The sequence below is a fragment of the Amia ocellicauda genome, chromosome 5 (assembly GCF_036373705.1).
Source record: "Amia ocellicauda isolate fAmiCal2 chromosome 5, fAmiCal2.hap1, whole genome shotgun sequence".
In the NCBI taxonomy this organism is placed as follows: Eukaryota; Metazoa; Chordata; class Actinopteri; order Amiiformes; family Amiidae; genus Amia; species Amia ocellicauda.
In genome coordinates, this window is record NC_089854.1 from 43,920,361 (window position 1) to 44,206,724 (window position 286,364).

At 38.3% G+C, this 286,364-nt stretch overlaps 9 protein-coding genes across 19 annotated transcripts in view; 3 read left to right on the forward strand and 6 right to left on the reverse strand.

Moving 5' to 3' along the window:
- Positions 1–33,357: 33,357 nt before the first annotated feature.
- etnk1 (ethanolamine kinase 1) lies at positions 33,358–56,896 on the reverse strand. The gene is made up of 8 exons (XM_066705361.1): positions 56,557–56,896; positions 49,904–50,163; positions 49,525–49,665; positions 47,791–47,933; positions 43,148–43,231; positions 42,372–42,532; positions 37,351–37,424; positions 33,358–35,453 (listed from the first exon to the last, which is right to left on the reverse strand). Exons 1-8 carry the CDS (start codon positions 56,701–56,703, stop codon positions 35,384–35,386), a joined length of 1,080 nt encoding a protein of 359 aa, XP_066561458.1. The 5' UTR covers positions 56,704–56,896; the 3' UTR covers positions 33,358–35,383.
- A 936-nt stretch (positions 56,897–57,832) lies between these two features.
- On the forward strand, positions 57,833–64,932 carry strap (serine/threonine kinase receptor associated protein). 2 transcript variants are annotated; one of them, XM_066705363.1, is made up of 10 exons: positions 57,833–58,019; positions 58,236–58,355; positions 58,841–58,976; positions 60,837–60,918; positions 61,451–61,523; positions 61,928–62,027; positions 62,862–62,999; positions 63,222–63,358; positions 63,743–63,892; positions 64,270–64,932. In XM_066705363.1, the coding sequence occupies exons 2-10, from the start codon at positions 58,244–58,246 to the stop codon at positions 64,332–64,334; spliced, it is 993 nt and encodes a 330-aa protein (XP_066561460.1). In that variant the 5' UTR covers positions 57,833–58,019; positions 58,236–58,243; the 3' UTR covers positions 64,335–64,932. The 2 variants fall into 2 exon arrangements, with proteins under 2 accessions (XP_066561460.1, XP_066561459.1); XM_066705362.1 differs by having other exon boundaries at positions 57,833–58,355.
- A 20,052-nt stretch (positions 64,933–84,984) lies between these two features.
- On the reverse strand, positions 84,985–98,897 carry LOC136750355 (uncharacterized). Of its 3 annotated transcripts, none has more exons than XM_066705368.1 (11): positions 98,406–98,897; positions 97,064–97,260; positions 96,573–96,654; positions 95,581–96,136; positions 94,770–94,930; positions 94,146–94,259; positions 90,703–90,808; positions 90,136–90,242; positions 89,737–89,858; positions 87,914–88,013; positions 84,985–85,283 (listed from the first exon to the last, which is right to left on the reverse strand). In XM_066705368.1, the coding sequence occupies exons 2-11, from the start codon at positions 97,231–97,233 to the stop codon at positions 85,236–85,238; spliced, it is 1,566 nt and encodes a 521-aa protein (XP_066561465.1). In that variant the 5' UTR covers positions 97,234–97,260; positions 98,406–98,897; the 3' UTR covers positions 84,985–85,235. The 3 variants fall into 3 exon arrangements, with proteins under 3 accessions (XP_066561465.1, XP_066561462.1, XP_066561461.1); XM_066705365.1 differs by having other exon boundaries at positions 97,064–97,265; XM_066705364.1 differs by having other exon boundaries at positions 97,064–97,291.
- A 578-nt stretch (positions 98,898–99,475) lies between these two features.
- On the reverse strand, positions 99,476–115,889 carry LOC136750356 (GTPase KRas). 5 transcript variants are annotated; one of them, XM_066705373.1, is made up of 7 exons: positions 115,337–115,616; positions 108,401–108,518; positions 107,238–107,416; positions 106,617–106,776; positions 104,207–104,322; position 103,921; positions 99,476–103,175 (listed from the first exon to the last, which is right to left on the reverse strand). In XM_066705373.1, exons 2-7 carry the CDS (start codon positions 108,509–108,511, stop codon positions 103,059–103,061), a joined length of 684 nt encoding a protein of 227 aa, XP_066561470.1. In that variant the 5' UTR covers positions 108,512–108,518; positions 115,337–115,616; the 3' UTR covers positions 99,476–103,058. The 5 variants fall into 5 exon arrangements, with proteins under 5 accessions (XP_066561470.1, XP_066561467.1, XP_066561466.1 ...); XM_066705370.1 differs by lacking the exons at position 103,921; positions 115,337–115,616 and adding an exon at positions 115,654–115,889 and having other exon boundaries at positions 104,199–104,322; XM_066705369.1 differs by lacking the exon at position 103,921 and having other exon boundaries at positions 104,199–104,322; positions 115,337–115,614.
- A 5,231-nt stretch (positions 115,890–121,120) lies between these two features.
- Positions 121,121–183,994, reverse strand: LOC136750357 (lamin-B2-like). Its single transcript, XM_066705374.1, has 17 exons — positions 183,870–183,994; positions 183,351–183,429; positions 182,215–182,379; positions 177,627–177,774; positions 176,044–176,217; positions 167,839–167,932; positions 157,524–157,649; positions 152,169–152,270; positions 133,149–133,249; positions 130,076–130,278; positions 129,389–129,590; positions 128,543–128,729; positions 127,188–127,307; positions 126,577–126,806; positions 123,500–123,672; positions 123,123–123,205; positions 121,121–121,291 (listed from the first exon to the last, which is right to left on the reverse strand). Exons 4-17 carry the CDS (start codon positions 177,731–177,733, stop codon positions 121,142–121,144), a joined length of 2,052 nt encoding a protein of 683 aa, XP_066561471.1. The 5' UTR covers positions 177,734–177,774; positions 182,215–182,379; positions 183,351–183,429; positions 183,870–183,994; the 3' UTR covers positions 121,121–121,141.
- A 1,101-nt stretch (positions 183,995–185,095) lies between these two features.
- On the forward strand, positions 185,096–242,143 carry rassf8b (Ras association domain family member 8b). 2 transcript variants are annotated; one of them, XM_066705376.1, is made up of 6 exons: positions 185,096–185,445; positions 198,068–198,136; positions 230,286–230,473; positions 235,468–236,375; positions 237,632–237,776; positions 238,962–242,143. In XM_066705376.1, the coding sequence occupies exons 3-6, from the start codon at positions 230,371–230,373 to the stop codon at positions 239,081–239,083; spliced, it is 1,278 nt and encodes a 425-aa protein (XP_066561473.1). In that variant the 5' UTR covers positions 185,096–185,445; positions 198,068–198,136; positions 230,286–230,370; the 3' UTR covers positions 239,084–242,143. The 2 variants fall into 2 exon arrangements, with proteins under 2 accessions (XP_066561473.1, XP_066561472.1); XM_066705375.1 differs by lacking the exon at positions 198,068–198,136.
- A 9,063-nt stretch (positions 242,144–251,206) lies between these two features.
- On the reverse strand, positions 251,207–254,321 carry bhlhe41 (basic helix-loop-helix family, member e41). Its single transcript, XM_066705377.1, has 5 exons — positions 254,191–254,321; positions 253,924–253,987; positions 253,568–253,675; positions 253,352–253,463; positions 251,207–253,143 (listed from the first exon to the last, which is right to left on the reverse strand). Exons 1-5 carry the CDS (start codon positions 254,250–254,252, stop codon positions 252,197–252,199), a joined length of 1,293 nt encoding a protein of 430 aa, XP_066561474.1. The 5' UTR covers positions 254,253–254,321; the 3' UTR covers positions 251,207–252,196.
- A 364-nt stretch (positions 254,322–254,685) lies between these two features.
- Positions 254,686–274,546, forward strand: sspn (sarcospan (Kras oncogene-associated gene)). The gene is made up of 5 exons (XM_066705378.1): positions 254,686–254,772; positions 256,050–256,148; positions 260,200–260,660; positions 269,812–269,898; positions 270,204–274,546. Exons 3-5 carry the CDS (start codon positions 260,349–260,351, stop codon positions 270,561–270,563), a joined length of 759 nt encoding a protein of 252 aa, XP_066561475.1. The 5' UTR covers positions 254,686–254,772; positions 256,050–256,148; positions 260,200–260,348; the 3' UTR covers positions 270,564–274,546.
- Positions 274,547–279,048: 4,502 nt separating this feature from the next.
- itpr2 (inositol 1,4,5-trisphosphate receptor, type 2) overlaps positions 279,049–286,364 on the reverse strand; it is a 136,462-nt gene continuing 129,146 nt past the window's right edge. For all 3 annotated transcript variants that reach the window (XM_066705381.1, XM_066705382.1, XM_066705379.1), the window contains 2 exons: positions 282,567–282,728; positions 279,049–281,512 (listed from right to left, as the gene is read on the reverse strand). In XM_066705381.1, coding sequence (XP_066561478.1) covers positions 281,426–281,512; positions 282,567–282,728 — 249 coding nt within the window. In that variant the 3' untranslated portion in view covers positions 279,049–281,425. The remainder of the gene's footprint in view (positions 281,513–282,566; positions 282,729–286,364) is intronic.

Here is a 286,364-nt window from a genome sequence, read left to right on the forward strand (position 1 = left end):
TCTGATCTGCTTGCTCAGGGTCAATTATCGTTTAGAACATTGCAATACAAAAGGGCATACACATTAAAGAGGGGTCTACATACATTCCATGTTGGATTCAATATTGTTATGATGCTCTTGAATAAACACACAGGATATTGCTTTGTACACAATTACATTTATATAAACCAGTGGGTGGCATTTCTCTTATCCCATCAAACAAAGCTTTGTCGGTCTTCTTTTAAGAAGGCAGACAAGATGGAATTCTTTGCCTTCCAGAATTCTGCAAGAACAATGAGAATAAAGGCATTAATGCACTGGTACACAGGATTGCATTTTTATTATTGAATTTTGGTCTTTCTTTCAGTGTGTTTTTTTCTTAGATTCATCAGAAACTTCATAAAACAATATACAGTACTGTGCAAATGTTTTAGGCAGGTGTGAAAAAATGCTATAAAGTAAGAATGCTACATGTTAATAGATTATATTTATCAATTAACAAAATGCAAAGTGAGTGAACAGAAGAAAAATCTACATCAAATCAATATTTTGTGTGAGCACCCTTTGCCTTCATAACAGCATCAATTCTTTTAGGTACACTTGCACACAGTTTTTGAAGGAACCCAGCAAAAACTCACTTCCAGGACTCCTTGTTCTTCTTTATGCTGAAGATAGTTCTTAATGACTTTTGCTGTATGTTTGGGGTCATTGTCATGATGCAGAATAAATTTCTGGCCAATCAGATGCCTCCCTGATGGTAATGCATGATGGATAAGTATCTGCCTGTACTTCTCAGCATTGAGGAGACCATTCAAATCCCCAACTCCATTTGTAGAAATGCAGCCCCAAACTTGAAAGGAACATCCACCATGCTTCACTGTTGCCTGCAGACACTCATTCGAGTACCAGCACTTCGACGAACAAACTGCCTTCTGCTACAGCCAAATATTTCAAATTTTGACTCATTAGTCCAGAGCACCTGCTGCCATTTTTCTGTACTCCAGTTCCTGTGTTCTCATGCATAGATGAGTTGCTTGGCCTTGTTGCCACGTTGGAGGTATGGCTTTTTGGCCGCAAGACTTCCATGAAGGCCACTTCTTACCAGACTTCTCTGGACAGTAGATGGGTGTACCAGGATCCCACTGTTTTAGAAATTAGAAATTAGAATCCAAGATCATTGAAGTCTAGAAATGCCACCAATACTGAACAGGTCATCTATAGCAAAGGTAGCCCCCTCCTCAGAATATATAGCAGTGAGCACACTAACATCAGTGAAACTATAGTGGCCAACACTGAAAAGTTCAAATAAATAAATGTTCAGGACTGTTTATGCAATCTGTAAGCAAGGGAGATGATTTAAAGACTTTTGCTGGGAGTAAATCAAAACTTTGGCCCACACACACACAAAAAAAGCTACAATGTACTTTGTGTTGCCTTCACTTTTTGTAAGATGGTACTTCTTATTCATAAATGTAACTGCTGTGATGTACAGCAAATGACATGATACTGTATAGTTACACAGAAGCATTCCCCATATTTTAGACTGGGCATTGGTTTGTATATATATGAAATACAGATTAAGTTGTAATTGTGATGTGTAGAAAGCAGCTAATGATTTTGTGATGATCTAGTAAATAACTATAATGTAAATATTGAGTAATTAAAATTCAAAGCTACAGAGCTAAAGCTAAAGATAAAGCTACAAAGTAATAAAGAAACATCCCTGTGTGTGATTTAGATTAGTAAACCCGATAATTGCTCCTTTTTTGTGTTGTGAATGGTAACATTTATTTCTGAATTGGATTTCCAACTAGAACCTTTTCTCTTCCAGAATTAAACATACCACAATGCATATAAAAGGTCGTTTTCTGCTAAATTTAAATGGGTGGTGAAAAGTCTAAGTGGCCAGTGAATTTTTCAACCCGCTAGTCAAAGTCTCGAACCGGTTCACCAAAAAGTTAATTTAAATCCCTAAATGTATAGTGTTTGCTTTGTTTTTCTCATTGTCTCCTGCTCAAATGTAGTGTTACGTTAATTTTCCTCTTTCGCACTTTCACATTTTACATCAGATAAAAGACTTTCAAATGAGACCAATCACGGCTGATCAAGGAGGTTAAAGCAGGAGAAGAGTCTTTCTTCTAGTAACATTTGACATGTCCATTTTCCCCTGTTCCCTGCCCTCTCAAATTTCTGTCTCCAAATTGCAATATATGTCAATTATGTCTTTAATCTCAAAAAAATGTATGCACTTCCAATGCAATCTAATCTGATTGCTTATTGTTGTACATTCGATTTTTTTTGTATGTTTAGCTGGAAAAAGGGCTGATTTTACCAATACCCCCCTTTAACTCTATGCGGCTCCTACCACTGCCACAGCTCTCTAAAAGCACGATGCCAAAACAAGCGAAGATTGGATTATGGCCTGTCGTAGTTGATTATTTTTGTCAGCACACTGACCTGGGGTGCCCTATTTCTTGTGCTGTTCCTTCTGTTTCCATTTTTCATGTCATCTAGCTTTTCATCTTGTCAATCTGCTTTTGACTTCCTGATTAAAGTGTCTGTCACGGGAGCAAGCTGGTCTCAAGTCACTTGTTTAATTTGTTCCTCATGGCTTCCAATTGAGTTATTCATCTAGCCCAGCTGTTCCCAAGTGCTCCTAGCATCACTTTTCATGTGTTTGGGTTTAACCTCTATCTCTGTGTACAGCGCTATGAATTGTGCCATTCATTGTGTTGACTGCCTGCACATTGCCTCTACTGTTTGAATGCTGTATTTTGTGGACTAGAAATGCTGCCTATTAGGAACTTTTCTTCTCCCCTCCTCACAATGAATTGAGTAACCCACCCATCCCATGGGGACTGCCTCCAGAAACTTGAACTGGCGTCCGCAAACGAGATCAAGATGAAGATTTCAGTAAACACTATTCGTGTACATACCTCTGAAATGAACCAAAAGGTTTCAGACAGGCGCAGCTGTAAACTATTCGAATGCGGCCAGATTAGATCAACAAATACACAATACAAATAGTTTTTAGCTGTATATTTGCCTTCATACCAATAGATTGTTTCAGTGTATACATTAGTCTAATTTAAAACGCAGTGTTAGAGTATTCAAAACTGTGGATGAAATAAAATCTGCAATCGTAATACTGTGCATACTATGTTTTGGTTGATTATGTAACACCATCTTCATGGAGAGACTGCAATAGGTCACGCGTGGCTTTTTTTTAAGGAATATTGTGAAGCATGCAGTGGAACAGCAACCAATCTGATATTGTTCCAGTGTAGGACCTCCATCTCTTCCCTAAATTAATCTCAGTACAAAAACTGTTGTACATGACATGGGGAGATTAACAGAATTGCTTCTTTTATCCACCTCCTAGATTGCTACTATAGTTTAGTGCCCAAACAGATAACTGAAAAATACAGGGTTAATAAAATAAAAAGTGTGTGTATAGAATATAGGCCTATATATATATAGTAAAGATAATTTGTGTAATCCAATGCTTTATTCATATAGTGTCTAATGTAATAAGTCCCAAAGAAGAATGCACCCACTAACAAAATAATCAGTGTCGTCTACCTGTTAGTCCTCCCTCCTCTCTTGCCTCCACATTGAAGTGTGCCTAATCTAGGGGGAAGCTGGCTTCAAGTAAGCTACTTCCTGTCATTCCCCCTGACATTTGTCTAGCAGCATCAGTCTCATGGTTTAGTGATCATACGCACTGCCAACAAGGGAGCAAGGTCAGCAAGCACCAACAGACAAGCCAAAACAAAAGAACCAGTGTAAACAGTCACTAACAATATAAATGGTCAGAATTAATAATTTGCAAATGGTGCATTCACCTCTGTCAATAACCACATATGTTTTTGTACTGTTCTACAAATAATTTTCACGAGGAGGAGAAGAGGGAGAAGCATGTATGAAGGAAGAAAAAAGCAATAAATCATAATTAAAATGCAACTATAATAATTTGTTCACCAGGCATTAATTGTGGCAGAAACAATCCTGGATGGTAACAGATGTTTATTAAGAGTTTATGTTTATCAATCTTTATTAGGTGGGTTCAAATGAATTCCTACTGGGAAACAACTGGGCTGCCAAATAAGGAGATTGCTAATGATAGTGTGTTGGAGTAGAAATTGTTGAAAGAGCGGTGTACTACTACATCTGGACTACAATTCTGTGGACAGGTTTCATAAAGAATAATTCAATAGGATATTTCTAACGATTTTTTAAACCCATTTCCACAGTGATTACATACATTCATAAACATTAGAAAACCGTTATCTCACATTTTAGTCCAGGCGTTTTAAAGCAGGGCTATACTTTTTGGGAACTAGAGGCAACTACAGCTCAAACAACTCGAACTTCACCACTTCAGAGGTCTGCTTCAGGGATTAGAAACCCAAAAATAACTGAAGACGGACATTTAAATTGCTGTCCATGGAGTCCATACAATCGCTTTTCAAATAACGCAAACTACACAGGGCTCAGTGGAGTTGGTCATGAAGCAAACTCACTAAGGGTTTGAATGAAAATATTATCTGTTAAGAAAATACCCACCATGTTTTCCTCACGCGTGGAAAGCGCAGCGCTGATGTCATCAGTGTGAGTCCCTTACTGACCGGATTGGTTCGCACCTGCGCCCGTGACGTCATCGTTGTCTGCCTTCTTCACAGACACGCCCACGGTAAGACGTCAGAGACGCACGGAGCCGCCTGCGCTGCTGTCCGACAGGGGGCACCAATGAGAGGCCAGTGCGCTCATTAGAGGCTCATGAGGACGAGCTCGACCCGGGGAAAGAGGGGCGGCTCTCTGTGGTGGCTCAGCGGGCTGAGATTAGCTTCTTAGAGGCCTTAATTACTTTGGCCCCTGGCCTCTCCATGAGAATCCAGATCGACTCCCAGGCGGGGATGTGGCTTCTGATGAGGTGAGTTTCGGTGGCAGTCGCTCTCTACCATGTTGGTTGATTTTGGGATAATCACTGTTTTCTTTCGGTTCCACGAAAGCTGGGCTTCAATGGGTTTTCAAAAGTGGGTTCAATAAAATCTGGAAGATTAATTGTAAAAACTTTTAATCACTGGTGAAGTAGATGGCCGTTGTGAGAGATGCGCTACTGCCTGGAAAGAGAAATAATCTGTCAGCAGAGGTGAGAACTGTATTAGATTATTGTTATATCTGTAACTGGCACCTCCTATATATTGTTATACGTTTTAGCACAACAATGATATGTTTATAATATTATTTTACTAAAACACATTCCTGTTGTCATAGCTGAGATTCGATCCGATGCTGTTCAAGAATTCTTGTCCTCGAATTATTATTACGATATGATGTAAATAATATTAATGAAATGAAAATGCATTCCCCAAACGAGACCCAAACCTATTATCTAGACTCAAAATGTAATCCGACTTTGTTCAGAGTTATTTTAAGGAACACATTGTCCATGACAATTCGCCCCCACAACAATTCGCCCCCATCATTCGTTCATGAGCATTTCTAACAAGGAGTGCATTCATTTATTGTAGAGACATATACACACATATACATACATACATACATACATACATACATACATACATACACACACACACACTTATACACTCACCTAAAGGATTATTAGGAACACCTGTTCAATTTCTCATTAATGCAATTATCTAACCAACCAATCACATGGCAGTTGCTTCAATGCATTTAGGGGTGTGGTCCTGGTCAAGACAATCTCCTGAACTCCAAACTGAATGTCTGAATGGGAAAGAAAGGTGATTTAAGCAATTTTGAGCGTGGCATGGTTGTTGGTGCCAGACGGGCCGGTCAGAGTATTTCACAATCTGCTCAGTTACTGGGATTTTCACGCACAACCATTTCTAGGGTTTACAAAGAATGGTGTGAAAAGGGAAAAACATCCAGTATGCGGCAGTCCTGTGGGCGAAAATGCCTTGTTGATGCTAGAGGTCAGAGGAGAATGGGCCGACTGATTCAAGCTGATAGAAGAGCAACTTTGACTGAAATAACCACTCGTTACAACCGAGGTATGCAGCAAAGCATTTGTGAAGCCACAACACGTACAACCTTGAGGCGGATGGGCTACAACAGCAGAAGACCCCACCGGGTACCACTCATCTCCACTACAAATAGGAAAAAGAGGCTACAATTTGCACAAGCTCCCCAAAATTGGACAGTTGAAGACTGGAAAAATGTTGCCTGGTCTGATGAGTTTCGATTTCTGTTGAGACATTCAGATGGTAGAGTCAGAATTTGGCGTAAACAGAATGAGAACATGGATTCATCATGCCTTGTTACCACTGTGCAGGCTGGTGGTGGTGGTGGGGGATGTTTTCTTGGCACACTTTAGGCCCCTTCGTGCCAATTGGGCATCGTTTAAATGCCACGGCCTACCTGAGCATTGTTTCTGACCATGTCCATCCCTTTATGACCACCATGTACCCATCCTCTGATGGCTACTTCCAGCAGGATAATGCACCATGTCACAAAGGTCGAATCATTTCAAATTGGTTTCTTGAACATGACAATGAGTTCACTGTACTAAACTGGCCCCCACAGTCACCAGATCTCAACCCAATAGAGCATCTTTGGGATGTGGTGGAACAGGAGCTTCGTGCCCTGGATGTGCATCCCACAAATCTCCATCAACTGCAAGATGCTATCCTATCAATATGGGCCAACATTTCTAAAGAATGCTTTCAGCACCTTGTTGAATCAATGCCACGTAGAATTAAGGCAATTCTGAAGGCGAAAGGGGGTCAAACACAGTATTAGTATGGTGTTCCTAATAATCCTTTAGGTGAGTGTGTATATATGTGTGTATATATACATATATATATATATATATATATATATACATACACACACACACAGTACTGTGCAAAAGTTTTAGGCAGGTGTGAAAAAATGCTGTAAAGTAAGAATGCTTTCAAAAATAGACATGTTAATAGATTATATTTGTCAATTAACAAAATGCAAAGTGAGTGAACAGAAGAAAAATCTACATCAAATCAATATTTTGTGTGAGCACCCTTTGCCTTCATAACAGCATCAATTCTTCTAGGTACACTTGCACACAGTTTTTGAAGGAACTCGGCAGGTAGGTTGGAAACCCCTGTCTGCCTTGAAATTTCTGCCTGGCAGAGACCTTGCTGATGCAGTAGAACTACCTTGTGTCTTGTTGTTGTGCTCAGTCTTGCCATGGTGTATGACTTTTGAAAGTAAACTGTCTTCAGCAACCTCACCTTGTTAGCTGAGTTTGGCTGTTCCTCACCCAGTTTTATTCCTCCTACACAGCTGTTTCTGTTCCAGTTAATTAATGTGTTTCAACCTACATATTGAATTGATGATCATTAGCACCTGTTTGGTATAATTGTTTAATCATGCACCTGACTATATGCCTACAAAATCCCTGACTTTGTGCAAGTGTACCTAGATGAATTGATGCTGTTTTGAAGGCAAAGGGTGGTCACACCAAATATGGATTTGATTTAGATTTTTCTTCTGTTCACTCACTTTGCATTTAGTTAATTGATAAATATAATCTATTAACATGTCTATTTTTGAAACCATTCTTAGCATTTTTTCACACCTGCCTAAAACTTTTGGACAGTACAGTATATATTTTAATTTCCATGCATTATATATATATATATATATATATATATAAAGCCACCCCATACAGATTTCTTTCACACACTCAGTCTTGATGTAACCTGTAATTCAGGAAGTTTTCGTCTTGGTCATGTTTTATCTCCTGGGATCCATTCCGGTGTTTCCTTGGTCCAATGATGATCGATTCTTCCTGCTGGGTTTCCAGCCCTGTGCCATTTTACTCTGCTGTCTTTTTCAATGACATTTCACCTGTTGTCTTCTTTGTTCTAAACCCCTTTTTGTCTGCCTCTTCTTGTTATTCTGGGTCATCCATTTCTGTTTCTCATTCAGGGTCCATAATTGACATTAATACAAAAATACAGGCACCACAACATTACCCCAAAAATATGAGATGCTGCTATATCTACAAATTGTCAATTACAAGAAAGCTTTTGATTCTCTGTGCAGGACATCTGGTGTGGAGAGCTAAGGCACTGGAAACATTAACATCAACCTAATGAACACAAGAAGGCAATATCTTCAATAAAGCTAAATAATTAAAGTGAGATTACAAATATCAGTATGTACAATATTTTGTGGTTTAACTTGGTCCGATCCCTGTCCCCTACTGTACACTCACAATCCTAACAGATCAGCAACAGGTCACATTTCCCAACAACAAGAAAAACAATATTATTCATTTATTTCAGCTATGTAATTCTTTATTCGACTGTATATTCTTTATTATTTTGCAGTGGCTACAGAATCCCAATAAATACATCTCAATTTGAATCTATCAAATTGACTTTACAAAATCCGTGGATGAGAAATAAAAAATAATCCCTTTAATATCGAGCGTTTTCTTTGCAACTACAGTCTATAACAACATATACCCAAATATGAGGACACCATGGGATCTGCTTGTTTAACACCTTTGAGGAGGCAGCTAATATTAAAATTGAAATTGTTTTATTTTGAAATACATACATTATAAATATCTTCTCCAAGTAAGAAAACAAGCTAGTGTCATTCATGAGCAGTACAATGAACAGCTTAAAATTCAGTAAAGTGAAATAAAACCTAACTACACCCCAGACACACATCTAATTAAAAATAAAAAAGTTTATTTTTATACTATTTTCCTATTCACTACTCTTTATTCGTCTCTAACCGAATACACAAATATTTCTTATTTTAACCTGCCAATTCCCATTGCTTAATTGGAGCTATCAGCTAACCTTTTCCATATGGTAACCATGTGTCTTGTGAAAGATGCTCTGATTTCTGAACTTGTTTTTTGTTACATACTCTCCAGCTTATGTCCATTATTTTCTCAGTAACTCGCAGCCACCAAATACACTATATCCGTAGGTTTTATCAATCCATTTGTCTTTAATAAAACACCCTCTGTTATAGTTTTATTCAACCAAGCATAGGCTTTGGAGGCAAAGTTTATTCCTCACTCTAAGTCTGCAAATTATTAATTGGTAAAATAGTTTTTCTTGTAGTAAGTAATGAATTATGGGTCAATGCAAAATATATATGGGCAGATATAGCATCTGCCCAGGAATCCATATATGTCTGTATCTGCTGCTGCTTATGCAGTGTGGGGTCTGCTGAGTTAATATTGCAATACTGTGCACACATTTGTGTGGATGAATACAGTTCACTCAGAGTAACATTCCAGGTGGAAGCGTTATAACAAGTTAAAGTTCAATATTGTATTCCTTTTCTTACCCTTCAATACATTTCTTATTCCTGTCCAATGCACGTACATGCATTTTTTTCATTCTGTATCTCAGTTCTCTAGGATAAAGGAATCTGGCAAATTAATGAATTAAACAAAACTTTTCAGCTGGCCAAGGTAAGGGTGTTGATATTGCTCTTCTGTTACTGGTCAGTACAGTATCAGGTCGTGGGCCTGAGAATTGTCAATTCAGAAAATTAAGCCTTCAGCATAACTGCTATCAGGAAATGTGACACTTACTCCTGTTGTCTCTGGAGTGTGAAGCCAAGACAACTTTGACAAATGCAGAGATCAGTTCTTCTAGATTAGACCAATTATAAGGAATCTGAAACTAATCTTGTGCTTCCACACCCTAGTATACCCTAGCTCTTGAAAACCTGACAGTCATTGTTTTGTTTCTTTGTTTTAGTTTTTTAAGTTTTATACTTTCTTTTATAGACTAATTTTGTGATTCTCTCCCACTCAAAATAATTCAGAACCCAACATTGGTTCTGTAAACATGATTTATTGTGATAGAAGAACAAATTCCTCTTATTCCTAATACAAAAATTAAAAGTAAAGATAGCCATGAAAGCTGTAATTAATTAAAATAAAATCACATGACCCAGTCTCTTCAGGGTTAAATAAAGTGTATTAATCTACCATGGGAATTTATATAGAAAAACATCTACTTTTTTCATCAGTCTTGGTTGCCCATACCCTGTGCATTCATAAACCTAGAAATCCATTTTTGTGCTGCAAGCAAAGCAGTCCAGTCTTCATTACCTAATAACTAATATTTGTATTGTGCAATAAATGTCTTACTTCTTCCAAATCAGATACATGTGGATATCCTGGGAAATAAGATGTTGTTTGCTACTGAGGAATCCTGCATATCTGTTTCTCAATATAACGAGTGAAGCTTGAAATGTCTATGTTTAAAACCAGCTCCTTGTTCTGCAGTAGTCCTAAAGGACTGAGAGATTTTTAGTAAATCCTTGGATCAATATATGCCATACATGTCAAAAAATCCTATAAAACATACCAAAAGTGGTGTTCTTCTTCTGTTGCAAAATTTCTCCCAACCTGGCTCCTTGGAGATCAACTCATTTTTACATCTGGTGTCCACAGGGCATTTCTCTAAAGTGTACCTTGAAAATTGTGTGTGTAATGAACAGAAAAGGCAGAGTTCTGCTTTGCTGGTCTCTGTGGAATCATGAATGTACCTTGTTGATGATAAGTGAAAAAAGGCCTATTTTAAAACTAATGTAAAGCTCCATTTATGTGTCACAGGAACACTGTATGCAGGCCTCTGGCCTAATCAAAACCAGATGTGTGGAACAATGTTAGTTTATGAACCAAATGCAGGTGTAAGAATATAAATCTCTTTCTGCAGGACCTTCATTAATTTGACTAGTGGTTCCTCTGGACTCAGAACAACAATTTTTCAATTATTTTCTCACAATAGCATTGTTGTTCCGTGAATTAGGTCATCCAGAGAGAAGCACAATAGGTTTTACTTTTCAGAATGGTCTGTATGGAGATTATAATGACAAAGGTCAAGTAGTCTCTCACAGGAGACTTACTGTTTATGAACAATATTATACATTTGGGCTTCATATTACATTAGGATTTAGCAGGGGGGAAATACTTTACTTAGGGAAAGGGAGTGGGGAGCAAATATCCTCCTGGAAATTCCTCAGAGGCATGAAAAACTCTTTACGAGGCTTTGTCAGAGGGACCAAAGTGCACAGCAATGCAGTCTAGATGTTGGTTGTGGTTGTTTTTTTAATGTTGTTAAGATTTATGTTGTTGCCTTGAATATTGTGGACTGGTTTGATCTCAGATTTAAAAATAGTATCACTTACAGAATTATTCAATTTCTTACTTGGTGGACAAAATGCAGATAACAGGAAAGTGATGTATATTATGAAAGAAAAACTATATTCACACTTCAGTTTGACTTCAGATTTTTAGGCATTATTGGTCTCTAGGTAGGTTGCAAATTTGCCACATAATGTTTATATGTTATACCTTTTTCCAAGATTAGTTTTAGTGCCTGCTACATTTAATACACATAAAATCTGTTGCTTTTGTATGGCAGTTACATGGAGCTAACAGCACTTTTCTTGAACGCTGCAGTGAACAGATTACATCATGATTCTTAGTTTGGCCAACTGGCACAATTTACAATGTATAAAGTTACATTAACCTGGTTAATAAAATGCTTCTTATTTTAAGATTGGCATTTTGAAGACTTTGTGTAATATAAGAATAACAAGTGGGAAGATAATTTACCCATATTGTGTATATTATTTTTGTATTGGCTTTCAAACAGGGGGGTCCTGGGTCTGTAGCTCATAAACAGAGATTAAAGCACCCGTTTGTCTTTCTAAAACAGCATTTGACAAATAATTGTTTGCATGTGTGTGTGTGTGTGTGTGTGTGTGTTTCATAAAGAAAATCTTATTGTGACATGTATGCTGTATTGTTATTGATTTAAATTGTCCAGTAGAGCATGGGAGTATTCCTTGTTAAAGTGTTGTAACAATCTTTATTCTAGGTGCAGCTTTGACAGTCTAGGGCTGAAATGCTCTTGAAAGTCAAATGCAAAATCCCTGCAGGAAAACCCCCTTCTCAAATTATGCAGGTCGTATAACGTCAACCTGATTACGCTTCTTGGCAATTTGCAAAACCAGTAAAAGAAAGGTAAAGCCTCATTGCCTTGGGTATTATATATGTTTACCTTTAAAATAAATTTTAAAAATGCTGAAAAGTAAGCACGTGTAAATTAACATACATGGTTTACAAGGAGCAGCATCTGTGCCGTGCATGCAAGACTAAGCTTTTGTGCACATACGCTGTGCAGCTGTGTGTGGTCCCTTAGGGAACAGGGACTTCGACTTTCCTCAACTCTGTTCCTCGGTATGAGCTCTCCTGGTTTTATCAGACATTATTACAGGTTGCACGATGCAAGCAAAGGGTGCCCAAAGATTAGACTTTAACACCTGCAAGCCCAAGGCAAGTGGTTTGTGCTTAAAATGTGCAAAGCGCAAGGGCAGCCAACGTAAGGCAGCATGAGAATTGACACACTGATCTGTAATACTGAGTGCTGCTTAGCCTTAGTCCAGCCTGAAACAAAACCATTCAAATACACACTCTGTTTTCTCTCTGATGGAACAGCTAATTGTGTGAAATGTGGGGAATCAAGACTAGAGAATGACGTGGCTAGAAGAATTGGACAGTGTGGGCTGTGGATTAAGAGAGACCAGCAAAAGAGAGAGGTGGGGTTTTGATCTGGCAATATTACACTTACCCCAGGTATTTCTTCTTTTATATTACAGAAAATGGGAGCGTTCTGGTAACCAAACTGACTTTCACATGCTAAAAGTGCCTTATGTCAATGTGCAGTTGGCAACTGTGGACAGAAACAAATGGTTTAATAAACAAGCAGTCACATCCATTTGTATTTGTACACTGTTTATTAAGGTAGGGATGATAAAGCCACAAATAAAGGCGATATACTCTTCAAACAAAAACAGTTACAGTCTTGCTAAGCCTAGCAACTGCTGTTTGTACAAAAAGGCTATTTGTCATGTGTACTAAGGCAATGCACAATGGAATTATTGTATTCAAAACCTGAGCAAATTTACCCCACCTTTTATCAGTGCCTTCAACTAAACAATACTGAGTTCACAGCGCTGAAAAGGGTTCCTTTCTGAAAGCGTTGTGAAAGCAAGACATATTGTTGGGAGTCATAATGTATACTGACATTTCAATGAAACAAAGGGAACACTTTGCTGTGAAAGACAAAGTGCAGGGAAGGAGTTTGTAAATAGAGGTAGAGCATGTGAAAACTAGTTAATCTCTACCTGTGTGAAGTTAAAGATTATGAGAAAGCTTGGCAATAAATGTTGCTAATTTTCCCTTAAAAAACAAACAACTTAATACTCTTTGATGCATCCAGGTCCTGATTAAATGCATCCTGTGAGTAAAGTCACTGACAAATCCCTTAAGAAGGGATTCTTCCATGCGTTTAACACTTCTAAAAACAAATTTGCTACCATTCCCAATATTTGCATTTTAAATATATCATCTTCCTTGTCTTGCACCTTTATCCACTGCTGGTTGAAGCTCTCCTGCCCACTGAAGAAAGTAGCCATGACTAATCAATTCTGGCCAGACATGGGATCTGAGGGAGATCGAACGTGGATCTGGTTGTGTCTTCCAAGAGAAGGTCTTTAAAGTGGGAAGGGGCGAAAAAGAAAGGAAGAGCAAACTGGATTCCTGAGAAAATAGCTAAATTAAGACCGTAAAGAAAGTCATAAAGAAAATGAAAGTATGAACAATTAACACTGTAGTTGCTATCAATGAACTCTCTGCTCCTGAAGAATCGTGCTGTGATTGTGAAAATCCCTGTTATAGTCATGGCTTTCTGACAAACAGAATAAGCAGGTGGATGTTTACACCTTGAATCCTATTGCACAAAGCTTCGACGTGGTTTATACAAGCCGAACTCAAGTACTGCATTTGTTATGGTATGAATTCCAAGGGAGAAATCTAGAAATAGCTCCAGTAATGTTAATGTTTAATGCCTTGGGGCACATATTGTGTAGGAGGCTTTGGTGGTGTGTCATTTTTGCATATTTTTATTTTCCTTTTTTATTTATTTATTTAATTACATTTTTGGTGTAAAAAGATATACACCGAAGCTTACAATGTAAAAAAATCAAGAAAAAGCCATGAGTTTTTCAGTAGTGTACAGTGGGAGGTTATGCCTATTATTTTGGTATGAATATTAGTTTTAATTTAATTGAATGCAATTTATTCTTAAGAAAACTTTTAATTAAACACCATATGGACACACAGAGGAAAAATAGCCTCATGAATTCTCCCAAAGGGACATTTGAGGCGTAATTAAAAATATGAACTGGAATGACACAAAAAGATCTAATGGAAAATTAAATGCAAATATATTAAAAGAAATACACAAAAGCAGACAGTAGCTAAAAGCTTTGAATATCACAAAACATGAATTTAAGTACTTTAAATATTTTCTTAGGCTGTCCAGTATAAAGCAAAGAGAAAATAAAAAATCAGTGTCACCCAATTAAGGAAATGCTGGTGGTACAAATGTGCAGTGCCTTTTTTGTTCCATTCAAAAAGCAGACAAAAAGCTATATTGTTATATATACAGTACATACAGTATATAACTGGGTACAAAATATCAAATCAATGAAGAAGAGCACCATGTTATTAAGCTGCTTTATCTTATTATTTTTTTGCTTTTGTTTTTTGCATTTATAATGAGATTATTTCCAGTTTTAGTTTTTTTTTTTTTCTAGGATCAAGAATAAGTGAGAGTGAGAAAAACTAAACTAAACAACCTATAGCCCCACAGCTTAATTTTACAGGGAGGAAAAGTAGCAATGACTTTAAAGAGGTGAAGTTTGTCGATCACACTGCTCCTCTCCTGTCCTCGTTGTTTGCTGTCTCTGAATTGACTTATATCAGGGGGTTGACAGATCAACAAGCCTTTAACAGATAATTGATTCATAAATTGACTTTTTCTATAACGTGGGTAATAAGGACATTATATTGATTTTCACTTACGAGAGCAATTGATATCCGATAGAAGTTCAGATAGTGAAATAAATTCAATAGTGAATTTATAGTCAGCAATCACATACAGTATTGATAGATCCCCAATATATCCAGGCACCAGCATAAACAGTTTAACCCTTTCCTTGCTGTTGAAGATGGTTGTCATGCCATCATTGAATGCCAAACACAGTAATCCCCTTAGGATGTCAATGTTTAAGGGACAGTAGCCAAAAAATATGGTTTAATTAATCTTCTGTTGTGGGAAAGGAGATTAATAACTCGGTCTTTACTGTAGTGTTAAGCATGCAGTAGCAGGGATCTGGAAATTGTGACATCCATTAACAATTTTTGCCCTATCTACACTGTAGTACTTATTCAACAGGATTAACTAAACTTCAGTCAATTAACTCTTACCCAATTCCGCTTCTGTTTCTGTTTTCAAATGCAGCATCTCTGTACTGTGACTCAATAGGCCATTCATTTGCGGGCGCTTAGTTTTCCTCCTCCCGTGCAGCCCTCACATTGGTTCCCATACGTCAGTTCTCACACTAAATCAATTTGACCGTTACTGATGAGCTGGCGTTCAGCTGCACACTGCGTACTGTCAGATTCAGCTCAACTGCGCACCTCTGATGTCACGTGGGACAGGGAGCTATGCTATCCTTGTGACCTCAACTAATTCTAGTTAAAAGCAATGAACCTATAATCATAAATATACTACAGTAATCCAAACCTGCTGTCTTTAAGAAGTGAAAAGGCATAGCAAAAGGTGTAAATCAGATTAAATGATCCCTCCACCTCTCCCATAAGATTCACACAAAGTTTTTTGTTTTTTTCTATACCAGGCTTACTTGAAAAAAGAGTGAACACAACAATACAAATGAAATACCATTTGTTCTCTAGCAAACAAAAGTCCCAGAATGGGTCAGAACCCAAGATTGGTGATTCTGGATAAAAGGAGGTGAGCTGGGCAGTTATAACAGAATAAAATGCAGGGAATAAAGTCACTGCCTGATAAGAATATAACATAGAAATAGTTTTTAAAAAAATAGACAAGGAGAAATGTATATGTACTGTGTAAAAAATGATTGAAGATAATATCTGCAGTTTTGATTACATTTACAGATCATCAGCGATGCCTTTCCTGCCAAATGTGCCTGTCAGCCAGTATCAGGATTGACAAGTTCCTTGCAAAAGTTGATTGACTTACATAAAAAACGCTTTAGAATTTGAATCACAAGGCAAGGCAGCAGTGTGATCATTAACAAACTGAATACAAAACACAAAAACCAAAATAAATCCAAAAATATTTTACCATTGTTAATTATTGGACCATAAACAAAGACCTGTTGAAACATTCATACTAATATATTTGTGCTTACTAGTTAAAAGCTTTATTAACTGTATTCATTGTGCATAGACACAAATGAGAAAAAAAAAAAAAGTCTCCACTTCGGCTCGAAGCCAAATTGTAATGTATTATTTATTGTGAAAGTGATTACTCTGTGGTTTCTTCAGCAGAGATGACAGGACTAAGCTAATAGAGTTGTAATGTAAGGTAATGCATTTCATGACAGGGCAATTAATTACAGCAAACCAGTGTGAATCATTGTGTTGGTTCTTCCTCTGTCACTAAATAGATGCAATGATCCCAATACAAATTGTTTAAGTTCTTTAATTACCCTAGTGTATTTTATATACCTATAGAATATTAGTTGCTAAAGGTTTAACTGTTCCAAAAGAGAGAGAGAGAGAGAGAGAGAGAGAATCTGATATGATTTTAAAAGCAATAGTAGCATTGCTGTCTATAATTTCAGCACAACATTTGACCTGCATTGCATAGATCATGTAACACATATTATGCTTGACTATGAGCACATAAAGAGCTTTCCCAGATTAGTTTTATTTTATTTATTTATTTAAAAGGGAAATGTAAAAAATGCTTGTGTCTTGTGTTGAAATTACTTTTTCTCCTGAGAAATGTTGTTATAAGGAAATGTTGTTATATGAATTTGTATGTAACAGATAATAAAATGTGTGTGAGAAACTATTGTTAGTACTTTTTTTTTTCTTTCTCCAGTATCCTCATAGCTTATTCTTCTTGAACATCATAGTAAATATTTTAAATATACATATGTATCGTGTTTCATGAAATATTTACACCCCCCGGTCATTTTCCTTGATTAAATAAAAATATAGCAGTCCATAAGAAATAGTTTAATTTCATTAAGTAAATGTGTGTGTGTGTGTGTGTGTGTGTGTGTGTGTGTGTGTGTGTGTGTGTGTGTGTGTGTGTGTGTGTGTGTGTGTTGGTGGTGGGGGGGGGTTAAAAATATGATTTCATTGATTATTGTTCTTAATATTTGTTTATACAGAAAAAAATACTTGCATCTGAAAGACAAAACAATATTGTCTACCCTTTCTGTTTGTTGAATAATACATGTCCTTCATTCAAATAAGTGGTATTCCTTGATTATGCCCCGGGTTTAAAACAAAAATAGAATTGTATGTCCCCTTAAGGCCTTAGTTTTATAAGACTGTAGGCAAACTAATGTGAATAAATCCTTTAATAAATATGTTTGAAAGATCCCATTGTAAACTGAAAGGGGGAAAAAAAAATCTCAAAACAATAACATGAAAAAAAAATAAAAGAAACCTCACAAAACACAAAAGTAACAAGCAAGGACAAGGTGCATTTAAAATAGTATTGTAAACCAGATATGAAAAATAGAGCACAAATCAATACACAGAAATAAAAGAAGTAAAAGAGAAGACAGAAGGCATTCATATTAGTTAGAACCTGAAACAATTATCGGCAAGCTTTTATAATTTTCGCTCCCAGCTTTTGTTTTTCTCTCAAGTACATATAAATTATGCTTTAATAAACTTTTTTTTTTAATACTGGCCTTATAAGGTTATTTTGTTTGTTTGTTTGTTTGTTTGTTTGTTTGTTTTAAATTAAAATATTTGAAAGCCAAAAAATACAGATACAAGTTTTCGTTTGCATTTTGTGATTCAAAATCAAGGCTGTTCTTGTCATGGTATCATTTGTATAGTTTCATATACAAAAGGTTCTCTAGCTTTACTTGTCAATTAAGTGAATGGTTAATTGCAAAGTATGACAGCACAGTGGACAAATAAAAGGAGTAACATTTTTTTATCCCCCACTTTTTATATATACACACATTTTTCCAAACTGCATATTCAGCTACCGAAAAAGCCCCCCAAACTATTTAAAGAGACCACTGATGGCCTTTGTAATAATACAAAAAGCAGTCTGTTCTCCTGTAAATGTTATAAGGCATTGTGGGCAGCAGTAGTACATCCCTACTGTGGCTAAGTGTTTTTAGGGTATTTCTCCTTTCTCCTATTCAGTGACATCTGCTCTGTGATGTCCCCACTGCTCAGGAGCTGTTGACAGTTGATACTGTATTTGGCTCATGGGGTCTAGACTGTTTACAAATCAGTGATTTAGAGCAGATCACTTTTAAGGACGCTTTGCACACAAGGTAGCATGCCCCACTGACTCCCAGAGCTTTCTGACTTTTTGCACCCAGCTCTCAAGACAGAGAATTAGCTCTTTTGTTCAGAGAGACCGGACGGAGTCATTAAGGAGGCTAATTCTGGCAGCGGTTTGGCAGTGTGGGCACTGTGAGAGAAATGGGAACAGCCATAAGGGTTTTTATTTTTAATTTTTTTTCAGTAACGGCTGGGTGTCTCCAGGGGTCACCGTGGCTGAGACAGCTGAGGTTGAGGGGAGTTACCTGATTAACACAGACTGTTGTGACATCCACTCAGCAGGTAACGTGTGAGACAAAACTGTATGTGAGGCTATAGAGATGATGCAGAAGCATTTACAGTCGTATAACTACTTTTAAATTACTTTTGTCTGTGTGTGTTCATACTTGGTTATACATAGATAGATAGACAGATAGATAGACAGAAGAGCTCTTATTGTCTGAAGAATGTGCATTGCCTAATGCAGTTGAAATAGGGCTTTTTAAAAGACATTTAATCAAAGTTATTTTCATTACTTCCCATACTACTGTCAACAAAGAAGAAAGGACCACACACATTTTGTAAAATATGTCTTTTTATGTTGGCAAACAATCCTGGATCAGAAGTCTCCAGAAGACTGTATTAATAATATAGAGCCGACCTTTCAGTCGATAGACATTTTCTCAATTTATTCAGCTCCCAGACAACCCTTAACATCGGTAAAATCTCTTTTAAATTTCAGTATCCACCACTGACTGACCTATTCACATTTGTAGCTCTATAGCCATTTCTCCTTTTCCTTTTCTGTCTATCCTAAACTGAAATTTTAACTAGTAATAAAGGAGAGAAATAAATGTATTGTATTAGAAAATAGGTGTGCATTGTGTCCAAAAACAGTGTCTGGAGTGACTCAATGAAGGAGACTGCTGAGTGAGTAATACACATTTAAACAAAATAATACAAAATAAAATAATACACATTTAAACAAACATTTTCTATCCAACATAAACAGAATACAAAACATATATATATATATATATATATATATATATATATATATATATATATATATATATATATATATATATATATAATATAACTTTTTGTATTCACAAACAATTTACTTTTGTGTTAAAAAGTACATTTAAAGAAAAACACAGCATACATGTCTATTTATTTCCATAAAATGAATTGGCCTTCTAGTCGATAGAAAGCTAAATAATACCAGAAAAAAATTAACAGAAAAGAAAACAACAATAGAAAAGGTTACAGATATAAAAGCGAGAGATGTTTATATATATACAGCCTGTGTCTGGAATTCATAGGGAATTCTCCCACATAAAATGTCTGTATGTTAACTACATTGATTATTACACATCTATAACATATCAATTGTATACTGCCAGGTTGGACATCCCTTGTTATGATCTCAGCTTTGCACTATTTCACACATAGGACTGTGGTCATTAGAGTGCATTTTGAAGCTAGGTAAATCAGGGACTGTTTCAGTTCATTGTAACTGCGGAAAATAAGCTTATTGGTTAGTGTGGCTGTATATTATTGGATCATTCCATTACAGAGTATACAGGGGTTCTCCAACTTTCTTGTTCACTTAGACTTTGCACGGCTAGCATAGCAAAAGAGATTGCATGTATGCCCTGTAAACATTTTTGGGGGAAAGTGTGAGGAGCAAGGAGCAGAAAAAAGGCTGTTTGAGCTCACAGGTCTGATGAAGTCCCCGGTGAATGGCAAACAGCATCTGAGTCACACAGTGACAACACACAGCACAATGCATTCATGAGTTCCCATAGTAACACGCAATGTCCTGCCATCCCCCTTTGGGTAGTTTTCTTGATCTGAAAGGTAACTATACATTTTATTGTAGTGGATCATTATAGGTGCTAAACGCTGTCTCAGTCAATAAATCCAGAGTGGGAGGTATTCTAAGAGCTAAAGAGCAGAGCTAATTGAAAAACTGAATAATTGCAGTACAGTATGTTCATATTACATTTTTCTTCTCGCTTATTTGTTTCTTATTTCTCCTTATTTAGCATACATAAAATATTCAGATGCAGCTTTACCACGCAATCTACATTTTCAAATACACCAATAAATAATGAGATATGATCTTAATGCAGACATCCTCAGAGATTTTCATTGAAAACAAACCATAATAAAAATAAATACACATTGAAGGACAAACTACACTCCTGTCCTCTCTACAAAACCTCATTCCAATGATTTTGGATGTAGTCTTTTCTATCGCATCAACAAATTGAACAAAGAAAGATCTACTTAATCCCATCAATTTCAATCCTGCGTAGCTTTAGGGACCTATGCACTTATTCCAACACAATGTGATTCAAATGTGTCAAAGTAAACATAATCTGCGTTGAACTCCTTTTACACTTTTTTACACCACGCGGTAACAAGTTTTTGACACTGGTACTTAATGATCTGTTACTGCCTCTGATGATTTCAGAACAAACAATTAACCTCTAAAATGTTTAAATTACTTCATATACAAACTGGAAAGATTGCTTCTCTTCTTAATAAGCAATGCACAAATAAAAAAACATATGATGATGCCAGATCTACACTAAAGAGCATACATTCAGAAGATATCGGAGCTAATTAAAGCAAAACAAAAATCACCATTTTATAATATCTCTCTAAATAAATTAACAAACATTTTCAGAGTTTCTTGGGCAAAATAACACATTATGTTATCACTATATCTAGGTTATGTGAAAAGTGTGTGTGTGAGGGGGGAATTAGATATGCTCCTTAACTAGCAAGATAATACAATTGTAATATTGGCATCGAAAAACTGGCACAAAGTCCTCACGAATCATTTCATAATGCCAAAGATTTTCAAGAAATACCAGAAGGTGGTTCATCCTTAAAATTTACAGATGATTCACATGATGAGTGGGTTATGGTAATGAGACTGTTTATTCGGCATGAATGTCAAAATGTAATAACTGCAGGATCATATATGAAATTAAATGCAATTACAGTGTTATTCGGCATTGCAATTTTAATCTAAAGTTGAACATCGGGTGAACAAATGGTTAAACATAAAATACATGTTTTTGTAATAGCACGATAGTTACATGTTATTAAGCAGGGTTTTTTTTCGTATATGAAATACGCAATAATAATCAATAACATTAAGTGTGGTCTGTAGTGTAAAGTTAAAATGAGTTCTGTGTCAGAGTACACAATCATAAATCAATAAATTCACACAATCAATACATTCGGCATTCTTGCAATTTGTTCTTAGTTCTCTGACATCATTCCTCACACTTTCAGAGTGTCACAGTAATACGTCTTTGGAGTTATACTTTTCCAAGTATAGAAAGAAAGAAGTGTAACAATTATTTGTTGTATACATTTATATTAAGTTCTAACCAGGTGTATTTTATTTATATCAATATGATGTATTTTAATGTTATTAAGCACTGGTTTGGGCAGGAAACTCACTGAAACACACATACAAAGACCACAGAAAAAAGAAAAATGGCAAGGCACCTTATTTAAACTCCAAAAAAGCAACCCCTGCCATATGTTTGAATTCACTGACCAATCCCCAGACTCCCTTGTCATCGGTGCTGCCCCCTGCCCACTGGAGCTGGTCAGGCAGGTTCATGTTGCCAAATATCCATGAGACAGGGACCAAAGCCCAGGACTATGTCAAATAATTAAAACACATTGTTAATAAACATCACGTTATTGCATAGATTGTCCTGACTGAAAAATGATTATTTTTATTGGCAGAAAAAGCAATACACAAAAAAAAATGAATCAATGTAAGCAGTTTACATTGTTTGTAGAAATAAATACATAAATACAAAAATTAATACAAAAAAATATAAGCAAAATATTAAACATTAATGTGGGACAATTCAAGGAAAACGAAATGTTTCACAAGGAACAGAAAATGAATTATATTTACTACTATAACATCTTTGCCCTGAAGGGAAGAACAACGGGGTTGATTTGTTCAATAAGTAAAATCATTGACAGAACCGTAAATATAAAGCATCAACTATATCATTTAAAATTTGTATCATAATTATGCTTAGTAGTATGATAATGTATAAACCATTTTTTTGTGAATATATGCTCCTAGATTATATACATGCTTCAGGCAGGTTGAATTGAAAAGGGAAAATATGTCGATTTGTAGACATTTTCTTTAATTTGCATAATTTCTATGACATTTTATTTATGTATTTATTTTCTTATGTATGTACTTATATATTTATTTACTTACTTATCTACTGACTTACTTGTGTTGATCAGATTAGCTGTGATGATCAGTTTGAATAAGTTTTATATGACATTATGTGATTGTGTGTTTTGGCCTTGAGCAAACAATTTTGTGAAGGACAGTATCTCTATGAAATAATAATGATTTGCCATGCCTTGTTATATCTTATCCTTTAAACAGCCATTCATTCTCTTAGGTGTGTTATGCAAGGGACTGGAATTCATTTCTTAAGCCTGTCAAGAAAATTCTGTAAAATTGTGATTACATTGACCTTAAAAGTTAATGCAGTATCAAACATTGTGTTTAGTGCCTTTGTAAAAGACTGTGCTATAAGTATAGATGAAGGAAAAATAAGTTTAATAGAAATTAAAAAGATATGGTTAAACTCAATAAAAGCTCCTGTATATTAAGATATCTTATGATTTATTGTCTGCTATAAATAGTGGAAATTGTTTTTGTCTGAGATTTTGGTTACAGTGGACTGAATGTAATAGTGATTTTGTTTGCCTTTCTGAAAGAAAATGAAACATATTCATTAGGAAGGTTTTGTTTCACTGGCTTTTTTTCCTTTTCTTTTAATGTATTTTAGGATGGTAGGACTTTTTTGTTAATTAGAATTTTGAATAGATTATTATCTGATAATAAATGTGATTTTCCCAGTTCCCTTTACTAAACTTCGGAGCTCCATTTACTTCTTTGTTACTTAGGAGACAATAGACATGGATTAAAAACACAATTTAAGATTACTGGGGAAGCTTTCTTTTCGTAATTTGTAAATGCATGCAGACAGCTTTTTTATCTGTTGTATAAACACATTACTAAACAACCAAACCAGAATTAATACATACATGAATAAATAACTGGCAATAGTTATTATGTATGTATGTATTATTAAGTCCAGAACTATGCTGAGAATTGTAGTTGTGATTAATTCTTAATTTCAGACAAACTTTTCAAGATCTCTCGATCAATAAAGTTGGCATTAACAAATAAAGATGAAAATGGCACTGAAACAGACAGTTCCCCTCTGTCCTCTCTGTAAATCGCTCTGATCTTTAGGCCAGTCAGGAATATAGTTCACACTTCGTTGAATGTGGACAGTGCGTCTTTGGAAGCAACTGTAGATTTAGTCAGTTCACTGCTGACACCTGGTGGACACTTTTACAATTTGTGATTTTTTTTTTTTTCCCCAGGAGTTTACGAAGAGGCTTTTTCCACAGGAGCTCTCAATTAAACCTCATGAAAAACAGATGAATGCTATTAATGCAAAACACAATAAAACAAACACATAAATCTGTGAATGAACTCTTTAAATACGTTAAATGCTTACGTTCCTTTTCCCATATACTTTCATATATACTGATAGCTTGATAGGCCAGCTTTTTTTGTTCCTGTGCCATCAAGAACCTCAGTGGCAAGATTTCATATTGCAAGGGTTGGAGCATATTACAGAAACTTTAATGATTACATATATATTACATTCTGGCACATTAAGCTTTAGCTGTCAGTGCATTATACATTTTTTTTTTTTTTCAACTTGAGGAATATTTTGTATCTTTTTTTTTTTTTTTTTCTCTAAGCCTGCCAGGATTGTGAATGTTACAGAGCATGGTATTGAGAGTTTTTGAAGAATAAGGTCTTACAACAGGAAACAGCTGCAGTTTTAGGGGAGCAAACTGTCCAAGAAAAATAAACAGCACTGAGTCGTTGTAAAAATGTTTTATCGTTACTGTATAAATAGTTGTCAGTGAAAATAATGCGCAAAAAAAGTAACAAAAGCTACTGGGCAGCAATTCCTTTCAAACTGAACAAAGTAAGTTATAATGGCTTTTGCTTTCTACATTGTTACTTGATTGAGTCCCCGCATATAGTTCTGTCCATATTTGCTAAAAGTAGCTCTCTCTCTCTCTCTCTCTCTCTCTCTCTCTCTCTCTCTCTCTGATCTTTTACAGTTTGGTTCTATTCTCAGGAAAATATGTTATTTTATTTATACATTTAAAACAAAAGCACCTACCAGTAGTGCAGAGAACCTTTTGTAGGTCTTCACACATTCTGCCACCTGAAGCTGTTTTTTTAAATTCCTGAAGTCTTTTTTTGTGCTTTTCACTCTGTGTCACCCTGGAGATTTTCACACCAGCAATAGAAGAAAATCTTGCTTTGTCTTTCCTTTAAAAATTATAGGCTTTGGTTCACGGTTGTAGAATCGAAGGGTACATTGAATGGAAATGTATGGCTGCATCATATTTAGATTAGATTAGATTTAGATTAGCATTATCATCTCCACTGCAAGACAGCATAGACAGAATCATGTCACACACAGAAGGAATGCAATTTTGAGACAAATTTCTCAAAAGTTTCATTTTCCACCACACACTGCTGTGTAAAGCGGTTGGTTCTTGTAGATTTCCATGCTGAAGCAGATGCAACGGGTTTGCAAGGCATGATGTCAATTGAAACTCTGTATGGCCTGTTGATTGCTAGAATGCAATTTTTTTTTTTCATCTATGTTACATTACTCAGGTAAATAATATAAAATCAACAGGCTTTCATGAAATAATTTGTACATGGAATAATTAATATTTTACAAAGTGCTTTTTTTTGCACGTTGCCCAAGAAATCAAGCAATCACTAACGAAACAGAATTTTACAGTATTTATTTACTTGTGTATGTATTTATGCACTCATTCATTCATTCATTCATACATACATGTGTTTGTTTATTCCCAATGGGAGATCTCCTAGCCATATTTACTTCAGAAATAGTTTTTTATTTTTTTCCCTTTATATAGGGAATCTGTAGTTATAGTTTTTGTAAGCATCTGTTTCGGTCCTTCTGTTAGTTGACTCATGACATTCCCAATTCCCAAAATGGAGAGCATCACAGGCTGATTGAATGAGAAATTCAAGAAAACAAGGGAAAGAAGGCTACAATGGGATCTATACGCTTCACGAAATTTACATATGTGCATATTTATTTAATTGAATTGAATTTGGTTGACTTTGCTATGGCAACATTTGTGTTGGGTGTTGATTGCTTTTATCTTATATATGTAACTGAGCTGTGGGTCATATAATTCTTTACTGTCAGCATACATACAAAAGTATAGCCTAATATATATGTGATTTAAATTGAGAATATTGCAGAACCCTGTTATACTCCAGGTATACTACAGTTTTACTTTGCTTCCAATTGCAAATAATATGTTGAGTTCAGTAAAACAAGTAAAGGATATGGACTTTCTTAAACCGAGTAAATCTACATCATAAAAACAGACTACTGTCCCATGGTCCTTTGCTGGTAAACGTAATTCATTAAACAAGTTGTGTGCTTAGTTAATTTACCTGACACTCACATAATTAACTACAGTATAAAACTTTTTTGCTTTCTGTATTTTCTAGCACTATTATCTTGTCTGCTTCTATGCTACCTTTGTTGATTCAATGTAAGGAATAGATACAAGTTTAAACAGAGATACAACTCAAATAATACAAATAAATAATAAGAGGAATAATAATAATAAATACAGTAAGTCAAAAGAAAAACTGACAATTGTAAAAGCCTCTTTGGGAACCCGGACCAAAGACAAAGTAGTGCAAGCGAGGTAAAGACGTGGAATATATCATAGCTGGACTCAGGGAAGGAACAAATGCGGTTAGATGGATGAGTTAAACTGTGCTGAAAGGGAAGGCAGTCTCAGGAACCGTGGTGATTCGTTGGCCTGCCTGCCAAAGAAAATACAGAGCTGGGAGTCTCAGGTGGAAGAGAAAAGTCGCCACACACACACACTGAGCCTTTATGGACTCCAGCAATGCGAGGAAAGCTTGCATTTCCCCTGACTCGCACACATACAACACTATTGTCTAATATTTAACATATTGGCAATTTTTTCAGGGGAGACTATTGCAGCTGAAAATGTGAACTTGCTGCTTGCTTGACAGCAAAACACAGATACTCAGGGCTGTGGCGATTCTATAGAAAGAGTCAACTTTGCTGATTAGAGACGGATGAACAGCAGAAGGGAAGACAGAAAAGCTCCTTGAAAAAATGACCAGCATATTCTCAATGAGGCACACTTGTGAGGGTTACCATTGTTAGTTTTTCCAATATCACGATTATTAAGTCCAAGAGACTTTAGTCCTGCAAATTAATCAACATTTCAATATTAAAATGATTAAGAACACCAACAAGTACTTCTCAGAGCAAAAGAAGAAGAAAATTTTAATTTTCATTTATTTGTTTGTTTGTTTGTTTATTTATTTATTTTTGCACAAAATCAACGAGTAACCTATTAGGTTCCCCCAATCCACCCCCCTTTTTTTGGCTTAATGTCAAAAATATCAACGTTAATCTGCTTTCCCCTTTATAATCTGTATGGGTTACACTTGTACATAAAGGCATGTGGGCAAAGCCATATAAAAACAGCATGGGCGGTAGGGGTATTTGTACCTTTGTTCACAGTACAAGGCCTGAAATTATTAAGACATATAAACATCTGAGACAAACAGTTATTATGTAAAAAAAATGAAAAATAAAAAATAAAATAATGGAAGTGAGAAATGTGCCAAATGTTGATATTTGGGACACCCTACTGTAATGACAAATTGTCACAAAGGGTGCACCACTCAAAGGAAAGAGTATGAGATGAGAAGGAGGTGTTAATTCCATCAATAACTGCCATATCTAACGAACCAAACAGTGAAGGCCTTTTCAAATTACATTGTTTGGGTTTTTTCGGCTGGGGGAAGTGACAAGGGATTGGTGGGGGCCAATGTAATTCCAATTTGTGTTAAACAATAAAAATGACTGTAATCAAATACTTCAGGAGTACAGATAAAATTAGAAGAAACACAGGATGCCCACAGAGCAATTTAATGTTTGGTGTTGGTTTATTTTCTCTCATTAAGGATAAGACACCAGAGAAACTTTTTCAGATGTTATGACTTCATTTGTTGCTTGTCTTTGAACCAGTGTGCATTTATTCATTGTACACTGTGTATTTGTAGTATTCTGACAATAGCAGACCTTCCCAATCTGTTATCTATAGCCCCAACACATTGGACTTGATTTTCACTGAATTTAATACTGCCCTTTCATTTCTTTACTGTTTCTTTCCACTTCTAATTTGCAGCAGTATATTTGCCCTTTAGCAGTCTAGCTATTCCATTTCAAACACTTTTCACAAAATAGACTCCCCACAGCACCCACAGAACAGAGCAACACATTTCAGATCTGGAGGGGCTGAAAATAATAGTGCTCTTTACAGTAAAGCAACATTTATATTTACATCTTTTTTTTTTCCTTAATGGTGTGATCTATGATCCTTCAATAGCTTACCAGCTGTTGTTAGAATAAGAACAATAGAAAAACTAATCAGGTCAGTATGAAAAAAAAAAAAAAGATTGTAATATGGCAAGCTGTATACAATTAGCCAGAATATAAATATACACCTTGTTTCAAACTGAGTCATTTATCAGATAAAAATAGTCTGCAAAAAGAATGTCATGATTAATGAGGTGAGACTTCAGCTAATTACTGTTTCCTCCAGAAGTAATTAGGTTGGCATTGCTAATCAAGATGAATGAACACCCTGACCCCCTTTTTAATGTAAAACTATGAGCTGTTCGCAGCCTCTGTTGCAATAACATCATTTAGTTCAGGCAGTGTAGTCTTTATTAAACTTGTAGTTTGATTAAATTCTTTTGTTGCAGAAGAATTTACATTAGTACGTGGGCAGATGAATGCTCTGATGTTCAAAGCGCATTTTACCCTTAATTAAAGATTTGAAAGGCCCATTCTCATGGCGATAAATAGTACAACTTGTAGGGTTGATAGTTGTTAAGTGGAGAAGGGTAAGCTAGTCAAGACTGTAAGATATTGGTCCTTAAAATGAAAGAAAAATCGACTGAGGTATGTTCAAAGGGAAAGTTATGCCCCCCCATATCTCTGTGTACATTTACTCTATAAATTAGATGGTTCTTAATTTGAAATGATTGAAAGTCTCTGCTTTAGAGATGCATCCTTTTAATTGTGTAAGAAAAGCAAGTAGGTGTTGAAGAAGACAAGGGTTTGTGAAAGGTATTGATTCAGAATTCAAACAGCTTGTGAAGGAGCCATGCCAAGGTCACTGGAGTAGGGGGTGAGAACTATCAGTTGCCCTTGGTTCTACTTTTACGTCTCCAATAAATTGATTAAAATATGTGTGCTGCTTCTGCTTGAGTTATGGTATCAGTCTAATGCGATTTACTGTGGCAAGCTAGTTTGCATTTCCTTGGCTGTCAATCCAGACCATGGGCCAAGTTCCCATTCCTTCACACCCCACAGTGGCCTCCATGACTCAGTATGATGCCTGCTGCATAAAAAGGGAAAACCAGACTCATTCCCGTCTGGCACTATCAAGCTGTATCCTTGTGGCAGAGTCTGCAGCCAACTATCAGAAAACTCATCATGTACGACTACCTCTACATCCCCTGCAGCGCTGTGCTCTGCAGAAGACATCGTCCGTTACTCCTGCTTGGCCACATTCTGCTCCAGCTCAACTGTCATCCATCACATTGTCTCATGATGAAGGGTTCTGGCCTACATTTGAGCCCATTGCATGCCAAGCCTCAGAGAAGTCCAGGTAGGTGGGATAGGCCTTTTCTTTTGTTTGGTATATCCACGTTCAATCATGTTAAACCAGCTAATTTGTCTGAGGTCACATGGAGTCAAGTGGACCTACGCTGAAGATCAATCCTGTCATGTTTTTGATAATAGGAGAGAGGGGTGCTTCCAGAAGAGTAAAGAATAGAGATGGATCACATATGCATTAGGTTGTCTGCTCAATTTAACATTAAAAAATGACATCAATTTCCTAAATAATAACAGAATAATTGAGTACAAATAACAACATTAATGTACATACATTAGTGTAGAACAATACAATAGCTAAAACATGTAATTAGTTAAAAATGAGTTCATGAAAATACTTACAGACTTTGAAGTCTCTGACACACATAAGTCCTCTAAGGACGAAGATAACCAGCAGTGATGGGATGGCAAGATGGGATGTACAAGTTCAACAGGTCACTCAAACATGCAAGAGCTGGACCATTAATGACTCTGTAGATCATCAGTAAGATATTGTAGTTAATGCAATATTTAACTGGAAGCCAGTGCAGGTTATACAGTACAGGAGTGATGTATTCTCATGTGTGAGTAAGAACCCATGCTGTAGATTTCTGCACATATAAACCATTATTTACCATCTGAGGCTGTTGTGCATCCTGTATTGCTTTGTAGATTTCATAAACCTAAGAAGAAACAGTAGGTCAAGACTGGTCTTGATTGCAAACAAAGATCCTTTATTATCCACACATCTAAAAGGGTCATGTGTCAGTGTGTCTGTTTTCCTGGTATATGGGTTGAATGCTGCTCATTCGCTATGCATTCTCATACGACTATTTAAGCTTGAAGTGGGTTTTAACTTGACCTTTGTAAAATGATAATAATAAGTCTAAGCCTGAATAGCAGATATTGAATTCTTTAATTAATATGCAGCTCTTGGATGAAATAACTTGAGGGGTTCAAGTTAATTCAATTATAGACTGCCTACGGTGAGCTAAAACATTCAATCCTCGATTATTAGGCTTAATAACATTTGTACACATTAAGAAACAGATGCAAACAGATCTTGTTTTTGTGTTTTTTTTTTTTTTTTACCAGCATATCCTTTATACAAACTGGGAAAAGAAGACACAAGGTCTAGTACACCAAAATGTTCAGAAATCATCTGGGTAGTGTTTAATTGCAAATATGTACATCACATAGAATTGGGAAATATTTTAGTTTAGTTTTGTTTTATTGCCTCATACACATTAACCTTTAAACTTCTTTATTTCCAACATAAAGTTTAACCAAATTAACACAATCATAATAGTGAGCCAACTCCTCAAGGTTTCGCCCTCACAAAATGATTTTTGTTTGGTGTTCATTTTTCAAATAACATCAGCAGCTTTGTAAATGAGCAGTGGCAAATATTAAGAGCTACTAGTACCATCGGTGCAGAGGCAGATGTCAAAATCCCCCACTTCTGGTGTACAAGCCCTTATCTGCAGCTGCACCTAATTATGACTAATGAACAATGAATGCTGGATCCTATAGATAAAGACATCACATATTAGGGGACCTATGTCTATGTATGGACCTATATTCCTTTCAGAGGTTACAGAGAACAGCTTGGATTTTTTTTTCCAGCACGGTCACAAAGAAGCAATGGTCTTATTTATTTATTTTTCCTCACACTTCTAAAGAGAACTTAATTAATTTGTTTTTCTTTTTTCCACGTTTTATTTCCGAACTCTGTGTCAGCGTTTACTTGGAACTTGAATCATATAAAACAAATCGCAACTCCAGTAAAAGCCTGGCCTCTCCTACTCTGCCCACATGAGAGTTTGCCCCACACGAGTGGCACGTGCAAGCAATTGCGTGCCCGACCAAATATCCTCATTCCTTGGGCCTTCAACCCACATCGGATTCTGCCTGTGCCCTACTCTGTAATTTGAAGTGTGCTGCGGTGCATGCTGCTTCTAAGTTTCAACCCTTCAATTATTGGTCTGCGGTTCTCCCTAGGAGGACTCCCACACAGTGAATAAAATATAAACACATAAATAGGAAAAACAAAGCCAGACTCGGCAGTTTCCTTAGCAATTTTAAAAGGGCTGATAAAAATAAATAAGTAAATTAAATAAGGTAAAACTCTTGAAGTGGTCATGGGGAATTTGGTTTATTTAGGGCTGGCTCAGGCAGCTTCGTATACAGTGGCCTACAGAAGCCATAATTTCTTCCACTACTAAAGTAAGTCCCTATAGAAGTCTTACATGCTCCTCCATTTGCTGTCAAACCAGAACGGATCAAATGTGGTCTTAAGAAAACAATTTCTACCATGTTGATTGCTTGAGAACTTGCCACGTGACACTTAAGTAGCACTGCCTTGAACAATAGTCAGCACTGAATGTACAATGCCAAGATCCATTGACATGCACATTGTATAATCATGAGACACAAATTTTCAAGGCAGCTGGCCAAGAGGAATGAAACATTACCATACAAAAGAGTCTTAAATGAGACACACAGCACAGGAACAAAAATAGCTAAAATAACACAAATAGGGCAATTTAACATTAGAAAAAATAATCACCAATCCATTTAGCTATTTCCCAGTGAGATACTGCTGCAGTTTTCAGTGCGAGAAACCTTCCACCCCTATACACACACACTAAAGGACCAAAGCAGAGAGGCCTCTCAAACACGATTACTTTGGATAAAAAAAAAGTTAAAAAAACGTACTAATAATTCATTGACAACTGTGACTTGTGAAAGGTCAGAAAATAATTTACTCAGGAGAAAAAACAGCAGTTTGAATTCAGTTTTTGTAAAATATGATAATTCATGGCGGCTTTTTTGTAATGATTTTTAGTGAGATGCTGCAAATATAATAAATAGATGTAATGCCTTTTCTCATCAGGAAATGCTTTACATACTTTAGAAAATCTGATTCTATGGTCCGATGAAACAAAAATTGAACTATTGTTATGTCTGACTCAAACTCAAAACAGTAGGTAACGCCTGTGAAGAATGGTGGTGGCAGCATCACGATATAGGGATGCTTTGCAGAGGCAGAGACTGGGAAACTTGTCAAGGCAGAGGGCAAAGTGGATGAAGCTAAATACAGGCAAATCCTCAAGGAAACCCTGCTTCAGCCTGCAAAGACCTAAGACTGGGATGGGAGATTAACCTTTAAGCAGGACAATGACACCAAGCACACAGCTAAAGCAACACTGGAGTGGCTTAAAAAAATAAATTGAATGTCCTGGAGTGGAGACTTACTCCAAAAGACTCACCACTGTAATTGCTGTCAAAAGTGGTTCCATAAAGTATGGTGAATACTTCTCTAACCAATCCTTTTTTCCCCATAATTTATTTCACAATAAAAAAATATATTGCCTTCAAAGTGTGAAGTAGGTTGTGTAAATTGAAAAGGAAAAAGACCACATTTAAATGCATCAAAAGGTCTGTTGTATACATGATATGCAGGTATAACTGCAGGTAAAATACATGGAAAGGAGAATAACCACACCATCTTAAAAAGAGAAACAATTATGTTGTCTGTCTAAAGCTCTAGTCTTAAACATTACAGTGCCCTAATACTGAAACAAACTAACAAAAGCATTTATAAGTATCAACATTTTTCTACTCTGGTATTTTAGATTACTGTCACAATGCCTGGTTACCAACTGGAAGCAGCATTTTAAACAGCTAGCCTCATTCAATTTAGTTAATGGTGTCACATCTGCTCTGTATTTCAATCAAAGACACATCCTCGGACAACTGTCAAAAATTTGAGGAGTATTCGTGTTTAACCTGAATCATGGAAATAGCCTTCCGAGGGAAGATATCAGGTAAAATGTGAAAATCAAACAGAGCAAGTGAGCCTTGTTATACTTCGAGTACAAATACACTTACATCAGTTTCTAAGGCAGTTTCTGATGAGATTGAGATTCATTTTTATTTTATTGAAACTGCACATTTTATTGAATCACTAAGCTAATTCATACTTTAAATGGGCTAAAATTGTGTTTTAAAAAAAACATATCGTTGGATTGTAGTGAGACAAGAAAGTGGAATTCATAATCAAAATGTGACAGGTCTTTTATTGAATCATTTTCTGTACACATCATGAGTTCTCCATGCGTAGCATACCTGGCCATCTTTTGAAGATGACTTTTGATCATAGTGCAAAAGCACTGCAAGGAAAAGACAGACAGAAATAATTTTATAGAATTTAATTCCATTTACATCACTATGCGATTCTGTAAGTCAGAAATTTCACAGTTTCATCCAGGTTTTTCGTTTTTTTTTTTTTTTTTGAAAAATTTGATATTTTTACTATATACAGTAATTCACATAGCACAACAAGATTAGCACAGATATCAAGCAGATTACATTGTTTTAGAAATGTACATATACACATATACTACAATTGTCAGAGAAGATCTTAATGTTAAGTAATGCTTTACAGAAGCAAGGATGTCCAACAAATGAAATAAAGCAAGAAAAGCATTGCTGACGGGTGTAATCTGGTAATTAAAAATAAAATGGTTCTAACCTTTTTTTCTAATACGGTAAATTAATATAAATACAGTGAAAAGACAAAGGCTTGATTCCCAACAAAGACAAATTACAAGTAATTCTGGAGACTGAAAAAAAAAAAAAAAAATGGGAATGGCAATAGTGAATTCATGTCTAATTTAAAACAGGTTTTAAAAACACCACACGTGTTTTTCTTGGATACATTTTCAGCAGAGACTTTTCAAGTGCAAATGTACAGTGCTACCGTTACCATCTGATCAATTATTCTCAGTATAGGCATCTCAGGTCCAACCTATTTAGACATTAATAAGGCAAAAAAAATGTAAAATAAAAATAAAAATGAAATTGACCTATACCCGTTTGTTTGGAAATACAAAACAAATAAATTAGATATTTGTTGTGACACAAATCTGATTTATATTAATATAATTCCATATATATAATATTACAGTAAAGAGATGTGATTCTAGAGAGTTATTGCTGGATTAAAAGTAAACAATAAAAAAGTGAATATTTTAAACAGTATGTGCCTCTTGTATCTTGACAAACCAAATGAAAATAAATTAAAAGCCGAACTACCTAACCTGTGATTTGTACATTAAGGCATTAAGGCTTATAGTGTATCTGTGTTTTGGGCCATTGCTGAGGGATGATAAACTTATTTTCTAAGATGTGTGCATATTGCAATGCAGTTAGAAAAAACAAAAAGAGTTCCAAGGCAACTAAACAGCAGCTTTCAAACAGTTGAACAGTTATTATAAAAACTGCAACTTCAAATAGCAAAAATAGCAATTGAAAGTTTTTCAGAATAGAAAGTATAATATGCATTATTTACAGGCACAAATATGAGCATTTCATATAGGTTGATCATACTTGAATCTTCTTACTCTGAAAAATTGTATATATCTAGCACCACATTAAAAATAAGCTGGTTTGTACCGATTTCTACAAAAAAGCTCTTTAATGGTGGTCTCCTAAGTCATTACTGTCAGACTCTTCTTTAACCAAGTAAACATCTATTAGACAAAAACCAAAACACATAAACAAGGCTTTGGTCCCCAATTTCACATTAACTGCAATTGTATCAAAGAAGCTGACTTAAAATAGAAGATCAGATGTGACCAGTTTGAAGGAGAACAAAATTAAATGTTAACAGTTTTGAACAGGTTTGAAGTCATGTGGTAATAAAACTGAACATTTTTGTTGTTTGGAATAGGTAAAATAACCAAATACAGTATGCTATGACAGTGAAACTAGACATCAGAAAGTGTTACCAGTCATAAATAAATCACATATTTATTAATAATGTTTGTAGTGAACTAGAATGAAACACTCCTTGTTTTCCAGGATGTACTCAGACCTTCAGTTTTGCAGTTTTGTTCCTTGTTCAACAACTCCAACCGTACTAGTGGACAACACAATGCATTGTTTAGATATAATAATAATTTTGTCTAGTAAATGCATAGTGAAAGATCCACATGGAAACCAAATGCAAACCATTACTTCTTCTGGGAGGATTTAATTTTGGGATTAATTCTGAGTGAAAATAGGGGATTCAGCCGGTTGATTAAGGGAAGTTCAATGCTGTAACTTCTGGCTTCATTTTGAAGTACTGATTAAAGCGCAGGATTGCATACCTAAATAAGAGAAATAAATAAAAACTCATTAATAATGAAATTAGGCACTAAGTAACACTTTTGCAAGGAAGAAATGCAAATGAAAGCTCATTAAAATCCCTGTTCATTGGAAATTAATAGTAGCCATTTTAATTTTCCTAAAAAAAGAAAAAGAAAATGGGAAAACACATTGATGAGGCATATTCATACCACAACAGTAAAAGGCCTAAAACATCAACATTATTAAAAATGTAGTAATTAGTTACTTCTCATGTTCTGGATACAAGACAAAACTACCACCTACATCAAGTGTGTACTAAACATAAAAAAACATGTTTTTACAGCAAAGAGGAATGATTGCTTGATTAAAAGTGGAAATTTAAAGACAATTTGCAAAAAAACAGCAATTACATATAAAATCTTCTTTTATAAACTAAATATAACAAAAAGGTAAAAAGAGACTAGTGTATCCCTGATTCCCCTTAAGTGAAACAATAGCCATTACCAAGAGATTATTTAAGCAAGGAGGGTCTTTGGCAGAGAGCCATCTGAAAGCAAGACTACCGAGAAAATCAGTCTATTCACAGGTGGAAGGAACAATACATACTTTAATCCAACGCTCCTAATAGCTGGTTGAATGTGGGGTACACATCCGTCATTACTATACCAAAATATGTGAGGGCTGGATAAAGGGTCTCCCCATAGAGCATAGTCTTATCCCATAGACAACCCCCCATCCCCAAAGTCCACTGCATTGTCCAGTTGTCTTCAAATCTACTATGGTCTATGTAAAGGTATGTGGTCAACATCACAGTCCAGAACACCCATGGTTTTCACATTACTTGAGCTCATCATTAGTGAACTGAACGTTGAAAGATCACAGAAGGAGGCCATTAAAGCATGGAAAAACACACTGCAGGCCACCTACAGCAACACACAGAAGGTCGTGATAGACATGATAGCTAAACACCAAACCCTAGAAAGAAGGAAAACTCACTTCAATTCTTTTTTTAATCTCTCTATAAACATATCGAAGTCTCTGAAAGTCACAAGACAACATGCAAACATGCAACTGGGACACAAAAGAAAACTGACTCCACTCCAACCCAGAAGCACATTTCAGAACCAGTTTGCTGAGTCTCAGTGACAGGCAACACGTGCAGAAGAGAATGTTGTGTGTGGGACTAACCTGCGAGTACAATTACAGAAACAAATCTCAAGAGTCTAATCAATAGACTACATACAGCACACAACATGTGTAAGACAAGCAAAATGGCGCCCGTGGGAAAATCCCCAGAGCACAGATTACAGAGCGACGATGTAAGAAAGTCAAACTAAGAACTAGCATCTGCTATACTAAGCTACTCAACCTGGCAGCCCAGCTTGCAAAAATACTGCAGTTTTGTAGAAAAGCAGAGCTCGGGGTGCGTAAATATATATAGACACACACAAAGGCACACAAGCAATAATAAATTAAGAGAACCAAGACGCTATTACAACAGAACAAATAGCGCATTTGGTCTCACCAGTGATCAGAGGATCGTGCAGAGGTTGAGAAAAAGTGAGAGGGTGATGCCCTGAGACGCATCAACTGTACTGCCCGTGCGACAGTCTCGTTGCGGTAGAAAGGTTCACAGGTTTTGCAGGTTCAGAAAGCTTTTTGGGCACAAAATTACAGGTGCAATTATGTGCTAAGGAGAGGGAAAACCCATTGGTAATAGCCATTGTCCCCAGCCTGTTGAGGAGTCTAGATTTTATGGAGATACAGGAGGAATATGGAGTTTGCCAATAGGATTATTTATATTTATAAATAAATAAATACAAATACTATATATAATACTTTTCTATTACACAGACTTGGAGAAACTTGTATTCTGTTCTTTTAATTGCAAGAAATATATGGTTTTAAAATACTTACCCAAGGAAATCAAAATCGATGGTGGAGTATTTTGCTTGGATCAAAGCCCAAAGTCCCCAGAAGAAATGTGAGGCCTGAGGATAGAGAAATAAAACTGTTAAACATTATATTATATTATATATATATATATATATATATATATATATATATATATATATATATATATATATATATATATATATATATATATTCTGAACTGTAACATACTTATTGTGTTTCAATATTACATTTGTGAATGCAAATTAAAAGGTGATAAATATTTTGCAACAGCAGAGTAAAGGTGATTAAATTTTTTCTGCTATACTCTGTAAAATCACAAAATGTTATGAGTATTCTGGGAAGGCTTTGTCTTTTCTTTGTTTTGATTTCTTAGCAGAGAATTATTTGCACAGCCTACATATTACAAGGAAAAAGGCATTAAGGATCCTTGTAAATGTGAACTATGGATTCAGTAATGAACTGTCTGAAGGGAGGAGCATTCAACAGTGACCAAGTGTTTGGTATGGTAGCTATAATTATGGGCAATCGAGCCTGTTTCTAATTAACGCAAATCACCATCATCCTACAAGTAGACTAAACTAAAAATTTGACCCAAACAATAGCTCCTTTGAGATCTTTAGGTCAAAAGAACATCAGTGCAGAAGTGTGTATAATTAAGGTCATGGTACTTGTAAGAAAATAGTAGTAATATTTCAATTATGATGGTGACCAAATTACAACATTATCAGATTACTTCACCAGGAAAGAGCAGTGTGAAAATAAGCCCATTTTAGGAAGAGTTTGCTTTGCTTGTGAAAGGTTTCATTTCATGTGATTTAAACCTGTTGCTCTTTATGGGAATACAAGTTTAAAGTCACTTAAATGCATATACATACATATTTTATATAACTATATGCATATACTTGTATGCATACATAAACACATACATACTTCTCAGCATAGAAGAATGAGCATAAAAGTCTTCAGGATTCAAAATATGGCAATCAGTTCTTCAAGGTTAAAGATGGTGGTGATCTACACATAGCAGTAATGCAGTGCCTGACTTGACAGCCATAAAAATAACTACCCTATTTCAGGTCAAGGACTGCATTTCTGTTTCTGTAGCTCACCACCATCTTTGAACTTGAAGAGCTGATTGCCATACTCTTTATCTTGATGACTGTTTTGCTCATTCTTCTATGCTTCATTTTTAAAGACATTCTGCTAAATAAATGTTTTCATATGTTAAATATTTTAGTTTAAGAGCAATAACAAGTTAAAAATAGGGAAAAACATTTCACCCCCTATACACATCACACAACACACACACATTTAGAATGAATTATTCTGAATAGAAGCAACTGCTATGCATGTGCACTGCAAGATAAGACTGCATGCCTTGGCTTTAAGATTTACGATCACTTTACAAATTTTCAACATTCTAAACAGACACTTCTGACACTTGCAATGAAGCTGAATCTCAAAACGCAGGCAATAGCACCCTCTAGGGTTCCACAAAGCATGCAATAAAAACTACAGGTGGAAAATAATTTGAACTGCACAAAGTCCTCAGCTGGATTTGATTAACATCATTCACATTACTGGGCATCGCATTGTCAACTGCACACACTGGCAGGGAAGTTTATGTATTGTGTTAGAAGAAACATGCCAATCAGTGTAAATATTTCCTTGACTCTGCCATAATCAGCTAACTAAGATTGTGAATATTTATCCAAGGAAGCTGGCAACCTGAAGCACGCTTGTGCTGGAAGATAATAGGATAAATGGCATGGCTTTAGCCAGCGCTGCACTGCATTTCATATCCACTGCCAGCTATTGTTATTGTTTCTATTGTCTTTTTATGCTCTAAAATTCCAAGTATAATATGTTCTCTGCTGTTTCAATTACTTTTAGTTGGGAAAATGAAGTGTAGATACTACAACAAAGCCATTGTTACATTCAATTAAAATATTTACAATTGCAGTATATATATTATATATATATATATATTGTTGTGCAGGGTCTGCTTCTTTCAAGGTGCATTCAAAACAGCAGAGAAGATTAAAGTATTTTATTTTGAAAGTAATTTCTCCTGTTCTATTTTGCAAGGGCAAAAATGCAGGATTTTTTTTTCTTTGTCGTCTTCGTTTTTGAAAGAGGTCTTAATTTGCAAGTAAAAGAAGGTTCTAAACAATGGATTACAATGCCCAAACCGTTAATTAAATGGAAATGATATACCACATTTATAATTTACGAAAATTGTATAGGCATCAATTTCGTTTAATTAGTATCTTGTATAAAACATTATTGTTGCAGTTTCTAATACCCATTCTTCAGGAAAAAAAAATGAAAAGAAAAAAGAAAAACAGCAGATAGTGAATTTTAAGAAGAACATCAAAGAACAGACACAAGGCACTAGCCTTTGAGTCACCCTTGTTTAATAACTTCAAAGTAATACTGACTTCACCGAGAAGGCAACAAAACACACGCAGCAGCACTGCCACAACAATATTTGTATAAGACAACAGTACAGGGACATATTGTTAGTTGACAAATACAATTCACATGAAACCTAGAAAAACAGTGCAAACAGTCAGCTAGATTGGAAGAAAATTAAACTGGCACCAAATACCTCTGGAATAAAATCTAGTCCCTCTGTAAATGCTCCTGCGGCCCAAGGACACAGTAACTGTGATCTCTAGGAGTACTTTCCATGGGAAGGTTTTGTGTTTCTTTATACTTATACATATTAGATTATAAAAAGGTGATTAAAGGGGATTTTCAATTGCTATGCGCTTACCCAATAAAACTAAGCGACTGGCACAGTTAAGATTTTAAAATACCATCAAGCTAAAACTTTTTCCCCACCCCAGTCTTCACCCTAATATCATACACTTTGCCCTGGCCCTTGACTTCACTGGAAATGTGACTGATGAAAGCTAAACCCTGGAGCCACCTGCTGCCGCAGAGCAGTCTAAAAGCGGTCATAATTGAAAGCAGAAACAGAGAAACAATACAATAGCCCGATTTATGGGGCTCACTGGCTTCCTGTGTCTGTGAGCCTTTTGCTTTGAAATCCTCTGCAATCTTCTGTTCAGGGGCCATCTGAAACACTTGAAAGATTATGCACATTGCCAACCACCGACCGATCATCTTTCCCAGCTACTTGCCTAGGAGCGCACTTTTTCCACAGCAGGAAAAACTGACCTATAACACGCTGAACACCAACAACTCAGTTTCAAGCTGAGGCCAATAAAGTGAGCTAACAAATTTGTTCTTGAAATAAAGTAAATTAAAATCAACATTCACTGGATTAAAATATTACCCCCCCCCCCCGAAAGTCTTCCTCAACTACAGCTTTGTTCGCTGTATCTTCTTGTGAACCATAACCACTCAGATTTCATCTGTGTTCAACAAAGCTGCTCTTTATGTTCCGAGGACAATTAGCAGAGAACAATAGGTGTAGTGAATGCAGGTTTTCTCTGCCTTTATCACGGGATCAGGAGGAGAAAATGGCCAGGCAAGGCCCATCTGGCTAATGTAATAGCGCGATGTGCACGTCTGCCTGTGCTTTAACTTTGTGATGCAGCATGGTGCTGGGAGAAATAAGCAGCACTATACATTTCATGTGCAAAATATAATTTATAAAAATAAACTGCTTCTTAATAAGCACGCTGTCCTTCATCTTGACTTAATTTAGTATGGGGAATCTTTTGAGAATGCCGATAATGTGCAAAGAAAGTGCAAACAAGAAGCCTTTGTATTAGTCGTCTCTTGCCAAGGCCACCATGGAAACAAAGACAATGGGTTCCATTTCGATTTCAGAAACTCTAGGGAGGGCCCTTTCTTTTCACAGCACATCCAATGGAAATGTGGGAGATTATAACTGGTTATAACCCAGCACTGTATCAGGTGTACCAGTCATCTCATCCAGGCTTGAAACTGAATAGCATACTATAATAGGGTAGCGTTTTATTTATTCATTGGCGCGGCTTTGATTTTTGCCAGTTTTTTAATTGCATTTGAAGCACTCCAGAAACCAACCTCTCCCGACAGGTCTGTCTTTGGTAACACATGACCAGGGTTTCCAAAGTGAGTACTGTGCAAGTTTTCAGACACTTTAAGGTATTAATTTATTTATTTTAAGCCAAACAAAAAAAGCTTCAACAGGAATGTCAACCTTTAAAAATGAACAAAATGCATGCATACAAAATGTCATGTATCATGCACGAAAAATCTAGACAATATCTAAAAGAAAAAAGTTGTTCTCAGCAGTAAAATATAAACCTAGAATAAAGGATTTAAAGATTCAATAATGAAAGGTGACCAAAAGCAGGCACTGCCAGATATGAAACTAACATGAAACTAGGTGCAAAGACTATCTAATATAGGGAGATCTGAGGAAGCAGATTTTCAACTCTCCCAGCTCAGATTTTTTCCCAGCCTGCAGTTTCCTCCATTGTTTCAGTTTCAATCTGCCATTATCTTTTTAACATTTGGCAAATTCATGCTTCTTGCAGGACATTGTTTGCATGTTTCATTTAAATCTGGAAGATGAACTCCCCTCAGGTAAAAACTTGCATGGCCAATCAAAAGAAATTTGTTTAACAAAACATTCAGACACACCAGTAGCCTTCATGGAAATGTGGTGCTCAGAGTATATATAGAATATAGAAAGATTAAAAGAGATCAGTAGAATAAAAAAAGAAAAACAGGGGTGATGCCATTCCAGTGCCATTACTATTAGAAAAGAAAATGGAAACATCCAAACTCAGAATAGAAAAGACCCTTTCTTAGTGGCCTCAATTAAAGACTTCTCGAATCACCACTGTGTGCACATTGCATGTAAGTGCTGTACGATTACTGGACACAAATTGCAAACATGTGTTGCATGCCGTTATGCGTATCACACAGTCCTCCCGCATGCTGGTAACAAGTGGTGTTGTGGATACAAGTAATGACAGAGTATATGAGATATCAAAGCCAGCCTTTGCAGAAACCTAAAGGTTATTATAGCCTGCCTTGTGCTCAGCCTAACTCACCAGAGCGAAACGGTTGACTTGAACATACAGAACCTCTACTTCTTTGTCTGAAACCTCTGAGCCTTGGCCTTTGAACTCTTTGAAAGCTTCAAGATAGGCTCTCAGCCATTGCATCTGCAGGTTTTTGTCTGGATAGCAGCTGTAGTCCACTTCATTTATACCTGAAAGAAAACATACAGTAGAGTACATCCAAGAAAATATCTGACAGTACTTAAATTTAAATAAGGGAAGCGGATTAGTCTTTCTGATTTGATTTAAAATATCATATTGCATCAGGAAAGCAATATAGACTGATTCAGAATGTTTATATATATATTATATATTCAAATAACAAGTCTAAGCAGCAACAGAACTTGGAATACAAATGAATGCAATGAGAAAAATAAAGATCTAACCAATTACCTATATCTATGTATAAGGTATTTGATCAATGCAGAGTACCAGTGTTATATACATAGAAACTGGAAACAACACATAGAAGCACAGAAAGGTGGGTGCTTAGAATAACGAGGAGATCGACAAAAACAAATAAATGAATCTGAGAACAAACAAGTGCATGTGACAATATTGAAAGAGTGAAAATGTTAAAATGGCAATGGTGTGGACACAATGCAAGAAGAAAGGATCAAAGAAAGACAAAATAAGCTCTAGTACAGATGTCAAGAGAATAAAAAAAGACTGCCACATAAAAGATGTGAAGACAAAATAAGAAAATATACTGATGTGACCTGAAAAAGAGATGCTACAATACATTAAGATGGATGGTTTTTGCTTACCTGCAAACTCATTGAAATGGTTCCCAATGTCATAAGCCTGGTAATTGTAGCCTGTGTATTCGTAGTCAATGAACTTTACATTACCTATGTAGGACATACAAATAAAAAATAATTTAGCATAGGACATTGAAAGATCAAACTTTAAGCCCCAGACATTTAAAAAAAAAATCTGTGCTAGGTATTTTATTCCCCACAAGAAACTCAATGAGTTTGTGTTAAGGGTGCACATGCAATTATATAGTTTGGGGATAAGACTTTGCATTTTGACATTAAGATAACCATACATGAATGCAAACCTGAAGCCTTCAAATGGAATACATGCAAAACCATTATCTACCAATGTGAATGCTGGATAAATGTTTTCGGTTTGTTGCTAATATTGTATATGTTTGTATGATGAAAAGCACATTAACTTTTTTTAAAGTTTCATTTCTTAAAACAACTTCTCGTCTCCACTAAGATGAAAAATGTTATCTTTGTATGTAATGTAATTGCTTTACTTAAATCAGCATTTCAGTAGTGGGAGATAAATAATATTAGGGCATATATCATATGTTAGTTATGAGTACACAAGAAATGCACTTATGAATGTCCCAGCAGGTGGTCTGCAATTTTTTATGTTATGATATATGGTAAAGGTTGCCCTCTTGTGTTAAATTGTGAATACTACAGTTTTCTGTGTGTGCACTCTCAGCATATTGCGAAGAACATCAGAAATAGTAGACAAGTAGAAGTTGTAGAAGTAATAGTCACAATAATAAAATCAAAATACAAAGCCTTTCCCTTTTTCAGAAAAAAAATTCTGTAGTATGTTTTTTAACGTTTCCTATTGTGCCTTCCAAAACTTTTATTTCAAGTTAACTAGCATTTATTAGTAGTATTTTACATTTATATTTTACACTATTTAACAAAAAAAATGTAAATTTTCTGTAAACTTTTGTTTTTTTGTGCACAAGATTTAAAATATGCTTTGAAGCACTTTCCCATTATCACTATTGTTACATTGTGTGTATAATGGAGCTAACAATTAGATACGTATTAGGCGGTTACCGGGCAGCGTGCTGTCCTAGGGGGGAGGCACAAGAACAAGTGGTGCCAAAGACCTCCAGTCAGTGCGCTAAAGCAGCAGGGCGAAGCTGCCCTGGGGCAGCAAAGTCAAACCTAATGTGCAGCAGACGGAGAGAATTCGGCAAGCTCATCTCAAAAAACAAGAGATTCACTTTACAATGCTGTTCAACAACACTTCATGGTTAGCACCAGGATTTCCACTCTCCTGCACAAGCCGCAAACTCACAAGTGCATTTTTGTTTCCCCCAACTACAGTACAATATACAGGGCTTTAAAAAAAATTATCCCCAGACAGAATATGGTCTGCAGATCAAAATGGCTTTTCTAACTTACAGTACAGGTGTTTATAGAAGCGCCATTTTTTTATGATGCAAAAGCCTCAGCTGTTGAGGTGAAGTACCTTTTTAATTTGTATACAATTTGACTACAGTATTGCACAATCAGATGACTGCGAGCACTAAATGCAAAACGCTACTGTGTCTGACCATTCATTTTGTCGAAGTGCAGCTTACTCTGAATGAGAAGCACTACAGTCATCTATGCCTCGACCGTAACATTCAATACATGTCTGTGTGAAAACACTTCTAGGACAGTATTTTTACATTGATATTAGAATACATCTACTTTGTTTCTTACTGGAGGTCAGAACACTACTATAGAAACATTGTTCAAAAATAGTACAATGGCCTTTGTATACAAATGTGCTCATTTTGTGCCTTTAAACTAAAATCATTGTGGGACATTTTCTTTTCCATTTATCTGTCAGAAAGATTAAATTGTTTTATATAACTCCAATACTACATATGTTATCAATTATATTACCCAAAAATTTACTATCTGAAGCACAATACTATAAAATATTATAAAATCTTAAAATGGTGGGCAGCCCTGGTGTTAGAGGGACCTGGTCTTGGAGTTCCAGTCTTGCCATGTTTTGTATGTCTCTTTATATCCCAACCTACTAAAAACCTGGATACAATGCTCAATTGGTTCAGCTTAGCAAATCAAATAATTGCAAGCTCAGGTAAAAGACCCTGGGACTCTCTGGAACCAGGGTTACCCACCATGCCTTAAAAGGATTTTCTGTGAATCATGACCGTGTCAGAACTTAAATTTAAGGTTGAGATACTACACTGGTTAATCTTGATAGAGCAATCTAGAACCAAACACAAAGTGTTAGAAAAAAATCGGTTCTAATCCATGTCTGCAGTATTGAGGCTTGGCAACTGAATAAAAGTTAGTGTACATTTGAGGCTCAAGTCATGTGAAACCATCTCCCTGAAGAGCAACTACTGTACAAACAATGCCCTACATGTGACAAACTATTTATACTACACACCTATTATTCATACATTTAATTACTTCTCCCAAAAATGTAATTTTGAAGGGACATTTCTTAAATATTTTTTAGATACAAAATATTTGTTTAAATACTTTGCAAAACAATGTGTTCTGCGGGAGCATTATGTAACCATTTATAAATATGGAAATATGTCTGTCTATTAATATGGTCATCACTGTCATTTATTGACAGATATTTGTCACATCTGCGCTTGTTTACTTTGTCTGGGTAGAAGTTAGAGGGCTCTTTTTGGAAGCCTTTTACTGAGACAAAGTAGACCATAGCAGAAATTACACAGATATGCATGATTACATATACACACTGACGAGTCAGATTTTGTTTCCCTACAGTAACCACAAGACCTTAAAGGTGCATAATGAAAATAAGTAAATTATGCTAGTTGAAGCAGCTCACGTGCCTAATGAAACTGAGCGGAAATTAAATAGCCTATGAAGAATATAAGTAGAAGTAGAAACCGGCTCAGCGGGTTTGGTGTTCTTGAGCGTGAATACAGTAAGGCATTAAACTGAAGAATTCTACCAAAGTCGATATGAATACCTGTCATTACTCTAATTAACAGAATGAAACATTAACTGAAATTACAGTGACCAAACCTCAAAACATGAATGGTTGACATGGGAGCCTCTATCAAAAAAACGACATTGAATGCCTTTCTTGTACCTTTTATCATTTTAAGCTAACAACTTTTTTTTTTTTTTTATTCTCTACACTGGACTCTTATTAAATAATTATTGAATATAGAGACAAAACCAGCAGTACTGGACCTGCTCCTGGACAGCCTTAAAAAGCTCTTGGATCCCAGGTTTTCAAGTTCCACGGTCCAGTTGCAATATGTAACTTAAAATAATGATTTAATAGAACAAGCCAGTTCTACTTTCCCCAGTATTAGAAGGGAGACTCCAGCACCTGGAGTTACCAGCTGACCCACGGGACTCCCGCTTTCTCCTGCCGATCCTAGGAGAGAAAATCTAGACAGAAGGAGCTGTGAAAGTGCTCCCTAGGAGAGCTACTGTAGGGGCAGACTTTTCTCCCCTTTGGATGGCAAATCTTTAAGCTCAAGTGTGCATAGGATAGGATCTGCACTGTGAAATGTGTATGTTTAAACATTATATCTCCTGAGAAATTATTACTTTTATATGTTAGACAGGTATATCATACACATTACACACACAAAAATGCAGTTCACAATGCCAAAAATAACATGTAAAAAATAATAATAAAAAAAAATGGGAAAAGGAAAAGTGCATTGTCTTGTACCAGACAACTGCTAACATCGTGTTCTGGGATGAATTGAATCAAAATCTTTAAAGCTTGACTTGACTGCAGATAAGGGAAGGATTTAGACTTTACTTCAAAAAATTAAGCCTGCTGACACACAAAAGTAGTAAACATTCAAATGCATTCAATATGTATTAAAATTATGCTTTACACTTAACCTGCCAGGTGGGGGTATTTCAATGATTTCAATATCTCAGAAGCTTTTTTATAGTATGATAGTTAAGGCTTATCCTTGTTACTGAACAACAATTTTTATTCTGCTGCTTAAATGCAGTCTCACAAATGCTGTCTGAAGCTTTGAGCTCTGCAAAACTATCAGCATCAATGTTGAGCAGGAATAAAGATGTACACCCCCTCTGTATGCATCATGGTACTAAAACTCCTAGATGATTTTCAGAAATGTGTACTGTAAAAAAATGTGGTTTTCTGTGATTTTCAGGGACTATTAGGCATTGTAGTTCAATATTGGGATTGGAAAATCTGATGTAGGAATGTATTTTTCCAAGATTCAGAAGGGAATCCTGGAGTGATTAACATCTCCCAAGATATTAAAATCAATAAGTGTTTCATACACATAAAACAAACAACCTTTGCATGTATTATATGCGAGGCTCAAATCAGGAGAAAATGTGAATGTCTCCTATAGCCCGAATCAGAATGGCAGGTTAAGTGTTAAAGCTGTAACCATGCATGCAGCAAATAGAATGTGTTGTTTAGCCTTACCAGATTAAGGTGACGAGCTGAAAAACCACAAACCCAAAACACTCATGTAGTAATGCTTAATATCTGAAGCCAAGACAAAACAATTCTGCTTCAGAGAGAAAAACCTAGCTCAGGCACTGCAAAGATGATAAGTAAGTAGAATGACCTACTGTACAACACTTTTAAAAAAACATACAAAACAATAATTTTAAGTTGCATGAACAACACTCACTTCCGTTCTCATTGAAGATGATGTTCTTACACAAGAGGTCATTGTGGCACAAGACCACAGGGGAACCTAGATCTGAGAGACTCTCTTTCATCCACCCCATCTCCTCCTGCAGCTTTCTGGAGCTCGGCACCTCCCGCTCGAATCTGTGTGGAAAGTCAATACACTGGTGAGGCACAGATGGGCAATCTCTCCATTCCACATAGACCAGGGCACTCAACGTTTGTTCCAACACAGGTGACATAATTGATAAATTCAACACTTCTCTACAGGATTAAAACTATACAGGTAGTGAATTTTGAATCAAAATAATCTTTCAGTCCATCCAATGTAAAAGACCTTAAAACAAGGTTAATTAAATAATTGCGAGAGCTCAAGTTGGACTGAAAATCAGAAGCAACTGTGGTCCCTGACATCTGACATTAAAATCCAAATTTATATTATGGAAGATTTTAGAAATGAGGCAATACATTCAACTTGTTTTCTAACATTAAACGCTGAAATCAGTTTAAACCAGTGGTTCACAAACTGCGGCCTGGCCATATGTGGCCATATCTCAAACTGTCACAATATGCACTACAGCCAACATACATTTTATTGCATTTAAAACATACACACATGCAGTACCAATATAGGTAAAGCATTTTGATTGATGTTTTCAATATTCTGATGAGATTTGTTGTAGGACAACATATGCTATGGACCGGCACCAAATGCAAATGCATCACTGTCTAGAAATCATTGGTTTAAACAAAACTTTTATTGACACTTTCACTAGTTCTAGCTAGACAAGTTAGACCGTTTCATGTTTCTGAAAAGGTTAGTTGGTACAATAGGGGGAGTAGAGGGGTTATACATTATGAAAAGCCACAGCCACTTTGTGCAGATTAGCCACTCATTTATCAAATTGGGAAAGTCTTCAAAAGTATCTCACCTGGGAACAGATAAGGATTTACGTCTTGCCTTTTATTATGCAACTTGTTAGTAATACATTACATGCAACCAGGAATGTAGCAATTAGGTGAAGCCTATTTATTCAACACTACTGCAAATAATAGAGCATGCTGTTTTACTTGAGTTTTAAATGAAGCACTTCTATTTTGTAAGTTTCTTGTCACATGAAAGTAAAAGAATGTGGGAAAATTATGACTTATTAAAATAAATGTTAAAATATTATTTTCCCAGGTTTACACTTCAAACTTGAAGACGTGGTTATGAATAAAAACAAAAAACACAAATAAGGTACAGGATACTTCAGAAGAGTACTACAAAGTATAGTTTAAGTGTACTGGCTTTGAGAAAAATAAAACAAGTAAATGAGTGCAGTATTATGTAAATTGTTGAGCTATTCCCTCAAATGCTTTGGCCTTCAGCTATACGAGAACCTTTGGAACACAATGTTCAAAAGGAATATCAAGGAGAAAGTCTGTTCTTGTTACATTATCTCCCAGGGTGCAGTCAAATCAGGATTCAATGTTGACAAAGACGACATTCATTTTCTTAAACCTGCTTCCACATTACATTTTTGTATTGCCATTTGCCCCAGCAACTTCATCAGTATTTCTTTGTTGTTTGTTTGTTTTGCCAGCATGTTACTTTCAAAACAGGCAATAAGAGAGGAAGGCTTTTAATGGCTGCAATAAAGTACGTAATCTGTTCCGGTAATGCCAGGTTCCAGCCTTGACTTTTACATCAACACGTGAAAAGCTATTCTTAGATACTGTTATCATCGCTTACCGCAGGTTTAGTGCCGTGTCCTCAAACTCTGTAGGAATGAGGGAAAAATACTTCCCCATCTTCAGCCACAAGTTGGACTTGGGTACCCAGCCATTGTGAGCATGAATGGCATGGTATTTCGCCAACTGTCTTGCGATAAGCCTTTGGGAGGAGGAGAAGAAAAATAAGTTGAGAACAGCAGAACAGAGCAACACTATAAAGAATTCATACTTATAACTGAATACGAAGTCATCAGAAAACCCAAACAGCTAAGTAGTTCATAGTGCCTTAACGTATTTCAAGGCAGTAAGCATACTGTACTTAACACAAACTAGAACCCTTAAGGACTGCAGCTGCCCTTCCTGTGACACTCGGTGGCCACATTATGCCATTCCAGTACCTGAAGAACTGTGATTGTCGGATGTGCTCGGGGTCCAGTGCGGTGCCCTGCATGAACTCGTAGCACAGGCCGTTGTTGAAGGTGCAGTAGAGCCGGGGCGCACACTTGTGGGCCTGCAGCACACGGAAGCTCTTCACCTCGTTGTCCCGATCCACAAACAGCTCAGTTTTGTGCCCGTAGATCCTCACCAGCACCATGTCCTCCATCGCCTCGCCCACGTAGCAGCCAAAGAGCTTGTTTGTGATGCCATCGGTGAACATCTGGCACAGCACAGAAGGAAAAGAAGAAGAAAAAACATATACATTTATACACATATAATAATACACAAGGGCCAGCCAACCCTGGTCATATGCGCTTTAGGTTAATCTTTTATCAGAACCAGTCACAACTTTAATGTCAATACTATCCATGTTTTTAAAGTATTCAGTGATTTATGATTTTATAGCAGGCTATGAAACCTACTGGATCACGGCACTGGGAAACAGGTTTGGCCACCAACGATAGACTGTTTGTGGAAGTAAAAGACCTAGAAACCTTTGTGCATTTGTGCAAGTGATATTGGGGGGGGAAAAAAAGAAACAATAGAGTTCTGTAAATCTTCCCAAGAGATTATAAGGGATTGTTTAAATGTTATCAGTGCATACATACAGCAGAGCAGAGTAACACACTTAATCCAATCTTTCGACTTAGAAAGTTTGATTGGATTCAGGTACAACACTACTATATGTAGACCTATTTCAGGTAGAGAGGGAAAAAAGTTATGTGCACCTAAGCTTGCATGTGCACTGTCTCAATAGGAATTTAGCCTTTCTATTCAGAACAATGGCAAGATAGTACTGGATGAACTATAGACCTGCACACCCTTAAAAAGTAAAAACAAAAATCACCTACTGTTACACAATACATTTTTACTCCTATTTGCTGGTTAAACCAGTTGTATTTCAACAGTGAACCTGTTTCAATGGCAAATAAGTTGAGGATCTACATGGAGAAAGAGGGTTTTAAACTAGTGCATGTAATGAAATACCAAATGGTTTTCCACAAGAACGGTTTTTACGATTTGTTAGGTTAGTGGTGCAGAACTTGTCCTCCAGGGCCTGCAAGCCGTAACTCCATATGCTGCATAACTTCACGTTTGAAACTGAGCATTGTCTTCACACTAAGGCAGTTTGCAAAGTCATCTGTTAAAAATAATAATGCAATAAGAAGGTCCACCCTCACCCTCCTTTCTGTATTTGGGGTGTATAGAGTGCAATCAAGAAGAGCTGAAGAGATAGAGAATTATTGTTTTTCCCATTTCCCAATATTATTGCATTACTGCATTTTAAACCCATGCAGTTTGCAAATAGCCTACATTATTTATCACGGCTTGTGACTAAATGCATATTACAGAAACTGTGAATGACACAAAGAAGTATGGAAAGATATATGCTTGGAATAACAAGAGATCGAAAAATAAATGAATGAATTTGAAAACAATCTAAAATATATGACATAATTAAAAGAGTGAAAATGTTAAAATGGCAATGGGCTGGACACATTGCAAGAAGAACAGATCAAAGTTAGATAAAGAAAGCTATTGCATGAGTACCAAGAGATTAAACAAAACTAGAAAACCACATAAAATATGGGGAGATTAAATATTAAACTTTGAAGGCATGACATGGAACATGGAAAAGAAAAGCTATAGATCGAAGCAAGTGGAAATATCTTGGGAAGGCCTTAAATATATATATATAATTCTATACAAGTGGGTTTGAACCTCCCTAGAAACACTAACTCTTTGAACAAATTTGCCTTATTTACTTAAACAAAATATCTTGGCGTTCCCTGCGGCACTGTACAATAGAAAAACTGGTATCAGATCAATATTTACAAAAGCTGGTTTTCAAGATAGTATAATCAAAGGATTGACGATAATGGGATGTGTTAGGTATGAGGAAAGTAAATCTTCACACTAACAATTGGTAAACACTACAGACATTTTGACTGAAGTAATTTATAGACCTACTTATTAAACAGTGATGTAATGATGCCACTTGAGGGTACAAAAGAAAAAAGGAAACATCTGGGTAATGTCCTGGCAGACTGACCAGGATTCAAACATGGGGTGTCACTTAACTGGAAGTAGGGGTAAGGATTTCTTTATAATGCCACACAACAGCAACCCATGTGACTGGCCAGGAGCCTGTAAACATGTAGTGTATCAGGTGAGAGCTGCATCAGCCCACCTTACAATACTTTAATGTATGTGGCATTGCAGAGTGAAGACAAATAGCAGACTGCTGTTCAACCTTCATCTTCATCCCTGCCAAGTGCTAAACCCAGGGCTCTAGTGGACAGCCGGGTGGTCTGGATATTACCCATCCCAAATTAGTGGGGTAAAATATTCATACAGGCACTGTGTAATGATTTAAAAAAAATGAAAAGCAGAAAGCTAAAAATCATAAAGCGATTACAGAAAACACGATTTTGAATTGCATCCCAAACATACTGACATGTTTATCATATATTACTATGTGGTTGCAAAACAGGAGGAGAAAATAGTTAATTACGCATGCAATAGTCAATCAGGGAAAAAAACAAGGTTTAGCAAATACCAGGATAGACACAGAAGTTAGCCAGAACCTTACCAGACCGGTTCAGACCATGAAGAGTCTGGACAAATGCAGGTGCAGCTTATTGCTATATAAAACTAAATGGTAATGAACTGTACATGGAGGCTATCTTTATATGCAATACAAGGAAATATTACAGATAAGATCGCCTTAACACAACACTACTCCACAGGAGGTGTTAAGAGCCATTACCTAGACTTCCCTCAAGGCCGTACAACAGCACCTCAATCTCACATTGGGGATGCAGCATGCAAATTGTTATAGACGTGAATGTGTTTATATATGCATAAATTATTTGAATCATCTCTCCAAATGGTTTACTTTGTTTTTGCTACATGTGTTAGTGTCAAATTTAAAGCATGACCATAGATGCCACATGCCACATCTATCCATTACATGTACAACTGAAAATAAACTGAGAGGGCTAACATTCCACTTCTAATCTGCAGTACAATTTGCAATTGAACAAGGACCAAAGGATTTTCAGGAATTTTATTAGGCTCATGCCAACCATTTCAAGCATTTGCCGAACGTGCAGATTTTTAATCATTGATGAATGAAGCGCCATGAGAAAGTGGTATCAAGCTGCAAGTAAGAGGCAGATGCATCTATCTATATGAGATTATGTGGAATTGGGAAGCCGCTACTATGACATCATTGTGAAAGTTGTTTATTTGTCAGATGGGAAAAGTACTGAATTCCTCATGTAGCCTACTTGAGATGAAGACATCAGAGAAACACACTACTACATTTACCACAATTGACAGTGTTGTTTTCCGATTTGGGATAAACAATTGTAAACTTAAAGAGTAGTGGTCAATGTCTATAAATATGTATTTATTATTATTAACCATATTGGGGTATCAAATATAACTATTTCTCAAACAGTTTAAGTCTACTAATTGTCATTCCTACCGAACCCTAAAAAAAATGAATGGACGATTGTAACTGTATGGTGCAGCTGAACTGTGTAATTGTACAAAATATTTTTCCAACTTAATTACCATTAATTAATTACCATCCAGTAAATTAGAGAATTATGCGGCAAACATCACATTGGAAATTGTGGGGAGTGTTAAGTGGGTCAACACACATCTATTAATAGTCCAAGGACAATAGTGCTGCTCACAGACATGTGGATTAGAGAGTTGACAGAAAAAGGGTTGCACTGTTAGAAATCAAAATGGTTTCAAATGCAGAAAAAAATAGGAAGCAGCTCTACAAGAACAGGAAGGGGTGGCATTTCCAAAGTACATGCAAGCAGTTTTTCAACTCAACAGAAAAAGTATCAGAAGTTATTAACTCTTTGTTAAGGGCACCTAGGCTGATGTACAGTGGAGATCCAAGTTATTACACAATCAGACACCCTCTGTTCCTCCCTGTAAAGACTAGTAACTTCACCAGAGTCTTCGTTGTCATTTGAAACATCTAAGAAGGCATTGCTAAGAAGTTACACATCCTTCTTTCATACCTTAAATGTATTTTGAGTGCTTCTATGATGCACACGTTAACCCATATAGTTCTTCTGAATTACTTTCAAACCACTACTTTGCTGCAATTTGCTTTTCAAACATAAATTCCTGCATTCATCATCTCAAGGATGTTTTTGGTAACTATTTCTGGGAATAAAGTAGTTCATGTCACAACAGCTCCCGAGGGTCAGGAATTCATGCAGAACACATGTGATTTGCAGTTCAGAATGTGAGGTTACAGAACTGGGAAATATGAACTGTTCCTTTATGGGGTGTTTGTTCATCAAGTTGAAAGTCACATTTACAAAAACAAGACTTAGATAAACAAGAGCAAGGTAAAACTAAAACAAAGATGAAAGGGTTTTTTAATTACTTTGCCCTGAAGATATTTTTATCATGGGCGACTTGCAATACTTATGTTGTAAGTCGCCCTGGATAAGGGCATATGCAAAGAAATAATAATAATAATAATAATGAGTCATAAATAAAGACAAAGAATTGTAACACGTACCATAGGAGAGATATCTTACGTCTTGCCAAAATACCTCATTATGCACATAAAGTTATCTACATGATATAAAGTGGTTCAAAAGTTGTAAAGAAAATACATTTGCAAAATGGGAGTAAGCCCATAATTGATTCTCCACCCAGGATGAAATACAAACAGGCTGTTTTTGGTGTTGCTAGATTAAATAACAGCTATGCCTGAACACCTTGTTCAAATAACTAATGGAAAAAATAGCCTACACTAGGAAAGGGATGCAAGCTCCATTCTGCTTTTCTGGAAGAAGAATGTTAGCTTTGCTTGGAATGCAAAGAAGGGCCAGTTTGAATTCATACAAACAATATTAATCCATGTTTCACTATAGTAATACAAGGAACATATACCAAACAAAGATTAGTGTTTTCCAGTGGGACATTTTAGGAAGTTGTGCTTAAGAATTCTTTTAATGTGTACATTCAATCATGTTGTAAGGTCCTTTTGAAACACATTGACCTCAAGAAACTATGCAATGTAATGCATTGGTTGGGATAGTGAGGTTACTAAACAGCACAAAATACTGTGAAAGTCTAATTAAAACAATTATTTAGTCTGAAGTTCATAATTTCTGGCAGACCTTGAAGTCAGATGATAAGACAAAAATGTTATTGTGTTATACAGCTGGTGATGTATTTTATTTTAAATATATATAATTTATTTAGTTTTCTTTTAATTGGCAATACAAAAGTAATACTTGATACATTAAATAACAATTTTAAAGACTGTAAACCAAGTATCTGGTTTAAGAATTGCTCAGATGGAGATGTTGCCATCACACAACTGAAGTTTGGATATGGGTTTTACTTATCCTCCTTCAATTCTTCCCTGGTGTAGCAGGTATGAGATATTTTCCATAAAACAAAATAAAATAGCAGCACATTGTTATTGGGTCACAATATTAATAATGTTAGGCTATTCCCATTGTGTGTGTATCATTTCTGTTTTATTCATATAGTCATAAATTGGAAAGATTTAAGACATTTTGATTCGAAGGCAAATGTCTCTACTAGAAACCACTTTCTAGAAAGGAAGAAAACAAAAAGTCGCATTGATGTAGCGCACATTTGCGCGGTTCAGCGCTGCTCCGCCAATGGGATCGTGCAATTCTGCAGATCTGCGCAGAACTGCGATAATCTGCGTTACAAGAATGCGACCACTGATAGAACTACTGCCATATAATTTATGATTGTATGTCGATCATAAAACAATCAAAATAGTGACATGTTTATCATAAATTACTGTGAATACAAAGGAGGAGGATAAAATAGTAAATTGCTCGTGATCAATTAATAAAACAAGGTTTAGCCAACAATATTTCAAGGACAGACCCAAATTATCCAGAACCTCAGACCTTGCAATAGTCTGCATAAATGCAGGTGCATTATGGCTATATAAACCTGAATGGAAATTAACTGGACATGGAGACTATCTTTATAAGACACTGTGTCAGCATTTCCCAAAATATGATCTATACCGATGGGTGTGTGAATAGATTTCTTTGTGCGTGTCTGTATAGACTTCATCTTGTCCTCAAAAAAGATACACCGTCGCGAAAACCAAGTCTGAAATACTTCAATCACAAAAAACAAACGGAGCCATTTTAAAATAGAACATAGTAATAATTGAATAACCGTTTCAATATCCTATCGTGGCAGCAGGTTATATTTACTAAAATCCACTGCAGATTGGGGATTCAAAATACAATACGAATGAATACAATGAGCAAAATATATGATTACTGCGACACAATGGACAGTGCGGGTTTTTTTTCCTAATGACGTGCTATACATGAACCAGGTACGGAGCCGTGTCGTCTATTCCTGATGTATCGGGCCCTCCTGGCCTTCCGATCTGCCGCTGACGTCGGCTGCAAAAGCGCTGCAAAAGCGCTGCAAGGAATAACTTTCCCGTTTTAATGCACTGCGTGACAATCGTTTCTTGAAACCCGTCCGTGCATTAGAAACCTCGGTTTAAATTGCACTTCCGCCGAGTATGAAGGATACAAAAAAAAAAAAAAGATACCTTCATTTTGACCTCTGATGGTTTCCAATGGGGTCTCAGCCTCTGGATCAATTTCAATGATCCTGTTCTGAAATCTTGCTCGTCTACAGTGACATCTAATTTGTGCACGGCGGGGGCTCCGGCAGGGACGTGGATGTAGTCAGCCATTGTAAAACTAAGATTTTTTTCTTTTTTTTTCTTACTGGTTTGTTGTTAGGTTTTTTTGTTGTTGTTTTGTTTTTCACAGTGGATAAAGCAGAAACGTGTTTCAGTGCAGTGCGCTGTACGCTCTTTTCTCTGTGTAACTGCTTCGGAGAAAATTCCAGCTCTCTATTAAATTTCCTCGCGTTGCATTGTGGTCCGCGATGAGTCACGGCGTCGGACGAGGCGTTGCCCAGCCCTGCCGACGGGAGGGTCTGACGTCATTCCTCAGGCATGGTACAGGAGCCTACTTTGGATGGGAATGTGAAACCTCTGGCAGGAATGTGTGCCATTAGAGTTAAATCATGTATATGTTATCCGATCAATTCACCAATAACAATACGTGTGTACATTAAGCTAGTTGTACAGCTGCCAAGACATCTTCCCATATGAGACATCAGACGTTTGATTATGCAATAGGCTACTGTAACACAGTTAGATTCATGCGGTTCTGCCCAGATCTTCTGAAGTGTCTCTTGCTCAGAGTGTCGCAGATCAGAGGATATTATTCATTAACAATCTTGCAGTACAACTAAATATCCTGGTACTACTGTAGCTTTGTGAGTAGTGTTAAACAAATAATAAAGTTAATAGTGATCTTAAATAGCCCACTTAACCTAGCAATGAGACGCTAAGCTGTCCCCCAAACATGTAATACATTACAAAAATCCAAAGCCACTGTTGCATTAGTATGCATCAATGACTAATTTTACAATATGATTAGAACATTGGCGACGTTATTAATTCATATATATTGGGTTTGTTTTAAAGGCAGCCTAATGTCCCATTGCTACCACCAGTCCCAGAAATACCAGTATCCGTGCAGAATAATTGTTCCCGTACACTGAACAAATGGAAAACCTGAAGTCGAGGCTCATTCAGTAAGCAGAAGTAAAAACAAAACATAATAATACAAAATGACGACGAAACTGTACATTTTGCAAACTGGCCGTAAAACAACGCAAATAAACAGAGGTAGGGGTAACTCCTCCAATATAGAGCACTTATGTTGTAACACCGATGGTGTTTGTTTCCACACGGACTCTGCAGTTCCCTTCCGGTTTAGGCATCCATGCGTCATTGTTTCTTCTATTCTACATCCGGTTAATTTGCTCTTGCGCCCATCTATTTCCAGCTCTCCTGCCGCACCAGTTGCATAGTGTAGCCGGCGGCACGGCGTTGTCCGCAAGGCGAATCTTTTTATCTCAGTCCCAGGAACCGAGAGCCCCTGTCCCCTTCAGCTAGCTCCTCTCCCGTTGCTAAAAGCCTTGTAAAGCGTATCGGTGAGTGGTAGTCAGCCTAAGCCAGGGAGGTGTCGCTTCTTACGAAATTCAAAATCGGCGTGTAACAATTCTTCTCTGTCGCTTTTCCTCTTTCCTGTATTTGTTTGAGGTCTCGGGTCTTTCTGCTCGGTCTCCCTCTCTTTCTCTTTATTTTCGTGTTTTGTTTTCTTAGTTTTTGTGTCCTGCTTCTGTGTTAGTTTTGTCTATAATTTATAGAGACCATTATGGCTATGAGGCAAACACCGCTTACTTGCTCTGGGCACACCAGGCCTGTGGTTGACTTGGCATTCAGTGGAATAACCCCTTACGGATATTTCCTGATAAGTGCTTGTAAAGGTATGTATTTTATTTATATTTATATATGAACACTGCATTCGTATTTGTACTATTATCCATCCCCGATTGGGTTTTTCAGTGTTAATGGGTTATCAGTGAACATGCAATGTGAAAAATCCCTTGTCTTGTGAGGTTAGCACATCACCTGTCTTGATAGGATCTTTATGCCGTTCATGTTTTGACAGTAATAATGTCTCACCATAAAACTGAAGTCAGTTGCAATAATGGCATGTTTTTGGTTTTGAAGGTGTAAATGTCAAATTCTTCCTCACAGAGTGGGTGAAGATTAGAGAGAGAGTGAAAATCTATATATTATAGTAACTACATATTGCTTTTACTTACAATGTTGGTAAGTATCCAAAATATTCTTATTCCGAAAGGGAAGGGTGCTCAGTATATTAGTTTTTAATCCATACTGATTTTTGATTTGTATTATTATTGATGCGTGTCTGCATTTTGCATTTACTTAATCTTTACTTAACTAGATGGCAAACCTATGTTGCGCCAGGGCGACACAGGGGACTGGATTGGAACGTTTCTGGGTCACAAGGGTGCTGTCTGGGGGGCCACCTTGAACAAAGAAGCCACTAAAGCGGCCACTGCAGCTGCTGATTTCTCAGCGTGAGTATCTGACCAGCTCTGCAGCAGCACAAGAGGAACTGTTGAGATTCTACAAGAGGAAGACATGAAAATATTCATACTCAGAATATCCTTGTCTTGTTCAGTTTGATTCTATGTTTTTTTTTTTTTTGCCTCGCACAGCAACAGATCTGATTACACAGTTTGAGAACCTTTATTTTATTTGTATCCAGAGTGCGCAGACGGTGGTGTTAACCACCCTGCAATTGCTTGTTCTGACTTTTGTACACATACTGTAGCTCCTGTAGTCAGTGGTGGTGGTCTCGTCTAAGCCAGAGCTTCTATTGCAGTCTGCTCAATTGTTATGTCAGACTTTCACGATTGTCAATTTTGTAGAGGTCGATCAATAGTGGATTTTCAAAACCGATACCGATAACAAGAATTAGGGTGTGGGGAAAAGCCGATATCCGATTTATCGGACAATTTTTAAAATGTTTCCCTTTTTAATCGATAGATTGCATAAAAGACTTCTGCAAATAACTCTAAAAATGAGAAAAGATCCAAATGTAAAAAACTGTAATGCCCTAATTTAAATGCCCACACTGCTCTGAGTGTACAATAACTTAAAAAAAAAAAAGTTCTTCACAACTTACCGGACATAAATAATATTTATTGTACTTCCCCATCAAATGATATAATCCCCTTGGAAATAGAGTATTTCTTCGGTAGGAAAAATAATCCGGTGGTAATACATTTTGCTGTCTGAAAGCTCTAAAATGTCTGCGGGTGCGGGTTTTCAGGATATAAGTGCTAAGTAGCTATTTATAATATGACTCTGGCAGTAAACAAAGTACCTTCCATTTTATTGTTTGTTTTCAATGTTTGACTGTGTCATGACAATGTTTATTGACAACTTGTATGCGTACCTCTTCTTTCATTTAAGTGAGCATCAATTTGAAGTTCCAGCCAAGCAGTGTCTGCGCACTGAGCCAAGTCACATGTGACAATAAACTCCATGAGGGAGTCAGTGATGGTTTTCATTTCATCAATAGAGGCTGTGTTAATCCCCTATAACAAGGATCTTAATGCGTACAACCCCAAAAAACTATCGGCCATTATCGGCGTTCATTTTTGCAGATTGCAGATAGTTTCAAAAAGCTGTTAGTGGGTCCGATTTAATCGGCCGACCTTTAGTCTAGATCCATTTTAAATTATTTCTCCTAGAGAAGGGTAGTCAGGTTTTTTTTTTTTGCGTTAACTCATTGGAGAAACAGGTTGTCTATGCATACAGTATGTCTTCAGTTATATGAAAAGGTGTGTGACAGTGTTATGTAGGGGGTTATGTAGTATAAAGATTTGATTAGGAAATGAATCCCAGTTTCTCTCCTTTCATTAGAGTGGTAGACCCATGCTTACTGTTAAACTTCCCATTTTGGTGAAATTCCATTATTAACAATGGTTTTAATCTGGACTGTAGTCCTATATAGCCTATATGGTTTTAAGTTACAACACAGGGTAAAAGAGAAAAGCAAGCATGATACTAAGATAGAGTAATATGATAAAAATGGAGACTGAATGATTGAGTGATTTTCCAATATAGTAAATTGTATTGGAGCAGTGCAAAGTAGTGGCACCTACATGATGATTTTGCATTGTTAACCAGAACAAGTCGGTCAGTTTGCCTTATGTACCTCCCACAAAATGTTTCATTGCAGAATGGAAAGTCCACCAGTCTTAAGGAAGGCTTCATCTGATTTTTATTTTCTCTCAACCTTCACTATGGGAGTTTAACATTTTTCCCAATTGCATATAATAGATTTATTATGAACAGGATAATTATTTTAATAGGAAGAGAATGACTCAGACTTTTAATTTATGGAGTGACCTTTATTTATTTTCTAGCAAAGTGTGGGATGCAGTAACAGGGGATGAAATCCTTACTCTAGCCCATAAGCACATTGTCAAGTCTGTGAACTTCACTCAGGTATGGTTTTCTTTTCTCTATATTTTCCCCTATAGACTCAGCCTTTGACTGACTGATTTCATTACAGTCATATTTCTTAGCAATGGTTCAGCATTTAGTTGAATATAAGATTTTATTTATTTATTATTGTTTCCCTTTTTAGATTCCTGATATTTTAAGTACCACTGAGTAACTGATCTGCCTTAAAAGAACACCATATGTTTTAAGCCAAGATAAATCTGTACAAGAATATTGAGAGATGTATAAATTGCACAAGACCAGATTGCTACACTTAGAAGTACTTAAAACCAAAACCTTATCCGCATTGATGAAAATTAAGTTGATTTGCGTTGGTGAACTGTAATGTATGAACTGAGTTGGGTCTTTACCAAAGCTCTGTGTTTTTCGAATTTGAAAATATTGAAAGAAAGAAAGAAAGAAAAATATACTTACGTTTATTTTAGCTTTTTTTAATGATGATAATATCAGAATTAAACAAACCTGTCTTTTTTTTTTTTTAATATACAATAATCCCAATCTTCTTGTTTTGCAGGACAGTAATAACCTTTTAACTGGGGGACAAGATAAAATTTTACGCATTTATGACCTGGGCAAGCCTGAAGCAGGTGGGTCCTCTAATCAATGAAGTACATGTGCAGGGTCCCTGTTAATATTCCTTAATCTGGGAAACTGCAAGAACGATTGTAGTCCTTGCTGACAGATGGGCACATTAATGATGCATTGTAATGTGGCAGGGGAGGAGATGTGTCTTCTCCTTAAAACATCCTGAAGCAAATGCTAATTATGCACATAGGTATTTATTTACTGTAGCTGACTCCTAAACGATCACTCCAGCTCGAGCTGGTTGCTTTACCATGTATGCCTGCATTCACAATTTTTGGATTGGTTAATCATTAGGATCATTCGAGTAATTGAGAGGGAAGCAGTGCATGTCCAGTGAACTAATCCATTCAGTGCACTGCATGTGGTGGAGAGTGGTTTTGAGTCATTGGTTTGCATTTCTCTGCAGAACCTCAGGAGATCACTGGCCACACCTCGGCCATCAAGAAAGCTCTGTGGTGCAATGATGACAAGCAGATTCTGTCAGCCGCTGATGACAAGACAGTGCGGTAGGTAGTTGGTCTTTTCTCTTTTCTTTGGACCTTGGAGGGTGGCTGTTCATCCAGAGCAAAATCTCAGCAAAGCATGCACCTTACTGAGAAACTTCATAAAAAGATTGAATGTTGAAAGTATACTCTAGAGCTGATGTTTCAGTTTCACTCATACTTGGAAGCACTGCACTGTTTAAAGTCACTGATTACACAACATTATCATCACACAGTGTATCATAGTGAAATAATTATTGTATTTCTTAATTTTTATTGCAAGATATATTATTGAACATCTCTGTCAATTTAAATTGATAACAATTTTAACATTCATTAACATTTGTTTTACAGTGCCAAAGTAAAATTAAAAATATAATGTCCATATTTATGGGCAATAATGAATAACCACAAACAATATTGTGTAAATGAGGCAATTATACTTATTGTATAATGTACAATAGTAAAAGCTAATCAAAACATGCATGTAATTAAACCTAAAAACTGATTTATATGGATTAAAAGGGCATAATAATAAATACATAAATAATAAACCTTTATATATGCATTTATACCAGTTGGAGACAATTGACTAGAGCAGATCTTTACTGTTGTAGTGTTAGGGCTCCATACTTGCAACTTGTGGTTTGTAGTTCCATTTCCCCAGTAAAACACCACTGTTTTGCCCTTGAGAAAGGTACACTAACTGGATTGCTTCAGCTCCTGTATAAATGGGTACCCTGTCTGAGTTGCTTTGGGTGAAACATTCAAGCAAACATTAGTATTATAATTTGGATTTTTTTTGTAGATCTATTTTAACTTGATTAATTGTTGCCTTCTTGTCTTTTTGCCTTTCAGCTTGTGGGATAGAACTAGTATGGAAGTAGTGAAGTCGATGCCTTTTGACAGCTCCGTCAGCAGCATGGAGTACATTCCCGATGGCGAAGTTCTCGTCATCACTTACGGGAAAACAATTGGATTCTACAATGCACTGAGGTGAGAGTTCTGGAAAATGTGATTCGAAATCCTCTATTGAGGTTGTAATTTTTAATTTTAAAATAAGATTTAGAAAATGCTTTAAGCAGTGTACTGAAGTTTTCATTATAAAATACAATATTGCAAATTGTGAAGTGTCTAAAGTCATTGTAACCATTATATTTTTGTAAATTCTCAGATACGATCTCACAAGTTGTTTGTTTTCTTACCTCTTTTCTACAGCCTTGACTTAATCAAGACAGTTGATGCCCCAGCTTCAATTAACTCCGCATCTCTGCATCCTGATAAGGATTTCTTGGTGGCTGCTGGTGATGATTTCAAGCTCTACAAATTCGACTATAATACTAAAGAAGAGTTGGGTAAGACTGAACATGCCCCCTTCTCGACGACAAGTCAGGTCAAAAGATGCACAGTTGCTTTCTTTTGGTAGCCACTTTATTAACTTGAAAATCTGCAAACTGAAAAAATAAAATCTGCAAACCGCTCCAGATGAGTTCCGTGTCTCAGGTCAACTTGTGCACAGCTCAGATACTTTGGTTTGGTACCGATTCAGTGTTTTAAAAGCAATTGCATTTTCACAGGAGCATTCCTTCTGTACGGCCATGAACGTTTCTGCATGGATAACTGCAACGTGCCTTTGTCTTCCATTGAGAGATGGAGAGTGTTGCATCAATCTGCAAGGCTCCTGGCTTTGTGGGACCCGATTTTAAAACCCAATAATGAATCCTCTGCTTTTCTTTCAGAGTCTTATAAGGGTCACTTCGGCCCAGTGCATTGTGTGCGATTTAGCCCTGATGGAGAACTATATGCCAGTGGTTCTGAGGATGGCACTTTGAGACTTTGGCAAACAGCTGTTGGGAAAACGTATGGTTTGTGGAAATGTGTTCTCCCTGGTAAGTCTTGGTCCACAGTCTTGCTGATCAATGTGTGTATTCCCCCAACATTTCTATAATTGTGAGGTCAATTTAAAAGTACTGCTGAAACTGTAAGTTAGGTTGGGTCTGATTGGATTCCTTCCCTATATGGAAGTTGTCTCATTGCCTAGTATTGATTCCTGCATCTCTCACCTCCTGGGAAGTTGAACAAAGCTTGAGTGTATTTACAGAAATACATGTACGGTTCATCTCAAAGTGTAATGGGATTTGACTTTCCATTTTAACCCATAGATAAGGAATTCATGGGTCATAGCTTTGCTCTGAATCAGATCAACATTTGCTTTGCCAGCTTTTTGGATGGATGTATTTCATATGGCCCTTGTCTCGTTTCACAGAGGAACTGGTGTCCGAGAACTCGGATGCGCTCTACTGCACTACTGCTCCTGAAATAAAGGCATGAGTCAGCCCAGCCAAGCCTAGGACGAGAGGCGAGGACAAGTGGATATCCCAGGCTCCTTCAGATACAGAGACCAAGACTCAGACATGGTTACAGATCAGCCAGCTGCCCAAGCTTCATCTCTCTTGCGCATGGCAGTTGTGGGAGCTGTACTGACCTAGATGTCAGAGCAGACAAGGGGGTTTTCTGAGATGTAACATTCAAAAACAATGTAAATAATAAGGCAAAAACAAATCATAATGTACAAAAGGAAAGTAGTAGACCTGTGCATTTCTCAGCACAGCTGCCTGCTTCCTTTGTGATGTTGGTCATAACTTCAGCTTTTTGGATGAGCCTTTCTAGATCTCTCAATTCCCCAGCTCTGTAGCCATGCAAGGTATTTTTGTTTTGTTTAAAGTAGGAAAGCAGAAAAAAAAGGTTTTGGCTGTGCTTACGAATTTCTGATTCGAGAGGATTTTCTTTTATTAAAAGTACTGGTGCGAGAAAAAAAAAAATGTAACGGGTGAGAAAAGCAAGGTAATTTTTGTTCTTCGCTTTTGTTTTATAAATCTTCTGTTAATGGTTGCATTGTTTTGTTATCAAAATAAAGAGGTAATGTTTATATGCGTTTCTTTCTTTTCTCTCCCCCAACCTTTTTCTTTTCACTGTTTCTAGTCTGGTGTAAAATACCCATTGTTGAAAAATATGCAAAATATATCAATTTAAGTACAGGAGATGTCATATGATTGATTCTCTTAAAAGCTGATACTGCTCATTTTTAGAGCAACCTTCCTGATTTTAAAGTTCTAGAACAATTTTTCTATGGGCTGCATAAGTCCAATTATGACAAATTCATTTAGAAGATCTCTTAAGATCTCTTATCATCGAAACATTGAATATTTTTGAAAACATTGAGGCATAGGCTAAACAAATACCTTATTTTCTTTACTCTGGAGTGGTAGTGTGTGGGTATCTTTTCATTTTCCATAATTATAAACTTTGCTGCAATGATATACATGAACATAGGGATACAAACCCATTTCAATGATACTAAATCAAAGCCTACTGCAGAGTGTAATGACACTCTAGTATGATTAATTTGCTGTAAATATTTTCATTTTGGTGCGAACTGTCCTTTAGATGGGCTTTCAATGTTGAACAATAAAGTCTATTTTTAGTCTCCCTAAACAATGTTGAATTTTAATTTTAATTTGTTTAAGGCTGTGTCTAATGTAATAGTTAACAGAGCAAGATGTTCTCCCTTTTTGATAACATTTTAAAAAGGTATATTATCTGTCCACACTTTGAAGACTATTATTGGGAAGTTTTCTATTTTGAAAATACAGTATACTAAGGTTTTTCCTATTACAGTAACTGAAAATTTTTCCCACAGAAAAACTACAAGGTGTCTGTGAGCAGTTTAAACATTTATAGGAAGTATCTTAGAAAATGAAGAAGATGTACCAAATGTTCTAAATTAGTATCTTACAGACGTTTTTACAAAAGAAAAAAACGGACATGCCACAGGTTAACCATCAGTCCAGTCAAACCCTAAAAGCAATCAGGATAAATGAAGAGCAGGTACTAAAGGGACTAGCAGAATTAAAATCAAACTAATCACCTGGGCCAGATGGTATATTTCCAACAGTACTTTAAGAAATTATGGAAATTATTAATGAGCCGCTAACTAAAATATTACAAATGGCTTAGAACAGGAGATGTGCCAACTGACTGGAAGATGGCAAATGTCATACCAATCCACAAGAAAGGGGACAAAACTGAGCCAGGAAATTACAGACCAGTCTCACCTGCATTACTTGTATTCTTGGAGATAGTCAACATGGGTTTAGACGAGGCAGATCATGTCTTACTAATTTATTAGAAATGTTTGAACATGCAACTGCAGCTGTAGATCAGGTGAAAGCATATGATATGATATACTTAGATTTCCAGGGAGCGAGTGTAGCAAGAGAACAGGAGGGGACCCAGGACAGAGCCTTGGAGTACGCCTGTGAGGAGAGGTTGGGGGGTGGATGAGGAACCTCACCATTTCACTTGGTAGGTCCGATCACTGAGGTAGGAGGTGAACCAGGTGAGAGCAGTCCCAGAGATTCCAAGGTCAGCGAGGCAGGAGAGGAGGATGGAGTGATTGTCATAAATTATTTCAATGTGTTGCATAGAAATATTTTCACACCCTCTCATTAATTCATGTATATCATAATAAATGATAGTAATTTAAAAAACGAATTCCCTACAATTTACATTCAGGTTCAGAAATGATTTGAAACCTGAACCTTTATATTCAAATTAACAAATTATTATATTGTATAGTATTATATGCAACACAGTAGTTACCACTGGGAGTGAAAAAATAACTTACAGATAGCATATTGAAAGAAAGGTTTTGCTACATGATGTCTAATATACACTAAATTATATAATGAATTTGGTCAATTCAAAATAGACAAGGGAACACATTAGAAAATAAGCTGAACAGTTTTATGTTCCTTACGACTTACCTCAGCATCTGCCCTGTCCCTGACGTGAACATGCTGTCTCCTCCCTAACATCTATATTGCTTGCCCCTGCCACATGCTCAGATGGGTCAATCTACTAAATTAGCAAAAAAAAAGGAAAAAGTTGTTGTTCTTGCTAGGCAATTTGCTGTAGAAAATTAAAATAGCTACTATGTCTGCTCAAACAAAATATGTAATTTTACACCAACAGACAACAAGACAAGAAAACATAAAATGTTCATTAACTAATGCACCTCTGAGATCAAATTCTACACGCAATTGTAAAAGGTTTAGGTTTGCAGTCTGTTCAGTTTTGAACTCCTCTAATGGATCCTCGACCGTGGATGTGTGTGTGTGTGTCTGTTTGTGTGTAGTTGGAGCAAGGCGTTGGGAAAAACATGGCATGCATTTAATGACAGCATACAGTGAGGGGAAAAAAGTATTTGATCCCCTGCTGATTTTGTACGTTTGCCCACTGACAAAGAAATGATCAGTCTATAATTTTAATGGTAGGTGTATTTTAACAGTGAGAGACAGAATAACAACAAAAAAATGCAGAAAAACGCATTTCAAAAAAGTTATACATTGATTTGCATGTTAATGAGGGAAATAAGTATTTGACCCCTTCGACTTAGTACTTGGTGGCAAAACCCTTGTTGGCAATCACAGAGGTCAGACGTTTCTTGTAGTTGGCAACCAGTTTTGCACACATCTCAGGAGGGATTTTGTCCCACTCCTCTTTGCAGATCCTCTCCAAGTCATTAAGGTTTCGAGGCTGACATTTTGCAACTCGAACCTTCAGTTCCCTCCACAGATTTTCTATGGGATTAAGGTTTGGAGACGGGCTAGGCCACTCCAGGACCTTAATGTGCTTCTTCTTGAGCAACTCCTTTGTTGCCTTGGCTGTGTGTTTTGGGTCATTGTCATGCTGGAATACCCATCCACGACCCATTTTCAATGCCCTGGCTGAGGGAAGGAGGTTCTCACCCAAGATTTGATGGTACATGGCCCCATCCATTGTCCCTTTGATGCGGTGCAGTTGTCCTGTCCCCTTAGCAGAAAAACACGCCAAAGAGCTCGATTTTGGTCTCATCTGACCACAACACTTTCACCCAGTTCTCCTCTGAATCATTCAGATGTTCATTGGCAACCTTCAGACGGGCCTGTACATGTGCTTTCTTGAGCAGGGGGACCTTGCCGGCGCTGCAGGATTTCAGTCCTTCACGGCGTATTGTTACCAATTGTTTTCTTGGTGACTATGGTCCCAGCTGCCTTGAGATCATTAACAAGATCCTCCCGTGTAGTTCTGGGTTGATTCCTCACCGTTCTCATGATCATTGAAACTCCACGAGGTGAGATCTTGCATGGAGCCCCAGACCGAGGGAGACTGACAGTTATTTTGTGTTTCTTCCATTTGCGAATAATCGCACCAACTGTTGTCACCTTCTCACCAAGCTGCTTGGCGATGGTCTTGTAGCCCATTCCAGCCTTGTGTAGGTCTACAATCTTGTCCCTGACATCCTTGGACAGCTCCTTGGTCTTGGCCATGGTGGAGAGTTTGGAATCTGATTGATTGATTGCTTCTGTGGACAGGTGTCTTTTATACAGGTAACGAGCTGAGATTAGGAGCACTCCCTTTAAGCTCGTTACCTGTATAAAAGACACCTGGGAGCCAGAAATCTTGCTGATTGATAGGGGATCAAATACTTATTTCCCTCATTAACATGCAAATCAATTTATAACTTTTTTGAAATGTGTTTTTCTGGATTTTGTTGTTGTTATTCTGTCTCTCACTGTTAAAATACACCTACCTTTAAAATTATAGACTGATCATTTCTTTGTCAGTGGGCAAACGTACAAAATCAGCAGGGGATCAAATACTTTTTTCCCTCACTGTATATTTTGAGTCAGAAAAGGTGGAATGGAGTTAGGAATTTTGCTCTATGTGGCTTAGAAGATCGTCGGAGCGAACTGGGGGTGGAATGCGCTGTCATTCTATTTCCCCACAAAGCTAAAATATTGGGGGGGACAAAATCGCTTACTTTTAACATTGGAGGGCACACATCCCCCCCATCTCGCCAGTGAATTTTGCCCTTGACCCAGTTTATTAAAGGCATTTTAGTTTTATTTATAGTTTGTATGAGTCTTGCCATCTGATACTGTAGACTTTCTGCCCTGCATTGTTTCATGCTGTATTTTATGATGTGTGTGTAAATCCTTGTACAACTTTGATATTCTTTTTTTTTTTTTTTAAGATGATCGATAAGTTAATCTACTTCCAGTGTTTCCAAGTGCTTCCAAGGCTGCTCCTCCCAGGTCTCACACGGTCTAAAAGCCCACAGGGTCCACGTCCATATAACAATTCGAAAGGGATGAATCCGGTCGATGCTTATGTCACTTCCCTGATGGCGAATAGTACATATGGTAGCAGCTGGTCCCAGTTTCTATGGTTTTCCGTAGCATCGTCTTCATAGTCGCCTAGTGTCATGATGTCTGCCTGCACCTTCCCCAGCTCACCACCTGATGTCACCCTTCACCTATCTCATGTCATTATTCAATTATATCTCGCACTTGTTCTTGATTTCCCTCACTCACCTCCCAGTGCATTTAAACCCAGCTGATCATAGCAAAGTCATTGTTTGCTCCTGCCTCAATTTCCAAGCCTTTCCAAGTACCTGTTTCCATGCTACATTGTGTTTGACCTCTGCCTTCCCTTGACCACAGTTTTTCAGATCTCCTGTTGTGTTGTTTCTTGGATACCTGACCTTTTTGCATGCCTGATTGTGACCACGTTTCTGGATTCCCTGCATTGCCCTGTGACTCAACCTCTGCCTGTTCTCCTGACCACGATTACGGAACTGTCTTTGCTATACCTGTCTGCCGGCTCTCGACCGCCCTGCCTGGATAATGCTCTCTCCGCGCCTGGGTCCCCTTACGCCCGGTCAGTTCACCATGACAGTCATGCCACCTAGGTTATGGTGCAGCAGACATTACCTTACATATTCTTGCAGGGGAAAGTGGTGTGTCTTCCTGTGTCTCATTCCACAGTTCCTGGGACTTCAGGAAGCCTTGCCCCAGGATAAGAGGAAATGGCAAGTTCTCTAGCACTCCAATCAGAATCTTGCAGGGCCCTCTGGTAGTGAGGACTGTGACTGGAGCCATGGGATACTGATGCATGTCCCCATGTACACAGGAAAGAGAGAGCAGGTCTGTGTTATACATGGCTTTGGAGCTAACCAGCAAATTGTGAGCCAGTTACTGCCGAAGTCCAAAAACGCTGTTGTCGGTTTCCCTTCAATGGTGACTGGGGATTCAATCGCTCGATCGGCTTCTTCCTGTGAGGACGTAATGTCTCATCTTCTTTCACTCTAACTGGAACCTCCTGTGGGCATGGGTTCATCTGTAAGGACACTGCCAGATGTGACCGATCACCCCTGACAGGGTTGAGGAGGAGCAAGAAAAACAGCTACTGAAATCACGTTTGACGGCCCTGACTGGCCGTTCTTGAAAGAGGTCATAACCGATATGAATGCAGGTTTTGATGTCTTGAGAAAATGTGCAGAACTGGATTCTGTTAAAAGGAGAATATGTTGGATTATGGATTATATTTCCCCCTTGAAGGACAACAACGATGACGAAGAAGCAAATGGGTTGTTGGGGTTTGGAGGGGGTGGTGGATGGTCTGACGTGACGTAGTGAAGAGACAGTATAAAAAGTGCAACAACCCTTTCATGGTTTAAAATTAAAGAGAATGTATTCCCCGAAATCTGTGGATATCACCAGGCTCTACAGACCTGTTCAATCCCGGGATCTCCCCTGGTCCTATCCACCATACACGCCTGAACCCTCTGACCGCGACTACCCTCCGAGACCTCAAACCCCGATACCTCAGGACGAAACAGCCCACTGTCCAAGCTAGTCTCTGTGATCCACAGGCTCAGAAGGTCCTGGAGGGCACTGCTTTTGTGGCGCTGTCTATCACTGGCTTGTCTCAGGAGGGGGACTGTCCTATTTTTTGTAGGAGCACCCCACACTCCACTGAGCGATCCAATGGGTTTCAAACTGCCCCGGGACGTGATGAAGATGGTGGATTTATGCCCGGTGTGCAGGTCGAAGTAAGCAGATTTGTTAAAACCCCAGTGGTGTATATTCTGAATGCTCTCATTGAACGATCCCTGAAAGAAGTCTGTCTGGGCTGTGAAGTGAATCAACCCAGCCAGTAAAGACACAGCTGTCTGTTTGAACCAGACAATTATTATTTTCAGTTCTATTTCGTGGTGTTTTACAGAAGACTGAACAAACCGTGGCTGAAACCTGTGCTACTCAAGGCACTGTCTTACTCCCACCTGCATGCCACCCCTGGGTAAGACCAGAAAATCATAGATGAGATTTTGCTGGAGCCAAAAAAGAAGCCATATATGAGAAATTTGCACAGCTGTTCACCGAAGTGGATGAGCCGAGTAGAAAAACTGCCGGCAAGCTAGTCAGTTTCATCAACATCTATATGACCTTTTACTGATCATGTTTATCAAACCGTTGTTTACTTTTAAAATAGCCCATATTGTTGTTTTATTTGTGCATGTAACTGATGTGTGTGCCTACAAGATAAAGAATCATGTAGTTGTCAATATAGAACATGTAACCAATCATCTGATTTCTTTTAGTTTGGACCGTAAAAAAAAAAAAATTGTGTATGTAATACTTTTCTCAATTGTCTAAAAAGAGGTGTTTGTTCTCCTGAAGTTTAATTAAAAATACCTTGTATAAAAACTTTGGTTGTTGTGTTGTGTGATCTGACAGAATGACTCGCAAGCTCCTCAGATGAAGGAGGTTGTTTCAGAATGGCTAAGGGAGCAATATGCCTATACCCTACACCTTTTTTGGATGGAGTGGCCAAAGTCTGGTTTGTATACTTTGCTAAGTGCCAAAGGGTGCCAATGATAAATTAGAGATATAAAAGTTTTTACAGGGGCTAAACAGCATTTTTTAATTTATTTTACCAATAATTATATTTATTTTTTGTTGTAATTTAAGTTATTAATCAAACATGCCAACAAAACAAACCCCAATACAGAAAAATCTAAAAACTGGAAAGATAGAACCATCCCACCTGCCGTCACGTGCATCCACTGCCAACCTCCCCCCACCTTGAACCCACCAGGTTCCCTTTTTGCTCACAGATTATTGGCAATTTACATATATACAAGCAATAGTAATAGCACATCACTAGCTCAATCCTTTTTGAAATATGTCCCTATTTTGGACAATGAGAATCTTTAATCCTCATTCTAATTAAATCAATCAATCTTAATTGTATATAGTGGAACACCATGCCAAAGCATGTCACAACATTAAAGAATAAAGAATAAGTGCATCACACAATTAATACATCATTTAAATGTTGCAGTATTGCTACAGAGCAGTAAAATGCATGAATCACATTTCATCACGCATTAAGTTTGAGGATTAAATTGCTTAAGTACATTTAAAAACCCCATTAAAATCACAGTCTACCCTCAAAACAATGTCCCACAGGTTCTCCCATTGCCCTACCATTACATACAAGAAGCAGAAGTTTGTTCATTTGGCTGCATTAGTAACCCTTCCATATTGTTTTGTGTTTTGTTTGTACTTGCACTCAATCATTACCAATGTGCCTTAGTTTTTTCAACGTATATTTACTTAATATCTACTGCTTTTACATTTTGTAAAATAACTAAAACTGGTAGATTAATATACATTGTGTAGCAGTGGTATCAATCGACCGTGAGCACAATTTCTTTATTTTTGAGAATGTACAGTTATCTTTTTCCAACTTCATGAAGTTTTTAAATTGTCGGAGTGTTAAATATGAATGTGTATCTCCATTTGATACAGGAGATAATGGTAAACAAAATGCCCTCGTGTTCAACAAACACGTCCATTGCTGACCACAATCATTGAAAGCATGTACCAAAGCTGCCCAATAGGGGCCCTGATGTCAGGAGAGACCCACCCCCGGTTTCTGTGAAAAGTCTCCTCCTGACGCAGCTCCATGCCATTTCTTCTTTCACCAGCCCGTGAATGTGCTGACGGTTTCACTTGCGATCCTAAAGCTTGAGAAGTGCGCTCCCCTACTCCTCAGAATTCTATTGGATTATCCTTGATTATTCTTTTCACCTTGTCTTCGGAGCTCAGATTTCTTTACTTTTTCAGCTTCTCTTTGAGGTAAGTGTGCATTAGGAGTCTTGCTTGGAGCCGGCTTCGGTCCCTCCTCTGAGATCTACTGTACAATTTTACCTTCTGTACCATTTTTATTCTTTTTACAGATTCAAGTGGCGTAGGAGAGGATAGAGAAGGAGTCTACTCCACGGAGCAGTCTCCCGTGGTTAGTTCCGCCCGCTCTATCCTGGGATCTCGACCTCTGTCGGCGGATTTTAACCCGCTCAACATGCCAAAAACAGCTCTTGACACACTGAGCTTGTCGATCCCTCGACCTTGTCGACATCGACCAACCCCACCGATCCCTCGCCCCTGCTGCTCAACATCGGTCACGTCGATCCCTTGACCCTGCTGTCGACATCGATCAACCTTGTCAATCCCTCGACCCTGCTGCTCAAAATCGACCAACCTACCGATCCCTCGCCACTGCTGCTCGACATCAAAAAACCTTATTGATCCCTCAACCTTTCTCTCGAGATCACTCGACCTGTTGACATCAACCAACCTCATTGATTCCTCGACCATCAACCTCTCGACAAGCTCACGTCAACCCGCTCTCGACCTCTCGACGCCCGTGTCAACCTCTCGGATCTCGACATTGACAACCTCGACTTCATTATCGAGGGGGACAGTATCAGAGTGGAGGAGTTTGGTGAAGTGCTTCTACCACGAGAGCTGTCAATATACTTGGAGGGTCTGGACATGGACGATCTAGAGATGGACCTTCTCACAGGCATGAAGCCAAAAGGGGCTTTCCATCGCTGTTCCGGATGCCAGGGCAAGCTGCCCTCAGATGATGAACACGATCTGTGCGTGTGTTGCCTAGGAAAGGAGCACGCCTTTTTACTGAGTCAACGCGCCGTAGAAGGGCTAGAAACTCCCTGTCTGCCAGCCGTTGCAGCAGAAGCTCCGCCCACCACTCCTCTGTGGGCTCTGCTCCGCGAGGGACCGGAGCGAGCGCTTCTCCAGGGCGGAGACGCTCGTCCTCATCTCACGCCTCCTCAGCAAGAGTGCAGTTGGCTTCCCCATTTCCACTTCCTCCCAAACACTCCCCTGGGAGGAGAACACGCTCTCCTAGACACAGATCCCCAAGGGCGAGACGCTCTGCTCCGCGAACCCCTCTGCGCTGCAGGAGACAAGAGACTGAAGGGATTGCGTCTCTAATTAAAACAGTTGGGGTGCTGGCGGACAGGCTGGACTCTCAATAACAAATACTGAACACTGTGGTGGCCCGTCTTCTGACAGGAGAGGAACCCCCTGTCTTCCCCAGCCGCCACCCCGACTACCACTGCCACCTGAAGAGGCATTATCTCATGTGGCTTCTCATTCAGATATCTCTGATGCGCTTTCCTTTGCGGAGGAGACCGAGAGAGCAAGCTCAGTGTCGGAACCGTTTCAGGGGGCGAGTGTGGAGTTCAAGGTCCTGATGAGGTGGGCGGATACAACGGTGGACATCCCATGGTGCGCCCAGGAACAGGTTCCCAAAAACCAATTAATCAGGAAAAATACAGCGAGGCCCGTGGAGACTCTCCCCTTGCTTGATGACTACATGGACATTGTACAGTCCACGTGGAACCAGCCGGCATCGGCTCCTGCAACTTCTAGACAGGTGGAGGCCATGTACGCAACGGCGGGGGCAGAACAAAAGGGACTGTGATTTTTCCCACCGATCAGGGACTCGGTGTCCTGGCTGGTGCAAGCGGGTGCTGTTTTGGGCAAGGAGCCGCTCTGCCCTAATAAACAGTGCAGGACAACGGACGCGATGCTGAAAAAGGCATATGCTGCGGAAACTTCAGTGGTCCAAGCCAATAATGCACAGGCTATCCTCATCCTGTACATGGGGCACCTGACGGGATGCCTGAGGGAGCGCCAATCTATGGCGGATGTGGAGGAATTGGAGCTCGTCAACGCCTACATGACGGATCTGCTGCGAGAGGTTATGGGGAGATCTCTCACAGCTATGGTCGCAGCCAGACGCCATCTGTGGCTGACGCAGGCGAAGCTCCAGGACAAAGAGAAATCCATCCTCCTTGATGCTCCCATCACCCCGGGCCAGACTTTTGGAGAGTCGGTGGACCTCTCAATTGAGCAGTCAGTGAAGGCTAAAGAGTCAGCATCTAAATATGCTGACCTCCAGCAGAAGAGACGGCCACCATAATACCATCTATGGGGACATCAGCAGCCCAACAGACCGTGGCCGAGGCAGGGGAGGCCTCAAGCCAGACTGCAACAGCCTACTGGCTCGCAGCCTGACCAGTGCCGCAGGGGCCAGCCGCCGATGAGGGGAAAGAACAGGCTCTCCGGCTGGAAGCCTAGGTGCAAAACAGACGCCCAGCAGCCCCCTGTGAAGCCGCCATCGCCAACCCCACCCCCCCCAACAGACTCGACCTTTGGCAAGCCTGCACCCAGGACTCCTGGGTGTGAACGACAATGACCCACGGATACGCCCTCCAATTCCACTCTGGCCCCCCCCGCTTCAGAGGGGTGCTGCCCACTACTGTCGAATGTCCCGAAAGGGATCAAGCTCTCTCTCAGGAGATCGCAGTGATGCGGGATAAACGAGCGATACGACTAGTGGCTGACGAAGACTCTTGAGCAGGCTTCTACTCGGGGTACTTCCTGGTGCCAAAGAAGGACGGAGGCTTCCGGCTCATTTTAGATCTGAGGGGCCTCAACATGTTTCTGAAGAAAAGACCCTTCCGCATGTTGACTGTGCAGCGTATCCTTCAGTCTGTCTGGACGGGCGACTGGTTCACGTAGACCTCAGGGACACCTACTTCCACGTCCCCATCCTCCCGGCGCACAGGAAATACCTGCGCTTCGCCTTCCAGGGCCAGGTGTACGAGTTGAATGTGCTGCCGTTTTCAAAGTGCATGGACGCAGCCTTGGCCCCCTTCACGACAAAGGGGATAAGGATCCTGAACTACCTGGACGACTGGCTGGTGTGCACAGACTCCAGGCTTCAGGCGGAGGAACATACAGTGGAGGTCATACGTCACGTGACTGCACTGGGTCTCAGAGTTCACACAGAGAAAAGCTCCCTCAAGCCCGCACAGAGGGTGATTTTCTTGGGAATAAGACTGGACTCTCAAAATATGCTTGCCTACCTGTCCAGAGACAGACTCAAGTCGTTGGAGAAGTACCTGGCGTCATTCAGAAGGGCATCGACTCTCCAGCTGGTGAAATTCAAAGACTGTTGGGGCAGATGGTGGCCCCCTCAAATATTCACTGCACCACTTTCACCATGGTCTGACAGACAAACACGTCCTGGTCCGGATGGACAACATGTCAGTGGTGGCCTACATCAACCACCAGGGGGGTTTACGCTCCCCCAGACTACATTGTGTGGCATGCAGACTTCTCTTGTGGGCGCAAGACAATCTCCGTTCCATTCGGGCAATACACCTGCCGGGCGTGTCCAATACAGCGGTGGACATTCTCTTCAGGGGAGGTCTGGACAGCTCGTAGTGGAGACTGGAGAGTGAATCCTCAGGTGGTAGAACAGATCTGGGAGAGGCTGGGACAAGCTTGGGTCGACCTTTTTGCTACACAGGCCATGACTCACTGTCATCTGTGGTTCTCCTTGGAGACGGGAGGCGGCCCGCTGAGCGTGGATGCTAATGCTCAACCATGGCTGCAGGAACTGCTGTATGCCTTCCCCCCACTGCCACTTCTTCCACTGACTCTGGAGAGGATTCACCACGACGGAGCTCGAGTTCTCCTGATCGCCCCCTGGTGGCCGAGACAATTGTGGTTCGCAACGCTGGCGCAGATGATCAGCGCGGACCCGTGGCAGCTTCCGCTTCGATGGGACTTACTGACTCAAGCAGAGGGACTGTTGTGGCACCCAAACCCAGCACAGCTGCAGTTGTTTTGGCCCCTGAAAGGCACTGTCTGATGTCTCTATGTTGTGGAAACGCTGCAATCAGCCAGGGCCCCCTCCACCTGGGCCCAATATACCCACAAGTGGTCAGTTTTTCAGAACTGGTGTATAGAGAGGCGTGTGGATCCCGTGTCGTGCCCCATATCGACAATCCTGTGCTTCCTGCAACAGCTGCTTGAAAACGGAAAATCCGCATCTACGCTGAAAGTTTATCTATCTGCCATATCGGCATGTCATGAAAAAATTGACAATGTCTCCCCAGGAATGCATGTCCTGGTGATCCAGTTTCTGAAAGGGGCAAAACGTTTGAGACCACCGATAAAGGACACAATTCCAGCCTGGGACTTGGAATTAGTACTGAAAGGACTGAGTGGTGCTCCCTTTGAGCCCATCTCCACAATGGAGCTCTGCTTCCTCTCGCTCAAGGTAGCTTTTCTTGTAGCGATAACATCAGGAAGAAGAATCAGTGAAATTCACACCTTGTCTGTGGATAAAGCCTGTCTGATCTTCCCGGGAAGCAACGATAGAGTCACTCTCAGGACGAACCCGGCCTTCCTGCCCAAGGTCGCGTCGGCGTTTCATATAAACCAACCTATTGTCCTGGAGTCTTTCTATCCCCCTCCACATACATCGGATGAGGACCACAGACTACACACACTCTGCCCTGTCCGGGCTTTGAGGTGCTATATGCAGAGGACTGCGTAGAGCCGCAAATCCGACCAGCTGTTTGTCTGCTACGGTTCCACCACCAGAAGGCGGGTGGTTTCAAAACAGCGACTGGCGCACTGGGTGGCAGATGCGATCCGGCTCACCTATGAGACTGCTAATGTTCCGATGCCTGAACACATCTCAGCGCACTCAACGAGGGGACAAGCCACGTTGTGGGCTCTTTTTCACTCTTATGGGGTTGCTCGGCCTGACAACCTTCCTGATGAAGAAATGGCAGGTAGCTGCAGTCAGGAGGAGACTTTTCACAAACGCTGTGGGTGGGTCTCTTCTGACAGCAGGGCCCCTATTGGGCAGCTTTGGAACATGCTTTCAATGATTGGCAGGTCAGAAGGCTCTTCCCATTTGGTAATGCCTGTCTTTCAATTTGAAAGGGAGCATGTTTACATTATTGCCCAATACAAAGTATTGTTAAAATTCAGTACTTTCCAGCATATTAGTACATTTATGTTTATAGTAGATTCAGTATACTACGTGTGTTTAAGGAAGCATCACAATTTGCATATAACTAGGTCAAATTGGCTAAAAGAACTAAAGTTTTGTTATTTTTAGAAACATTTAAGTGTTTAAGTTATTTTCCCAAATATCGACACCATATTTTGTTCATTTGTCTTATTTTTTTACAAGAAACTCCCTAGAATCTCATAACAGAATACATTCATTATTACTTTTTTCAATATCATACCTTATTCAATAAGAGTTCCTATTTTTCCAAAGTATGTGTTCATTGTTTAACTTAGTTCTTAATACAGCTTTAATTGCGCTCTTCTCCACATACAATGTCTGTCTGATGTGCTCTGAAAGATTTATAGTTAATGAAAAGTGTACTTAAAGTCACAGATAGAAAATGGTTGTAATAAACAGGTATTTGAACAATATACAGTGACACTCAAAAGGATTCACCCCCTTGGACTTTTCCACATTTTATTGTGTTAAATCAAATCAGAATGTTTTTAATCAGGAGTTTTTGCCACTGATCAACACAGAACATGTCCATAATGTCAAAATCAAAAATATAATCTGAAAATTTTTCTAAATAAAGTAAAAATACAATGCGTAAGTTATCACCCTTTTGCTATGACACACCTGATTGAGCTGCGATGAAACCATTTGTCTTTAGAAGTCACATAATTAGTTGAATAAAGTCCACCTCTGTGCAATTAAGGTGTGTCACATAATTTCAGGTTAAATACTCCTGTCTCTGGGAGGTCTCACAGTTGCTTAGTACAATTCCTAACAAAACTACATCATGAAGATGAAGGAACATTAAATGCAAATCCAGAATAAGGTTCTTCAAAAGCACTGTAAATCATACGACCTTATTTTGGCAAATATATACAGAAATGCATATACCTTCCTAACTGAGAAATGTAGGCTTGTGGTAAAGGACTTAAGGAGAAAGCTTTGAAGTTCTGTGTTTTATGATACAGGCCTGTTCTCACCAAAGTACAACAGGCCCTCCCAACTGACATATGGACTGCCATGCCCCGTCTCCACAGAGACTAGCACCACATTCAATGTACTTTATATATTCCATAGACCAGGGCAACAAACCCAAGTACAAACTACATGCTGCTAACAGAAGTGTTACCCAGCTTCTTCCTCAGTTTGATAACAAACAATGAAAGGTGACTTAAAACTAACAATGACACTTAAGTTATTCTACCTCAGAACCAAAACATGAATAAGCCATGTTTAGTTTTAAAAGAACGAGCATTAACTAAAACATCCATTGGACGATTTATATTCCACATACAATACAAAATTAACATTTGGTAAGAGAATAATTCACACATCCTAATTGATCCTCCACTGACATGGGCATCAGACCAGCCCCCCTGGGATTCCAAGAAATCTCTGAGTTAACATTACCTAAAAATTATACCTGGCTTGTTTGGTATCAACTGTAAGGTCAGGCTTTGCGGGACTTGAAACTTAAACTAGACCATATAGAGTCAGAACCATTTTTCACATTCAGCCATCATACCCCCAATACACATTCTGTAGGAATCAAGGGAGAGGAATGGCAAAGACTGCTTCAATTAGAATTTCAATTGTATTACCCCAAACCTGACCAATCAGAAGTTTGGAAGGAAAGAGATTAGAATTTCTTTGTCTAAAATGTATAAAAACACAAGTTAAAACTAGCAATTTGGAGTGGCACAAGTTGGAGTGGAGTGGAGTGGAACAACCTGGGAGAAGAAACCAAGGAGATGAAATCCAGGAAGACTATTTTGGCTGTATCTTATCAGATCAGCATCCTTTAATTTCATTAAACTATTTACAGCACCAATCAGGGGTAGGATATAAGAACATTTCCAAGGCATTGAATATCCCCCAGAACACAGTAAAGTCCATTATCAAGAAAGAGAATATGGCACAACTGTGAATCTGCCTAGAACAGGCCATCCTCAAAAACTGAGCAAGAAGGGCAGTAGTCAGGGAGGCCACCAAGAGGCCTATGGCAACTCAAAATTATATATCTTGCACCTGTATTGTAGTAAGAACAGTGACTGTTTGTTAGTTAATTTAGCAACTTACGCAGCACACTCGAAACGCACTTTCTGTAAATCAGAAGCGTTACATTGCAGGCTATGATTATTTAGCATTTATTCAGCATTACTTCGAGCTATTGTTCAGTATAACTGCGTGTGTCCGGCTCGGTCTTTGTCTGTATTCAGATATAAAGTGGCCATTAATTGTGCGATTAGCAGTCCTGCGTGGGAGGGAGGGCCATCCTGACCAGCCTTGTGTCATTCAACCCAACGCAGGTGTGCACTGTAATTAGTTACAGGTGAAGTATTTAACAGCCCCCTGGTCCTCTGCGCCAGCAGTCAGCGCCAGCAGCCTTCAGTGCCCCCCTTCCAAAGGGCAGGGACTCTAGCTGCGGGACTCACAAAGGCCCCATCTCCAAAGGGCAGGGACTCTAGCTGCGGGACTCACAAAGGTCCCATCTCCAAAGGGCAGGGACTCTAGCTGCGGGACTCCAGCGACTGTGAGGAAATGCTGCACAGCAACAGCAAGAAGCCATGACGATCTCTCCGATTCTAGTCCTGCTCTCTCCGTCTTCTCATGCACCTGCACGCCATTGCTTCCCTAATCCCTCTAACCTCATCTCTCTGCCTCTCCCCTTCTCCTCCCTCCCCTCTACTCCACTCTCTGGGGGCCTGTGGAACTGCCACCCAGCTTCCAACAAGGCCGACTTCATCCCCGCCTTCAACTCCCACCACTCCCTGGATTTCCTTGCTCTCACCAAGACATGGATCTCCCCGGACAACTCAACCACCCCTGCTGCCTTATCATCTCTGTTCGTCCTGTCCCACTCCCCTCTTCTTACCGGGCAGGGAGGAGGAACAGGGCTCCTGCTCTCCCCTTCTCTCCTCTATCATGACCCACAGCTTCGAATTCCATGCAGTGGAACTCACCTCTCCCTCTCACCTCTTCCTTCTAGTTCTCTACCGTCCACCTGGTCTACTCACCTCCTTCCTGGATGAACTTGACTTTCTTCTCTCCTCCCTCCCCTCGCTGTCCTCACCTACCATCCTCCTGGGAGACTTCAACATCCACCTCTCCAACCCTTCCCACTGTGCTGGACTTCTTCCTCTCCTTCACTCCTTTAACATCTCTCTCTCCCCATCTCCCCCCACTAACAGGGCAGGCCGCCAGCTAGACCTCACCTTCTCTAGAGTCTGCTCCCCTTCAACACTCTCCGTGACACCCATGGACATCTCAGACCACCACTTCATCTCCTTCTCCCTTTCCCTCCCCACTCCACCCACTCCCTCTGTCACCTTCTGCCGTAATCTCCGCTCTGTCTCCCCCTCCACCCTGGCTTCCACTGCCCTCACTCTCTTACCTTCCATTGACTGTTTTTCCCATCTATCTGTCAACTGTGCTACCTCCTATTTGTTCTCCTCCCTCACCTCCTCCCTTGACTCTCTCTGTCCTCTCATGTTTCATCCTGCCAGTCCCTTCCCTCCTCAGCCTTGGCTCTCTGCTGTTCTCCACTCAACCCGATCTGGTCTGCGTGCCGCTGAAGGGAAGTGGAAAAGGACCAAACTCTGAGATGACCTCGAAGTCTACCGCTCTCTACTGTCTACATTCTCCTCCTCACTCACCTCCGCCAAGAAGTCTTACTTCCAATCACTCTTCAAATCCACTGTCAACAACCCCCGCAAACTCTACTCCACCTTCTCCTCCCTCCTTGCCCCCCCTCCGCCTCCTCCTCCCTCATCTCTTACTGCTGATGATTTCGCCTCCTTCTTCTCCTCCAAGATTGCAGACATCCCATCACACCCAAACCTCCCACCGATCAAGTTTCCTTTTCTTCATTCTCACCTCTCTCAGATGCTGAAGTTTCCGCTCTCCTCCTACATCACAAACCTACAACGTGTGCCCTATACCCTCTCCCTTCTCGCCTCCTCCAAGCAACCGCTCCTGATCTACTCCCCTTCATCTCCTCCCTCCTAAACTCCTCACTCCTCTATGGCTGTTTCCCTTCTGCTTTAAACAAGCTGTCATCCCACTGCTCAAGAAACCAACCCTTGACCCCACCTCTCCTCAGAACTATCGCCCTGTCTCCCTACTCCCCTTCCTCTCAAAGACTCTCGAGCGGCGGTCCACCGTCAGCTCTCTGACTTTCTGTCCCATCACTCACTCCTTGATCCTCTGCAATCCGGCTTCCGCACAGCTCACTCCACTGAGACGGCTCTCCTGGCAGTAACTGACTCCCTCAGCTGTGCTCGGGCGGCCTCCCTCTCCTCAGTCCTCATCCTCCTTGACCTCTCCACAGCATTTGACACCATTGATCACTCCATCCTCCTCTCCTGCCTCGCTGACCTTGGAATCTCTGGGACTGCTCTCACCTGGTTCTCCTCCTACCTTAGTGATTGGACCTACCAAGTGACATGACGAGGTTCCTCATCTACCCCCCAACCTCTCCTCACAGGCGTTCCCCAAGGCTCCGTCCTGGGCCCCCTCTGGTTCTGTCTCTACACTCGCTCCCTGGGCCCCCTCATCGCATCCCGTGGTTTCTCCTACCACTTCTACGCTGATGATGCCCAGATCTTCCTGTCTTTTCCCTCTTCTGACCCTCTCATCCCCTCTCATCCCATCTCGTATCTCTTCCTGTTTGTCTGCTATCTCCACCTGGAGGCACTCGCACCACCTCAAGCTCAACTTCTCCAAATCGGACCTCCTGTTTCCCCCCCCACTTCCTCACCTTCTGCTGACCTCTCCATCTTGATCCCCTTGGAATCCACCATACTCTCTCCTTCTTCTTCCGTTAAAAATGACCAGTGACCCTCGATCCTGCGCTCTCCTACACCCAGCTGACATGCACCTGTTGATTCTTCCTGAGCAACATACGCCAAATCCGTCCCTTCCTCACCGACTACTCGACTCAGATGCTCGTCCAGTCACTGGTCCTCTCCCGCCTGTACTACTGCAACTCCCTTCTGGCCGGCCTGCAACTACTATCCGCCCACTCCAGCTCATCCAGAACTCTGTGGCTCGTCTGATATTCTCTCTGCCCCGATTCCCACATGCTACTCCACTACTCCGCTCCCTCCACTGGCTCCCGATACCGGCATGCATTCAGTTCAAGACATTGACCCTCACCTACCGCTGTCTGGACCACACTGCACCAAGTTACCTTCAGACCCTCGTCTCTCCATACATCCCCTCCAGACCACTGTGGTCTTCCAGTGCCAGAAGACTAACTGCCTCCCCTCCACTCCCCTTCCTCCAGAGCCCACTGCTTCACATCCCTGGCCCCTAAATGGTGGAACGACCTTCCTACCGAAGTCAAAACAGCAGAGTCCTTGACCTCATTCCAGCGCTTACTCAAGACACACCTTTTCAGACAGTACTTGTAATATTAGTCCTTTAATCCCCATTAGATAGCACTTCACAGAGTTTTATTATGCTTCTTGTGTTTTTGATTGTTTACCCCCTTGCTCCCTTTCCCATAGCCCTTGACTGTGCCCTTACATCTTTACAGCACTTAGCTTTACTGTACTTGCCTGTGTAAATTGGAAGTTGTAAAATGTATTATATTTTGAATTGCTATGTTTAATGTAAATTTAATTTGTAATGTTTGATGCCTTGCACTTAACTGTATTTTTGCACTTTGAATTGCACTTATGTTGTAAGTCACCCTAGATAAGGGTGTATGCCAATACATAAAAATAATAATAATAATAATAATAATAATAATAATAAAGGAGCTACAGTCTTCCACAGCTGAGCTGGGAGACACTGTGCATACTACAACAATAGCCCTGGTGCTTCACATAAGTGGCCTTTATGGGAGAGAAAGAAAACAAATCTTGGCTAGAGTTTGACAAAAGCCATGTGGGACACTCCAAGACCAAGTGTTGGAAGATTCTATGGTCTGATGAGATGGAAAAAGAGCATTTTAGTCTCAATGCTAAGTGCCACGTTTGGCACCAGCCTAACACCACACATCATCCTGTGAACACCATCCCTACAGTGGAACATGGTGGTGGCAGCATCATGCTATGGGGATGCTTCTCTGTATCAGGGCATGGAAACCTTGTAAAGATAGAGGGCAAAATGGATGCAGCAAAGTACAGAGAAATCCCGGAAGAAATCCTGCAAGAGACCTGGGACTTGGGAGAAGATTCATCTTCCAGCAGGACATTTTTGTATACTTTTGAGAGCCACTGTATCTAGGCTATATAAAATGTAGACTACACTTCAAGTTAATTTTATTTATTTGACATTGCTACTTAGTATGACATATGACAATTATCACATCAAAATGACTGCCTACTAGAACTTCAACATCCAGTCTTGAGTCTGTATATTGATCAAAGAGCTAAACAATAACGTAATATTACTTATAGCTTGGTGACAAAGCAAGATTTATGACCGCATATTTTTGGACATGTACACAGACACATTTTGTTCACATAACCTTTATCGAACTAAAGATAAAAGATGATGATGGGTGAACTTGTATATTGCCTTGCTGATGTCTCATGGACGGTTGCCTTGCAAATCACTCGAAAGTCACAATATCATGTATTAACCAGCAGATGTCACTATGGAGAGCATATCTTTAGAGCTTAGACAGTGAAGCTTTTTTTTTTTTTTTTTTTTTAACAATAGCTTCAGATTGTTCAATGCTTTGGAAAGCTTTGTTTCCCCCCCATCACTAATAATTGATGTAATATAAGGTATATGTGAGCAGTTTAAATAATTGTAGAAAAGCACTCAACTAAAACTGCTCTCTGTGTGGAAGTGGAATGCATTCTAAATTCTCCCAGGCCAGCATTCCAAATGTTTTTCCAAAGTATTCCTCAATGATAAAAGTAACACAGTCTTTTAGTCAAACAGTCATTGGTTTATTTTCATCAAATTTTTAAAATACACAAACACAGACAGTGTTGAAACAAGGTATATATGTTCACAATAAGGGATGGGGAAAATCAGCTAAAATTATTGTTTAGGGTTATAAGACAGCATTAATCCAATGTTATGGTCTTCTTCAAACCCTCAAATCTGAAGAAGCTGAGGTAAAGTCGGCCCATTGCTGAGGTGTGCATACGGAAGACTCCTCACCACCTTTCACAGTCAGACTGTTTTAACATCCACTCGGCAAATAGGACAGGTTGCATTTTCCTGGAGGAGAAAAATGAAAACATAAAAGGCATTTTTAATAGTCTTTAACTAGCATGAAAAGACAACACAGACCAGCTACTATAGGTCTGTTACAGCGGATCTGGGATCAAACCACTTTCAACAGAAAATGTAATGAAAAGATATTTTGAGTGTCTAATCCTTTATGATAAACTAATAAACTAATATGTTGTGTGATGATGCGTCTCTAATTGTATAATCAATGTCTTTTCGTGCAGGTAGTGCAGACAGACAGAGTGTAAATTGCACAATATGATACCTCTTATACAATAAGAGACACCTTTCACATGACATGTTCACTTCTAACAGACTTTGATTTGACATTGAGTCATAGAAAACATTTGGTTACCAGTAAAACTGCCAAACAGAACAGCCCGAGTTTTTTCTGAAAAACCCATTAAAGATAATTGGAATGTCCCTTTTTACTTGTTTTAACATCCTTTATGACTTGCTATTGTTTCTGTAAGTAGGGAGGTCAAACGTTCCCTAACAGCATTTATGAGAGTGTAGAAGCTCTCCGTGAAGAGGTTACAAGCATTTACATGCGCCGTAAACATAAAACTTTGCGTCAAAACTAAAGGCTTTTTTCCCTGCACACCGGTGTAAAAAGCCATCTTTTCCTACTGAGTGACAGGGAGCAGCGCCTCTCAGGGCTCAGCGCCACCAAGATTTTCGGTTCCTCCCCTCCTCTAAAAGCTCAAGCCCAAATGGTGGTTTCACGCACAACAGATAGCAGGTTAACAGCTTTTTGGACCCAAAGTCAGGAAGTTCGGAAAAAAATAGGTTCGTTTACTTTAACACGAGTGCTGCTAGTCTGAACATAAAACGACTGTGTTGCCACTGATATGAGAGGTGGCTGTACCCATCTACTTTCAATTTTTACACAGACCTAAGCCAAACTTAAAATACACGCCATATATTTCTGGGGAAAAAATAAAAATTCGAACACGAACCGCCATTTCCCCATAGGAGTAGATCAATGCATGCTTTTTGTTGTTGTTGCATATGACTGTGGGATTCATTTGAAGTGTACATTTGTATTATTGCCCATATTATGATGAAAAATGCATTAATGTATATGACAGACAGGAAACTAATAAACTGCATCCTAGTTTCACACTGCCGTTTGAAAGAATCGTGCATGACTCTGGAGATGGCGAAGCTTCAGATGCTGGTGCAAGAAGCCCGGAGAGCCATTTGCTTAATTTGCAAAATGTGGCTTCTGTAGCTGACGGGATATGAAAAGAGATGAGGAAAGTGAACGACTTGACCTCAGAATGTAAAGCTCTGGCAGATGAAAGAGACCGAATAGACAGAGAGGAAAGAGGGGGATTCGGTTGTATGAGGCTGAGGTGAAGTTAGTTAAACTGAAAAAAGAATTGAGAACGGTTTCAGACAAATTAGCCTGGATGATTGTTAGAAATGTCAAAAAAAAGATTAGTGGTACCGTTTAAAGGTAACAATCATCGTTACGTTTTTCAATGCAGCCGTTTTTTTTCCACCTGTACTCTGATTTGCTGGAATTCAGTAGAAATTCAGCATGAAAGCAAATTGGTGGAATTTTTTTTTGCTGGTCTAAATGTTAGACAGTACTTGGCAGGATGTAGGGCACTTAGATTAATTTCTAAAATGGTGACAGAGCCTCTTTTGAGAGTTTTGCGAAGGAAGGAGCATATTCTTGAGATGAATGACGGGTATCAGGAACTTGTCCACAAACTGAAGGCATGGCAGTCAGACGGCTAGAGTTTTAAGGAGATGTTTAATTGTTTGATGATGTAGAAGTGAGTGAGAAGTGCACCAAATGAGCACGATAGGTTGAATGGCCTCCTCTTGTTTGTGAACTTTCTTATGTTTTTACGAGTGTGGAGTAGAGCCCAACCGATACAGGTTTATTGGGTCCGATAGCGATACCGATAATTGTGTTTGTTACACCACAGTGTTCAATAGTGCATCAATTTGAAAGTCCATGCTTACAGCTGTATGGTGCCGATGCACATACAGTGCACAGCCACAGCTCAGCGCTGCTCAGTGTGTATGAATGGCGGTGGCTCTGGCAGTGGAGTGCAGGAGGATCAGCGTCTCCACTCTGCTGCTACATTCCAATCTGAACACTTGGAGTGGCTGCGCGGAGCTGCGTTTCGGTGCCGTTTCTCGCCAAATGCTGGACTCGCACCATTTGACGGGTTTTTGGGGTGTAGGTCACACAAATCAATAAAAATGTATCAACTATCCCATCCAAATGTTAGACATGGGTCTTGTACTATGATAAATGTGGTGGTTATTAATATTTTTACTTTTATTAAGTTTTAACACATCTTTTTAATGTGTAAATACATGTTTGCGGTGCGTAAAAATACATATACATTTTGTTTTATTGGTACTGCACATATCTAAGTTAAGGCATAATCTAACCATAAGTGTATAACTTCATTCAATTTTAAAAATCGATCAACCACCCTACTGACATGCTTTTCTCAGCATTTGTGAAAGAAACTGTCAAAGTCAAAACAAAAACAAAAGCCACTTTCTATCATGAAGTACAATTATACATTAAAAAAAAATCCAGTACTCTGTAGCCAACAACACAGACAGCTTAGGAATGAATGGCATACCTTTAACCAGCGATCAATACACTGCACATGGTAATCGTGCAAACACGGCAATATCCTCAGATGCTCGCCCTCAGCGTAGTCAGAGAAGCAGATTTGACATCTAAAATACAGAACAATATTGGACACAGGTGTACAGTCGTAGGGCACCAAACTCTGCTTATTTACCTTTTAGCTTAAAGTCCTTTTCTTCTTATTATAAATCTTTGTCTTCTATCTCCCCCAACATGCTAACAAAACAACAGGAACATTTTCAAACCAAAACTGGTTAAAGGCCAGGGTAGACTACCTGAGCCAGACGAGTCTGCCGAGGGGATTATTCTGCCTCTTACTTGACACAGCTCTCTATTCCATTGACATTCACAGTTCTCAATATTGCCTTTTTCACAAATCCAGTTTAAGTGGCACAATGGAAATTCTCCCAGATCTGGTCACTGACACTCTGCAACCACTATTAGATGTGACCAGTTTGTGTTTCTTATCAAAACCCTCTGTCGTGTTTCAATGTTTGGCATTTCTTTTGCTTTGTGTCTCTGGTTGTAATTTCTTAATTGATTTTCTTCAATCTCCATTATTTCTCTCTAAATGCTCGGAGATCAGGTCATTTGGGCTTCAGCTGTTTTGGCATTGAAACTGGTGTACTTCTTTTCATTCGCCTTTCAGGAGAGATCCCATTTGCTCATGGAGTGGACCGGTATGCCATCAATGCTTTATGATGATCCATTTCTTTGTTCTGCAGTGTTTTGACGGTCCTAGGACCTAGACCCTAGTAATGAGATCAGGGCTTTGTAATCAGTCCTGATTGTGAAGTCTAGACCCAGAAGAACTGCACATAAGTGCTCACATGCCCATGTCACAGTTAAAGCTTCCTTCTCTATTTGTGCATATCTGCATTCTGCATTCTAATCTCCACACTCCTGCTGGCTGTAACTCAGTCAGTAATGCACCTAGGTCTTATGAAGATGCATCAGCTGACACTTGTCTCTTTTTGGACTGTATTTTGCTAGAATTGCTGGTAAACTTAACCATTTATTTAATATCTTAGAACACCTTCTTTTGTTGAGCGTCCCATGTCCAACTACTGAAGCTTCTTAATAAATCACAGATGGGTTTTTGTGAGGTTCAGCAGATGGAAAAAAAAAAAAAATGTCCACAAAATTCACTATTCCTATAAACTGGTGAACGTCTGCCACATCTCTGGGTTCTGGCATGTGTAGGATTGCTTTGATCGTTTTTGGATCTGCCTGTATTCCTTTGGAACTCACTTTGGGACCCAAAACCTTCAACTATTTTACTGCAAACTGGCACTCGTTGTTCAGTGTCAGACCAGCCTGTTTGAATTTTCCCAGTATTTTATGTAGTCTTTTATTGTGCTCCTCTGTCTTTTCCATAGGCTAGTATATCAACGCCTTGACACACTGTTCCTTCGATGCCATCTAAGAGCTCTGAATTTCTTTTCTGGAAATGTTCTGGCGCTGAAGAGATTCCAAACCTCTAGAAGCAGTTTCGTCCAAAGGGTGTGGTGAATGTGGTCAGTGGTGCCGAGTCTCTCCAATATCACAACAGTTTCAATTGTTTCTTGAAATACCTATTTGTTTTGCCAATACGTAAAACATGAAGAACATCTCAAGTGTGGTGAAGTCAAGGTTTTTACACCAAAGTGCATAAAAGATTGGAAACAGAAATGTGCCAAGAAGAAAAGCAAATGGCTTCTACATTTTGATCTAAACTCCATTATTGCAATGCTCCCTTAGGCCAATTTAAGCTGAGACTCTAGAAACTCAAGGTAAGGGGAACTTGCAATAGGCTGCAGGAGGCCAACTCACTCTGTCTTCCCTGCACTGTAGGCAGGATTGAAGGTTTTGGTCGGCAGGCGTTCAATCTGTGTTGTGCTCAGTGTGGGCTTGCTGACAGCTGAACCCTGATTCTCCTCAAAAGCAAGAAGTGCCTGAGAGAGAGATAGGCAGGAGAGAGGTATAAGGGATAACAGTGGTCAGCATGAATATAAAGCAATACAGATTGTTAAGCGGCTGGTGGATAAGGTCAACGTCTCCTTATTTCTTTTGATTTGATTTTCTCATATTGGAAGGTACCATGTCGGCTTGGGGTAAAAACAAAATATGTAGTCAAACAAATTTAAAAAGTCAAACTGTACAACGCTCACTGTAAGGTGAGAAATTGGCAGTTTAAGCTAACACCATGGAAAGGATTCCTCATGCCATTACCTCATAATTGTTTCCCTGGCTGTCATCAAACAGGTCTTGAATGGCACGATGCAGGTGATTGTTGCGGGAGCTTCTGGACCTTGAACCACGAGGTCCGAGAGCCCTGTCTGACCAGGAACAAGAGCACAAAGTCTGGTTTAAACCCTGTGGATTTGTAGAAGCAAAGCAAAAAGCTGCACACGGCAAAACCAGGGTGTTGTTACAGCAACACAATGCCACATTGTTAGCATAAATTACAACTGAATAAAAACAGTCCAGACTGAGAATAGTGGGGAATCAAAACATAAACATTGCCAACAGCCGAGAGTATTAGGCTTGAAAAAGCATATGTACATATTAAATATGTTGTTGTTTTGGCAGGTCAACTAAACAAATAAGATATATATGGGAATTTGCGTTCAAAATCATGTCTCAAGCTTAAGCGGAAACCACAGCATATTACAAATGTAAAATCATTTTATCTAACAGTTAACTTACTTAGATTTGTCTAATTCAAATCTGTAGATAATTGTTGAGAGAAAACTTTCCTTCTCCAGCCCTAAAGAGAGGCTGTGCTTATGCTCTTACCAAGTCCTGAGAACTGAGGAAAACTATACATGAAGGGACTGAGGTGGCTGGAGGCAACCATTGGATGGAAATGTACACTGTAGTCAAATCTCCCATTGTATCCAGGCTGCACAGGAGACACAAAACAAATCTTTAACTTCAAGGACATTAAACTAAGCAAAGTAAGGGCCTAAAATCCAAAATGTAAATGCAGCCAAACTATAAACAAGAAATACAGTGAAAACATCTATGCACACAAAAACAGCAGCACAAGTACGGGGAAAAATTATATTCGCTATAAAGCTTTGTGAAGGAGGGTGCAGTTTTACAGCTGCTTCACAATCACCCCCTAAAGTACAATGAAACAGCCTTTTCAATATTCGGTAAAAGCAAAAAATTGGATTAAAAATCAATCATAATATTTTGCTGTAAATGAATTAAGTTATGAACCTGCAATTAACAAAGAATCAATGAGACAGAGTGATGTGGAAGCACTGTAATCCGGCAAATAGGAAGAAGCATCAAACTGTGACAAAACAAAGGAGCAATTCAAACATGCATCTTTATAGTTCACAAAGCACTCACTCACAAAGGCGAACCCTTATTCTTACTGCTACAACTGGAACAGAAGAGCAGGTTAGTCACACCTCTCAGACCTGAATTCAAATCTGAGTTAGCTCAAAAACCCAGTCAGAACCATCTGCAAGCTAAAGCCTGCAAATGAGTGGCTTTAGATACTTCACCAGCAGTCTAGGATCACATGCCAGGGACTTCTTGATATGGGAGGACCAACACCTCGGCACTACCTCAGCCACCTGTTCTGCCAGAAAGAGGCAGGGCATGTAGATGACATCATGACATAATAACCGTGGCTGTAGCTTAGTAAAGGACTGAGGCCTTTGTTTCTCCATACTGTCACAGTTAATTATTCCTTAACATGTAGAAGGAGTACGGCCACCCATAGAGCTGTTACAGGGTTCTTGCCCTTTTCCCATAGACAAATTCAAGACTTTTTCCAGACTTATTCCAAACTGCTTTTTAAGATTTCAAGGCAAATCTGTAACCGCTTTCTGTGTTACAGAAGTGGATGTTTATAGAGTATTTTGACAAATATTATGCAATTCTAATCAATAAATCATAAAACTAATGTGCAAAGAATAAATTAACATCTTTAAACATTAAGTATTGTGTATGCCTTTCCCACCCTACAACTTGGCACAGATTTTTTTTTACCAGTTTATCAGTTATTTCTCACATTTACCAAGGTCAGAGCGATATCACTAACTTAATAAATTGCTTGTTGGTAAAAACACACTATCCGATCCACTTGTCAACAATATTAGATTAAGATTCTCCAGTAACTTTAAACAAAAGGCTTACTGAAATTACATACCCGGATGTCTACCATTATTTTGTTGTGGTAAACTACAAAACATTTGTGGTAAATTATTTGTACATACTCTGGGGTGATTCTAGGATTTTGGAAATGGGGGGCCACAAGGGGACCATGATTGTTACAGAGGGGCCAACACCTGCTAGGGGGGTCCGGGGGCATACTCCTCTGGGCAGATCTTTTTGTAAAATGGCTTTTTAAAAACTCAGTCTGTAAGCTATAGACACAACAGACAACAGTGATACCTATGGCCATTAACACAATAGACAACATAAACAACCTCCACCCACCTCACCCCCAAAAGTGCTTCAATATGGACACATTCCTGAGCATTTGTTCAGTGCAAGAGGGAATGGTATTCGTGAACTAAATAGGGTCCCCTTAATATACAAAAATACCTGATTGGACAGAATGGGTACACAGCCCCCCAAAATCACTGGAATGCATTTTTAACACTGTACATTAAAACGACCTATACCCATTAGATAAATGTACTGCTCCACTGATGATTAGTTATGGTAACCCTAGATAACTCTGGTTATCTCATCTGTGCTTTAAATAAAGAGGACACTCCGAAAGGTGGTTGATTGGAGGTGTAAACAACAGTGTTATGATTTCAAAAAAATATTGAAATGCAAAGAAATGCAATGTAATTATGTCTGAACAAGAAGTTATGAGTGTAACATTCAATCCCTGGACCCTTATGTAACATTGTATACAGTGCAAATATATAAACACAGGTCAAATAAAAACACACTTATTTGTTCAATGCATGGTTGTATGACCAAAGGTGCAAAAATGCTTTACCAAGAAAAAAAAAACACAAAACATTGTGTTAAAACATAACTTATAACATAAGCAATAAACAGCATGAATGATTAGTATTATTTAACTATATATATTTGCTTATTTGTTTTTGTTCATGATTAATGTATATAAAAAAAGTATTAACTTTGTAGAAACAAAACACGATTATATGAAAATACATTTTAATACTATAACAAGGTCTATGTCTCACACACCAGCTCACGTCTCGTCTCAACCTAACCTTTTCCTTTTTATAATTGTTAACACCCCGACAAAATAAACCTTCCTGATTGGTTGTTGTAGTCTTCACAGACGCCAGTCATTTATTAACATCCAATAGTTGTTCAAAAAGGCTTGACATTGCGATCACTGTCACCTCACATGTCACCACTCATGTCTGATGGAGATGCAGCGCTGCCAGAGCGGAAGGGGTAGACATGCACCCGGGACTGTAGCTCAGTGATGGAAAAAGGATGAGCAAGCAAATCCTGAACATTTTTAGATCATTAATAAATCTGGCTGGACGGAGGTTAAAGGACCGGTAAAAACTGGATGTATGGTAACCCTAAATTAGTGTATCTTAGCTATCACCATTCAAATTGTCAATGTAGCAGAAACAAAATTCAGCACAGCAAGAGTATTTAAATGATCTTACCGTGATCTGTCTTGTTGTCTTGAAACTAATCTATAGTGTGGCTGTGCGCATGCGCAGTGGAGAGCGAGCGCAACAGCAGGTGTGTTTAATTCATTGCACCTGCATGGCAGGGTAGATAATGTTTTTTTTATTTTAGATCTGCAATATGTAATTTTCTCAGTAACAACCCAGCAACATTGTGGCAACGTTGTGTGTTAGCAGGGAATGGGTAGAAAGTGAATGCCATTTTTGTCACAGTCTAGGCTTGGGGAGGTTTGCAGTCACAATGCTGCAGTGTTGTTGCGGTAGAGCAGTGTGTAAAACAGGGCTTAAATGCACCGTAAATAACTTCCAGCCCAGTGTGTGGTCTCAGGTTAAGAAACAGGTGAATACAAACGTTGTGTCAAAGGAGAGAAGAAAAAAAAAAAAAAAAGATAGATGTCCACAAGATACGTTCAGTGAGATGGTACTTATTGAATCGATTAAATACTTAGTATATTATTATTTTGACAATAGGATTTCCATACTTTTCCCAAACTTAGATTTAATTTTCCATTAGTCTGTTTAAAATCCACACTTTTCCAGACTTTCCAGACCTGCGCAAGAACCCTGTGTTATGAGGACACTTACTGGATAGGACCTGTGTGCTGATCTGTTGTATGAAGACTGCTGTTGCTGTTGTTGTTGTTGTTGCTGTTGCTGCTGCTGCTGTTGTTGTTGTTGTTCCTCTCTGTCAAACTGAGCCTGTGGAAAACAATCCATATATCAGCAAACGCTACACCATACAATTTCACGTTTCTCACCGGCTCCAGAAGGGGTTGGGGCCCTTTACCAGAGCCGTGTTTGTTAAAATGACTTGGAATACAATTTTAGTATAAATGCTGGTCCAAAACAATTCCAAGAAAATGTGCAATCTGGATATTGACATATTAGGATTGCTCAACCCCGATAACCTCAGAACTCCTGAGCTAAATTTAATTGATTTGATTAAAAAAATCACTCTTGAATGGTAAGAATAATGGTAAGTCCTGATAACTGATTCCAAAGTGTTGTGCTAAGTGTAAATTCAATTTCTCTTTAAAATATGATCTTAACAGTGCCGTACATGGCTTTGTGGAGCTTTCACGTATTTCTCATCATTTTAGAAATTATTTTGAATACTTCTAGCACCACCTAATGGTAGACTTGTGGAGCTCAAGCTGCAGTTTTGCACGGAAATTGGTCAACATCAGGGTGAGTGACTACGACACTGACCTGGAGACTTCTAGCAAATGCCTCATCTTCCTCCATCTGAGCAGAGCGCACCACCGCTTCAACAAGGACATCGTCATCATCATCGCTGATGACAATCTCCTCCGCCTGTCCTGCTTCAGCCATGAGAGGTTCCCTGCTCCTCTGGAGGAAATCATCCTCTGCTACAAACAGCAGAAGACATTTCACACTATATTTCAGCTACCTAATGTCTCGCCTTCTCTCGTGATGCGTCTTTGGCAGAGGCTGGTGGTAAGCAGGGCTCAATTCCTTTCATTCAATTCCAATTGTAATTTCAATTCAGACCAGTCAATTCTAGTTCCAATCCTGTAAACGAGGATATGTTTTCGACCACATTCCTGTACCAATTCTGGAATTGAATTGAAATTGAACAGGAATTGACACAAAATACAAAATAAGCAGTTGTCTTAAATATACTACTTCATTGTTATTTTTTTATTCTTTTTTGGTGGGTGGGGGGATGTGGCCCACAGGACGCAGGTTGTGCACCCCTGTACTAAAGCATACTAATTACTCCAAAACAAGTGCTCCCTATTCCTGGTCCAGGAGAGCCTGCAGTCCAGCAGGTTTTCCAGCTCTCTTTAAAGCGGGGACAATTTCAAAAATGTAAAGAGTGAGTTGCACTGGTACTACCAAGACAAATCATTAGCAGAAACAGGACATTGAGTGCTCAGGTGGAACAAAAACATGAAGACACTGCATGTCCTCCAGGACACTGCTCTAAAACATCCATCTGACTCACACAGATTTCAGGCCTATACCACTGGACACCTGTTAAGAGATCATTCCTTACCAAAGGGCAGGAGGTCGTCCCAGTCCTGCTCAAATATCCCAGGTTCCTGACCATTGTGCAAGAAGGCTGGGATGGACTGCGCTGTCTGTGGCCTGGACCTGGATCTCTGCTTGCTTTCTCTGTGATGGCTGTGAGCTCCAGATCGCTCGCTTTTCCGTGTGGGTAGAAGAGTCTGGTCCGCAGCATCCTTCAAAAATACTGGTGACACAGAGCGGCCTTCCCCAACCAAGGCTCCCGATGAAGGGGCCACACTAACTGAAGAGGAGGTGGAGGAGGAAGACGAGGAGAAAGGAGTCCTAGGGTGGGCTGAGGTACAGTGGTTGGCAGCCAGCAAGGAAGAAGCGGAAACAAACCCATTATGCGTGGCTTGTGCACTCCGAGCGCCCCGGCCAGAGATGGTCTCCACACCGTCCCTCCTGCCTGCCATCAGCATTGTGTCAAAAACTGAAATCTTTCGGCGCTTCCGCTTCTGGCAGGGAGGAGTTCTGCTCAGTTCACAATCATGCCTACTCCTTGGCTCTGTTTCCTCACTCACTGTAGACTCTTGATGTAGACCCTTAAGATTTGTTGTAAAGAAAAGGAGAAAGAAATGTAAATGCACAAAATTTAAGTGTTCCATTAAAGCAGTTACATTTGTATGTTGTTTTTTTCCTCAGCTTTGGGGTTTAATGTTGTTTTAATGCCAGCTTTTGTGCAACAGCCTAGTTTGATTTCAAAACAGATTCAATTGTATATTCCCAGACAATAAGTCTGAAATTAAAAAGTACCATGAAGAGAAATTACAAAGACAATACAGATGGGTTTCAATTATCTGGTAGACATATAAGTATAACTATTCATTACTGCAAATGCAATACAAAATCTCAACATAGAAACCAATTGACATAATTTACACATAGATAGACAATTAGATAAGAAGGTTGATCTTCCTTTTTTGTACTGTATGGTATATAAGGCTATAGGAAATTTTGAAATTCCTCAAAAAGACTTACATTCTTATGTTCTTCCTCCCCAATCACTCCATTCATTCCTTTGGACCTATGCAGCCTCTTGCGAATTTTGGAGAAAACTGGGCTGCAAATAATTAATATTTTTTTTTAATTGTTAAAAAGGCAGTAATTAACTAGGCTGTGCTGACAAACATAAGAGCTTTTGGTCATATCTTCACATTTAGCGCACAAACAATCAACAGGGATTGTGACAGCAGGGGAGAAATAAGAGTCCCATTGCACAGCAGTTTGAAACATTGCACACTTTACAGCCCGCAAATGCCTGTATATCGGCTAATAAGAGGCCCTGGAAATTGGTGCTTATTACCTTATTTGGAGAACAACTGAGGAGGATATGTTGAGTTATATTGTTAAATGTTGTTTTCCTGCTTCATCCATGTAATTATAAAGAAGTACACAGTTCTTAAAACTTGAAATGCACCTGACTGCTGTACAATAATAAGATCCTATGCATTCATGTGGTGAAGCCCTACCTCGGCGTTTCAGGAACGAGAAGGTCTGGGATCTCGTGGCTGCTGCCGACACTTGAGGAATCAAAGAGTAACTCGCTGTCATCGAATAAGCAGGCTTTGTTCATGGGGTCTGGACTGCAGGGCCCAGATGTCAGAAAAGATGAGTTGCAGTCTGTGTCTTGCAGTGCCATATTTATCCCTCTATGCCCAATGTCAGGCTGCCCTTTTCACAAAACATCAAATTTTTGGCTGTTGAAAACATTTCAGGGAAGAGGAAAGGAGCAGATTTTCAGTGTAAAACTATCCTATGCATGTTGTTAGACATTAAAGGTCTAAACTGTACATGGTAAAGCCCATCAGATTATATGATATTATATTAATTGGCTTTTAAAACATTCCGCTCCCATATACACCATATAATGTGTTAAACTTGATCTATACTTTATAATACAGTATATTTGTGTACATGTTTAAGGATCAGCAGAAGTCCTGAGATTGAAATCCCTAAGTCTGTATCATGAGGAATTGTTTGAGAGATTAAACGTTTTGTTTAATATTTTTAATTTACCCTCTATTGTTTACAATATGCTGTCAAGCTATGTGTTTTTGTATTGTAGGCAAGTACACATTTACACGACTAACCTCAAAAAATACACGTATTTGTGTTTATGAACATTCAGCCAGCAGTGAACAATATATAAGGCAGTTGTATAATAATGGTATGACAAGGTTGATTGTCATACACCAATGACATCAAAATAAATTAAGGACTTTTTTTATTTTTTATTATTAGACAGTAAAGTTATTCATACGTAAGGATGGTAGAGAAACACAGAGGCCTAACCACTCTCGTTTACGATCACACGTCATTCGTTAATTATTACAGGCCCATCTACTTCTACCATCTCATCATGATTTGTGCAATCTAGTTAATATTATCATTGGTTTGGGTGCAATCGGGTTGGATAAATCATTGTAACACTAGATAATTGTGGGTCTCTGTACAATACAGCAAACGTATTCTGACAAGTACGCTACACAGTTGCTGATTATAGTTGTAAATAAGAATAGTGTCAATAGATTCTCCATGTTAAACAGTCGTTCATGCATTTATTTATTGTAATGTTACAAGCTTGGGGCCTTATTGCATCCCACATTCAGGGCATCTAGCATTCTTATCATTGTTTTAACTCACACGACAGGATTGATCGACACAATGAAATATGATGAAGGGATGATGTCTACGTCCGCTAAAGCATCCACACATTTCATAACCTATTACACTGAAAATATGATCACGGAAAGCAAAAGAAAAGATGAAGGTTGTGTTTTCTTTTCAAGATCGATCTCTAAATGGACTTACCAATGGCCCCACTCCAGTGAATACATATTACCAGCTTCAGCGCCACTACACACTCCAACTACCGCTTCCGCTCGATGGGCTTGTTTGATTTCGTCACATCCGTTTTTGTTTTAAAATAAAAAAGCTGGACAACTATCGAAATTCCACAGCAGCTCAAATTGTAGCAGTCATGTGCAAAGTGTAGCACACACAAAACGGTAAGATTGAAAGCCTCTATCACCGGGTTTTAATAACCTCCTGTAAACGGTGCTTTCTTGTTTTTAGTTGAAAATATAACTCAAACACCCCCTCCCCCCTTTCCACACAAAAGGGGAGAATAGCAAGTGTTATACTTAGATGGACACGTGTTTTCGGGGCGGAAATGGGTTTCCCCGAAGAAAATGGGGGGATTTAATAGCGAGAACTACGGTAATGTCAAGATTAAAAACGGGACAAAAAAAAAACTATATTGTCACGGAGTTAACAGGAACCTGTGAATGCGAGTATCGGAACTATATATATATATATATATATATATATATATGTGTGTGTGTGTGTGTGTGTGTGTGTATGTATGGCCTATATCAATCATAGCCATTTTATGAGGTTTTATATAATTTAACCAACCTGAAATGTTCTAAGTTTACTTAAGTCAGCATCTAAGATGTTTATGTAGCTACCGCAATATAGTAAGTAGGTGAAGTTCAGAAAGATACTGTATTACATTTCAATTAAACCGAGCTACTCCAAATGTTGTATTACACTCTCATTCGGTGTTATTGTGGGACAAAATAAGACCCGTAACGTAAACTCCTTTGACAAATGCAAATACTAACATTTTCGCAGAGAATAAATCTAATAACCTCAGAAGTATCCTGTTAACGCCTTAACACATGCCACTCAGTCTGGTATCATGCTCGTGTAATTAAATATAGCTAACCTATATATCATTTATAAGAACATCTGAGTTCAGTTAGCAATTTGTTTCCACTTACAATCTATTTACTCTACGCCCTTCTTCCAACACCTATCAGGTATTTTCAGCATTTCTTCTTCCAGATAAATAACACTTTATTAAATCAACAACTAAATTGTTTAATTCAAACTAAAATGCAATCACTTTATTATGAGACAAAGTACTTATAAGCAATAGTAGATCTGAATAATAACGTAAAGTTATAATGATCACCCAATTCCAGTTGTCATTTGCAATGTCACCAAGCATGTTCAAAGAACATGTTTATTTACCATGGGTGCACCAGTATTCCAAATGTGTTAATAAGTATGCATTATTCTGGAGAACCTACAATATTGCAGTCATGCTTCAGGCATCTGCACTACAGGTGTACTGAAGGCATGTTCAAGCAATCTTTCAGATCACATCACAATTACATACATTGCCAAGCATATGACTAACATTGGAAACACCTATTGCAAAATAAATAATCTGTCGCTACCAAAATAGCTACATATGTTCAATGACATTGTTCCGAAATGCATGCACCAACTAAATACAGGAATTAAATTAAATTCCCAAACCACCTTCAATCCATTCTTTTGCTTTGTATTGTTTTTTTTTTTTTTTTTTTTTTTTTTTATTATCATACATTAAATAGGAGTGGTGAAATTCATGACAAAAATATAGTGACTAATTTGAGATCACCACACAGCACATACTCCTATAAAACATTACAAAGTACTTATTAAACAGTGGTCATTCAGTTCATGTGATCTGGTATGACCAACATTCCAGATCATAACAGAAAATGATTGAAACTGGATTAAACATCACTCGTATAAACATAAAAACAAAACAAAAAAAGCACAATTTACAAAATATGCACCTTTCAGTATTACAACTATGACAAAGGTTGTTAAATACATTCCAGGTAAACATGATACATTTAAGAAGTCTAAACAGGTTGGCACTCAAAACAAAAAAGGATATTAAAGGAAACATTTTCTTAAAATTGTTTTAAAAGTGTTAATTACAACTTCATCCTATTATATATTTAAAAAAAAAGGGGTTTGGAGGGTTTAAAAAATTTAAACATGGGTTCCAGTTTACAACTTTTAAATCTTGCATACTTTTTTCCACTTTTATATTTTATCTTAATATGTAGCTGGGTAATATATTTGATCACCTAAAATGTGCAGACATTTAAAGTAATTTTAGTAAATGACTATAATATTAGTATCCCTATTAAAAACAAAACAAATAAATGGTTGAAAATGGTTATAAAATTTGGTATACATTTATGATGGTGTCCATTGTGCAGTAAACATTTGCCTGAGGAACACTTAAACAGTTTATTCAAATTTGCAATCTTGAAATTAAAAATTTTGAAGCCAGCCAAATGTCAAATCACAGAATTATTCAAATCTCATGTTTTGTAGCTTAGTACCTTGTTACTTTAAAAAACACATAACCTGGCTTAATTTTGTCATCTGGTCTCTGGTATCTTATTGATCCAAGAACCTTTTAAATATTTCTGTATGGTACAATACCTGTGCAAGACCTGTTGTCTGTGCAATATTCAGTCATATGGGTTACAATTAAACTTTAATTATAGTTTTAAATTATTTTGTTATTCATCATGGGTATAATCAAGGTTTTATTTTTCAATCTTTTCACTATCAATCCTGAATCTTTAAATATAGGACAGTAGTTCCAATTTAAAAGAATAGTTTATGATTCTACACCATGTGTATTATTAGATAGGATCACTGTGCAAGTCCTTAGATGAACAAAACCCTCTATTTCTCTGGCTTTCTGCGATTAGCCTAGTCAATAGACACAGGCTACATAAGCAGCGGTTTACAATATTGCAATAAATTTCAGTGAGGCAATCATCAGGAAAAAAGCTTTTTTTGGGGTGGGGGGGGGCAAAATATTTAAAAGATGAATACATAGATTGGGCTTTTGAGCTTTTCTTCCAGGTCTTTCCTATGAAAAAAGTTCACCTCATGCCAGTTGTCATTATTCCTTGGGGGCAATTTGTATTTAAGACTATACTGAGAAAATATGCTATAGTGATGAGGTTTGATAAAGTGATTTCCTGCCATTCTGAAGCCTGAGGGACCAGGCTTGCTGTACTTCTTTCATACGATTTGTCAGATAATTCAGAGGAATCAAGTACTTTACTTTGCCCTTCACCAGGAATAGGATTAGGTATATACAGCAATTCCACATTGAGTTACCTTTAAAAGCAGACTTTGCTTCATGTAAGAGTTTAAAGAAACATTTTACTCCACGCATGTAAAATAATTCAAAGGGTGACTTTGCTTTTCTTATTTTTTTCTTTACATTTTTTTTTTAAATCAAATTGTTTAATTTGAATGGACAATAGTTCATATCCTTAAAAGTAAGTTGAAAATTCTAAAAATGAAATTAAACCCTTAATGCAATCCAAATAAAATATACACCCTAACCATGGTGTCATTTCATGTGAACCAAGCCTTTAAAGGTTTCAACAAATTAGTAACAGAAGTCACAGGTACTTTTGACATCCAAAATGAAGCAATTATTTTGTGTAACATGCATGCATTTTAAGTTAATCAGATTCTTGAATTTATTTGTAATCAAGGAAAAGTAAAAATGGGACATTGCACAACATAAAACATTTCAACTGGGGTAGGATGATTTTCCATAATGTTGTTGGCCCTTAAATGTTACAGAGCTGTATATTGAAGTGCATGCTATCTTTTCCTCGGTTTTAGGTTTGCCTTGCCACTTTGTAAGAGCTGATTATTACTATTACCATTATCTTTTTTGGCAACTTGATTCTGAAAGGATGGTTTATTCATGCAGCTTCACTGGTATAGCCTGCTTGCATACTACATTTTGTTTCAGAATATTAGTGTTCATCAAGTTGCAACTATACATATTATAAAATAAAATATAGCATTATGTATACTGCTTCACTTTATTAGCAATAATTAAAAACAAAACTAAATAGACTACGTTTCTATGGGTAGATTCTTCTTTCCTCACTACCAGTATTTACAGTGCCATCACCAAATATCTGAAACAAAGACATTACTTTGAGCATGAAATTCCATTTTCACAAAATCAACTTAATTTATTTTTAAGCAAATTTAGTCTGCTGTGTAACAGCTGAATTGTTGCACATTGTGAAGTTAAATCAAACAATTTTAGCAAATTAATATTGAATAAGTCTAAGCCCACACTCCCCCAATTTGTTGGTTGAAAAATCTCATTAGAAAATAGGACAAGAGACTGAAGCACTGTTGTATCCAAAAAAATCACAGGAAAAGCATAAACAGATCATTTCAAATAAAATCACTTCTGTGGAATATGAAAACCTTTTTTCATGTATAAAAAAAATATATAAGTGGATGAATACAATGCTTGAGCTCTTGAGGAAATGTGCATGCACTCAAAGACTTTAATTGGTTAGATGTATGTGACAGCCACAACAAGTTTAAGGACCAACACTTAAGGAATACTGGCACTTAATAGAAAGTAAAGCTTATGCGGACTTATTTCCATACAAGCAAACCATTGATTGCTACGGTAAGGGTTCATTTCAGCAAATGTAGGCGATGCTAAGAAAACCAAGGCTAATAATTTAGTGTAATGTACAAAAAATGTATTACTTTCAGTTAAGTACATTTTAAGAATGTTTTTGTCTTTAAAAGGGGAACATCTATTCACATAATTATACACTTTGTCTTTGACTTCTTTTTCTTCTTTTTCCCATCTTTGCTCATCTTCTCTTTGTGCTTTCGGATTTCTCTAACTAATGTGTAAAAGGCATCATCCACGCCCTGCAGAGGGAGAAGAAAAGGGGGGGGAGAAAGTTCAATTGTTGTAAAGGATTTCCACATCGTGAGTGCCTGCGTTTTGTAACATCAGCACCCCCATTTAACAAGTGACATCTAACAGGTTTAAATTTCACCACTGTTAATCATAACATTTAACCATGTTTCCAAGCCAACTAACCAAATGTTGATAAATTAAACATTAAACACAAATGAGATACCTATAAGACAATGCAGGCTTCTAGGCCTGTGTAAATTTTCAATACCAGGAGGACAAATATACTCTTATCCAGCATGGACCTGACTGGTATCTTACAACATGATTCATGATTTTTTTTTTTAACGAAAGTATTACCATCAACAAAAACAGAACAGGACATACATGGTTCTGGCTCAGCATATAGACATTTTCCTCATCTTAATACATTACTTAAATGTTATGTAATTAATCAGATCTAATATAAATAAGCAAAAATACAAAATCTTCTAAAAAATGTATATAAAAAGTTTGGCTCCTATGGGAGAACAGTCTGTAGAAAACCTGCACAACACCTGGACTGGATAGAAGGCACAGACTAAGGCCTCACAATGCTGTGAATACATAACATGTCTAGCTCTACATACAGCAGTTACATAATATGAGTCCCAGTATAAGAATACTAGAAGTGACTAAATAGTCACTTATGTTTTTCTTTGAAGCCCTTCCACCATACAATTGTCAAACTTCAGATGAATTAAATCACTGCAGTACCCTTTTTTAGCCCTCAGCCGATAAACCTCTGAAAAATGTTATTTTCATTTTAATAAAGAGGGGGAAGAGAGAGAGAGAGAGAGAGAAACCCCATTCAAATCTCAGTGTGAGTAGATCTTCCGATGACAGGAAAGAACAGACAATAAATAACCATTTCAATTATTCCCAGACATTCAAATAGAATGATTGTCCTCTGAGAAGCCATCAGAGATCCCCATTACATGTTCATCAACCCAAGTGGATCTATGGCCCATTTCCCAGCTTAAAAAATAACTTACCACTTCACATTACAACACATTTTTTAAGGGGCACACAGCGTGGTGTCTTTTCTTCTTTGCTGAGCTTTTTCAGCCGGTACTGTCTGATCTCCCGTACCAGAGTATAAAAGGCATCCTCCACTCTCTGCAGTGCAAAACACAACTCCCTGAATATCGCGCCAAAAGCACTTACAGGGGCAGCAAACTAAAAATAACTCCCATCCAGGGTCCCCATGCCCACACCACTACTGGTGTTGCGTAGACCTATAGTGATAACCTAATAATGTGCACATCATATTTGTTGCAGCATGTTTAATGTTGAATGCAAATTAAGATTGTTTTCTGATTAAAAACAGTATTTATTATTAAAAAGACTAGATGTGCTTTATTGATCTCATTATAGTTTCAAAATTGGTAAACAGTAACCAGTATTAAGTGGTCTAATACCATGGTAGCTGCAACTGGTAGCTGAAATGCATGGCATTCTAACTTTATTTTAATGTAAATTACAGTGAAAATAACCAATTGCAAATGTTATGATTCATCAGTCATTATACGCAACCCATATTCTTAGACATCATAGCAGCTAGCTATGAAGTCATAACTATGAGTGACAATTGGTTGCTTAGAACTGTAAAAAGAAAAATCATGTATGCAAGCATTTTGGGTTACAAAATAATTGTCTAAGGTGATTTCTTTTGACCTGCAATTGTGCCATCTCTAAATCTCTTGATAAGAAAACCAATATTAACGTGTATAAAGGAGGAGCAATTTCCACCGATTATGCACAGAAGTTATTGTTATTATGAAGTTATTTATGAGATTGCAGGCATAAATTTTAACAACTGAAATGTAAATCACAAGTGTCCCCAGCACCATTATCCGGAGTTGTCATTTTAGCAATGCAGAGAGGAAAAACTGCCACCACCACAGATCATTTAGCTATAATAACCAAGCAGGACTGGAAATATCTAGCAACACACAGCAGCAAAAGTCTTGCCTTTCAGGGTTTTTTGGCTACATAGTTGTCTTGTGTGAATAGCAGTAATGTTACTGCACTAACACTTTTGATAATTATACAAGCAAAACAAACAAAAAATGTCAATAATGGTTGTCCTATATTTAAAAACAAAATAAAGTTTAGGTCAGTTGATTTAAAACTAAGTTTCCTTCTTAGGAAAGAAAGAAAAACATGTCATGCACGTGAATACATTAAACAACCCATCACAGGTGACCATTCTTAAGCCATTCTGTCAAATTATGCATAAATAGTGGTTTTATGGTCTGAGTACCTATTTCTATGTAAATTATATCATGTTAATAAGGATCTGGGCTGCTTGCTCTATGAATAACTATTAAAGATAATTAATGCTAACACACATACAGCAGATTTTAAAGAATGTTACCAGGATTAAAACTGAGCCATTTATGTGGCAACAGGCAATTTGTTTCCTCGTTCCATTATAATAATTTGTTTGTTGGCTCTCAAGCTTCCTTTGTTAGAAGCTCAAATGGGTTGACAGCAAATTAGAAGGATCATTTTCCAATCATTCTTCAGAGGTTTCATTAGTGAGATTGGGGTTTATTTAGAAATATACTCATCTCCATAAAGACAAAGCTGATTAGCTGTTTGTTGCCGTGAATCTCAATTTTGAATAAATCATTTCCCCACAAAGGAGAGAGGAACCAAAAAAAACAAAGGCCCATTTCTTCCCCCATTTTGAAAAACAAAACACCTTCCTAGATTTCTACCAACTGCTTCATAATCACAGTAGTATAACACATGAACTGGCATCATCTTTCAACTTTACAAATTACATTTACCTTACCATGCTCACGTGCAAAATTTATAAATTAGAAATCACCACATGATGAAATTAAGGCCACTAGAATTAGTTTCACAGAGTTGAACAGAAAGTTCTGCATCTTTCAGAGCATTGACACTATTTCATCAAACATTTATCGAGAAAGCATTTCATGACAAGCCAAATCTTAAAATGTCTCAAGCCCGTTATCAAGGATTTTTGAATGGAAGATTATATATATATATATATATATATTTTTTTTTTTTAATTTTTTAATTTTTTTTTAAAATCAAAGTGTATATATATATATATACACACACACACACACACACACACACACACATTCCAATGACTTTCCAATCACAAGAACAGATCTAATAAAAAATCTGAACACCAAGAACACAAACCATCAGGGTCTGAAAATCAACATGAGAAAAAGCTGCTAGCACAGCTTGTGAAGTTATAAGAAACATAATTTTGATTTTAACACGTGTGGGTGTTTTGTTTGATATAATTATTCACATTTAAACAGTAATGTATTTAATGTATTGCATTAAAAGACGAAAGAAAATATCAACATGCTTCATGAGTAACAGGTGTGAAGCAACGAGGACACCAGACCGTTTCCCCCTACCTGTCTCGTCTTTGCCGATGTCTCTATGAAAGGAATTCCGTAATTTCTGGCTAAGTCCTGAGCTTGTTTTGTGTCTACTGTTCTGGATGGGAGATCACATTTGTTTCCTACCAGAACCATGGGAACATCTTCAGAGTCTTTCACTCTTTTTATCTGTTCTCTGTCCAGAAAACAAAACAAAATAGGGAGGGTAATTAAAGAGGTTATAGATGCCTGTGGTACTTGTAAAGATTTAAAGATACCATTTGTTCTGTGAAGTTTTAACATTGATTTATTCCTTTAAACAGCAACCCTTTTATATGATCAATTTTCTTTGATAGTAGTAGCACTCTCCCCACCTTCTAAGAAATTTGCTTTGTGGTTTCGTAACATTGTTCACAACGTTTTAACCTATTGCAGAGTAATAGGCTCTGAACTGAGCATCGATTAATTCGTTTTTTTTAAACTAAGAATTTAAAATACTTGGATGTAGCAATTATAAATTTCCTCTTTCAAGCATAATTTTATTAAGTAGTAATAAACATATGAACAATCTAAAACAATATGACTAGGAAACCCACGATTAACGCATGTAGGGTATGTGGTCATCATCTGAAAAGAACCCCCTTTCGTTCTACTTACCTATAGTGGTGTATATCTTCAAATGATTTAGTATTATTAATGGCAAACACACAGAGAAAGCCCTCCCCCGTTCTCATATACTGGTCTCTCATTGCACTATACTCCTCTTGACCCGCAGTGTCGAGAATGTCCAACAAACACGTCTCCCCATCGATTACCACTTGTTTTCTGTATGAATCCTATGAGGGAGATGAAAGCATTGCAAAATGACCCAAAGGGTGCTGGGATGTCTAAAGCAACCCCACACAAACATAACGTAAAGGCTTTCCCAAGTGGGGACTTCGGATTAGGTCCCGACTTGGTTACCAGGTCCCTTCTTTGGTGGACATGTAAAAGTCTAGAGACCCATTTGGTTAGGTAGATGAGAACAAACATACACAATTCCAAACTTTTCAAAACTTGGGACATTTGGAGGCCACAACCACAAATGTAGTGTTTGAAAGGATTTACCAATTTGTTTAAGTTACAATAGGACACTAGTAGATGGTAACATTGCTCTTTTTTTATACATTTGTTCCACAGACAGAAGGAGGGAAGTTAATACTGACACCGTGATTTAGAATAATACTTGCACTTTTTGTAAAGGGGATGAGGTAATTACATTTCCTTGCAGATGTAGTTTAGTAGAATTTAAAAACCCACTTCTATGGAGTGCTGACCAAAAAATATAACGTCTATTAAAATACTAATCATTACTATAACTCAGCTGCTTTGGAATGTTTAAGCTGGAATGGCTTAAAGAATATTTTTCAAATTACATGCATTCAAATAAAACTGATCAATGAAACCAGTTTGATGTCTTTTTTTCTCCTCCTCCTCCAAAACAAGAAAAACTTGCTGGTAATGAGAACTTTTATTTTGGTTGCTGAAGGACAGTTTATGATGTCTGGGATGCAATGAGTTTCAGATCATGGTAAGATAACATGTAACAACAATATTTTTACATTTACAGTTTAGAGAGGATAAAGAGTAAGAAAGAACATTCCAGTAAAGAATTCCATACATGGCTTTCGAATCCTCAAAATCAAATGTGGTCTGCACAAAACATGAAGTCTCAGCAATGCATGCTGGGACTATTATTCTGTTTTTGCAAAGAGGTATTTTAATGGTGTCCAACACACAAGTTTTTTTTTTTTATTTTTTTATTTTTTTTTTTAAATTACCTCAATTGTTGGATCATATTCATCCACAAAATGGTTCTGGATAAGTTGTATTGTCAGGGCGCTCTTCCCAACACCACCAGCTCCAACAACCACAAGCTTATATTCTGTCATTTTTCACCTGTGAGGGAGAAAAGACAAGAATGGAAGGTTTACCAAAAAAAAAAAAAGCAACACCTAGACTAGACTATGTAATTCAGCAAAAATGGTGTATAATAAACCAAGACTTCCAAGATCACACGACACAAAGCAAAGGTGTTGGCTTTCAACAGTCACAGCCAAAGAGTTCAATCAAGCTAATTTTACTGCCACTCTACAGCCTCCCGGGAATACAGCCAGCAGAAAGAACCGATTGACTTATTCTCCATAGCTTACCTTTCTATTTAATCAGCAATTGAAATTCCCCCAGCCACAAGACACACCCATGTAGTGTCTGAGTATGAAACCTTAAAGTGTTTAATAAACTGGTTTTCAGAGGCAGTTCACAGAGTCCTCTTCTGTTAAACAAAACCCATTGTCCCCCAACATCTGCAATCAGTGCTCAACACTATAATTATTGTCAAGTTCTCCAAGACAACAGGGAGAGGGAAAAACAATAAAACAACTATACATCATGAAATCTACACTTCTTAGAGTAATTCAAAATTATACTTTAAAAAGTTTGTTTTTTTTTCTCTTTAGTTTTGTGTTAAACAATTATACTCATTTTCAGATGTTACATAAACCGACTAAACAAACATTGTGCACCATATTCTTGGTTTAAAACACAATCAATGGGTGGACAAGTGCACTAAGCACCTGCATTAACACCTTTATTCTGTTGTGGTTTGATTAGCACACAGCTGTGGCTTCAAGTGTTTAGTTTTTGGTTTTGTCCGTTTTGCCTTTTGGTTTTATCCAGCATTTAATACCAAATCATTTTATTTTCTCAGCCCAATTGACCTGTGTTATTAATGTACAGGTTTAATTGTTTTTTTAGGTGGTTTTTATTTTTGTATTAATTGGAAAGCGAGTTTCATGCAGATCACTGCCAGTTTTGGCTGCATGAGCCTCCATTTCCTCAGTCACATTCATAATGGAATGCTCTTCTGCGTGAGGCTGGTACATGTGTACTCCTGGTTTGTGTTACCCTGTGTAATATATATGTATTTATATATTACATTTGGCAGAACTGCAACATCCTAAAAGACCCCCTGACTTGATTTAACAGGAAGTTCCAAGTAAAACAAAAGTTTCCATATTAGTAGCACATACACAAAGCACTGTACCTCAACCAAAGCATTTCAGTAGCTTACAGGGAAGGGGCTGACAATTGTTTAGACCCAGTCCTGCTTCTGAAACACATATGCTACAAACTTACCCAAGAGCTAGACTACACAGGTTTCCTTTCACTGTGCCATGAAAATTACATCACTGGAAAGGAAACAACATTGAAGTGTTTTTTTTTTTTTGTTTGTTTGTTTCTTTTAGTTGTATGCAAAGGAATTAATGTGTTTTAGAGGAATTTCTTACAGTTTTCATTTTTACTTACTACTCAAAATCAATTAGCTACATAGACAATTGCATTCAATGCACTTCCACAATAGTCAAAACATTTTACAAAACACCAGTCTACAACAGTCACTTTCCACCATTTAAAAGTGTTCTTTGTGAGGCCTGATGTAAGTTGGACAACAGGTGAATGTTAAACCAGATCTTTCAGCCTTCACTGAACATCTAAATAATCGAGGAGTGCTTTAGTAGGATTGGACTCGATGCAAATAATGCCCAATTCGATGTAGTTCAAAAGGCATGGTCACTTGGAGAGAAGCTTGCTTCAGTACATGGAAATCATTGAAAATGACGACTGGTGAGCATGGGCACGTGCTGACACACGAGGAAATGAGATGCAAGTATCATTTCTCCATGCGTTGGTTTTGGTTTGCCACCAATCATTTAAATTGTTCACTAGCGGATCAATAGGGCATTATGAACGTTTATTCTGTACCTCTGCTGCCTTAACACACGGGTAAGAGAAAGGTCACAGTAATAATGCTTAATAGACTTTAATAGAAAGAATACCCCCTCCTACAAACGTATGGAGCATTCATTTAGATTTAGCATAAAGCTAACATTAAACAAAAGAAGGAACAGAAGTCCGAGACTTGATTTCTAGCATTAAACACTTACACATCTTCACCCCACTTACCTCTTGGCTATATACAAGAAAAATGCAAATACAACAAAGTACATCTACTGTACCCTCCACATTATTCCACTTAAATGTGCTCTTTATTCAATGTATTTGTACTGATTTAATTTCATACAGATTCCCAGAGGTTCAACTTCAGTGCCACTGATTCTGAAAGATATCGCTGATGTAGGCTACTGACAATGACCACCTCGTTAGTAGGTGACTGCAGTGTGAATGCTTAGCTATCAGGTTCCAAAAAAAACAGCCAAGATTCTTAGCAATGAAAATAACTCCATGCAAGTTAGAAAAGAGAAAAACAAAAAAAATGTTCAACAATTCTAGAATTCAAAAGCTACATGACAAAGTGGCACAAGTTTTGAATGGTTTTGTTTTTTGTTCTCCATGTCAGGGTGGGATTTCACACACTTCCTTGAAAATGGTCTTCACAGGTATTCAGTACACACTGGTGTCTAGACTGAGCCGCCCATGCCACAGAGCTAGTCCACGCTTTCTGGATACACTGTTGACCATTTCAGTTTCCCTCTCTCTCTCCCCTATGTGTCATAGCATTAGTACTGTCTGTTACTGTAAAACCTTCCCTTTAGATATAATAAAAACCCTGCATTTTCTTTTTCTACTCCAGCCATGCACCACAGCTTTTCTAACCATGCCTCAGGAAGTGTATCCTTCATCCTTTGTCTTATTTGGGAACCCACTGACAGTTTACACACAACTCCTTCAGACTGTTAGCATATAGGCCTATACTTATTTATTTTATTATTATTTATTTACTTTTGCCTGAATAAACATGTATAGTATGACCTATTTTCTTGGTGTACTAATTTTACTTTTTTGAGGTCCAAAGGGGAACTAAACAAATAAGAAACAATAGTATGAGGTTGACATTAGTTATAGAAACCAGTTTAGTCTTGTATTCTTAAAGTTGCAATCGATTTTAAGATCTGGAACAATGGCACAGACTATGACTATGGTACTGAAATGTAGTATAACCAGAATCACCCCAATTCCATTTTTCTTTTTAATCTGACGTAAAGCTACTTACAGCTTAAAGTCCACTGAACCAGAAGTTACGAATCTGAAGTATTTGCACTGTGAATCAAAATCACCTGATATAGTACATAGAACAAAGTCTCTATATGGTGTAAAAACGTAACCATAATCTCTTGCTTCTAGGCTACTAGAAGTACTTTCAATTAAGATTTAATTCACATACTGAAAGAAGGTTTTAGTACTATAGTTAGCCGTGTAACTTCCCAATCATACAAGTTTCAAAATATTATTCGATTTCAAAATACATATAACGTAATAATCACTGAGAATAAAACAACAACCCCCTCAGCTATGGGACTATGTAAAAAAAAAATAGAGCACCAATAGAATAACTAATATCAAATCCTGGTGCTGCTTTGTGTGTGTTTTCATCAGTTTTCAGATTCATACTGTACATCTTAACACCTTGAACGTTTGGCTGTGTATGCATCTTCAAACTGAAAAGGTAAGAGCTATTATGCATTTAACAACAAACTCATGCAATCATTCAAAGCACTGAGATACAAGAAAAGGAAACATACTTTGTTACGAGCTATAGATTCAATACCTGAGAAGGACACTTTGATCCTGACTACAAAGTCACAATTCATCTATAAACAGTGCATCTATTAGACATTCAAAGAGAAGGAATATACGTACCACAGTGCTATTTTGATTGTCCTACTAAGCAATCACTGCACATGAAAAAGGTTTACTGCAGATATCCGTAACATATTAAACAAATGCAGTTTTACAAACCTGTAAATACCTTCAGAAATTATGTAAGCCTGAATTAATGTGCAGTACCACATGCCTCCAAAGTTAGACACTATGTTTGCAGTTCTTTGCAAGTTTATTCTACTGCTAGTCTCACTAGAGTGGTGTCATCCATACAAATTCATAATTATAGCACTTAATTTTAGCTCACAGATTTAAATTAAAAATGCATTAAAACAGACACTGGAATTGTGATACTTATTGAAAATACTACTCTGGGAAATTGTTTCCATTGCTCAAATTGTTAAGAAAATTTAAGTATAAATACAAAAATATAAAATATCACCCTATCAAACACTATTTCACTCTAGAATTCAACACATCTCTGTCATATACCCAGGGCTTTAAAAAGGTTTATGTAAAACATTATTTACCTGTAAATTTATTATTATTATTATTATTATTATTATTAATAATAATAATAATGCTACATAATGCCAAATAGCAAAAGGTTAAAACAGGAGTTAATTATAAAAGCAAACACATCTAGCAAGTTATACTAGGTTTATGCAACCCATAAAAAATATTCCCCTGCATTTCTTTATACATTTACCCTAAGAGGTTACAATATACCACAAACAATCCAGGGCAAACTGTAAGGAGAGTGAACTTTTCATACATCTGTCATTTCAAATGCTTGCATTTCGTTACAGAATACAACACAGGACGTTTTCCTCAGAACTACAACTTGCCTTTTTGCAGCCAATTTTTCATCACAAGTGATACACACCATAGATTATTTTATGTATTTTTTAAAGAGGCGACTGACCTCATTCATTAGTATACTGACTATCAATCCACTTCAATCCAAATCAAACCCAATTCAAATTCTGCAATTCTAACTCCAGAACTGAATTCAAATTTGGAACAGTGCTGCGACTGGAAAAGGCTAAGACACTCAGCATGTTATAGTCCCAGATCAGACATCACAGGAAATTATTATTTTATCTTTTTCTGTGTAGCCCTACAACTGCTATTTGACACTTGTCCAATCTGCCTTATAGAATAACAATGCCGACTGAAGACTATAGTATTCACAATTACAAAAGACCAGGTGGGTGACGATAGGGTGAAGTCTTCTTCCATCACTGAACTGAGAAAGAACAGCACCAACAAAAGGCATCAGGTTACACTCTGTAGAGGACTTATGACTGAATGAGTGATAAATTATATCTTTGATTCTACTGGAAAATAATATGGTATTGAGGATAACAGCAGCAAAAAGATGCCAAAGCCATTAAAACAACATATAGGCTATTAAAAAATTAAAAAAAAAAAAAATGAAGGGAAGTCCTCTGGTATGGTGGGAGCAATGATGTAGCATACAGTTAATATATGACCTGGCAAGATATAATTCAACTTTATAGAAGCTGATATTACAAAATTCTGTGGAGAGTTGAGATAAAATCACAAACATAATGCATAAATAAATAATGCAGTATAATATATATATTTAAAACAAAATATTTGTACTAGTAATTAAAAAAAAAAAACCTTCAGAATGTCCTACAAATGCAATTAAACTACAGAATAGAGAGAACAATATTGCAGTGTCCCCCAGCTCATTCCTTTCTCCCTACTCAACTCTGGTACAACAATTGCTGCTCTATATGTGTATGATCAATTACTGAAAACATCCCTGAACATCTCCTTTAAGCTTCTGGTTTGAGTGGTTGCAATATTAGGAGACAATATTAAAGGGACAAAAATATTATACCCGCATTAAACCATCAAACATCTACAATAATTCGAAAACACTATGGTGTATATTGTATTGCCACTAATGAAACATGTTTTAAGTTAAAGGCCAGTGTGACAAGGCCAGTCAACCAACAGCCAACAACAGATCTACAATACATTAAAACATCACCTTTCTTTTTAAGTAGAAATCAGCATTTATAAGATGATCCTACCCTATGAACCCAACAGTAACTTACTTCTTAATCTTAAGCGATCAAATCGTCGAAATCAGTTGGTTCCGAAATATCTGGAAGGGATTTGAACAATTTAAAATAAAAACTGCCTTTATTGATGTGGACAGTCTTCTAAAAGTGGGGTTGTAATCCTAATAATCTCCTATACACGTCCCCTCGATAATTGCATAATTGGAACAACCATTTAGATTCAATTACATTTCAATAGAAACAAACTTAATTAACACCGGGGCAACACCACACACAACAGTTCCTACGAAACCATAACAAAAAGTGCCAATTTAAATCAATAATAATACACATTAAAAGTTACTTTTACAATGCAGCCGAACTAACTACATTAAACGTGTTCCTTGTCCCTTCGAAATTTGAAACATTGTAACATTACGACAGGAAATCGGAGTCAATCGATACTTTTTAGCGTGTGTGCACATAAGAGTGCGTACAATTGAAACCGCAAATAATACACTATACTTCATAACTAATGTCTTCTATAACCGATGGCAATGGAATAACGTAGTACAAGGTCCACATGGATCTCAGGCCGCTGTCTCGCCAGCTCCCCTCCGTGTTAATTCTCCGCGACTGTGACATGACAGTACACGTCCAATGTCGATATAAAGCATCGATTCGCGCTAAACACAGCCGAGCCCATTAGCCGAAAGAAATGGATCTTACGTTGTCTTAAAAAAAATCGCCCGTGTATTATTTCAGAGCGGTCCAGCCACTCGCACCGCATAGATCTGCATTGCAGGGCCGTGAACGGTAGAAACCAAAGAGTAAATGGGCGTTGTGTATCTTCTCTCTCTCTCTCTCTCCAATTCAACTCAACCGGGTTGTATAAACGCCAGAATCCAGCGTCTATATACAGATCCGAGCTACCCAAGCCAGCCGCAACCAGGCGGTCCAATTCGACGTGCATTGCATCACCCTTTCCTCCCTCTCTCTCTCTCCCTCTCTCTCTCTCTCTCTCTCTAGATTTCGTGTTTTTCCCCCCATTTTTACCTTTTGCCTGAGGAGTTCCGTGTCCAAAGTGCTCAAAACAAGTCTCTCTCTCTCTCTCTCTCTCTCTTTTTAGTTGCTACAGTCCTTCTCGGTTAGACGATACGAGCATCTTTGACTTCAATCTGAAATGGTAACTCGGGTCTTCATGGTGTTGGGAGGAGATTTCAAATGAAACAAACTGCAGACGGTACAATAATCAATGAAACTTTTTTTTTTTGTTCCTTGTTCGGCCTGATCCCTGCTCGACTGAAGCCTGGCCCTCACACAAAACTGGGCGGATACAGCCGATCGGAAAGCTCATTTGAAACACCACTTACCCAGAAAGCAAAGTAAAGGGGAAGCCGGGAGGGAATCCAGGGGGTTTGATGATTTCCTTCTTGTTTTCGGTCTTCTCCGTTTTCCTTCCTGGATGTGTTCGCGGGATTATCTCCTCGTCATTTTGTAGGGGCGACGAAGGAGCTAATAAATCACAAGGAATTCATATTTTTCGTGACTAGCCCCCGTCGTTAGTGGAGTTCAAATAAACCTCCCCAGCGCGCACAGATCACTGCAGTACTCGAGAGGAACGACAGGGGGCGCTGCGGCAGAGTAGAGATTTACGAAATGCAGCCTAAAAATAGAAATGTCATCTGTAGCCTGTAGACTTTTTACATGTTGTTCATCGAGTTAGAAAATAAAGGAGTGGGTGTGGGGGGTGAAAGTTATTTTCTAAAGATGTGGGGAAAAATAAGAATGCATTGCAAAAAGTGATAATCTATTCCAGAGTTCAACCTACTGAAACTAAATCTGTATTTCTACTATGCAATACAAAAGTTATGATGTGGAAAATGCATATCATATTAAAATCAGGGTTGTTTAGGTACGTCACACACATTCATTTGCATTACAAAACAGTACATGTGTTTTTTTTTTTTTTTCTTTCTATGAACACGACTAATACACACACTGCAGCCGTAACGCACGCAGGTCTGTGTCGACAGCCTGAAAGACAAGACCAACACGGCCTTTAAATAGGCTCTATAAATATACTCGGAATGTGCCTGCAAATACGTCATCGCCGATCCAGACCCTGATTGGCCGCTCCCCTGTCAATCACACAGGACTGCTGACGTCGTCCTGCTTAGTAAACCGAGATTCCAACAAATGACCGATCGTGAACTGCACTGAACCTGTCTGCCAGCGAATGCGCTATGAGCAACAAGGGCGTTTTATGATGTAGCGATTTATTCCAGCATTTCTTTTGATGTCTAAAAATAAAACCAGCACGGCTGGTACCCGTTTGACGTGATATCGTATCTCCCAATCTTCTTGTGCGTCTTATTTCCCTGGGATCAGGCACTATTTCTCAATAGATAAAAGCAGACTTGTGTTTTCCTCCAGACAATCACGCATATGTCTTTGAATTTGGTTTTGATTTTGATTTGTTGCATTTATTTTACTCAAATATATAGATAGTAACTTGCCAGTCCATTTCATACTGTTAGGTGGCCTTTTCCATTCCAGTATCTCTAGCTGCTTAAGATTTGTATCTGGCAAAAGTAATGGCAGTCACAGTAAGCTGGTCCCCTTTAATTGGTGTAAGGAGCAAAAACTGACTATGAGACCAGATGGATGTTTTGATCATATACACCAGTGTAACAACTTTTTATATAGGATGAACAAAGACGACATATTTGTGTGTACTCTAGACCTCACCCAATCTCACCAGTGTTTTGGCACAGTTTTGGTATGTGTTAAATATTTTGGTACTTCTATTGTTTCGTAATTGGTATTTATAAATTACATATGGATGTTTGAATGACTATTACCTTCACTAGAAGTGTAAACCTAGAGCTGTGTGAGTAGTATTTATTTAAAATGGTCTTCTTGGAAAATTATGAGTCATGACAAACAATCCACTACCAATGTGTCAGAAGCGTGGGAAAAGGCATACGGCAATAACACCTGTGTCTGAGTTTCAACCACAGGAACGCTTTCCACTTGCTCATCTTTCAAGATTAGTCTTTTGGACAAGGTGAGAAGGCCTTGAGTCCACTTTGCAATGCAAAAAACATCTTTACATCAACATTTGTATTATTGATCGTGTAAAATTCCCTGTTATGTAACACATGCTATAAATGTAGTTTCATTGAATAAAATGTTTGTAGACACTATCAAGTATTGTGATCCACACAAAATAACACTATATTCAAGGTACAATCATCCTAAAACCCCATATAGTGGAACACAAATATGGCAGAATGTTAATTTCATTTCATTTTATGATTTTCAGTTGTTGCTCGGATTGGAGATTTCTGTGAGAACTGCTTAATGCCAGGTAGAACAGATATGAATTATCATTATGAAATAATAGTACATATAATACATATATTTTTATCATAACATTTTAAAAAGTTTAGAAGAAAAATGCCAGACCTGGTATCTGATTGGCAAAAATGCTTCAGTGATGTGTAAAATAAGGACCAAATAGAAAAAGAAAAGCAAACATGAGATCAGATGGTTTGCTGGCATATTATATGTATATGTAAATATATTTATGCATATGTGTGTGTGTATATATATGTCTGTATGCACACATTTAGTATATGTATACACACAAATATTTATACATCATGGAGGTAATTGAACAAAGGGAAATGTGTAGTCGTTTTAGGTGTAGTAACTTAAGGTGTGTATATTACATATGATCACTGAATGCATGTTATTTATTTGTTATTATGTTAGATTTCCATATAAAATAGAGTGTAAAAACAACAAATCAGTAGCGTGTTGTAGTCCGTGAAATGTTTTGAGGTGGAAAGAAGATCTGCACACTCAAAATGTTGGAAACCGCTGGTCTAGAACATTCTATTATGAAGCAGCATATCTAATATCGAAAACTAGCAAAATACAGTTACACACCACAGAATTTTATGGGAATATTTGTAAATGTTGAGGTTATCCTCCTAGAGTTGGATTGCATTGTGGTTTAATGTTTTGGCTGCATATAGTGTGTGTTTTTGAGCCTTTCTTTACCCTGTGTATTTAGATGCCAAATGAGACACATTTATTGATTTATTACTGTTAATTTCATATATAATTAAATTATTATACAGTATATACAGATACAGTGCAGTGTGTTTCCACAAATAGTCTATTGTTATGTTTCAGGACACCACTGGAGGGCAGTAGATGCACATTGTATTTTTTTCCTGATTAAAATGTTCAGTACTACAATCTGCAAGAATAGATAATACAATGCATGGGTTAACGTGTTTAAATACATGTATTTGATTTTTACATTAAAGTCTCAAAAATAGGGTGTTATACCATATCTCACTAATTGAGGTTCATGGTATGTCAGTTCATTATTATGCTTTGCCCTTTTATTTCCTAACAGCCAATCAGAACCCTTGGTTTGTCCAATCAATTTTATAACAGCCACTTGTTTAGTGCTTATATATATTCCTTATATATTATACAAGTATTTATTTATTTGTTTATTTTTAAGTATTGTATAATATATGATTATATAGCTGTATTATTGAATATTTGATCTAGCTTAATTTATACTAATTCAACCACAAAATGTCAAATAAACTTAGTATCAGCAAAGTCTGAATATTTAACAAGTGACCAAATACTTCCATGCACCACTGTAACAATACTGTACAATTTTCATGCACTTGTATTATGCAATGGGAATACAAAATATTGACAAGACATTTAAGATGCTTACAGTATTCATCCAACAAGTTTTATAAGTAAATGTTGTAGACTAAAGGAAATAATATTGGTACAGATTACAGCTTCACAATTGGTTACCTTTAATTACAGCATTTAGCATATTATGTTTCCTGCCCTTTTAATCTACAAAATAATGAAGGCATTCACACATGATTTCACACCAATTGTACACACACATTGAATCAGTATACACTCAGTAATTTAAAATCAAACTGTGAAACCAGATATTGTTAATTTTGTTTTTAACTACAAACTTGATATTCTTATAGTGTCGCCCCTCTTCTCATTCAGCAGATGGACCTCTTTGTCGTGTCGTTCCTGCTAAGATGTAATTTAGCTGCTGCTGCATTCAGCTTGGCTTGGCAGTTTGATGTTACATGCAGAGCCAGAGTAATATCTCTGTAGAGGGGATGCAAAGGGAGAAGGCTGACCCACGTACATCACTCCACCTAAACAAGGCTGAAAACAAGAAAAAGACACCTTCAAGTATAAACATCAAACTCAGCTCAGGTTGGATTGGCAGCGGCTGTCATTGTTGTTGTTGTTTTTAATCATCTTGATTTGGCTTACAACCTAACTGACACAGAAGCTGCAGGTCAATGGGACTTGAGACTGGAGTCTTGACTGGAAAGGAAATATTTGGTTCCTCCCTAACCAGACCTAGCATCGCACTCTTTCTAAGATCTAATGATATCGGGCTTCAAGTTGGCACAGTTTCTACATACAAAACAAATGGGGAAAAAGTGATTCAAATCTAGTTATTCTAGCATGTGTCTCCTAACAATGATAGAACACAAACAAGCCATTGCGTGTTCCTAGAGCATTTAAATGTAGACAGCCATTTAAAATAAACCTCTAAGCTCTGCTGTCTGTTTTTAAAAGTGAAATGGAATAATGCATTGGCACAATACCGGTACTTAATTTACTACATCACCAATATGTTTTTCAACAAATGTTTACAATGTAGCGCTCTACCTCAGTCCCCAGAACCCATACAGCTTTAATTTGCTTAAACCTGTTAAATTGTGCAAGTTATTTTGAGTGAGTTCTAGTTGTTTATTGCGAATCGATAACAGTGTTCCAGACAATCAGTGCTAACAAATTTCTTGTCAGAGTCTATGGAGCAGACACTCAACAAATTTGCCAATGAATATACAGCTCTGCTTGCACTGCAACTATCTTGCCTATATTTACAAGTCAGTAATTTTGTAGTTGTAGGAAAAAATGCCAATAAAGTAAACCTGCAAGAATCCCCCTCCCCCCACAAAAAAGCTATATCGATATAAACAGGATAATTATTTTCAACTTTGATTGTAAATTCAGTCTGAATGGGTTATGTCATAAAGTAAGTCAAATGCCAGACATTTGTGCATTTTCATATTGTTTAAAACCATTTCAAATAGAGGTGCTAGCACTTTGACTAAAATGTAATGGTAAATAAAATAAAATAAACGTTTTCCCAGTTTATTAATCTAAACCATAACAAAGTATAACTGAAAAACAAACCTCAGCTGTGGTGTAAGATATTTGATCTGTTTATATTTTCTCTAAATAAAGGAACTGTTGCTGATTGTGTTCGTGTTGCTTCCATACTGGGGTGTGTGTATATGTGCTTGTGCTTGCTACGGATCCCCTTCTCCTGTGTGTGTGTGTGTGCTGTGTCAGTGTCAAATTCACAGTCAGGTGAAATTCATAACCAGATAAAAAATTGGAGTGCTGGGGGTTCGAGGGATTGCACACTGCTGGTGAAAAGATCGAGCGCTCGTTGAGATCCTGCTATGATTGATTGCTGCAGTTAGAGTGTGAGACAGAACGATATAACCTGCTGTGCTTCACTGCTTGGAATTTTATAGTTGTACCATTTGGAGCAGCAATGCCATTTAAGCCCAGACAAAATGCTTTATATCAGCCCAGGGAACCCACCACCCACATAACACACAGACATAGACCATTAAAACATTGTCATGCTATTTGGACAATCATAATCTGAGGCAACGTTCTGATGTGATTTTGGTAAGATTTGAAACTTCAAAAGCTAACGAAAGCTACACACCACTGTCTAATCGGGACATTCTCTCATCACCATGATGCCACAGGAGGTGGGCGGGGCATCGAGGGCTGGAATGCCAGGTTGTGAGCTGATTGGAGCAGCTGAAGCCCCGCCCTGTGCTGCTTTTCAGGGGAGAAGAAGGACCCAGGTAGAAGGACTCGGAGGGTATCCAGGCTCCCCTTGGGTTAACAACACAACATTAGGGAAGAGAAGGCCCAAAGGTTCTAGCCTTGGTCTTGCCAGAAAATGCAGATGGCACAGAAATGACTTTCAGGTGAAAACATCACCAGGAGGTACGCACTTCCTCACTGGAGCTTCACTGTGGCTATTGGAATACTTTTTGTTGTGTTTGTTCTTTCTAAGCAGACAAACCGGGCGTAGTTTCATAACTTTTATTCATTAACGTTCACTCCTTAACAGTGTACAACTTATAATGCTCCTACAGAGCTCTGCTCCCGCTCCCTTCCTTCCGTATCATCACTCCTCCCGTGCATACTGGGAACTGGAGTCTGGAGTCTGGAGTCAATAACACGTATCAACACACTTTTGTATTTAAGTTTGTGATGTTAATTCTTAAAATAGTCCCCATGATTATTAGGTATTGATTATATATGTTGATACAAATTATGTTCATGGACAGAAGGCAACCACATTCATCTCTCTTGGAAAGATCCACACCACTGCTTGTTGAGTTTCAAAACAATCATGACATCACTTGCATCAAGCAATTGGACCTCATCATAAGACATTCCACATCCTTTGAAAACTGCCTCTGCCACTCCAATTCTAGTAAAAATGTAGTTTGCAACATGATGAAAAATTGAAAATATTGATTTTAAGTTAATGATATGATAGCTCAAGAACATGGCTGGCCAACTCTGTTCCTGGAGAGCTGGTCCTGATTCAACTATTAGGTTTCATCATCCAAATGATCATGTGTTTATTTTATTCGGTGACTGATGATTCAGAAGAGACCTATCATTAACAAGCAGGAATGTGGTTCTCCGCGTTCTGTGTACAGTATTTCAATGCCATGGGAACTTGTAGGCTAACCCTTGACAACAAAGTCAAGGAAAATGCACAAAGAGAAAATTGAAATAGTGTAAAAAGGATCAAGTACTAACATAAAATTACAATAGACATGCATAGTTAAAGCCTTATCTTCATGTATTCATGTATTTAAATAAGAAAGGATGTAAATATGGATGACAGAGTCTCAACATTTTTCAGAAGCACTGTGGAAGGCTGGGTTGGAAAGTTGTTGTGTTTGTAATTATCTACAGGGCTGTAGTTGTTTCTCTAAAGGGGGTCTGATGCTCTTATTGGATGGTTAGTCAGCCAATCAGACACACAGGGGACCACCAGACTTTTAAGGTCAAACTGTTTAAGGTCAAGACAAGTGTATGGGCCTCATTTTATTCTCCATACGCTTGTTAGCTGTACATTTTAAAGCTGTTTTTCCTATAAAAAAATGAAAAAGAAACACCAAATAAGTAAAATCACTGCATGTTTGGCAAATAACAGATGGAAGAACAAAACACAATGTCCAAATTAATCTTCATCAAACGTTCATCAGCTGCGTTCATATTCCCTGTCACAGGATACTGAGTGAAATGCCAACCAACATGAACAAAGCACTGATTATTGATGCCCTGGCAGGCATCCAACCAATCATCTATCATGGCTCTGTAGTGCCGCTATTCAATTTCCCCCCTGATTTGTTTGCTACTATTAAACATGCCTCCCAGCAGGTTGCTTGAACTTGTCCATACCTGAGAGTCTTGCATTTGCATTTGCTGCTGAGGAAGAGCTTGGGTTCAGATTATCCTGGAGCTGCTATAACAGGAGTATCTTTACAAGGAGGGAATGCAGCTAAGAGTCATAATTATTGTAAGTAGGACGAATTAGATCATTAATATCAGAAATGCTGAGTAATTAGCTGACAGTTGAGGCGTTTTGCAACATTTTTATCACACTGGAATGGAGTAAAAACAGAAAAGCTATACGCACTCCTGCTGAGCGCGTTGGTCCTCTCCTTCCTCCCTCTGTCAGTATGCCTCTCTCTCTCCTGGAGCTGCGGACAGAACTGCCCCCTACACACATAGCACAGGGTGGTGGGCAAGAGAGAGAGAGAGTAAGACAGAGAAAGAGAAAGAGAGAGAGAGAGAGAGAGACAGAGAGAGACAGAGAGAGAGAGGAACAATGTCAGCCTCTCTCTGGGAATCCTGATTAGGGGTTCTTGATCAATGAGCCTGATTTCAAATATCAATAAACCCTTTCGGTGATTATGACTTCCAATAATATTACAGGACTTATCTGCTATAATACAATGTGGATTTAGATTTAGCCTCCCAGCTCTCTTAACCTGCCATGATCTGGTTGCTCACCAGTGCCTGTTTGCGGCCTGGCTGTCTGAGACCTGGGGAGCCGGCACACACTAGTCCCCTGGCTTCTGGGCAAGAGCTGCCTGGTCTGGGAGTAATCTGGGTGTGTGGAGCAGCTTGGACTCTGGGCCCAGGGGCTGCGAGTTGGCGAGAGAACCACTGGAAAATCCTTCTTCCTGTCAGCAAAAAAAGATTGCAAACCTAGCTGGGCTTTCAGCTCTTGTTCTTTCACATTATACAGTATATATCTTTATTTCATTTTTACACCCCTAATAGTTTCTTGATAATTTTGTTCTTGCTGTCCATAAAACAACAAAACAGAAAGTATGTACTAAGTCACGTTGAATTAAAAAACATTAAAAGTCAAGTATTCTGACAAAATGACACAGGCATTCCTGGAGTAAAACAAGGTTGCTTTGGAGTAATTTAATATGGTTTTGGATTTAGAAAAAACAGTGCAATAGAAACATGAATGTACACAATAAACTCATCAAAACCCTAACCTTGCATATAGATGAAGAAGAAGAATATATTCAAAAAAATGTGCCAACTGCATTGGCTTTCCTTTTTCGATTCCCAAATTGGTACTGTTTTTTCTGTTGGCACTAGCTGATCCCTCTGGTCCTGGTATTTGACACTTATAATAAGTCATATCTTAAACACAATCATACAGAAGCAACAAGCACTGAGTACAGATTCATTTGCTGCTCTCAGTGTTTTAAGACAATCTGGAGAGGATGCAAGTGAAACCCTAAACACTCTTTATGAATTCTGAACACTGCAGTGATGGGTTTATTAAACGGTCTGCACTGGCAGATCGCGGCGAGATGTATTGATTTAACCACCTGACAGTGAGTGAAAGCAAACTGTTTAAAACAAGAAAGCCATGCCAAAGCCCATCCATCTTAATGCGTGGGGCCTTGTCAGTAGACAGCTTGTATTAGGAAGTGATTCCCATTTTATGTATACTTACAGGGATCTGCGCTACATGGATGGGAGTGGCATAATGATGAGCCAATTACAAATCTTTGGCAGCAGCTTCAAAGACAGTGAATGGCAGCCTCTGATCTCAAATCAAAATGTTTGGTGTTTCGCAATTTAATGAACACCGGCTCAGCGAGGTGGGACGGTGTGTTGAATATGCATCAGATGTAAATGCTCGCCCGCCAACATTTTTGTATCTGTCACTATCTATTTATCTACACACCCATCTCTCTCTCTCTCTCTCTCTCTCTCTCTCTCTCTATATATATATATATATATATATATATATACAGTGGGGGAAAAAAGTATTTGATCCCCTGCTGATTTTGTACGTTTGCCCACTGACAAAGAAATGATCAGTCTATAATTTTAATGGTAGGTGTATTTTAACAGTGAGAGACAGAATAACAACAAACAAATCCAGAAAAACGCATTTCAAAAAAGTTATACATTGATTTGCATGTTAATGAGGGAAATAAGTATTTGACCCCTTCGACTTAGTACTTGGTGGCAAAACCCTTGTTGGCAATCACAGAGGTCAGACGTTTCTTGTAGTTGGCCACCAGGTTTGCACACATCTCAGGAGGGATTTTGTCCCACTCCTCTTTGCAGATCCTCTCCAAGTCATTAAGGTTTCGAGGCTGACGTTTGGCAACTCGAACCTTCAGCTCCCTCCACAGATTTTCTATGGGATTAAGGTCTGGAGACTGGCTAGGCCACTCCAGGACCTTAATGTGCTTCTTCTTGAGCCACTCCTTTGTTGCCTTGGCTGTGTGTTTTGGGTCATTGTCATGCTGGAATACCCATCCACGACCCATTTTCAATGCCCTGGCTGAGGGAAGGAGGTTCTCACCCAAGATTTGATGGTACATGGCCCTGTCCATCGTCCCTTTGATGCGGTGCAGTTGTCCTGTCCCCTAGCAGAAAAACACCCCCAAAGCATAAGGTTTCCACCTCCATGTTTGACGGTGGGGACGGTGTTCTTGGGATCATTCCTCCTCCTCCAAACACGGCGAGTTGAGTTGATGCCAAAGAGCTTGATTTTGGTCTCATCTGACCACAACACTTTCACCTAGTTCTCCTCTGAATCATTCAGATGTTGGCAAACTTCAGACGGGCCTGTACATGTGCTTTCTTGAGCAGGGGGACCTTGCGGGCGCTGCAGGATTTCAGTCCTTCATGGTGTAGTGTGTTACCAATTGTTTTCTTGGTGACTATGGTCCCAGCTGCCTTGAGATCATTAACAAGATCCTCTCATGTAGTTCTGGGCTGATTCCTCACCGTTCTCATGATCATTGAAACTCCACGAGGTGAGATCTTGCATGGAGCCCCAGACCGAGGGAGACTGACAGTTATTTTGTGTTTCTTCCATTTGCGAATAATCGCACCAACTGTTGTCACCTTCTCACCAAGCTGCTTGTCGATGGTCTTGTAGCCCATTCCAGCCTTGTGTAGGTCTACAATCCTGTCCCTGACATCCTTGGACAGCTCTTTGGTCTTGGCCATGGTGGAGAGTTTGGAATCTGATCGATTGATTGCTTCTGTGGACAGGTGTCTTTTATACAGGTAACGAGCTGAGATTAGGAGCGCTCCCTTTAAGAGAGTGCTCCTAATCTCAGCTCGTTACCTGTATAAAAGACACCTGGGAGCCAGAAATCTTGCTGATTGATAGGGGATCAAATACTTATTTCCCTCATTAACATGCAAATCAATGTATAACTTTTTTGAAATGCGTTTTTCTGGATTTTTTTGCTGTTATTCTGTCTCTCACTGTTAAAATACACCTACCATTAAAATTATAGACTGATCATTTCTTTGTCAGTGGGCAAATGTACAAAATCAGCAGGGGATCAAATACTTTTTTTCCCTCACTGTATATATATATGTGTGCATGTGTGTGTACATGTATTGAACATATAGCTTGCAATACCTATCACTAGTACCTTTCTGAACTTTGAACAGCGATGATTACATATTTTTACAGATACATCTTTTTGTACCCTTTCCAATGTTTTACATCATTTGATAGGTTTCCAGAACAACAATGTGAAAAAGAATTACTCTGTAAATTAGAAGCACTTTCAGACATTTGCTACCTTTTCAGTAGAACACAAGTCTCTTCTTCTGTCTTGTAAGAACGCTCTTGTTTGTCTTCGGGACTGGGCTGCTCTGATGACCCTTGTTGAGTCTCGCCTTCCAGCTTCTTTGTAGCCCAGTCCACCTGCTCAGTCAGCGGGGCCGAGTCGGTCCTGGTCTGATCCTCAGCTTCCCTCAAAGCTGGCTGTGACTTCATTTTCCAAAGGACAGGTGTGTACCAAGCCACAGCCTAGCGAATCCCCAAACAACAGAGGAAAGAGTAACAAAGGAAATTAACACACTGGCTTTGAGTCATATAGACAGGGAGCCCCTAATAACACACATAAATGTTTGAACCTCTACTGCTACTGTTCCAAATGAGAAACATCGGCCATAGTTTCTATGATACGAACTGTAAGACTAAACAACATGCTGTGTGATCCTGACATCTATGTGAATCATAAGTATGTATAGGCGAATGCATGGTGTACAGAATAAGTTTCCATTATTGAGGGTTACACGTTTCTGCTAGTACTATTTGTATTGATCTGCTGGAGAAATTGATCTGAACAAATGAGCCGTCTTGTTATGGACAGCAGAGCAAAGTGGTTGAACAATTTACAGGACTGACCTGACCATTCGGTTTGCACAGAATAGTGGTACATTCTGGACCGGTGCCGAATCGGTTCTGCTCCTTCCACAGGAAATTCTCAGGAGGTTGGTGAGAGACCCTGGAGGCAGCTGCCCAGACCTTCACATAAAATATCAAAACACAATCTGACACTCATTTTCAAGAAAACAAGGAAATACCACTACTACAGGTACTACTACTACTAATTTAATTGTGGTTTTGGATTTACAAAATAACAGTGCAATAAAATGAGAATATACACATGTAACCTAACCATAACGCTGCAATACAATAATAATAATAATAATAATAATAATAATAAGAAGAAGAAGAAGAAGAAGAAGAAGAAGAAGAAGAAGAAGAAGAAGAAGAAGAATAGTAAAGGCCTGCCAGTCTGTGCATGTTCTTTCAGGAGTCTAAAACGGCAAAGACATTTCAACCAATGGGGTTTTTCTTCCGTAAAATAAGTTAATGCTAACAATCACAAAATAAATTGCCATTTAATCAGTGTTCACCCTGCCGATTCATGCACCATTAACATTTCATTTTTATGAGAACCATCTTTCAGAATCTAACATGGGCCACAAATTTGCTAAATTCCACAAATGCGCTCCTGTGGTTCCACGTGACCCATTAGTTTAATCAGTTCTGAAAAACTGTAGAAGGAAGGAATGTCACAGTCGGTATTTGACATGTTCTGAAGTGGACACTAAACTTCTCTGTCAGCTGTATCTCTCAATGAGAGATTAAGAAGAAGACCACCCTGCAAAGTACATCAGGGGGCATGTTGCAGAATGAGCGAGCATGAAGCTGTGAAAATTATATTTCGTTAGCAACCTGGTTGGAAAAGCCATTCATGAGTATGCTGTTTGCATCAGTTAAAGTCTTCTACACTGATGGGCTTGCAGAAAGGTCTTGCACATCTCAGTGGCATAAGAGACACTACAGTATCATCAGAATGCAGTTCCCTTAGGACAGGGGTTCCCAAACCGGTTCTGGAGGACCCCCTGCTCTGCTGTTTTTTTTTCCAACCAAGCTGTTAATTATATAATTGAGCCTTATATTGCATTGTTAGTTCAATTAAGGAATCAATTAAGCAATTAAGATCTCAGTTGGAACAAAAAACTGCAGGACTGGTTTGGGAACCCCTGTCTTAGGAAAATACACCACACTAGATTTCCCAGCACTTTTCCCATGTTTAAACCCTTTACTTTGCTTTGTCTTATTTCTTTCATGGTATAGATCACATTTTACTATACCACACCTTTCCACACTTTTCCCTGATCTCCCTTTGTTTCCCTGTACTTTACAGTGGTGTTACCATGGTGTACTATAGTGAAAATGTATAAAGTTACCATGACTGTGGCAGCAGCTTTAATCCGAGTCCTGGGTGGGAATCTAAACACTGTCACCGGATGCCCCCTGACGTTTTGCTGCAGCAAGTATCCCCCGATTTCCTCCTCCTCCTTCGGTGAGCTGTTCTCTAGTCGTACAAACAGGCCTCTACAGTGGACTTCTGCTATTTTCATATTCCCTATAGCACTGCAGCACAGAGGAAGGGTCTTGCATTATTGATCAAGTTGTACTGCACTCATTTGATCTCATGTATTATGGAGAGCGGTGTTGTTTAATCACCAAGTATAACTGATTCCAGTGCAGAGGGCACTGGTTTAACTGTGCTCTGACAAAACGGACCACCCTGGCCAGGAAGGTGCCCTAACTACTTCACCAAATCAATCCTTGTCATGCGTTCATAGATATTAGCAAGAGCAAATGTAAATGATAGACTTTCTGCAGCTAGGCTAACAACTCCAAGAGTAAAAGTATATTAATTAAGGAACCCTCATTCACAAGTATTTCTCTTCAAGTCGGTGCAGAAAGAATAATATAACACATGTATCATCCTGTATAATAATAATTTTGAGGGGTATATTTTTAAAACTGAAACAGTCAGATTGTTCTACATATATCAGATGCAGGGGATATTAAAAGTTGATTCATAAAGCACACATTTGCCTGATTTATGAAACCATCTTAAAACATGATGTGACTGAGATTTATCTATCTTTTCTTGGTAAAGGGTTTGAGTATAAAACAAAATAGTGTGCAGAAAATTCCCTGAGAAGAAGGCCAGGCAAACTACCAGCACATTAACAATCTGTGTAATTATAATCTCTATGTTACCTGTATGTACTCTATACCTTGAGGTTGCATTGTAATACTCCTGTGCTGTCGATGGTCTGCTCTTCCTCTGGCGGTCACCAGATGGCAATGCTTCCCTCCTCAGCTCTTGAAACCCCCTGCGGAAATAATCCCTGCCATCCCCGAGAAGCCAGAAGTCAGCATCCAGGGAGGGGGGAACGGAAACAGGGCGCCGGGGAAGCTGTGATTTTCCAAATTCAGCTAGAGATGGAAATAATAGTAATCCCATCAACACAAAGACTGTAATAAAACACACACATACACTACCCCCCAAAAAACACACTCAATATATACAAATATTTTGTAAGCACTAGCTACTAGTTAGTTGTTTTTTACAAATAAAAAAGCAACACACACATTTCAGAGAGGTAAGACCTAGGCGACTTTGAAAAGTGTTTAATGTGCTCAGACTTAATTTTCTGCAAGGCAGCCGGAATGATTTGTATGTAGCTGTTGGCTGCATACAAATTACAAATAACAGTGGTGCTCCTGAAGGGAACAGACGTAGCTGACACTGTCCTGTAATGTCCATGCATGTCTGTTTATGTCTGTTTATGTATTCAAGGGGGGGTTGCATAGTATCTGACTGCTTGCTGCCTTTATAGTTAAATATAGACTCAGTAATGCAGATAATGGGTGTGTCAAATATCAGCAATGTGGGTGTCAGTGCCACTCCCGCCGCATACCCATACCCCCCAGCTGCCCACGTGTGTGTGTCCCACTAGCATGACCTGCCCGTCCTGGCTGGGCAGCGCTGTGAGGCCTCAGGAGCTCCAGTGGCACAGATGAGGGGGCCTGTCCTGTCTGGTTGTGGGGGACCAGGCTAGCAGGGGAGGAACGGTCTGACTGAGGTTCTCCCTGTAGTGCGCTGTTGAGATTCTCTTCAGGACTTTTATGGAGGAAAAAAAATTTGAGAAAAGGCAGCCTTTAATGACAAATCTGCTGGTAACCTTTTTGCAAACTGGAAACAGATGTTAAAGGAACAGAGACAATTGTCTGCCCACCATCTTCACCCAAACTGCATCTATTGGGATTTGTTTATCTTTGTGTGTCCTTATATACAAGCATGTTATAAAGCATTTATCATGTTATTACAGTGTTATAAAGCAATGAGTATGAAGCACAGAAATAAAACTGAATGTACAATGCAAGATATTAAAAAAGCAAATGGCATTTTCATAAAAATGAACTACGTTTTATTAGCATAGGTGATAGTTAAAAAGTTCTCATATCCATTCTGCATAGGCCAGTGCCTGTATAAACTTCACAGTGATCCAGTATTAGGATACTTGCCAAATGTACATAATTATACACAATGTAAAGAATATTATTATTAGTTTTAAAATATAATTACAGAAGGACAAGCTCTGCATTTAAGAGATGTTCCAACATACAACCGTTATCTTTTGAAGAATCTTTCACACACTGTATAAAGACATGGCTGTAATTATAAGTTTAAAAGTTTAAAGTAGGTCTTTTGCTAGATGAAGGCCTATCTTTAGCTTGCATGTTCCACATGTTGGATAAATTACAGATAGAGGTCCCTCTCTGTAGGTGCATGTGTCCACAAATTTGAAATGTAGTTAAAAGGCATATTAAGAACTATATACTATATATTAAGAAATACTTAAAAATATATATTTTTAGAAGCGCTAGTTTAAATTTACAAAGTACAAAGTACAAAGGTAAAAATGGGTAAATGCAATTTGCTAGAACAAAAAGCACATTTATCAATATTGACATGGTGTAAATTAGAAATCAATCTCCTACAGCAGTGATGTTGTTTTGCAGAATCACATTATGGACACATGTGCGGCTCGCAGCGCCACAATACACTCTCCCAACAAAGCACTGCGGGGGAACACGTGAAAGCCTTTCCCCTCTGCAGCACCAGCCTGCACACAAACTCTGCCGTACGTACACTGTATAGCAGGCATTGGACGTCTCCTCAGGGGAGAACAATTTAGATGGTGTCTTCAGCAAGCGTATGTATCAATCTTTCTCCTCACTGCACCAAAGTGCTGCAGACTGAGTCATATTAATGTGCATCTGGATTGCTCTCTCTCTGCAGCAGGTCAAGACACTGAACAACACTAACTGATTATAGTGCCACACAGCTTTTTAAAATGAATGTCTTTTTCATCTTCTTCTTCCAAAATATGAGCAGTCTCTTTTTGTTTATTTTTGTATACTTCAAAATCACAAAACGGGCCAGCACTGACTTTTCATCCCCTGTGCCCCTGATGGGAAACAATAAAATGTTTGTTTCCACAGCATTACCCTCACAACAACAACTTGAATAGACACAGCAAGACTCAGGGCTGCCACTTTGCTAGCCCACCTGGAATGTAGTTGTCCCCACAGGAAAAAGCCAGGGCAAAACATACAATTGTGTATAACAATAATAATAATACATTTTCTTACAATCACTTTACATATCGCACTGATTTCGTTGTTAAAGTCAATGCCAGTAAGGGGAACTGAATTATTAAACATATTAAAGGCTTTGGGCATTTATATACAGATGCCAACATAAAAGTCTATTTATTATTTTGTTTGCTTTTTAATCATCAGCTTTTAAAATACATTCTGTGCAATTCAGATCAGCGGTAAGGGAAAATGCTAGTGGATGTCAGGAAAAAGGCCCAGAAAAAGGTTGAATTTGACTGGAGGCAATAAGTCACAACTCTGTTTTTGTGTGTGATTTTTTGGCAATACACAACATAGTTTAGCACTGAAATAGTCAATACATAGTGTAAACTGTGGTTTTATGCTGGCGACACCAGAAGAGACCCATACATAAGCAAACATCTCATAATGAATCCAAGAGCCAGAATAAACACTGAAGAGCATGTCACTGAAGACACATGCTGATTGCGTTTGAATGTGGAACATAGCAGCAAGTGGTTAAGAGGTTTTCATTCAACTTATTTCAGGATTATTTCAGAACAGTTGTCAATGCCGATGTAACGAAGTTGGTTTTCTCCCTTTTGTTGACATCACCAATTAGCCTTTTATTCCCGACTATGGGTCTACATTATTTGTAAAACGATTTCAGAGAATCTGTATCTGTTTTTAAAATCCCAATTTCAAGACTTATCTCTTTGGGCTGTAATGTTCCTACTTTTAACTAAAGGCTATGTATAAATCTATCCTGAACTGCGTTGTATTGTATCAGCAGCGGTTTTAATATTCTGCAACACAGATCTATTTGTCTGCCGCGATCGGTAAGATGTAAAACTAGCTTACATAGGTTTGGATACTGTGATTGTCTTTTTTATTTCTTAGCTATAGCCCTCTGGCTTATTTCACACCAGATGGAAGACAGATTTTCTACTGATAATGCTTTTTCTTAGTGCTATGTATATGTTACGAACATGACTTTTACAACCCTGGTGTAATTGGAAGTCTTTCTGTAATTTTCTCTTCCATACTGTTATTGTGAATTGCTTTCACAAAGCAGAAATATTGACATATTTTAATATGTGTTCAGATTCTCAACTCAGACTTCAAGGATATTACTTTCATTAACCTTTATTTACTGTATAGACTGTGTGTGCGTGCGTGTGTGGTGTGTGTGTGGTGGGTCATGTTCTAACCCAGTCTCACAACTACAAGAGCCAATAGGTAGTCCAAAGTATAAGCGTCAAGGTTTTAACAGCTAGCCAATATGAACTAGTCTACAAAAGTAGGGTTCAGTGTCGTATTACTGGTGGTTTGATTCGATTGCCCTTTCTATTAAAATGGAAATGCTCTTACTCTAGGTCTGTGCCGTGGTCCCAGACGGTCTTTAGAGAGTGTTCCATCTCCTGAGAAACATCAATGTCTTTCACTTTTGTCAGAAGCAGGTCCTGCATTTCCTGTTAATAAAAAATACATTCCAGTGTATTGCACTTATGTTGTAAGTCGCCCTGGATAAGGGCATCTGCCAATAAAAAAAAATAAAAATAATAAAAAAAATAAAAATAAATAATAATAATAATAATAATAATAATAATAATAATAATAATAATAATAATAATAAACTGTGACACAGATACCTGGACCTAAGACAACTGCAATGGATATTGTACATTATGAGTTGGAATAGTGGGTCCATAAGTTGATGGTCTGGTAATGCTTTGAACCCCAAGAGCAACTATAGAGTAGTAGACTTGTGCCAGTGCAGAGTACTGTACCATTGCTGCACTTATTATTCAGTGAATGTACCGCTATAATTAAAGCCTGATGTTCTTTCATTGAAGTGTTCAGTGTGTCAGTAATTAAATCCAAACAGCATGTTTTAATTGAGCATTGTTTAAATACATCAATACAAATCACTTGTTTAGCAAAGATGCAACACTTTTATTTTCACGAGCCATTGATTAATTTGCTTTATAGGTTTAACAATTTCTATATCCACTCCACAAAGATTTTTAAAAGTTTATGTATTTTAAATCTTGGAACAATATAGCTGTTTCTCTCCAGAAAGTAACTTGAATTCGAAGTATTTTTGGCCTGTAAAACCAAACAAAAAGTAACTTTTGTTATTATAAAGAAAGCAACAAACAAAAATAAGAACAATGAAGCCAGATCTGTGCCAAAAATATCCTAGGATGTCCGCTACAGCCCAAATTAGTTCATTTTAGATGTGGTCTGTTGCCCTCAAACAATCAGGTTTACAACACATTCTTGGTCTATCAGAAGGACAATTACATTTTTCTGGCTCATCCTCTCGAAGTCTGTTTGGGATTATTTAGTCTCTGTTCAGGCTGGAACAATACATGTGAAGCTGGAACACGTGCAAACCAGAAGGATCTGACTGAGGGAAGACAAAAGTTCAACATAGAGTGGAAACTCTGAGGCGGATATTTGAACTGTGGCTGCTTTTTTATTCCTTTTTCTTCTTTCCACAAAGGAGGAGTGTGACAGACCGGTAATATTTCCTGCCTGTACACACTGTCAGTGTCAGTGGGGGCCAGGGTTCAGATCAAGCCCCCATGAAAGGCAGTGTCTGAGATGAGTTTTGTTCTGCCTCAGATCTCATTTAATTGAATTGAATGAATTGTCCCCCCAGCCCCCCACCTACTGCCATGTCTTCTCTCACTTCATCATGCAATGAGGACCAAAAAACATACACAGAATTCCTTCCCAGAATCAGGCTCGTTAGTTTTGTTGAGAATCTGTAAGTTTTATTTTGTTTTAATTATAATTATTACTTGCTAAACTGATAATAGATTTGTTTTGAATACAGGATTTGTGACCTCAAGGGCTATATTTGCAGCCTTTTGTCTAATTCCATTAGCTGAAGAAACAATCAAATCCACATCATAAATACAAAGCATCACAAACTCTGTGGCAGGAGTTTTTGCAGCAGTACATTTATTGTTATTAACAAGTACGTGTTTCATTTTGTCTGCAGTTGTTTTTTAATTTTGCCCTTCCAAATCCTAACAAACTGGACCAATCCATTACAATCTAAGTTTAGCCTAAAATAGAATTTGTGAAATTTCGAAACCTTACATATAACGACCTTTTATCATGTAAAGGCAGCACTTAAAGGTAATCCAATGCTACGGTACAGTATGCCTTTTATCTGCAGACTAACATCATTTTAGTATATACATATGATCATTAACAAGCTTTGATTTCAGATACAGGATATTGTAGTGTTCACAGTCTCTGATTTATGATTAAAGCTGCTGACAATGATAATGGTATTGCAGTGTTTGTACAGTTATAACTTAGTTAACATTTTATTTAGGCTATTGTTTCATTGTTTGGTTCATCTCAATAGCAGCTGGTTGTCTTTCATCTTTAATGCTCTCTGAAATGTCTAATTCAATCCTAGTACAGTACTTGTAATTGAACTGGCTGAACTGCATCAGTAAACCGTGGGACACCAGACCAAAATAAGTCACTTTGATGATGTTGGGAAAACTACGGAAGCGTATATATATATAATCACGTAATTACGTGATAACTATCACGTTTTTACGTGATACTGAATTATCACGTTTTTACGTGATAGGGAATTGTCACATAATAACAGACTGAACTAGAATACCGGAGACAAAACAATGATGTCAGACGTTAGAGATTGTGTACGAAATGACTAGGTTGGGATTTAGCCCCAGGGAAATGTTACAGTGTTTGGCTGATGTACACCATGTCATAATAAACATTAGGACACTCAGGTGTATCCGAAACAACGATTATTTTGCAAAATGTTTATCTTAAATTAAGCAACACGTACATTTATTGTGCAAAGGTTGACATTTTAATTTAAGTTTTTCAACAAAGCTGTTTTATAAACGAAATCCCATAATACTGCAATTTCACTATGGTAAAATACTGATTATACTAGACATTTCAAGGAATGGAGGTCATATATTCAGAAAATACACATATTAAGTTCAGCATGTGCATAGGCATGTTTTGTGCGTGTGTCTATATATGTTTGTTTTACTCAAGATAATAATAATGTGTGAATGTTACAAATAAGCTTGGGGAGTCATATATACTGCGTGTATGTATGTTTCCACCCAGGCTAAAACGATAGTCTGACGATATAAATACTGTGCATTTGTTCAGGATAATTCATATTGAGTAGTTTCTATTTTTGAGTTATTAGATTATTACTGTTGTCTCGATAGAATGTGAGATGTCCCAGATTCAATTTGATCGACATGCTCTGTTTGTCCATGATCACATACATATTCCTGATCTTCAAATAGTAATGTTTGTAGGAGCCAATTTATGTATTAATAAACATTTATAATAATGTTTTTTTTTTTTTTACATTGCATTGAGTATACATAATTCAGTTATTTTTCAAATGATAACTTGATCATTAATGTAATTGATAATTGGGTGAGAAAGGGGAAGGAGTGAAATAGTTGAGGAAATTGGATGGGGCGAGGGATAGATGGTGTATTGTTGGGTCACAGACTGGTTTTCAACTACCTTTACCTTGTTTTGAAGAAAATGTGTAAATAAAGATGATGTAAATAATATCTGTACGCATGGACTTTGATTAAAGCGAAACGGTGCGTTGCTATTTTCACAGATATTTTTAAGATTGATTGTGTTTGTGATTTAAAATGTATTGAGTTAGTAGCAACCTAAAGCAACTTCGTACAAAATCCTCAACGTCTGACATCATTGTTTTGTCTCCGGTATTCTAGTTCAGTCTGTTATTATGTGACAATTCCCTATCACGTAAAAACGTGATAATTCAGTATCACGTAATTACGTTATATATATTTTTTTTCGTGTGGCAGCAATATGCTTCTGTAGAAAACAGCCTTAAATAATATGCTGTTTTTTTGTTTTGTTTTTTTGTTTTGTTTTGCTTTACAATGCAGAACTTGGCAAATGAAACAGCTTCAGAAATCGCTAATAACTAACCAAAGGGAGGAACAGCAAGTGAAAGAATCCATTGTTAAAGCTCCGGACCCATCCTTGTTTAGCAGAGCAGTGGGGACACCTCTCCCACTTCTCTCTCTCTCTCAGAGGGGTGGTCGTCGCAGTTGTTTATGGAAGGAGCAGGGAGTGTTTCATTCAGCCAGAAATCCAGCCAAACTGAACAGAGTAGGATCAGGTTTCATAACGGCTGATTCCGAGTGATATTTTACACATTTCAATCCATAGGCTGTCAACAATGAGCTCGTCTAATGTCATGGGTCCAAACATCCCCAGCATTGATGCACAACTGAGTTATCTGTATAATTAGGGACCACACTATTGTTTGACCACTGTCCGTGTAGGTTACTCATATAAATACTCATACTTGGGATCTTTGCTCTTCCAGAGAATTATGTGCTATTTCAAACAGGGTTTGCTTTTGCTGCAAAATGCTGTTGGAACCCTGCACTATTGTTCCCTTATTGTCTGCCTCCATGCTCAGGAAACTAAGTTTGGCAGTTATTTTAAAACAGCAACCAAGCTTTTGCCAGGAGGTATCTCTGTCAAATCATTCCCGAATGTATAATCAACCCAGCAAGAAAGTAAAGTTCTAGTTATCGTGTTGATAGGAATTTCCATGTTATTTAAAAAATGTGGAAAACAGTATTAATATTCACCTTTGTGTCCATTATTGTATTGCTGGTTATAAAACAGGAGTGTGGCCCCAAATATATATTTTATTGGGTATCTCAGCATATGTTAAACCCATGATTCATTTCACTATCTGCAATGAAAAAAGTATTTATTTATAGGCCTAGCAGGAGTTGCGATATGTCAAAGGCATTAGTCAGAGTGAGCCTTATCTCAGTGTATCCCTCCTCTGGTTAATGTACAGAGCCGGGGTCTTGTCATCAGGGAACATATAGCCATGAATGAGGTAAGGGATCTTTTTCTATTTATTTATATTTCATTGAAACAAGAGTTGAATTACAAGTGATGTTAAATATGCCATCTGTGAGACGCTAACATGAACTTAGCTGTGCACATGCATTTATCTATCCAATATTTGTTTTCTATGCTTAATTTCTTCCTTAGAGTTTAAACAAACTATACATGTCTTGTTTTGTGGTTTCATATAGTTTTTAATTTCATGCCTGAAACAACTGGAACCCCAGGAAATGGTGGCCCTGCGGAGCTGAGGGAGACACAGCAGAAAACGAGATTGCAAGGCACTATTGTGTTGGCATGCTCACTCTGTTCCACCTCATTCTGTGCTCAGTGTGTGTATCAATGGGAACTCAGGGGAGATGAGATGCTGTCACATGACTGCGGGGTCCAGAGAAGAAACACTTGAGACAGCAACTGTGGGCTGTCTGAATACCTCATCCCTGCGGCTCCTGAGGAAATCAACTCCCTGGTTAGTTAATGCCTTTATGGCCAAAGCAATTTTGAAAGCACTTTTGGGTAAGAGTAATTAAGTAGTATAATTAGCCTCTGCTTTAATTTAAATCCAATATTGAGATGATACATTTATTGATGCTTAAACTGAATTCTTATTATTTTAACGAACAGTGACTTCACCTGAAACATGAAATTCAAATGAAATTCCTACGCACAAAATTAAATATGCTGAATACTCCGCAATATGAATACAAACTACCAGTGTACAAAACATGTAACTTAATGCATTGTACATTAAATATCTGTAGTTGGAAGGTCTTCATTTTTCTACATAAGTGGACGATCCTGGTGCACTGATTTAATTAACTTAGTTTTAATAATAAATATACATTACTAACCACAGTTAAAACAATTAATTAACGCAGTTTAAATAATATCCATCCATGATCCATGTGATCAGCATGAGGAGACATAAAGTAAGCTAATGCAGTTTCAAAAACATAAATAAATTAATATCCTAATCCTGTAATCCATTGTTAATTTGTAGTAGTTTGTAGTCAATTTTTTTTCCTATAGCCATAGTTAAACGCATGTAATCAAGAAATATAGCTGTTGTCATGCACAGAAAACAGTCATACACAAACATAGTACAGCCAGGCTGTTCTGACGTCAATCAGAAGAAAATAAAAAAGAAACCAAACTACTATAGGCTAATGATATTTTAGGATGTATAGATTCCTGATTGTTTGAAGCAGTAGTAATATGATTGTGAGTATGAAAACTAAGAAGAACATATAGATATCATGTTTTTAGCAATATTATATTGCATACACACAAAATATGTTTTGCAATGATGAAAAAAATATAATATAAATATAATTTCTGTATAAACAAAATCTGTTTAATTTGTTTGCTGAACTACACTTTGATTATGGAGCTCCTTTTTCATATGTCATCTGACCTCTGTAGCATGTCCATTCTATCTTCACAGTGGCAAAATCAATACAAAAATACACATAGAAAACCTTGAATCAGTTGCTTATTTTCATTGCAGCATTAAATGAAGCACAGATGTACATGACCCATCAGTAAAAGTTTCTGAAAAAAAAACTGTTGTAAGAGTGAAGTCTCTTGTCAAATACAAGTACCTAAATTGTTAAAATTGTGAAGGGCTATTTTGAAACCTGTCTCCCTCTACAGCTAGTAATGTTTTCATCAGGAATGTCATGACCCTTTCTTCGCAGATAGCTGGAAGGAATGAGACGTAAAAAAATATAATTTCATGGAGGTTTTTCCTCCAATTTGGCATCCAGTCTGAGCAGAAGTGAGACTTTGAGCCAGACCAGTGTCTCTCCATAGTGACGTCACACAAAACGTACAGTAGCTCTCAAAACAGATATATTTAGACTGATAAATCATATAAAGCTCTAGAATGAGATATTGTGCAGAAGTGACAAGGGATATTGAACGCAATGCTGTTTCAAATCTTATCTTTAGCTGACCATAAGATCTGTCAATGTTATTCTGGACATACATATATGCAATACATGGTAATGAGTTGCCCAAGAATGTTTCATTTTATATATCTATATCTTTCTTAATGCTTTTGTATGTTTAGATTTTTTAAGTAACCCTTGCATGTAAGTTAATAATGCAATCACATCTGTGAATATTATCATCTTAGATAAAGGCATCAAGCAACTAAATACATAAATTAAATAATCAAATAAACAAACAAACATCTCCAAATGTCATGAGAACTAGACAAGTACATTGTGGCCCCAAATAAAACCTTCCTTTAAATAAAGGCAAGAATACAAGAGGTATTAACTCAATCAATACTGGACTGCAATTTAAAAGGTATTGTATCCAGACTGTATTTGTGCTATCTTCCATCCTCACATACTTTGTGGTTTTTATTTCTCCTTTTATGTCTGGCCAAAGGAAATTTGTACCTGAATGAGAACAATTTTTGCACCCAGTTACCTGGGGCAAGTAGGCCCCAGAGCAATAGCAAATTTGCTGCCTTTTAATAAAAAACAACCTTCAACAGGATATTCTCTGCTTCAGACAGTTGCTATTACTTTATTCATATGTTTTTAATAAACTCTGATGTCTTATACAGTCTAAATTTTCACATGGCATGAAAAGACGACTGTGATTGAGCTTTTAAATAGTGGAAAATAGTTGAGAGGTTTTTAAAGTTGCTATAAATCAGGGACATAATTATGTGGTATAATGTAGGTATAAGGGAGGCATTCTGTATTATAATAGTTCACATATGCTATTGGAGAATACTTCAAATGTTTAATTGTTATTTGAACCCCTTTAAAAATAAAGAAATAATAAGAAACTACATTTGAGAGCAACAGAGATGCCTATTCGTTAGAATTAGTAGCACCTTATTTGATCCTGTGCAAGGATTAACCACTTGTAATATAATATGTTCTCTCCTACTCTTATTTCAGACAGTTAGATCAAAAGCTTAGGGGTTGCTATTTAGTGAAGACCTCCCACCGGTTTGAGGTTTGTCCCTAATAAGATAAACAGATCACTGACTTTCTACAGTGGAGAAAATCAAGCCTTACATCCACAAAGGATAAAGACTTACTTCAATAGGATGATCAAGCTATATCCAATTGGCTTTGCAGTTGACATTTTGATTGCCCACCAACCCACCAGAGAACAGCATAACAGGCCTATGTCTATGCCCAAATAAGCATTTGTGATAACATCTTCTCAAACTCTTCTCAACAGGTACTTGAGGTTAATGTTCATGACAAGATTTCTAGAATCACAATGCACTTTCAGAGCAATCCAAAAGCAGTGTTTCAGTGGATCACACATATTATTTATCGCTGAAGTACGGCATGACTTGAAGATCTGGTGAGCTCTAGCATGACCAGGGAGTATCAAGCATGAAATAGTTAAACATATACAGTCACCATTACATACACACATGAACTGGTGAGGCAGATTGTTGTTAAGCTACTATTTCAGGTGGGTTCAATTAGTAAAGTTGTTCTGTTTATCCCTGGGGAATTTTGCCCAGGTTCTGGGCAGAGTTCTGCCAGAATATAGCATTGGTTAAAATCATTGATATGGTAGTGTCCATATATTGTCAACATGGTCAAAACCCCTTTAAAGCACCATCCTAGTTTTGCATACCTCATTTCTAATATAAACCTGTTATGCTTCCATCTTAAGTAGCTAAGACTTTTTAAGTCTAAAAAAATTAAATGGATTCAGATGCTTTTACAATTATGGAATTCTATATAGCTTCTCATTTCTACCACTTTAGAGTACATAGTGTCCAGAATTATAGTGTTTACAACTAGGACTGGTGAATGATTTTTGATAATATCCGTTAAACTGTCAAAATACAAAGGGGCGAGGACGTGATTTATTCTGAAAGACATACAAAGAGATTATAAGCCATTCTGGGGCACTTTCTAGAGAATATTGTGTAAGCAATGACTATCTTGTTTGGTTTGGTGAAACTTCAAAAGGCTGTTGAAGCATATAAGTGTGTTTTCCTAGGTTTTGAAAAACATCTGGAACACATTTTTCACCCCGCCAAACCCCCCCAAAAAACGATATATTGGATTGACTATGAATTCAATCTGACACACAATTAACCTCTAGTGACTTCTCAACATCCACAGATGTATGTGTCACTATATTGGAGTCCTGGACATGAACCCATCGACTCCCCACTCTCCCTCTCCACTTCACATCAATGTTATGAGCTGTACTCCCAAAATGCAACAGAAACTGGAAAGGTTTGGATGACCTTGTTGGGAAGAGAAGGGTGTGCTAAAATTGCTGGGAAGGCATGAGTGAGCTGAGGTAGACAACCCTCTCTCGGGGCTTGATGGAAAAAAACGAAACAAAAAAGACTTAACAGTATGGCTGCAAATATATTTGAGTTTTCCATTATCTGAATAGAAAATCAGCTATATTACTGTAATACAATCGTCAATACACGCAAGTCAGGCTGTCTAGGCTATAGATAAAATGTATAACAGTGCTCTAGGAATTAGTAAGGATAGTTAATTTCTGTATACCAGTGGATGTAAAGATTCAAATATATATATTAAAACTGGCATGGAATACTGTCTGGTGTTTGAGGCATAATGCATCTGTAGCACCTGTACTCTACAAGGCTAACAGTATGGTTTCAATTAAGATGATAAATCTGAAACATATTTGAGCATGGTATTGATAACAATTAAAATGCTGAATTAATTAATTTGGACAGGATACTCAGTAATCACATCAGTACAGTGAGGGAAAAAAGTATTTGATTCCCTGCTGATTTTGTACGTTTGCCCACTGACAAAGAAATGATCAGTCTATAATTTTAATGGTAGGTGTATTTTAACAGTGAGAGACAGAATAACAACAAAAAAATCCATTAAAACGCATTTCAAAAAAGTTATACATTGATTTGCATGTTAATGAGGGAAATAAGTATTTGACCCCTTCGACTTAGTACTTGGTGGCAAAACCCTTGTTGGCAATCACAGAGGTCAGACGTTTCTTGTAGTTGGCCACCAGGTTTGCACACATCTCAGGAGGGATTTTGTCCCACTCCTCTTTGCAGATCCTCTCCAAGTCATTAAGGTTTCGAGGCTGACGTTTGGCAACTCGAACCTTCAGCTCCCTGCACAGATTTTCTATGGGATTAAGGTTGGCTAGGCCACTCCAGGACCTTAATGTGCTTCTTCTTGAGCCACTCCTTTGTTGCCTTGGCTGTGTGTTTTGGGTCATTGTCATGCTGGAATACTCATCCACGACCCATTGTCAATGCCCTGGCTGAGGGAAGGAGGTTCTCACCCAAGATTTGACGGTACATGGCCCCGTCCATCATTCCTTTGATGCAGTGCAGTTGTCCTGTCCCCTTAGCAGAAAAACACCCCCAAAGCATAATTTTCCACCTCCATGTTTGACGGTGGGGATGGTGTTCTTGGGGTCATTCCTCCTCCTCCAAACCAGGCGAGTTGAGTTGATTCCAAAGAGCTCAATTTTGGTCTTATCTGACCACAACACTTTTACCCAGTTCTCCTCTGAATCATTCAGATGTTGGCAAACTTCAGATGGGCCTGTACATGTGCTTTCTTGAGCAGGGGGACCTTGCGGGCGCTGCAGGATTTCAGTCCTTCACGGCATAGTGTTTTACCAATTGTTTTCTTGGTGACTATGGTCCCAGCTGCCTTGAGATCATTAACAAGATCCTCCCGTGTAGTTCTGGGTTGATTCTTCACCGTTCTCATGATCATTGAAACTCCACGAGGTGAGATCTTGCATGGAGCCCCAGACCGAGGGAGACTGACAGTTATTTTGTGTTTCTTCCATTTGCGAATAATCGCACCAACTGTTGTCACCTTCTCACCAAGCTGCTTGTCGATGGTCTTGTAGCCCATTCCAGCCTTGTGTAGGTCTACAATCTTGTCCCTGACATCCTTGGACAGCTCTTTGGTCTTGGCCATGGTGGAGAGTTTGGAATCTGATTGATTGATTGCTTCTGTGGACAGGTGTCTTTTATACAGGTAACGAGCTGAGATTAGGAGCACTCCCTAATCTCAGCTCGTTACCTGTATAAAAGACACGTGGGAGCCAGAAATCTTGCTGATTGATACTTATTTCCCTCATTAACATGCAAATCAATTTATAACTTTTTTGAAATGCGTTTTTTTTCTGGATTTTTTTGTTGTTATTCTGTCTCTCACTGTTAAAATACACCTACCATTAAAATTATAGACTGATCATTTCTTTGTCAGTGGGCAAACATACAAAATCAGCAGGGAATCAAATACTTTTTTCCCTCACTGTATTTCCCCTAGCCTTTGTTATAGCTCTGAATTATTGAGAGTGATGGGAAGATAGGATATCAGATCACCAGATCACATAATGCATATGAATCACCCATATTCCATTTCATATAATATATATGTATTTTTAACAACCAGAATGTAAGAAGAATCTTCTCATCATTACTGTCTACTGCAGACACGCTTGGTCTTGCTTTACTGAAATGACTCATCCGCATCGCTTGCATTTCTCGGTTGTTGTTGCTAATCCTACTGGAAATGTTCTGTTCTCCCCAGTTGTTGGTTCCACTTAGATTGTTATTTGACTTGCTAACTTGCTATTCTGGGAAAATCAAACAAACCAAACAACAACAACAAAATAGAAACTGCTTTTCATCTTAGGCACATACCTGAATATATCGCAAATATCTTGCACCCCTAGTAACAATTGTGACACTGTGTAGGGTGTGGTGCAGGACAGAAGGTATATTAGGACCCAGTGGATTCCCCTGAATGAGCTGCCACAAGAAATCTGCCCTGAATCCACATACTGGCAGCCTGCAGGGCACGTATCCAGGTACTGACGCAGATGCGAACGCAACCGTGACAGACTGCAGGGCGGAAGACGTGGCCAGCTGTCGGAAATAAGCACTGGCAGCCTATACAACAACCCCACCATCCTTCAGGGAGCAAAAAGTAACAGAGGGGAAAGTCAAGGAGGGCATTTGTAGTGCTAAGAGGAGAGAAGGAGAGAGAAAGAGAGAGGAAAAACATAGCACACTGATGAACCTGGATTGTGACCACAGCCTGTGTGAGATCCTGAATTGTCCCTTCCCTTCCCTGACTGAGCAGGACGACTCTATTGTCACGTTGGATAATTCCAACCTTGTCACGTTGGAATGAGTCACTCATGAGAGGACTGTCCGCAGGTGGATTGGGCTGGCATACTGGCGCCGTTCCTGACAGGGGTAGCTCATCAGACTTATCAAGACATGGATGACGTAAAAGTGGCAGCATATTTGACCATGAAAGCCGAGATCCTCAGTTGGTTGGGAGAAACCTCCGTGGTCCAGGCACATCGGTACCACAATTGGATCTTCACAACAGCAGGACCACCCCGACAACAATTTTTCAAACCACAAGAAGATATCGCCAGTGCAGAGAGATCGGATACATCTCCTGGCAGTGCTCAGTCACAGATGAAGCAAACTACAGGAGGAAGTTCTCAAGAATATTGAAGACAGTGCAACACCTATCAGAAACATTCACCGAAGCCCCCATATCGCAACCCTCTCATACCTTTGCCCATCATCAAGACACCATTTGACCACATTGCCAGGGACTTAGTTGGACCTCTGGTGAAATTAGCGTGGGGACATCAATATATCCGGGTCATCATGGATTATGTCACCTGCTAACCAGAAGCCATACCACTGGAAACCATGGTATCCAAAGGCATCGCTAAAGAACTCTTCATGTATTTCTCTTGAGTAGGCATCACAATGGAAATACTCACTGACCACTGACCCATGTATGTCCACAATTATGAAGGACCTTTGCCATAATCTAAAGGTACAGCAAAGGTTTAATCAAACATTAAAGAACATGTTAAATAATACAGTGGAACCAGATTGAAAGAACTGGGTCCGGCTACATCCCTATTTACTATTTGCCATTTGGGAGGTACCACAAGCTTCTACCAGTTATTATATGGCAGAAGACAATGAGAGATACTGGACAATGCCAAGGAAACCTGGCAACCTGAGGGATACAATAGAATGCATAATGCCAATGGTCCGGGCAAATATGCAACAAGCACAGCAAGCACAACAATGCCCATATAACCGCAGTGCCCAGCCCAGTGTATTTGAGCCAGGTGAACAGGTTCTGGTACTCTTACCCACAACATGGAATACCTTCCATGGAATACACCAGCTCTAGAGGCCCCTAAAAAATCCTGGAGAAAGTGAGAGACATCAAGTACAAGGTGTACCAACCATATAGGAGAAAACCTGCCCAGATATACCACATCAATCTGTTGAAGAAATGGATCGTGAGAGAGAGCCTTATCACTTGTCTTCCCCTTACCACGACAATGGAATGTCCCCAAAAGACATACACTGTGGCCTCTTCAGCGGCTGTCACAGGTGACAATGACTACCTTGGCCCTGACTACGCCACCCCTGATTATTATAGCGGTTGGGGAAACCCTTAATCACCCTTACAATAGGTTCCCTACACAGGTTCAGCTGATCTTGGACACCAATGATTGACGACAGGTAAGTGCAATACGTTTTATTTTTGTTCCATCAAAAACAAAAATTGGCATGGCACGTAGAGCTAGAAATCTGTGCCCAAAACTCAATTGGAAAATATCCAATTTACTCAAACTAATTCTAAAATCGAATAAAATTACTGGCCAAAACTCTGTAAAATGTAAAACTCACTATTCTAAATATTATGAAAAAAATTATTTAACCAAAAGGAATCCCTATGCTAACCTAAAACATCTACAAAAGCTAAAAATAATTCCTAACCCACCCCCACTCCAGTAAAAGATATACAAGCAGCACAGAAATAATAATTAACAGCAATATAAATGATTAGTATAGCACCAGGGAAAAGTCCAAGTATTTAACCATAGGTTAGCAACAGTCAATACTCTTGGTTTAATTAGATCTCCTCTCCTCTCACCACTTCCTCTTCTTCATCCTTTCAAGACTACAGGTGATGCGTCTCCCCAGGAACTGACCAGCCAGCACTAGAAGCAGACTTGATCACAGCCAGAGGGTTAATCTCAGGTGAGCACATTTGATCAGTGATGTCCTTTTACAAATATGTTCATCTATTTAATTCAGTCTTTCCCTTTGTTATCGCTCTGCAGGTGCTACCAGCAAACAACAAGGAACGCTGGGGAGTGTGGGAGCAAATGTAACCCTAGCAACGGTAATCAAGCCCGTCTACCTTCAACCAGCCTTTGCACAACTAATAAAGTATCCTTTGAAATGAGAATCCTTTGTACAACACGGATACTTATTTCAAACGGTATTTCAAAGACTCATCAATATAATTCTCTGACCCCACCAGATAACTCGATGATGTCATCATCCATAGCGAAGACTGGCAGTTGCACCTAGAGTACAAGCGGTATTGGATTCAGTGTGGGAAGTCAGCTTAACAGCCAATCCGAAGAAATGCATGGGAACCAGATACCGAGGTCTAATAAACCCCCAAAAAATTTAACTGCGGTGATCCTTGAGTTAGACCTTTTTTTGGGGTTGACAAGCTATTATTGCTGATTCATCACTACCTTACCCCATCCTCTGACTGAGATAAACATCCTGATGATGTGGACAGAGGAAGCTGAAGCCGCCTTCCTCACCTTAAAAGTCGTCCTCTGCCAGCAGCCTGACCCCTGACTTCCACAGACCCCTGATCAAGGGCAAAGAGCACCACATAATGTATCTCATCCATAAGCCACTGCCCCCGGAGACCAAATACTCCTTAATAGAAAAAGAGTGCCTGGGCACTGGACTTTCTAAAGTATTATTTGCTGGGGCGGCTATTGATGTTGATCACTGATCATACCCCCATCACTTGGTTGTCTTGAAACAAAGACACCAACAGCGGCATAACCTGCTGGTTTTTGAGCCTTCAACAGTTCAATGTGCTACATTGATCCAGACCTCAGAACGGCAATGCAGATGTGCTATGCTGTTGCCATTCCCTCTGGACATCCATTGCCCCACTTCCCTTCTGTGATCTACAACCAAGATTCCTGCAAGTCGGTATTTGACACTCGACAGTGTGTCACACAATGACAACAAATCTGATTGGCTTCTCAGGTAGGTCAAAGCTTTGATTTGGTCTTAATGTAACTGTTCTGAACAGAATATCAAGAAAACCATGTGCACTGTAATGTGCAATAATTTTACATTAAAGCGGCTGTTAAACTTGTTAATTAGTTTTGCCATTTTTTCTTTGGGATTCTGCTTTATTCAGAAAGTAAATTTGACCTCTCTGGGCTTAGAGTTCTGCAGTTTCAAGGTTCTAAAGGATTTATATGGTTCTGAAAATCTTTGCCATTTTCAACTATTGTAAACTATACATTGATGTGACATTTGATGTGCATATATTGATCTTGGTGTGTTATACTTTATCTTGTGTCTACACAAGATAGTTTATCCAACACCCCCCCCACTTGTTAATCAGTCATCAATCTAGGCCTAATCAACCAATTGTTTGTAACTATACCATCACTGCATTTCTTGGAGGGCATGTTGCACACTAAAATACTATTTTAAAATACTAAACCTTCCAAAAGACTTGCCGAAGAATACCTTTCACTGAAAATCGATCGTCACTGGTAATAAAAGGTGGTGCAATAATTTACGGTTTTAATTTGCAATATTCAAGTTCCTGCTGGAACTGGATGTGACATTTTATGTGCTTTTTATTTTTTAATGTCAGTTATCAAAGTGCTGATTATTCCCCTGTACCCCCCCCCCATCTCCTCACACCATACCCTCTCCTTAATGCATACTTCCTTCATTTCCTTTTGCAATCATCCTCCCCCTTGTCATCTCCCAGTCTGTGCCACCCTCACCTCTGGGGAGACTCTACTCTGAACCGTAGGCTTTCATTTAAAAAACATGAAATGTCTTTAATCTCTCACCAAGTTCTGAGTCACCTCTCCCTAGCAGTAGAGGATTACAGCACCAAAAAAGAGTGGGGAACTCTCCAAAGGCAGCATTTGTTTCCTACACATGTTCTCAGTCATGTTTATTATTTAGCTAATTATTGCTCTCAAGAATATTTGCAATTACAATGTGACACTGGGGGTTTGGGGGGAAGCAGAGTGCATCTTCCTTAAGTGCCAGTCACACATGATTTCTGATGGGTGCAATAAAGGAATGGCGATCGGATCAGTACACCCGAAAGCAAGTTTTCATTATTCATTGGGCCTGTAAGTGTCATTATGCTCGTGTTCCTGAGCCCTGTTCATCTTCTCTGCCTGCATGACTTCAGCAAGCATGATGCAGATCTGGGAAGAAGCCCAGTGTTTTTGATTTTCTTTTATTTAAGCATTCAAATAAGTTCCAGGTAGAAAAACAAGCACATTCCTCCAGACATTTCAGACACATATTTACAAAGCATTTAATAATAATAACACAAAAGTTTTTTTTTCTGAAGTTCCCTTGACAGTTCACGAATAATGACGTCAAACTCATTTGGTTTAATTTCTCGAAAAGAGAGTTCAAATCTAGGTGACGCATGGTATGTTCCTTTTTTTAAATGTTTTTCAGTGTGAATGGACAGGAAAAGAAAGACTATAATAATATAAATCCTTTTCATCACTCCTCTCTCAACAGCCAAAACATTGCTGTTAAAAGCAGCTTCTTTAAATACCCAATCACACCACATAAGGTCATTGGGTGTACAGGCTCTTATTCCTGAAGACACTATCCCATTGATAGATCTCTCTGCAGCACTGCTGACAAATACGAAATGCCAAACATCACGAAACTGAGACACAAAGGTGCCTAGCAGTTCTAACGCTCTTAGTCTCCATGCTTCTCCCTTCTCCTTCACACAATTGCATTCGAAAGAAGGAGATAGAATTCTCCCATGTTTTGCCTTCTGCATGGTGGAGTGATAAGCATTCAGAGTAGTCTGGTTTGCCCACTGCATTGGTGCTCAAACATCTGGCCAGTAGAGAAGGCGTTGATAATTGTTCCACATAGTATATGAGACATTTATTAGAATTTCATATTGTTTTTGTGTAACCACCCATATTTCCATTGATTTTGTTACCAATCCCCCCAGGTCTCAGGGATACATCCTGGTTGCCATAGATCGGTTTTCCAAGGCATGCAGGCTTGTACCTCTGAAGTGACTCCCCACTGCTCTTGAGACAGCTGAGGTCCTGTTCCATCATGTGTTTCGCGTCTATGGACTACCCAAGGACATCGTCTCTGACCGAGGCCCTCAATTCACCTCCCGTGTGTGGTCAGCATTTTTTAAAGCAGTAAACGTAAATGTCAGTCTAATCTCCGGATATCACCCCCAGTTTAACGAACAAACTGAACGCTTAAATCAGGAAATATGACACTTCCTACATTCATATTGCAGCACATCTCAGACCGATTGGAGATGATTCTTGCCATGGCAGACTACGCCCAAAACTCCTTGACCAGCTCTTCCTTGGGCCTCACTCCCTTCCAGTGTGTCCTGGGATACCAACCACGCCTGTATCCTGAGGAACATCCCGGCAGTCGATGACTCGTTCCACCGTAGTACGGCCGTATGGAATGCAGCTCATGTCTGTAACCGCCGAGCCATCAATCGTCAAAAGGCCATGGCAGGCCACCACCAACGACCAGCACCGCAATATCACCCTGGACAGATGGTCTGGTTATCCACCCGGGACATCAAGCTGAAACTCCCGTCAAGAAAACTGAGCCCACGTTTCATCGGACCATTTCCCATTCTCCACCAGATCAATCCTGTTACATATCGTCTGCAGTTACCCCCTCATTACAGAATCTCGCCTTCATTACATGTCTCCCTGCTGAAACCAGTGAGCTCAGATCCCTCACCTTCCCCTGCTCAGTCCGTGGCTGCTTCCTCTCCGCCTCCTTCTCTGGATCTCAACGATGGTCCTGCGTATGCAGTTCGGTCCCTGCTACGCTCCCATCAACACAAGGGCCGCCTGCAGTACTTGATTGATTGGGAGGGTTACGGTCTGGAGGAACACTCCTGGGTGCCTGCTTCTGATGTCTTGGACCCGTCCCTGATCGAGGAGTTTCACTGGACTCATCCTACTGCTCCAGCCCTCCAGCCCTGTAGCTGTCCCTGCCGCCGCTTCTGACACTCTAGTCTGGCTGTGGCCGATTGTGGCGAGGGGGGTACTATCACAGCTTCACTTCACCCTACTTCAGTTCACCACCAGAGGTCCTTCTCACCTGAATACTAAACCCTGTCTCTCACATTCTCCAGCACCAGGATCAATCATCCAATTAACATTCCCCTCTGTTCCTCAGGTACTTCGTGAATTTTTGCATTTTTTTGAGAATCATTTCTGAGCACTTTTCCTATCTTTGTAACTACTTTTCCTATCTTTGTATATTTGTGTTTTGACCTTTGCCCACTCATTCCCGATTACCTCTCTTGGATCTTACTGTCTAAGCCTGTTTGCCCAATCGAGAGACCACTGGACTGTCCTTGTTTTTTTGCCTTTTGGATTTCCCCTTGTTGGATTGTTTGCCATTCTCCCATATAATTAGTGAACCGGCAATTGGATCCACCATCCTTGACCCTGAGGTCGTTACACTATATTACTATACCGCCTCAAATTCAGTTCTGCTTTTTTCTGACCCCCTTCATATTGTGCATTCACATTTTGTAGCTGAAAAGGAGGCCTAAACTTGTGATGAAATGCATGCTGGGAATGAAAACAATTATCTTTTGCTAAAACAAACCAGCTACCCATGACATTAGGGTTTTGGGGTTTTCTGGGTTTTTGAGGCTATACACTAACTGAGCAAATTATGTGAGAAAATGCAGGTCACTCTCTCTGAAATGAATCCGCAAACCTGGTGTCACAATATTATACATAGCTGAAGTTTCAGAGCATTACACAATAAGCATAAACACAAGCCCAGCTCAATTTGTGGAGAACAGCTCTAGAAAAAGACATCAGTGCAAGAGTAGAGGGTAAGGTATGCATTAACAATGTGAAATTAGAAGTGAGTTTGCATTTGTGACGCAAAATCAAGACCTTGGATCTATACTGATGTGGTTTTACAGCATCAGTCTGTGCCTGATATTTACAATCACCCAATTTTTACATTAAGTTTCTCTACTGATCCCTGGAGGCAAGCGCTCACCCCCCAAAAAAAAAAATACTTACAACAAAGGGACAACCAAGTGCACAGACAGGGCACAGACTGTGTGAAAATACCAGGGGCAAATTCAACTTCACCCGCTAGCCCCTGAATGCCTCCATTGTCCGTGTCCCACGAACTCATTCGGAGGAGGACAATCGCATATATTATTACTTCTGTACATATCTGGAGTAGAGATGCCAGGGCTCCTTGTGCAGCTGGTTGCAGTTCTCTTCAAAGCAGGCTGTGGCTGCGGCATTGCTCTAATTACTGGGGAACTGACAGACACTGACCTGTAGTCTGGCCTCCAGGGTATGGATTCTCTGCCGGTCTCTCTGCCTCTGCTGGTCCAAACTCTCAATGAGCCCTCTGTTACTGGCCTCAGCACAGAAGAGCTGTGCCTCGAACAGAGAGAGAAGAAAGCTCATTAAAGGCCAGAAAGCATTTATGGAAGAAGAAGCAGAATCAATCCATCCATCAACCAATCCATTTTTATTTGATATAAGCACCCCTTTGCAAAGGAAATTCCTCAAGAGTGCTTTTAAAGATCATTGTGTATTAGTCAACGTATACTTTTATTACAATAGATAAACCATTAGGCACGGAGGAGAGAAAAGCTAAATCTCCCAGAGGAGAAAATAAATCTATGGGGGTCTAAGGCCTAATCGTTATCTCCCTTCCAGGCAAACTGAGTCACGAAGAAGAAGAAGAAGAAGAAGAAGAAGAAGAAGAAGAAGAAGAAGAAGAAGAAGAAGAAGAAGAAGAAGATGTCTCAGTTCTGCTCTGAGTTGTTCAGCTTCATGATTGACCTCAACACAGACTTGTTACCATCATGATGAAGATCACGTCTTGACAAAAGAGAAGCCTATGAAAAAGCAGGTCTTCGACATCCACATTTTTAGCTAATTGTATTCCATGAATATTGACAGATAAACACATTAGGGTTGAGTAGGAATATATCATTGCTGCAGTGTTTTATTCTTGCATACGAATTCCATTTTTTACCTGTCTTCCTGAACAACACATCATGTGCATGATGGTTATATGCATTAAGGATTTGTAATATAGTGCATTGTATCTTAAAATCTAATGGAAAAAAGTGCTTCTTTGTGTAAATACTATGTGTCAAATCGTATAGCCACAGGAGGTTAACATAATAGAATCATTCAAAAGACACACTAATTGGATCTAAATGGAAGCCCCCCACAAGCCTTTTCCTCATAGACTGGACATATTGTGATGGATTATATACATTTTGTCATCTTTTTGATAACTGCCTTTTCATTGGTTGATTGATAAACATATTTCTGTCATTCTGAATTCTGCAGTTGTAGTTTCCATTGCATTCCAACATATACAACCAATGCCTTTTCAACTAGGGCTCAGTAATCATGAAAAATCCAGCATCAGTATTTACAGCTGAATCGCTTTATGGAGACTTAGCTAAACTGGTCTATTTTAGCCAATCAAGACCAACCACAACATAACCATCAAACACAACACTCTCATCTCCAACCAATGCACTCCCAAAGCAAAAGTCTGATATGAAACTAAATCTAATCAGCGGGATTATTCAGAAGCCATTCCAAACAAGTCAGCTGTAACCATTTCAAGAATAAGATGGGTAGATAGGCGTCTGCTTGATACTTTGCTCATATCATAAATATATTATGCAGAAAAGTGTCATGTACAGAGGGGAAATGGAGGTGGGGGTTGTTGAGGTGGGGTGTGTCTGTGGATGTTAGTGTTGTAAAGATATAGCTTGGGCTGGAATGTTTTCTTGACATCTCTCTTAGGATCACATGTGATGTGGTGATGACTTTTTTATTTTCATATATATATACTGTAGGCTTCGTCCCAAACCCTTCTGAGCTGTGTCTTTTTTCATAAAAGGCAAAACCAGTCTTTCCTGACCCAACATTAGGCTTGCATAGCAGCCCTTAAGACAGTGTATCTTACTCATAGGATAAATGCCAGCAAATAGTATAACTAAGCATCTGAATTGGCCATTCTACCCTCCTCCCCACATAACCTGCAACACTCAAATTACCAAATGGCAGGACAGTGTCTTCAATGTTGTGAAAAGAAAGCTGAAGTTTCAGTGATGGTGACCTTTCCTCAATTAATTACTTATTGTTTTCCTGGCCTCAGTTGAAAAACAAGCCTCCATATTATTCTCAGCTGAAGCAGACTACCCTCAAATCCGATCCCGCATTTAAGAATATATGTCAACTAATTGCCTTTCAGCTAATGACCTCTGCTGTATAGGGTAAAGTATCTAATCAATAACAATTGTGTCAGCTGCCACAGTGTGACTTGGTAGTTCTGTAAATGTCAGAAACAAGAACATGTAACAAAAATGCTAGATTTAGGAGTGACCCTCCAGTTTTAAATTGGATGTTATTTAAACTTGTTTTGATTTGGTAATATATGATGCAGTTTCAAATGAACAGCTTCATTATTTAAATAAAATCAAAACAAAGACAGAAAAACCCCACCTATGATTATTCTACTTTAGGTTCAAAAGCTTGTTAGGCTTTACATTTTGCTGAGCAATTAATTTTGTTTACTCCCATGCACTCCTCAGGCTGGTATGGGGTGGGGGTGGGAGTGTTATCAAATAAGAACAAACCAGCTGCTCCTGGTGATAAACCCTACTGAGCATCCCATTCAAACAGATGGATGTAGAAGTAAATCTTTAATCTTATCTTAAACATGTATCAGGAATCAAAGAGGTGCTTCCGGATGGCACTCTCCGCTTGTTTCGTGCAGTGCGGCCTAAACATCTTTGCTGCTTCGCCTTTACAAGTGAATGGAGGCCTGGCTAATCCTGTTACACACAATGCTATTTTATTAATCCTATTTGCTGCTGGAACAGGCCATCCTGAGTTACAGCAAACGTACCGCATACTCAAAACTGTTCGGTAGTTAGCCTTGCGTTGTTTGTGTGCAAAAATCAGGAAAAACAAAGTCACTTAAAGAGCCACTGAAAGCCAATTCAGTTTTAAAAAAGAACCAAGACTTGCTATGGTTAATTCATGAATGAATTTATTTTAATTACTTATTTTCTTAGATCAAGGCCTGCTTTAAATGGAAACTGTGACCTATTGGCCTATTGGTAATTCCAAACTTAATGGCAGGTTTCTATATGCCAGAAGCGTCTACCAGTTAACCAAGGGAAAGTTGCCATAAAACATTTGTTGCATTACAACACACCTCAGAATTAAGAATTTTAAACAGCAAACTGGAATAATGATAATAATAATATGTTTGTGTGGGGTTAACTTAGATCAATTTAATGAAAAGATGTTGATAGATGTGTGTCACAAAAAGAGACAATACCCTGAACAAATATAACCAGTCTGTTGTGATAGCCTGTAATTTTAAATTTAAAATAGGGCGTCCTTGATAGCAATTGCAGCACTGCAAATCCAAGCCTTTGTAGATCCTAATAATGAGCCTAGGTTTTTATCTCTACATAGAATGAACCCATTGACCAAGCAGCCTAATTGTGTACTCACCCGAAGACTGCTGAAGACAACTTTATTAGAGATGCAGGCAAGCATCATCTTCATGAATAAACAGCAGCACTTATTATTAAGCATCTCTTAGCTTCAAAGCCATTTTGGCATGGATTTACCACTTCATGACATCACCAGCACTATGGTTTGATGCCATAGCAACCACCAACAATGCATATTTTGCGGAACACATTTTGGCATAAAGCAAGTGCCGTAATTGGACGTTTATCTTCTAACACTCATTCTGTGGAGAGACTTCTATTTATGCTCTGCTCGTTCTGTGAAATAAATGTGTTGGAGGGATCATTAAGACTTACCTCTCTTTCATCCTTCTTTTGCCGTAACACTACTGCCAGAGAGGAATAGCCATGATTTAAAGCTGGATTCATTTTTAGTTTTTTTTTCTTTCCAAAATTAACGTGATGGCTGAACTCCGATTTAACGAAGGAAACTTGTATGTATTCATTTTTAACATAGTTGGACATCTCTTAGCATTAACTCGTTTGGCACTATGATTCATTTGGTGTAATTATCGCAAAACACACACATATACTTCATCCTAAATGGAACCAATTAGGATCATTACAAAAAAGAAAGAAAGCATAAAGAGACTCTTTTTTCTCTCTCCCTGTGGGCATGTCAGGACCTCTGATTAGCTGGCTCTCTCTTATGAAGCAGAGATCCTGCTGGGCCTTGTCTTTCTAAAAGAGGAAGCTGCCGGACAGCACTTGAGCACAAAAGATACATAAAAGCATCTGCCTCTATGAGGGTGACAAGACATGCAGGTTGACATAGCCGAGGGGAGAGAGGGGGTGAGGAGATTAAACAAGACTGACATCGCAGCAGCACATACGCTTCACAGATCTCTCCCTTGTGCTCTTATTACCCCCTCACTCACCATCCCTCCTAATCCTACCCTCACTGATCTCATTTCCAATAATCCAGTGTCTTTAATCTTATTTTCTATTACAAGCGCTTCCGTGTTTTAGACCTCTGCTATTTGTCTGCTTCAGCAGAAGAGGAAAACAGCAACAGAAATGATCATCAAGAAATCCACACACAGTTTCCGCTTTGCATGTAGTAATAACAATGGAGTGAATGTAAAAGCAAAAGCTCCTTAACAATGCTTGTATTATCAGCTCGGGGAACAAAAATACTAAATAGATTGTCTTTCTCGTATTGTTTTTGTATTCTGCCCTAATGTTAAAACCATATTGTGCATATAAACTTCACCAAACAGTGTACAGCTTGAGAGAAAAGTGTTTCTGCAAAATAAAACCCACTGCTTCCGGAGGAGTAAAATGCTGCCCATTGTATGAAAGTGGCATCTTTGTATGCAAAGATAACTGTTCTCATGCTGTGATTTGTAGACCTTGTGCCCAATGGTTTGTACTTGCATTACAGGTAAATTTGTATGGACTTGTATGTGTTCATCACTGTGGTTTTCTTTTATCTCCCTGATTTTATTTTTTTATCGGGGGAATTTCAAAAATGATGGGGGGGAAAGAGAGAATTATTACCTTTAGCATGACCTAGGGACTGGACATTATAGTCTGAGACAGGCAATCATTGTTTTAAATCAAAGTCCAGCAACTCATTATGTGACCTTGAGAGGTTCATTTTCCACCCCCTCCATGTGGCTCAGACTGCTGAGCAGTAAAAACGAGGTATACGGTGTCCTTGATGGAAAAGAACAATTGTATCTCTGACAGTCCAGCCATTCGGCACATTTTCTTTTTATTCCAGCGGCACAAATATGGGCAGACATTTATTAGTGCTGTGTGTTGTGGTAGTGGAATTACATCAGTCCCGTTTAATTCTGCATCAAGAAAAACTAACCAAAAAAAAGACTTACCTTTCAATTTTTCCTTCCAGATCTACAGACACATGCATGACCTTTGCAGCTTTAATGAAAATGCCAAGCCTTCTCTTTGTGAGGAAGGGCGTAGGAGGACTCAAAGGTAATGACTGAGGAAGCTGGCCAAAGCATATGAATTAAGCAATTTCATTTTTTTGTCCCTCTTCCAGCTCTCTCTCTCTCTCTCTCTCTTTCTCTCAATCTCTCGTTCTAGTAGGTCCTTTCCCACTGTGTTAACCAACATCTCCACACTGATAATTGAGTCTCACCTGAGTTTCCAGAGAGGCAGCCTGCTCGGTCAGTTTCTCCACTTGTTCCAGCAGTGCCCCATTGCCATCTCCTGCATCACTCCCCTGCATTTCCACCTCTGTAGGGTACTGTGGTAGCCCAGCCAGCTGAAACAACATTAGACATTTAGGATTAAACTTAACAGTGATGAAGCATTTTGGGACAGCAAGGGTGTACACTACAGGTAAAAGGATTGGGAACCTTTTGACTAGCACAGACGGACTGGAGGTAAAGCCACAGTAGTATTATAATTTCTTGCATTTATTTACATTTGCCCTCACTCTACTTCTCAGTCCTGCTAAAGTAATTCCCTGCTTGAATAGATAACCATCCACACTTTAAAACCATGCCAAAAATATTGGTCAGGAAGTGAATGCAATAGTGTGACGTCAACTCAGTGTGTCTCCTTTCAGCTAGGCAAGCTGGCCGGGAGGTTCATTCTGCCTGATAAATAAACATAAGGTATTTATACATGGGATATGTAGGTTTTTATGACCTTTTGACTCATAGTGTATACAGACTGCTTTCATTACCAGCATTTCTAGCCTATGGCCAATTTCATATAACATCTGAGACTGTGCTTGGCTTACATACAGAGGTCATGCCCTAAGAACGTTTACTACACCACGCTGCAAGTGGCTTCAAATGCAATCACTTTTTCTGTGCTGAAAAAGTAATTAACTTTACTGCAAACTGATAGTCACATTGCCTACAATGACAGTTTTTACAGAAATTGACACAATAATGAAGTTGCTGGGGCAACAGTTTATTTGGGAAGTGAAATAAATATACAGGCATCATGCACAAGGACCAGGCAAAGTGAAAGAGAAAGAAAAGCATAATAAACAGACATTGCAGGTTCAAAGTGGTGCTATGTTGGCCCACAGTTGGTCTAGTCCTGACAGGGATATGTGGGGCACAAATATTATTCTTTTTTTCTTCACTGTGACGGCTGCGGTGTGCCAGGCCCCAGTGAGCCTGCAGTACTGTCAGTGAGAGATAGTCCCCCTAAAACCCCACAGCTCTATCTGCTATGCAAATGTTTCAGGGAACTGTCCCGGGACACTTTTTCTTCTAATATTTCTGAAAAGCTACCAGTCTTATTGACCTTGGAAGACCTTGCACTGACCTCTTGTTCACATAACTGCTGATGATGTGGGATTTAAAATGCTGTCTAGAGTTTTTTGTACATATTGGTACACTGAGAGTGTCACAGATAACTAAAGCTTAAGCAGTACACCTGCTTCTATACCAGGGGTGTGTTTATTCCGGCTCTTAAATGATTACATTAATTTAACAATTCTCTCCACACTCTGAAAATGTGCTGTGGGTACAGTATTTGGAGTTATCAACATATTTTTAATTATCACCTGTAAAACTTAAATAAGTTTGCTTGAGAAAATACATTCATTTAATAATTGAGAGCTACTGTTGGAACAAAAACCAGCAGACGCCTCGGCCCTCCAGAACAGCCCTATTCTATATTCCAGGGGTCTCCAACCCTGGTCCTGGAGAGCGCCAATCCACTTTATCTTATAGGTCACCCTAAATCACCAATTTCTAAATACTAGGAACACATGTGAGTTATTAATCAATTAAGCAAATCAACCAAGGGAGCTCTTGCTCAGAGAGGCTGCAGGTATTTTGATAATTGCTTCAATGGTTTCTAAATTACTGAATTTTACCAAACCAAAGCTTCACTGATCAGACTGAAATACTTCCAGGTCTTTATAAATTGGCAATAGAAGGGTGACCTCTAAAACCTGCTGGATAGGGGCTCTCCAGGACCAGGGTTGGAGACCCTGCTATATACATTCACTGAATGGCATGCTGGGTAATGCTTGTCTACGGAGGTGTCTGAATACTTTTGACTTGATAACTTGCATGCTTTTACCAGCGTTTTCCAGCTGGTGCTCTGACTAGGACGTTTTTCCTGGCACCCCACACTTGGCCACACTAAAATTGGATAAACTGTGAAATGCTAAGTGGACGTTTTAGATGGACAAGCAAACTCTGCACTTCTTTTCAACAGCTTGCATCAGCCTGCAGGCAACGTTCCAAAAAGAAAATAAATCATTCTCTACTACAAAGACTGGGCACGTTTTCAGGCAAATAATGCTATTGACATCAGGAGGCCTGTTTAGGAGACAACAGTGAGTCCCATTTGATGGTTGTGGGATAGAGCAGGATAATGAGGGCAGTATCAGCCAATTGTACTCACACGACAACAAGTGTAAACAAACACAATGCACAGCAACGGACTAGGGATCTGAAACATGGTATTTTACAGCAGGCTAAAAAGTACTGCAAATAAACAACACAAAAGTAAAGTCCATGAAACGCTAAACTACATCTAAATCCAGGCGTTACTGTCACTGTAGTTCCCAGATACCTCAGAGGTGCATCAGTTTGGGCCGCTGTGATGGTTTTCTATTTTGAGAGTCGATATCCCCTCCATGAAAAGACAAAGGCTACGAAATATCATAGCATTTCTGTAATGTTTTGAAGATCTTCTAGGGTTCAAATGCAAAATATAGCCACCTGAGTCCCAAACTGAGTTTCAACAACAGCTCCCCGCCCCCCCCGGCAACACACTTCAACAGCGTCCCATCCCGTCCCCGGACTGCATTTCGACAGCTTACCCCGCACCCACCCACCCGGACCGCATTTCGTCAGCCTCATCACCACGGACAGGGTGCCCTATTTTTGGCTTGAGCCCCTGCCCCCCAAAATGTCTGTGCACAGCACTGCCTCCAAATGTTTGAAGTTGTTCCTCAACAAGGAAAACCATTCCATTATAACTAAAATGCATTGATTTGGAGGCCTTATGCAAAGTAATGAATAGCATTTAGCAAATTGTACTTGTGTGTGAAAAAATAAACATGAAATCTGTTTCTACACATTCACACCGAAAAAGCAAAACTGTGATTGGGTGTTTTAAATGATCCATTATGTATTAATCATAATAGTCTAATAGTCTCTGAATTTCACCTAAACCTTAATTATTCAAATTATACTATCTCAGTTTGATCAAACCCCTATGAAAATAACATTGGTCAGATTACAAAAAAATAAAGCAAAAAGTAAGATTTGAAGTTTAAAAAATAAATAAACTCACCAGGGAATCCATTTCTGGGTCTGGAAATCATTTAAGTGTCTTGTTTTTACAAGAAAGCTGTAATTGATTTCATCTGCAAAGGAGCCTGACAGTGCTGCTCTTTGTACAATCTTTGTGCTGACTTCAATAATGTCTTTAATGAGCAATCCAATTTTGTATAACTGCTTTCATATTGGCATTGCTGTGATTGTGTCCATAATCTTTCATGTAATAAAATTATAGTTGTCTGGGATATACATTGAGGCATGGAAACCACCTTAACAATAAAAAATATCTACTAATACATTACATACGCACTCTATATAATGAGAACAAATATTTGTCCAATGATATCAAATTCCACCAGAGGTTGTTTATATGACTGCCAATATGTTTTGTAATTGTTGGGACAACAGTGTTCTGCCAGCACTGATAACACTTTATGCTAAGGGCCTGTACATTCTCCCAACATGGTTAGCTACAAGCAATAAGAAGTCCTGACAGCAGTCCCATAGAACACCTCTGGGATGAGCTTGAGTCCAATTTATCTGCTGCACTAGAAACTGCCAACTGGCAAAATGTCAGTTGATTTACCAATATTTTAGCAACAATTAAGAACCACATGTGTCAGCTGCACCTGTTTACTTCTCTTTGCATTTGAGGAATGCAACAATGTTAGCATGGTAAATATATTTGTAGCAAAGTAATGTCAGTGCAAATCATAGGTGTTGCATTAACATAAAGGGGATTAGGCACTGGAGTAATTTACAGCCACTGATGGAAGAGTCTGAATTTCCCCTTGAGAAGTCAATGGCGTGCATCTTATGCTCCCTTTGTTCATTTTTTTGCATGGCAGGATTAGACTTCTTTCCAAACTCTAAATACATAATTAACTTATTGTAATATTAACTGCTTTTCCAGGGATGCTTCCTGCACATGGTCATGGAAAAATCTGCAAAACTTAAATAGTAACAAATGACAACTGAGAAGAACATTTGGGGACGTTTCTCTCATTTGTTGTTCGCGATCCTAATCTTCTTGTCAAACCCAGTTTTGATTCCTTTTCAGTGTCACTGCAGTTTCCACAGAGACTTCACAGTTCTGGCTAATGAGTCATGCAAGCCCTAAGATATACTCCCTTTTCCAAGAATCCGCCCACTTGGTTTTGTGTTAGTCAGAAATCTCATTGTTTACCACAAATTTGCCTGTTAATCCAAGTTTCAATAAATATATTTGGGGTTCTGAAGCAAGTATAATAAATGTATATGATGCAGGCTGCAGCATTTTCAGCAATGAGAAAAAAATAAACAGTCCAATTAAAAGTACATTTTCTCAGTATTACTCTTAGCTGACATCTAGGTGAAGGAGTACAGCACAATGTAAAAAAAAAAAAGACAAGGGGAGGTCAACTGCATAACTGTATCTCACATTGCTGTGGAAACAAGACATTTCTGAGATACAGAAATCAAAGGGAAGGCGAGAATACCAAGCAACATGATTTGTAAGTGGCTACTTAGCTTGCACAGCAATGCTCAAGGAGACTTTTGAAGCCATGTCACGTTGACAGGCACAGAGAAGTTTCAGGCAATGTAAAAAAGACAAGTGGTATGTAAACAGATGTTAGAAAGGCAGGAACACAGATGGAAATTCTCAAGTGTAAACCTATCTTTGGGAAATTGGATCTGAAAGCCCCGCTTCTCTATAGCACACAAAGCTCTGCTTATGGTCAATACACAAGGTGTTTTGACATGAGATAAGTCTTCTCTGTGCTCATTTTCATACAGTAAACAAAAATATAAACGCAACATGTGAAGTGTTGGTCCCATGTTTCATGAGCTAAAATACAAGATCTCAGAAATGTTCCATACGCACAAAAAACTAATTTCTTTCAGATTTTGTGCACACATTTATTTACATTACAATGAGTATTTCTCCTTTGCCAAGATAATCCATCCACCTGACAGGTGTGGCATATCAAGAAGCTGATTAAACAGCATGAATAGAGACACACCTGTAGATTCTTCCTGAGCAACATACGCCGAATCCGTCCCTTCCTCACCGACTACTCGACTCAGATGCTCATCCAGTCACTGGTCCTCTCCCGCCTGGACTACTGCAACTCCCTCCTGGCCGGCCTGCCTGCAACTACTACCCGCCCACTCCAGCTCATCCAGAACTCTGCGGCTCATCTGATATTCTTTCTGCCCCGATTCACACATGCTACTCCACTGCTCCACTCCCTCCACTGGCTCCCGATACCGGCACACATTCAGTTCAAGACATTGACCCTCACCTACCACTGTCTCAACCACACTGCACCATGTTCTGGCAATGGTAACATTGATAATAAAAACGTCCTAAACAGTTGGTTTCCAGTTGTTCATTACAACATAACCAGGGTGCTCTGGATCTATGTGTAAAACAGTGTGTTCCAGTTCCCATCAATGTCCAGCAACTTTGCACAGCCATTGAAGAGGAATGGGACAACCTTCTATAGGCCACAATCAGCAGCATGATCAACTCCAAGAGTACTTTATAGTATATTCCATAAAATATTAGGCATATAAGTTTTGTAAGTCACCCTGGACAAGGGCGTCTGCTAATAAATAAATAAATAAATAAATAAATAAATAAATAAATAAATAAATAAACAAAATACAATGACTACAGAAACTCTACACCCCCTTGAACTTTTTTTGTTGTGTCAGTGCCTGAGTTTCATGAATTTAAATTAGGATTTTTTCCACTTATCTACATAGTATAATCGACACTGCTGAGGGGAAAAATATTTTTATTGTGAAATATACACTACAGGTCAAAAGTTTTAGAACATGTCTCAATGTAATCTGAAATTAAAGCATACAATAAATAAACAATTGGAGATAAAAAAAAATCATGGAATCATTTTGTTTAACAAAATGTAATCTAAATGTTTTACTCATCAAAGTAGCCACCTTTTGCAGATATTACAGTCGAACACACTTGTGGCATTCTTTCTACAACGGAAATCAAATATTGTTTGAAAAGTTCTTTCCAACACTGTTGCAGATATTTCCACAAATGTGAAATGCTTTGCTTTCACCCTTCTGTCCAGTTCATCCCAAACCAGCTCGATGGGGTTTAAGTCTGCAGACTGTGCTGGTCATTCAATGATTTGAAGCCTACTGTCTTGTTCTTTTCTTCTAAGGTAGTTTTGACATAGCCTGGAGGTATGTTTTAGGTCATTATCTTGCTGTAGGATGAACCTCTGACCAACTAGGCATAAACCAGAGGGTATTGCATGGCGCTGCAAAATCCTGTGCCAGCTGTTTTGGTTCAGGGTGCCATTCACTCTGTGCAAGTTGTCGACTCTGGATCCAGCAAAAGAGTCCCAGACCATCACGCTTCTTCCTCCATGTTTGACAGTTGGTGTTCACCTACTCGACGGCATATAAAAACGATGCCTGATGATTTTAAATTTTGATTAATTGGTCCATAAGACCTTCTTCCAGTTCAGTAGTCCACTGGTGGTGCTTCATGACCCAGGCAAGCCTCTTTTTCTTATTTTGCCATCTTAGCAATGGCTTTCTTACTGCCACTCGACCTGTCAAACCTCAAAGTCTTCTCTTCACAGTTGAAACTGAGACTCACTTACTTTGACCAGTGTTAAGCTGTGCTTGAAGCTGTTGTCCTGTGACCCACCTATCACGCAAGTTGTTGACTCTCAGAAATGTGTCTTCTGATGCTCTTGTGGCTTTTGGTCTGCTAGACCTCATCCTGTCAGAGTTTCCACCAGTTTACAAATGCCTTTTGATAGTGTAGGAAACTGTACTCAGCTTTCTTGTGGGGCAGCAGGTTTTCTTCTATTCTTTGCTCCATTCATTTTCCCATCTATCCTGATGAGTCCCTGCCAATGAGAAATAGCCCCATGATGATGCTGCCACCTTATGCTCCTTATTTATCATGATCTCTCTTAGGGTTTGACTGGACTGATTGTTAAACTGTGACATGTTATCTGTTTTTTCTTTTGTAAAACCCTCTGTGAAATACTCATTTAGAACATTTGCCAAATCTTGTTCGTTTCCAAGATATTTCAATTTTTGTCCTTTACCTGTTTCACTTCCTTCTTTATTGACCTCTTGCTGTTGTGGTTTTGAAAATAACTTTTTGCATTAGTTTTAGCTCCAAGAGCTATGTTTCTTTTTATGTCCTTCTTTGCTTTCCTGATCCCTTTCTTAAGATCTCTTTGCAGTTCAACATATTCTTTGTATTTTGTTTAATCTCTATCCCTTTTGTATGCGCTATACAACATTTTCTTTCTTTTGATATTTTTTTGCATACTTCTATTAAACCATTTTGGACAATGTTTTTTGGTCCTCAATTTGCTAATTTTGGTACAAATTTCTCCTGAGCCTCAAGTAGTATATTCTTAAAGTATACCCATCCATTTTCAACTGAATCTGTAACCAGCGTGCCCCACTCTTCTAAGTGTTGCCTCATACTTTCAAGGTTTGCTTTTCTAAAATTGTAGATCATTGTTTTAGACTTGGTCCTTGTTTTTTGAAAGTATGCCTCAAAGCTAACCATATTGTGATTACAGTTTGCCATTGGTTCTCTAACTAGTGTCCCTCTGACTCAGTCTTCGTCATTTGAAAAGATCAGATCAATGAATGCACACTCTCTGGTTGGTTCCCTCACCAATTGAGTTAGAAAGCAGTCATTTACCATCTCAACCATTTCTATTTCTGCTTCTGTAGTCCCAACTGGGCTTTCCCAGTCTATGTTTGGGAAATTGAAATCCCCCATGATAACACCCACATCCTTGCTACATGCAGTCCTGATTACATTGTACAATGCAACATCTTTCTGAATATCTGAATTGGGTGGTCTGTAATACACTCCTACCACTAATCCTCGTTACTAGGATTTAATTTGAGTTCTTCTGCCTCAGTGTCTTTTCTGACATATAATGCTACCCACCACCTCTTCGATTTTGCCTGTCTCTCCTAAACTGTGTGTATCCTTTCAACTTGTATTCATCCCCCATCTATACTTCAAATGGGATTCAAGATTAACTTTCTTGAGTACCATACAGGCCAGACTTGTCGAGTTCATGGGATATTGTTGTCACATGCACACTTTGACCAGTCTTGGTCATAAAACCTCTTGCAAAATGGTAGCCTCTCTGGTCAGTCTCCTTATTGATCAGTCATCCAGTTTGGAGGCACAGCTACTGTGTATGTGACCAGTGATAGTTTGCATTCATCAAATACTTTTCTCTGCAGGCCAATTAGTAGATTTCCTTTTAATAGCTATAAATATCTTGATTTCAAACATGCTCCAAAGTAATCTTTACCAGATAAGCATGGATTATAGACTTTTAGAAATATCCAGTCAGCTAAATGTTTAAATTAGAATAGAAATATAGTCAAAGGAGACTAGAATACCCCACATGTAATTGTTGTAATTATCCCCAAATACTGATAGGAAGAAATCGTATCTTTGGTTAACTGCTGTCTGTAATCAAGGCCTTTAGCCACATGGAGTGAGCCATTCTGACCCTGTGAAGACCAGTTTGATTTTGCGACAGTGTGGGATATGTTTCTGAACTCTGGAAAGTATGACATTACAGCTAAATGTCCGCAGTCACTCGAATTTTCCTAAAGCTGTAATACAGCTGTGTAATTGGTGAGGTTACAGAAATACAGTAGCAGTAGAACAAACAATAAGAAACTGGCAGCTTAACCACTCATTTTCAGACTGAAGATATCATTAAAGAAGGTATCCTTTTTACCGAATGTCTGCATGGTTTTAAAGTGATCTAAAAATTGATTTTTAAAGGTATCTATCTTCATGGTCCCAGGTCAGGAGTGCCTGTATTAACCTGTGCTGTAGGTTTATGTTCAAAACACTGGGCAAGTAATGATTAAGACACCGAATCTTTGTAAAATAAACAGTAGTATGATTTGATCCAATAATGAAAAAAGAGACATCCTTTTTTAATTTTACTCTTACAAAAACTAACTTAATTCAACCACCTATAAACTCCAGATTGCATTTATTATATACTTTGGCTTTTTTTTTTTTGTGGGGGTGGCTCATTTAAAACCACAGTAATTGGTGGAATTCCACAACTGGAACTAACATTGCATTGGTTTCAAACAGTGAGCAATTTATTTCAGTACTTTAGGCTTAATTAGGGCTACAGTGTTTTAAACAGTCCACTAGGTAGTCTAATTAAAATCATATGTTTAATGGAACTAAAATGATAAAACCATTGTAAATAGTTTAGGCGGGCATCTGGTGGCCAGAAGGTTGGTGGAAGAATGCATAGTCAATTTCAAATATATCACAGTACTTTGGAAAAAAACTTTCTGATATTATATTTAAACACATCAATGAATGCCTAATTTTGGTCTTTCATCAATAGCTCTACTATCATATGATATGCTGCAAGGCACGTTTTATGGCTTGAAAGTTTGGCAGTGGAAACTTGCAGAATTAAATCATAGAGCTCGGCTTCCGTCTTACAAGTGATCTTGCTGTTCTGATTTGTGCAAAGCGAGTGATGTGTCCCTGCCCAGGGGCTGAACCAGCAGACGTCTAATCTTTCCTGTTTAGAGCCTCCAGGCAGGTTGGCAGCAGGCATCCAAACCTGCTATGCCAAAAGCCTGGCCCCTGGCTCTTTCTGAACAGTGCATATTAATTTGCACTGCTTAAAACTACAGTACATACAGTAAATATAGTCCCTCTTTAAAGACAGAGAATAGCTGGTTTATCAAATAGATCAAAACTTTTATAAAGAAATGTCTTCCAACCAGATAATATTTTACTCTTAAAAGTACTATGGAGAAGGATACATTGAGGAAATACTCTGATTAATTGAAAGCTTACTGTCATTTTTCTTTGAATGGTAATGGAAATATATACTTTATAGTTTTGTATATATATTACAACACCTTTTCAGTGTCTTCAGTGGCACACTGTGGAAAACCACAGACATGCCAACCTGAACTGTAACACACACTGGCAGCATGCTTTGAGGACAACAGAATTAGAAGCTGACAGTTAGAAGAACACAAATCTTATAAATGGATGGCTTGATCAATAGAATATTCCAATTACCCTTTGCATTAGTGGCACATCTGAGAAATTGCACCCTCAAGGCTATGGTAGTGTGAGATGCACAATGAAATTACAAGCTTGGGAACAGTGCTGACCTGTGACAGGCTCGTCTCCTGCACCTCGAGTCTGTGCTTCAGGACCTGTACCTCCTCTTCCAACTGGAGTCGCAGGTAGTGCTCCTCCTCACACCTGCAGAAGACAATACCAGAACAGAGAGGAGGTGTTGAGGGGAAAAGTCACCATTTGTATATAAAAGATAGACCATTTTTCCTTGCACATTGTTATGTCTGCTGTGCTATGCCTCTAGAGAATAAATAATAATGTGTCTACTAAAGTTACACACACACAACTTAAACAGCTACGAAATTATTTCGCTTTGCTGCAGGAATGTTCAAAAGGAAAATACACAACAAAACAATGGACAATTCAATTGATGTGTGTGAAAGTGAAGATTAGGTTCTAGAAAGAAGATTTTCTTATTCATGCTTAAGGGGGTTCTTAAAATGAAACAAACTCTTAATTATACGTTAGACAACTTGCCATTGTCTAATCTAACAACCATTTATTACTGAGACACACTCTTACATGTCCACAATTGTCTCACACTTTCTGCATTTATTGCAGTTCTGATAAACATCACAGTGCTACTCCCACAAGATTACAGCAGGCTTTCTAAAGAGAGCATTAATAGAAGATAATTTCACCTTGGGTGCTTTAACTTTCTAGTCTGAAAACTGCTTTCAATTTCAATGCAGCGTTTGGAGTGGGTGCAGTAACTGACTAACAGCTGTGTGTCTACCCTGCCTTTCTCACAAACAGAATACAATTTATCAGTAAATCAGCAAATGCTAATGCAGTTTAAATATCAAAATCTCTTACAGATTTTCAAATAAAACAAAACAAAAAGTCCCATTAAAAAAATAAACACAAAGATGTTTGTCATCCCCGTGACCCTCACCAGAATAAGCGGTTTTGAAAATGGATGGATGGATGGATGGATGTTTGTCATACATATCCCAGATATCTTATTTTTAATTTGCAACCCCCTTTTGTCTTTTTGTTTGCCCATGACCCTGCAGAACACAGGTGATTGACTGATAAAAACAAAGTGAGGCGGTATACATTTTTGCATCTAACCACCAATCCAGCCCCATTCACATCAGAAAGAAAACATTTTAATTTGAACGAGCAAAACTGTGTATTGGCAATTAATGAAGCAGATCCTGCATGAGAAATGATCTGGCATTGCCAATGAGGTAATCTGAAATTTCCAAATGGTTGCTTGTCAAGCGTGATTATAACTGTTCCACAGCAAACACTGCCCAAATAGGAGCACTTTCATTATGCACACTTGAGTACCCTAATTCAACAGTTGTTGATTCTTGTGGTTTGGCATGAAACTCATTAGATAGGCCATTAGACAGAATCAACATATTGTGATGTCACCGGATTGTCACTAGGAACTGAGAAGTATGCAAAAAATGCCAATCTGATCACTGAGAGCCATTCCAGTTCTTGATATTAATTTTAACTATAGAAATTTGGAAGGCAAGATATGTACAATCTTTGTTATGAGTGTCATATATATATTTGTTTGTGTGTTTGTGTGCAGTCTCACATTATTTATATTTTAGTAAAAGATAATATCTATTTGTTTATTTTTATTGTATTATATTTGTTCATCTTATTAAAGCCTACAGTGTGTCAGATACAGTGCTGTTTTAATACTTGGTTTTGGAAGTCCTCCGTGGTACAATAAACGCTTGGAAAGGTTTTATTTAAAAAAGGTGTTTGGAAAGTTTTATAATCATGTGGAGAAAATATATATCACATTGCCCATTAATTTTGACAGGAGGTAGTGTTCAATTTGTGTTTATATGTACACACTCTGTAAATACAGTACCAGGCATGGTTAAATCCTCTGACCCTGTGAAAATGAAACTTAATATTTAATTGACAGAAATAAACACTTTATTGCTCTCTGGTGCATTGTTAATGAAATCAGCAGCCGATCTGCTCTGTGTCTATAATGTGCAATCATCACATTTTCAAAACGCCATTGTGAATGGAGTGAATAGCAAAAGAAAGGTCTCAGTACACATTGTTGAGGTGGTTTGTATAGACTGTTCTAGATACAAGTATCTTGTTTGTGCAGTGGAATTGCATTGCCCGTGCAAACAACAACTTCTCTGTGTGTGCTAATGGGTTAAAGGGGGCTGAATTCAAATCTGAATTGGGAGAGAAAAGCAGCATTATATTGACCTCCCCCCCTCAAAACAAAATATATATTAAATGGATAATTTATAAAGTTATTTTGTAATTAAGTAACTATATAGTCATAGACTGAAATTTGCAGACCCCTTTGAACAAAAACTATGTTTTTAAAACCATAATCATAATTTTTTTTAGTGGGATTTGCAGAAGTAGTTGCTGTTTATGATTTTGTTTAGATTAATACAAAGTCATACTGTTAAATTGGATTATTGTTTTTCAGTCATCATTCTTCTTATTATTAGCAAAGGTGGTGTGCCAATTTTCATCCACTGCTGTGTAAATGTGAGCGCAGTGTGTGGTATTGTGGTGTGGTATTTCAATAATGCAATTCACCTTTTTGGCAAACTGTGGCTTTACTTTTTAAATATTTATGAAAGCTTAGGAGATTCAAATGGTTAACATGGGCTCCAAAAACTTAATTTGTGTGTTTAATTGCGTTTGCTACTTTTTGTTTTTCAGCAGGAAGGTTGCCAGAGTGGACTGACTTAAAAAGGAGAATTGTGCTGGACACGGATGGAAATGGTAGATGATAAAAATATATATTAGGTTCTCGGCCTGAAAATATTCCAAACCGGGTCTGTAAAAATAATTATGTATTCTAAATCAGCATGCGTTTGTGTTACCGGAGTTTGCAGCTTTTAATTGTAAAAAGCTATTTGAAGAGTGAAAAGCAAGTGCAAGATATAGATGATAAATGACACTTGTTATAATGTTGCACTGTAATGAATTGCTGTTGGGCTAGATGGTGGCAACTTACTACTTTTAATTAAAGTTCTCTCTGCTGTTGGATCTTTAATACATCGCTGCATTGTTGCACATAAATCAAAACAGATCATGCACATAAATGGCTAGCAAAGCACTATCTCTCTGTGGTGGGCAAGCTATACCAGGAAAATATTCCCTAGAGGCTGCTTGTCAAATGTACACTGCCCAAAAAAAGGGAACACTTAAATCACACATCAGATCTCAATGAAGGAAATATATTAAAGATCAAAATCTTTACTGTACATTGTGTAATTCATTGAGAACAAAATGACATAACAACGGTCAATGGAAACAAAAAAACACCAACCTATTGAGGGCTGGATTCAAACTCACATCGAAAATCAAAGTAAACAATTGAAATCACAGGCTGTTCCAACTTGCGTGAATTTCATCACAATAACACATAATGTGACTCAGTAGTGTGTATGGCCCCCATGTGCCTGTATGCACTCCTGACAATATCTGGGCATGCTCCTGATGAGACGGCGGATGGTGTCCTGGGGGATCTCCTCCCAGACCTGGATCAGGTCATCAGTGAGCTCCTGGACAGTCTGTGGCGCTACTTGGCAGCGTCGGATGCACCGATGCATAACGTCCCAAAGGTTCTCAATTGGATTCAGGTCTGGGGAACATGAGGGCCAGTCAATGGCAATGCCTTCATCATCCAGGAACTGCCTACACACTCTGGCATTGTCCAGCACCAAGGAGGAACCCAGGGCCCACCGCACCAGCGTAAGGTCTGTCGATGGGTCTGAGGATTTCATCCCGGTACCTAACAGCAGTCAGGGTACCGTTGGCTAGCACGTGGAAGTCTGTGCGACCCTCCAAGGATATGCCTCCCCAGATCATCACTGACCCATCACCAAACCGGTCATGCTGGATGATGTTGCAGGCAGCATAACGTTCACCATGGCATCTCCAGACTCTTTCACGTATGTCACATGTGTTTAGTGTGAACCTGCTCTCATCTGTGAAGAGAACGGGGCACCAATGGAGAACCTGCCAATTCTGGTGTTCCCTGGTGAATGCCAATCGAGCTGCACAGTGCTGAGCTGTGAGCACAGGTCCCACTAGAGGATGTCGGGCCCTCATGCCACCCTCAAGGAGTGTTTCTGACATTTTGGTGAGAAACATGCACACTAGTAGCCCGCTGGAGGTAATTTTGTAGGGCTCTGGCAGTGCTCCTCCTGTTCCTCCTCACACAAAGGAGCAGATACCAATCCTGCTGCTGGGTTGATGCCCTTCTACGGCCCTGTCCAGCTCTCCTCATGTAACAGCCCGTCTCTTGGTGTCCCCTCCATGCTCTTGAGACTGTACTGGGAGACACAGCAAACCTTCTTGCGACGGCATGTATGGATGTGCCATCCTGCAGGAGCTGGACTACCTGTGCAACCTGAATGGGCTGCAGGTACCCCCTCATGCTACCAGTAGTGACAAGGACACTAGCAAAACGCAAAACTAGAGAAGAATCAGTCAGGAAGGATAAAGAGAGGGCAATTGTCTGTGGCCACCACCTGCAAAACCATTCCCTTTTTGGGGGATTTGTCTTGCTTTTGCCTCTCCTGTTGTCACTTTCATTTGCACCAAAACAGGTGACATTGATTCACAATCGCTTAGACTTCCTAACTGGACAGATTGATATCCCTGAAGTTTAATTGACTTGGTGTTATACTGTGATAATTACATGTTCCCTTAATTGTTTTGAGCAGTGTATTTATCAATGATTGTCATACCTGGTGAGTCATTTATAAAATAGTAATTTCACATACACACTACTTATGCCCACAGATCTTGTGATTATTTTTATAACTAAGTAATACATTTTAATTTATTCCCCTATGAAAGACTATATTCATACATATCTATACATACATACGGGTGACAAATTAAAGGAAAAACCAACATAAAGTGTCTCAGTAAGGTGTTTGCCACCACAAGCCACCAGAACAGCTTCAATGCTCTTGGCACAGATTCTACGAGTCTCTGGACTCTACTGGAGAGATGGAACACCATTCTTCCAAAAGATATTCCCTCATTTGGTGTTTTGATGATGGTGGTGGAGAGTGCTGTCTAACACGTCGGTCCAAAATCTCCCATAGGTGTTCAATTGGGTTGAGATCTGGTGACTGCGAAAGCCATAGCATATGATTCACATCATTTTCACACTCCATTCAGTGACCCCTCGTGCCCTGTGGATGGGGGCATTGCCATCCTGGAAGAGACCACTCCCATCAGGATAGAAATGTTTCACCATAGGTGAAAGGTGATCACTCAGCATAACTTTGTAATGATCTGCAGTGACCCTTCCCTCTAAAGGGACAAGTGGACCCAAACCATGCCAGGAAAATGCCCCCCACAGCATAACAGAGCCTCCAGATCCCCTCACTGTGGGGGTCAAGCAGTCAGGCCTGTACCGTTCTCTTGGTGTCCCACACATGCACTCGCCCACTTGTCGAGCATATGGTGAAGGATGATCTGAGCATATCACTTTTGTCCAGTGTAGACCATCTCTGTAGACCAGTGCCTATGGTTTTTGCACCACTGAACTCTCAAATGTGCGTTTGTCTTTGTAATGAGGGTTTTATGCACTGCAACCCTACTATAATATCCCTCTGTTCTTGCTGACACAGTCTGATCACGTCCTGCATTGACATCCTCAGTCACCTGGGAAACAGTTGCTCTTCTGTTTTTCCTTACATATCGCAGTCATGCACGAGTATCACGGTCATCGAATGTTTGCTTTCAATCACAATTTCCAACCATATTTACTGATGTCTTTCCCATAGATCTAAATGCAGATTTAACTTTAGTCACTGATCCTATTGAAACACTAGCCAGTTGAGCAGTCTTTTGTTTTCCAGAGCTGTATAAACATATTAGAACTATTCAAGTATTTCACATGGGCAATAATATATTATATATAGAATATATAACAATATTTTAATGTATCTTTATCTTTAATGTAAAATTACACTACTTTAAATATATACAGTACTGTGCAAAAGTTTTAGGCAGGTGTGAAATAAATGCTGTAAAGTTAGAATGCTTTCAAAAATAGACATGTTAATAGATTATATTTATCAATTAACTAAATGCAAAGTGAGTGAACAGAAGAAAAATCTAAATCAAATCCATATTTGGTGTGACCACCCTTTGCCTTCAAAACAGCATCAATTCTTCTAGGTACACTTGCACAAAGTCAGGGATTTTGTAGGCATATAGTCAGGTGCATGATTAAACAATTATACCAAACAGGTGCTAATGATCATCAGTTCAATATGTAGGTTGAAACACAATCATTAAATGAAACAGAAACAGCTGTGTAGGAGGAATAAAACTGGGTGAGGAACAGTCAAACTCAGCTAACAAGGTGAGGTTGCTGAAGACAGTTTACTGTCAAAAGTCATACACCATGGCAAGACTGAGCACAGCAACAAGACACAAGGTAGTTATACTGCATCAGCAAGGTCTCTCCCAGGCAGAAATTTCAAGGCAGACAGGGGTTTCCAGATGTGCTGACCAAGCTCTTTTGAAGAAGCACAAAGAAACGGGCAACGTTGAGGACCGAAGACACAGTGGTCGGCCAAGGAAACTTACTGCAGCAGATGAAAGACGCATCATGCTTACTTCCCTTCGCAATCGGAAGATGTCCAGCAGTGCCATCAGCTCAGATTTGGCAGAAAACAGTGGGACCCTGGTACACCCATCTACTTTCCGGAGAAGTCTGGTCAGAAGTGGCCTCCAAGGAAGACTTGTGGCCAAAAAGCTATACCTCCGACGTGGCAACAAGTCCAAGCAACTCAACTATGCAAGAAAACAGAGGAACTGGGGTGCAGAAAAATGGCAGCAGGTGCTCTGGACTGAGTCAAAATTTGAAATATTTGGCTGTAGCAGAAGGTAGTTTGTTTGTCAAAGGGCTGGAGAGCGGTATACAAATTAAGCATGGTGGAGATTCCTTGCAAGTTTGGGGCTGCATTTCTGCAAATGGAGTTGGGGATTTGGTCAGAATTAATGGTCTCCTCAATGCTCCGAAGTACAGGCAGATACTAGATCCATCATGCAATACCATCAGGGAGGCATGTGATTGGCCCCAAACTTATTCTGCAGCATGACATTGACACCAAACATACAGCGACAGTCATTAAGAACTATCTTCAGTGTAAAGAAGAACAAGGAGTCCTGGAGGTGATGGTATGGCCCCCACAGAGCCCTGATCTCAACATCATCGAGTCTGTCTGGGATTACATGAAGAGAAAGAAGCAACTGAGGCTGCCTAAATCCACAGAAGAACTGTGGTTAGTTCTCCAAGATGTTTGGGCCAACCTACCTGCTGAGTAGGTTCACAAACTGTGTGCAAGTGTACCTAGAAGAACTGATGCTGTTTTGAAGGCAAAGGGTGGTCACACCAAATATGGATTTGATGGAGATTTTTCTTCTGTTCACTCACTTTGCATTTTGTTAATTGATAAATATAATCTATTAACATGTCTATTTTTAAAAGCATTCTTACTTTACAGCATTTTTTCACACCTGCCTCAAACTTTTGCACAGTACTGTATATATTTAATACTGTACATAAATCTATAAATGGTTTAGTCTTTGTGTGTATGCCATTCAGATCACCACCTATCTAATAATTGCATCCTACAGTATAATAGCTTTTGAACTGGAGGAATGTGATTCTTTGCATTACTGAACAGATCTGCTGTGATGCAGTATTGTGACAAATAAATAAATTACATCAATCTAATGACCAGTCATATTCCAGATGTGAGATTTGGAAATTCATCAGTTTCTCCTTGAGTGCTTTTAAAACAAAATGTCATCTTGTTGAGGTCATCACTTTGAGCTCTTTCTCTCTCTCCATCTCTGACTTCTTGGTTTAAACTTTCTGAGGAAGATGACACTTTAAAACACAAAATGAGTTTGCTGAAGGAAAGGGTAGCTAATATTGATTAATCTATGAATCACCCAACCTGTCTTCTCACCATCCAAGTTAATGTGCCACAGAAATGCTGTTTTACACCACAGTCCTCTAACCCTTGGCTACAAAAGCACAAATATTGAATTTTACACCGATTTTCATTTATTAAAATGATCAAACATTGTTTTTTTTTAAAGCACTGCAGTATTGCAGATGGCCAGATACAAAATGCAAAGGATTATATTAAGACATCAAAGATAATTGAGCTGAGAAACCCAGTGCCTCCCAGCTTGACAAGGTTGTTAAAACTGGTGTGCTCCATGTAATTGCACCTTACCTGTTCTGGGTCTCCTGGAGGAATGCAAGAAGTTCATTCTTGTCTACCTCTGACCTTGACAGGAGTGACAGGGCAGCCCTTGTCTCCATCTCCTGGTCTTTCTGGGCCAGAAGAAGGCGTAAGTTCCTCACTTCTAATTCCTTATTAAAGAGGAAGCCGTTCAGCTCCTTGATTCTGTTGCAAAACAATGGTGAGAAAAAAAATGTAAGCGTGTGAGGATGAATATCTGAATATCCTAAGTCTAAGTGAAGATATTTGGTGCTGGGTGTTTTCTTATTGTCCATATCAGAACATTCCAATGGCCAAGACCTACTGATCTAGATTAGTTTGTTCTGTATGTATGTTTTTTCTTTTGCATAATAGACCATAATCAATGTGGGAATCTTAACACCTATCATTGTGCTGTCTACATGTTATGCATTGGAAAACAAAGACAGAACACATCTTGAGTTAAATATAAATAAATAAATTTATTTGGGTGTACCCACAAAAGCAACGTATACACAGGGAAGGAAAAGTTCTTGAATTCGGTGGCTGTTTGAGGATTGTCAGTGTGCACCATAAACAGCTGGAAAACTAGTGTCTGCTGCTTCCTTTCACTGTTTATAACATTCAAGACTTGGAGCTTTTCCAACCACTGCTGTATACAGTTGAGTGAGGTTTGCGCATTAGTCTTTGCATCTTAATTTCCGTTTGAAATTAATATGGAAAACAATTAGCAGGATGTCTTCAGTAAACACAGCATAATCAATTAAACAGATGCCAGGGGCTCCCCTGCAGATGGTCTCCTCACACTAATGACTTCTGCCTGCTCTCAATTTAACAGGGAGCAGCAGATAAGGGAGGCTCTGAGAAATGGCAATTGATTGAAGAAGAGTGCTTATTCACCTCTGACTGCTGGGTGTATTTTGTCTTTTCATTTTATTTTAAGCAGAGCTATTACTTTCTCTCACACTACAAAACACCTTTGTCGTCAATAAAGGTCTGTAGCCGAACACCCTGTAGTGAGAGGGGAGTGTTTAACAACCAAGCATTAAGCAGCCTTGCTTTTCCGAAACCTAGAGAGAATTATAAAGTGAATTCTACCTACCTCTTTGTCTTTTTACCTACTTACCTACATGCCTACCTACCTACCTATCTATTTATCTATCTATCTGTTTGTCTGTCTGTCTTTATGTTATCTGTCTCTACAAATATGATAAATAGGTATCGTCACCATCAGCCTATATTGATTCACTGTTGAAGGCCATCCCAAGACATTTCCACCTGTTACAGCTTTTCAATGTCCCACCTGCAACTTTTATTATTGTCATCTTCCCATCTTCTATGTAGCCTTCTAGGTCTTTTTTCATGTCTTAGGATGCATTCAATAGCTTCCTTTGTCCATCTTTGATCTCTTCTTCTTGCAATGTGTCCAGCTCATTGTCATTTTATCATTTTCACTCATTGACATTGCACATAAATTTTAAGATTTTTTTTTTCTTTTTTTGCTTCCTGAAGCAAATCATAAGTACAGCTAAATGTTACAAGGGTAAAAGGAGCTGGAGTGATTTTTAGTAAAGGTGAGTAATTGGCATCAGTACCTCTTCTGGCACTCAGTGGCCATTTCATTCCTCATCTCTTGTGTTTCACTTTCTTGACTACCCTCTTGTATTTGCCCATTGAGAGACTGGATCCCAGCAACATACATGTTTCAACTGTCAGGAATCTTCTCTTCGCTCTAGAACAAACCTAATTAAAATAATGAAAAAGAAAGATAAAAGAAAGTGTTTACTATTCTGTAATATACTCTATATACTGTACTACTATACTACTAGATATTTCTTAAACAACCAGAGGTAATAGGAACTATAATACATCTTAACAAATCCACCAATTAGTGCACCTTTCCCCTTGTGACACTTATGCTGTAACAGACTCAACTTGAGTCAACACCAGCATCTGAAGCTCCAAGGTACATATAATGTACATTATTTATCAGACACGCTTATCCAGGGCAACTTATATTTGTATCCATTTATACAGCCAGGCTTTTTACTGGAGCAATCTAAGTAAAGTACCTTGCTCAAGAGTACAACAGCACTGCCCCACCCAGAATATGAACCCACAACCTTCTAGTTACAAATCAAGAACCTTAACCTGAACCTGTGCTGCACAATTGAATTAACTTAGTACAAATGATGCCCTAATCTTAACAGAAACCAACATTTACTGGGAACTCTATGCCTACACCATGCTCGGACCACAATTACAGCCTTATTTAGTCACCTAACTTTATTTAAATGCAAAATGTTACATAATATAACTGTAATAATAATGTAAATGTAAGAATATCTCAATGAAACTATGAGGCTAGTCTAATTTCAGGAGTGCCATGGAATTTGGAAACACACAAGAAAAATAAATACATAAATAAATGATTAATTCCAACTAACTCTAAGTTTTGTTGTAATGGGTATAATGGGAACAAGGGGTTGGTTTTTGCCACACACAAGTATTACTTAAATAGGTGTGTCTTAGGCTTGAAAAGATGAGGAAACCCTACACTATTGTGTGATTGTGAAATTGATTAGCATTTGTTTTGTCAAGGTCAAAGTAACAAAATACCTACCCTTTTTCCGATACAACACATCAGAGCTTTAAATATCAATTGGTATAGTAATAATTACATTAATAGAACAATGACCCACAACAAATATTGTAGCAGTCTCGAACTATATGAGGGTTTCGGAAACATCAACGGCATCAAGCAGAAGGCCCGAGGGGCTAGTCCCAGCATGCCCCACGCCCTGTGTGCAGCGCCATTCCACCAACTACAATATCAATAGTTAATTATCCTTTTTATTCACCTTGCATATCTCATAAACTTTCTCATTTGGGCTAAAACTAGGAACAAATGTTATTCCGTATTCAGCTAGATTGATTCCTGCAATGTCAAACATCTATTCATGTAAATACCATAAGAATTAGCCCAGTTCATTTTTATTCATTTACTGAATTAATGGCCTTTTTATTTAATGAAAAGTATTGCATTTTAATCCATTTCAAGGTGAAAAGCTTGTTCCCATTCTTTTTTAATACACAAAATGTAATTATTCATGCACGGTATATGTCTTGAATGATAATCACCATGCTATTTGTTCTCTGAGTGATGTTCTTAATTTACTACTGCCGTGCTATAGCTGGAATATGTATTAACATATTGAGGAACAGAATATTAATGAAACAGAGTATTGAGAAATCACCATTCACGTTATTGGAAAATAGTTGTAAACAATAAACAAAGATCACATGAAAATTACTTTCACTGCCCTATACAATCAATATCATAATGATTTGAAATGTTGTAATTTCATCTTTCAGCAAATTTAGATTGATATCCATCGAAAAGATTAATAAAATGCACGGAAACACATCATTTTAAGAATTGACATCTTGTGACATAGAGACAGAGAGATTATTTTGAAATAATCTATAAAAGTCATCTGAATAACAGATGCCTGAGGAATGTCTGAAAGAGCTGATTTGTAGCGTGGAACGATGTATTAAAGTTGCCTAGGGAACCCAGACAAAGCGTTTGCAAAGTGAGACACCAGTTCTGTGGTCATTGTAAAATATGCAATCTTATTATGAAGTAACTGTCTCAGCCTTCTGGGTGTGTCAGAAGAGATCGAGTCCTTGTGAAGAGAAAACTATTTTGTCAGCCTCTGGAATAATAATGGATCAACACACAATTTGCATATTTTAGCAACACTTAACAAATGCAATTAAGAAAACTGAAACACAAATCCTGGGAGTGGTTAGTCCCATGCAATACTACTGCAATTGTACAGCACAGTAGTAGTAGCACAGCACAGCAACTCATGCCTGGAAATAGGTTTATTTAAATTAAGTATGGATTTTCATTCTACATACAGCCACTAAGGCTGTATATATTGAATGAAAATCCATACTTCTTTTCAAAAGTTAATCTTCTTAGTTTGGTTTAAGTATATACTTTAAGGGCTATTTTCACAGACCCTGACTAATACTAGTCCTGGACTACCCAATGATATTTGTAGGTAGGGTAATCCAGGACTAGTACTAATCATGGACTGTGGAACCTGGTGTTAATCTTTGGCAGGCTAATTAATTGCCAGGGTTTACACAACAATGACACTCTCACCCCAACCCCCCTGCGTACAAAGAAAATAAAGTTAATATTTAAGACTTTAGTTAAATGTGCATTCAATATATATCCACACATCTGATGGGTGAAGAAGCCAAGTAGAAAAATAGGGGAAAAAAAAAAGTAGAAAGTAGGGCTTGATTCGTTATCTCAGTGTGTATTATTCTGAAAACAAAAGAAAGAAAAGAAAATTCCAAGTATACCGCAGGGAATATATTATTATTGGATTGCATAAATGATCCCCATAATATTGTCCCTGCTTGCTGTTGTCTGAAAGAGGGCTATTAATTCTAAGCAGGCTTTCAATTTATCTTGAAGAATAAATGCCTATCAAGCAGACATCTGCGTTAAAACCTTGGGGATTTTCAGTACTCTCATTCATAGCCTACTGTTAGTGGCCAGACAGTCAATATATGATTTTAGAGTCATATAAATGAGGTTTGTAAATGGTTTTTGATAGTCGCACAAACATACACTTCTTGAAAATCAAAGCCCTTTGCCCAGATGTGCTGACTTCTACAGCAGGGATTTTGAAGGCATACGAGATTAGAGAAAAATGCCCCTAATCCTTTCATAGAGTTCAATGCTGGTTTCATCAACCATTCTAATGACAAGATCTGGTCAGTGGATTAAATACTTAACCACACAGCAGTAAGCAGTGCTTGGTGAACAATTGTTTCAAACCCAGTGCACTAGAGCATTGATTATATATTGATTGAATTATTGTATCTTTGATCTCTCTTTGTTAGAATCAAATGAACCCATGCAATTGAGGATTCTAGCTCTAATATAGACAATTACAAGACTGCAATGTTGACGCTATGTTGTATCGTGCAATACTGGAACTGCCCTGGATATGATCCTGTATCACTTCTTTAACTCAGAGAATAAGAGCAGAAAATTCATAGTCTGCAACGCATGAGGTAAACTACAGAAAAAACGAAAAGACACACACATTGACTTGTCATAAACCACCAATTACAGTGGAAAATGCAGACTTCCTGTGTATGTTTATAGATCTTAGGAGGATGTAAGGGATTGAAAGATCCAAGCTATGCCTCATTAAGAACAAAAATAAATATTTGTATGCATTTAGGTAAGGAATCAGCATTTATTCCAATCAAAACTATACCAAACACAGATAAATAACCTTCATAGAATTATTTTTATTTAATGGGTGTTGATTAATTTATTAATAATTTGTTAAATACACCTTTACTCCCTACTTTTCAATCTAAGTCCAAATCCCTTTAAACTTAAGGGCCCGCTGCAATTGAAGGAATATGATCCGGTGTCTAACTGCCAAAGAGTTTAAAACTTTAGCTTCAGCAGGGGAGCAGGAGAAAACCAGATGTGAATTCCATAATGCACAACTAAGGACTTTCCCTGTACCTTTTTTAATTAGAGGGACTTTGTAATATGAAACCCATCCACTGGAATATACTTTAACAATGGCTGGTTAATTGTAAAGGAAAACAGAACACAATATTTTTGCAGATGCAGAATAACTGTTACACAGAGTGTACTTTGCATATAACATTTTCCCCCCTGGTTGGACATATTTCTCTAAGTCTCTTATTGAAACTTTTAAAGCCTTCTTAAGGTTACAGCGAGCTGGGGTTCACAAAAAAAGCTTAGAATTTCCTCCCTGGGGCTGGTAAATAAATCCCACCTTCATCCTTAAATAACTGATCCCTACAGTCTATAGGAAATTGAAAGAAGACAGTGTTTTACAATAAATAGATAGAAATAGATGTATTAGTTTGAACTCTTGACTTTAATTGAGTTCTTGACTTCCTCATAATTGTCGAAGACTGATAAACTTAGAGGAAAGTGCAGTCTACTAACGAGAAAATGCCCGATGATATGTTGTTATTATGATTATTAGTATTTTTTTAATTTGGAAACAAGAGGATAGAATACTGGCCATGGAGTGAATTAGAAACAAATGGGTAACTCCCTTGCAGTGCTGCAGTTTGGTTTTTGGCTTAATTTGCACAAACCTTTTAGGTGCACCTATCCGCCAGCCGATCACTCATAGACTTCACGTCTCCGACCGGGTCACTGCAGTGGTGATTGAGATCCTGCAGCTGGGATTTCTCACTCAGAGGTCTGGCTTCTTTACCAGAGACACTTTCTCCACACCAGATGTTCGGTGAAGCGCTCTCCTTCAGAATAAACAAACTGTGAATGTTACAGCTCACTGCTTTAGCATGCACCCCTGTTATACTGCAAAACACTTGATCTGCAACTTGGAAGCTGATTGTTTTCTTGTCTCCTTCAGTTCTGAAATGTATCTAGACTAAGAGAAAGTATTCAATATGCCTTTAAAATTTGGGTGGCTGTCATGCAGAGGGTGGTGGCAATACGGGTTTAGGACTGAACCCCATTTACTGGCACTGCAGACAATCTCTTCGCTGCATTGCCAAAATGTCTGGTGCCATATGCATCGCAGTAAATGTGCAAGTGGGTTTTCTCACTGTGCATTACTTCCCAAGGAACAATATCTTAACAAAATACCCTTCAAAACAAACATCCATTCAATGATCAGTACAGTCATATTACAAAATTACATGCTGTGCACATTTAAGCTAGAGGCCATTCGAATTGCTGCGGGTTTAATAAACAGAACCTTTAAACAAGGGAAGTCATATCAAAGCTAGCTGAATAAAAGAAAGCTGTTTCTGCTGAGTCCCCAGTACATGTCAGACTGAACACTGGACGTGCATATAATAACATCATGAAGGAAATACAGTACTTTAAAATTGTGAAAATACTTGATGAAGAGGGGCATTAACAATGTCTCAGTGAAGAGTTGGGATGGATAATGGCAATGAATCATAAATAAAAGCACCAGTACTTTTTTAATTGTCCCTCTGGAAGGGATCACCAGAAGAACAGAGAGACTAATCATAACCCCACCTCCTTCTACCCCAATACCACCAACACATTACTGAGACTACACTGCCTGACAAAAAATAAATCTTAAACACAGACTGTGGGACTGTCAAAATAAGTTGTCAAGGTATACAATTACAGCTGCAACCACAATGGAGAAGTATAGTGCAATATGATATTTTTAATTATGTGTGCATGCACTGTGTATAAACAGTATTTTTGTTGCATCATTAGTTCCTACCTATCAAAGATGGAAGTTACTTATCTTGCGCCACACATGTCCTCATTGCAGTGATGGATTTAATGTGACATCCAATTTCCTGCAATATTAACATTCAGCCTAAATCACATCTTTGATCAAATGTTTGGCCATATGCTCATAAATGGATTGTAAGGTACCAGAAGTTTCTGTAGTAACATCCTCCGTTATCAATATAGGCAGTATTTAAAGTTCAATAAATGGATATGTTGTATTTGTTTAGCATGATCATACCATATATAAATAGCAAAGATTTCATCATCTGACTATGTTAGATAATGTACAAAGTGTGTAGAACTTCATTTTTCACTCTGTAAGGGATGTTTTCATTTGAACTGCATACAAAGGTTAATGATTGTACCTCCAAAGAAGCTTAATTGTTTTGCTGTTTACTGCACAACTGAAAATCAGTCAGAGATTTCCTTTCCTTTCAATCAAACATCTACGCTCTCTGTTTCTGAATAAGAATTTAAAACAATGCCTACATCATTTCTAACTTACCCCAACAGTATTTGACAGACACCCCCGTGTTTTTGCCACCGTGTTGAGAATTTATTTTCCTTTATATATTTTTGCCAATCTAATCACGTCCTTATTCAGCCCTTGTATTGCAGCCACTTGTCACTTTGCCTGGGTTTTGTTTGCGGTTGCCATGGCTGGATGCTCAGTCAGTCCTAATGAACACTTAACCCTAAGAGGCGGAGACTTCCTATGTTGTGACTGTAAAGGGAGGCCTACAAACCATGCTTCTTTGCAAAGCATGTAATACAGAATTTTATTAAGATTCACAAACTCTGATGCTGACCCAGGAAAATCAATTACATGCTTTCATCACAGTGAGTGCTCCATCTCCATTAAAGTAAAAGCAGAATTTCTTTTTAAAGACCACATTCAATAATTGCCATGTATAAATGTTACAAATGCAGACGTTGTAGGAATAAAATGCACCACCATATATTCAACAGGTACTGAGTTTCCAGCAGGCACTGAAGGGTTCGTAAGATACGGTGCACTCCTGATGGATAAGCACACAGAAAACATGGTTCTTTTCCTATTCTAATGATGAAAATGTTTCCCCTTTTCCCATTTAAATAAACAGATCCAAAACAAAATGCTATTAGAGGTGTGATTTGTTTATATTTTATCTACAGTGCTAATGCTCCAGTATATGCAAAAGCAAACAAAACAAACAAACAAAAACCTTGGTAACAACCAATGTAATTCTGTCAATGATTCCAATGCAGGATTTCTAGATAGATAAGTTAGGCATAATCCATTATCAGCAGTATCATTATAAGCAGTCCTATATTATCAATACACTATTGACTTGATTGATTTCATAGAAATATTTTTTAAGTATTTTCCTATTACAAATTTAAATCCCTTTTTGTACACAACACGGTGAATGCATTGTAACTTAGGTATTAGACCAAATAAATCTGTACGTGCGAAAGAAGAGAGAAATCCAGAAGCGGTGCAAACTAATGACATGATTTTTCGTAAAAAACGTTTTCATAGACATTACTCTTATTTTATGAAGTATACCAGCCCCAGCATACACTTTTAGTTCACAGAGGAATAAAAAAAAACTGAACTCACAAAAACTGATTGTATCCATTTATTGTATTATTTTATTACCAAGACTACAGATTGTTAGAGAGCGGTGCAGCTTTAAAAGGTCCCACAATGCACCGCGACGTCCCAGTTCCGTTACAATGTATTTACAAGCCGGAGTGGAGCCACAGAGGCTCGCAGCGAGTGTATCAGATAGCAGCAGCCTGCGCGCCTAGCGAGCTGTCCCCACACTGTGGAAGCAACTTTTGGGAAGACAGCATCTCCAAATCCCGACTTTTCCGCCTGCTTTCAATTGGTCTTTTTGGCGAAGACAACTTTTTGGCTCTGTTAAAGCTGCTGTTGTCATTTTTTCTCTGCTCTTGGTTTGTGCGGTGGAGAAATATGTAAGACTTGCAGATTTCATGCCAAAGCGAATCTCGAGCACTAACTCGATTTGAAGCGGAGAGCAATTACACTGGGACCGAGAGAAATACTTTTTTCACCCCCTTCTTTCTGGAGAAAGGTAAGGGTTGATTTCCGTCCAGTTATGTGTGTGTGTGTTTGCTTGATTTCATTATGATTATTATTTGTTCACTTCGACAACGTGTTTTGTAACACAGAAAACATGCCCAGAAGAGCTGAAAATAATACATATTTCTATTTTTCTGCTGGAATTAAAAATCGGCTAAAAAGGGAAACGGTGTGAACGTATTATGTATTCTTCCAAACTATGAAATCTTTTTTTTCTCTCTCTCTCTGCTTTGCTTTGCCGAGTGATCAATATGTGTAGCTGTGTAAGTTTGTGAAGTTATCGTTCAAAACTTTATTAACGCTAAACATTAAGTAACCACCCTGCTGTCAACGTGTAACTGCATGTGTCAGATGCCCTTGGAAAGTGTCATTTATTTTGTAAATCGTATACATTGTGTTTGTACTGCGATAATCTGTGAAAACACAATACTGAAGGAAAAGGTAACGGTGCAGTAGCAGGATAAAGAAACCTTAGCTGGAAACCGTTATGCATGTATCCGGCACACTTTGCCTTATCCTTTGAGCGATCTAGCAAGAAAGCTTCTGAAACAAATGCATTGATATTAATTTATTTTAATTCTGAATACATTTCGCAATTAAAGGTAAAGCGCCATATACACTTTACTGGTGTGTTATTTGGGAGTTCCCAGTTTGCGTTCCCTTACGTTCTGCGTTGGACTGTAAACTTACGTTGGCAGAAACTATAGTATAGAGCTCGAAATGTATGGAAAATGTTCATTTGGCCCTTTTTAATTTTTGGTAGCCTTGGTTCAATTGTAGATCAGCAAAGTGCGCATATTGAGATAATGTTTTTCCACCTTTCCCTCATTTTCAAACAGTAAAGCTCTGTGATTTTATATTATAAGTCTTTTTATAAAATCAGGAGTGCATGTTTCTGACTCATAGCTTGATGGAAGTGCCTCATTTGCAGAGAAAAGGACAAACAATAAAACATCCTGCCTTCCAACAATTTGCGTATTCAACTCTCATGAATACTGTATTCAATTAAGTCAAGGAAACAAGTTTGAAAAAATGAATATATAGACGTTTAACATCAATTGGAAATCTACCATTACATGTCAGGATCAGTTATAATGATTTTCACACTGCGAGTCCTGCTTTTTAACCCCTTCAGAGTACAGTACAGCACAACAATATGTCTTTAGATAACACTCGCATGCTTCATTGTATTTGTTTTAAAGAGTTAGGCTACATTTTATTTTTAAGATGCTTACATTTCTTTTGATTACAGTATCTGTCTGCTTGTGTTTATAAACTCTTACATCGGAGTTCAATTCTAGTGCATCATCGACTTCCAACTGCTTTTCTGTGAAGACTTCTCAGATGGTTTAGGAGTAGAATTTATGACTTGAAGGTGAAAAGTTGCATTACATCAACAAGATTGACTCTGGTTGAAAATGTAGAAAGTCAGTAAAGCATACAGTGGAAAAGAACAGACTATCGTAAGGATTAGGCGGGTTTAGCATTACTGCACGCCTCATTCGAAAGCAAAGACTTTTCAATTTCAAAGAGGTATGGGACACAAGCCTCACTCATTGTTGCGCTAAGAAAAATAAAGCTTCTAAAATATGATCTGGTCTGCCACCAGATTGTATACCTCCTTAAAAAGGTATTTCTCACAGTATGAGTTGCAAGGAGTCTTGACAGGTGAAGAATGATCTCTTGTAACCCTCTGCATTTACAACTGCACTAAACACTCTGATTATTGTTGTGGCAGTAGGGGGGCATCTATAAAAGGGTGTTATAATACCTTGCCATGTTCAAGATTACTTCACAAACTAACCCCCTGTGCACACACAAAATGTGCTGTGTGATATTGTTGTTGTACACTTACACATGTTTCTCAGCTGTTGTTGACTCCCTAGTGGCTAAAACTTCAAAGGCAGCCTGTAAAAGGAAAGCATGGCAAGAGAACAAAGTCTGTAATTTTTGTGTGTGTGTGTGTTCAGTGCCATCCAGATGTGAAAGTGCTCAGAGCTTTAACATTAGCACTCTTGGAGCAACGGACTAACTATTGTACACTTTCTCCAAGCAAGGGCAGCACTTTCTCTGAAGACCCCCTTGGGCTGCCAGTGGGCAATAACCAAGGCTGTTTAATAACTGCAAGACAAGTTCTGGGAAAAAGAAACTGTCGAGATGGATCTTTGTATGCCTGTAGTTCATTATTGAATAACGTCATGCGTACATCCTAAATTTGAATCAGATTTTTTGTAAAACCCTCTTGCATTTCCGTTACAATAAATACAGGGTTATTGAAGCTAGATGTCCCCAAAATATGCAGATTTGTATTCATAGGAATTTTTTGTGAATGATAATAACTAAGTTACAGTAATGGGAATCTAACCCTGTGTTATAGAACTTTTTTGTGTTGTTGAACTTTTGTACAGGTTACATTGATTAAAGCAGAAAATCATGTATATTTTAATTTGTACTTAGTCCTGCGCATGGTAACTCAGATTAAGCTAACAAACATTACATTACTGGACTGGACTGTTCTTTTTAAACACTACAGCCTTTGGCTTTAAAATTTTGAATTGGCTCAAACACATCGATGGTGGGAGTGTCCCCCTATTAAACAGAATGATTGAACTTTTAACATTTAGATAAAAAGATGCAGGTTTAATTCTAGTCCCAATTACATTAATCTAATTTGATATCAAACGTAAAAGATCTTATTTAGAAAACAACTAAATTAAAAAATATTATAAGACAGTCTGTATAAGCAGTTAGTACTGATTCTCTTTTGGGCAAATGTGAGTTATAATTTGAGCTAAAACCACTCCCTGAAATTCAAAGTAATAGTTAAATTGTGGAGGTAAGTCTTGCACAGAATGTATGTTCCATCTCCCAGGAGAGGAGACACAGTCAAAGTAAAGGCATGTTTCATCAAAATTTGATCTCGCACATTTTACATCATAATACAAAAATGTTTATATAGGTAGTTTTACTAACAATATAGGGCAGAAGCAGAAAGTCTTTAATATTGACCTTCCTGTGGTGAAAGATATGGACAGCTCTGCAGGATAGTCGTATCTCCCATTGCCATATGAGGCCTGTTTTCACATAAAGTTAGCCGGGGTAAGCTGAAGAGTACTAATTGTGATGTCATCAACAGCCATACTTCAATGATTCTGTTTTATCATAGGTCAGCTGTGAAATGAGTTTTAAATTGAAACTAATCTAATGGAGTTTAGGCTCTGGAATGGAACATGTTGGCTAAATTACCTGTAGAGGTTTCACTCGGTTTACATCGAAGGCTTGTCATTAGGTGCATTAGAAGGGCAATTGTTATTTATTTATTTATCATTGTGATGTGGAAAACATGCCTCAATGGATAGCTTATGCCTGGAGTTAATATCTATGACATCATTCAGCTAGGGCCAATATATATTGAAAGAAAAGAAACACAATTGTTTGCTGTTGAAGGAGGTCAGTTAATAATAGGTTCAAGGTAGTTATCAAATGTATTTTGCATTTTAAAAGTACGATTCGTATGCTATTCATGGGCTTCACCATTCCTGACTAACTCGCATGTCATCTAGTGCAATATAAACCTGGCAATTTAGTGGCTGGGCAGGGTTCAAAATTTGCTGAACCTTTCTGTGGCATGAGATTTCTCCTCCTCTATTAAAAATGAATGCTCTGTGAAAGGCGAGGGGAGAGTGACACAGGCTCCAGGTGGGTAAAGTGCTGACAGGACGGTAGTATCAGGACTTTGCGATATAATACTGCATGAATTCGCCAGTTTCGATCTGTCAGTCATTATGCCGACTCCTGCAGGCAAGACCTCCGAATGGTGTCAAATTGTTAGTATGTCAGTGTCTATTTGGGACTAATCTGTGCAAGCTAAACGGATTTCACATTATTAATAAACTGGGATCTGAACCCAAGTCCACAGAGTGTAAAGTCCAACAAGGCTAGGTGTGCCACACAGCTGCCACTCTGCTGTGTTCTTGATGGGCTAGATATACGAGGGTGTTCAGCTTGTCCGGCCACTCTGTCCCACAGTGACAGACAGCAGGGAGCCTGAGGTTGCAGCCCTTGTTTTGAATGTCTCAGTCCCAATTTCTAAACATGGCTCCAGATTAAAATCTTTAAAGGTCCTGACCTCACACACATTTCATCAAATGATTAGCTGGGTCTAGATTATGCACTGTAAACTTCCCAGACTGATTCTTCTTTCGTTCTACTGCTTATGGTCTGCACTGTGTACATTCATTTGCTATGATAGTAAATGGGACCGTAGAGAGTGTTATTGCTTTAGCATAACAAATAATTATTACTTTTGCTGAGAGAGTCATGTATTTAACTATTTCCTGGAACAACACCTGAAGCATATGCCTGGGGTAAATTTTTTCTTTAGCAGTTTAATTTAAATAAAATAAAAATGTATATTATAATTTCTAGATCAGTGTATGCATCCGTCATTCAGAATTGACAGAGATTTTTTTTATTTTAAAGTTTGAAAATGAGAAGACCCCTATTCAGAAGGATCTCTGTAGGATTCAACTGTTGATACAACGATAAAGTTCACAGAATATGATGAACAACACTAGAGAGTCATAGATGAAGTGCTAATCAGCATTTGTGAATCCCTACCTGCTTTATCTTCAAACCGAAATAGCCCCCCAAAAAGATCCAAAGACCATTGGCTGGATTGGAATGCAGATTTTTGATGCTATCAGTGCCCATAGAAACATGCACAAAGACTATTCCTTTGATATTGAGCCCTGTGGAATGTCTAAATGTGACAATGAACATTCTATCGCTATTATTGGACTTCTTTATCATCTTTTATTTCACAGAAGAGAGTCAACACCATAACCTCCTACAGCATTCCAACACTCTCTTACTTCACCTCCTTTCTTCCATCAGGAATTCAAAGATTGTTGACCTATAGAATACTCCTAACTACATAGCACATTCAATTACCTTTTCCTTTATTTGTTTGGAAAAAGTGGAACTATTTTATTGTTTGTTTTGGAATTAATTATATAATTGTGTTTTTGTTATACAAATGATTGTGCTCTCTGCTAGTGCGTTGACATGGTGCTCATCCAGAGACCACACAGAGGTGAGGAACACTAAATGAAAGAAGCGTGTAAACCTTCCTCAAAGTACTGGATTAAATTAAATGTGGTTAAAGTGGTAGCAATTACATTTAGCACTGTTGGCAGTGTAATTGAAGGGAAACTCCTTTGCTTTAAAAATAAAAAAACAGGAAGAGTTTTAGCTGAAGATACTATTGATTGTTTTAGTTTTAGCAGTGACTTCTATAAAAAGGTTTTGCTTTTTGCGGTTTTGGCTGCAGAGGCTTTAATCTAGATGAGAGTTAAGAGTTGTGCTAACTCACACCCCAGCTTTATAGGTTATCAGCATGTGGGGGAAAAAAAAACAATCATTTCCCTTTATACAGACACCAATATATAATCTTTCCTCCCCTTAATAGAAGCTGTTGTCTTCTCTGATAATGAACAATAGCCAATGTTAATTTTGAAGGACCTGTGTGGTGATAAAATGAAAGGGCACCGCAGTGCCAGCACATTGTGGTTTTCCTTCTAGATTCCTATCACAAGTGCACTGTTGTTCAAACAAGATAGCAGCGGAACAAATAAACACATGTTTGTTCATTCTGCACTTTCCAAGACCCATTTGCTGAATGAAAGACATTAAATATAGGGTTCAGTCAAAACTGACCGCTAACCCACCAAATTAAAAACGCAAACTGCTAAATTCAGTTTTTCTTTGGAGGAATTGCAAGAATAATCTGGCAAGCATGACTCATTATCATTGTGTGTGATATATATATAAAAATAAAAAAGTTTTAGCCCAAAACAAATGGTCTGAGTTTCATTTTTGCTACCAGTAAAGACCTAAATTCACACTTTAGCCTTGTGGCCCTTTTGTAGAGATACAGGTAAGTACTGCATTATTATTCTGCTGTTGCAATTACTCATGCAGTGTAGTGCTCTGCTGGCACCAGTCTACAATCAGTTTGTATTTATTAGCCTGGGACTCTATTGTTAATGCTGACGTTGGACATCTCTTCATGCACTAAGTATATTAAGGTTGTCTTCCTATGACTTCCAGCCTAATGCTTAAATAAAAATACATCAATGCTTTGACTCGGGCAGGATTTCTCTGGAGTGATGTGAGAAATACTACTTGTAAAGCTGCAGTGACCTTGCATTTGTAATCGCAGAAACACCTCAGCTCCTCCACTGGTCCCTGTCTTGCCGCTGAGCTTGAAGTTCAGCCCTTTATAGTAAGGGTGATTGAATCAGTGACCTCACCAGTACTGGAGGCACGTGTTGTGCCAAATAGGCCTACATTCTGTAAATTATAGAGCTAATTACAGGGCTGTGCAGTACAATGGAATTTCGACACCTGTAGTGGTACAGCTACATGTTTTGCTTTAGCATTTGCATCTTGTTAATGCTGTGTTTTATATGCACAGACATTTAGTATTAAAATGGGCAAGAGTGAATTTTATCGTTTGAAATTCAGAGTGACCAAGTGTTTGATCATGACCATGTGTAGAGGTGTCAGTTTCAGCTATTAAATACTGCAAAGTGAAAATACATTCATGGAGTGTAAGTGAAGTTGCACAGTTTGCCTTTAACTTTCTTCCTTGATTTATGAACAACTGAAATGTACTTTGAATGTAGTATTATACTGTTTGTAAAAAAAACTGCTTAGACAGTGGTTTTGGTAGCTGAAAACCATTCCTTTCATGTGATGAAGAATTCAACAACAAAGAATATTTCTAATAGTGCTAAGGCAGAACTTTAGTAATTTTAGAAGTTGACCTATTGGTTTTCACTTTTAAACACTGACTTTCTTTATAAGTATAAAAGTTTTTTTAAATATTGAAAGGAAGGAAATTGAAATAGAATCCAGTGCTCAAAGATCTTCTTTTTGTAGCATTTGTTAAACTTCACTTAGTTGTTTTTGACTTGGAAGGTTACATATTTCTATTGGCAGATTTTGTTGCAGCAATCATCTGTATGATTATCTTTACTCCCGTACAGTATGGATAAAGTCTGTATGACTGCGCACCCCAATCAAATAAATACAAGCTAATTGTTTATGCTACGTTTTTCTTTTTTTCAGAGCCTGTGTCATTTGTTAATTTGTTCATGTTGTGAATCATACTTAAAGTGATTAACAAATCTAGCACAGCTGAGCCCCTCTCGCTCTCTAAACGTCCCTCACAACAGATCTTGTGAAGTAGGGGAAGCCTGTGTTACTTTATGCCACTTCCCATTTCATGCCACATGTGAACTGTGTGCTGTCAGAAGGGAGGGCAGGAATGACTCATAACAATAACCCAGTCTCTTTCTGCTTCACAAGATGGTCTCAGTAATGTTTGCGTAATTGAAAAACCTCCAAAGTTTAGGCCTAGTAAGTGAAACAAATAATGACATGATACAGGTCAAAAATGTACGAGGAGTTTCTGTTATTTTTTTGGGAGGTGGTAGAACTTTAACACCTGGAACCATACTACTCTCAAATTCCTGGTGGGAAGAAGCCACTTAAGTTGAATCCCTGCTTCTTCTCAGGATACACACTTAATGAAACATTAAATAAGACCTTCTCAATGGAAATATAAGCCGAGGTGGTCCCTGCTCTGTGAACTTGGTAAGAGCTTGGTATTGGTTTTCTGGTGTAGTAGCTAAAATGGATAACATACATGGAGTAAGTTATGTAAGTGAATGTGAATGAAATGAACAGTTCTGCAGTTCAAGATAAATGAGTGTGGGATCTGTGCATTTGTCCATTTATAAAGTATAAATCTGTTTACATATGCACTACCTATTCTATACATAATTTATATTTTTAAAGATTATGTACATTAGAGTTATTACATGTTTGAATAACTGCTTTACAAGGCACTGTTACAGTCACTTACAGGGCTGTACGGAACAGCACAAATGGCATGAAGACATTTTTATTATGTCAGGGAACTGAAATGTTTTCTTATGTTATGAACAATAGATTGCCTGGGTGTGGGAGGTTGTGAGTTCAGTTTCTGGCCAGACTTGATTAAGTTTTGATTTAAGAAGCTAAAATAAATCCTCAAGATATTGGCAACATGCCTGGATATTCGATGAAGTCTGTTTTTTTTTTTTTTTTTGTTATGGAATAAACAATGCATACAATGTTAAGCATGCAATGCCTTCTAGCCTCTTATTAGACTGGATGGATGATGGCTGGGGATCACCCCCGAGGAACTTATAGCTGCATTGTTTCTACAGAGAAATAAATACTTTAATAAATAATCTGCAGTATAGATAGATATGCCTCCAAAATATTGAAATGCATTTTGAAAGTGTGTACGTGTGTGTGTACATGTGTACGGATATTTCAGGAACAAGTTGACGTGAAATACAGTACAGTGTTTGCTGAAGTATATTTTCATATAAATACATTTAAAATGTATGATTGTATATTGTCAATATTCAATCTTATTGCACATTGCAATATTTTTCTAAAACCTACAGTTGGTATGTTTATTTATTTTCCAATGGGATTAGCAACAGCTAAATTGAAGAATCCCAGGACACACAAGGTTCAAAGTTCATGTATGCTTTTTGTAAGAAGAAACCTGCATTGTTAAATTTAAATCCCATCTCTGTTACTTCAGTAGATTAAGTGGCTTTTATCATTTGCAAGGTCTTCTTTATGCCACTTTAAGAGGCAATTAATCCCAGCAATAATTGAATATGTTCAATTTTACTAATGTATTGCCAATAAACTTACAATAATACTGATTGGTTGTTAGTTTATTTTCCTACAGGGACTATGCAATTTTTAGTGGGCAGCCTGGATTATCTAGGAGTAGAGGGTATAAACTAAGTACTTTCATATGTCTGAAAGATGTGTCTGAATTAATCTTCTGCTCTGTGCTCCACATGGACAGCAGTGTAAACCCTTAAGGAAAAAAAACTAAAACCATAAACCACTGGTTTCAGTGTATTTATACTTGAGTAAAATGGAAATACAAAAGATTTCCTCCTGGTTTTGATGTAGTGATAGTCAAGCAATGAACAGGATTGCTAGAGCTTTATTCAACAGTGTGTCATTGGCCAACACATTTAAGTCACACCATGTTTGGACAATCCAGAACCATGTTTGTTTTTTCTCAAAGGATGCATTTCACATAGTTTAGTGGAGTCTCCCTGCCACACAATCTATGAGAGGTTATAGTAGGTTATGTACTCACAATGAATGTGATGGGCTTCTCTGTAGTTCTGCATCTCCCCCCAACCAGTTTCTGCTTAGAGAAGTCTATAAATCGTTAACTCTGCGAGTGTTAAGGACTTCCACAGTAAATCGCCTCACTCCTACATTAAAGTTTTCTCTGGCTTTCGGCTTCACAGAGTGTCCCAGTATGCAGTGCTGGAGGCCAAATTAACTAACTTTTTAATACAGCTTTTTGTTTCCTGGAAGTGTTTTGTTTTTTTCTACAGCCTTAATGACTCCCAGATCAAGGCTATGCAGTGGGACTCTTGTAGTCCAGGTTCTGTGCCTTTGCGAAGTGGTCTTTCCTTTCCAAGAGGAAGAAAGTGAGCAGGAAAAATATATAATGGTTGGACTTTCCTGCATTTGTTAAAATAATAATGGAGTTGACGCATCTACAGCCACGTGTGTCTTCTGGTTTTCAGACAAGCTGGGGTTAAAGGTTTAGAAACATATTGCCTCCTAAAAATGCTATTAATGTATTTCCCAACAGAAGGGAATTCTATGAGAAATACAAACCAGATGGTATTAACAGGCAGAAGAGCCACCTGTAGGTCAGAAGGCTATTTATTTAAATCCCCTTCTATGGCTGATTATCTGTGTGTAGTGCAATCCTAAGGGAGGGGAATCCAGGGTACGATTCACTTTTTGTCTGTCCAGTCAATACTCCTAACAAGGTTTTGTTTGTTGCCTTTGCTTGAAAATTACCCTTCTATTATCATGTTGCCATTTTACAGAATAAAACACAGATTTTAAGCTTAGGAATTTTGCATGAATATGGTGCCTCTCGTGTATTTTTGGTAGGTGTCTCGTTATCTGTACAAATCCTTTTTTAAATTTATTCAGAAATAGGGATATCGGTGGCATCGTGGGTCTTGAGGGTTCTTCCTGGTTTTTGTATTGAAGGCGATCAACTGAAAATGATGTGACCCTTTTGCTATGGTTTCCTTCACTGCCATAGTTATGGAAAAACGATGGCTAACTCCAGATTTCAAGGAACACCATTTCATTAATTGTTTGGTTAATTTCACAGATGATTAGTGGGGCCTGGGGGGGACCCTCTCATAAGACTTCAGGCAGTACTGTTTGTAAACAGTACTGCTCCTAATGATGCCACAGCCAGAGTCAGTATGGGAAGCCATCAGGGCTGCAGTGAAAAGCATTTCCCCTTATCAATATCCAGCTTAGAAAACAGGAAACTTTAGTTCATTGTAACACAGTAGCCCTGTTTGTGTGAAGAATTGTAAAAGAGGCCCTTTGTACCTGAATGACCCTGAAGTTGTGCTGTGCTGACCATCCATTACAGGAGATTTAAAAAAAACACATTCATTTGGGTAGGCAGATGAGTTCTTGTTTTTTCAAACTTTGAAGAAATGGACTTCTAATCTTTTATAATTAATAATCTTTTATTTTGGTTATTACTGCATTATATCTGAAACCAAACTCTTCAACTAAATAAACCCAATCAGATCTTGTGGTTCACTGTGGCAGTCTTTCTTGTGAAGTAGTCTTAATGTTTGGCAAAGGGAGAATGACCGAGAATATCAAATCCTCGCCTAAAGAATCAGGAGGCATATTCAGATATTTGTGAAAAGAAAAGTGCATCATGAATTTGTATGTTTCTTTTGGCATATTGTCTTGTTTTTCATTTGACTGCAGTTGTTCAGTCCTGCAGAAAATGTGATTTCAAAGAAGTGGGAAGAGGATTTGAATTTATGTGTTGTTGACTTTCTTCTTGCAGTCTATTTAGCTGAAGGTAGGCCTTTTCCAGATTGCCCTAGGTTTACAGTCATGACTCATGCTTTCCCATGTTCTGTTTACAGTGAATGGCTGCAGATAGTTTTGAAATATTTCAAATGATAACATTCAAACAGTGGCAGAGACGTATAAAATAATATTCATTTTCTGTTTTGTCCTTTTCTTTTACGTAATGAAAATAAATAAAATTGAAAATTGAGAAGTTTAATCTTAGATAAAATTGCACATCTAAAGTTTTGGACATTTTTCCATAGCATATCAATGCAAAGCTAGTGGTGAATTGGAACAACCTGGTAATCTTGCTTTTCAGTTCAAAACCCCAGCCTATTTATCATGCTTCTCCAACCACACTGATCAACGGATCATGCACTGGTTATGTATAAAATTGTATACCTTAACTTAAGGAAATGTTATCACCAGTATATATGTGTGGCTGTAGTAGGAATAGACTTAATTTTTTTATTTAAATGTTTCACAACAACAACAACAAAAATGGTATAGAAATCAAAGATAATAAACAATAAACTTCCATTTGACATCTAGGCATTTGTATTACAGTAAGTTTATTCAACCCATTCTTGACTATAATATTTTGTATGTCTACTTGTTTGTAGTACTGGATGCTGAAGTGAAACTTGAGAATGAGTTATTTATGGCATTCTGACGTAGTGAATTACTTCACCAACATTGAGATTGCTTTGAATTTCTGTTGTATTACACACACACACATTTTGAGGCACCAACCCACTTTCTCTGTCCGGCCCTGGAAATAGGTCGGTATCCGAGTGAGAGCAGCTGAGGGATTGAAAGGGTCTGTGACCATAGTGAACTGATTTCCAGTGAAATTGCCGGGGGAGCTATGACTCGCCTAGCTGGCAGGGGCTGTTCATACAGCGGGAGGAGGGTTTTGAGCTGTAGCGAGCGCTCAGCATGTGCGGGTGACAGCTTGCTGATTTCAGCTGTTTTAGCCGTTTGAGGCATAATGTTATCCAAGAAATGAATTAATATCTGGTTAGATTAAATGGTAGCTTCCATAGAGGTACTTAAGCCATTTATTTTAATTCATTGTACTTTGTCAGGGCTGTTGATCTGATTTTGATTTGAGTTATAGTTCTTCAGCCAAGTTTGATATTGGTGTGTGTTTCTTATAAGTACCCACTCTAAAGTAAGGACAAAAAAATATATATATGTATTAATTTCCTGGCTGCCATCTGTCCTTATGCTCTTGTCATATGCAGAGTAATTCTGACTTGATTTGCTCCCTCGATTGAAATGCCGCTTTTATTTTTCACTTAATGGGTAGATCTGTTTCTTCTTCATTGGTACCCCTTACATACATCTGGAAGGTCAGTACTTACTTCCCTGCCTTGATAAGCCTCAGCTTATGTGCTCAATAATGGTCCCTGATTTAGTTTTTTTTTTTGGTGTTAGTAATTAAATATTTCTCCTTCACCCACAAGACTTCTGCTTTCTATCACAGCTTTCATGTTTAAGGAAGACTAAGACATTGATCAAATTTAAAACCTAAAACTCAAACCCATCCAACAATCGCCAGTGATAAACATAGCATCTGATTGCATCTTTCCTTTCAGCACAAGCAAGAAGCCTCAAACAATCAAAAAGCTGTTAACAAGTATTGGATTGGAAGCTGTGATTGTCAGGTTGGTCAAAGTTTTAATTTAATCCATGTCGGACTAACTTTATAAAAGCCACGATTTTATGTAGGCAACTGCTTGATTTATTAGAATAATATGCAAACCATTCACATTCGTTGTGCAATTTATATATTTTTCTTTTGCACCGTTCAATTTCTGAAAGTTATCGTACATCTTTAATTGGGACAATCTGAAAAAGCTTTCACGCAAACATGTATTTAATCAGATTATGTTGTCATTTTATCATATCATTGATACCCTAGTTTAATCCCATGAAAGCTAATTCAGATGCTTGTTAACATGCAGATAAATAAAATTATAAATTGTATATATTGCATAGTAGCAGCAAAGGCCATGTCATTTAACAGTTTGGATATGCAGTCTTAACTGTACATTTGATACAAATTCTAATTTAAATCTCATATTAAAGAATTTATATTTTCAAAGTATATCTTGACATTTCATAGCTGCCAGAGCTGAAATCCCTTTTCACTCAGTCATGCAGGGTTTTAATTGCTGTGAAGAGCTGTACTGCAGAGCTCCTGGCTGACTGAATCAGAATACTGAAAAGAAGAATTTATGTATTTATTTATTTATGCTTAGCTTTACGGACAGTAATAACCTCAGCTGTTTTTTTTATTTTTTATTTTATTGATTTGAATAAATTTGTCTTCATAAAATCATAAGTTCATCTTATGTCTTTGCAACTTTACAAAAAAAACGCTGTATTGGGGATTACTTTTCCCATACAGTTTTATCAGGAAAGGTGTGACTCTGATCCAACTATAAAATGTATATGCATATATGACTATATGTGTAATTATGCATGCATGTATGTGAAGATAAATCAAGCTAAAGTCTGGAATGTAATCTAAGTGTCTTTATTAACTCTCCCTTAGGGATTTCAGATTGCTGACAAATGAAACTTTTTTTTTTTTTTTTTCTCCACTGTGTTTGTGGATGATGGTTAATGGTGTAACTGGTTTGGCCATGGTGCTGATGATAGCAGGTTCTGCCCTTCGGACCCCATGCAATTCCCAGTGATGTGTAAATCATTCAGTGGACTGACAGTGATTGGAGGTGATTTTATAATTATGATGTACATGTGTATACATATGCACACCTCCATTTATTGAGTTAGGAGACTAAAATGAGAAATATTTATAAATAAGGTATTAGAACTATACTTTTATAGTGGTACAGAGTTGGTCTATCTTTTATTAATGGTTTTATATGTATCACTGCAGTAGGCTGCTGCTTGATTGGTTAAAATCTTATGAATATCTCTTCCTTTAACTCTTCAGCTGACATAATAAAATAACATGAGATGAGGCTCCATGTCCTGCTATCTTCTGTTGGGGATGGCAGTCTCTCATTTATTTGGCAGGCCTGAGAAATGGCGACTTGCCATACAATTAAGAGTGCTAACTGGTTGCCATTTTGCACCTACTCTTCATCATATAGACATAAAGGTTAGAGGGAATTGTTGCAAATGCTCTTTGCTCAATTACATCTGTTAGGTTGTACTAACTGCATGATGAAACCTGCTAGGGAGTAACACCTCTTGCACTAGGAATAGCTAAGTATTTCCCAGCTCAAGCAACACCCACGTATTTGTGGCTTTGTAGCAATTGCTGTTTTGTTTTTGTTTTTATCCACATTTGTAATGGATACATTTCAGGCAATGAAGATGATATAGAATGCTCATATTTGCGTTTCTGCATGTTTTGTAATTTGTCGCATAATCCACAGACTCCTCGTCCTAGCATAGGTCGAAATCAAAGGTGCAAAGGGTTAACTAAAAGTCTGTTTTAGTTAGTGGCATTAGGAAAGGTTTATTGTCTCTGTGTAGCATATGCATAGCCTTCCTATTCCTACCATTTATCTAAACTCTTTAATTGTATTTCCCCTGTAACTACAGTGGTAAATGAAGTGTTGAAATCCACAGACTGGTCTTTTTTTTTTTTTTTTCTAACCTTTTTCCCCCAAGGAATATTACTGGTGAATCACTGGATTTTAATTCGATTTTTTAAAAATTATTATTTCTTGGCTACCACTCTACCTAGTGCAGTGAAGTATAGTGCATTTATCCTTGGACGCTATATAGATTGATTCGGTTAATACTCTTTGAGCTGGTTTCACAGACCCAGATTAGTACTAGTCTATGACTAACCAAAGTTATTTTGTGTAGGGTAGTCCAAGATTAGTCCTAATCCAGGTCTGTGAAACTAGCTGTTTAACTTTCCAGGAAGATTCTTCATACAAACTGAACTTTTAGTAACAAAAATAACTTTTATCCTTAAGTGCATTTCAGAAGTTTTGTGGGAAGTGGGTCTATGCCTTGCTTCTATTTTCTATCTGAAAATATCTTTATCTTAAATAATAATAATAATGAAAATGGTGTGTGAATTCTCCATTCTTTGACTGAAAATTTATCATTTAATTTCCTTCCATACCCTGTCACCCTAAGACTTGAAGGCAAGTTAAGCAAGTGTATTTGTTTTCCCTCTCAGACAAAGCTTGATTTCGTACCCGTGGATTGTCTAAAACTAATCATGCCAGCATTTTCCATGCTGAATTGCCGCCTAATTATAGTAGTGTCTGACACATGCTGCTTTTTGTATTTAGCTAGTGGAAAACTGAAAGGTAATAGCTAGTCCCTCAAACAGTATTGGTGCCTGCACTTTGTAGTCCTAGCTTCAAAATTAATTAACAGCACTTCTCCCTGTTTTCTGCTGCCAAGGGAGCTTTTTGAATGCTCAAACTACACTACTTTTATACTAAAACTGTTTCTTCATTCACTGTCACTGTGATTGTACATCTAGGCCTGGAGCCCATTTCAAATTGTGAAAAATATGCAATCTCATTTTCAGACCTGGTGGATGAAAATTACCGAATACAGAAAACAGATATACAATACATAAAAGAAAAACTGCAAAATCAGTAATGTACAGCCAACATGTTTTATTTATGTACAGCTGAGACAACAAATTGAGTACTCATCACTTTAACACTCATATGTCATGTCCATTAATTACTCTGGGATGGGTCATATTTTAATTGTTTTGCCTCATCAAAGGTGATCGAACAGTCTTCACATTTTCCTGTTAAATTGTGTAGTAGAAAGATTATGCCAGAATGCATGTGTGTTTCCTTATTATTAACAAAGAAGATCGTGCAATACCAGTTGCACAATAAACGCATTGTATGAAATTTAAAGAAGTTTACTTTTACTTTTGTGCTATGACTTCACCAGAAACAAGGAAACTGGAATAATAGTGATGCTTAATGGAATTACCCTTGAGTTCATACAGAAGGTTAGTGATCATTATCTTAAAGGCATCATCAGATTAGTGCTGGAAGACAGTAGCTGCGGCTCTTCTAGTCAGAGGTTTTCAAGTTAGCACTTACTGATCTGCCAGGCATTAAGCTGCCGTTGCTTATGGCTTAGTATTAATGTTAATTGTAGTCCAGAAGTTCTTAGTGCTACAGTACAAGTTGTTTGGGAGGCTATGCCTAACCTGCCTTATCCACACAGATCCTGTGGACAGAGCTCCAACAGCAAGGAAAGGAAGGTATCACTAATTTTAGCTCTGACTTCAGTGATTGGCACTCAACGCACTCAATTTGTGGACTAGACAGCAGTATATCAGATGCCTTTTGTCAGAGCTACTGTGCAAACATAGCATTCCAGAGCTGTTTGAAGTTGATGTCAGGCTCCAGGTTTTCACCTTTGAGTGGCACGGGTCAAGGAAGAATTTTGGAACGGGATGTTGCCTGTCATTCTGTTCCCCTAGACGTTTGAGAGAGCCCATTTCTTCCTGCTGAGAGGTGTAGGCTATGATGTACTTGTGTGTATGTAAATACTTTCTTTCCATGGCGAAATTACTGTAGGCTTTTTTGGACAGGGCCTTATGTGAATAATGGAAAGCAGTTTGCAGGATGAACAGGGATGTTAATGGTGTCATATGCTTCTCCTGTTTGCTGTGCAGTACATTTTGGTTTCGTGAAATCCTTCTTCCACAGGCCGAATTGTAGACATTGGAAATGAGCTACACAAAAACATAAACATAAAATCATGATATAAACATAGCGTATTTTGTATTAAACAGGGAAATGTATGATCTAGTCCATTAAACTAATATATATATACACTCACCTAAAGGATTATTAGGAACACCTGTTCAATTTCTCATTAATGCAATTATCTAACCAACCAATCACATGGCAGTTGCTTCAATGCATTTAGGGGTGTGGTCCTGGTCAAGACAATCTCCTGAACTCCAAACTGAATGTCTGAATGGGAAAGAAAGGTGATTTAAGCAATTTTGAGCGTGGCATGGTTGTTGGTGCCAGACGGGCCGGTCTGAGTATTTCACAATCTGCTCAGTTACTGGGATTTTCACGCACAACCATTTCTAGGGTTTACAAAGAATGGTGTGAAAAGGGAAAAACATCCAGTATGCGGCAGTCCTGTGGGCGAAAATGCCTTGTTGATGCTAGAGGTCAGAGGAGAATGGGCCGACTGATTCAAGCTGATAGAAGAGCAACTTTGACTGAAATAACCACTTGTTACAACCGAGGTATGCAGCAAAGAATTTGTGAAGCCACAACACGTACAACCTTGAGGCGGATGGGCTACAACAGCAGAAGACCCCACCGGGTACCACTCATCTCCACTACAAATAGGAAAAAGAGGCTACAATTTGCACAAGCTCACCAAAATTGGACAGTTGAAGACTGGAAAAATGTTGCCTGGTCTGATGAGTCTCGATTTCTGTTGAGACATTCACATGGTAGAGTCAGAATTTGGCGTAAACAGAATGAGAACATGGATCCATCATGCCTTGTTACCACTGTGCAGGCTGGTGGTGGTGGTGTAATGGTGTGGGGGATGTTTTCTTGGCACACTTTAGGCCCCTTAGTGCCAATTGGGCATCGTTTAAATGCCACGGCCTACCTGAGCATTGTTTCTGACCATGTCCATCCCTTTATGACCACCATGTACCCATCCTCTGATGGCTACTTCCAGCAGGATAATGCACCATGTCACAAAGGTCGAATCATTTCAAATTGGTTTCTTGAACATGACAATGAGTTCACTGTACTAAACTGGCCCCCACAGTCACCAGATCTCAACCCAATAGAGCATCTTTGGGATGTGGTGGAACGGGAGCTTCGTGCCCTGGATGTGCATCCCACAAATCTCCATCAACTGCAAGATGCTACCCTATCAATATGGGCCAACATTTCTAAAGAATGCTTTCAGCACCTTGTTGAATCAATGCCACGTAGAATTAAGGCAGTTCTGAAGGCGAAAGGGGGTCAAACACAGTATTAGTATGGTGTTCCTAATAATCCTTTAGGTGAGTGTATATATATATATATATATATATATATATATATAAACTATAATTAAAAATATTAATTTAATCATTCATTGTGATTTTGTATTCAAATTGAAAACATTAGCCAAATACAGTGGTGAGCTAGTATAACTTCACTATGGTCTGTCTGGGTGTCAAGATATTTTAGGTATGTTTTCCTGAAATATTAGCTGGCAGAAAGCAAAAATACCACAACTGACTCTCATTCGGTCAGACTTTGTAGCAAGAATTTCTATCCACTTAGCATAAACCTGAACTTGTGTTCTAGAATAAAAGGCCCAAATGTTCTCCTTTTACAGTATTCTAAAATTGAATGACATTTCCAATCTTATGGGCTTAAACCCTCCCTGATGTAAAGTGCTAACACTGCATTATCACATGCACCATTGCAGTCTGTAATAGGCCGATGGAATAGCCACCAACAGTCACGGACCGGACATCATGTGCTGGGGTAATAACTGAAAATATCATCCAGCCAGCTCTTAAAAGGTCACATTAGTTCTGCTTCAGTGTTTCTCCCGTTGGGCAGGTGTGTGTTATACTCTGCTGCTTTGCTGCTGATGCATTGAGTTATATAAGTCTGTCATAGAGGCCATTGTTTGCCCTCCGTGTTTTTTTTTTTGTTTTTTTTTTTTTTCCTTTTCTCTGTCTGTGCCATTTCTGATATCCCTATTAATATACTTTTATTCATGAGTTATTGTTCTTTTCTGTGCTGCTGGGTACTGCGTGCCTGATAAAAGATGTCTAGGATTGGTCATGCATGCTTGGGTGCTTGCCTCATGACAGCAGACATTTCTGATGGAGAGTGATGGAGTGTTGCAGCTGGGGCTAGATGGCTGTTATCATCACCTTCACAGCGTTATATAACTCTTGAGACTGTACAGAAGGACCTGGGATGATGCTCACAAAAGACAGTAGATTTAAGACCAGTTGCTGGCAGTTGCTGCACCACATTGAAACCGAATCTCTCCAAATTGAAGGTGCCATGCAATCATTACTTGGTCTATTACTTGGAAGGCGTGACATCTGAGGAATTTTTGTTTATGTATCTATTATTGGTGGACTACAAGATTGTGCTTATGCCTCTGGACTACAAGTTCTAAACCGGTCACCTTTTAATTTGCCTGAAATTTATCAACTACAAAATGAACTACAGCTTCACAAAGTAGTACACAATTACACAATTGTGATTCTTCTCAACCTCTGGTTTGACCATTAACTCGTACAGACATGCTTTTCACTCACAAATAAGCGAATAATAGGTTCATCCTTGTAAGCACCCTTGTAGCTTAGTGAGTGAATTTACCCTGATGGTAAAAATGTTTAGTGTTGCCCTATTTTAACTTACCCTGTTAGGCCAACTTAAGGGCTATTGAGGATTGTAGACCTTTGGGTTTCAGTTCCTTTACTCATGAAGTTACATTACAGTACATTACAGTACAAAACAAAAAACACCCACAATATGGAAAATATATAAAACAATTAAAATTTAAATCCACAGATCCATATTCTGACCCTTTCTAGGGAAATGTGATAATCATGACAAACTATTCATGGTCATGGGTCATAGACAAACATCATAAAACTCAGTATGAAACTTTCTTTGAGTTTGTGGAGTACAAACAGAGGTTACTGAGAGAGATCGATACATACTTGTCAGAAGTCACAATCCTTACTGTTGGGTGTGTGGCAACACTAGAGTCATTCATAGGGCAGAAAGGGCTTTAAAGCTTTTTTCCATTCAGAACTGGGAATATTGTCTGTTACTCATTCCCAGGGAGAATGAGAGTGCGGTCATGCCCTACTGATGCCAGTTCTCAAGGAGTGTCAACACTATAAATGCCTGTCAAGGTCAGACAACTTACATGGGCAAAACAAGTATGCACAATTACAGAATGTACTTTCTTAGGAGACTTTCTGAAACAAATTTGAACCTCTCTTTATTTTTTATTCATTTTGAAGTTGGTTAATTATTGTATTCAAATATGATGCAGAGGTTCAATTTACTCTGATCCCTAGCCATCCACAATAAATACACTATCCCAACATTTTGGCCAGATGGTTTGTGAAAGATGGGCCTGGAATGAAGTAATGGCACCACCACTACTCCTCATTTTATTTTTGTATAGTGCCAAAGGATTTTCAGTAGCCATACATAGTCAGCTGTTTAGGTCAACAACTATTCTGAAAGTTGCCCCCTTTCAATAATGTAGAGCTAGCCCAAGTATTGGAGGAAGCATTGAACATGGCACCTCAGGTAAGAAAGAAAGCATGCTTGAGTCAGTAGTACATGTTTTGTAGTTGCATTGTCAGCTAATACTGCTCATATCAATACTCCCACAGCTGTTAGGAGACACCATTAACTATCCATCATGAGAAAAGGACTGCTGCTTCATGTGCCTTTCCATAATCATTTGAGATTTTTGGGAGTGATGGCTGACAATGTCACTGAGATTCCCCAGGGTTCGCTTGGCACCACATTCACAAAGTGATTAAGTGGTAGACTGTCAAATACAGCTCACTTGACTCCCTATGACAGGCTAGCAGAGCTCCCAACAGCTGTGACACCTCTAAAAGGCTGAGCGTCAACATTGAATGAAGTGGACAGTTTCATAGGTATGCAAGCGAGCTTTGTTGCTCTGAATCAGCATTACACCCCCGTATCAGTGTCCAGTCCTGTCAGAGTCCTGCAGGCCGTGCCACGAGACTCCCACATTGTAACAGATGAAAAGTAGAACTTTGCTGGTCTGGCAGGGCTGGTTCTGATGTGTGGATTATCGATTAGTTTAAGTTGCATAATGAGAACATTTAGTTTATTTTTATACAATGACTTTGCAGTACTGATTATATAGCTCTACTGGGATCGATGTGCATCTATTGGGGGAGAGTTAAATTAAAAATGGAAGTATGAATGTAATGAACCTAATTTCAGTACTGCCTTCCTAAACATAAACAAACTTGTGTGTGCAATATTGCGCTTACTCAGTGTACTTTGTCTGTGAGTGCAATGTATTATAATGAACCAACACTTTTGTAGGTAAGCTGGCAAAACAAAAATATTATATACTCTTCAATTCATTGAGCAATTGCTCTGAGGAAATAAAGGAGTTACCCTCTTTTTTTTCCTGAATGCAGTCTTCCGTTAATGCAGTGTCAACTGATTTTGTTTTTTTTCTCATGATTTGAAATTTTGTTTATTTCATCATGGTACAATGAGCACTTTTCCTTTCTGGTGCAGTCTGGCAGCAAGGCCTGCTTTCCGTTTAGACAGGGGGATACCTTTTTTTTTTTTTTTTTAAATCACTTCACACCAGGCAGAGAATTGAATTCTGGGAATATTTGAAAGAGATTACATTCTTTATATAGCAGAGTAGATGTTTGTGCAATGAATTCCACAGATTTATCTATGTGCATCTGCAACAGGTGACCAAGTCCACTACAGGAATGTAAATCCTGATTAAATCATCGCTATGGTTTTTCCACAACCGCAGAAGAACAATGATGGCATGCAGGGAATGCAGATGTTCTTGTTGAAGGAGAATTAAGATGGTCAATGCTGAAATGTTTGCTGTGGGGGGTTTTAACAGTGGAGATGCAGGGATGTTCTGAAATTGACATTTCCAAATCCAGCATAGCCTTAAAACACAGCTAATTCATCCCCTTTAGAAACATGTAATCTGAATAAGAGAAGTTTGTTTTCCAAGATTCACAAATGCATCATTTTGATGTGCCAATCAAGCACAGCAGTGAGCATCTGAATATTACAAGCTGACCTTCTCTGCAGTGAATGCCTCACTTCATTTCTGTTCAAACTCACTCCATGGCATCCACTGGAACTCTCAGAACTTACCTCCCCTTTTGCTTATTGTCACCTGTCAGATAACAGCTTCCACAAATCTGTTTAACAGTTTTGCAGGGAAGGGCAAGGTTTGTAGATTGTATGAAATGCAAATTATTTTCCAAACAACTTAAAACTAAACAAAAGACACAGAAGGTCATAGTGCCTTTTCTAGCACCCAGGCTTAATTCCTTCCTTTAAGAATCATCCCCAGATACATTATAAGCCTTATAAATTCAACAGCATCTGTTGGACATTCATCAGTGGCTATTTCATTTTAGACACCGAGCCTGTTTGAGTTCAAGAGTGCTTTTTACTTGTTGGGTGTTGCACTTCCGGAAAGTGGTGCATTACATCAGAATTCAATATCGTATGTTGTTGCAGATGTGACCCAGCCGATTATGTATCAAACAATTGCAAAAAGTTGAGAATTAACAGATTAGAAATAAAGTAATTGCCAAAACAAAATTACCCTCCCATATCAGAGTGGAATCTTCAGTGAGCAAACCCAAAGTACACTTTTAGTTCAACTGCAACATACTACCTGCCTCATTTAAAATAACCACACTAACATTTTGACAACACGTGGAAGGATAGATTAAATGCAGTGGCAGTGAGTAATGAATGATGCTGGATGTGGCAAAAATATAAATTTAAAGAAATATATAGTTGGTAAAATCCAAGGTTAACACGCTTTTGTCAAGAGGCAGCAAGGAAAGTGACACTAACTGATGGTGTGTGCACACCGGGAGGGGTTTGTGGAAAGAGCCTGACAGAGGAGAGACGCACAGAGAATTAAAGTGCCAACGAAAGCACGGAGCAGACAGCTAGAAAGCTCGGAGGAATAAGATTGGCCTGTCGAGCTTATAAATTGATGGGGACATGAGCAGGCTTGTCATTTCTGCCGGCCTGCATCCAAGAACCTGAGGAAATCTGTCACTCCAAAACACAAATAGGTACGTACTCCCTGCGTCCTCTCCTTCTGATTTTACTAGTCCAAATATATACAATTGGTGTATATTTGTGAATATGTGGAAGTTCAACTTTTCTGTCTTTCTGCCTATACAGTTTGTCTAGATTAATATATAGCCTGCTGTACATTAGAGGCACCTATTTAATCATAATCAATGGCTGTCAAGCTTTTTTGTTTATTTGCAGACCATCTAAATCTGGTGGGCATTCTCTGCAAACCACACAATAAATGGTATAATTCAACAAAACACAATAAAGTAAACAAAGTAATTAAGAATGATCTCATACGTGCCTTCTATTATGTGATGGGTGTGGTTTTCAAAAAGTATTTTCATATCACCCTATTGAGTGACTTTGTGGACTGACTCGGTTTGTTTTGTTTTTGTTATAAAAATGTTTTTTTGACATTCCAATTGGTAATTTATACAGAGAGAACGAATACTAAATTAAGCCTATAGCCCTATACACAGCATAAGTTAGGGTTGACAACAGAGCTAAAGATCCAGGCAGACACCCACCTAACAGATGGCTATAATTTCCTTTTTATATATACAGTGAGGGGAAAAAAGTATTTGATCCCCTGCTGATTTTGTACGTTTGCCCACTGACAAAGAAATGATCAGTCTATAATTTTAATAGTAGGTGTATTTTAACAGTGAGACAGAATAACAACAAAAACATCCAGAAAAACGCATTTAAAAAAAGTTATAAATTGATTTGCATGTTAATGAGAGAAATAAGTATTTGATCCCCTATCAATCAGCAAGATTTCTGGCTCCCAGGTGTCTTTTATACAGGTAACGAGCTGAGATTAGGAGCACTCCCTTTAAGAGAGTGCTCCTAATCTCAGCTCGTTACCTGTATAAAAGACACCTGTCCACAGAAGCATGCAATCAATCAATCAGATTCCAAACTCTCCACCATGGCCAAGACCAAAGAGCTGTCCAAGGATGTCAGGGATAAGATTGTAGACCTACACAAGGCTGGAATGGGCTACAAGACCATCGCCAAGCAGCTTGGTGAGAAGGTGACAACAGTTGGTGCGATTATTCGCAAATGGAAGAAACACAAAATAACTGTCAGTCTCCCTCGGTCTGGGGCTCCATGCAAGATCTCATCTCGTGGAGTTTCAATGATCATGAGAACGGTGAGGAATCAGCCCAGAACTACACGGGGAGGATCTTGTTAATGATCTCAAGGCAGCTGGGACCATAGTCGCCAAGAAAACAATTGGTAACACACTACACCGTGAAGGACTGAAATCCTGCAGCGCCCGCAAGGTCCCCCTGCTCAAGAAAGCGCATGTACAGGCCCGTCTGAATTTTGCCAATGAACATCGGAATGATTCAGAGGAGAACTGGGTGAAAGTGCTGTGGTCAGATGAGACCAAAATCGAGCTCTTTGGCATCAACTCAACTCGCCGTGTTTGGAGGAGGAGGAATGACCCCAAGAACACCATCCCCACCGTCAAACATGGAGGTGGAAACATTATGCTTTGGGGGTGTTTTTCTGCTAAGGGGACAGGACAACTGCACCGCATCAAAGGGACGATGGACGGGGCCATGTACCGTCAAATCTTGGGTGAGAACCTCCTTCCCTCAGCCAGGGCATTGAAAATGGGTCGTGGATGGGTATTCCAGCATGACAATGACCCAAAACACACAGCCAAGGCAACAAAGGAGTGGCTCAAGAAGAAGCACATTAAGGTCCTGGAGTGGCCTAGCCAGTCTCCAGACCTTAATCCCATAGAAAATCTGTGGAGGGAGCTGAAGGTTCGAGTTGCCAAACGTCAGCCAACAAGGGTTTTGCCACCAAGTACTAAGTCAAAGGGGTCAAATACTTATTTCCCTCATTAACATGCAAATCAATTTATAACTTTTTTGAAATGTGTTTTTCTGGATGTTTTTGTTGTTAATCTGTCTCTCACTGTTAAAATACACCTACCATTAAAATTATAGACTGATCATTTCTTTGTCAGTGGGCAAATGTACAAAATCAGCAGGGGATCAAATACTTTTTCCCTCACTGTATAGTGGTTCAGTGAAGACCATGAAAGCGCTCAATTTTATTTTATTTGTTCTGCCCACCATATTTAAAATATTGTACCCAAGTGAATCTTAGAGTAAAATAATATAGATGTAATGTATATTTATTATCCAAAATGATGGAGATTCTGAGTTTGGTAGTGATTTTTTGAGATAATCATCACCATTATATGTATATTTTGAAATGTATATTTCTTTCTTTCGTAAAGTCCAAAATATTTAAGTGACAAAAAAGCATAAACTATTTAATTACACAATGTATGTTGTCATTGTCTTTCTTTTGATATACTGTGGACTCTAGACCTACTCTATATAATAAACATATTGAATTAATTAGATTCTGTAACACTATTACTTTCAGACACATTCCAGATGTATTGTCCTAAGAGTTTCAGAGTTCAACTCAACCTCAGGGATATGGAAAATATTTGGGCTGCAACTGGGGTATAGAACCTTCTATTTTTTGATTGACATTCACAGGACTGTGCTGACTTTACCTCCCCCATTAAGGGATAATGTCAAGTTGCTGAATTTATTAACAATAAACACATTTGTGTTGTAGTCCATCTTTTAATGCTGATGTTATTACAACCATAGCAGCTGTAGGCCTTTTGGAAAAACAACAAGAACAGAATTGGTTTTCCTTTTACCTCTTGTAATCAATCTCTCATGGTTTGGTTTCTTTTCTTATCTCATTTATGTAGTGTTTGCAGTAGATTGTTAGGGGGTTTAGACTGATTTGGTGAGAATATGTGCTCACAAATCCTACTGAATGTCACTGGCAAGGGCTTAAGCTTTGATGCCTTTTTTTGTTTAGGAATTAGATAAGGTTTGTGGTGCTATTGTTTGGCAACTCCATTAATGGCTTTAGGAAGTAAGGACTGGAGAGGTGTCATAATCTCCTGTTTCTGATGAGAACCCAATCAGGCATAATGGTGAGAAAAACACCAAAAAAACAAACACTATTGGTAATCTGACAAACAATTGATACTGTACTCTGCATAGTGTTGAAAACAATAGACACCGTCATGAAGTTTATTGTGTCTGATAGCATAAGACAGTGATTTAACTGTGTTTGGGAGCAGAGTGAGTTTGGATAGATTCTGACAGGGGACAACTGACAGGAAGGACAGTCTCCAAACTCACAGCTTCTGGTGAAGTGCTATATTTAAACAAGCCCTGCTGCTACACTTCTTTCACTTACCGAGAAGACCAGAACTCTTAATCTTTTCCAATGAGTAGCATAGTTCTTAAGTTGTTCACGTAGTGTTTAAGCAGTGTTAACAATGTTGGGTAGGATTAGGTCCAGTCTGAGACTGATCTTTTGATTTGAGATTATTGTTTTTAATAAAAAAAAAAAACATAAATCATTCTCACACTTCCTAGCATATAAGACTCTATTATATGACTTGATTAGCTACACCAATTGTCTTATATTCTCTTTATTTTTAAGGGTTGTGTATAGTACTGTATTACAGTTCTGTCTGTACATTGCATTTGAAGGAATGGGAGAGTAGATTGCCTTTTTTTTTTGTCTGCAACCTTCATTTATTGCTGTTTAGAAAGACAATTGATGGTTGAACAATCTTTTCTTTTGAACAAATGTGTTAATTGAACAGTGATTTGTACATCTGGCTGCTATCAAGGTCTCATCTCTTATTGTGCTATGTAACCCCTTCATTAAAAGGACATTACACACTCTGCTGTGGCCGGTCTTCCAGTTTATCTGTGTGTTTTTTTTGTTTTTTTTTAAATCAAGCAAGCCAAGAACAGCTCATTAAGGTAACAAAAACAGTCTATTCATTAGCTTTACATAATACAGATAGGATTTTTTTTTTAACTTGGCAGTTACAAATTACCTCAAATGCCCAAGAACAATACATTAATCTCTGAGGATATAGACAGCCAATAAAGCAGCAAATTATGTTCATCAATATAGAGTATTGATTTTTATTTTCTCTCCGTATTCCTATGTTTCAGTGGTTTAATCAAGAAGATCAGTGCTTTCAGAAGCTGACATTCCATTATGAGAAGGACAAAATGTATATTTAAACAAAAACACTGAATATATAAATATTAGTTTATTTATATATATATTAATATAAACTAAATAATAAGTAATCTTTAAACCAAAATGCATAAGATAGTTTGAACACCGCAACATTTTTAAAGACTTACTTTAGAAAAGCTGAAATATAAAATTGAGTTCTGGTTCTGATTTTGTTTTTCACTGTGACTGAGCTGCCTCATGGCTGAAAAAAGTCAAGCAATCTTCACTTTACTGAAAGCAGATTTTTTTTAAATTATTATTATCGGGGGGGGCGGGGATTCATTTGATTAGTAAATGAACTGTGGTCTTCAGATCCTGGCTCATTCAAGAACTGCAGTTTTGGAAAGATGCATTATTAATCAGCATGCAACACATAATGAAAATGTCAAATTGAATTAATTTGGCAACAGTCCTTTGTGAGTTTACATTTGCTTTTTTGATGTATATCTGAAATTACATGTTTAATTAATTTGGAATAACATGGAAAATACTTTGTCAGTACTTAGTATTCAGCTACACAAATCTTGACAATTTTTTAAATCTTGTTTTGTGTAAGATTAAAGTTCTTCTAGTGTTTCACATTGACAGATATCCTGTAATTAGTACATTACTAAATTTCCTTCAGGATTCCTGGTGGTTTTATGGTTGTTTTGACATCTTGGATGTGTTATATTAATGAAGTTTCCTGAAACCCCTCTGTGGCTTTACAACTGAGATTAAGCTAATTGAATCTAGTCTGAATAGCTTGTGTTAGTTGAAAACAAAATTAGTGATGCTGTAGAGTGGCTGGGTTAAACTAGAAGTCTCCCTGAAAATTATATAAAGAGGAAGCTTTAAGGGCTGCCCAACCTACCCTATGGCCCTGTCCTTCCTGCATTAGCTCTTTAATGAACTGGGTCGTTTGTGAACTACTTTAGAATTTGACCTGACCATGTGTATTATTTTTAGGACTGATAAATACTGCAATGCCCTTTGCCTTTGTGTATGTTCAGATATCAAGGATAGGTGAAGAAATCTCCTCTTAATTGAAGACCTTTTAATCGACTGCGAAGGTAGAAAGAAACAAACTCTGCTGCATATTATTGTCAGTTTTACAGTGAAGCAGCTGTCACTACCCAAATCTCAGCAGAATAAAAAGTTCAGCATGAAAGTATTTTCAGACTGTGACTGTCAACATAGCACAGAGAGGTTGTGTAATCCAAAGACCAAAATCACATATTAATGTTAACCTCCACAGACGCAAATGAAAACATTTTAATCTGGGGACTTTCTAACATGTCCTTTCTCAATACAATGCAGTCTAGAAACATCTTCTGTCATGAAGTCACCAGGGTTTAACAACTGTATAATTTTGTGGCCTAAATGTTATGCCTTGCTTGTCTGCAAGAGCTATGCAGACACAACTTAAGACGCACAACATTGCAATCATATTTTGGTTTAAGTTTGTAACATCATCATTTGAGAGACAGGGGGAATACAATACTACTTACACAGGCTTTTGTTGGCATGAATGGAAACAAAACTATAAGCTTTGAAGTATAAACGTAAGTCAGTTTATGTAAACGCAGGAAAAAAAATATTTCCCAATGCTGTCCCAAGTTGCACCTATCCCAAATTGAAAATGTATTAATCAAGGAAAATGAGCTGAAGGTTAGGAGCCAAACAGCCAGTGGGATTCTCAATTTTTTTTTGATTGATAATCTTTTCACCACCCACTTGTATGTCCACCTTTTTCAGGAACTATTTGGAAATGTGTGAACGCTAGGCTCATGTGTTTACTGCAGCATGAAGGACAGATTACACTGAGGCATGACAGGTTCACGGAGGGAGGGGGCAGCTCCAGGGGTGTAGTAGTTGAGCACAAACCCCAGACTGTGGAATGTTCCGGAGCTAGCAGGCTCAATTACAGTGCTCGCTCGGGGAAAAAAGGGCAGCGCTTTACACTGAATCCCATTTAATAGAGAACGTTTTAGAAAAACACTGGTGACTATCACAGCCACCGAAACCCACAGTGGGCCGGCCTGCTGCTTGACTGATTGGAGGGGAGATGAAGCCGGAGCCCCCTGGTCACACAGGACTCGGAACAGAGTCGAGCAATAACTCTGTGTGTGTGTGTGTGGGGGGGGGGGGTGTGTGTGTGGTGGATTAGAAGAGAAATCAAGGTAAGGGATTGAGGCCATATGAGTTTGGTGAAGTGGTACTATACTTGTGAATTGTCTTTTTCAGGTAATAGTCTTGTGGGCTTGGTTGGTTAGCTTCAGCAAGTTTATTTTAAGGATGGCGCTTTTTGCTGTGGCTTCCATTGTAGGTATTATTAATATTAGAAATAAGAATCATCAAGTTGAAGGAAAAAAGTGTTTAAAATGAGTAATTTGATCATTTATATCTGTCTGCTAAGATGTAGAATGCTTTGGGGGAAAAATCTCTCTGACATAATCACTGTAATTTGTGCCTTATATGTACTTTAAAGAGCTATGCATCTCAAAATGATAGTGATTATCAAAATGCAAGACTTGCAAGATTGTGTGGTTCCTAGAGCATTTATATTTTTACAGAATTAACAGTGCAAGCATATTTTAATTTATAAAGAAACTTGCAGTGTGCCACGGAGGATCCATGGAGGATATATGTAAAGCATTTTGACAAACTGAAAACAGTCTGTCTGGTACACTAATGGAAGTTAGACCTCAATGACAGTTTTCTCCTTGTATTGCTGTGTTAGCTGCACATATGTGTGTTCAACTGTAAGCCAATACTGGGAACCAAACACTTCTGACACCTTCTTTCAGAAGTAGTCGTAAGTATTCAGTTCTAGTTCTTTTAATGGTGTGTGTAGTAAAACAATATTTAAATGGGCTCCCCTCTGCCTGCCAAGTTTGCACATGCATCATGGTAGGATTACTTTATTGACTACAGTAGTAAGACATAAATTATCATTGTTTTTACTACAGCTTTTGAGAGTGTCATGTTACATTTACTGCCTTTTAGAATGCAATTTTGAGAATATTATGATAGACACATTTGTCAGTTTTATGCCCGGGGAGTTTTCCAGCTTTTAAGAGGGAGATTGAGGCTCACACCTAGTATATTTGAAAGGTGGTTGCCGACTTGTTATTGCATGCATGGAAATCTCTTGCATGGATCTACTTTATCAGAAATTGTGCAGTGCTGGCTGCCTACAGCATACGGGGAACAGCATACGATAACTTGAACTTCAGATTATATGATACTCTAGTCAAACTGAATAGATAGGAGAGCCACAGGAAGGTTTGTAACGAACCTATTTTGTCTTGGACTCTAATCTGTGCATTTTCCCATTAGTTTTGTGTGTATTCATGAGATTAACTTCCTAACATTGTCATTTGAGATAATTTGGGGCAATTCAGATCATGGCAATTCTCTCTGTAATACAGTGGGGGGAAAAAAGTATTTGATCCCCTGCTGATTTTGTACGTTTGCCCACTGACAAAGAAATGATCAGTCTATAATTTTAATGGTAGTTGTATTTTAACAGTGAGAGACAGAATAACAACAAAAACATCCAGAAAAACGCATTTCAAAAAAGTTATAAATTGATTTGCATGTTAATGAGGGAAATAAGTATTTGACCCCTTCGACTTAGTACTTGGTGGCAAAACCCTTGTTGGCAATCACAGAGGTCAGACGTTTCTTGTAGTTGGCCACCAGGTTTGCACACATCTCAGGAGGGATTTTGTCCCACTCCTCTTTGCAGATCCTCTCCAAGTCATTAAGGTTTCGAGGCTGACGTTTGGCAACTCGAACCTTCAGCTCCCTCCACAGATTTTCTATGGGATTAAGGTCTGGAGACTGGCTAGGCCACTCCAGGACCTTAATGTGCTTCTTCTTGAGCCACTCCTTTGTTGCCTTGGCTGTGTGTCTTGGGTCATTGTCATGCTGGAATACCCATCCACGACCCATTTTCAATGCCCTGGCTGAGGGAAGGAGGTTCTCACCCAAGATTTGACGGTACATGGCCCCGTCCATCGTCCCTTTGATGCGGTGCAGTTGTCCTGTCCCCTTAGCAGAAAAACACCCCCAAAGCATAATGTTTCCACCTCCATGTTTGACGGTGGGGATGGTGTTCTTGGGGTCATTCCTCCTCCTCCAAACACGTTGAGTTGAGTTGATGCCAAAGAGCTCGATTTTGGTCTCATCTGACCACAACACTTTCACCCAGTTCTCCACTGAATCATTCAGATGTTGGAAAACTTCAGACGGGCCTGTACATATGCTTACTTTAGCAGGGGGACCTTGCGGGCGCTGCAGGATTTCAGTCCTTCACGGCATAGTGTGTTACCTATTGTTTTCTTGGTGACTATGGTCCCAGCTGCCTTAACAAGATCCTCCCGTGTAGTTCTGGGCTGATTCCTCACCATTCTCATGATCATTGAAACTCCGCAAGATGAGATCTTGCATGGAGCCCCAGAGCGAGGGAGACTGACAGTTATTTTGCGTTTCTTCCATTTGCGAATAATCGCACCAACTGTTGTCACCTTCTCACCAAGCTGCTTGGCGATGGTCTTGTAGCCCATTCCAGCCTTCTGTAGGTCTACAATCTTGTCCCCGACATCCTTGGACAGCTCTTTGGTCTTGGCCATGGTGGAGAGTTTGGAATCTGATTGATTGATTGCTTCCATGGACAGGTGTCTTTTATACAGGTAACGAGCTGAGATTAGGAGCAGTCCCGTTATGAGAGTGCTCCTAATCTCAGCTCGTTACCTGTATAAAAGACACCTGGGAGCCAGAAATCTTGCTGATTGATAGGGGATCAAATACTTATTTCTCTCATTAACATGCAAATCAATTTATAACTTTTTTGAATTGCGTTTTTTTCTGGATGTTTTTGTTGTTGTTCTGTCTCTCACTGTTAAAATACACCTACCATTAAAATTATAGACTGATCATTTCTTTGTCAGTGGGCAAACGTACAAAATCAGCAGGGGATCAAATACTTTTTTCCCTCACTGTATATGGGCCCCTAACAGATGGACCAAAGAGCAATCACACTCTATCCTGAAATATTGCTGCCTTCAGAGTCTGTATCTTTAAAATTCAAATCTAATGGTGTTGCTGACTAATCTTATCTGGAGTCATTGTAAGTTTTTATCTATTATGATTGATGGTAGAAGCATCTTTGATTTGGGGATCCTGTCAATCACACTTCAAGGCAAAGTTGCCATGGTTGCCATATGGAGAGTTGCCACATTAAACCTGCAAAACTCCCCAAACCGCCTGCTCTGCCCCAGTCAAACATGTATCAGCTCCAGAGTTTGTGTTGAAAATTAAAACAGAGGCAGGGACTTGAGAGATGGGCTTCAGAGGAGCTCACATCAAATGATCGGCAACCCAAGAGAGTGCAATTTAGAAAATGAGGGGGGAAAAATAAATAAATACGGCCCTCAATGAAAGCGTTAAGGATTGTTTTTGAAGTTCTCCTGTGGACAGCTGTGATTTTTTCCCCCTTTCTCCCTTCATCTTTGATATGAGAACAACATGAAATATGTTTTGAGGGGGGGGTTATTGGGTATGCTGGGCACAAAGCCTACAGTGCATTTTCTGTAACATTTGAGCCAAGGCAAAGAGAACAATCTGATCTTTTTCCTGCAGGTTTCCTCTGCCGGCTTGTCTTGCAGTGTGTTTTGACAGCATGCAACAACTATTGTACAGGAGGATCAATCGCCTGTTTGTTTAGTATTTGGCTGCAGAGTATTGTATTGCTAGTTATCAGGAGAGCCTTGCACAGCCCACATAGCCAAACCTAACACATGGAAACAATATGAACTGCAGGGAATGCTATGTTCAGTGATTTCATCCTGAACTCTTCCCTCACAATTAAAATGGGGGGGGAAAACAACAACTATAAGACATTGCAAATCCCAAGCTCAAAGACTCCTTAATTTAAAAAGACTCCAGGATCTTTTGAATATGTTTTGTTGTTCACTTTTAGTTGACCTTTTCTCTCTTTTTTGATATTCAATTTTAACTTTTGAGAGGAACTTCATACGTACAGATTGCAGGGAGCATAGCAATGCAAAGTCCGTAAGATATTTGCAGGGTCTTTTTTTGGTTAAGATTGCAGAGAAATCATTATTAGCTTGAAAGATGAGATTACCCTGTGGTCAAGTCCCCCTACACTTGATTTTGCTATAAAAACAGTGAACAGAGGGTGTCTTGTATTTTGAAAGGTGCTATTAAGGTGCTCTTCACTTGAAACCAGGCACATAAATCCATTTTTAGGATCTGTTGAGCAAGCAAAGTATTTCTACCCCCAGTTTCCACAGTTGGATGTATTCACTTGAAGGTCAAACATACAGTAACTAATCTAATTGTAAAGAGTGACAGTGGTTGAAAATTAATTTATTATAATTAACATTTTACAGGGAATACTTTTAGCAGTGTATACAAATCTAAAACAATTGAAGGTGTTTTATTTTGGGGGGGTAGGATAAATGTGTATATAAAAAACAGTAATGCAACTTGACTATAATTCCTTTTTATGAACCTGATCTGTGCAACTACTTTTAAGGGTGATTCCTCAGAAATGGTAGTAATGAAACATGTCAGAAGTTGTCAACTCTTTGGATTATATGAAACCAGTTCTGACCTGTCAGGCCTGCGTATATACAGTTAAGTCCATAAATATTTGGACAGTGACACAGTTGCCATCATTTTGGCTCTGTACACCACCACAATGAATTTGAAAGGAAACAATCAAGATGTTCTTTAAGTGTAGCCTTTCATCTTTTAATTTGAGGGTAGTTGCATCTAAATTGGGTGAATGGTATAGGAATTACACCCATTTTTATATGTGGTACCCCCAATTTTATGGGCTCAAAAGTATTTGGACAAACTAACATAATCATGAATTCAATTGTGAGTTTCAATACTTGTTTGCAAATCCTTTGCAGTCAATGACTACCTGAAGTCTGGAACCCATAGACATCACCAGATGCTGGGTTTCTTCCCTGGTGATGCTCTGCCAGGCCTGTACTGCAGCTGTCTTTAGTTCCTGCTTGTTCTTGGGGCGTTTTGCCTTCGGTTTTGCCAATTACAAAAACATTAGGTGTGGCCAATTCAACTATTTGGTACATTCTTGAAAGAATGCACTGGTGAGCTCAGGAACACCAAAAGGCCCAGAAGACCATGGAAAACTGGTGGATGACCAAATAATTATTTCCCTGGTGAAGAAAAACCCCTTCACAACAGTTGGCCAAATGTGCTGCAATGGCCAAGTCAGTCACCTGACCTGAATCCAATTGAGCATGCATATCACTTGCTGTAGGCAAAACTGAAGGCAAAACGCCCCAAGAACAAGCAGGAACTAGACAGCTGCAGTGCAGGCCTGGCAAAGCATCACCAGGGAAGAAACCCAGCATCTGGTGATGTCTATGGGTTCCAGACTTCAGGCAGTCATTTGACTGCAATGGGTTTGCAACTAAGTATTGAAACTCACAATTGAATTCATGATTATTTTAGTTTGTCCAAATACTTTTGAGACCCTAAAATTGGAGGGACTACATATAAAAATGGGTGTAATTTCTACACCGTTCACCCAATTTGGATGTACCTACCCTCAAATTTAAAGATGAAAGTCTACACTGTTTCCTTTCAAATCCGTTGTTGTGGTGTACAGAGCCAAAAGGATGACAATTGTGTCACTGTCCAAATATTTATGGACGTAACTGTATATGTATCATTAAATAAATCATGAAATCATTTTTTTTGGGGGGGGGGGGGGGTAAAGTAGTTTGCTTTAGGCAAATAGTCTTTAACAGTGTAAATTGTCAGTGAATTATTCTGCAGGGACTTGTGTACACATGCAGACTCTTAAAAGGTTTTTCCTATGAATATTTTGCACCCCCTTTGGCCTTTCATCTCTATTCAATTAGAAAGCAGCTTTCGTCTTCTACGTTAAGAAATCGCAGTCCTAGAACAATATTTATTCACTTGCGCTGCATTGTGTTTCTGTACTTACTGAAAGGTTGCCCAGTTACTTTGAAGGAAACGCCGTGATTGACCCTAAAGGGGATGGGAGGTGGAACAATAGCCCTCACAATATTCCCCCCCACCCCCATCCAATCTCTCTCCGTAAACATCTAGCACCAAAGCATGAGGTGTCCTGCCTGTGACATTGCCTTCTGTTTCCCTTCACTTTCCCCTTCTTTAATATGTCTACACCTGTGAAGTTAGAAGAGGGGCAAGTGGGTTGTAGCTGCTCATTCAGGATTCGTGCTACAGAGATCCAGCCAGTGCCTCGCTAATAGTGCACCCTCAGGGACTCTGTTTTCCCTTGGGTCCAGATGTGAGTTGGATATAAACCCCAGGGACAAATGCTCCCCTTCATTCCCCTTCGCTGAAGTCATTTAATCTGTTCCCTTTAAGACAAAAGGAATATTTTTCATTCTGACAATCTATGGTTTACTATTCAGTTTACTGGAAGAATAATACCTGTAGAGTTTTATCTACAACATGAGATGAATTAAGTTTAGTTAGACTATAATGTTCAGAACTTAAAGAGCAAGTGATTAACATTGTTTGATCTTGACATGTTATAAAATGAGAGCATGATGTGTAGTATTTCTCTCAGACTTCAGTAGTAGATGGAATCTCACAAAAGAGTTAAGGTATAAATTTGCACAGAACTATAAAGTATACCATTTTGTTCATATGTATGCTAAAAGCAATGGAAATTTTGTCCTTTCAAGACTGAAATGATCAGTTTAAAAATGAAAATAACAATAATGTCCCCTATTAATTATGTACTTATTTATTTTAAGCTAAATTTGCAATGGTCCCCGATGGTATTCAATGCAGGATTATAAATCAAACTTGAAGGTTATATGTGCTCTTTTCCTTATCTTCAATCTATCCACATTAATTGAAAATCAACCTCGCCCAGAAAAGAAAACATTCCTCTCTGTTGAAATGTAACTGCTGAACACTGTGCTACCGTCTCTTAAAATTCAGATGGCACTACATTGATCCCTTGAAGGCACACACGTACACCGATTTCAATTATACAAAACTGATTGCACTCGTGTAAATAATGCAAAGTGTACTCTGTTCACTGTAGAGCTCCAACACATTTGTTTATTTCACAAATTCAGTATTGTTTATCCTCTGTTAGCTGTTATTGCAGATTTCATGAGAAATAAGTTGCATCAGTGGCCTTTTGTTGTGTCTGTTTGCAAAGTTTAAAATTCTTTGCTCATCGGAACACTTTAAATTTTGATTTTAGGGAAAAGATGAGGGGAGAAATGCACATATATATTATTTATGCAGCAATTTTTAAATATGTATTGCATTTAGGAAGACGTATAGCCACGTAAAATAAATGCCTCAAGTCATATCTGCCTTCTCTTGTCGGTGCCTGTACACTGAATCCAAACACTTGCTTTGTGGATCTGTCTAGCCTTGGGAAGGAATCTGAGACATGGGACGTGTGGTACTCAAGGTGCTGGGTCCTTCAACCAAAAGCTCCGTGCTGGGATGCCATCATAATCGGTCCCTGGCAACAGTCGCTGATAAAATCCCTGGAGACAGATTTAGTGCAGTGTAAGATGAAGATGGGGCGAGAGAAGGGCAGCACCCTTTCAAACCCTGCTGGAGCGATCTTGATTTTATGTGGACATTTTCATTTCCATGAAAAGACTTATTACCTGGCAGAGGTGCGTCTCTTTCCCACATTCCTTTATCCCTTTTAATTAGGGGGAATCGCCATGTTTCGCATTGAAATGGAAGCATTACGGGAATTAAGACTTGTTTTCGCACCGAGACTTAAAGACTTTACACGGATTAAAATGTAAGCCCCCCGCCCCCTTCCAAGGCTTAATTAACCCAAAAAGCAATCTGTGTCTGTGTGCATGGTGTGGAATTTACATTAAAATACCCCCCATTATGGAGAGAATAGGATGGGCATAAGCATGACCAAGGTGGCTGGGGGGAAATGGCACCTGATGGGGAAATGTCAGCTCACACAGTGAGACATGTTGTTGTTGACAGGCCTAATAAAGATAGCAAGCTTTAACTAATGAGGCGGCTGTCACTGTTTTATCTTCCCTGGTGTCAGTGTGACTTGGATATACTGCCCGTGATGTTAAGATGGATTGCAGCTTGGTTATAAGAGCACTAAATATTGAAAATGGCACGTGTGCCAGGCTTTGCATTTGAAGGAGAGACTCAAGTGTTGCATTATTATTTTATGGCTGAAAAGTTGCCCTGCTCTGCCAAATCTACAGGAGCTCACAGAGTCGTTGTCCTTATGCAAGTGCAGCCTACCTTGGTAAATCTAAAGTAAAGTAAAGTACAGTGGAGGCATGTTGAAACTACTGTGAAATTATGGTAAAACCACTACACAAAAAATGCTCATATCCTAAATTTTCGAAGATAAACTTAATGGCAATTTTGAAGTGGTTTTCCATTTAGCTGTATTTGGCGTAAATAAACATTTATTTCATATGTCTGATATTTTCTAATTGCCTAAGTACTGGTGTAACTAACAGTTGTCTATCGCAGTTTTGAGAAAAGAAGAAAATGTCTTGACTTTTTCTCACAGGGTCACCAAACTGTCTCTTCTCAACCATAGTTTGTGTACTGAAGGAAGAATACTGGTTAATATATGGGAAAATATTTGGAAGAATCTCCTCAGTTTTTAGGATAACTTAAGTCGATGTCTTCCTTCAGTATGGAGTTGATTATAATTGGAAAACCCATTTCCTTTTAAGGAAATTGGAGAAATTCTTGTATGACACCATCACATCCTGTCCTGATACGCCTCAATTTCTTGGTTCTGGCTTAGTGGTGTGGTCAAATAGTCATCGGAAATTAAACAGAGTAGACCTGCTTAAACTTTGCTATGTTATATATATCTCCATTTCCCTGTTTGTTTTAATTTTCCTTGTTACTGAGGCGGTTTTTCAAATTCTGCTGCCCAGTGTTGAATGATTTATTCATATGCAGGTGTGTGTTTCTGTCTCTTTCTTTCTACTGTGCAATGTGAAACATGCATTCTCACATTGACATTGACTTGAGACATACAGTCTACTGTGATTGGGGAAGCTTGTTTAAAAACTACCTCTGTAGCCAGGTGCATTTGCACATTGATGCATACACCTCTACTGCCATATAGCGCGATCCGATATAATGTGAATTCTGATGTAATTGCGGTAAATCAGAAATGGTTTTGTTATTCTTATGTTGTAAGTCACCCTGGATATGGGCATCGGCCAAGAAATAAAAATAATAATAGTCGGAACACAAAGCCAAGCGCATTTACAGAATTTGTCAACTTTCACTCCAATTGATGTTGGTTGCATTTAGCAGTGTTGAGTACCTATGTTGTTAATACACTATCTTTTAAATAAACTTTTAAAATAATTGTTGTAATAAAATAAAGGAGATGCAATTTAACCACTGTAGAACAGATTTATTTACTGCATGTTAGCTCTAACACAAATTTTCTGACTATTAATAACAGAAATGCTCATAGCCAAAGCAAGTTCCATGTAAGTTTCACCTATAATGTGTTAAGATTTTTGTCCAAATGTAGCTCCTGAATGCACTAACACGCCTTATAAAAACAGAATGGTTAATTTGACACATAATTAACATTTTATTATTTTGGAGGGTTTTTAGGGTACAAGGTACAGTGCAGTAGGTGTATTGTGTACCTGTACTGTAATGGCACATTGTGACCAAGTGGCAAAAGCCCTGGTTTAAATTCCAACAATTAGATTATATACTAATCCATAGGGGGTTTCTGGCAGTTTATGGAGAAAATGTCCAAAAAAAGGCCAATCATTTTACCATCTAATAAGTATACACACAGTACTAAACGTCTTGTGCTACCATAGTTTATTCTAGCCACAGTATCGGTATTAGGGCCTTTGCTTTTTCTAATCTATATTAATGATCTGGACTCTGGGATAGTGCGCAAACTTGTCAAATTTGCAGATGACACTAAAATAGGTGGCTCAGCAGATACAATCTCGGCAGCACAGGTTATATAAAGGTACTTTCAGTTAATATTTCAGGTAATATTCAGTTGTGAGCCGCCACCTGGCAGATGAAATTCAATGTGGAAAAGTGCAAAGTATTACATGCCTGTAACAAAAATTTACACTATAATTACATTATGGGAGGAATAGAACTAGATGAAATAACACATGAGAGATCTAGGAGTCTACGTGGACTCCTCACTTTTTGGGCTTCAAGGCATTCAAAATGGAAAACGGGAGACACTTCTTCACACACAGAGTTGTCACAATCTGGAACAAACTCCACATCAATGTGGTTGAAGCTGAAAATGTTGGAACATTTAAAAATAGACTGTATAGTATAATTGAATCACTTAGTTATAATGGACACCAAATGAGCATGATGGGTCAAATGGCCTCCTATCGTCTGTTAACTTTCTTATGTTAAGTGATTTTTCCATCTGGCAGCACTGGTAAATATACTGCAAAATATGCAATCTATTAACACTTATTCTAATTCAAAATAAAGCAGTGACAGTAAAGAAAGAAATGTATAAAATCTATATAAAGGCAGATTCTGTTTTCAAAACTTTATTAAAAAGTGTATGATTTCAGAATGACTTCCAGATGGCCAATTTTGATTTCTGCTGAGAGAGAATTTCCTTTACTATTGAGACATTACTTCTATATGACTTAATTGCCTGGAAAAATAATCTTGCCTCTTTGGAGGATGCCCACATGAGCTGTCAAATCCTCTCGCTCTCCCTGACTGCTCCCTTTCTGACATTGAACAAGTCGTTGTAACTGCAGTTTGTGAAAGTGTGTGTCCTTTGTTATTTCGCAACTCCTTAGACATTTTATCACATGCAGAGATGAAGTGAGATGGCCAGGAGCAGTTCTGATGCAATAAGGTATCTCTCTCAGCTGGTGTCCTAATGCCAGATGGAATACTTCTGTCGTGCCCAACTGTTCACACCTCCCACAAGCTGTTATTTTTTATAGCCTAAAAATAGCAGTACACATTTCAGACCATAGTGCTTGGAATATCACAGTCGGATTTCCCCTGGAATGTCCTGAGAATCATTCCTGTGGCTCAGCGATCCCAGCACCTGAGTGGGGTTTAGTTTGCTTGTTTTCTTTCATGGATCACTTATTCTAGGATAAAATAAAAATAAAATTATTTTGTAAACACAATTATTAACCATACAATATATTTATCTATTTATATAGTGTAGTCTGTAGTAAAGTGCAGTATAAATAGTTGTGGGGAAGTACTGTGTTGGAATACAAGTGTGTCTGGCCATATGCTACCTTCCCTGGGAAGGACCCCTCACAAACATACACAATCTCTCACTCTCTAACAAAATTATAGGAAGCATGGCAAACCCGTGGTCAGATATGGATGGTGTCCAAATAAGTGCTGTTGTTTTCTAGAATATATACGGGTACTACAACACGGGTTCCACTAATTCAGCAATTGGGCGTACATGCATCTTTCCTATTTGGAAAAATGTCAGTTTTCAGCATACATGTAAAATATACATCTGTATCCTAAGGAACTGCACACAAGGGATTAACATTATCTGGCCGTCCTTACCACAGGATCAGTAACAGAGATGCATAAAGTAACACATGGCAAGAATTCCATGCCTGCTTTGTAAACAAGACACAACGACAGAAGATATAGGACTTATTGCAATTTCACCTTCTCTGTGTATAAACTTTGGAGCTGGTTAACTGTGTTTGATGACATTTGAAAGTTGGGACCTTGTTTTTGTTGATGGGTAAAAACTGTCCTAAAGTCAGCAAGATCCCTGCTAATGAAATTCCTTATGGATGTGCTTGGCATTTGGCACAGACTGTTAACAAGGCCTGGACTGTGGTCGAGAGTGGGGTTTATTACTGTGTCAGGGCAGCCTTATTTTTATTGGGAGCCTTAGTCAACAGTTACTGAATGATCCCTTATTGGAGGAGGCTTATTTTTCATTGTTGCATTGCCAATTGAATCGTTTACAATTCTTGACTGAACATCAACAGAGTCTGGGGGTATTTGAGGGGGAGGTGTTATATGTTGAAATAATTATATTTTATTTGTATGCAAGATCAGCCTTTGTGTTAGTGTCCAAATTTTGAAATTTTGTTTTTCTAGCCATTTCCTCTGTGTATGGAAAGTTTCTGTTGTATTTATTATTATTTTTTGGTTTTAATATGTGAATTGTAATATGAAGTATATATCATTTAAATCAATACATCTTTCTAAGCAAAAGCAGAAAGGAAATGGAGAAACTGCTGACTTCAACAACCTAGCTTAAAAACCTGGAGGAGCATACCGTACTCTGCTTGTCACACCATTAGTTTATTGTTCTGTGAGGAGGCACATGTATAATTCAGTATTTTAGCAGAAAGAACCTAGATGAAGATTGATAAATAACAAAAACACATATTAAGTAAGTGGAACATATTATGTCTTCCAGAGCAGTTAGTCACAATTGGTTGATCTGCCATCTTCTGTATGTGAGGCGGAATAAAGCATCTCAGTTGTAATCTGAAACCTCCTAGTCTTTTCCTTTTTGGACCTTTCACATGAAAGTATTACACAAATATTATAATATAAAATAAGCTGAATAAATAATGCCATAAAAGTCCCTTTTTAAAAAAAAACGTATTACTTCACATCATATTTTTTTATGAAAACTGGGGAGAAAAACTTGATTTAACTAGGAATCTCAGTTTTTGTCTTGGCTTTGTCTTGACTTTAAACCGAAGTGGTTGGAGTCCTGGCTTCATATTCATATCGGTGGGCTAGCAGCAGCAGACATTTTTAAATATGTTTTACCAGTATTCATGAGAAATTAGCTGTGCTATTACTAATCCAGGATGACACATAGTGGAAAATGTAATCTTGTGTACATTTTAAAAGTTCAGAATGTATATTTGAAGGGGGTATCATTACAGTATGTCAACCCAGCGAACATTTTGTCAGGGTTCGCATCGCAAAAAGCGAGTCAATTCACCTCCATTTGCGATGCATTTTCTTGGGAGATTCGCTGTTTGTGCGAGGCATTAAAATACGTTTTTCCGACCAAAAACAAGCATCAAAAATACGTTGACACTTGCTTTCGCGCTCGCGTCCTCTCTGGCAGTCTTTGGGGTCCGCCCTTTGCAAATGCGTTCTACGTCATATTACTCTAATCCTGTCTCCCATAGGCGCTCAACGCTGTCACTCCTGAAAAGCCTAGTTGCGCCATTTCCGTATAAGCAGCGCTGCGCGACCTCCCCTTTAAGAAACGCGTATGTGAGGGGAGAGGGGGCCGCACTCCATGCCCTGTTACCCGAATCACGTCCCTCATTGGCCAGCGGGTCTGTCGTACAGGGCAGGGCTGTAGCTTACCAATGATACCAGACACGCCCATATCCGAGCCGCTGGCTGCGCTGTGAGACAGGGCGCTTACAGAATAGACAGAGCAGAAAGACGCGATGCAGCAAGACATACAAATACAGCGTAGAAAAGTTGAAATGACACCTCAGCCTTCAGAAACAAATCATAGATGCGGAGTCTGTTTACAGCACTATGAAAGCCACTGACAGTGTGTTGTTTGCAAGAATAAAACGCCAGGGCGGCGTGGTGGCTGGGATGAGTCACTGCATCAACACAGAGAGGAGCTGTTGTAAAGAATAGCCTGTGTCTATGTAATGACAAAAGTGACAATATTCAAAAGCCAGATGTTTGGAATTCTATTTCCCTGTTTAGTATTCTTCTTTACTTGTATATAGGTATTCCGGTTGTTGGTAGTCTAATATAAATGGCTGTAATTTATAGATATAGATTTGAGTTTTACTTTTTACACAAGTTCATAAGACTTTGAAGTTTCAATATTCAGTGAAAAGCCTGCCTGGAGCAATAAAAAGGTGTTATACTGACCATACATTACTTTTGTTCTCATAAGCATTTGTTTTTCTTCAATTTTTTGATTTCTGTATTAACGTTGGTGGGACAAACACAATTATTTGTGGTATTTTCTGAATCTCAATTTTGTGCTGAGTGTTTCCATATAAGAAACTTGCCTCTAGAGTTATAAGTAAAAATATGCTGAATGTTATGCATTAGGGCTGTGCGATATGACGTTTTATCGTTTTATATTATGCTCTATCGTTTATATCGTGGTGTCGCACATCCCACTCTTTACGGCACTATTTTTCGTCATTAGGACGCTTTGCGTTCTTCCCGGTTCTTCCACACGTGCCGGGTGCAGGCAAATGTGCATCAGAAACACAGACAGACATGGAAGAAAGAGAACTGACACAGAATAACCCCAATAACCAAGAGATACTTTAATGCGCAAGCGCACACGTTGCGCCCCGCTCTAGTCGTCGGGCTAAACACGATCTGCAAACACCCCCCCCCCCCCCACTAATTTAGATGTATATAATTTGTATACAATTAATAATAACGTTTGTTTGCATTTTAATAAATTGGAAAGCTATGCAAACACATGCAGAAAGTATCATTTTCTTTTTATTAAGATGGTGAAGTGGTTCAACAGTTTTATAATAATAATAATAACTATTTTGTATTAACACGTGCTGTACAGGTAAGTAGAATCGAGACGCGACAGTCAGAGAGGAAATGTCTGTCCAGCAGATGGTAAATGCGCCACTATAAACCCGGCTGTGGTAAATCTACCTGAATCTATAGCATTTTACAGCGCATGTGTTGCGTGATTACTATTATTTGTGTTATTGTTGTTATGTGACTGTAAATCATATGTGCTCTGAGGAAGATAAGTCGAAACACGTAAGCATTATGATGTTCCCTTTTTCTCTAATAAATAATTTTTGAGACATCGGTGAATATGGACTGTTTTTAGACGGGAGCTGCTGTCCATCCTTGACCGGATAATTGTTCTATATAAAATCCCTGTGATAAGGCACCCGCATTTAAGATTTATTAAAACTATTGTAACGCCAGCTATATATCTATATCCCATAACAACATAACACACGTAATAGTAATCACACAACACTTGCCCTGTAATGTGTTGCATTCTGTATTTCCCAAGACAGCCTGTATGTAGTATTTGTTAGTTTTGCTTATTGAAGGATTAACGAAATACTTGTAGTTTGAATGTCTTTCGTATTATTTTGTGGCTTGATTGGATAAAAATAAGAAATATCGAGAGATATCATGTATCGCCCAAACTTATAAAAATATCCAGATTATTTTTAAGTCATATCGCCCAGCCCTATTATGCTATTATGGATAGTACTGTGCAGGATTCTGGAAAGGCTTGACTACACTAGTACCTCAGGAGAAGCATTGAAGACTTAGTGGTACTGGGATGAGCATGAGATAGTCACACACCTGCAACATGCAAGTATTAAATAACAATTAATGCAAATATCTGTAAAATACATTTCACAGTCTAAAATGCATGCAAAGTAATGTAGATAAGAATGTCATGAGAACAAAACAATTAAAAAAACACCACTTTTGATCATTGGTAGACCAATTTAAATTGCTAATCAAGTAACTCATGTTGCTAAGCAAAATTATTTTTGATTAGTTTGAACTGCTATGCAAATTTGAGACAACAAAATGTATGCTGCAACCAAAGCAAAGCAGAGCATGCTCCTGATATATGCCAACCTATCTCCCCTTTCATTCCTCTTCTCAGTTGCTCTCTTAATTAGTATAATAGTTCCTTTATGATCACATTAATCTGCTTCTTTTAATTTTCAAATCAAGTTGAAATGTAAAATTCAGTTTGAATTGAGAAGGTAGGTTTTACACTATGGGCTTGGTTGATCTACAGTATGCAGTTTTAAGTTTTTTTTGCTCATTTATGTTTTTGTTTTGTTTCTTTCAGGATGGTGGCGAAACGGCAGCTCCTTCTCTCCTCTAGCAAGGTGGAATGACATTGTGTTGCCCCTGTGCTCATCTAATGATCCATCATGGAGTTGAAAGTCTGGGTAGATGGGGTCCAGAGAATCGTTTGTGGAGTCACAGAATCAACAACCTGCCAAGAAGTGGTGATTGCTCTTGCCCAGGCTATAGGTAAGAATTTGTACAGTCACATGTGTCTTGAATGGTTTTCTAAATTACTAAAGAAGCTACCCTTGCCATTAAGGGGCCTTTCACACCTATGGTTTGGAGCTATATGTAAAACCTGTGATGCAGAACTAATCGCACCAGGATGTGGAGCATACCAACCTCACTGAGACCATTAGAAAATGGTGGTCTTGGTCTGTTTGAAAACAAACAAAATGCATTTGCTTTCAGAATGCAAGAAAAGGTTCACTAGGAATTCAACCACTCCAAACAGCTAAACCAAACTGAGGAGGTGACATACTGAAACGCAAAGGAAGTGCCCATTGCAGCCCTACAAACTACTACTTGACAGTGCAGTACTTGCAAAATATCTTCCCAAGGGATGGAGTACAAGAAGCATTACTTGATGTGTGCATCCAGGAGCAACTGGATTTTTTTTTTTTTTCTTCAAAAACAGTTTTTTGAACTAGGTTTGAAAGTTTCCTAAATAATTTTCAATTTGTGTTCCCAATAATCAACCAATAATCAATAATCAACCAGTAACCAAAAATCAACAGAGCTGTACCTCCTCTAAATCAAAACAGAGTTAGCTCTTTAAAGCAGCAAAAACTGTGTTTTTTCAATTACTTGCAAAGTTTTGTAAATCTATATTCCTGCTGTGTTGTGAGCAGAATGAAACTCCCGTACAGCCATCTATAGTGGAAAAGGCCTTCTGATTCTTCTGAAACCTCAGCTGTTTTTTCTTTCTTTCTAAACCAAACAAGAGTATCTGTATGTTGATGTTTATTTCAAAATGTGAAAGACATACAGCTGTGCAATGGCTGCATCCTGATCTGAGGGTTTTAAAGCCATAAAGCTGAAACACAGAAGACTATCCTGGTATCCAGTTAATGATAACAAGCTGAGTCAATACAGCACATCTTACTTGCTGTGCACATCATTAGCACTGCTATTTTCCATTTGTTATTTGTACACTGAAAGTTTGTTTCCTGTTATTTGAACCCATTCATAATTTTGTTAAATCAGTGTCTGTGAGAGTATGTGTGGAGCCAGCGCTGTCCTTCCCATAAGAAGAGGGCTGTTTCCATAACCACGAGCTATTCGTGGGTTCCATTTCAGACCCTGTTTCTGGGAGAAAATAATTAAAAGCAAGAGTAGCAGTACTTTCATATGCAATTTTTATTTCTGCAGGATATCAGGGCTTCAGAGCTTTGCGTCTCTGCCAATATCCAAAATGGCAGTCAGGTTTAATCAAGTTTTGTTCTTTTACTGATCGTTATCCATCCTTTTCCCTCTCCAGGATACTGTAAATTGTGTGCAAATCTGTCTCTAGTTTTACTTTTACAGTGACTTGATCTTAACTTTCAAAACAAGCAATGTCTTCTTTCTTGGGATTTTGGCAAATTAAATCCATATGTTGTTGCGCTTTCCAAGTAATTTTCTTCTTTCATTTTGGACCAAGTCATTTTGTAATTATTTGGCTTTTGTAGATCTTTATCTTGGTATGTTTCAAACCCTGATTAACTTTCCAGCATAAGACAACCAAAGAGGTCTCTCCAGATTTGAAACTATGGAAATATGGTCAAAGAACACATTGTCTTTTTAAAGATCATTGAAGGGATTGGTGGTTAACAGCAATATCTGGGTACAGTTCACATTGCCTTCCTCAAGCACAGAACTATTTTGAAAGATTAAATTATTCAGTGACTTGTTGACCGTAGACTGAGGTCATTTTCTGTGCATGTTGGAATTGTCCCTGTTTCCACTGTGGCTGTGGCATCTATTCCATTCTTGTATTGTAAGTGGGAAGAAATAAAGTGTATAATAAAAAGGCAGACTGCTTATCTGTGCACTTTGCATATATTTAAAGTTCTGAGTAAGTGGTGAACTGTCCTACACCATCTGCCCAGTGATTCTATTTTTAAAGCACTCTCCTAATTCTGTTCTTGTTTGCGTCTAAAGTACCAGACCATGAAAAGTACATTACCCTACTTGATTCAACAGCATGGGTAGGAAAATGTTCTCTGCAGAATGCAAGGGCTAAAAAAGCCACATTGTCAGGCTTAATGCAAATCAGCCTTGTTAGAAGTAATGGATATTTTTTTTATAAACATATCATTTTTACAGTATGGTTCAGCAATAGCCTAGCTGTGCTGGAACGGCATGTGAAAATAGCCCTTTTTCCAGTTTATGTAATGTTTTGTGCTGTCATGGGCTTTCCATCGTTTCTAATCCACAGGGAGGAATGAATAGTGGCTGATTTTTCACGGCATGATCACAGAATGCAATATGCCTTTTCTTCTTGATTCGTGTTGCTTTACCTCTTCTCTGTGTGAACAAAATACCTACAACTTTTGTTTGCAACGTGTCTGACATGAAGCAAGATGGCCATAATCCAGTGATCCTGCAGTAATGGACCTTTTCAAGTGAATAAAGGGAGAAGGACCAGAGGAGACAGTCTGAAAATCACTTCTCATCAGCTGGTGTTAGGACAAATCATTTCCCCTGAAACCCCCATGAGAACAGGCCACAATGAGAACAGTCCCCTTCAGAATCAGTGGTTCCTTGGAGATCTCAAGCTGTCACTGCTAACAAAAAAACATTTCTTGATCCACCTTGTCTGTCTACCAATTCTTATCAAAGCACAGTAGATACTCGCTTACCATGGGCAAGTTTTGTTGTAGAATAATAATTACACATACGGTACAGCAGGTCAGAAATGGGGGTCAAAAAAAAAGTATTGATCCCCCTCATGAACAAAGCTGTTTGAGGCCACCAGTTGTTGTTGCTGTTTTTAGCAACAGCACTAACTAATGTTTCCAATCCATAAAAAAAATTAAGTGAGGGAGGGTTGCGGCAGGCCGTTTTGTGTGCATGCAGTGCCAAGTTTGACCTTCCATAAAGCTTCCTTTGTCATTGGTCTGTATGTAAGGGTTTTAATCAATCAAATAATTATATATATATCAATCTATGCATTACATCAAATAGCTCTGCACTGTGCTTCAGACTCGGAAACACATATTACAAAAATAAGTTAAAAGGGAATTTCCTTTATTTGCTAATGATAGTTCCAAAAAGGTACATCAATAGCTACATATTTCCTATTCATGCATCTCTATATCTAGCATTTTTCTATTCAGGTCTGCAAGGATTAGCCTGTAGGTTTTTCAGTGTTTGCAGCTTGTTCTTTGAAAGTCCATGTGTTTATGTATTTGACATAGTATGAAAGTTCTTTTTGTTCATTTTTGTAATGTTTGTATTTTTCAGATATGTGCAAGTAGTTGAGTTTTATTCAGTATATATTTTTATTTGGCTTGTATTGTCCTCATTAGATCTATCTTGTTATGTGTGAGTTGTTGCGCTGCATTGGTTTTAGTTGTCCAAAAGAAGCGCTGCCAGGGTATCTGAGTCACTTTTCCAAACCTTACAATTACGGACATGTTCTGCAATCTCTGTTGACATGGCCATGGGCACTCAATGCACCATCTGTTCATTATCAACTTTCCATAGCTTTTCCTGACTTTATCAGCTGTATTACTGCTGACAGTCTGAATTAAACATTATGTTCCTTGACAGAAACAATAATTATTATAAAAATAAAAATCCTTGAGGTTATAATATTCAAAATAAAATATGGTCAAGAATCTCACCTGAATCAAATTAAAAAAAAAATACAATCCTTTATAAAATTGTGCAAACCTATACTTGTGTTTCTGTTTCAGGAAATCTTTATCGAAGTAAGGATAAGTGCAGTTTGCAAAAATCATAATTATTCGGCAATTCCTTATGACTGTATAAGTTTATTGAACACGACACTGCAATGCATTCAGCTGATTTTGTGACTCTTCAAACGGTGTAACCAAGTACATTTTAAACATTAACTTACATTATCTCATTAGACATACACCTGGGGCCTTAATGAAGTAAAGGTTCACTGAATTGCAGTGCAGGCACCGTGTGTGTGTGTGTGTGTGTGTGTGTGTGTGTACCTTTCTGTGTCAGTGGAAGGGTGCATCTGCATAGTTTGAATGCAGTGCAATGTTGAAAAGATAATTAATTTTACATTACGAGATGGATTCTAGAGTGTGCTTGAGTGTTCTTTCCCTGATTATGAAGGTTAGTTATTCTGTTTAATGTTGTGCCTCCATTGATTGAGGTCCGTCTCTGATTGCTCAAGGTGAACGTTGAGTGATTTTGCTGAAAAGTAAATTGTATGCATTGGGGGAACAAAATCACTATTCAAGATTGGCACATACTCCTTTCTCTTCCTCCCCCTCCCTCTTTCTCTACTGGTAATTGTCTGATTAGCTTGAGATTGACAAGTAGGCGCTGGAGGAGGGGAGCAGCTGGTCAAAACTACAGCTTCAATATGAGGTCTGATTAGCCTTGGCACCTTCGCTCGATCTGATATGAACCACGGCTCTTTTTGTAGAAAACCTTTTCCGTATGAACAGGGGAAACGACACGAGCACGACACAGATTGTACATTAGTAATGGGAAAACAGGATATTAAACTGTTCGAATGATTTGATGGAAATAATGGGTTTCCTTTCTCCCTCTGTCTGTGCCAATGAAACCTCCTCAGGGTGCACTTCAGATAGCCTTTAGAGCTGTGCAGTATCTTAAATTATAGAAATGATTGCTAATGGACTTGCCTTGTATCATCTTTCTTTTTTGTGATGTTCAAAAAAGAATTTCTGAGGGCGCATATTTTTATTTGATTTTATTATTTTCTTTTACACCACAGGGCTTAACAATATTTTTAAAGCAGTACATTTCTTAAAGCTGTTGGTTTTGTTGCCTTATAAGAGTATACTCTGCACATTAAACTCTTAAATTGTTTGGTATGCTTACAGGACTTTTCTTTGCTGCCATTTGTTCTTGATCCTTTGTGTAGTCACAGTTGTCTCTTTGAGGAGGTGGAGGTGAACACAAGCATGTTGTACTTATGTCCAAGTAACAATTGAAAGCCAAAATTGTTTTCTTCGCTGCTCTGGCAGGTCGTACTGGAAGGTACACACTGATCGAGAAATGGAGGGAAACTGAGAGGCACCTTGCTCCGCATGAGAACCCCATCATCTCCCTGAATAAATGGGGGCAGTACGCCAGCGACGTGCAGCTGATCCTGAAGAGGACAGGGCCGTCGCTCAGCGAGAGGCCCACCTCTGACAGCATGGCCCGTATCCCGGAGAGGACTTTGTACCGGCAGAGCCTCCCACCCCTGGCCAAGCTAAGGACCCAAAATGACAAACTGCTGAAGCGCAAGGAGCCCAAGAGAAAATCGTTGACTTTCACGGGAGGAGCAAAGGGACTGATGGACATCTTCGGGAAAAGCAAGGAGACGGAGGCCAAGCAGAAGGTGCTGAACAACAACCTGCCCCGGCCGGGCACTGAGGAACTGAGCAGGCTGGTGCAGCTGCAGAAGGAGAAGTTACAAGTGTTGGAGAGGAGGTTGGAGAGCCACGAGGCCGAGCTGCTCTTCTGGGCTGAGAAGAAGAATGCCAGCGGCAACGGCCTGGAGGAGGAGATAATGCGGCTCGAGCAGCGGGTGAAGAAGAACGAAGTGGAGATTGAGGAAGAGGAGTTCTGGGAGAACGAGCTGCAGATCGAGCAGGAGAACGAGAAGCAGCTGAAGGAGCAGCTGCAGGACATGAGGCACCGAATCCAGCAGTGCGAGGACAAGCTGGCCGAGTACCGGGCCAAGATCCACAGCATCGAGGCAGGCATCGAGGCCGAGAAGATCCAGCAGGAGATGCAAGAGACGCAGCAAGTCAACGAGGAGGAGATGAAGATGAAGATCCTCAAAGTAAAGGGAGAGCTGGATATCCAGTCCCAGCACACAGCCAGGCTAGAGACGAGCTGCCGAGCGGTGGAGAGATCTCTCGGACAGGCCAGCAAAAGACTACAGGTGAGGAAGTGATCGTTGGATGTCTATAAGTAGTTCTGTACTGGGAGGATTGTGTTTTCTTACTGAGATTCAAGGGAAGCACACGTCAAGTGCCTAATAACTTAATTGCTCTGTCTCGTTTACTATAAACTAACCTATTGGCAGCACCAAAAAGTAATGAAAACATTTGCCGATATTGATGTTTCTCAGCTTCTGTCCCTTTCTTCCTGTTTTCAACTGTAATGTCTTCTAAAGAAGAGAAAGTAAGAGGCTTTAAATATTTCTCACCCTGTATTTCAGGGGGACTGCAATTATCATCAGTCAAGGTTGTCTGTGAATTCTCTGTACACAGGTGGATTATGCTCTGTTGAGTTTCATTTACCATGTATCTGACACAGACGACCAGAGTATTAAACCTTTGAGTGGGATGGTTGCAGTTGCATTTTCTTTTCATTCATAACAAAAAAAAAAAAAGCTCAAACAAATCTCCTGTGATTTTTCATCCTTTGTCCAAATGACGTTTTTTTTTTTTGAGAATTTAAGCCCAACAGTTATAAGGAGTCTGATTGTAAACATGAATATCATTCTGCCACTATTCAGTTTAATCATCCTCACATAAAGGCAATTGCAGATTATTTTCCTCAGTGAAAATGGTACAAGGACTTCACATCACAATGGAGACATATGTAGAATATATGTAAATGTGTAGAATCATGCTCATGATATAACTGATATATTCATAAGAAATGCAACATCAATATCTCATATACTGTGTAAAGGCTTATGTTTATCTAAGCTTCTCTATGCCATTGGATTCTCTCATTCCCTCATTCATAGGATTCTCTCTCATGATTTAGGATTTATATCCCTTTCATTTTTACAATCTTCTCATGATGTTTGAGTTGTAGATTCAACAAGGGGGTAGGGGGAAGGAATTTAAATCATTTTCAGTGGAAAGTAATGCTTTAGTAGAGTCATTAATAATAAAAACGGTTCACAGAACAAGATTAATAGATCATTTAAAGCACACGGGCAAACCACACTCTCCTTTAAAAAGAGGAAGAGCACAATTCTCTTTGCTAGCAGTGCAAAAGTGCTCACTTTTTACTGTCCTGCCATTAGCTTCAAATGTGTGTTGTCCTGCAATTCACGTCCATTTTGTGGAAGCTGAAATAAAATATTCAAAACCAGAATAATAAATAAAATGATCTGTGCCGTTAGTCTGAGGAACAGCTGTGTTGGTTCTTACATCGTCTTGCTCTGAATTCATCCATCAGGAGAAGGAGCAGCAACTCGAACAGCTCACGAAGGAGCTGAGGCAAGTGAACCTGCAGCAGTTCATCCAGCAGACTGGCACCAAGGTCACTGTGCTGCCAGCGGAGCCCTGTGAAGAGGACTCGGACCAGGTGGACTTGGGGAAAGGTACAGGCAACGCAGGCATCCATACCAGTGCGTCCCAACCAGTATAGCAACAGTCGTCAAGCATTTTGCATGACTGAAATACTTTTTTTTTTCTTTTTCTCTTGGTGAACACATTTTGTACAACAAAGCTGTCTATTGGCTACTGTGTGCTATCACTCAAGCAGCCCTTCCCCTGCTTGTATAAAGAAAAGTCAAGTCATGCCAAAATCGGGGCCATAGCCTCGATTCAGAAGATGTGCTGTAAAATGTTGGGAAGATAACATGAGATAAAAAGAAAGAGAATAAGAATAAAAGGCTTCTTGTGCTTTGTTCCTCTCTGGTGTATACACTTGCCTCCAACTGTATTCGTACCCATAATAAAGTACAATGCAAATGACTTGGCAAAGAAGTTGCAGCTGTACCTTTACAGTTTCACTTTGAAATGACAAGACGTGTTTATATAACTGATGAGGCCATTTAAGGCAAAAGATGAGAAGGGGCTCATTCAGTGGTGCAAAGTCCTGCCGCGGACATATTTCGCCCGATTCCCTTGTCTTCAGCACAACAGCTGACAAACAGCAGTGAGTTTTCAGAGCCGTTTTGTCATGCTGTTAGTCAGTTGTATTACTCATGCTGCACTTTATTTGATTGCTTCATTGGTTTCCAAGAACATTCAACAGTGGCCGGAAACTGAGATGTATGTGCATTTAAGAAACTAAGACATTTTGATAGTCCTCATAGACGTCTTAACAGCTGGATTGCACAAGAAAATGGTTGTTTAACGCTAAACTAAGGTTTGGCAACATCACCACCGTCGGGTCCTGGATTAAGTTACTTTGTGGTATTGGGAATGAGTTTCCCATATTGCCTAAGCTTGTGTCATTTGACCTAGTTGCCTGGATACACAGGGGCCAGAAAAGAAAGGATAAAAAGAGTCCACTTCAAGTACAGCAGTTGGCTTCTGGGTTCAGCCTTTCCCAGAATGCTGGCACTGTTGAACCTGTCCGTCCCCCGTCCCCCCCGCCCCTTCCCGAGCATCCTAAAGCTCAGAAACACGGCTCACTACTGACACCTGCTGGCACCACTGGGATGTCCTAGCCGTCAAGTTTCTAAATTAACCATTTTTGTGCTATTGACTATGTATGTTTGCTTGTTATGGTTTCCTCCACAGCCTGACAATTATTCTTTCTCTCTCCTCTTGTTCAGAGTCTGCTGCCCAGTCATGCCTGATGAAACGGCCGGGTTCCTCGCGACAGTTACCGAGCAATCTGCGCATCCTACAAAACCCACTCTCCTCTGGATTCAACCCAGAGGGCATCTATGTTTAAATTATTATACACACCTCCATTGTTGTTGTGTGTGTGTGTGTGTTTTGGGGGAGGGGGGTAGTCAAAGGCATCACATAACTCTTTCAGAGCTGCATGACTTTCGCTAGTGTGTTGCTGAGAGTTGTGGCACACTCTGTGGTGAAGCTGGGTCGGTGTGTGAGCGACTGTGTGGTGTAGAAGCAGGGTTTGCGTATTGACTTACGGTGACTCCAATTTCAGCACTCGATAGTCAAACACGGGGACGTGCGGAACATAGGTTGGCCAGCTTTTGGGACGTCTTTTCAGTCTGATTTGAGTTGAGCATGCCAAGTACATTTCTGAATAATGAATGAAAGGCAGATAGGAAGCAATTTGACAAAAACTGACTCCTGGTGTTGTCAGTAGTTTAAAATCAAGATGGCAAACATCTTATTAACTGATCCTGTGTCAGGCAACAGATGGCACTCCTGAACCAAGCGTTAAAGAGCCTTGGAACACACATTTTCTGTTGTTTTTATAATGGCTATTCTTGATATTGTTAATTTGCTGGTACCTATATCTGTAAATGTAAACAAATTAAGAAGCCTTATTTGCCTCTCATCCTTGAGGTTTACCTGGAATAGAATGGGCTGTTGAATGAAACCCCATATTGTCACTGTAGCTGCTGAAGCACACAGTTCCCATTTTCTTTGAATGAATTACTTGTACGTGTAGATTAAGGCTTGGAACACCACTATGAAATTTCAGATTGAATTACTGTTTACTGTTCCAGAGGCCACATACAGTGAGACTGTCCATCACAGCCCTGCTGTAATGAGAGCTGAAGACGTCCCTGTCCTGTTTGCTGTTCAGATGTACAATGCAGGATTTAATTGTACTGACTACCACAGTCATTGAGATGCAGTCTTACCACTCCATGTTTCACTCAAACCTTGGTGGCTATAATCCACACTGCACATTTGCTGTTTGTGAATTTCGGTGTGAGTGTGTGTGTGTATAGACTGGATTTGAATAGTTGATTATAGTTAAGGAGGATTGTACTGTGGTAGTGAGGTGGATAACATAATTGTTTCATTAGCCATGCAGGGAAAGGGTAACAGGTACATAGAAGCTGTGTAGACTTATTTTTATGGACTGTAAACTACTACTTTTAAATTAACATTTAAACTATATAGCAATAAAGCAGGTTTGCTGCTGAGAACACACACTTTTCCCTTTAGTTTAGTAGCATTTTCTTTTTCTGTAACGGTTTACTCGCTTGTACATTGACATAAAAACTAGCCATCTTGGAGAAGCACATATGTAAGTAACCATACCTGTAAGTTGTCTCCTGCACTTTATAATGTCTCTTTGGATGGAAGGACAAGTTGTACAAAGGTGTTCTTGATGAATCACACACATGCACAAACACATACATACATACACACACATGTACTTAAAGTCCTTTGGTTTTACACAGGTGTTGTTTTTATTGTCCAATTATTTCATAAACAGTTTGTTGTTTTCTACTTTTCTTAAATGAATTTATTTTCAAATAAATCTCTTAATCAAAGGAAGTATAGTTCATCCTTCTCAATACACTTCAGTGGAAGAACGTTCTTCATCCTTAGCTACAGTGATGCAAAAAGGTTGTCGTAGACGTGTCCTGATACCAAGTGGGAGGATCTTCTGCTTATTTGTTTCCTGCCCCATTCATAACGGAGTTATTTCGCAGACGTGGTTTGAGTCAACTGTGGCAAACACTGCATCCCAGGGCAAAGACTTTATAGGTGTTCTCTAAGCTCACCTTAGTACAATCTTTTTCTTAGCCAGTGTTACTTTTTGTATTATATTATTTTTTTAATACACAAAAAGAGTTATAAATGCTGGAAGTCTGTACGATTCACAGATTTCACCTTAAAGCATACATGTAAATTAACAGGAGTTATGTAGCCAATTAGGATTTGCAAGGTGGGCTTCAGATTGTAGTTCTGTACAAGTTATCAAACTCTGTTTGCCAGATATACTGGCAGCATCTGGAAATAAAAAACATTTTTTACCATATATTGATCATATATATAAATAAGACTTAACTCATGCATGAATAAATTAATAGTTACAGTTTCAAAGACCCTGGTAAGCACAAGTAAATGAGAGACGAGTGACTAAGTGACGGAGATTGTAGGCCTATTTTCTAGTCTGTAGTGTTGAAGCTGAATGGGATTGCTGAAATGTAGGGGTATCCCTGCGATTATATGATAAAGATAAGTAAGTCTGTGTTTTGTTTCAGAAGAATTTATTTTTGATAATTCAGTATTTGCATTTCTTTGCAGAGACGTGGGATTTCTAAGAGGAAAGGTGCCTAGTCTTTTGCACAGTCAGCCAATGTGGTCTTAAAAGGGTGTAATGTTTGAACCTAGTACTTCTCCGGTCAGTGTGTGGTACTCCTTGCTAATCAGTGAGTTAGTGTTTTCTCAATTAGTGTTCATCAGGGTCTTTGAAAGAAATCAATAGACTTTTTGAGTCTTATTATTTTGTATTATAATAATAATAATAATATGTATTTGAGGCATGAAGGAAAACATCTTTGTATTTATGAAGAACAAAGCAAATGTTTTGTTTAGTCTTTTTTTTTTTTGGACAAGGCAACAGGAAGCATGCCTTATTCAATAAAGAGTGTAAATAATGACAGAAAAGTGTTCAATAAATATTTTTGAAGATGTGTAAAATAGTACATAACACTGTACAGCTAGTGTAACTTTTTTTATTATTATTATGCCACATTGAACTTTTGTTTTGAAGGGACACTTGCTTGATGCTTGTGTTTTGGACGGAAGGCACTGGTTGTATGAACTTGTTGAAACCGTGAGTCTGTAAATGTACTCCTTTAGTGCTGCTGCTTAAAATGATTAAAATAATACAATGTATGATGTACAGTCAGTTAGGTTTTCAGAAGCTGAATTATTCTGTTAATCTCATCCTGTGGCTTGTAACACTGATAAAAGGCACAAAACTAGACTCTTTTGTAAATACATTTACCTGTGCAGATATCTGCAGCAGTTTGAATTTATCTGAAAAAGTCTGTTTTTTTTTGGGGGGGGGGGTTGTTTTTTTTTGGGGGGGGGAAATGTATATACCTATGTATGCTTATGTCACATTTAAGGGGACCCCTATAACTTGTACAACTACAAATAACCAAAAATGATCTGAGGCCCAAAGATGTTTTGTTTAAGGTTCTAATCCACTGTATGGTTTCCCAGTGTCAATCAATGTATCTATCTGCATCAAGCAGTAGGCATTTTCTGTTTTTAATACAAAAACATGGGTGTATGCAGTTTGAAGCTTTGAATTTAAATCTCTCTTTTTTTTTTTTTTTCTGCCAGTTTGAACAGAGAGACTTGCATTATTTGATGCACAAGCTTTGTACCTATGTGCAGACATGTTTCTTTTAAGTACAGACTTGTAAAATATGATGTGGTATTCTTAGAGGGGGAAAAAAAGAGCTTCTTGAATGAAATGAAGAAATTACATTTTCAGTATTACTTTCGGAATACATACAGATATATATATGTGTGTGTGTGTGTGTATATGTATATGTATATGTATATGTATATATATATATATATATATATATATATATATATATATATATATATATAATGTGTTTTCTTTCACATTCACAGTGGAGACATTTTGAAATTGTATGCCTCTCTTGATTTGCAACACGCTGCTAAGATTTCTGAAATGCATAATAAAATTAAACCATTGTTCACTATGAAGCTTTTTGTTTACTTTGAGAAGACTATGAATGGCCAGTTTTGTGTCATGTGAGTATTTTAAAAAAATTACTAAATTCTAGTATCAAAAAATAAAAAATAAAAAATACACATTTTAGTACACTAGAGGGCACTATTATTTAAACATACCTATCAATATAAAGTACCCAAACTAACTAAAAATGCAAAACTTTACATCAATGACATTCACATGACTAATGAGTAACCTTAGAACTCAATACTTCATCCAGTTCCATTAAATTGCATAATGGTTCAGGTTTCACTATTGGAGGGATTAATAAAAACAAAAACAAAAGGGAAATGTCTGTTTGATGCAGGGTGACTCCTAGCTATGATGATGATAATAAATTAGTATTAGTTTTAATACACAATGCATTCTTTTCTTTTGCAGTATTTTGTTGAAATCTAAAATGTATCTTGAAGGTTTGTTTTTCTTAACATATATAAAAGTACATTAAATAGACGGCTGTACATGTCTTCTAAAAAAGACCTCTAAGCTTTCAAAATACTCCTAACATTTTGATTTAAATACAGCTAAAAATACAATTGGTTATAGTATGTGCTATGTATGTTTAGTATGTCCTACTAAACACTATTTAAGTTTAAAAACAGTTTAAAAACACATAGTTAATAAGCCAATGCATGAAGCAAAATATTTTATTTTGCTGCTGTCCCAGATATTTAAGCTTATAATGGAGGGGACATTGAAATGTATCCTTATAGGGTTTCAATGTTTAAGCAGTACACAAATCAAGTCTTTGGATGTAAATTGAATTGGGAAATAAAACTGGTATGAATGGGAGTATTTAAACTTTGGGGAAATGGGAAAATGCTTTTCCTCATTTAAAATAATTGTTTTTAAAAATTAGTCACTTCAAACAAATCTGCATAATATTTGCTTAGAATGCCACCCAGTGGAGAAAAATGATCTTTCCACGCCATCTTCATGTTTTCTAAGCTTTTACTTTATATTATTCTCACACACTTGCATATATAGTATAATTGCCTTATTTTTGTATCTGTTTAAATGGAAAGTCTAATTTTCTCTTTGCTTGACAGCAAGAAATGGATACTGCAGTATTTCTTCAAACGCTTCACTGCATGTTTGTAAATCAAGAAACAAAATGAACTGAGAATTAATCTTCCATCCCCAGCAATGCAAACGACAGTAGCACTGCTATGGTTTGCTTTGTGATGCTTTAACCATATCTCGCTGCAGGGGTCACACTTGACATACTTTTCTGTACAACAGCAGTGTTCGCTCATGGACTCTGCAGAGGGGTGCTGACATTATTTACAAAATGTCATTGAATCGCAGGGTTGAATGCATATCTTCTAACTTTTGGGTCTTTGAAATATTTTAATCCAGTTATGTAGCATTTCTTGCAGGTCTTAAATTTGAATAGGAAACCTCTATGGGGGGGAAAAAACAACATCCAAAAAATAATTGTAACAGTTAAAATGGAAAATCTGGCAGATCATATTGCCACTGCTGACGAAAAGTCCTGTTTTTATTTTGTTTTGTTTTTAACATGACCTTCACGTTTGCATCAATCTTACACTGCCACTTCACTTTAAAAGTCAGTGTAGCATGTACGGTTTAACTTTCCTACACTGAAAAGCTTAGACACGCTTCATAGACAACGTTGTGGATCAACGCATTTATGTGCAGAAGGGCTTTTTGATTTTTATCTCAATGTGCTGGGGTCAATGTGAGATTCTTTGTGGGTCTTGAGTGCAGACTAGAAACCGAATGAACAGGACATCCTGTCAGAGTGAGATTAACTTCCCTGAACCGCAGTTTCTTCAGAAGCATTCTGCCAGAACATATGTCCAAATAAGATGTAAAGGGATTTTGTCTTTCACCCTCAATATTTCTTTACAAGACAAAAAGCACTATACAATGTTCAGTCACATAATTCCTGTCTGAAGTACCTTATATTTACATCATAGCATGTCTATCAATTGTATAAGTAGGGCAGATGCTTAATGCAGTGACAATGCACTTTGCAAATTCAGTTTGCACCCATTAGTTGACGTTGACCCGGCCATGTGTGTACACATCTTCACAGGTCTAAAATCCCAGGTTCATTTCCACACTTCACAGTATTTACATTTCCCGATCATTCATTGCTCAGACTGAATTCAGTGTGCTGCGTAACTGGAGGTGTTCATCAGCATTAATTGCAGGTGTTGCTGTTCGGACTCCAGTTCACTGTTCGCTAGTCAAGGTAAGCTTTCTGTGTTCATGTCACTAGTAGCATTGTGTGTATTATTTATAGACTCACATTTACAAGTTAAAAGTCAACAAAGTGTAAGCAGTGATACGAGTTCAAATTTTTTGGCACCTAAAGCTAATGCCCTGCCCTCCCCTCCACATGTAAAAATACCAATGAACTACAGACTATTGACATATTTTTCCTGTCTCTGAGTCCAGTGGCATTGTGGGGTTGTGGATGAAGAATTTGACAAAAATGAGTGTAAGAAGTAGTTACAACATTGCCCAAGTGTCAAGGACCAGCTGAGACCCCTGGAAACTAGGAATGAAGGCCAATGTAAATATTTTGATGTTTTCTGGCACAAACATAGTGGTATTCTGTTACTGCCCAGATTATTGAAATGTTTACAAAATTGTATTATTAACATGATTGCCATGTTATTTTATGATCCTGGACTGGGCATGAGAGGAAGTACAATTGAATGCCCCCCCCCCCTCAATGTTCTGTATTCAAGAGTTGTCCCACACTTGTGTGCATATTTTTAATTCGCCTACCTGCCCTGTTACTTGTCTTGAATAGTTTATTACCGATACTAGCAGTTTAATATTCACGAGACATAGTTTCAAAAGGGTTGTGACCACCTATGTGTCAGGAAGACATTCCACAGTTCGCTAGCTACATTATAAGTTATGTCTCCTGGAAACGGCACTGGGAGCTGAGCCTGCATATTTGCAGAGGTTATAATATACCAAAATCATGAAAATACAAAGGATTTACAGCTACCACTCAAAGTTTGAATGGTAATTAGTCATTTCAGAATCCTCAATGCCTTCTTTGGGCTGTGCGTGTCTCTTTTGAAGTCACTCTATTTCCATGTATTTGCATACCAGCTTTGACCTTGTGTTAATACCCATGATGCAGAATGCTTGAGCCAGTAAGAGGGCCAGGAGGCATCAGGTGAGACCTAAAACAGGCGTCCTAATTTCAAAAAATGTTCCCACACAAGAGCAGCAGTGCTTTTCAAAGGTGTGGTGTAATTTTATTCATGTCTATCCAATTTTGCATCACTGATTTTATTTTATTTTATTTTAATTTTTTTTTTAACTCTAGCCCCAGCCGTCACAGCTGGCAACAAAATAAAACCGCTCTGCGTGCATGAATTGTGAAAACGTTGTGTTAATTAGTGCCCAAGCGTTAGGCATTCCTGCGCAGGTTTGACATGCACACAACGAAAGGACAACGCGTTTGCCAGAAACAAAACCAATACATAATCAAACGTGACAGCACTTGGTTCCGCCGATGTACTTATTCGTAGACACGATTTTAAGAACTGACTACTTGACAGTCTGCGCACACGCGTTATTAAATCCTGCTAAAGGACAGACCAGCTCTGCGCACCGATCGCACCCGTGTCACAAACGGACCTCCTGTTGTGCTGTCCAACGATGTCACCTCTATACGTGCATGTACGCATGCAGGTGTTTTTAATTACTTCAAGGGATGGTTTTGTTGTTCATAAAGGTGTCGCTCTTGTTGCGCATTGGCGCCGCGGCTGCTCTGGGGGCTCGTTTGGGCAGCGGTGCGGGTGCAGGCGCTCACGTTTCCCGCACGCAGCTGCGCGCTCGCCGGCTCCGGTGCCCACGAGCAGCACCTTATGTAAGCGTGCGGTTCCGCCACGTGCGAATGCGCACATCCCCGGGGCGCGCCCTGCCGCCGCCTCGCCGCACACAGAGCCCGAAGAAAATAAGGACAGACAATGAATGTGCAGACGAGCAGTAACATTTCCCTACGCCGGATCGATGGATGGTGAGCTCGGGACGCAATGTCTCCCCCCCCACTCCCCCCCCCGCAGCCGGGTCCGTCTCGCGCGCACGTGCAAAGCTGCGTGCCTCCCGGTGCACGTGACTGTCCCGCGGTGACCCACAGTCCCACTGCGGGGAGAGGCGCTGTGTGACGTCACTGTCTGGGACTACAGTACAGTGAACTGCTGAACTAGAGAGAGAGAGAGAGAGAGATGCGCAAAAGTTCATATTTGTATTCCGCTCGTATTGTTCGCCGGGGGAATCGCCTATGCAAGTTCCGTAATTCACATGGAAACGACGGTTTAAAGATTAACGCAGAGGAATAAAGTGCGGGGCATATAAAAGCACATGGAGGTCAAAGTCCCGATACCGAGAATATTCTTTTATACATGCGCCTTCAGCTGCAGTGGACAGCTGAAATGAATCCCTAATAGAACACTGCAAATGCTTAGTTTCAATTGCTGAACTGGTTTCATTGAGCTGAATCCACTGGGAAATGAATTTGCTCTATAACCACAGCTATTTCAGTTATTTTGTCGCTTTAGATCGATTATAAAATGGGGGGCCTTGGGTTATGTGTTTCTTGATTGCACATTTACTAGCCTTGGTTGTGCAATCCATATGGGGTTGTTTGTTTCTTTATTTTGTTTTGGGCATAATAAATACGCTGGGAACAGAGGTTCAGCCAATCAGATTAGTAACTAAAAATAAAAATAAATCATTTGTGACTACAACTCTGTGAGTTTAAGTTAATGTCAAAAAGCCAAGACTGGCCATATTATTTTGTGTTGTATCACATTCTCAGTAGTAGTTTTAACTTTATTTTTATTTTTTGGACACTATGAATATTTAGCATAATCCATTTTGCAATCATTTTCAGGAGACACTTCTTCACACACAGAGTTGTCACAATCTAGAACAAACTCCCCAGCGATGTGGTTGAAGCTGAAAACTTGGGAACGTTTGAAAATACAATGGATAGGATCCTTGGATCACTTAGTTATTAATGGACACCAAACGAGCACAATGGGGCGAATGGCCTCCTCTCGTTTGTAAACTTTCTTATGTTCTTTTGTTCCTATCATATAGCATATCCTGGCTAGACTACTGGCGCCCTCTTTCAAAATGTCTTAAGCAGAGAATCATATCAACACTATATGATAGCTAAGTAAGAAGAGCATTATCTCTGGTGACTTCATAGATATCTGATCATCACAAGTATACACTTCATGCACTTCTGCTGAAGGGCACTATCTAACAGTACTTTGAGATGTCACAGATAAGGTGTGCTTCTCAAAGCCCCATTCAGCTGTTCCTATGGGCTTTATCACTTAAATGGGGGACAAATGGCCCTTTAAAATACAATGATAGCACTTCAGAATTACTTTGCTGAAGACGTTAAAGACCAGAGCAAACCAGAAGTACTTCAGTGCTCTTGAATTCCACTGTAGTATCTAGCACTTTTAATGAAAAGGCTTTCTGTTATCATTCTATACTTTTAATTTTATTTCTATAGTATTGAGTGCTGCCTTAGTAAAATCATTTAGAGAGAACATGGAGATTATATGTACACATTTTATCTTAAAAGAGATAAACATAAACAACACAACACCTAGCAAACAATGCAGTCTCTAAAAGCTTAACCTTGTGTGACTAGTTTTAAAGCAGAGTTTCATCGAAGTCTGAACAAGAAATTTCCTTTTTCTCAGTTCCGTTGGTTATTTACTAATAATAACAGAGAAGCTTAATCTGATACCTTTGTCATTGTTATTAATAGCATGATCATGAGATGTATACATCCAAACAAATGTCCAAAATGTATATTCTGAAGTGTCCAGCACCAGTGGAGCTGATGGTCTGTGTGCAGAATGGTAATTATAAAACAATGAAAGATGAAAGGGACAGGAGTATGTTTTCTGATGGCTGGCAGACTATGTAAATTATACGTTTGCATGCACAGCATTTTATGTACATCTGATCTGAATACATTTCCTGTATATCAGCAACCACAGAGACTGTGAAATCATACTTTTCTTTTAAACATTTGATGTGCAGTAACATTACAAATAAATCAATAATCAGTTAAAATAATGTTGACAACTTTTTTAATGCAACATCATGGCTAATAAGTTGTTTAAAATAGAATTTCATCATGCCAATGTTTTGCAAAAATCAGTTTATATGAGGCATAATATATTCTTATGATAGTATTTTTTTCAAAATTGTTTGACATTAACACAAAATAACACATTACTTTGTGATATATCTTGGACACAGAAAGCAGTGTACTCTCAAAACATAAGTAAGTTCAAATCTTCAAAATGTGTTCAGATCTGACAGTTTGAAATTTCACTCTTTAGCTAGAATACATATATGATGCAATGAAGGAGTTTTATGCTCTTTATACTTAACTAATGAGTGGTTAGATGGCAGATTGAAGTTTCGGTCTGGCAGACCTCCAAATAGGAAAAATGTCAGAAAAACATCATAAAAGACCGCTGGCCATATTTACAAAGCATCTACCTGTGTCATTTTCTCCAGGCATTTCTGAAACAATGGGGACAGCAACACGGTGACCTTTGATAATTGCTTTATGGAAATGTAATTTAGCATTTAATTTTTTATCATGAAGAAGGATTCAAAATGTTTTTTTTTTTTTTTTGTTAAGGCAACCTGGCCAAATCAAAGGTTAAGCTTGGATATGCAGCTGTTTTCTTAAGTGGACAACAGTGGCAGCTTATTTGCTTGTGCACACAGCACCACTAGCAGATGGAGCAGAGCTCAGAACTGTCTTACGCAAGAGTTAAAAAATGTTGCAGTTAAGTTAGGCAGACTAGACTGTAGTCTTGCAACAGTACTTTGCAGCTTGCTCTTTTGGCGGGATTCCAGATGTCTAATGCCCACAGAAAACCCCCACGTGTGCGTGTGCGTGTGTGTGTGTGTGTGTGGTTAAGTCCCTTAAATAAGAATACAAATGTTGCATGGCAGTTGGAATTAACTTCTCACTGGACAGTTTAAAGTTCACCTTGAAGTTAGTTACACATCTCATTTCTCCTTACAATTGCATTAGAACATTATTAACACAAATGAACAGGAGTACGTAACTAGAATTGTAAACCAGAGATAATGTCAAGTATTAATGGTAAGGGGAGAGAAATAACCAGACCTGATGTTATTATAAATACACATATACTAACAATGTTTAAATTAATGTTTGCCGTCTAAAGAATGTGACTAATCATGGTTTCAGAGCTAATAGTTTCACAAAATGGTGTGGGGTGAAAAGGTAGAACCGAACCTTGGCGAGAGCTTTTCATGGTGTCTGCACTTTCAAGATGTGATTGTTCAGTTTTGCCAAGACAAAGCCTGCAGCTACTTTATTGTCAGGCCTCATCTCCAAAATAATCCAATACAAATAATGGTGTGTAATTGTCTTTAAAACTGTGTATAACGCAGAAATGTGTCATAGGCTGTTAAATTCAAACATTTTATGCATTACTACTACTACTACTACTACTACTACTACTACTACTAAAACAGATCAATAATGTATATGAAACAAAGAAAATCATTTTTTTCTTACAATTCTCTTAATTTATGAAGAAAAACGTAATGATACAGTTGCATCAACACACTTACAGATCACTGAGGGGGGGGGAAATTGGGCATATTTTCTATACTGTAGTTCTGAGCCTGATATACAATTTGTTATGCTATATAGACATGTTGAGAAAACTGTTGCACAGTAATTGAGAAGAAATAGTAAAATGGTTAACTTTCTAGGAAATGCAAGCTAGTCTGGAAAGCAACTGCTGTAAATACAAACGGGAGTGTGTCAAAAGGTCAGTTCTAGCAGTTTGTTAGAGAATACAAGAAGTTTCAAAATGTAATGTTGCATCAGTTCTAAACTATTCTCAGTTCAACTGCACAGTTGCAATATACTTCTCACCAGTAGAGGCGATTGGATTCACCCCTATGTAAATAAAGTCATTAATCTTTTACTTCTCCGCCTCATACATCAGTCAATATTTAAATCTTGAACAACAGAGGCATACCTTCACAACCAAGTTTAAAATAATGAGACTTCAATGTTTGGTTTCTTTTGGATATTTATATATATTTATTAATAATATTAGTATAATTTAGGACAGCATATGCTTAAAGCACTAACAAAAAAGTGCAACAATTGCTCAGTTAACTCCTTTCAAAATCCAAATATTTTTTCTACAACAATAGCACATATCTTAAATGTATTTTCAATCAAGTATTTACACAATTGAGCCACTTTTTTGGCGAATGATTTTAAAACGCAGCAAACAGCAAAAAGAGCAGTATCAGATATATATATATATAAAAATCGGAGCAATATATATATACAGTATATATTTATTCATTTTGAGATTGTCTCCTCTCATACATAACATTCTAGTGCAACCACACTGTTCTACAGTACCTTAGCAACAACCTATAAATACCTCACTTTGGAGATCTACTTTCTTTGTCGAAATAGAGTTTTGGATCACAATCCAAAAAAAAAAATTAAAAAAAAAAAAATGAATAAGATACATGAAACACTTAAAAAGGCCACAAGAACATTGCTCTTTCTTGCTCACCTCTGTTAAGAATGATTTTGTTTCCAGTTGAAGACGTTTGCCTATCATGTAGCATTTATTTTAGGAAAATAGATTCAGATGTAAGGTTCAGCACATAAGTAGTATATATGTATGTGATACATATATATATATACACACACACACACACACAACAGGTTACAAGGGAGCGGTGTAAAAAGGTACACATGGAATCTTTAAAAGGCGTGACCAAGTGCACTTTACCTTGCAAAGAGCAAACATCTGTATTTTTTTGTTAATATAGATTCTTTTTTAAAAAATATAATGGTTACTTATTACATTCAATAGCAAAATTCCAATAAGGTGCCGATATAACTGGTTATTTGTTTGTGTGCAATAGCCTCAGGTATAACCCAACCATTACTTCCCTCCACACATTTAAGTGCAAGTCCACAATTGGAAAACACCAGTTTAGCTGAAAACAAATCCTTGGGTCAGTGAATTCCTTTAATGAATAATCATCAAGACAAAGTGGGCGTTTAACTTCTCAGCTTTTCAACATGAGATAGTCATTCAAAACTTTGGATCTAATAAAGCAAAACTGTTTTGTTGTAATTGACACGTTAAAATCAGCAATGTTGCATTAAACTACGTTTTTAAGATGTTTTAAGCTTAATAAATGTTAACATTATAGAAGATGTATTCACCGCTAAAAGGTAAAACCAAACAGGGGACCCAAGCTGATTTCATGGACACACACCAGGAATTAAGTGCCATCGTTTTCTGACTTCACAGATTCATTGGTGGGGCTTTCGTTATCCAAATACAGTTCGTTTTCCGAGGATGAGGACAACTCTGCCTCGTTGGAAATGTCAAAGCTGGGGGAGGAAGACCCTGCCATGGCAGAAGCACAGCCTTTATCCGGCGCCAGGACTGACGATAACCCAGGGAAAGCCGCAGCCGCCGCAGCCGCCGCCTGAGCGGGGAGTCCCGGGTAGATCAGGGGGAAAGGGCTGCTCATTGTCGCCGCCGCTGGATAGAAATATTTCTCCAAATTGGATTTATCCAAAAAAGGCATGTACGACGCAGCAGCCGAGGGGGAGATGAAATAGAAAGGCATACAAAAAGGCGCTTGCTGTCCGAAGGGAACCCCTCCTAGCCCGACCAACGAGTTTATCAGAGCCAGGTCGGGTCTGTTGGCTGGGTCTGGGTTAACCATTGCAGCGCCGGTGGCACTGATTTTCATCTTTTTGGAGGCAGGGTCGTCTCCAAACTCCTGCTTCACCCGGACACCGTGGAGTCCCTGTGTCTTCCCACCATTATTACATTCTTGCTCGGGTTTCCCTTCGTATTTATCCGCCTCTCCCCCGTACCCGCTGTCGGTGTCCGTGTCGTTTTCATTTAACTCCCCATTGTGAGTCCTCTGGATGACAGGCACGCAATTGGTCTGGGTTTCCAGCTTTGGGTTGCTGTGCTCCGGGACGGGGGCAGAGCTCTTGGTGCCCGAGATCTGCTGGGACAGGAGCTGGGCGCTGGGCAGGAACTGGGCAGAAACTTTGTGCAGATGGTTGATGAGTTGCGCGCATCTCTGCTCTCTGGGAGCCCAGCTCTCGGACCGGTGGAGGTACTGGAGGACTTCTTTGGCACAGGTTTGGAAACCAGAGTGGAAAGCATCCAAATCGCTCTGAATGGAGGATTTCATCGACCGATCTCCTGAAGAACAGAAGAGAAAGGAGATGGTTAAAATGGATAAATACGATTGACACTACAAATGAAGCCATTGGCGTTTATTTTCAGCATCAGTTCCTTTGGATAAAGTGCTGATGGATTTATACAAGTCGGTCAGTTTATTAGTTGCATTTGCACTTTAATGCTATACGAATTCGATTTATTTGGTATTTGTATTTTTAATGATGCTTACCGCTTTGCAAAGCGATGATCTTCTGGTGCTGTTGCTCCGTTACAGCAGTTAACGCTTTCAAATGCTTCAAAGTTAATTCAAGAACAACAGCTTTCTCCAAATGCCCGAGAGTCTTGAACAAAAAAAAAAAAAAAACATGCAATTAGATTTATTGACATCAGTACGATTGCATTTTAGTAGTCACATCCACAAACGGAGAAAGGTGCAGGTCCTTACCGTCAATTTCAGATGTTCAGGTAACAAATCTTTCAGCTGGGCGATACATTCGTTAATCCTGTCACGTCTCTTCTTCTCTATCAATCTGTGCGGTAACTTGTAGGCTTCCTAGCAGTCAAAAACACGTCCCGCATTTAACAACGTTTACAGAGGAAATAACATCGTATTTGTACGAAAACAACTTTCCATCTTATTCAATGCACAATAGAGTTATGTCTCCATTAGATTTACAAATGTTACTTTATTCTTATTATTATTATTATTACAGAGATCTGCGTCTGTATAGAAAACAATTCACTTGGATCATATCACGGCGGGGAACTCTCGCACCGGTCAAAACTTAAGACTATGCTTACCTTGCTTTCCTCTCTTTTCATTCCTCGTTTTGACTTGCACATGTAGAGAGAAGAGTACTCTACCCTGTGACAAATCAAACAAATTCATCGGTCAGATCATGCTTGCAATTTATGCTACAATTGTGTTTGTGTACATATTCATTTATATGGTGATATCTGTATAATGTATATACTACATACAAGAACAAGGCATAGAATGAGAATTAAAATGCTGCAGTATGGTACGTTATCGTCTGAGCTTATATATTATCTATCTAAATAACCTACCCAATAAAATCTGCGTGATCCAGTAACTGTCTGTCTTGCAGACGCTGTATTCCTTCATCCATAACTTTTCTTTTTCTTTCTTTCTTTCCCCAAGTGCTTTTGTATATCCCGAGCCGTGAGAGTTTGGAGGGAGATCTCAAACAGTAGCTGTAGATCCCGGAGTCCACACTTTATAATGCTAGCCCGCTCTCTGCGCTGCCACTTTGCAACCAGTTTTGTGCGCAGCCAGAGCGCACGCGCGTCACCACACAGCACAGCTCCCAACTCACGTGCAGAATGCGCCACCTCTCCGGCGCTGTAAACGGGGGCTAATTAGACTCCCCCAATTTAGGGGCAACTACACCCTCTCTTCTTATGCTTAACAATTCCTTAGAGTGTGTGTCATTTTTTTCCCCAGGAAGAGGAATGCCAAAGAACAACTTGTTTGACATGAAGAAAGAAACATATATATTTAAAGTTGCAGCGAAGTGTTTATCGCAGCTGCGCCGTCCACATCCTGCGCCAGACCGGGCTGAAGAAGAGTGCATCCGAGCCGGCGGAGGGGACGGCGTTTCTCTGGCAGCCAGCTTTTCTCTTGACATCGTAAGGACGAGCAACTCCTCCTTAACCCTTGCCTGGCCGACCAGGCGTTACACTGCCATTGTGTCGGACGCCAGAAAGTACAGACGACTAGTAACCATAGCAGCATAAAATACACAGCGCGATTGAAGTGCCGTAGATGGAAAATATAGGAAGGGCTTATTACAGTTGGGCCCTGCGGTGCTTTCCCCCCCTGGCCAATCACCTTTTTGGGGGGGAGATTTTAGTTTTAGTTTTGCTTTCGTTGCTCGTCACCCGAATTTACATGGCAAATACTACCTAGATTAGAAGCGGCTGTAAATAGATCTGAAACACACGATGTACAGGTCTGACGGACGAACCCCAAGGAGATCGTATGCCCGTGACCTTTTTCAGTATTCATAAGAGAATTGTTCCTGGCCACCATGACAGACATCTGCACGGTTTATTCTGTGCAGAAACGAAGCGAATAACAAAGTCACTGTGACAGTTACTAAATTATGCATTTCATCTGTGTGAAGCAAGCGATTCGCTGTATGGCTGATTTAAGGCGCTACGCGTGAGGCAGCAGGTGTAGGTTTGGCGGTCATCCACTCGTGATGCGTGTTTGCGAGTATCGCTGGCCGCGGTCGTGTGGCGCAGTTTCCCGCGGGTCTGCGCGGCTCCACCAATGGGATCCTGGAATTATGCAGATCTGCGCAGAACCACGGACGTCGGCGCTGCATGAACGTGTCCACTGTTCCTAGCAGGTTCCGCAGTGTTCTCTTCCCAAATTGTGCAATTATTACTAATCTTTGTAGCCTATTGTTTATTCTGAAAGCTACATACCTCCTGATAAACCGTCACATTACTGATCTTTAAAATAACCCATAATCGCCGTGACTTTTTAAAAGCTATTTTGTGATTTATTCCTCCTAGAAGAAGTGTCGGTAGCAGGCCGACACATTTGTGTTAAATCTTTTGAATAAAGTGCATTATGCAGGGTCGGTGCTCTCATGTTGTTTTTTTTCCTTCCACTTAAAAAAACGATCACTGTCCTCGCTCCATCATAAATCTTTCACTTAAATACATATACTCAACAACAGGCTTTGGAAACCATACAAAAGTAACCGTGAACCATAATGGCACTACCACACGTTGTTTCATAGAATACCTTAAAATAAATAGCACACCTGATAAGGATCTTGTCCCAAAACATTTGGCAATACAGGGAATTTAGACTATATGTCCAAGTCGTACAGACCTTAACAATGATTCAACATGATGTTCTTATTTTTTATTTACTTGGGTGTCATTTGCAGAGTGTGAAAAGATGAAGGCTGGATATGAAGAAGCTAGGGACACATCCACACATGTGAGAGGAAGGGATAGAATAAGAAAGACATGCCAGATGGGCTGAGGTATGTCAAGCTTGTGTTTCTATCATTATGGTACACACCCCATGTAGAAAAACTGCAGTTCTATTTCATTTGTATGTATAATAAGATGGTCTCCTACTTTTCTATTATTTTGCAAATATATTTCCTGCAATTAATTATTGAACATTTATACAACCAGCACCATATATAATAATCACCATCTTTAATTATCCTAAAACTGATTTGAAGCAGGTTTCTTTCTTTGCAGGGCTTTCTGCATCCTTGGTAGGTGAATAGAAAATAACCTGTTCAATGACCTGATCTGGCTGCACGCCTAGCTTCATGAAAGAAGGAACCTTATGCCTTGAGGTGTGTTCCTTGGCCAGATAGCAGATTACATTTGGAGGGCAGGTGGTGAAAAGAGGCACGTAATTTGCCTTTGGTTTGTGAGCAGTTTATTTGGACTCCCAGCTCCCCCAGCCCTGTGTGTCTGTGCTGACAAGCGCTTAGAAGCAGCGGTGCGGAGAACGTGCTGAAACCACGTTTGCTACAGCTGGCACCTCAGATATTACTGTAATCCTATTTCAAGCTGGCAAAGCCACCGGGCTTTCAACGTGATCTGCTCTCTCACATCAGTGAAAAAAGGAAAAAGAAAGAGGGGAAAAAAAAAGAAAAGCCCTGTCACTCCACTGAGTAAATATTAACAAGGTTTATCTGATCGTATTGAGAACTTTCATTAATCCTGCCGGTTACTCCGTGATTCTAAGATCTGATAGTAAGCTAAAAAAGTTAACCGGAAATGACTGTTCTCATTTAAGGCCAGCAAAGCTGTCAGAATAATATAACCCTTCCCTGTATGCTTTTGTATGCCAGCTTGGAAATCTGGGACTGTACCGTTGCACTTTGGCATCGTATACTCACAGATCTCCAATTAAGGCGATGTTATTAATTAAACGGGCGTCTGTATGAGCTGACAATGTATTGGGTCCTTAGTCAAGTTTTGCTGTGTGGAATGAAGTTCAGCTTCTATTGGTAAATTGCATTTTCCAGACTAATTAAGAATGTACTTGCAAGCAGTAAGCACATTTTCACAGTGGACTTGTTTTTGCATAATTTTATAGTTCTTAAAGGTTGTGTATCATAGTTCTCACTAGGTTTTGTAATTTACCTGGCAGTTTCTGTTTTCTGTCTTTCGTAACTTTTTTTATTTACAAACAAGACATAAGAAAACTACTGTTAAGTAATTATTCTACTAATTCTACATGAAGCTGATTCAAATTTTGTTACACTAATTAACATACAAAAACTAAGATTAAATGTGTCAATTGGCACATTTTGAGCAAAAACATGTATGTATGTCTAGACTCAAAGCAAGCTACATCTCTTCAGCTCTTATTTAATTTTATTTTTCAGTTCTGGAAATTGTATTTGGAAGGTGTTAATTGTATGTAATGCAGGTAGTAATTGATCGTTCTATTCAAATAGTGTGGTTGTTGCTTGATTATAATCAGCATGCCAGAAATCAATCAACTCCTGTATAAGAAGCTACCTTTAAACATTAGTCATTTTCTGAAGGTGCTGGCTTTTGCCTAACATTAGTCTGTGTAGGTGTTCACGTATAAGCCTATGAGAGGGTTTATTGACATGGTAAATGTTTAGTTGAATCCAGATTTATTCAGGAATATAAACATACATACAAACTGGGAACTATTTATTGTACAGAAAAACATTATTGTTTGACAGAATTAGAAATTAGTATGATAACTGAACTGACTTGTTTTGTAATGTCAATGATCTTGATTTAACTGTATGTCATTATTTCTAAATGTTTTGTGGTTACAGCTGTTTAACTTTGTAGGCGCCACTAAGGAAGGTGTTAAATGATCAACCCTTTGAATCCTAAGCACTGGAGCAGGAACAAATCAAGTGTTTTGTTCAAAAGAAAATAACCAACTTTCATTCTGTATTTTATTAAAATAATAATTGTCACACACAATTATATTGGTTAACATTCCAGAAAAGTGCATACACACACACACACACACACACACACACACACACAGTAGTTGTATTAACACCCTTTATTTGTAAAGATTCCAGTTGATTCAGCTGAGCTAAATCATAGAAATAAATGTATAACTACTACTCCATAGAAATCAATGTATCAACAGTATATTAGTATTTTTTTTTTAAGTAGGCCTATACAGCTTTTAGTTATATTGTAATTTAAACTCGGTAGGAGAAAATATAAACTCTCAGCCATGAGATTATCTTCAGCAATTTAATATGTTTGTGGCCTTTGTGAACACTGTAAGATCTGTTGTCAGTCTTTTGTCTTCAGGCATTTTCTAGGATTCCCTCTTCTAAGAAAGCAGGGCAATAACATGTGAGGAATCTTTTATTACATTAAAATATGTATAAAGAACACATGACCAGCTATTTAGTGGGCCAGTTCCTTTTTTTTACATTGACTTACGTGGCTTCTAAAAGCAATTAACTCTATGCAGTACTAAGGGAAGTTATAAACTATCACACTTTCTGTCATCTCATTTGTGTCAAGTGATTTCATGATTTTCAATTCCACCCTCTAGCCCCCTACACACCTTTGTTTCCCAAGATTTCTACGGCTATTTCCATTTTTGTTTAGTCAAATTAAATCTGGATTCACATTTTGTTTTGCTGTTTATAAGGCAAATCACATGTACAACAAATGTTTCAGCAAATATACTTGTACAAGCTTGAATAATGAATGGTATTAGAGACAATTATGCAGATTATAAAAGAAAAATCTTCACAGACATATCTTTATCTGTATTTTGAGAAATCCATTGGTTATCCAGCACAGATATGCAGTAAGAAAAGTGGTCAGTCTGCTCATGCAATACAGTCATTGAAAATCCTGGCACTGCCAAATCTAAACCTCACACCCTCTGCAAACTTTGCAGCATTTCACCATTGATGTCATCTATGTCAGTGTCACCTTTTTCCTGATGTTCACTAGGCACAGGTATAACAGTGCAGTGATTGCCTGTAAACAATTCACTCTTGCAGTTGTTGCTTTGTTGGCAATTTGTCACCCAGCCTCTGGCAGCATCCTTGCCTCTGGCACCCAGTGGTCCATCATGACAGCAGATGATGCACCCCTGACTTAAACTATGAAGTAAATCAGGGACATTTCAGGTTCATGGAGGCATGACCATGGTGGCTGAGAACTGAGTTAAATAGTTCAGTTGGGAAGCTTTATAGTCTTAGGTCTGTCCCCACTAGGGTTTCCAGGGACTTCCCATCCTTTCATTTGTTTCTTAAATGTTGTATTGTCGCCACACCCAACATATGCTGCAAAAACTTGTATGTGAAAACTCTGTGCTGCTACCTTACCCTGATCAGATTTCGCCAGCTGGAAGTTTTGTCTCTGAAAGCAAGTAATATGATGGAAACACAATCCCGCAGTGCACATCTGTTTTCATGTATTGAGTACTCTTCATGTGTCATTTCAAAATTTGGTGTTGAAACAAGATGTCCCATGCTGTTTGTGGTACGCCTATATGGTGTATTGTTTAAGAAATACATAATTTTATATATTTTAACACAAACACAATTTAAGCACACCTTCACTTTTAATCTACCGGTACTTTTAATAGCCTGAAATACACACATTCTCGATCAATGCAATCTTTGGATCAGAGCCCAATAACAATTCTTAACTCGATAACAGCATAAATGTATACCAAGGTGATGTAACTGTGTTTTGTGCAAAACATTCACATGACTTGAGGTCACACTTGTCTAAAACAAAATCATGTGACTTAGCCAGGGTTGACTGTTGGTTCAGCTGTGCTTGGTGATCTTCTAAAGCTAATCTATCTTGTTATGGGTTTGACTGATGATTCCTTGCCTGTGCTGTTTTTGTTTTATTTTAATACTATTTTCATGTTTTGTATTGAGCCTTTTATGTCTAGTAACAGTCCAGTGTTTATGTCCACTTTTTGGTTGTGTGTTGAAATCCCCCTTGCGTCCCCCCCATTTGCTGTTTCTATATGTGGCATTTAGACAGCTTGAGAATCCGCTCCAAATGTTTTCCATATTTGTTCAGAGCCTCTGTGATTCCAAATAGCAGCACAGCCTCACTAGAACAGGAGAAAACTCTTCAGGGGGGCAGAAAGGCAAGGAAACGACACAACAACAACAACAACAACAACAACAACAACAACAACAAAAAAAACAATTTCAGAAATCATCACAATGGGAGCTGATGAGAAAAGGCAGCCGAGCCCAGCCCCTAACAATAAGAGCCAGGCAGGGAACCCTGGAACAGAGAAGAGCGCAGAGCCTGCTCAAGAAAGGAAGGGAGACATGGAGAGGAAAGAGGGGAAGGGAAAGCACAAGACAGGCCAGCAGGAGGATTCCCATACTTGTTGTGGCTGCCGTTTTCCTTTACTGATTGCTCTATTGCAGCTGGTTTTAGGTGTTTCCATAGCAGTTGTGGCCTTCATAATGAGAGGAATCAGCTCCTCTTTGCTGGCCAGAGAGACTCCATACTGGGCTGGGATCATTGTAAGCACAACTCTGATTATTGTCTTGTTTTCTTTTGTTTTTTTTATTTTTTCTTGTTTTTTTAACCTGGTCTTGTTTCAAAGCATCCCTTCATTTAAAAGGTTAAAGTTGCATGATGCTGTAAAACTAATAAAACTACATGCATGCAAGAGCTACAGTTCCCAAGACGCCTCTAATTTCTTGCAACCAAATGCATCCGCTGTTTTTTTTTGTTGTTTTTTGTTTCCTTGATGCCAATTTGCTTAGGAAATCAACAAGTGTCCCTTGCTTGTGGTTCAGTTGGTCCATATTACTCACATGACATTTGGAAAAATGCAGTGAACATTGTATATGCTTAAAAAACAAGATCGACATACTCAAATGGAATCTGTGACACTGTGTATGGAGTTCCAGCTGGCAATACTTACATTATAAGTGAACTTAAATAGACCATTTCATAGTGTTGGTAAAATTCTGCATTGCATGAAGGTTTAATATCTTTACACTTTACAGAATCTGGTGGGCTTTCAAACACTTTATGATTTTCATATTTTGTGGAGAGAATTTAAATACAGCAAAAACCTTCTTTAATGCATTTTACAGTGGAAGTAAAATGCTTTTATTAGCCTTGAAGCCCAAAGTATATTTATCCTTGGCTCACATATTTTGGCCTTGTGTGTTAGACACTTTATTGAAATTCTATTTCGGTGTACTCTAAGGCCGTATTTGATATGTTCAGGTTAAAATATGTCGTTCACGCACCAGGGCCCTCTTTTAAGTAATTAATTTAATCAGTCTAATTAATCATCTGTAAGACAAATGGTAATTTGTAATGTTCTGTATGAAGGACAATTTAAAAATTCAAACCAATAGTGCAGCAAATGCCATCATTATAGTGGTTTTAGTAATTATTTGTGAAAATAAAATAACATGCAGAAAATTAAGTGAAAGACTGAATATGATATCAAGCAACATGTTTTACTGAAAAAGTTCCTTGTAAGAATATGGGCCACAATTTAAAAAACAAACAAATATTAAATAGTTGACATATAAAGGGTGATTTTCCAGGACAATGTTAACCCACCTAGGAATAACTCTTAATTGTAACACTTCATTACAAAAACTGCAGTTCTCAGACACTTTAAACACTTTTCCTTTCCATTGTCATTTTCAGCAGCATTTAGTTCAGTCATAAGAATATATTCCAGAATCATTCATGTATCACAAGACTAGTTGGCTCATAGTTAATTGATTCTCTCCTAAGGAAATCCCAGCTATAAATTCTTTATGCTAGGTCTGTCCAAATCCAATTTTAAAAAGCAAGCATCTGTTTTGCATTGTTATTTTCATGTCAGCTATTAGTATTATTAATATAACAAACTGTAAGCTAAACTGAATAAATTAATCATTGTTTACAGGCATGTGGAGATTGCAAGGTACCATTAAACAATATGCCAATATCACTGTTTAACTGTAGCTATTATCACATCCACACCTAATCTCCAATCTATTGTTGTTCCATTAAGAAATCAGAAATGTTTGTTTCGCTTTGTATGCAATTAGAAGAAAATATGGACTAAGCCTTACCTTAAAATGATATTTAAGCATTAGAGTGTTATATTATGAGTGTAAAACACAACATGTAATAAATACAAATTGAAGTATTTAGAAGTTTAGCTTTTATGTCCTTAAATAACTATACACTCCTGTACAACACATGCTTATACACTACCATTCAAATGTTTGGGGTCACTTAGACATTTCATTGTTTTTGAAAGAAGCAATTATTTTGTCCATTAAAATTAAAAAAATCAAATTGATCAGAAATACAGTGTAGACATTGTTAATGTAAATGACTATTGTACAGAGGCCCATTATCAGCAACCATCAGTCCTGTGATCCAATGGCACGTGTTTGCTAATCCAAGTTTATCATTTTAAAAGGCTAATTGATCATTAGAAAACCCTTTTGCAATTATGTTAGCACAGCTAAAAACTGTTGTGTTGATTAAAGAAGCAATAAAACTGGCCTTCTTTAGACTAGTTGAGTATCTGGAGCTTCAGCCATTGTGGGTTCGATTACAGACTCAAAATGGCCAGAAACAAAGAACTTTCATCTGAAACTCGTCAGTCTATTCTTGTTCTGAGAAATGATGGCTATTCCATGCAATAAACTGCCAAGAAACTGAATATCTCCTACAATGCTGTGTACTACTCCCTTCACAGAACAGCGCAATGGGCTCTAACCAGAATAGAAAGAGGAGTGGGAGGCCCCAGTGCCTGAGCAAGAGGACAAATACATTAGAGTGTCTCGTTTGAGAAACAGACACCTCACAGGTTCTCAACTGGCAGCTTCATTAAATAGTACCCACAAAACACCAGTCTCAACGTCAACAGTGAAGAGGCGACTCCAGAATGCTGGCCTTCTATGCAGAGTTGCAAAGAAAAAGCCATATCTCAGACTGGCCATTAAAAAGAAAAGATTAAGATGTGTAAAAGAACACAGACACTGGACAGAGGAAGATTGGAAAAAAGTGTTATGGACAGACGAGTCTTAGTTTGAGGTGTTAGATCACAAAGAAGAACATTTGTGAGACGCAGACCAAATGAAAAGTGCCATCTGTCAAGCATGGTGGAGGCAATCTGATGGTCTGGGGGTGCTTTGGTGGTGGTAAAGTGGGAGATTTGTACAGGGTAAAAGGGATCTTGAAGAAGGAAGGCTATCACTCCATTTTGCAATGCCATGCCATACCCTGTGGACGGCGCTTGATTGGAGCCAATTTCCTCCTACAACAGGACACTGACCCAAAGCACAGCTCCAAACTATGCAAGAACTATTTAGGGAAGAAGCAGTCAGCTGGTATTCTGTCTATAATGGAGTGGCCAACACAGTCACCGGATCTCAACCCTGTTGAGCTGTTGTGGGAGCAGCTTGACCGTATGGTATATAAGAAGTGCCCATCAAGCCTATCCAACTTGTGGGAGGTGCTTCAGGAAGCATGGGGTGAAATCTCTTCAGATTACCTCAACAAATTGACAACTAGAATGCCAAAGGTCTGCAAGGCTGTAATTGCTGCAAATGGAGGATTCTTTGACGAAAGCAAAAATTGAAGGACACAATTATTAATTAATTAAAAATCTATTTAAAATTCTAACCTTGTCAATGACTATATTTCCTATTCATTTTGCTATATTTCCTATTCAAGCTCATTTCATGTATGTTTTTATGGAAATCAATCAATCTCTAAGTGACCCCAAAGTTTTGAATGGTAGTGTGTGTGTATATATATATATATATATATATATATATATAAGTATTGTTCTCTGGTATAACCACTAAAGCCAGAAATGGCTGATTTTGTATTTTCTAACTTCCAAGTGAGAACAAACAGAAACATGCAACTTAAATTGTGAATTACATAAGCAAGCAATATCGTGTCAATTTTGTTAACATTTTCCATCTCGTGAGGATGTGTCCACCACATGCTAATTAGAGACATCTATGGTTAAGAGTCAGAATCCATTCTACACAAAAACTTTGATTCATTTTTAGACATGTTAATATAGAAATACCACAAAATTAAACTAATTTTGATCTTGGGATGTTGGGGAGCATTTCACCAAAGATATCGGTTACAATATTAATATGTATTATTATAATTGCCAGACTTTGTCTTTTTTAATATAGCTCCAAACTCTCTTCTTTAATGCACAGTTTTTATTTTATGAGAAGCCAATGTAACTGATATTCATTGTATGCACGTTTTTCTGCCCAGTAGCACATACTCTGCTGTCTCATACAAAATTTTTGCTGTCTTGTACAGCATCTTTTCCTTATTTGCTTATAGTTTTTACAAATTAATGGAATTGTGTTAAAAAAAAAACACCCTGCTTAAATAGTATTGGAGAATATTTGTATCGTGTGATCATTTAAATTATAGTAACTTTTTACCTCAAGTGCTTGTACAGTACACTTATATATATATTTTTTAAGCAAGACACTAAGTGCTGTTTTATAACCACACTCATACACACACACACACACACACACACATATATATATATATATATATATATATACACTAAGTGCTGTTTTATAACCACACTCATACACACACACACATATATATATATATATATATATATATATATATATATATATATATCCCTTGAGAGACAATTCAAGTTACACGATTTTCACGTTAATGCGATTTATAAATGGACATCCAAGCAGGGGAATACATTTCAAAATCTGTGACATTATCGTATCTGCGCGACCACACGATTGTTCTCAATGTTAACATTAATCCATTGCAAAGCTTAGGGAGGGAGCTGCCAAGAGATGATTTTACAAAAGCATTGCAATAAATCTAAAATGTAACCAGAAATATACATACTGGGACAACCTTCTTCTCATTTATTATTATTATTATTTATTTATTACAAAATATAAAAGCAATACAAAGTGCAATTATTGTCATTTAAAGTACATACATACATTTGAACAATTAATGCAAAAAGTTTAGTTAATAAGTTTTAAAATAACATTTAGATTCCTAAAATGTATGACTAATATAATTGCACAATATAGAATCAGAAAAAAATGTGGACAGCAAGGGGTCACAAATGGAAGACCCAAACACCAAAATTTTAATTAAATCGATTTAAATGTAATTCCTAATTAAAATGTATTTCTCTTATTGTCTTTGTCAGAAATGTATAACTCAAAAAAATAAAAAAATAAGATAATTTGACAGCATCCCAGAGCAATCAAGAAATTTGGAAGTATGTGAAATTTGTAATTTGTCTCCATGTGTAACCTGTGGTTGAACATTTTAAGTGTCTTTTTATTTGATATTGCTTTATATCTATATAATTTAAATAAATATTCCCTGAATATGATGGTGTAACTGTAACTAAAGTATTGATTGAAAAATCTTTCATTTTGTTACCTTAAGTCTAATAGAGAGCTAGCCGACTGTTTGTAGGAGGGCTCAGAGTCCAAAGCGTTCACACTCCACTAAGGCGGTTTTGAGCAGTTCTGAAAACAGACAGTCAAAACGCAGGTTCAAAGACACTGTCTGAGAGATCTGTAAGGAGCTGGAGAATCACAGTTAGACATACTTTAGAGTGTGGAACAAGTTAGTGTAAATATTGGAAATAAACATCTTTAATTCTACAGGTAAAATGCTGTACATGACTAGTAACAGTCCTTATGGTAAATCCAGCTTTACTGCTGGATGGAAATAGATAAGCCTTGAAATGGTCGAATATCAGCTCAAATTACACCACAATGAAGATTGTGCCAACTGAATGCATTGGATCATTTACTGAAGTGTTTTTTCCCATCAGACCCTGTTTGTTAATTTTAGGCAGGTATTTGTAACTTCAAACTGCATCCAGAAAACTCTTAACATTGCTTTGATACAATTTTTTTTAATTGTATAATATGATTGCATCAAATCACCAGAAAACCATGTACCAGTGTTTCTCAATGCAGTTGTATTCACATTGCTTCCTTCCTACTGTTGGTTCAGAAGTTTTTTTTTTAATAAGGTAAACATATCCTTCCATCATGCTCTCTAAAGTGTCTGTTTATATAGTTATTACAAAATTGTCCTACATTTTCATAGGGGAAATTCCCAGATAAATGGTTTATACCACAGTCATGCAAGCCTTGCTAACTGCACGCAGTTCGTGTTCAGTTATTATGTTGCAAAATCACCAGTTTAAAAAGAGAACAAGTTTCTTGGTAAATTATTCACAGGAATTGTGTTGCTATATACATACATAGATATATATAAATAACATGCAACACAACTAAAATTGAGTGACTGGTGTACCGCTTTGTACTACAGTCTTAGGAATCCTAAAACCTTTTTTATATATTTTTGAACTTTAAGGAAGCATTACTGTTTGCAGCTAAATTAATTTCACAGGAAAAAAAGTACCTGATCTGTTTGACTGATGAGGTTCTATAAAATGGGCTAAAAATATACAGACATATAGTACTGCATTAAGCCAATTTTTTTGCTTCTTTCAGAACATTGGAATCTTAGTTGATATATTTCCTCATAAAAATATAATAAAACAATAAAAAACATATATTTTTAATGACACTTAAACAGATCAAATAAAACGTACTACCTCCTTAGCTGCATGTATTATTATGATTATGATTATTATTACTATTATTATTTATTTATTTGCAGACACCCTTATCCAGGGCGACTTACAAAATATAAGCGCAATACAAAGTGCAAAAATACAGTGCAGTTCAAGGCGTAAATCATTACAAATTCCAATTTACTGCCACTAAGTTCCTCTTTATGTGGAATCAGAAACCAGACATTGCCTGACAAAGAATGCCCATTTTGATTCAAATCCAGAATACACTTTCTACTGTGATATCATCTACAATTAATCAACTGAGGGGAGAAACAATATTTTATTATTATTAATGTAACTACTATTATTTAAAAAGCTGTCCTCGCATTTCGGCTTATCCTACCCAATTTCAAAGGCATCGCCCTACATCCTGGGGACGTGCAAGAGCTGCCCGAGTCAACAAAGTTATGAAACTCAAACAAACTGGCATTTGTTTATTTTTGTTGTACTCCTCTTTCGGCAGTGCAGCGCGCACAAACACCTCACAGTGGGGAATTTCCTTAAAGAGTTTTGCTAGTGACTACATTAACATCTTAAGTGATACTGACAGTAACTGCATTCATGGACGTCTTTTGTTTCTTCTGCATAAATTATTAATTTGCAAACTAAGTAACAGGTGGAAAAAAACCCAATTCTCAATGCTAAACTGGCTCAGCAAAAGGCTCTGAAGCTCAGTAACACAGGGTTTTGATCACTGCTACTGATATTGATGTAGTTCATGGAATGTCCTGAAATTTGGTTTTCAGATTTATTAATTTTTTTAACAACTTTTGTTGAAATAGTATGCTTAAACTGAAACCTGAGCAGAAACTGCAGCATAGAATTTGACATCACGTAACACAGGAAATGCAACAAGAAAAAAAGGACATCACAAAAAAATGTAGATCAGCATTCAAAAGGCCATTTCTGTTGTATTGCAGAGGTTTCAGAGAATTGAATATATGGTCAGTTTCCTTTGTCAAAAAGTAATCAATTGTCTGAAAAAACACGTCTTCGTCATAAATCTGTCATTTTTTTTCAATCTATGCATTTTTTTTCTAGCACATAAATAAAGTTGCATTGTCCATTCTCCTGCAGTCCATCTCTCTAAATAGAAGGCACAGTCCTTGAGATTTTAGGGGGTTTCTGCAATCTTTCTGTGTCACCTGGGCATTTCACTGAGGCTCTGCTAGAACAGCAGGAAAGAATAACACTTTTCACCTCTCCTAACCACCAAGGTGGTTGCAGGAGATGTAGCTGGACAAGAGTTTATAAAAGAGAGCCTTGTGCTGAAGTGAATAGCACTGACTATTTACCAAATTAAACAGGCAGCCTTAGGCTTGCCTCCTAAAGCAACTTCAGATCCTCCAGCTGCAATGAAGGAAGGCTTCTGTGGGTCAATGTTAGAAAATCTTGTGAAAAGTTTGAATGCAAAGAGCTAGTGGAGGTAAGGCCCAGCCCCATAGATAGAGAAGAGTCATTCTAGATAAGTGACAAGCCCTCTTTACTGACTTCACTTCCTGTTTGGTAGCAGAACAAACTTAATCTTTAGTACTGGACTAAAGCTGGGGATCTGCTAAGTCTCCAGTTTTGTTCTGCCTCTTTTTTGTTGCAATGGGTACTAACTTAGTACCCAGCTGGGGATGATCCCAACATAGTACCATACTAGCTAGTGCGCAACTTCATATGTAGCTCCGTACTAACTCTGCAAGTTGGTCCTTGGTGTTCATTTTCATTTAATCAAGATTATAGCAATCATCAGCCTCTCTAAGAGGACTGGGCACTTTAGTGATACGGTAAGTTAGCTCCACTGTAGTGTGGGGGATCAGGGTTTGAATCCTGCCATGGCTGGAACCACATGTTCATTGAAATATCGCTGTTGTGCTAAAATAATAAAAATTTGAGGATGCTTTATTATTCCTTTATTCCACCGACCCCCTACACAGCATGGCACTGACCTTCTCGTCCGACACTCCCCTGGTGGCACTGCAGGTCTGGCTGCAGTGGCACCTAGAAGTGCATCGAAAACAGTGATCCCCCAAAATCAGTCGACGTGGTAGAGAACGACCGCCACCAAAACAGAAGCCAGATCCCTGCCTGGGACTCGATACTCAAGTAACTAGGGACTGTAAGTGGTGAGTCTTTTGGGTTGGAAGCTAATCTCAGCCTGCTGAGACACCACACCAGCAGAGAGAGCCGCGCCTCTTTCCCCGTGTCGCGCTCGCCTTCATTAGCCTCTAATTGGCGCCCCCTGTCGGACAGCAGCGCAGGCGGCTAAGTGCGTCTCTGACGTTTTACCGTGGGTTTGTCTGTGATGTCAGAGGCACAGGTGAGATCCAATCAGGTCAGTGAGGGACTCGCACTGATGACATCAGCGCTGCGCTTTCCATGAGTATGAAAAATACGGCAGGTAGTTTCTTAACATATAACATTCAAACCCTTCGTATGTTTGCTCCATGGCCAACTCCACTGAGCCCCATGTAGTTTGAGTGTGAAGGTTGTTTGAAAAGCGATTGTATCATCTGCATGGTGAAAAGTAGAACAATATGTCTCACGGTAAGTGGGCTCTTCTGGTTGTAATTGTGCCATTCAATTTGCTTTATAAATATAAACCTTAAAGGTATCTTTTCCAACTTAATAAAAGTAGGCTGTTTTTAATGTGATTTCTGATGGATCTTGCATTGTAGTTTTGTTTCCGTCTTGCTTGTGGGTTTGTTCACACAGATTGACTCTGCTGCATTGGGCTGTAAAGGCAGTGCTGGTTAAAGGGGATTTAAGTCACGGGTGGGTGTCAGTGCTGTTCAGATTGCAGCTACAGACCTTATGATTCATCTGTCTGTCACTGGGAATCTGCTATCAGCAGCACTGCATTGCTTCTTGGTACAGAGCAGCTTCATATTGTGTGTATCTGTATGTATGTATTTGTGTGTGTGTATACATATGTGGATATGCTCGATCGTAGCCCCTCCCCCACCCCAGAAACCAATTGTCTCCATTCTGTTGACACAAATGCTCCTTTATTCCAGGTATGCCTGGTGTCCTTACTGGGTTTTTACCTGTATTGCATAACCTACCTTCCAGATGAGAAGACATGTATGCAGTTCATTTCAAAGGTGAGATATCCCGCTGCAGACTATTAGAAGCTCATACTTGTCCAAACCCACTAGCAATGCTTTTTCAAATTGTTGTACAGTCGGTTTCACATGTAGACATCTTTATATCACAGGTGTTTTCAAAATAAAAGTTCTGGTTGAGTTTTCAGATTAATATATGCACACACATCTTTTCAAATATATATATCTCTAGACTTCATCTCTTCATAATTCAAGACCCACTTGTGCATTTCATCAGACCAATTGTACCAGGAATGGATGCTTCATGTCTGGAATGAACCCCTGCCCTCTTCTTCTTCCTACAGCTGACTTACTTCCTGCTCTGTGCCATTGGCCTGACCCTATCTGTGTTGGCAATAGCCTTCGCTGGCTATCACTATTCTCAGAGCAACAACTTCAGCTGCACGGAAGAGAGAGAGTCCTGCACTTGCAAGCTGAACCCCACCGACCCCATCGCCAGGACCTTTGTGTACAGTGACGTGAGTGACTGCGCCTCCATCACGGGCACCCTCAAACTCTACTTCCTGCTCCAGATAGTCCTGAACCTCGGCCAGGCGCTGGTGTGTCTGATTGGCTGTTTTGTGATGTGGAAGCACAGGTACCAGGTGTTTTTCGTGGGCCTCCAGCGCGGCTCCTCCAGCGAGCAGCAGTGGCAGAAGGTGTAGCTCACACCGATCGCAAAAACCCTTCCTCACTGCAGGTATTTGCAATATCTTCAACTGGTACATACCTGGGATAGACATTATTATACAAGGACACCACTGAACAGGTAAAACGATCTGCCATGCCCTTAAGGAAATCCAGTATGAAATTCTTACAGTGGTCTTCACCTACAGGAGGAAGTTTTTTTTTTTTTAAAGAACTCACAGTTTCCAGTGTTGTTGCAGAGAAAAAAACAAAAGCAGAAAACACTAAGGAAATAAAAAAATCCAGTTTGAATGGTCTACTGCCTCGATCTGATACCAAATACCTTTTTTCTTTGACAAATAGAACTGTAGGCGTTCAAGCTTCACTTACTGCATTGACATTTGGCAACTGTGAGTACTTTCACAAAAAAGGGTCAAAAGTGCACAGTACAGATATCTATCTCTTGAAATAAACTAACTATGGAAGACTTTAAATACCAGCAGCTTTTCCACAGGAGGTCCCTAAACCTCTTTATCAACAGCCAGATATTCCCTCAGCAGAATGATGATTTAGCAGCTTGCAATTATACAATATTACTAATTTCCATTTACTTTTTATTTTTATTTTACTATATTATGATACGTTGTTTATCCCTTTCTTGATACCAGTGTTGAGATGAAGAGAGTGAAAAATCATTATTTTATATTTTTCAAAGCTGATTTGCACTGTGATTTATTTGAGTTTCCTGGTGGTGTCAGTTATGTTGTAAGCAGAAAGTGTTTTATACTGGAGATTTTAAGAAAAGACACTAACTTTTTCAATTCAGGCTTTATAAAAAAATATTTTATGAATTTGTTATCAAATGTATCTGAAATGTACAATTAGAAGGTTGTGGGGGGAAAGATGTTATATCAACAATGCAATGTGTTTTTTCCAAGTTTTTTAGTCTCCTCTGACATAGATTTGTATTCTGTATTTCTCTAGCTTTCACTGAAATGACTGAACACTATTACCCAGTACAGTACAGGTCTACCTATATACATTTGTGAGAAATAATGTTTACACCCATAAACCACGTAGTTAACAAACAAACAAATACACATACAATTATATACTGTAAACCTAACTGACATAAAGAACCTTTTAAATAATTTGCATAGATATTGAAAATGTAAAGCTTTAGCTGATTTTAAAGTCAGGTGAGTAAGTGAATACTTACTGTATGTGCCTGTGTGGTCATGTGGTTAAGAGGAATGGTGATGAATGTGGTTGATTTTGCAAAGCAAGAAAAAAAAATGCTTATAAAGCCATGAACATCATTGCTGTTGCTTTTGTTAAATGGTCGAAATGTTTATGTAATGTTGATATTTTTGCATGGAGCTCATGCATACTGTGGTAACTCCTGGTTGGGAGAGATACTGTGTGTACATGTTCATATGTATGGATGTGTAATATATTATTATTATCAGGGTTCAATTACCATAGCACCAAAAATTATCCTTCTTTAAATAATTGCATCACATGGTAGCTAAACATCTTCTACACAAATTACAAATCAGGCATAAACTCATTATTTTACTTTGCGCTTCATGTTGGGCCTCATGTTTAAGTATCTCTTGGTTGTATTCAGCGATGTTATGTAAAACAATGGTAAAAACAGGTCTTTGCCACATACAACTTTTCAAATATATAACTTTAAGATTGGGAATTAATGAAAACCTTCCCACCCACTAATATGACCCTATATGTAGTAGCCAGTTTATTTATGTTTAGAAGAAAGAAGCCTCTAAAAACATGGCCAATGAGTACAGGTAACTCTCAATTAGCAGGCTGGTAAAACAATTTTCATGCAATAGCAACCTATAGTACTTTTTTCTGTAGTCTGGAAATCTTTTTTTTTTTTTTTTTTTGGAGAAGAAGCAAAGGTTAATGAAGCTATCAATGAGCTGATGGTAATTAAGTCCTACAATGGATTAGAGTATGTGTTCTGTAAAACCCAGTGAAGGGTATCTCTTTACTGCAGGCAGTTCATCCTGAAGATGTTCAGAATACCTTAAAAAGTTATGTTCACAGATTTGAATGCAATCGAGTTTCTCACAATGTAGTTATTTTCCTGAAAACATATTTACAGCACTAAACTCAGAGGACAAAACCAACAAACCAACCAACAATACAGACCCATAGAGGCATAAAACTGCAGCAGCAGAACATTTCTACCTGGTTTATTACAAGGGGAATACATTTGAATACTTGAAAGTTTATATTTTTCAGTTTAGTCAATGGGTGAAAACTACTAAAATACATTAATTAAAGGCTGGGAAAATGCTAATATCTTGACTCAAAATGACTCTTGAACAAGAAGGACTTGATGTTAAATAATTCAGTCTAGCACTTATTCTTTTAAACTTAGTTAACAATATTATATTAACTTTACATTTTGTTTTTGTCATTTAAGAGGTTTAAGATACTGTCCTGTACTTAAGACTGTATAATGTAATTTCTTAGTGGAAAGAGAGGAATAAAATAAGCAAACAGGCCCTGCTTGTGACCCGCTTCCACCACACCGCTCTGTGCCTTCATATGATCACCACTTGCGCCTTGCTAAAGCTCAGCTCAGGCTGTAGGCAGAAAACTGGGCCCGGGCCCAGCAACACATCACCAGAGTGTGATGGAAACAGGGAGTAGCTACATAGCAGAGGGGTTTATCAGCAGAACTGCCTGTAAAATATAGAGATACATGTAACTTTTTACAACAGATGTAAACAAAAATAACAAATGACATGAACACCGCAAGTGAGGATTCACAAAAATAATAAACCATGATTCAGATATTTATCTATTCATCTTTATAGGGGAAATATAATATACCCTAATTGCTCTAAGCAGTTTAATAAACCCTAATTGCCCCACTAATTGCAATTAGGGTTTATTAAACTGCTTAGTTCGTATGGTAGTGATACTGCTTGTCTCTTTGTTATAAATGTTTTATTAAGGCCTGTGGAAGAAGTACAAATAATAAATAATTAGAAGACTGGTACAACAAATGACCAGCTCATTAGACAGAATCAGTGTCCATAAGATATGTTGAATTACAGACATTGAGAAGCTTCTTTTGGTGTAATTTTCTTTAAAAATACCCCATAACTTTACCTTTTACATCTTGCAATTAAAAAAAAAAAAAAAAAGATTAATGTTGTTTTTAAGAGTAACCCTAAAAGCTACTGTCTCCCAATGCCTTATCAAGCCACTTCTTAATGTTTTTCCAGACATGATTACCTAGATTATATTATAGTACAAAGAGGCCAGAGAGTAACTGTTTAAAAGAGCTGTAAAATTAATTTGTTATTTTCAGTTTTACATTTTCTTACATATATAGCCTTACAGCTGTTGCTTGGAGCAGAATTATTTTGTACTAAAGCTTAATAATTGTGTGCAGATTTTAAACACAAAAGGTTTAAAATATCATGTAAAAGATTTATTTGTATAACTATGTTCTGCAAGAGTTTTTCTTTCTCTTGGCATTTTTAATAAAATATGGAAATGACTACCACCAATTAAGGAGGTATAAAACGTTGTTGTTATTTTTCTTTAATCTTCACACTTCTTCCCTGCATTAAATTGTAGATCCAAGATATTTTGTGGCAGCACAAATTTTGACAGTAGACGGAACTGAATAATTGTATATGGCAGTACTGTTTGTTGAAGCTGTGCTGTTTCATATATATATATATATATATATATACACACACACACACACACACTTGACATCAGATACTGATTTGTGGGATTAAAGTAAGCAAAAGGAGAACATAGTTGGGCGGAGACAGTGTGTACACAAAGCACAAGGAAATTATATAAGGATTATGAAGTTATATATGAAGTATTATATTCTGTAATGATGGCATTCATGGGTCATACAAAACTCATTGGATTATGTGAACTGAAGGAAATGTTGTGTTCACTGTACCCAAGCATCAGGTGCTCTGCCAATAAATTATTCAACAAAATGGTGTTGACATTACATTTTGGCGTTGTGTTGATTTGTGTTGAATTAATATTCAAACATAAACCAAAACTGTTTCAACCTGGAACCACAAATAACCACCTTAAATAAGTCATGGCAGTACCTTTACTGTCATGACTTTTTTACCATCATGTAAACAAAGTCATTGTTCATATCATCAGCACGACAGCAGGTAAGTGTGTATTATAGGTTGTATCTAAGGTAGCATTACACAACAACTGAATAAAATCATGCTAATAAGGTAGTATAGTACACAAAACAATAGAGGGAAACCAACTGATCAAGGGAAGCTTTGTTTTCTCTTCTTCACAAAAAAATAAATAATCTACATTTCTTTGACAGCAGGAAGAGTAAACAATATGCAACATATTGTATTTTCACTTAATAATAGCTTTAAAATGTGCTGGATTCATAGCTGTGTCTCATTGAGCTTGGTAAACACTCAGTTTAATGTATAGCTCAGAAAACCTCTACCTGTGACTAGCGGAGCGGAATAAACAAGGTCCCACACAAAGGCTTGGGTTAAATGAATGCATGACCAGTCTCAGCTGCCTCTTATTTCAGAGCATTTACAACGTGCAGACTTCCCTATTACTATGGAGCTCGTAACAGCTGCAGACTATAATAGTCCTGCACGTTTCTAATTTTGACCCCTTCAGGGATCATCTGTGCTTCGGTGAGTGCGGTGGAAAAAACCCAAACAAAAAAAACTGAAATGTGGAGGCCATTGCATGTCACTTAGCTGTGAGGCTTCCTTCTACACACAGAGCAAGACCTCCACTTTAGTGTAAAGACTTATGACAGTTAATAATAACTGACTAAAGGGAAATTCCACAAGTCATGTATCCTGTTTAGGTAGTACAGATCCGTGATGGCTTCACAGATAAGGAGGATATTATTTGTAGTAGGAGTTAGTATTATGAAATATTTTTAGTTCTGGTGGTAGTAGTATAGATTAAAACAGAATTAAACATGACAGTTTCAAGTTCAATAGTGATGACTGCAACTTAACAGAAAACTCTGTCAAGAAGGATTTTTTTTTATACATTCAGGTAAAAGAAATTCAATTGAATAAAGATTTCATTGGGAATAAATCATAATACCTTAATGCAGTATTGACAGTTTTATAAAATGGGCAATTTATATAATAAAGGAAGCAACTAGAATACAAACAAGAACACTATTAATCAAATTGAATTAAAAGTGCTACTGACTGGATCCATTTCAGTTATAAACGACAGATTTTTCAATAGGAAATGTAGGCAGAAACCTATGATAAACACCAAGCATAAACAACATCTGCCAACTTACAAATCAGACAAGCCAATAATTAAGCACACAAAATTCCATTATATATATGCTGTGCATTTCATGCAGGTATTTTTAGTATACAGTAGGCTGTAAAACTGGTTAGATTTCATGTCTACATGGTATAAAGAATGGTTAATAAAAACAACAGTAGCAGCTTTATGAAATTAAAAAAATAGACACATAGAACACGTGTATCAGCTGATATACACCAGGAAGTTTTAAACACTTTTTCAGGGCAATTCAAATTGGCAGTAAAAGTTGACATTGTCTCAATTATTGATAACTCGTGTTTCCAACAAATGTTTGATGGGCAACATCTCAAATTTCAGCAATTCAGCTATGTGCTTATGTGTTAAATAATATTGTATTGTAATATAAATAATATTATTTCAATGATAGCTACAGACAAGAGCATGCATTGTACATTTTGCAGTTGATTTACTGTTAATCTTGTTAACAAAGACGCAACATTAATGCAGTGTTAGAAATGTTGAATATAAAAATAAAACAATTATTGATGAATACAACAATTTTGCAGAAACTCTCAGAAAATCATCCAAAATAGCAAAAATGGCTTCATTCCCAAACTCTGGAACATTTCTAGACTATACTTTTTACACTGTAATTAATACACAAGTCTATTCAACATTACTAATGTTATATTATAGCACCTGCTGAAATGTTCTGGGCAATTTAAAGTTACTAAAAATAATTTTCATATGTGAAACAGGAATTCACTACTAGTTCAGCTTAAAGGCCGATACACCAAAACTAATACAGAGACACAGAAGGTTCAGCAGTTATATTGCTTTCCTTAGAAGTGCCTTAGCAGGATTCAAATAGTGGAGATCCATCTGTCCATTGCAGGACAGAACACATGCACATAAACCCACACAGCTACTGGGAAGAATATGCAAAAACCACACGGATTTGAACCTGAGTGCCAGGAGTTGTGCCACCCCAAATAGCGGAGATATTGTGGAAGATTAAAACTGTTAAAATTGAGCAGAATGTTTACACCATCACAGGTGCTTCAAGTGACATTAAAAGGACTACAATTTTGCTAAAAAAAAGAAAGAAAAAAGAAAAGGAAGTCTTGCGAGACAAGTTGTTCAGCTGAGGATGAGCTCTGATCATTAAGCAGTTTGTTAATTCATCTCAATGCATGGCATCATAGTGTGAATCACTGCCAGTCGCCCCCAAATAGCCTGCTTCCTCCCTGCAGACACACACTTCCTCCAGAAGATGAACAAAGACAGACAATAGTTGCAGAAGGTTCCACAATTGAAAAACTTAAATAAAAACTACCCGAATACAGAAAAGGAACATTAATATCATGAAAGCTAATTGGACACCCAAGCCATTATATGGGTTATATACAACATGGGGTCTCACAAAATCAGGGCAGGGCTAATTAATGCATGTTGATTAAGGGATTTATCAAGAACAGACAGACATTCACTTCACATTTAATCAATATTAATTAAACAGCAAACCCATGTGGCTTTATCTTCACATCTAGCAAGCGTGTGAAATGCAGATGGCTACCTCTGAAATCTAGACGTGTGTGTGTTGCAGTCCCAGGTGTTGCTGTTTTACATTTGCCCTTCCCACACATATTGCTTTCTAATAAGGCTCGTCAAGAGTTGAGCTGTAAGATGAAGAGACAAAAGGTATCAGTTTTAATAAGCCACCTGAATTGGGCTACAACCCATTTATTATTTTGGCATTCATCTTTGTAGTTAGCTTTATTATTTATTATTAATATAGCAGTATCATTTTCATCAAGTTCATAAAAGACTGCCTTACCACATGCAAACACCTACAATGGAGCTCCACAAGGGCGATAGCACAGTTTTATAAAAAGTGTAAAACCTAGATTACAATGAATTGTTTCCAAAGAAAGAAAGAAAAACATATTGTGAGTCTGCCTATGATTTCATTTTTCATTAAGGAGCAGTTAATAAATATTGCAGAACCCCTTTTCATTAGATCTGTTGATCACATTGTAAATCCATAAATCATACTTTACCTCTGCTGACATCCCAGGGATCTTTCATGGTAAAAAAAAATGTAATTATGAGAGTATCTTGCTTCCCATGATGTCAGTGTCTAATTAATTTATTGGCAATTCAAAATACTTAACCTACTTAAGAATGAGCTTCCTTGTGTTTTCCTTAAAGAATTACATAAGTGTGCTGGTAAAAATATGACAGTTTAAACGTTTCAGATAACCTCCTTCTCCTCTTGGTATTTTATGTGAGAATGATTAATTAGATTGTACCTCACACACTTTCTATGAACTTCATGCTTCTTTTATTAAGCAGTCCCTAAAATATGCAACTACAACAAAAAATGATCTTTATGGAGATACAGGTTAGCGTGAAACTATAAAACATATAATACATTCTAAAGAGCCTTCTAAATTCATGTTCAGAAGTATTTTTTTTCCTGACAAGGGATAAGCCATGTTTGTACCACTCAAGGTCTAACACAAAGTCACAAAGTAAAGTATGACACCGACAAAATTGATTTAAAATGTTTCTGCAAATTCTGTTCCTCGTGAAAACGATTTGGGCGCTTAATTTGATTCAGCAGTGTCTCAAATATGCTTTAAAAGGGAGCAATCAGCAAAATTCATGGTCTCAATTGACACATTAAAACAAAACTACACAGTTTAGTTGAGTCTGGAGCTGAGGAGATTATCAGATGGTATCGACAAAGTCAAGTTCCAAAATGAACAGAATCGCCATTCGACACAAGAGAAAGAAAAACATCTGGATGAGATTCTGGGATCAATTAACTACTAAACAAGAGTGATGAGCTCCAAATGGCCACCTCTCCCTTCTAACATGTCTTCCTCTCCAACAAAAACAACAAAATGAATGTAAGGGCACTAATACTAGCTCAATAGCTACATCAACTAATACCTTCTGTTGTGCATTAATTGTTCTAATACAGATGTTTGCTTGGAGGTTAGCAGGAAAACAACATATGAATCCTTACATGCACCTGGGCACCAAGCCCAATTGACCAAGTAACTTGTTTTAGCCCTAATCACAACTTATTGTGCTCCAAGAACACCAGATGTCTTGAGCATAAAAACAGCAGCTTGAGGCTTATAATGACCAAATGACACACACAAACACCATCAGGTCTACACTGCACACAGAATACAAGATAAGCAGTTTAAAATAAAATAAAAAGGGCTTTATTTTTCCAGCAGCAGACATTATTTTAACACAAACGTGACACTGTATTTAATACACAAAAAACAAAAACAAAAACACTGAAGCACTGTGTTATTGAGCTAGGAATATGAAGTACTAATTTGCTTAAATGTTGCATAGATTAACTGTAATTTCAAATCAGCACTTTGAATTCTCTCAAATTAAGCCCAATCCAATTGTATTCCCTTTATCTTCTTTTTCTTCTGAGTCCAGGATGAAATGACCATACTCTTAACATTGCTTCAACTTCATTACCCCTTCACACTCTATGATCTTCATGATTATGTTTTCTCACCTGGAGTTTTCCTGCTTCCACAAAACAAACAGGCAGCTTCACCTTAATAAATACATCTTATACAGAGAATCCACAGTTAAGAGAATTGTTACGAAGGACTCAACTATAATTAAAAAATAATAATACAGAGGGGAGATTACTCTAAAAAGCCTACTCTGGAAACCCGCTTTTGTTTATAAAGGAATTGATGGAATTTTCAAAAACAGGAGTCATGGACATTTACTAGAAGCAGAGAGATGAAATGTGATGGTTCAATGTGATAATAAATCAGCTGACAAAGTAAAGAACAAGCTCATTTCACAATAATCAATGCAACACTTGACAATCTTGAGACTCGGGTAATGTATTCAAAGGTAAAATGACAATGAGGGTGAAAACATTGAAGGCGAGAGTCATGATCCCATCCTAATGTCATAAGCAGATTGATGAATTCAACATATCTTAACATTTATATGTGTGGTACAACAAAACAAAAAACCCAAACATTTCATATTTCAAGTAAAACCCACATAAAACTGAACAATGTTGTTGTTTTTAGAATGTAATGTACAAATGATAAAAAACATGACTATTTCATGAACTATTTACAGTCTTTTTAAAATAGACACCTAATATGGTGTGGCCGTCATTCATCATTGGATCTCATTTGAGAAGGAACTGTTCCTTATTGAGTTTTGCTGGTGGAGGGGATGCTTGATTGATGCACACTGAACAATAAGAGACAAAGAGTGCCACAAAAAATACAATATAAAAATGAGCAAGATTAAATACTGTATCAGGCCTATCAATGTTCTTTGATAGGTAATCATATTAATCAAACATGTTTTAAACGATTCATTAACACAGGAAATGAAAAAAGCAAGAGCAGAAAATCGGCCATGGCTTTTTTCATGGTCACAGTTGTGGTTTCTCCTCAGGGAAAGAAAACACCTCCCCAAAAACATGACAGAAGAGAAGGCAGTTTCAGAACCTTCGTATTACTAGTCTGTTAAATCGAATTCCTGGGGAGTATAGTTTAAAACCGTATCAGACGACAATGCCTTGTGTTTCATTATACGGTTCTGAGGTTGAAACACGAGGACACATACTGACCTGTGCAATAATCAGCAATAATCTGTGCTCTGGTCAAATTCAGGTTTGATTCAATTGAAGATGCCGTTGCAGTTCATCTAATAACTGTCAATTAAAGTAATTGCACAATACAGAAATGCTACCAAACAACTGTTTACATGACAGTCTCCCATATAGAATAATAAAAATAGACTTTGTTTTCTAAAACCACACCAGGATTTAAAAGAAAGTGGTGAGGATTAAGCACTGGTTAGGCATTTGCAATGGTGTTTTTATTTTGAGCACATCAAAATAAAAGTCAGACTTCCTGGCCTGTATTCTGAAATATAAAAGAAAACAAAAAGAAAAAAGTGTTTTCTGTGCCTGTAGCTGTGCACAGTGAGTGATTCTGGAAACAATGGGTAGATGATAAAACCATACACGTCAACAAACCATCTTACAATAAGCAATTCTTTATTGAGATAACTTTTGACTGTCCTGCTTTTCTTTAAATATGATTGAACAGAACCCCCATCCCCACACAAAAAAGACTGTTTCTGTGTTTCCAAGTGTCTGCAGGACTCCTCACAAGAATCTCACAGGCTTTCTTATGCAGGTAAACAAAACCCCATCCAAACATGAGATCAGGATACTTCGTTGTCACAAGACAAACTTGGTGATCGAAAAGATCTAGTACGCTGTGCAATTTGACAGAAACGTTAACGGGTAAAAATAAACATTTACACAACGTTGCATTTGCCTTGCAGCGCACTATAATAAGTGTGCTACACATACTGCTCCAGTTTTCCCAGACTAAATTCAAACCTCAATTGATTGCTTTTATGTATTTACAGAGACATAAATGCAGTTTGCAATGACACACACGGAATAACAGTCTCCAACCCCAACCACACACTTTTGAGAAGCTCTGGGAGGCGTGTGTGGAAATGGGACAGCTGGTTGTCTCTGTCTGCACCCACCCTCTGGGGGTTAGTGTCCTGGCATTTGGTGGTTGACTTGGGAGGAGCTGGATCCTAAGAAGCCCAGCCTCTGCTTGTTCTTTCTCTGCTCTGTCATCTGCAGAAAGAGGAGAGGAAACGGGATTAAAGCCTGTCGGTGTGAACCTGACAGCAAATGCAAGAAAGGTAAAGACCAGCATTACACACAGGTCAGACCTGAAGGCTGATTATGTTGTTTTTGATGCACAGTGGCTTTTGCTCAATGGTGAACCACATGAAAGAATTTAACGAGATCACAAAAAAGGCACTAGACTACATCGAGACTTTGTGCTGTCCCCCTCCCCTCTTCCTTTTATTAAGTGTGCTTTGAAAAAAAAAAAAAAAAGTTATCTGCTTTCATCTTTGAGAACTTTTCTCCACCCAATCAGAAACCATTAAGTCTCAAAGTCTTGAAAAGTTCATTCAGCAATTCTCAATCAGCTGTTGTACAGACTGACAAAATAATTTAACATTTCTTACTTGCCATTGAAGGTTCTTGCCATTATAAATATTTGTTATCAAGCAGATTATTAGTGTTCTTTTTTTTTAGCCATTTGAATAATATTCATGCAATTTAATTAAGACGCAAAGGTTTGGTATTCATACCACAACCACATTGCTTTGGCCAACACTGCTGTTGTGTAGATGTCTGCTCAGGGGTTTGGGTCATGGTAGTAATGGTGGTAAATAACCTATAAAAACATTACGATATGTCGAGCCAGCACTATATTGTACACTTGGCTCCAGTTTGGCCTTTCTATAACCTAAAGCTCTTCTAGTCAGAGCGATGGAAATTCTCAGGTGGATCTGTAATATCTTATTTTAATTAAGTCTCGCCATTCTTTTAATCACAGCAAAAGCAACATGAATTAATGTGTAGAAGCACTTCAGGAATAAAAAAATCTATTACATTATCCCAAGTGCAGAATTTAGAAAAATGCAGAGTTTTCAGAAATGTTATGTTTTCCCGGAGAGGTACAGCAATGTTCGTGTGTGTAAAAAAAGTGTATAAAAGTTTTTGGATTTTCTGTTTGCATGTTAGGTCTGACATACTGTCTATACTTTTTCTCATCATATTTGTTTCTTCTTTTTAAACTGATGGAAATGGGGGGAAAAAAAACCGGGATGCATACCTGTTCTTTCAGCTCAGAAAGTTGGCTAGACAGCTGTGTCACAAGAGACACCGTGCTGTCTAGCTTCTCCTGCAGTATTCGGATCTCATTCTGCTCACTGTCACCTTCATTGCTAACCAGGGACATGGCTCGCATCCGAGGGAACCAGTCCAAGTTTTTCTCCTGGAGGGGGCGGGGGTTAAAAAAAAAAAAAAGACAACATTAAATATTAAACAGATCCTGGAGCAAAGCAGGTTCCTGCTGTTATAGGAGATGAATCACAGATCATTGTATGGATTGTGCCTTCTAACCTGACAGTCAGTCCACTCTGCATTTTGGACTCGAAAAAACATTCTTATCTTTCAAAGGTAAGTCTTGTGATTCGGAAATACTGATCTTAAAAAGCAGTGAAATACACATTGAATGGTGTATTTTATCCTCATATGGGCAAGATTACAAGAGCACTATTACAAATTAGGCCATCAATTCTTAGTTGATTGAACTTATAAAGAGACAAGTGCAAGCTTTAAAAGAATAACATAATATCCCCATATTTAAAAGGCTGTCTGCCAAGCTTTTTGTATTTATGGCATCTACATGGTCCAGAACAAAATAAAATGGCAAACATTTTTTTCAGATGTGTTAGAACAACAGGTAATCTATATTTTTATGTACAGCATATACAAACATACAGTGCCTATAGGAAGTATTCACCCCCTTGGACTTGTTCACATTCTGCTGTGCTGCAAACTAAAATATTGCCTCAGGAGGGTGAATACTTATCTAACCAAGACATTTACAATGTTTTCGAATTAAGGAGAATAATGACAGTGATAAGGCACTGCTGTGCCCCCGACCCCCTGTAAGCTTTTCTTTTTAAACAAAGTATCTGATAGTACAGTCAATAGTGACACTGACAGAGCTGGAATAGCCTGGAGGCAGCCGGTGCGTGCTTCCACTTCCTGTAGGAACTCAAATCAAGCCATCAATTGTATCCTGCATCTTCAAACCTCAATACTCACATTCAGAGAAATTCACCAGCAAGTGAAAAAAGCTATGCAAGCCTGCAGATGGTATTATTAAAAGGATTTATTTTGCTAAGACAAGAAATCCTGTAGTAAAGCAAAAGTAGATCTAAGTACTCAAAATGTTCAACATGTTTTAAACAAACAATGCATTTGCTGGAATATGTCCTCTGCCGCTATAAAGCCGAGCATGATCTTCCATCTGTATTGAAATAACACTACCCAGTGACTGGGAGCCAGTCTCTTTTCTGTCTCAGTTTGCGGCAGCCTTATGGATCGGTTATACAATCCCTCAGCAAAGCACCAGTGATCTAAATGGTTTAAAGGCAACTAAAATATTGAGAAAATCTCCATATGGCGCAAGATTTTTTTTTTTTCTTCTCTAGTTACATAATGAGTTACTGCAGGGAACATGTTTTCCCCCATTCTTTCTTGTTTAGTACAAAAGCATCCCTGCAAAATACTGCATATGAAACAGGAAGGAGAAGCAGAAAGACAGGCAACACCTATGAAAATCATGTCAAAACATTTTGACAATTTGTGCTGACATCTCTTTAAGTACATATTTCACTACCCATTTGAGACCAATTTGTTTTAATTCCTTAGTCATATTTCCTGATAACATTTCAGCAGGTCAATTACACTTGAACCTACAAATGATAGACAGGACTCTAATGTTGTATTGTGAAGTATGGTGGAATGCCAATTTAGTACACCATTTGTTGGTATTCTGGCTGTCACTTCATTCCATGTGGAATATGTGGAAATCCAGCACTCACTTCTGCACTCCACTGTACCGGAGGGCAACAAGGAAGAGATCTCTAATGTATAGACATCCTGGAAATGTCAGAAAATGACTGGCAGAAGTTTAATTATTAGAACTGATCTGCTTCATATTCACTTAGCATTATGACAAAGTTGGCCGAGTGCATTATATTTACCTGGTTACAATAGTACATTTGTGTCAATTACATGTCGTCCAGCAAAAAATTTAAAATCCTTTCCAGACTTTGCCAGTGTAAAATGCTAGCTCTGTTCTAGACAGGAGTCCTGAAAACATTCAATCAAAGCTTGTATAATCAAATCTCACAATGTTGTGTTGTTTCTGTTGAATTGCATAATAAAATGACTGAAGCAATTTTAACTGAAGACTGCAGAACACAGTCTGCAACAACAACCAGTTGGAAATTAATGGAGATTAATGAAAAGAGAGGAAATCCATCAGGTAAGGCAGATGATATCTCGATCGAATTATTTTACATGGACAAGTATAGTTAAAATGAGTGCTAAACATCAATAAGACTTCAGGTAAGAAAATGCAGAAGTGAAGAATTAATACTGATAGTAGTTATACAGCAATCTAGTTTCTATAACACATCCTAAAGGTTTAAAATACAATATACTTTTAATAATGAATAGTTCAAAATTCCCTAAATGGCAAAATAGAAATAATGAGAAGGTAGTCATCACATTTCTTCTCTGGTCTATTATCTAAAAAATCGCTGATATTAACATTTTAATTGTCCTCCTTCTGTGCATATTACACTGACTGCAATGGCAGGCGAGTGTAGCAAAACAGATGCTGATGGATCCTGGGAGAACGAGAGATAGTTCCCTCAAGTCCCATGTCTGCGCAGCATGCAAATGTCCCAATCTAGAAACAAGCCGATATTAAGCCATATGTATGCACATCAGATCCCGTGCATTGTAGAGAAGACTGTTCAAATTCATTGCTTCTCTTAAGAAGCAGTGTGAAACCTAGAGAGGTAGGAGGCCAGGAAATTCACTTATGCCAGAGATCAAACAGTGTTTACAGAATGATAGTCCTGGCAAGGGAGTCGCATGGGGGACAAGAAGATGAACCTTAAGTATTAAAACCCGGCACAGCGCTGGTCTTTAAGGGCAAACAAAGTGATGTGTCACATACACAGCTGTTCTCTATCTTTTTCCTACAGTTGTCACCATGGTGCCAAGATAATGAATACCAAATATCTTCTGAACAGTTCTCATTTTCTTCCAAGAATGCAAAAATGCTCTTGTCTGACACAAATCTAAATTTCTATCTCAGACCAGGCTTCAGGTAGCGGATCAAGAACCCTGGGGGGAATATATTAAGCCACCAGTAATCCCCTAAGCCTTTGGAGGTCTGAAGGACTCCTGGGTTGAACCTGGAATTTCTTTTTAATCGAAAATCTTTTATTACTTTCCATTGCACTCGGCTGCAGCTGCGAGGAGGGTCCATCTGGACGGGAAATGAAATGCTCATCTACAACATTAGCCATCAATCGAGAATCACGCAAGCAGGTGCAGACAACATGAGCAAGACATGTCAAAAAATGTAATTGTTAGAATATTAATTGTGACGGCCAACCTGATACTGCTTATGGTGTGTCTGTCACTTTCAGAACTTTTAATTCATTGAGAAATATACAATGTGCTCTGTGGGAAAATGCTGATAATTAAAGTACAGCAAACCCTGTATAACTTAGAAATTCACCCCACAAAAGAAATAAATAAAATAGAAGGCTGTTGATTTGAAAGCTCAAAAATGGTTAGGAAATCGCTTTTGTGCAATTTGGAGCCTACAATTCAGTTAATTTCCTTAATTTAGTAAATAAATCTTCTGTCTTAGCATATTTATGTCACAATATCCATTTAGATTAGAAGATTATGATTTGGAGATTATTATTTCACAAAAATACTGAGCAATTTGATATAGACATTGTGAAAGTTAAGCAAAGTAAATGAGAATCATCAAATTATCAGCAAAAGATGGGTATGACAAATTCTACTT

What these genes read in the sequence shown, in the direction of transcription:
- etnk1 (XM_066705361.1), bottom strand. Translation starts at nt 56,703, where the DNA reads ATGGCTGACTACATCCACGTCCCTGCCGGAGCCCCCGCCGTGCACAAA. An exon ending in CATCAGAGGTCAAAATGAAG is followed by an intron (nt 50,164 to 56,556) that starts GTATCTTTTTTT and finishes GTGCTGTGCCAG; the next exon opens with ATGTTCACCGATGGCATCAC. An exon ending in GACACGGCACTAAACCTGCG is followed by an intron (nt 47,934 to 49,524) that starts GTAAGCGATGAT and finishes CTTTCCACACAG; the next exon opens with ATTCGAGCGGGAGGTGCCGA.
- strap (XM_066705362.1), top strand. Translation starts at nt 58,244, where the DNA reads ATGGCTATGAGGCAAACACCGCTTACTTGCTCTGGGCACACCAGGCCT. An exon ending in GCAGCTGCTGATTTCTCAGC is followed by an intron (nt 58,977 to 60,836) that starts GTGAGTATCTGA and finishes TTTATTTTCTAG; the next exon opens with CAAAGTGTGGGATGCAGTAA. An exon ending in GGATTCTACAATGCACTGAG is followed by an intron (nt 63,000 to 63,221) that starts GTGAGAGTTCTG and finishes TCTTTTCTACAG; the next exon opens with CCTTGACTTAATCAAGACAG.
- LOC136750355 (XM_066705368.1), bottom strand. Translation starts at nt 97,233, where the DNA reads ATGGCACTGCAAGACACAGACTGCAACTCATCTTTTCTGACATCTGGG. An exon ending in GGGAGGAAGAACATAAGAAT is followed by an intron (nt 96,137 to 96,572) that starts GTAAGTCTTTTT and finishes ACAAATCTTAAG; the next exon opens with GGTCTACATCAAGAGTCTAC. An exon ending in GTATTGATCGCTGGTTAAAG is followed by an intron (nt 85,284 to 87,913) that starts GTATGCCATTCA and finishes TTTCTCCTCCAG; the next exon opens with GAAAATGCAACCTGTCCTAT.
- LOC136750356 (XM_066705373.1), bottom strand. Translation starts at nt 108,511, where the DNA reads ATGACAGAATATAAGCTTGTGGTTGTTGGAGCTGGTGGTGTTGGGAAG. An exon ending in AATATGATCCAACAATTGAG is followed by an intron (nt 107,417 to 108,400) that starts GTAATTTAAAAA and finishes TCTCCCTCATAG; the next exon opens with GATTCATACAGAAAACAAGT. An exon ending in CATCGGCAAAGACGAGACAG is followed by an intron (nt 104,323 to 106,616) that starts GTAGGGGGAAAC and finishes TTTGCACTGCAG; the next exon opens with AGAGTGGAGGATGCCTTTTA.
- LOC136750357 (XM_066705374.1), bottom strand. Translation starts at nt 177,733, where the DNA reads ATGTATGTTGCTGGGATCCAGTCTCTCAATGGGCAAATACAAGAGGGT. An exon ending in TGTGCAAACCGAATGGTCAG is followed by an intron (nt 126,807 to 127,187) that starts GTCAGTCCTGTA and finishes GGGATTCGCTAG; the next exon opens with GCTGTGGCTTGGTACACACC. An exon ending in CAGGCCGCAAACAGGCACTG is followed by an intron (nt 123,206 to 123,499) that starts GTGAGCAACCAG and finishes CTATGTGTGTAG; the next exon opens with GGGGCAGTTCTGTCCGCAGC.
- rassf8b (XM_066705376.1), top strand. Translation starts at nt 230,371, where the DNA reads ATGGAGTTGAAAGTCTGGGTAGATGGGGTCCAGAGAATCGTTTGTGGA. An exon ending in TGCTCTTGCCCAGGCTATAG is followed by an intron (nt 230,474 to 235,467) that starts GTAAGAATTTGT and finishes CTGCTCTGGCAG; the next exon opens with GTCGTACTGGAAGGTACACA. An exon ending in CCAGGTGGACTTGGGGAAAG is followed by an intron (nt 237,777 to 238,961) that starts GTACAGGCAACG and finishes CCTCTTGTTCAG; the next exon opens with AGTCTGCTGCCCAGTCATGC.
- bhlhe41 (XM_066705377.1), bottom strand. Translation starts at nt 254,252, where the DNA reads ATGGATGAAGGAATACAGCGTCTGCAAGACAGACAGTTACTGGATCAC. An exon ending in TGAAAAGAGAGGAAAGCAAG is followed by an intron (nt 253,676 to 253,923) that starts GTAAGCATAGTC and finishes TTTGACTGCTAG; the next exon opens with GAAGCCTACAAGTTACCGCA. An exon ending in CTGAACATCTGAAATTGACG is followed by an intron (nt 253,464 to 253,567) that starts GTAAGGACCTGC and finishes TTTTTGTTCAAG; the next exon opens with ACTCTCGGGCATTTGGAGAA.
- sspn (XM_066705378.1), top strand. Translation starts at nt 260,349, where the DNA reads ATGGGAGCTGATGAGAAAAGGCAGCCGAGCCCAGCCCCTAACAATAAG. An exon ending in CATACTGGGCTGGGATCATT is followed by an intron (nt 260,661 to 269,811) that starts GTAAGCACAACT and finishes CCTTTATTCCAG; the next exon opens with GTATGCCTGGTGTCCTTACT. An exon ending in GTATGCAGTTCATTTCAAAG is followed by an intron (nt 269,899 to 270,203) that starts GTGAGATATCCC and finishes TTCTTCCTACAG; the next exon opens with CTGACTTACTTCCTGCTCTG.